The sequence below is a fragment of the Hemitrygon akajei genome, chromosome 2 (genome assembly GCF_048418815.1).
Source record: "Hemitrygon akajei chromosome 2, sHemAka1.3, whole genome shotgun sequence".
NCBI lineage: Eukaryota > Metazoa > Chordata > Chondrichthyes > Myliobatiformes > Dasyatidae > Hemitrygon > Hemitrygon akajei.
Genome location: NC_133125.1, coordinates 13,220,008 through 13,466,048, shown reverse-complemented (window position 1 = coordinate 13,466,048; position 246,041 = coordinate 13,220,008). Strand labels below are relative to the sequence as shown.

The 246,041-nt window shown below is 42.4% G+C and overlaps 1 protein-coding gene across 5 annotated transcripts; it reads right to left on the bottom strand.

Annotated features, from left to right (window-relative positions):
• Positions 1 to 12,443: 12,443 nt before the first annotated feature.
• atg10 (ATG10 autophagy related 10 homolog (S. cerevisiae)) lies at positions 12,444 to 235,923 on the bottom strand. 5 transcript variants are annotated; one of them, XM_073067263.1, is made up of 9 exons: positions 229,972 to 230,144; positions 221,245 to 221,297; positions 193,637 to 193,759; positions 192,149 to 192,274; positions 61,137 to 61,272; positions 58,209 to 58,306; positions 31,637 to 31,734; positions 16,069 to 16,202; positions 12,444 to 12,851 (listed from the first exon to the last, which is right to left on the bottom strand). In XM_073067263.1, exons 1-8 carry the CDS (start codon positions 229,979 to 229,981, stop codon positions 16,091 to 16,093), a joined length of 756 nt encoding a protein of 251 aa, XP_072923364.1. In that variant the 5' UTR covers positions 229,982 to 230,144; the 3' UTR covers positions 12,444 to 12,851; positions 16,069 to 16,090. The 5 variants fall into 5 exon arrangements, with proteins under 5 accessions (XP_072923364.1, XP_072923344.1, XP_072923354.1 ...); XM_073067243.1 differs by lacking the exons at positions 221,245 to 221,297; positions 229,972 to 230,144 and adding an exon at positions 235,823 to 235,923; XM_073067253.1 differs by lacking the exons at positions 221,245 to 221,297; positions 229,972 to 230,144 and adding an exon at positions 235,823 to 235,923 and having other exon boundaries at positions 16,086 to 16,202.
• Positions 235,924 to 246,041: the final 10,118 nt, after the last annotated feature.

Here is a 246,041-nt window from a genome sequence, read left to right as displayed (position 1 = left end):
GAAAATGCCAAAATAAAAAGGTGGAGGAGAGGTAGGAGACTAGCTGGAAGGTGATAGGTGAAGACTGGTGGGTGGCAAAAGTCAAGGGCCGGAGAAGAAGGAATCTGATAGGAGAGGAGAATGGACCATTCGAGAAAGGGAAGGAGGAGACGACCCAGGGGGAAGTAATAGGCAAGTGAGAAGAGGTAAAAGGTCAGTGGGGAATAGAGGGAGGATTGGCTATCAGAGGGAGGAATGGATATTGATTCCATCAGGTTGGAGGTTATCCAGACGGAATATAAGATGTTGCCCCTCCACCCTGAGGGTGATCTCACGAGGAGGGCATGGGTTGACACATCGGAATGGGAATTAGAATTAAAAGGTTTGGTTACTGAGATGGTGTGGAGGTGCTTGATGAAGTGGTCCCCAATTTCTGATAGGTCTCATCAATGTAGAGGAGGTTGCTTCAGAAACACCAGACACAATAGATGATCTCAGCAGATTCGAAAGTGAAATGTTGCCTCACCTGGAAGGACTGTTTGGGGACCTGAATGGAGATTGGGAGGAGGTGGATGGGCAGGTGCAGCACCGCAGGGATAAATGTCGGGAGGGACAAATGGACAAGAGAATCGTGGAAGGACTGATCCCTGTGGAAGGCAGGGTGGAGGTAAAGACATGTTTAGTGGTAGGGTCCCTTAGGAATAGTGGAAGTTGCAGAAGATAGTGTGTTGGGTGTGGATGCTGATAGGGTGGTAGATAAGGACAAGAGGAATTCTATCACTGTTAAGGCGGCGGGAAGATGGGATGAGTACTGATGTACGGGAAATGAAGGAGATGCAGCTGAGGGCAGCAACAATAGTGGAGGGAGGGAAACCCCGTTCTTTGAAGAAGGAGGACATCTCTTCTGTCCTGAAATGGAAAGCCATGTCCTGGGAATGGATGCAGTGGAGATGAAGAAATTGAGAAAAGGAATAGCATTTTTACGGGAGATAGAGTGGGAAGAGGTATAGTTAAGATAACCATTGGAATCAATATTCTGAGGCTGTACCTTCTGGTTCTAAACTCTCCCACTTTTGGAAACATCTTCTCCACATCCACTCTATCTAGGTGTAGATCTAGCAGTAGATGTGTATGGTTCATTGTAGAAGAGAATCATGGTGTTATACAGCATGGAAACAGGCTCTTTGAATCTATGTCAACAAAGATGTCCTTCTATGTCTGTAGACCCATTTCCCAGTTTTTGCCCCATATCTCTCTGATCATGTACCTGCCTAAAGGACTTCAAAACATTATAATTGTACCTGTTTCTACCACTTCCTCTGAGAGCTCATTCCACATGCCCAGTACTCTCCACGTGGAAAAAGTTTCCCCTCGGGTCCCTTTTACATCTTTCCTGTCTCAGCCTAAATCTCTGCCCTCTAGTTTTAGACTTCAGAAGGTTGAGAAAATATATATTTTTTAAAAAGCACTCAAATCACAGTCTTTTAAAATAGAAGTGTTGACTCCAATGTGTGGAGGTGTGGTAGTGTGGAGGAGCAAAGGGATCTGGGGGTACATGTCCACAGATCCCTGAAAGTTGCCTCACAGGTAGATAGGGTACTTAAGAAAGCTTATGGGGTGTTAGCTTTCATAAGTCGAGGGACAGAGTTTAAGAGATGTGATGTAATGATGCAGCTCTATAAAACTCTAGTTAGGCCACGCTTGGAGTACTGTGTCCAGTTCTGGTCGCCTCAGTATAGGAAGGATGTGGAAGCATTGGAAAGGGTACAGAGGAGATTTATCAGGATGCTGCCTGGTTTAGAGTGTATGGATTATGATCAGAGATTAAGGGAGTTAGGGCTTTACTCTTTGGAGAGAAGGAGGATGAGAGGAGACATGATAAAGGTGTACAAGATATTAAGAGGAATAGACAGAGTGGACAGCCAGTGCCTCTTCCCCAGGGCACCACTGCTCAGTACAAGAGGACATGGCTTTAAGGTAAGGGGAGGGAAGTTCAAGGGGGATATTAGAGGCAGGTTTTTCACTCAGAGAGTGGTTGGTGCGTGGAATGCACTGCTTGAGTCAGTGGTGGAGACAGATACACTAGCAAAGTTTGAGAGACTTCTAGACAGGTATATGGAGGAATTTAAGGTGGGGGGGGTTATATGGGAGGCAGAGTTTGAGGGTCGGCACAACATTGTGGGCTGAAGGGCCTGTAATGTGCTGTACTATTCTATGTTCTATGTTAAAACAAGAAGGTATAAAACACTAATTTAGTCAACGTCATGTTGCAGTGTCACACTTTAGCAAGGTCTATCAGGGTGGTGATAATGGCCGGTACACATGTATTTGGGACATTTAACAAACTCTTAGATAAGCACATGGATGAAGGAAAAATGGAAGGCTCTGTAGGAGGGAAGAGTTATATTGATCTTGGGGTAGGTTGAAAGGTTGGCACAACATTATGGACTGAAGGCTCACAATTCAGCTGTAACGTTCAATGTGTTATGTTTTGTAGCTCCAGAAACTAATCAAAAGAGAAAAATACACCAGAATCACAGGATATTTCTGTACTTAGTTTTTCTTTAGTAAGGCAGTGATATGGTGGTGTCTGTCATTCATGTACTTCTTACATATAATCCATTATGAGTTATGTAATAGAACATAGAATAGTACAGCACAGTACAGGCCCTTTGGCCCACAATGTTGTGGTGACCCTTAACCCCTGCCTCCCATATAACCCCCCCCCACCTTAAATTCCTCCATATACCTGTCCAGTAGTCTCTTAAATTTCACTAGTGTATCTGCCTCCACCACTGACTCAGGCAATGCATTCCATGCATCAACCACTCTCTGAGTAAAAATCCTCCCTCTAATATCCCCCTTGAACTTCCCACCCCTTAACTTAAAGCCATGTCCTCTTGTATTGAGCAGTGGTACCCTGGGGTAGAGGTGCTGGCTGTCCACTCTTATCTATTCCTCTTAATATCTTGTACACCTCTATCATGTCTCCTCTCATCCTCCTTCTCTCCAAAGAGTAAAGCCCTAGCTCCCTTAATCTCTGATCATAATGCATACTCTCTTAACCAGGCAGCATCCTGGTAAATCACCTCTGTATCCTTTCCAATGCTTCCACATCCTTCAAATAATGAATCCTTAATCAAATAATATATTTACAGTATTACTCAAATATTCCTGAAATATTAAAAACACTACACTCCTCCCTGCTTAGCTATAATCTCCAACTCGTATATAGCAGTTGTACACTATATAATACAACTATATAGAAATGCACAGCAAAGTGAATTTTTAAATTGTGTCATTCAGGCTTAAAGATTTAATTGCTGTGGAGGATTTCTTTCCCTTGTGGGATAATATATCTCCTGATGAGGGGAGGGGTTACTCTGCTTGGCAGGTAAGACTTGTGGCTGAGAACTGAGGAAGTTGTAGGAGTTGACTCTGGGACTGCAGGAGGTGGTTCTGGCAGCCCTGGATCCCTTTCTTCTCTTAACAATTGACAGAGCAATTGACTCTGCTCTCCTCTACTGATTGATCAATGCATTTTCTCCAGATGACATCAGATACCATCTCCACCGTGTAGGAGAGTTAATCCCCAGTTCTGTCTTTAATCTTTCCGAGTTCCTACTTTTAATCACCTCTGTAGTTCCTCGCCAGGACTGCTTGTCCAGGAGTGAAACGTCAAACCTTTTGTTTGAGTAGCCCACAATTTATCCTGCATACTCCTTCTGAGATTAGGTTTGAGGAGATCCAAGCATGAATGCAAGGGACAACACAGGAACAGCATAGCTGGTGAGTTGTTGGTTGTGGAGGGTGCTGCATTACGAGGAAATTGGCAAGCTTCTGATTCTGTATTAGTGTACTGTGTTCTATTGACATTGTTCACAATGCATTCTTTAGACTCTGGGCAAACCTTTCCTCCAAGCCATTTATAGCTGGGTAATACAGTGTAAATGTAATATGTCTATTTCCATTCAATTCAGGAATGACTGAAACTGTTCTGTAACAAATTGTGTTCTGTTGTCACTGACTAAGTGTTCTGGAACAGCAGTCATTTAGAAGAGGCTTCTCAACACGTCAATAGTGTGTGAGGCTATTGGGAACACTTCTGGCCATTTTGTAGCTGCACCCACTACGACCAAGAAATTTGTATTTGTGCCCATGAATGGTTTGACAAAATCCACATGAACCCTCTGCTTGGGCAATGCAGGCCATTACCCAGGTTGGAGTGGTGCTGCTCTTGGCATCTTCTGGATGTGTTGGCATCCTGATGAGTGCACAGCAAGCTGTTGCTGATCTATCCTTGATAGCCAGACAGAGCTTCGAGCCAATGCTCTCATTTTGACCAGGCCTAGATGAGCGGCATGTAGCTCCTCCAAAACATTAGCTCTCATTTTGAATGGTAGAACAACCCTCAAGCTCCACAAAACGCAAACCCTATCAAGGGCAAGTTCATCCTTGCTCTGATAAAAATGGGAGAACAGAAATCTCTACTGCACATTTCAGCCATTTTGAGTTGCCATGTAGGCCAGATATAGTGTGGAGTCTTTTTTGGTTTCCCTTTGGATTATCTCTGCTGTAACATGGAGACTTTCAATTCGAATACATCAAGAGGAGCGTCCTCTTTTGTAAATTTTTCCGGTATTTCCTTTTTCAAGGGTAAACGGGGCAATCCATGATTAGTTGTCCTCTTGAATTCAATCTTGTAATTGTATCCTCCAAGAAACAGAGCCCGTCTCAGCATTCGTGCTGCTGCTGTTAGTGGAACATTTTTCTTTGCAGTGGCAGGGGAACGTGATGCAAAGGCTATGTAGTGTTCACTTCCATCACTCATAAAATGTGACGACTGCATTTATACTCTAAGGCAAGTCATTGCAGGCAAGCATCGCTGAACAATGTGGATTTTAATGTGTGAATATAGTGTCTGATGTCACCATTTCCTTAGTCTTTTGGAAAGCCACCTCACATTGCTTGGTCGACTGCCATTTCTTTCCGATCTGTAGTAATGAGTAAAAGGGGTGCAGACTAGTTCACTTTTCATCTTTTTCTCTTCTCTGTGCAGTCTTTGTACAGTATGTGTCCCATTTTGAGGTATTTTCTGCAAGTGTCGTCTTTAGGCTTGCATTAGTCTGGTGTATATGAGCTCTTGCCGCAATGGTAGCACAATTTGTTCAGCCAAGCAGGTTCCTGTTTAGACATTGTAATTTTGTTCACACTTACTTTCATTCCTGACTGCAAATCAGTTGCATTTTTGGCCCTTGCTTCCATTAATACAACAATTTCAATTGCTCTTTTAAATATGAGTTGTGCTTCAGTTAGGTACAATTTTTGAATTTCTTCTTGTAAGATTCCACAAACTAAATGATCTCTCAGGGTATCATTAAGCCCATCATTGAACTGACAATGTTCAACTATTTCTTCAATTCAACCATATAAGCTGAAATGTACTCCCCTTCCTCATGATTCTGCTTTTGAAACCTGAAGTGCTCTGTAATCAACAATGATTTCAGTACTAGATATTCCTGCATTATGTTCACAATATCAGCAAAGCTCATTTCAGCTGGATTGGTTGGAGCAGTTTAACTTCTAAGCAAACTGTATGCTTTTCCACCTTTTCCACTCAAGAAAACTGGCCCTCAATTCTCACTGACCTATTTTATTTGCTTCAAAATACCACTCAATTCATTCAGTATAAATCATCCAGTTATCTGTTGTACAATCGAGCACATCTATCTTTCTGATGCAGCCAACTGTTTTGGCTTTTTTTTAAAAATTTATGATTATTATCATCCAGTACTCACTATTTATGAACCCAAGAATTTCATCCATTTTCTGTCTATGTTTAAAAAGTCAAGCATCTCTCTCTCCTTCCAAAGAAAAAAAATATGCTGCACTTTTTTTTTAAACTTGAATGTCTCTCTCCCCTTCTAGAAAAAAAACATGGTGCTTTTCAACAGATAGGTAGTCATCTCTGATTCATTTTAAGACTACCTCATTGCCACTGTTGTGTTTTGTAGTTCCAGAAATTGATTGAAGGAAAAAGCATCAGAGCTGTGAGATACTTGTGTACTAAGTTTAGTGAGGCACTCACATATGATGCAGTGGCGTAATGACGTATGCCATTCACAGACTTCTTACATATAACCTGTAATGAATTCTGTAAACAAAGAATACTTAATCAAACAATATATTAACAGTATTACCCAAATATTAAATATTAAATACACTACACTGTGTTCTAAAGGCCTCAGGGAAGGTGTGGTAGAGGATTCCAGAGATGATGCAGTTAATTATGTGGATAGCCAGGACAAGCTGGAATAGTTCTCCTTGGAGCAGAGAAATTTACAAAGCAATCAGATCAAGGTATATAAAATAATTAGGTTCCAAACAGAACAAATAGAGTGTGATGCCATCCTCCATGAAGGTATGGGGCCATTGAATGAAGGCAACTGACAAAATAGCCAAAAGTGACCTAAGAGAAAAAAAATGCACTCAGCCTCTGTGTAGGGATAGGAATGGAAGCAGATTTAACTTTAGTTTTCAATAAGAAGCTGGATAAGTATCTGAAAGGAAAGAATTTGCAGGACTACTGGGTAATGACAATGAGTGGAATTAAGTCGAATGATTTTTCTTTGAACTTGTAGAGAAATTGAAGGGAAAATAGCCTCCTTTAGTACTGCACCTTTCTGTAATTCTGTGACAGATTTATTTAAGTTTTAATCTGTTCTACAAAATAGAATATAGAACATGAAACAGCACATGAACAGGCTCATCGGCCCACAACGTTGTGCCGAACCATTTAAAGTAACAAGATATTTTAATATTTTATTGCATCCTTAATGGCTTATCATGAAACAAAATGTAGTAAAACCTCCAAGAGAACCACAGTCTTGTTGTAGCGTTTGACCTGGAGAGCTACGTTGGCTGGAGTCAGGGGCTCGTGTTTTGTCTCTTGTGGGGTCACTCATGCCAAACAGATCAAAGAGTGAAGGCTAGACTAAGTGTGGTCTACTGGTTTGGTGATTCAGCTCAGGGCTAACAACCCTGACTGGTCAAAAACTAATTATTACAGACATAAAAATGAAGAATCCTTCTGCACAGAGAGATGGAGGATCTTCATTGCTCCCCTAAATGCCAGCAGCAAAAAGGGCAATAAGTAAGTAGCAGAAAAGTTAATCATGTTTAAAAACGATCAGCTATCTGCAAACTCAAACCAACATGTACTCATTAGTAATCAATGGACAGGTAAGTTTAAAAAAGCCATGTTCGATGCAAGTTACATTTTATTTTATGTATTCTATCTGAAAACTGTGGTAAATGGCAGTTTAAATACTGTGTGTTTATTGTGATGCTTGCTTTATCGACAATCGGTAGATTACTAAGGAGCCATGAGAATTGCAGCTTCATGAACATAATTCAAAGTATCATAAATAATGTTAACAGCCTGACAAAACCATGCTATAGTTAATATCCATTAAATATTTGCATTCATATTTATTGCATTAGATTTCTGATTTGAAGACATTCCTAAATCAATCGATGTGTTCTGTTTGTGACCTGAATGGACAGCTTGTGCACATTCTGTACAGAGGAACATCATCTTCCACTCTGCCACTTGATTTCTGAATGGACATTGAACGCATGAACACTACCTCACAACTTGTTTATTTCAATTTAACACTACTTATTTAAGTTAACTATTTTATACATATAGTAATTCAGTTTCATTTTGCAACTATCATTTATTGCATTGTACTGTTGCCGCAAAGACAACAATTTCACAATATATGCTGGTGATATTAAACCTGATTCTGATCTGCTATTTCCTGTAACCTCAGTATACGTATGCCTTGGGCATATACTGAAATGCTTCGGAGACACAAGAGACAGCAGACGCTGGAATCTGGAGCAACAAACATTCTTCTGGAGGAATTCAACAGGCCTAGCAGTATCTGTGGGCAAAAGAAATTCAGAATCACTTTTATTTTGTCCTGATGAAGGGTCTTGGCCCAAAAAATTGACTCTTTATTCACGTGCATAGATGTTGCCTGACCTGTTGAGATCATTCAGTATTTTGTGTGTGTTGCTCTGGATTTCCAGCATTTGCTGAATCTCTTGTATTCAGGTTTACTATCACTGACATACATCGTGAAGTGTGTTGTTTTGTGGCAGAAGTACAGTGCAAGCGATAAAAATTACTTTAAGTTGCAATAAAGAGTGCAAAAAATGAACAGCGAGGGAGTGGTTATGGCCCATTCAGAAATCTGATGGCAGATGGGAAGATGTAGTGTGTGAGTCTTCAGGCTCCTGTACCTCCTCCCTGATGGTGGTAATGAGTAAACGGCAAGTCCATGAAGTTGTGGGATAAAAATCTTGATACAAAACGTCGACAATTTCTTTTCTCCTACAGATGCAGGAATTGGTTGTTGACTTCAGAAGGAGTAGTGGACCGCATGACCCCATCTACATCGGTGGTGTGCAGGTGGAACAGGTCAAAAGCTTTAAGTTCCTAGGGGTGAATATCACAAATGACCTGACTTTGTCTAACCAAGCAGAGTCCACTGCCAAGAAGGCCCACCAGCACCTTTACTTCCTGAGAAAGCTGAAGAAATTTGGCCTGTCCCCTAAAACTCTCACTAATTTTTATAGGTGCACCGTAGAAAGCATTCTTCTAGGGTGCATCACAACCTGGTATGGAAGTTGTCCTGTCCAAGACCGAAAGAAGCTGCAGAAGATCATGAACCTAGCCCAGCACATCACACAAACCAATCTTCCATCCTTGGACTCACTTTACACCACGCGCTGTCGGAGCAGTGCTGCCAGGATAATCAAGGATAAGTCCCACCCAGCCAACACACTTTTTGTCCCACTTCCCTCCGGGAGAAAGTTCAGGAGCATGAAGATACGTACGGCCAGATTTGGGAACAGCTTCTTTCCAACTGTGATAAGACTGCTGAACGGATCCTGACCCGGATCTGGGCCGTACCTTCCAAATATCTGGACCTGACTTGCACTACCTTACTTTCCCTTTTCTATTTTCCAATTACGTTTTATAATTTAAATTTTTATTATATTTACTCTGATCTGTACTTCAGGGAGCACGAAGCACAGAAACAAATATCACTGTGATGATTGTACACTCTGGTATCAATTGTTTGGTGGCAATAAAGTATTTGTATTTGTAGATGCTGCTTGACCCACTGTGTTCCTCCAGCAGATTGTGTTTTGCTGCTCCATTCCTTTGGCTGTGGGGAACACAGCCAGGAATTCTGCACTCTGTTTCCCAGCTCAGGAATTCTCCAGGATGCAATTGCCGCCTTCTAAAACATTGCAGAGTTCATCGAAGCCCTGAACTCAAGGACACAAAGACCATCTGTTTTACACCACACCACAGCAATTGGCAGAGGGAACACAGGAATTTGCGAGGATTGCAGGCTCACCCAAAGTACAGATACCCAGAGCTGTCCTGGGTTGGAGGCCTGTCTGTGTGTGATACACTTGTGGAAGGGGAGAGTGGCAGAGAGAAACAGAACCTTCTTGCTTTTGTTTCTTGATATTCAGGTGTACAGAGTTTATAACCTGGCCAGCAAGCAGTAGTAAAATAATCACTTCTAACATCACACCCATGTGCACGCAGTATTTAATTGTCCTGAAAAATGGTCCAGATTTTCAGCTTTGAAGTGAAATTTTTTGAAGTGATCTAATTACACATTTTCTAAAAAGATTTATTGTTCTGTAAAACCTACTGAAGGTGTTGTGTTCTCCTTCATGACGTGTTGCTTTAAGCACAAGACGGTGCTTCAAAGTCCCGCAAAACATACTGAGGGCAATAATATGTCTGAGCGAAAGGGTACAGTGATATTACACTGACATGTGCTGTGCAAAATGGAGGAGGGTAAGTTACCTTTTTAACTTCACATGTTGATACTGTGTATGCGTGTGTGTGTGAAAAGAGCATCCCAGCATACTCCATCACTGTACGGTACGGAAACTGCACTGCGGCCAACAGGAAGACTCTATGATGGGTAGTAAAAACTGCGCAACTCATCACTGATACCAGCCTACCCATCTTCAAGGACAATGTACAGAAAGATGCTTGAAAAAGGCCAGCAATATCATAAAGGATCCTACCCACGCTCCTAATGGACTGTTTTGCCGTACTCCCATCATGGAAGAGGCTATGTAACATCCATGCCAGGACCACTAAACTCAGTTACTGTACTTCCCCAAAGCCGTGAGGCTGGTCAAAACCTCCCTCCATTAATCCGGCCTAAAACCACATACACATCACCTAGCATCACTTCACATACAATCGGTCTATATAACAGTTACTTGAACATTGTGTTTTTTGTTGTTTTTTTTATTGTGCTCTTTAACTTATTGTGTTTTAATGCTGCATCGGATCCGATTCTCCTTTATGCTTGTGCAATGAAGAATAACAATAAACAATGTTGAGAGTGTGTGTGTGTGTGTGTGTGTGTGTGTGTGTGTGTGTGTGTGTGTGTGTGTGTGTGTGTGTGTGTGTGTGTGTGTGTGTGTGTGTGTGTGTGTGTGTGTGTGTGTGTGTGTGTGTGTGTGTGTGGGGGGGGGGAGGTTAATGAACTAGCAAGGTGTATGCTTCTTATCTTCTGGAACTCTTAAGGAGCTAAAGGATTGCTGTTTCGTTGCCTCATTTCAAGATTGGAAGTCTGCAGACTCACTCAATTAGGTTGCCCGTTGTCACATGTGTAAGCTGTACTTGCAGTAGCTGATAAGCTCCACTCACCAAATTATATTCAATATGGACTTAGCATTTGCCTGTCACTGCTATATACACAGGCTGTCCCAGATTTATATTTCTCTAAAATATATGCAGCCTTTCCAAACTCATCTGCTAAATCTTCTGGAGTCCTTTGGAAAATGACTGAATAAAGGTAAAAAAAAATTATCATCCAGAATTTTAAACTTGTGTGCATTTTAATTTAAAAAATCCGGTTCAAGCAGAAGATTGATGGTTTTCAAAAATAATTTACTGTTTTATTTTACAATTCAAATTGCATTGGTTGTGCAGCAATCCAAGGTTGTGTTCTAATGCATAATGTAGCAAATTAACATGCTGGCATTTATGTATTTATGTACATTTTATTCTACATCTGTACTTCTAACCTTATCTTTTTATAATTCTTTATTTAGTATAATCATTGAATGTTGTTTTTTGTTGCAAGCCGTGCCAACACCACAACATTTTCCTAATAGAGGTACATGTACTTGGCAAATAAAGTTGATCCTTTGTTCTACTGTGAGTGCTCACAAGAAAATGAATCTCAGGATAGTATTTGGCAACATATATGTACGTGATTGATAAATATCTCCGGAAGATGGCCGCCCTGCACCCAGCGGATGAACCGATTCCTTGCCAGTGTCACCAATGGAATCACTGCAGGAGATCGGAACATCAAGAAAGCAGTGTATGCCATTGTTGTCGAAATAAGTGATGCTGCAGATGGTAACATCGAAACAGCCAGCTGTTGGCCCCCCTCTCACAGTGGCAGGAGTGATACCTCTCTGTCCCTTGATGGGGAAGAGGGAGAGAGCCTGTAACATGTTGAACTGTTGGGGTGAACAGTAGTTTTTGATGGACTGTAGATCATGGTCTCTTTGGAGGCTTACCACACTTTGCATAGCGGGGTCTTTGGGGTTCTAACATTTTCCTATCATTCAGTCTTCGGGGGTTTTTCTTCTGTTTTATGGATGTCTGCGGAGAGTAAGGATTTCAGGTTGTACAGTGTGCACGTTCTCTGATATTAAGTGGAACCACTGAAATATACTTTGAACTTTAATCCTTGAACATTATCATAATCAAGTTACTGAAACAAATGGAAAAGCAATGAATTGAAAATATAAAATGTAGATGGACAATTCATTATTGGCTGAATGCTACAAAAATTAAGAACATTGTAGCATGCTATGTTGCCGCCAGAATGCGTGTGGCGGCACTTACACGCTTCCTCCAGCACATCCTGGGGTGTGTTGGTTATTAGCGCAAATGATGCATTTCACTGTATATTTCGATGTGCATGTGATAAATAAACAACACAAACACAAGGAGGTTCTCCCACAAATAAAACATTAATATAGATAATTTATCAAAAGGAATTTCCAGAGGTATCTTAAGTTGACCTGAAGAGGGCTCCATTGTATTTTCAGTCTGATTTCTGCTGTTCAGAAACCACTTTTAGAATACCTTATTTTCATTTATGTCCTCTGCACAGTATGTGTTAACATTAAGTCAGATTTACAGGCACTGTGACTGTCAAAAAATACAGAAAATCTAAACTGCATTAAAACCAAAACGTTTTCATCCAAGTGTTTGAACCATCGCAAAAGCTATTTGGAGAAGAGAGGGGTTTTAAAAGAACTTGTTATCATTTACTGACAATTAGAGCACATCATTTATTAGAAAAAAAGAGATTTCCTCCTTTCCTGCATTGATCTAATTTATGTTTAATTTTAGTTTCATAGTACATCCAGATTTTCTCATAATTTTCAGTAGACAATGTACATTTCTCTTTTGGCAATAAATGCATTACACTGCAGTTCAGTACACATACCCAGATTAACTTGCACTACCACATTGCTAAAACAAAATATGTTGAAGAACACAGATTCTTTTGTTAACAATTAAAACAATACAGTATCATAGGGTCAAAGTTTTCTTCAGTAAAACAGATTAATCACAGAGTGATGGATCTCATACAGCATTGATAGCACACGCAGGCAGCTGCTCATGTGGTCTTGGATAAAGATGGTTGTTTTTCTACTCAGAATTCCATGATGACTATGTTCTCAGCAATAAACCGACTGGATTTTTTAAAATGTATTTGCTCAAAGAATTTCTTATAGAAAGGGAGAGAGAGAAAGAGAGAAAAAGATAATCTTTTTTTTCCAGTGTTGAATAATTTTGTCAAAACCATAGCTTAAACCTTAACCTCATACCTATTCTCCTTCATTAGAAGGAGACAGTGACCCAAGCTCTTTAATTTGCCTGTCTTTACCCCTTAGCTGTATCACCCATGAAACAAGCCAGACAAAAAAGATGAAAATTACTGGAACTGACTCCCCGTACAAAAAAAAATTGAGCAGAAATATGAACAGAAGATGTTTTAAAGACCTTGGCAGCATCTGAAGCAAGGAAAACAGAATAACAGACCTTAAGTATTATCTCATTTTTTCTTTCTACGGATGCTGCCTGATCTGCTGAGTGTTTCCAGCATTTTTAGTCTTTATTTCAGATCTGTAGCATCTGCCATTTTTTTATTTTCCACCCAAGCCTGAGGAATTTATCTTCAGTCAAGGCTGTCAGCTACAGTTGCTTTTGTGTAATCATTTACGTTACAGCACAATAAAATGAATATTCAACCCCCTCAATGCAGCACCAAGATCTGGTGCAAGTTAAAATGCATATTTTAATAACACAGAATTATGCACGGCAATTTAATGCCCCAGCTTTTATGGTAAACATGCACAGTTCTGTACATAACCGCTAGGGGTTTCCCTGGATGGCAACCACTAAACCTGGGATTCCCATGTGTGCACACAAGTCCCAAAATTGCTGGCAGCTGTTTGTCAGCACGCTGACAGTTGTGCAATGCTGAAGACCGGCAGTGCAGCAGAGAGTTGCGGCTTGGTTAGTTCTGGTGATGGAACAGCCAACCCATTGGCTTCAACTGGGAGCGAGAACAATGGAGAGCCAAGCCAAGTTTCAGTGAATTCACCTGGGTTGTTAATTTATATGTTGTAATTGTTTTTAAGTGTTTTATTTTAAAATTATGTTTATAAAATTTAATAGCTGTACTTTATCTATAATGTTTGGAATGATATGACTACCAACAACATTTAATACTTTAGAACATAGAACAGTACAGCACAGTACAGGCCCTTCAGCCCGCAATGTGCTGACTTTTTAACCTACTCTAAGATCAATTCAACCCTTCCCTCCCACATCGCCCTCCATTTTTCTTTCATCCATGTGCCTATATAAGAGTCTTTTAATTGTCCCTAATGTATCTGTCTCCACAACACTCTGAGCAGTAAGTTCCATGCACCCACCACTCCCTGTGTGAAAAAGCCAACCTCCAACATCCTCCCTATACTTTCCTCCAATCTCCTATAAATTAGGCCCCCTCATATTAGCATGCCCCATTGTATAGCTTGGACAGAGGTCTAAACGAGGGGAGAAAGCAGCAAGTATGAAGGGTTTTCCTGTACTCTCACGATTAAGGCACCACCTCTCCCACTGTCAGCCGACAAGCTCTACACACAGAACCCTGTCACCACTTCATGAGAAAGTCGCCTTCAGACAATCAGGACAAGCTAATTGTAGAATTTTATCAGTAGGGACAATGCAATATCCCAGTCATTATTAACAATGCATCATAAATAATCTGTTCATATTTAATCAGAAAATACTTATTTTGAATGAGTAGTCTGCCAAAATTAAAAACGTTTAACATCTTGTTAACTTTTTATCAATGTGAACTCTACTTACATAAATTATCAGAATAGGTTCTTCACCTTCCAATCTACCTTCTTACGATCTTGTCTACCTGCCTTCTGCATTGATATTGTTTACCTTGTTCTACCTCAATACACTTCTGTAATGAATATATCTGTATGAACATTACAACTGTATCTCAGTGAGTGTAACAATAATCCCTTCGGTAATCTACCACCTACCATGTTTGAAACACAGCATTAAAATTACATGGAGAATGCCAGTGGCCAACAACTTTAATCTCTATCTCCATTCCCATTCCAAACATGTCCTCCAAGGTCCATGCTGTCCTATTCTGCCACAAGGCCATTCTCAAGTTGGATCAACACTTCATATTCCATGTAGATAACCTTCAACCTGACGGCATGAACATTGATTTCTACCTTCAGTAGATTTTTAAATCTCTTTGTTTTTCTTTTCACCTCTTCTTTCATTCTGCTCTTGGTCTCTTACATCTTCTTCTCACCTGCCTATCACCTCCCCGGTGCCCATCCTTCTTCCCTTTCTCCGCCTCTATCAGATTCCTTTTCCTCCAGCCCTTTACCTTTCCAAACCACCTGGCTTCACCTATCACCTTCTAGCTATCCTTCTTCCCTTCACCCCACCTTTTTATTCTGACGTCTTCCCCCTTCCTTCTCAGACCTGCCTTCAAACACGGACTGTTTATTCATGTTCAGACATGCAGTCTCACCTGCTGAGTTCCTCAAGCACTCTTTGTGTGCTGCTGTTAATAGTTGGAAATAGTGCTGTGTATTTTTGGAGAGGAACAGTTGTTTCAGGCTAAGACCCTTCACTGAACTCAGCCTAAAACATAGACTCTTTATTCCCCTCCATGGACGCTGCCTGACCTGCTGAGTTCCTCCAGCACTTTGTGTGTTTAGGATTTTGAGCATCTGCAGAATCTCTAGTGCTTACTGTTGTGTATTTGGCTTTATTTTGCTTCAATTCCAACATTTACTTTAATTCATTTATCCTGCCATCTGGGAAAAGGCTCCAAAGCATTCGGGCTCTCATGACCAAACTATGTACCAAGTTCTTCCCCCAAGCTATCAGACTCCTCAATACCCAGAGCCTGGACTGACACCAACTTACTGCCCTCTACTGTGCCTATTGTCTTGTTTATTATTTATTGTAATGCCTGCACTGTTTTGTGCACTTTATGCAGTCCTGGATAGGTCTGTAGTCTGGTGTAGTTTTTTTTTCTGTGTTGTTTTTACATAGTTCAGTGTAGTTTTTGTATTGTTTCATGTAGCACCATGGTCCTGAAAAACGTTGTCTCATTTTTACTATGTACTGTACCAGCAGTTATGGTCAAAATGATAATAAAAAGTGACTTGACTTGACTTATTTAGAGATATAGCACAGTAATAGGCCTTTCCAGCCCAAAGAGCTAATGTGCCCGATTACACCCATGTGATCAGTAAGCCTACTAACCCGTACATCTTTGGAATATGGAAGGTAATGGTGCACCCAGATGAAACCCATGCAATCACGGGGAGAACGTACAAACTCCTTACAGATAGTGGTGGCAAAAAAACAAACAAACCCGGAGTACAAACCTGATGTCAACACGTACCCTGTTCAGTTTGGGTCAGGAATGCCCTGGGACATGGCTGTGGCATAACTCAATGGCAAGTCGAGTCCCACTACTGGCCCCATCATACTCAGCCAGCTTGTGATGTAATTTACATTCCTGAACAAAAGACACAGCAATTCAATGTGCATTGTCTTCCAAAAACACAGAGATATACCGCATGGGTTATCAGTGACTACAATTTTTAAATATTTTTGCTCTCTTTCACAGCAGATTTAAACAAGACCGTGTGCCGCACCAAAAATATATGTTTTGCATTACCACGTCAAACTACTACGAATAAACTAGACACTTTCAAAGACATTTATAATAAATTACAAAGGGATTGCCTGCAAGGCAGCATGCCTTGTTCAGCCTAAAGTGTTCTGAATCTGGTTGTCAGTAACTCTGAAATGTGTTTCCAATCAGCAGAAACCAGTCACATTTTTAGACGACTAAAATGCAGAGTTTCAGTTCTACAATGTTTCTTCTTTCGTTACATTTTTTTCTCCTTACTCACCAGTATTCTTCACCTCCCCACCCCTTTCCTGAAGAGGTTGACTCCTGGCTAAGATATGCCTCATTGGGCATGGCTACTTTCTACTGTCTTGCTCAGATGCCCATTTTTCATGTCCACAGGGCTTGTGAGGAGCTGGGGTGGGGGGTGGGGGAGATGGGGCAGCTTTAGCTAAACCTATTCTTTAACACCACCCTGACACCATCATCTAAAATTTTGACAAACTTCTATAGATGCGTGGTGGAGAGAATCCTGACTGGCTGCATCGTGGCCTGGTATGGAAACCAAAGCCCGTGAAGGGAAGAGCCTGCAAGAAGTAGTGGTGCCCATCACAGGAGAAACCATTGAGTACATGGAGTACCTCCGCATGCAGTACTGCCACATGAAAATAGCATCCATCATCAAGGACCCACATCATCCAGGTCTTGCTCTCTTCTTGCTGCTACCATTAGGCAGGAGGTACAGGAACCTTAGGTCCCACACCAGCATGTTCAGGAACAGTTATTACCCTTCAACCATCAGGGTCCTGAACTGGTGTAGATAACTTCCCTCTATACTGAACTGATTCCACAACCCATGGACTCTCTTTCAAGGGCTCTGCAACTAAAGTTCTCTGTATTAAATTGGTTATTTATTTATTATTTGTTTGTATTTGCACTGTTTATCTTTTTTTGTACATCGGTTGTTTGTCTTTGTGTGTAGTTATTTCATTGGTTCAATTGTATTTCTTTGTATCTACTATGAATGCCTGTGAGAAAATGAATGTTAGGGTATCATGGGTGCCCTGGTAGCACAGTGGTTACTGCGACGCTATTACAGCTCCAGGTGTCGGAGTTCAGAGTTCAATTCTGACAGTGTCTGAAAGAAGTTAACCATGTGGGTTTCCTCCGGTTACTGGTTAGTAGGTTAACTGATCATTGTAAATTGCACTGTGATTAGGCTAGGGTTAAGTAGGTGGGTTGCTGGGCATGCGTATAGTTGGGCTGGAAGGGCCTGTTTTGCACAGTGTCTCTAAATAAATAAAAGTGAATACAGTGATATACGTGTACATTGATAATAAAATTACTTCGAATTTTGAACTGGGACTGCTGAATAGTTATCAAGTCAATGTCAAAGTTAACTTATTATCAAAGTACATATACAACAGTATATACAATCTTGAGATTTATTTTCTTCTGAGCATTTACGGGAAAATAAAGAAACCCAATAGAACTTAAAAACTAAAAAAAATTGTGCAAAAAGAGACAAATTCAAGATTAAAGATTGTTTGATGTCATTTCCAGTACAAAAGTGTAAAGGAGGACAAAATAATTGTTACAGTGGACCTGATGCAGCACAGAAAAACGTAAAAGATAAAGAACACAATAATAATAATAATAATTTAAAAAACACTCAATAAATATAAATACATAAGTTGGCTTGTATACACAGGTTGATTGTGAAAGTGATGCTGGGTTGTACATGAGGTGACTGATGGGAAATAATAGTGGTGGAATTACAGGTGGAGGTGTTGATCAGCCTTTCTGCTTGGGGAGAGTAACTGATTTTGAGTCTGGTGGTCCTGATGTGGTTGCTATGTAGTCTCCTCCCTGACAGGAAGGGTAGAACCCTTTATGATGTTACTGGCCCCTTCCAGCATCTTTCTGTATATACAGTATGTCCTTGAGGGCAGGTATTCTGGTGCCGGTGATGCATTGGGCAGTTTTGACTACCTGTTGTCAGCCTTCCTGTCCGCCAAGGTGCAGTTTCCGTACCAAGCAGTGATGCAGCTTGTCAGGATGCTCTCTACTGTGCTTCTGTAGAATGCATACTCTCTTTAGCCTCCTCAGAAAGCAGAGGCTTTGGTGAGCTTTCTTGACTGTGCAGAATGTGTTCTGCGACCATGAGCTTTGTGTGTGATGTGCACTCCCAGGAGTTTGAAACTGCTTGCAGATTCCACTGCTGTGCTGTCGATGTGCCATCACACACAAGTTGTGCACGTTCTCCTGAAGTCAATAACCATCTCCTTTGTCTTACTGACATTAAGAGAGAGGTTACTTTCCTGGCAAAAGTCCTCGAGGTCTTCCACCTCCTCTCTGTAGGCCATCTCATCACTGTCGGTAATGAGCCCCACCACTGTCCTGTCATTGGCAAACTTGACGATGTACTCGGGCATTTGGCCGGGCAGTCATGTGTACAGCGAGGGGTTCAGTACGTAGCCCTGGGGGAGGGGGCATCCGGGTTGAGGATGATGGGGGGGGGGGGGGGGGGGGTTGGGAGCTAAGCAGTTATGCATCCTGACTAGCTGAGGTCTGTTCATTATGAAGCCTAACAGCCATTTGCACGGTGGTGTACTTAGACCGAGGAGTAGGAGTTTGTTCACCAAGTTCGGTGGGACAATAGTGCTGAATGCCAAACTGAAATCCGGAAACAACATCCTGAGATAAGTGTCCTTGTTTTCTAGGTGTGTCAGGTCCAGGTGCACGACAGATGCTGTAGAGTCGTTCTGTCGATAAGCATATTGGTGAATGTCCAGTGGTGGCAGGAATGGAATTTTATTATGCGAATAAAAATAACACTGAGAAGACTAACAAGCTTAGCTTTTAACCTTTTAACCCAGGAACACTGGTGGACAAATTCAGCAATTTCTGCTGTGGCTGAGTTTAACTACTTCAGCAAACCTGAACACTTATTCATTTATAATTTGTCAGTTCCTTGGTGAATAAGCTTGAAGAATATTTAAGGGAAATCCCAATTAGGTTTCTAAACTTTCTACTAACGAGTAAGTCCTATATATCCAAGAAAAACATTGGTTTTTCACTCTGCTGAGTGAACAGAGCCACCACACCAAGGACTGTAGGAATTGCTTCCTGAAAACCCTTACACTTCAGATTCAGGTTCACATTACTTACCACGTGTACATTGAAACATACAGTGAAAGACGATGCTTGCATTAACAACCAACACACCCAAAACATTTTCAACTTTTAAAAATGGATTGCATTCAGAACTAGATTTAGGCTTTTTATCATTGACATACTATATGTTGTGAAATTTGTTGTTTAAATTATAATAAAAACTGAATAATGTTTATATTATATACACACACGCACACTCACTCACAAATAATTAAGTAAGTAGTGCAAAATGGGAGGAAAAGCATATTTTAAAGTGCAAAGTTATAGTGGTCTAAATGACTGCCACAGAAGTCCAGTACTTCTTCCAAGTAACTCCAAATTGAATAGTGTATCAAAAACAATATTTGTAAATCTGGAGTAATCTGAAAATAAACTAGAGTAATCCCATAAAAATGCACCTCCTCTTGGATACAACTTGATGGCTCAGGAATGATGGGAAACTACTGGCCCTCTGAAATCACTGAGAGCAGATGATCCACACAAGTGGATCTTAGCATGTTTATACCACCTCCGCAGGCAAGAATCTCCACAACTCCCTTTCCTCACAATATGACCAAGGTTGAAAAACTTTTCTTTATCTCGGGGGGGGGGGGGGGGGGGGGGGGGGTGGTGAATGTGTGGAAATTGTTGCCACAAATGGCTGTGGAGGTCAAATCACTGGGTATACACAGTGTAGTGGTTACTGTGACAGTATGACAGCTTGGTGCATTCCAGAGTTCGGAGTTCAATTCTGGTGCCATTCCGTAAAGGGTCTGTATGTCCTCCCCGTGGAATGCGTGTGTTTTCCCTGCATGCTCCGGTTTCCTCCACAGTCCAAAGACGTACCAGGTAGCTTAATTAGTCATTGTAAACAGTCCTGTGATTAGGTTAGGGTGAATCGGGTTTGCTGGGGAGCAGTGGCTCCAGGGGCCAAAGGGCCCACTCGGTGCTGTATCACAAATAAATAATTACATGTAAAGCAGAGGCTGATAGAGGACGTCCATTTTGAACAGAAGTGAGGAGGAATATCCTCAGGCAGAGGCTGGTACATCTGTGGAATTCATTGCCACAGACAGCTGCAGAGGCCAAGTCATTGGGCATTGGATATATATATTAAAGTGGGATGAACAGTTCTGTTTCTAAAATAATGGATGCAAACTGGTCATTGATACCATCAGGGGCTGTTGAATTGGTCTTCCATAACCGGCTGACGTGCCAAAAGACAATTTTAACCTGATAATTTCTACAGCAGTTGGTGATTTTAATGGCACTATATTGAGCTACACAGATGGGCAGGTGAGAAAGACGATACAAAGATAGGTGGAGAGGCAGGTAGTGTTGAGGAAGCAGAGAGTCTGCAGAAGGACTTAGACAGAGGAGGAAATTGGGTAAAGAAGTGGCAGGTGAAATATAGTGTAGGGAAGTGTATGACCATACACTTTCGTAGAAGGAATAAAGGCATAGTCTATTTTTTAAATGGAGAGAAGACTCAGAGATGCAAAGGGATTTGGGAGTCCTCAAGCAGGGTTCCCTAAGGGCTAACGTACAGATTGAGTCAGTGGTGAGGAAGGCAAATGCAACATTATCACGCTTTTCAAGAGGCATAAGTATAAAAGCAAGGATGTAAAGCTGAGGTTTTATAAGGCATTGGCTTGACCTCACTTGGAGTACTGTGAGCAGCTTTGGGCTCCTTATTTAAGAAAGGTTGTGCTGGCTTTGTGCTGGACGAACTCAGAGGTTCATGAGAATGATCCTCGGAACGACAGGGCCAAGGTCAGAGTGTTTCATGGTTCTGGACCTGTACTCACCGGAGTTTAGAAGAATGAGGGACATTTCTTCAATTTGCCTTTAATTTTATTTTATTATTACAGACCCTCACCATGCCATCCTCTCACTACTGTCATCAGCAAAAGGAACATAGAACAGTACAGCCCCTTTGGTCTGTGATGTTGCTCCAAGCTTCTAACCGACTCTAAAATCAATCTAACCCTTCCTTCCTACATACACCTCCAGTTTTGTTTCATCCATGAGTCTATGTCCTTAATGTACCTACCTCTACCTCTACTACTACTCCTGGCAGAGCACCCACCACTCCCTGTATAAAAAACTTACCTCCGACAACCCAACACCCCCCCCCCCATACTTTCCTCGAATCATTATGCCCCGTTGAAATAACCATTTCCAGCCTTGGAAAAAGTCTCTGGTTGTCTATTCGATCAGTGCGTCTTCTTTTACACCTCTGTCAAGTCACTCAACAACCCTGTTTGCTGCTAATAAACAAGAAAGCAGGCAGAAAGATTTAGCATTGTTGTTCGTCTTCTGCACCATTTTGTGGAATTTTTGTAATCTAGAACTGGGCGAGCTCTTCCTTGATATTATTATTTTGTGGCTTTAAACATCTAATAGGTTTAAATTCAATTATGTTGCTGAGGAAGGTGGACAATCAGGGGGATTTTGCGTGATCACAATCAGAGAGAAAAATGCTTTTGTAGTGATAAATTACCGTAGATTCCGGACTACAGAGCGCACCTGATTAAAAGCCGCTGGCTCTAATTTTAGAAATAAAATCAATTTTTTAATTGTAAAGGCCGCACCGGATTTTCGGCCGCAGGTGTCCCACGTTGTAATATGAGATATTTACACAGAAAGATATTACACGTGAGGATTTTTTAACTTTTAATTAAATCCATATGGTAACAAAAACAAATACATATTGCAAATGCTTTTTTTCGAACCGTGCCCGTAACGCGGCTACTTTTAAATACGTTGCGTATACTTCTTTACTGAACAACATTCCAATATCTCCTAATGACTGGTAAAAAATATATATACTACAGCCTACCAGGAAAAGTTATTGATCACCTTTAACTTAAAAGCAGCGTTCGCTCAGATCCAAAGCCGCTCGCGTAATGCGCTCCCTCCCTCCGTCCCGTTTCATCGCAAACCGGCATTTTCCCACAAGACACCGCGAAACCGGGTGTGACGTCATAGCATCCCGCGATGTAGTACAGAAAACAAATATAGTTAAAACTCTTCTAACTTTAACTAGAAAATGAATTACTAAGCGAAAATATTATAAACTAAGTAACTGCCATAAGGCAGCACAATGCTTCGAGTGTTTTCCATGTTGATGAGGGTGAGTACAAATGACTGATTTACAATAATTTAATTGTGAAAGTGCGCTTGATTTATCGTACAATTTCATTGGACCTCTGTGAACTACTCATCAATTTTATTGGTCTACTGTTATGAGGCAAAATGTTTACGAGGCGGCATGAAAAAAAATCATGTATTAGCCGCTTCGGATTAAAGGCCGCAAAGTTCAAAGCTGTTCAAAATGTGGGAAAAAAGTAGCGGCTTAAAATCCGGAATCTACGGTATTAGCTTCATGTAGGAACTGACAGGACACAATTGGATGGGTGTTTGAGTACAAACATTTCAAATCAAATCAAACCACATTTAATTATCATTCAAACCATTCATAGATGCAGATGAACCAGACTGTGTTCCTCCAGGGACAAGGTGCAAAACAGTCAAGAGAGCAAGCAAACTTCAAAATAGCATGCAACAATCAAAGTAGCGAGCAAGGAAGCATATTCACTCAAAAAAAAACACACACACACATATGTATATAGTCCAATATCCTGACTGACAATATCCAACAATTATCTCAAATTATGTTTGTGGATGTCCTAACCTATTTAAGATACATTGATTCATGCTTTATCTTCATATGCTAATAATCTGCAGCATCATTTCAGAGACTGGTTAATACTGTAGGCAGTATTATTTTGCACTGCAATGTCGTTTCGTATTGTATAGTTTAAAATTGATAAGACTCCACCAACATGGAAACTTTCTAAATTTCAGTCTAAGGCTAGCTGTGTAGGATATATTCTTTTGAAATTTTCTCTATACTGCATCTGATTGAAGTATATCTGCTATTCTTATGAACGTCAATCCATTTTCCAAATACAGGATTCCAATTGGGAGATCAATATTTCAGATCCATTATTTAAGCTAGTGATTTAAAACTGGTCCTTTTCTCTGATTATGTTTTTATTTAGAGATACAGGTCCTTCCACCCAACAAGCTGCACTGACTGGCAACCCGCCTATCTACCACTAGCCTGTTAACCCACTAACTGGAAAGCCTTTGGCCTGTGGGATGAAACCAGAGGAGACCCATGCACTCCTGGACAGAACGTACAAACTCCTCACCGACAGCGCCAGGACTGAACTCCAAATTCCGGAACACTCTGAGCTGTACTAGGGTCACGCTAACCGCTACGCTGACATAGCGCCCCAATCTAGCACAGAAACTAATAGAAGGATGCAATTTCACTTGGCAATTTTCTATTAGTATTTTTCATTATACATGTTGGGTCCAGGGAAGATTTAAAGAGATAAGTTTATAATGATGGTTCAGGTCCCATTGCACCATCCCTGACCACTAAACTTCCTTTAACTGAAGACTATATTTATTCTGTTAAGTAATTGTTACATTTGTGACTGCTAACATGTTGATGTAATTTCCTGTTGTAAATATTTTGTTATTTTTCCACAATATAATCACTCACTTTCAGAAGTACCTGTTTCTGTACGATCTCTGCCGGGTTCAATAAACAACTTAAAACACTACCGGCTAATTTTTCTAATTGATCTTTCTCCCAAAAGTAACTGAAAATGTTAACATCCAAAAGAAGATCTAACTATCTAACATTTTCAAAATAATCATATACAACACTAATATGATTAAAGTTATCTACCAAATTGTTGGCTTTATTAAAGTTTTTGCCTAAAGGCCGGAGTTTCTTTTAAAAATTCTTGGCTTGGATTTTTCCCTTTTTCCAGGATCCTGACTTTGAAATAAAATTGGATTTTATAGTTTGAGGATTCTTGTTTCCCATTCCCTTGTGTTATTCCTTTGTTCATTATGTGCCGTGCTGTATGAGGTGGGTGATCATGGTCTTTCCGTGACCATGATTGTTCTTGGCAAATTTTTTCTACAGAAGTGGTTGACCATTGCCTTCTGGGCAGTGTCTTCACAAGACGGGAGACCCCAGCCGTTATCAATCCTCTTCAGAGATTGTCTGCCAGCTGTCAGTGGTCCGTTGATCAGGACTTGTGATATGCACCACCTGCTCCCATCGCTTCATGAACCCTGATCCTGTAAGTGGTACACCTTGCCCAAGGGTGACCTGCAGGCTAGCGGAGGGAAGGAGTACCTTACACCTCCTTTGGCAGAGATGTATCTCCAGCTCATCACCCATCTTGTGCTATTAGGTGCTCTAATATATTCTTCCATCTTCTCCCCAATGGTTTTTCTTCAATTAATCAGTGAATGTATTTTAAATGCAATTTTGAGATCTGACATTTGGAATCAGTTTTTGAAAGAGAGAGAGGGTATGATGACGTGTATTACTGAGAGAATAAGGTTGCAGTAATTATGCACCCGTTGTTGTCCTGTTTCCTGTTCTGTAAACTTTACTAAACATAGTAAGTCAGATTTAGATGGCATGGTTGAGTAGCAGTTAGGGCGATGCTTTACAGCGCCAGAGATCACGGATTGGATTTCAATTTCCGCCACTGTCTGTGAGGAGTTTGTACAATCTCTCAGTGACTATGTGGGTTTCCTCCGAGTGCTCCAGTTCTACTAAACGTAGTAAATTTGGCTAGGTCAGCGGTCACCACAATGTTTTACAGCGCCAGCGATCGGAGTTCGATTTTGTAAGGAGTTTGGAGGCTCACCCTGTGACCTTGTGGGTTTCCTCCAGATGTTCCAGTTTCCTCTCACAGTCCAAAAACATCCGGGTTAGGGTCAGTGAGTTATTTATTTATTTACTGAGATACAGAGCGGAATAGGCCCTTCCGCTCTCTGGGCAACCCCCCAAATTAATCTTAGCCTTAGCCTGAATCTCCCTCCACACCGTCCCATCACACACTCCCAGGGTCAGACACAGAGTGAATCTCCCCCCACACCGTCCCATCCCACCCTCCCGGGGTCAGACACAGAGTGAATCTCCCTCCTCACCGTCCCATCACACACTCACGGGGTCAGACACAGAGTGAATGACCAATTAACCTACCAACTGGTACGTCTTTGGATGGAGGAAGGAAACCCCAGCACCCAGAGGAAACCCACACACAGACTCCTTACAGGCAGCAGTGGGTATTGAACCCAGTCCGCCTGTACAGTAAAGCGTTGTGCTAACTATTACACTACCATGCCACCCTGTGGAGCTGTGGGTAGTATGCTGGCACCAGAAGCATGCCAATACTTATGGGCTGCCCCCATCACGTCCTCACACTGCATTGGGCATTCACACAAACAATGCATTTCACTGTATGTTTCAATGTACGTATGACAAATAAAGATAATCTTCAGGCTGGACTTTGAGAAAAGAAACCTGAAAATGTTCAACATTCCTCCCCTCACCCCACAAAAAACAGTCTTTGCTGAAAGAAGCCTCTGCACATTTATCTCCGATTCCTCAAAAGATCTAAGATTAGTAATCAGGCGCCCATGCACCGGAGGCGTCAATAAGTGCTCTTACTTCAAGTGTAGCATAGAACTGAAACAGCTTTACAGTCTACATATTAACTGCCTTATATCCCTTCAATGTGTAATCAATCACAGAGGCTGAAGCTAGTCTAACGGTAGGTCAGTTCTGAACCACTCCTGACTGATAAATGTTACCATATGGAGCTAATCTTGTTTGCGGCTCACCCTGCAAGAACACCTTCTGGCCTCAAGTGTCCAATTTCTTGGATGAGTTTCAGTGGATAAAGGATTTGTTCTCAGAAGAAAAGGAAAATCCAAGCTGGTATAAACTTGGCTTTAAGGTTAGAATTATACAAAATATACGGGTTCTTCAGTGATAAAGATATCCAATGATTGGTGGGAAAAGTATTTACTTGAGTTTATGAGAATTTAAAACCAACTATTTTATAACAAATTTGCAGCACTCTATAAAAATAAATGAAATAGAGCACAGAACATTACAGCACAGTACAGGGTGGACGTTGAGCCGGATCTAACCTACTCTAAGATCAAACTAACCCTTCCTTCCCACACAACCTTCAATTTTTCTTACTTCCATGGGTCTATCTAAGAATCTCTAAAATGTCTCTGGCGTATCTGCCTCTACCACTACTCCTGACAGCATGTTCCACACACCCACCACTCTCTGTGAAAAAAAACTTACCTCTGTCATCCCCCCTATACTTTCCCCCCAGTCACCTTCAAATTATGCTCTTTCTTATTAGCCATTTCTGTCTCTGGTTGTACACTTGATCAATGAGTCTTATCATCTTGTACATTCCTATGATGTCGGCATAGATCTTTTTAATTCTGTCCTGGACTACAAGTGACCCATGTTGGATGATGCTCTGAGTGTTCCTGTGGTGTTGAACACTCAGGCATACGTGGACTAACTTGCCCTTTCTAAAGCCACATCGTAAACTGGAGTCAGAAGAAAGGCTGAAAGCGGCTAGGTATGTGAAGTGGGCTCGGTCTAAAGTTGTGTAGCAAGGTAGCATTCCTCAAACTGATACCCCCGATGACAGCACTTGCGGGCTGCCCCAGCACATCCATGATACTTCTGTTGCTTGTTAATGCAGACAAAGTTTTTCATTGTATGTTTCAATGTACATGTGATGAAATAAATCTGAATCTTAAGTAAGTTGAACATGACACCGTGATAGGCATAGAGTCACTAAAACAGGCCCCTGGCCTACCTAGTCCGTACTGAAGCATTATTCTGCCTAGTCGCATTGACCCATGCCAGGACCATACCCATCTACAGATTTCTTATCCAAACTTCCCTTAAATGTTTTTTTTAAATATATTTTTTATTAAATTTTTAAGAGAATTACATGCAATGAATAGAATAATAAAGTAATGAAAATTAATGTTAGCCCTCCCTCCCTTCCCCCCTTAACATCCCTCTCTAAAAAAAAAGAAAAAAGAAAAAAAAAAGAAAGAAAGAAGAAAGAAAGAAGAATTGCCTGGATATCGGAGGATCCCCACATGCACCATGGAGTTCAAAATAACTTTAGTATATATCTTTATTTTTTTCCCCAAATAACTAATAATTTTATCTTCAAAGGACCTATATATTTAATCCTATCTTCCCTTAAATGTTGAATTTGAACCCACATCCATCTCTTCCACTGGCAGCTCGTTCCCACTCGCACCTTCCTCTGAGTGAAGAAGCTCCCCCTCAATCTCTCTTTAAATATTTCACCTTTCCCCCTTAAATGATTACCTCTGCTTCTGGTCTCATGTAACCTCAGTGGAAAAAACCTGCATGCATTCACCCGATTTATACCCTTCATAATTTTGTACACCTGATGTTGGGATAAATTTCTGACTATCACTAAGTGTGAAGCCGATTGACCTCTCAACTGTCTTAAGTGCCCCTAATGTACAGTATCTCTCTCTAACACCATCCCAGCCCTGCCAGGGGCATTTAAGCAACTCTTAGGTAGGCACATGAATGATTATATACAGTGGTGCGAGAAAGTTTGTGAACCCTGTAGAATTTTCTCTATTTCTGCATAAATATGACCCAAAATGTGATCAGATCTTCACATAAGTCCTAAAACTAGATAAAGAGAACCCAGTTAAATAAATAACAAAGAATATTATACTTGTTCATTTATTTATTGAGAAAAATGATCCAATAATACATGTACTTGTTGGAAAAACTAGGTGAACCTTTGCATTCAGTAACTGGTGTGACCCCCTTATACAGCAATAACGTCAATCAAACATTTCCAGTAACTGTTGATCAGTCCTGCACATCGGCTTGGAGGAATTTTAGACCATTCCTCCTTACAAAACTGCTTCAACTCTGGGATGTTGGTGAGCTTCCTTGCCTGAACTGCTTGCTTCATGTCCTTCCTCAACATTTCTACAGGATTAAGGTCAGGACTTTGGCTTGGCCATTCCAAAACATGGATTTTCTTCTTTTTAACCCATTCTGTTGTTGATTTCTCTTGTCTTTTGGACCATTGCCCTGTTGCATTATATAACTATTAAGCTTCTGGTGACGGACTGCTACCCTGACATTCTCCAGTCAAATGTCTTGATACAATTTTGAATTCATTTGTTCCCTCAATAACTGCAACCGGTCCAGGCCCTGAGGCAGCAAAGCAGCCCAAACCATGATGCTCTTTCCATCATGCTTCACAGTTGGGGTGAAGTTTTGGTGTTGGTGTGCAGTGGCCAAAACATAGCAATGTGCATTTCTGCCAAAACGTTCAACTTCTGTCTATTTGTCCACAGAATGTTGTCTCAGAACCACTGAACATGCAGGTGGTCCTTTGCAAACTTGAGACATGCAGCAATGTGTATTTTTTTAGAGAGCAGTGGTTTCCTCCTTGCTATCCTTCCATCAACACCATTCTTGTTCAGTGTTTTTTTATGTAGTGGACACATGAACAGAGACTTCAGCAAGTTCTAGAGATTTCTGCAGGTCTTTCGCTGTTACCCTTGGGTTCTTTTTCACCTCCTTCAGCATAGCACGTTTTGCTCTTGGTGTGATCTTTGCAGGATGCCCACTGCCAGGGAGAGTAGCAACAGTACTGAGTTTGCTCCATTTGAGACAGGCATTACCCCAGAGGTTCACATACATTTTCCAACAAATACATATAATATTGGATCATTTTTCTCAATAAATAAATGAACAAGTATAATGTTTTTGTGTTGTTTATTTAATTGGGTTCAATTTATCTAGTTTTAGGACTTACGTGAAGATCTGATCACATTTTAGGTCATATCTATGCAGAAATAGAGAAAATTCTGTAGGGTTCACAAACTTTCTAGCACCACTGTAGGAAGAAAAGGTTAGATTGATCTTAGACTAGGTTAAAATTCAGCACAGCTTCTTGGGCTGAAGGGCCTGTACTGTGCAGTAATGTTCTTTGTTCCCGAAATGTCAACTGATTCATTTTCATAGATGCTGAGCTCCTCGAGTATTTTGTGTGCTTTAGATTTCCAGCATCTGCCGAATTTCTTGTGTTCTATGTTGAGCCAGAAATGCACAGTCTGCTAGCTGTGTTCAAACACTTTCTTGGAACCACTGGAGTTTGTGAAAAGGACATTTTCCAGGTCAGAGAATCTGCAAAGTCATGGCTCAGGGCAGAATGTAGGAGAAGAGTTGTCATATCTCAGTTCCATTTTATTCTATCTCTGACATCCAGTAGATCCCTGCTCATTTATACCCTATCGTAGACAATGAGAGAACCTACCCTTCTATGTATATTGGCTTCAGAATTGAATAACGTTCAGCATAACCAATGGACAACTTCTAAAGTGCAGTTACTGGTGAGAAGCATATTTCTGTGATAAGATGCAAAAATGAACAAGGCTGTTGGAAAAAAGCCAGCATACTTTACAATTCCTAACACTGTGCATAAAGTAACAGAGCTATTCAGATTCTGGAATAACCCAGTCAAAATCAGCAAATCCATGATGTGACCCGTTTAAAAATAGAACAGTAGTGAAATATATAACGATGCAAATGCGTTGCCAAATGAAGATGAAGGCCGTCATTGGAAATCTGAATTAGGCCAGCTATCCATTCTGTGCACAAGGAAGAGGGAATTATTCTGAATCACCGGCTTTCTTTCAGAGTCTGCAGCTCATCTCATTATACAGGATGAGTCAGATAGCGTAATGTACATCTTCCAAGACCACAGAGGACTAAAACTTGAAAAATCATTAATCCGTGATTTTGATAGAATGTGATGGATAGATCAAAACTTGAGAAGAACAAACAAGTTAATCTGGTTATTTTGCAACATTTGTTGACACATAGTGCACGCGCTCTCATCCTATACTTTGAGGACTGTTTTCTTTTTAATAATACATCAAAACTCTCCACACATTCAAAGTAAATCTTGTCTTGTGAGGCTGGACAATAATTACTTCTGGGTGTTTCAGTTGCCGCCTTGCTGAAGTTCAGTGATAGTAGTTGTTCTGAAGGAAGCGACAACTCAACAATTAAAGGAAATAACTTAAAACACAACAACCCCTTATAAATATTTTACAAAACTTTGAGGCAAAGTACCTAAGATCAACTATGAAACTTACCGACAGAAAGGTGCCATTTTAAATAAACCATTATTTAAATTTTATAGTCCTCTTGCCAATCTAAAAAAACTGACTGAACCATAAATCAAGCATTATGTTGCTTATAATGAAGATCATAAACATGCAGTTTCTGCATATGGGTAATAAAAAAATCAGCTGAGATTCTGAAATGAGACAAAAATTAACAAAACAGACAAAAAAAACAAGTAAGGACTGGAGGCCCAGGGTTGGCCAGTCCTTGGGTTGGAGTACTGTCTAGGTGAGCAGGAAAGTGGGAGGGATGTGAAAGTGGCTTGTTTCGCTGTTGTTATCTTGTTGTTGTTGTTGTTGTTGCTGCTTGTGTTGTTCGATGAAACATTGTGGGCATGGAATGTATGGGCACATTATTAGGGTGTTCTGGTTGTTTAAGCAAATAACACATTTCACTGTATACTTCGATGTACATGTGATAAATAAATCTGAATTTGAAGTAATATGTTTTAATATTCGGTGTTTTCACCTGTTCTTTCTTGTTGCCGTCTGCGCAATTTGTTTTGTGTGTGTGTGTGTGTGTGTGTGTGTGGGTCAGTGGGGGGGGTTGATGTTCTTGTTGCCGTTTGCACGATTTGTTTTTTTGTGTGTGTGGGTCAGTGGGGGGGGGTTGATGTTCTTGTTGCCGTTTGCACAATTTGTGTTTTTTTTTGTGTATGGGGGTTGATTGTTTTTGAATGGCTTCCATGGTTTTCTTGGTTTCATGGCTGTCTGGAGAAGACGAATCTCAGAGCTGCATACTACATACATAGTTGGATAATAAATGTAAATTGAACCTTAACCTGCTTTCATTCTTTTTACTCCAAGTCAAATGATTTATGTATCATTTGCTCTTACTTATACCAGAAACTTACCAAGGTGCAAATCCATGGTCTATCGAGACTAACAGAGGCCTACACACCAGAGATTCATTGGTTAAAAAGGAAAAAAAAACCTCAATTTTCATCGTCTTAATTCTAATTTAATTCACCTTTGTTCAGCTGGTGCCAATGTTAATAGCTCAACAAGCTCACTGTATCAAGAAACTTTACCTCTGCTCCTGGGTGGCATCAATCATTATTGGAGTCATTAATTCAGAAGTTCGACAAGGATGGAGAACAAAAAATGGCTGGCCAAGTAAATGGTGCTCCTGTGCAAATAATGAACAAAAAAAAGATATTTAAGAAACAATTTAAAAGAAGTTTTACCATAGAAAGCTCCTATTACACTCACTGTAAACTTAAGCTCTGCAATGAATCAATGGGACAATATCCATGCTATTTCCTGGACTTTTCCATTTTTGCACTGTAACCGTATGAGGAACGTCTGGCAGCTCTTGGGCTGTATTCCCTGGAGTTCAGGAGAATGAGGGGGGATCTCATAGAAACATTCCAAACGTTAAAAGGTCTGAACAGATTAAATATGGCAAAGTTATTTCCCATGGTAGGGGATTCGAGGGCAAGAGGGCACGACTTCAGGATTGAAGGACATCCTTTTAGAACTGAGATGCGGAGAAATTACTTTAGTCAGAGGGTGGTAAATTGGTGGAATTTGTTGCCACGAGCGGCTGTGGAGGCCAAGTCATTGAGTGTATTTAAGGCAGAGATGGATAGGTTTTTGATTAGCCAGGGCATCAAAGGGTATGGGATGAAAGCAGGGGAGTGGGGATAACTGGAAGAATTGGATCAGCCCATGATTGAATGGCAGAGCAGACTCAATGGACCGAATGCCCTACTTCTGCTCCTATATCTTATGGTCTTATGGTTTAAGCTTGCTTTAATTTTTGGTTTGAAGTATTGATGAATGAATTAAATGTGCGGTGTAGATGGCTATGCTGGAGTTTATATGGCTGGATTAACAATGAAGTGTCAAGTGTCCTTGTTATACATCAAGAAAACATTGTGGGCATGGACCTTAGCAAGGCCTTTCACAAGGTCTTGCATGGGAAATTGGCCAAGAAGTTCAGTCGTTTGCCATTCAGGACGGGGTAGTAAATTGGATGAGACACTGACTGCGTGGGAGAAGCCAGAGAGTGGTTTCAGATGGCTGCCTCTCTGACTGGAGGCCTGTGAGTAGTGATGTGCCACAGGGATCAGCTTTGGGCCCATTCTTGTTTGTCACCCGATTTGGATGATACTGTGGTACACTGGACCAACAAATGTGTGGATGACACCAAGTTTGGGGGTGTAATGGACAGTGAAAAATACTATAAAGCTCGCAGCAGGATCTGGACCAGCTGGAAAGAAAATGGGCTGACAAATGGCGGATAGAATTTAGTTCAAAGTAAATTTATTATTAAAGTATATATATAGTCCCATCTATATATATAAAGTCCCATCCTGCGCACGGACTGTTTGATCTGCTTCCGTCTGGTAGGCGCTTCAGATCCCTCCCGACTAAGACTAATAGGCACTGGAGAAGTTTTTTCCCTACTGCGGTCACTTTGCTGAACAGTTAACTGCCGGTTAACTGTCGGCTAGCTATTACTTGGATTGCACTACCTGTATGTATAATCTATATTTTCATTTATATTTATCATTATTATTGTTATGAGCAGAGAGACAACATCTGCCGGAAGTAAATTCCTTGTATTTGCATAGGTACTTGGCGATTAAAGTCTGATTCTGATTCTGATATATAAATAAATCCATGATCAAATAATAACTATGTCAACAAAAGATAAAGATAAGCTTTATTTGTCTCCTGTACTTCAAAACATACAGTGAAATGCATCATTGTGTATTGAGAGCATGCTTGGAACAGCCCTTGGATGTCGCCATACTTCCAGCACCAACATAGCATATGCACAATTTACAAATTCTAACCCGTAGTCTTTATAAGGTGGGAGAAAAGCAGGGCCCTCCCATTGGGTGCTGCAGTCTCCCACATTCCATGGGCATACTATGTCAGCATTGGAAGCATTGCTCCCGGTACAATCCTCCGACTGTGTGGTCATTGATACAAACAACACATTTCACTGTATGTTTCAATGCTTTAATGTACATGTGACCAATAAAGCTAATGTAATTTAATCTTTATTAGCAATTTTATTGCAGTAGCATTCTAAGCAGTTTAAAATACAAGCGAATTGCAGAGAAATATTTCTATTATACACACCAGAATCACAGAGTCAATATGGCATGGAAGCAGGTTCTTTGGCCCAACTCATCCAGCTGACTATGTCGCAGAACGAGCTACTCCCTCTAAACCTCTCCTATCCACGTCCACTGATCTAGATGGCTTTTAACTGTTGGTATTGTGCCACCTCAACACTACGAATGGTAGCTCATTCCAGCCTTTAGAGTTATAGAGCAATAAATCACAGATACAGGTTCTTCAGCTCAACCAGTCTATACCAACCATGGTAGCCACTCAGTTAGTTCCAATTTCTTATGTTTGGCCCACATCCCTCTCAGCCAGGGGTTCCCAGCCTTTTTTATGCCATGGACCAATGCCATTAAGCAAGGGGTCTGTTGGAAACTCCTGCTCTAAGCCCTGTCCCTCCATACACCCATCAAAATGCTTCTTAAATTATACTATTGTACTTGTCTCAACCATGTCCTCTAGCAGCTGGTTCCATATACCCTCCACCCTCTTGATGACAAAGTTGCCCCTCAAGTCTCTTTTAAATCTTTCACCTTTGATTCTTAAACCTCTGCCCTCTTATTCTTAGCAGCCCATTCCTATGTCCCTATGATCTTAAATACCACTATCAATTCACCCCTCAGTCCCCTATGTTATAGGGAATAAAATCCTATCCTATGCAACCTCTCCTTAGACCCGAAGTCCAGGCAACATCCTGGTAAATCTCTTCTGCTGAATTTTGCTGAACTAAATTTAGAGTCACAGAGAACTATGCACAGAAACAGGCCATTTGGTCCATCTAGTCCATGCTAAACTGTTATTTTGCCTAGTCCCATCAACCTGCACCTTCACCATAGCCATCCACACCCCTCCCATCCATGTACTTATTCAAACCTCTCTTAAATGTTGAAATCAAACCCGTATCTACCAATTCCACTGGCAGCACATTCCATACTCTCACCACCCTCTGAATGATGAGGTTCTCTCTCAGGTTCTCCTTAAATATTTCACCTTTCAGCCTTAACCCATGAACTCTAGTTATAATCTCACCAAACTTCAGTGGAAAAACACTGTTTGCATTGACCCTCATAATTATGTATACCTCTATCAAATTTTCTCTCATTCTCCTACACTCCAGGGAATAAAGTCCTAACCTATTTAAGCTTTCCCTGTAACTCAGGTCCTTAAGTCATGGGAACATCCTTGCAAATTTTAAGCAAAAGAGATTCTGCAGGTGCTGGAAATCCAGAGTAACACACACAACATGCTGGAGGAATGCAGTGGGCCAGGCAGCACCTATGGAAATTAATAACAAATTGATGTTTCTGGTCAACACCCTCCATCAGGGTTGGAAAGGAAAGGAGAAGAAGTCAGATATTTGTAAATTTTCTCTTTACTCCCTCAATCATATTGTTATCTTTCCTGTAGATTGGTGACCAAAACGGCTCACAATGCTCCACATTTGGCCTCACAAACATCTTATATAACTTCAACATAACATCTTCTATGTGATTTCTCTTCAAGGTGGACAATAAAAAAGTACTGGCATTTACAACTTCTGTATAAGTCTACAAACTTTGGTATAATGTACCAAATAAAATGCAAACTTCCTGCATCATAAAAAGCAGGAAAACCTGATTCCATATACAAAAGTCTTAGGCACATACAGTATATATTGCTAGGGTGCCTAAGACTTCTGCACAGTACTGTAGGAATTTTATCTATTGTAATGTACCGCTGCCACAAAAACCAAACAGATTTCATGGCATATGTGATAGTTGACAAATCTGATTCTGATATGGGTCTGAGAGTGGGAAGGGGGCAGGGAAAGGGGGGTCATGGTTGGGAAAAGGGGAAGGGAGAGGGGAGGGAGCAGGAAGTACCAGAGACACATTCTGTAGTGATCAATAAACCAATTGTTTGGAATCAGATGATCGTGCCTGATGTCTCAAGACTGGGGGCGTCTGAACCCACGCCACTTCCCCTCCCAGACCTGGCACTCCCTCTGTGCCACCTGTCCCACACACTCCCACAGCATTTACAGTAATGTGCAAATATCTTAGGCACCCGAGGCATGGGTGTGTGTGTGTGAGAGAGTGTGAGTGAGAGTGTGAGTGTGAAAGAGAGAGAGTGAGTGTGAGTGAGAGTGAGTGTGAAAGTGAGAGAGTGAGTGTGAGTGTGTGTGTGAGAGAGTGTGAGTGTGAAAGTGAGAGAGTGAGTGTGAGTGTGTGTGTGTGATTGTGAGTGTGCGTATATGTGAGTGTGTGTGTGAGTGTGAGTGTAAGAGTGTGTGAGTGAGTGAGAGTGTGTGTGTGTGTGAGAGAGTGTGAGTGTGTGTGTGAGTGTGAAAGTGAGAGAGTGAGTGTGAGTGTGTGTGTATGATTGTGAGTGTGCGTATATGTGAGTGTGTGTGTGTGAGAGTGTGTGTGTGTGTGTGAGTGTAAGAGTGTGTGTGAGTGAATGAGAGTGTGTTTGTGAGTGTGTGTGTGTGAGTGTGTGTGTGCACACGCGTGTACACATATACACGCGCACCTGAGGCTTTGACATAGTATTGTAAGTCTTAGTGTCAGCAGCCTGACAGTACGTGCGGGCTGCCCTCAGCACTTCCTTGGACTGTGTCGATTGTTTATGCTAACAACACACTTCACTGTATGTTTTGATGTATGTATGACAATTAATCTTTAAATCTTTAATCTTTAGAATAACTGCTAAAGAACGAGCAGCTGTAAAGACTGGAAGAAGTTTGCTTAACAAATACAAATTACAATGAAGCTATGAAAACAAACAAGGTACTGCAGAAGCTGGAAATCCAGAGCAACGCACACAAAATGCTGGAGGAACTCAGCAAGTCAGGCAACATCTGTGAAAATGAATAAACAGTCAATGGTTTGGGCTGAGACACTTCATCAGGATGGGAAAGGAAGGAGGAAGACACCAGAATAAAAAGGTGAGGGAGTGGAAGGAGGATCGCTAGAAGGTGATAGGTGAAGCCAGGTGGATGGGAAAGGTAAAGGGCTGGAGAAGAAGAAATCTGATAGGAAAGGAGAGGGGACCATAGGAGAAAGGGAAGGAGGAAGAGCGCCAGGATGAGGAGATGGGGGGGGGGGGGTGAGGAGAAGGGATAAGAGGCCAGAGTGGGCAATAGAAGAGGAAAGGGGGGGGGGGGGAAGAAAAAAATACTGGATGGAGAATTCGATGTTCATGTCATCAGTTTGAATGCTACCCAAGATGGAGTATGAGGTGTTGTTTCTGCACCCTGGGGGTGGCCTCACTGAGGAGGACATGGATCGACCTGGCGGAACGGGAATGGCGATAGGAATTAAAATGGTTAGCCACTGGGAAATTCCGCTTTTGGTGGATGGAACGGTTGTGCTCCACAAAATGTTCCTCCAGTTTACTTTGTGCCTCACCAATGCAGAGGAGGCCATATTAGGAGCACCGGACAAACAACAGGCAACCCCAACTGGCTCGCAGGTGTGCGCTGCCTCACCTGCAAGTCCTGTTCGGGGCCCTGAATGGAGGTGAGGGAGGAAAGTACTTTTGCTGTTCTCAATGACAAAAACTGCTTGCTCTTGCTGGGTCTCATGGGCTTCTGCTCTTGTCTGCATAAGAAAGTCAGTCTTTGAATTTTGAAATCTTTTGAGATTTTTAAGGGACGCAAGTTACTAAATTTTGTAAGACTTGAAAAGCAGTATAATTACCTGAATGCATGGTTGTTAGTGCATTCATTGTGGGAGATTTTGTTACTAATATGTTACATCTGGTTTTCGTAGGGTTCTAAAGTAAATGGCCGTCTGGTTTGGTGTTCTTTATAGAGTGGCTTATTGCAATACTTCCAAAAATATTAAGCAGTTGGCAAACATTTAGATGTAGCAAAATATTTTAAATTATCTGAAAATGTTACACATTTGGATCAGGTTTTCCTGCTTTCTATGTTGCAGGAAGTTTGCATCTCATTCTTAGTATTTTATTTGGTATATTATACCGGAATTTGTAGGTTTACGCAAAAGTTGTAAATGCCAATACTTACTTTGATGTCCATCTTGAAGATTAGTCATATAGAAAAATCTTGTGTTCCAATGGTAGCATAATCACAGGCTTCATTGTGCTGCCAGAAACTTGTTTCAATAAATGGCTTCACTCTCTTTGCCTGGAGAGTTCAATCCTTACCCAACTGAAAACAGCACAGATTCTAAAGCAATGGCTGAATTCTCATTCCCTTATCTCATCGCCACCATCAGGGATGAGGTACGGAAGCCTGAAGACACACCCTCAACATTTTAGGGACAGCTTTTTCCCCCTGACATCAAATTTCTGAATGGTCCATGAACACCACCTTACGTCTTACTACACAAAAGACTGTTGTAGGAAAGCAGCAACCATTATCAGAGATCCCCACCACCCAGGCCATGCTCTGTTCTCGCCACTGCCATCAGGTAGAAGGTACAAGAGCCTTAGGACTCGCACCACCAGGTTCAAGAACAGTTACTACCCCAAAACCATCAGGCTCTTGAATAAAAGGGGATAACCACACTTACCCGCCAGTTATTGAGGTGTTCCCACAACCAATGATCTCTGTAAGGACTGTTTATCATGATACTTCATGCTCTTGTTATTTATTGCTATTTATTTATACTTGCATTTGCACAGTTTGTTGTCTTCTGCACTCTTATCGTTCATTGATCCTGTTATAGCGAATATTCTATTGTGGAGATTGCCCGCAGGAAAATGGATCTCAGGGTTTTATATAGTGACATATGTGTACTTTGATAATAAAATTTATTTGAACTTAAAGTATTTATATTTGTATATCCCATTGTAACATATAGAAATATTATATGCATTGCACTGTATTGCTGCTGCAAAATTTACAACATACACAGTAGTCACTTTATTAGGTACCTCCTTTACCTAACAAAGTGGCCACTAAGTGTATGTTTGTGACTTACTCAAGTCAAGTCACTTTTATTGTCATTTCGACCATAACTGCTGGTATAGTACATGGTAAAAATGAGACAACGTTTTTCAGGACCATGGTGTTACATGACACAGTACAAAAACTAGACTGAACTACATAAAAAAACAACACAGGGAAAATAAAACAACTACACTAGACTACAGACCTACCCAGGACTGCATAAAGTGCAGAAAACAGTGCAGGCATTACAATAAATAATAAACAGGACAATAGGGCAGTAAGGTGTCAGTCCAGGCTCTGGGTATTGAGGAGTCTGATAGCTTGGGAGAAGAAACTGTTACATAGTCTGGTCGTGACAGCCCGAATGCTTTGGTGACTTTTCCCAGACGGCAGGAGGGAGAAGAGTTTGTATGAGGGGTGCGTGGGGTCCTTCATAATGCTGTTTGCTTTGCAGATGCAATGTGTAGTGTAAATGTCCGTGATGGCGGGAAGAGAGACCCCAATGATCTTCTCAGCTGACCTCACTATCCACTGCAGGGTCTTGCGATCCGAGATGGTGCAATTTCCGAACCAGGCAGTGATGCAGCTGCTCAGGATGCTCTCAATACAACCCCTGTAGAATGTGATGAGGATGGGGGGTGGGAGATGGACTTTCCTCAGCTGTAGCCCATCCACTTCAAGGTTCAATGTGTTGTGCATTCAGAAATGCTCTTCTGCACACCACCATTGTAACATTTGGCTGTTTGAGTTACCGTCGCCTTCCTGTCAGCTTGAATTAGTCTGGCCATTCTCCTGACCCCTTTGGTAGAAGGAATAAAGGCATAGACTCTATTTGAATAGGATGCAAGTTCAGAAATTGGTGTTGCAAAAGGACTTGGGAATCCTAGTGCAGGAATCCTTAGAAGTTAACTTGTAGGTTGGGTTGATAGTAAGGAAGGCTGAAGTAATGTTAGGATTCATTTCAAGAGGACGAGAATATAAAAGCAAGGATGTAATGTTGAAGCTTTATGAGGCACTGGTCAAAGCACTTTTAGAGTATTATGAGGAGTTTTGGGATTCGAGATAGAGTGGATGTGTGGGGGAGTCTAGGACTAAAGAGCACAGCCTCAGAATAGAAGGACGTCCCTTTAGAAGAGAGATGAAGAGTAATTTATTTAGCCTGAGGGTGGTGAATCTGTGGAATTTGTTGCCACACACGACTGTGGAGGCCAAGTCACTGGGTATATTAAAAGCAGAGATTGATAGATTCTTGATTGGTACGGGTGTCAAAGGTTACAGGGAGAAGGCAGGAGAATGAGGTTGAGAGGGATAATACATCAGCCGGGATCAAGAGCGGAACAGATTTGATGGGCTGAATGAACTAATTCTGCTCCTATATATATCTCCGTGGTTTCTCTCATCAACAATGCCTTTTTCCCCACATAACTACTGCTCACTGGACTTTTTTTTGTTCATCACACCAGTCTCTGTAAACTCTAGAGAATGTTGTGTGTGAAAATCCCAGATCAGCATTTTCTAAGATACTCAAACCACCCCAGCTGGCACCCACAATCACTCTGTGGACAATGTCACTTAGATCACATTTCTTCCCCATTCTGATGTTTGGTCTGAACGACAACTGAACCTCTTGAACGTCTATATGCTTTTATGTGTTGAGTTGCTGCCACATGATTGGCTGATTAGATATTTGCATGAACAAGCAGGTGTACCCAATAAAGTGGCTACTGAGTACCTTCCTTATTGTAACAATTAATAATATTTTGGATATTGCACTATGCTGTCCTCCATAAAACAATGAATTTCACAACATATGCTATTGATAATAAAGCTGCTTTTGATTCTGAAATCCTGATTTTTTTGGTTTCCACCCTGCAACAAAGTATTACCACAATCCGATTCCACTCTAGACACATATTTTTCAATGTAGTCACAGACTGGTTAAACCACCTCCTCTTTGCCTCGGTCAGGAATCTCCCCAGGTAGGTAGTCCTTACAAGAGTGGTAACAGTGCCAGGCACAGAAGACAGTGGTCATGGCCATGAGAGCCTGACAAAAGCAGCAACATTTCAAATCCCTCAGAGACTTCAGTTAAACAGCCGTCTTAAGATTTGGCAAGTGAGATGTTTTGACCAAAAACTTTGATCACTCTAAAACAAGGCCAGCATTTTTTCCAAGAATTTTCAATAAAAGGAAGAAAACACAGATGCGGTACTGTTCCCTGGAACTTGGCAGAATTCCAAACCTCTTGAAAATGATGAAGGAATAACCCAAGGCTAAGATTAATAAACGATTCACAAAGTAATGGTCAAGTGACAGACATCAACATAAAAATGCCATAAAAAATAGAACTATGAATTTCTTCCACTGTTTGAACAGGAAGCAAAGTTTTTTTTGACATTTTTGGCACACCAGTACAAGAATATTACTGTTTCAGCCAAAGTTAAACATTGCTTATGCATCTTTAAAGAAAATCTCTTGTATCCCACCTTTCAAATAATCTAATTGTTAGGCTTCATTTGCTCACAGCGACCCAGGTACAAGGTTATCGGTTTACTTTCATACCGCATGTAGGACGTTACTTACTTACTGCCTGTTACGTCGCTGGCATTTAGGACAGCAATGAGGGTCCTCCATCTTTGTCTGTCCATACCCTCACACACAAATGTAGAAGGTTTCTTCTTTGCTGTTTCCGTGGCAATATTTTTTTCCAGTCAGGGTTGTTATCCGTGAGCTGAACACCCAAACCTGGAGGACCGGTGGACCACTCTTAGTCTAGCCTCTACCCTTTGACCTGTTTGGCAAGGGTGACCCGACCAAGAACAAAGCACAAGACCCGATCTCTAGCCAATATAGCTCTCTGGGTCATTGAGGCACACAAGCCTCCAAACCCTACGGTAAGGTTGCGGTTCATTTGGAGGACATTGGATGTTAGATTGATATTATTTACTCATTTAGAGATATAGCACAGTAACGAGCCTGCACCACCCTATGCGACCAATTAACCTACTAACCGGTACGTCTCTGGACTGCAGGAGTACACCGGAGCAACCAGAGGAAACCCACACGGTCACGGGGAGAACGTACAGACAGCGGCGGGAATTGAACACGGGTCGCTGGTGCTGTAAGTTATCTATGTCTAGATAACTTGATTTAAAGGTTAAAGGTTGGCTTTATTTGTCACATGTGTATGGAAACATACAGTAAAAGGCATTGTTTGTCTCAATGATCGATATAGTCCAAAGATTGTGCTGGGCAGCCCGCACGTGTCACTATTCTTCTGGGAACCAACATACCATGCCCACAACTTATTAACCCCAACTCTAATGTTTTTGGAATGTGGGAGGAAACTGGAGCACCTGGAGGAAACCCAAATGATCACAGACAGAATGTACAAACTCCCTACAGACAGCGGCGGGAATGGAAACTGGGTCTCTGGTGATGTAAAGTGTTACGCCAACTGCTACACTACCTTACTGCTCCACCGTGACGGAGACGTGGAGAGGATGCCTTGAACAGGTGGGCAGCTCCGATGCTTGTAAAAAGGACACCAAAATTTACCTTTAGCTCAAGGTACTCAAACGTAGAATAAGGAACGATACAGCATAGGTACAGGCCCTTTGGCCCAGAATGTTGCGTCAAACTAATCAAATGTCCAACTAAACGAAACACTTTCTCCAAAGTTTTCTGATTAAATTCTGATCACAATCATTGAAAAGCAGATCTTGCAACAAGTCAGAAAGGAAGGTGCTATGAGACGGCAATAGTTATTGCCAGATATTGAAGGTAAAAAAAAAGTCCAATTAATATTACTGTTAATTATTACTGTTAATATTACTGTTACTGTTAATACCAGTCATCCCTTTGTAATGAACTGCTTCCATTTTTTACTGATATCCACAAACTACCTTCCTCTGTAACTGACCCAGCACAAGATGCGGAATTGCTGCGTACTTGTTCTTACAGAAACATGGCTCCAGGTCAACATCCCATGTGCCGTCAACTTTCAGACCATGTCACTCAGGGACTTGTGATAATTTTATTTTGTGACTGTATTCTGCTCTATCATAACTATATATGCTGTGTGTGACTGTACGCACTGTGTTTTGCACTGTGGTCCCAGAGGAACGTTGTTTTGTTTGGCCGTATACATGTGTACGGTAAAATAACAACACTACTCGCTATTACTATTGGAAAGGAGATACAAGAGCCTTAGGTCCCACACCACCAAGTTCAGGAACAGTTATTACCCTACAACCATCGGGCTCCTGAACCAGTGTGGGTAATTTCACTCACCTCAACTCTGTTCTTAGTCTTGATAATTACCAGATTTTCAGAATTAAAATCAGGTGTATTATCACTGCCACATGTTGTGAAGTTTCTTTGTTTAGTCGCAGCAGTATAGTGCAATAGAAAAATATTTTATAAATTGTAATAGGAAATATATATATTTAAATTAAGTAAGTAGTGAAAAGAGAGAGCAAAGATAATGAGGTAGTGCTATTGGGTTCAAAAATCTGAAGGTGTTGTGTATTTAATGTTTCAGCAATATTTGAGTAATCTTGTACATATATTGCTGGATTAAGTGTTCTTGTTTGTTTAAATAATTCATTATGGGTTATATGTAAAAATGCATGAATTGCATATGTCATCATGCTACTATGTGATATTTGTGTCTCACTTAAAGAAAACATGAAGTTAGACGGACATTTCAGACTCCTATGTCTTCCTTTGAATTAGTTTAATGTTTTGAAGTTATAAAACCTAACAGAAGGAGAGGAAACTGTTACTAAAAACGTTGAGAGTGTGTCGTCAGTGTCCTGTGCTTCCCCCTTGATGGTAGTAATGAGAAACAATCATGTCTTCGGACAACGTCAGATGAGCGGACGTCTTCTGTGCCGGGTTGTCCAGGTCTCCAGTTTTATTGATGTAGCCTCAGAATGTTGTCCCAAAGTCACTTAGGGAGGCAGCATTTTCCACAGCTAATCTAACCAAATCTGCTCCAAGCTTATTTAAGTATTAGCTGTGAGGAACTTCAAATAAGGAAATGTTAACTTAGGGCTGCGGGTAAAATCAAATGGTCCTTGAACCATATGGTCAACAAGATCAGAGATAATTTTCCAACCTCAACGTTGTTTTCATTCCTTATGCTGTATCCTTTGATTCCTTCAACTTCCAAAAATCTATGAAACATAACTACTCATTGGTCATTAGATAAATTATCTCAGGTGGCTTTGCATTAATCACTCATTCCTGACAGATGTTAAAGAAACAAATGTATCAAAGATACTGAAAAACAGCAATATCTGCCAATATCATCAAAGACAAGAAAGAACATAGAAGATAGAACACTAGAGCCTAGTACAGGCTCCAATTCAAGATTAATCTAACCCTTCCCTCCCACATAACCCTTCATTTTTCTAACATCCATGTGCCTATCAAAGAGTTTCTCAAATGTCCCAAATGTATCTGCTTCTAACATCACCCCTGGCAGCGCATTCCACACACCCACCCACCACGCTCCGTGTAAAGAATTTACCTCTGACACTCCCCCTATACTTTCCTCCAATCATCTTAAAATTATGGCTATTGTATTAATCATTTATGCCTTGGAAAAATGTCTCTGGCTATCCACCCCATCAATTTCTCTTATTATCTTATTCCCATCTGTCAAGTCATTTTTCATCCTCCTTCATTCCGAAGAGAAAAGATCTAACTCACTCAACCTTTCCTCATAGGACATGGTGGCATCCTGCTGAATCTCCTCTGTGCCCTCTCTAAAGCTTCCACATCTTTCCTATAATGGAGAATGAGGGGAGGTTTGATCAAAGTATACAAAATTATGAAGGGTAAATTATAGACAGGGTAAATGCAAGCAGGCTTTTTCCACTGAGGTTGGGTTAAACTAAAATTAGAGGTCATAGGTTAAGGGAGAAAGGTGAACTACTTCAGGGAAACCTGAGAGGGAACTTCTTCACTGAGTGGGTGGTGTAAATGTGGAAAGATCTGTCAGCAAAAGTGGTGGATGTGAGTTCAATTTGCAACATTTAAGAGAAATTTGGTTAAGTACATGGACGGGTGGGGTTCGGAGGGCTATGGTCCAGGTGTGGATCAATGTGACAAAGGAGAATAACTGTTCAGCATGAATTAGATGGGCCAAAAGGCCTGTTTCTGTTCTGCAGTGCTCTATTACTCTATGAATAATCAGACATCCTCTTCACCCCACTTCCTAAAATCATTACCATATATTTTGGTGCAGGGTATATTTTTTGACAACAAATGTAAAATTGAGGCAGAGTGTAATAAATATTATTAACCATTTAATCAGTGAGACAAGTACATGGTACAGATTTTTGGTATTACTTGCATAACGGGGTGAAAGGGCAAGCATCCATCCTATATTTCTGCTCTTTTACTACACCCAGTGGGATGTTTATAGACTGTTACATCCAGCCTGCTGCATGTTATTCACAGGGGCTGCCCAGCACAATCATCACTGATTCTATTTGATGCAAACGACACAGTTCACTGCATGTTTTGAAGTACAGTACTGTGCACAAGTCTTAGGCAACCTAGATATTTTTTACATGGTTTCAGATGGTATGGCCTCCGCAGAGCCCTGATCTCAACGTCATCGAGGCTGTCTGGGATTACCTGGACAGATGGAAGCAAGCGAGACAGCCAAGGTCTGCAGCAGAAACGCGGCAAGTTCTCCAAGATGCTTGGAACAACCTTTCAGCCGATTCTCTTATAAAACTGCATGACAATGTATCTAGGAGGATTGATGTTTTAAGGGCAAAGGGTGATCACTCCAAATACTATACTGACTTGATTTAAAAACAAGAGAAAGTCTGCAGATGGTGGAAATCCAAAGCAACACACACAGCAGTTCAGGCAGTGTCTATGGAAATGAACAAACAGTTGATCTTTCCATTAAATATAGATGCAGAATTAGGCCATTTGGCCCACTGAGTCTGCTCTGCCATTCAATCATGGCTGATCCATTTTCCCACTCCCCAGTCTTCCCCCGGTAACCTTTGATGCCGTGGCCAATCAAGAACCTATGAACCTCTGCCTTAAATACACCCAATGACCTGGCCTCCACAATTGCCTGTGGTAACAAATTCCACAAATTCACCAATGTCTGGCTAACGAAATGTCTCCATATCTGTTTTAAATGGATGCCCCTCTATCCTGAGGCTTTGCCCTCTTGCCCTAGACTCCCCCACCATGAAAAACATCTCTTCCACATCTACTCTGTCTAAGCTTTTCAACATTCGGAAAGCTTCAATGAGATCGCCCTCATCCTTCTAAATTCCAATGAATAGAAACAGAGCTGTCAAACATTCCTTGTATGATAACCCTTTCATTCCTGGAATTATCCTTGTGAACCTCCTCTGGACCCTCTCCAATGCCAGCACATCTTTTCTTAGATGAGGAGCCTAAAACTGTTCACAATACTCAAGGTGAGACTCACCAGTGCCTTATAAAGCCTCAGCATCACATCCCTGTTCTTGTTTTCTAGACCTCTTGAAATGAATGCTAACATTGCATTTGCCTTCCTCACCACTGACTCAACAACCAAGTTAACCTTTAGGATGCTCTGCGTAAGGACTCTCAACCCTTTGCATCTCAGATTTCTGGATTTCTTCCCCATTTAGAAAATAGTCTGCACGCTTATTTCTTCTACTGAAGTGTATGACCATGCATTTTCCAGCAATGTATTTCATTTGCCACTCTCTTGCCCATTCTTCTAATCTGCCCAAGTCCTTCTGCAGCCTACCTGCTTCCTCAACACTTCCTGCCCCTCCAGCAATCTCCGTATGATCTGCAACCTTGGCAACAAAGTTATCTATTCCATCATCTAAATCATTTATATACAGCATAAAAAGAAGCATTCCCAACATAACCCCTGTGGAACACCATTAGTGTCTGGCAGCCAACCAGAAATGGATTCTTTTATTCCCACTTGCTGCCTCCTACCAATCAGCCAATGCTCTAACCATGCCACTAGCTTTCCTGTAATACCATGGGCTCTTAACTTGGTAAGCAGCCTCATGTGTGGCACCTTGTCAAAGGCCTTCTGAAAATCCAAATATACAACATCTGCTGCATCCTTTTATCTATCCTACTTGTGATCTGCTCAAAGAATTCCAACAAGTTCGTCAGGCAAGATTTTCCCTTAAGAAACCATGTTGACTCTACCTTGTCTTGTCCTGTGTCACCAAGTACTCCATAGCTTCATCCTTAACAACTGACTCCATTATCTTCCTAACCTCTGAGTACAGGGTAACTGCTCTATAATTTCCTTTCTGCTGCTTCCTTGCTTTCTGAAAGAGTGGAATGACCTTTGCAGCTTCCCAGTTCTCTGGAACCATGTCAGAGTCCAATGATTCTTGAAAGATCGTAACTAATGCATCCAAATCTCTACTGCTTCCCCTTTCAGAACATTAGGGTGCAGTTCACCTGGTCCAGGTGACTTATGTTCCTTTACATCTTTCAGCTTTTTGAGCACCTTCTCGGGACTGAAAAGGAAGGAGAAGATGCCGGAATAAAAAGGCTCGGGGAGGAGGAGGAGGATAGCTAGAAGGTGATAGGTCAAGCCAGGTTGGTTGGATAGATAAAGAGCTGGAGAAGAAGTAATCTGATAGGAGATGAGAGTGGACCATAGGAGAAAGGGAAGGAGGAGTGGGCCTGGGGGCAGCTATAGGTAAGTGGTCAGACTGGGGAATAGAAGAGGGCGGGGGCAGGAAATTTTAGTTTAGTTTTTTGCGGTTTACTACTCTTCTGGGTGGTGGGGTGGAGATCCATCTCAACCAAAGGAGGTGTAATGAGTTCCTTCCCTCTGCTAGCCTGCAGGCCACCCTCGGGCAAGGTTTAGCACCTGCTTAACCACCCGATCAGGGTCATGTGAACATGGGAACAGGTGGTGGATGGCCGTATGAGCAACTGGTGCATATCACAAGTCCTAGTTACGCGACCACTGATGCCAGGCAGACAATCTCTGAAAGGTATTGACAATGGCTGGGGTCACCCGTCTTGTAAAGACACTACCCAGAAGAAGTAATGACAAACCACTTCTGTAGAAAATTTGTCAAGAACTATCATGGTCATGGAAAGATCATGATCTCCTATGTCATATGACTTAAGTTATATACTGCTCTTTATGGTAATTTTTTTGAAATTTAGAACATTTTCATTTCAGTATTTTTGAAAGCATCTTCACTGCACAGAAATTGGTACATGTCCCTAAGACTTTTGCGGAGTACAGTATATGTGACAAATAGAGCTAATCTTTAATCTTTATTTGTTAAGTTACTAACTGAAGATGTAGCAGTGAGAATTACCTGGCTAAACTGACCAGGGTACAAATGTCAATCATCGCCAACATCATCCTCAATTCGCTATGACACTGTTTCGTAGTAAATTGTTCAAAGTATATTTATTAGCAAAGTACGTATATGTCACCATATACAACTCTCAGGTTCATTTCCTTGCAGGCATTCATGTAGAACAAAGAAATACAATAGAATCGATAAAAAACACACAAAGACTGACAAACAATGAATGCGCCAAAGACAAGTTGCAAATACAAAAAATAACAATAATATTAAATGAGGAAATAAATATTACTTTGAACTTGAGTTATAGATAGAGTCATTGAAAGCAAGTCTGTAGGTTGCGGAATCAGTTCAAAGTTGGAGTGAGTGAAATTATCCCCGCTGGTTCAGGAGCCTGATGGTTATAGGGTAATAATTGTTCCTGAGCCTGGTGGTGTGGGACCTGAGGCTCCTGAACCTTGTGCAGCACCTCTTGTAGTGTGCTCCATGGTGGGCAGGGCTTTGTGTCTGATGGATTGGGCTGTATCTACCACTTTTTGCAGGCTTTTCCATTCTTGGCGTTTCCATACCAGGCTGTGATGTGACGACTCTCCAGTGTGCATTAATATAAGTTTGTCAGAGTTGTAAATGACGTGCCAAATCAGTGCAAACTTCTAAGAAAGTAAAGGTGCTTCCTTGCCTTCTTTGTAATGGCGCTTCTGTGCCGGTTCCAGGACAGATCCTATGATATGATAATGCCAAAGAACTTAAAGTTCCTAATTGTGAACCATGCGCCACGTTCAGTTTTACATATATCAAAGAAAAGAGGCTATTCAGCCCATCAAGTCTATTCTGGCTGTCAAACAGTGGTAGATGCTGCCTACCTACATCAACCTCTTTCCTGCAGAAGGTAAAGAGGGCAGTCAGAAAGGGGAATGGAAAAAGAGAGAGGAGTGAAATTGTTGGAAGATAGAGAAATTGATGTTCGTGCCGTTAGGTTGGAGGCTACCCAGACAGAATATGAGGTGTTGCTCCTCCAACCTGAGATCCTATTGTATTTCTTTGTTTTACTGTGAATGCTTGCAAGAAAATGAATCTTAGGGTAGTATATCATGATGTATACATACTTTTATAATAAATTTACTTTGAACTGTGAGTAGCCACATCGTGGCAGTAGAGGAGCCATGTACAGACATGTTGGTATGGGAATGTAAAGTAGAATTAAAATGGGCACCCATTGGGAAAGAACTGATTTTGTTTTGGGTCATCTTCTCGCAAACGTGGTGTGTGCAGCTGGCTGGGACAGTAGATTTCACAATAAGTAACTACAGTGCAGAGTCTCTCATGCTCAGTCTCTGAGACATGCAACAAGATACTACACGATTATTGCACTACTCAATACATCCCACTGCTGGAAGCTATTTCCTCATTAGACAAAATTATTTGTTTGTGGACCCTGGTGCGCAAGTTCACTGGTCTTTACAAAGTTCTCAGCTGTACAGTAAAACAAGTTCCATTGTTTGTCTGGAGAGGCGACGTGCTCATTCTGATGCAGGTATTTAGTCAGATAAATTATAATTAAGCAAAATAAGGACATTGTTCTTGCAATATAAGAAGCAATTCTTCTTTTAAAAAAAAGATTAGCTTTATTTGTCACATATGTATTGAAACATACAGTGAAATGCATTGTTTGTGTCAAATCAAATCAGCGAGGATTGTGCTGGGCAGTAACACAACTTACCAACTCCAATCTGTATGCCTTTGGAATAATTCCATTAAGACCATAAGGTATAGGAGCAGAGTCAGACCATTTGTCCCATCGAGTCTGCTCCGCCAGACTCTATTGTTCTAAGATAAGGGGTCCAAAGCTGCTCAGAACACTCCAAGTGAGGCCTCAGCAGTGTTTTATATAGTCGCAACATTACATCCTTGTTTTTCGATTCTAGTACTTTTGAATTGAATGCTCAGCCTGCAAATTAACCTTTAGGGAATCCTGCACAAGGGCTCCCAAATCCATTTGCACCTCATATTTTTGTATTTTCTCTTCATTTAGAAAACAGTCAACCCTTTCATTTCTACTACCAAAATGCATGACCATACACTTCCCAACACTGTATTCCATCTGCCACTTCTTTGCCCATTCTCCTAATCTGTCAGAGTCCTTCTGCAGCCTCCCTATTTCCTCAAAGCTACCTGACCCTCCACCTATCTTCATATCATCTGCAAACTTTGCAACAAAGTCATCAATTCCATTATCCAGATCATTAACATATAACATAAATGGATTGGTCACGACACAGACCCCCGTGGAACACTATTCACTGGCAGTCTGGCAGAAAAGGCTCCCTTTATTCCCACTCTTTGTCTCCTGCCAATCAGCCACTGCTTTATCCATGCTGGAATCTTTCCTGCAATACCACGGGCTCACAGATTGTTAAGCAGCTTCATGCATGGCACCTTGTCAATGGCTTTCTGAAAATTCAAGAACAGCACATCAACCAATTCTCCTTTGTTTATCCTGCTTGTAATTTCTTCAAAGAATTCCAACAGATTTGTGAGGCAAGGTTTGCCTTTGAGGAAACCATACCGATTATAGCCTATTTTATCACGTGCCACCAAGTACCCCAAAACCACATTCTTAACAATCGACTCCAACATCTTCCCAAACACTGAGGCCAGACTAACTGGACTATAATTTCCTTGCTTCTGCTTCCCTCCCTTCCCGAAGAGTGGAGTGACACTTGCAATTTTCCAGTCTTCTGGAACCATTCCAGAATCTAGTGATTCTTTACAAGTGCCTCCACAATCTCTTCAACCACCTCTTTCAGAACTCTGGGTTGTACACAATCTGGTCCAGATGACTAATCTACCTACAGACCTTTCAGTTTCCCAAGAACCTTCCCTCCAGTAATGGTAACTTCACACACTTCATGGCCCCGACACTTGGAACTTCCACTATACCGCTAATGCCTTCTAGTAATGCAAAATACTTTCAGTTTGTCCGCCATTTCCTTGTCCCCCATTACTACCTCTTCAGCATCGTTTTCCAGGGGTCCGAAATCCATTCCAGCCTCTCTTTTACACTTTATGTATCTGAAGAAAGTTTTGTTATCCTCGTTAATATTATTGGCCAGATCACTTTTGTATTCCAGTTTTACCCTCTTAATGACTTCTTTAGTTGTCTTCTGTTGGCATTTAAAAGCTTCCCAATCCCCTAACTTCCCACCCATTTTTGCTCTATTATATGCCCCCTCTTTGGCTTTAATGTTGGCTTTGACTTCTTTTGTTAGCCATGGTTGTGTCATCTTGCCTTTAGAATACTTCTTCCTCTTTGAGATGTATATATCCTGTGCCTTCTGAATTGCTTCCAGAAATTCCAGCCATTGCTACTCTGCCGTCACCCCTGCCAGTGTTCTTTTCCAATCAAGTCTAGCCAGCTCTTCTCTCATGCCTCTGTAATTCCCTCTACTCCGCTTTGATGGACGTGGAAGAAAACCAGAGCATCTGGATAAAACCCATGTGGTCAGAGTGAGAATGTACAAACTCCTTACAGAATGCAGCGGGAATTGAACTCTGATCTTACAGCTGGCATGGTAAAGCTACCCGCTTCACTGCTGTGCTGCCTGCATCAGCAGGAAAATAAGGTGACATCAACTTGATTGTCAAACTGACAAAATTATGCTGAGCAAATTAGTCCAAGCTGTAAACAGAATCACATCGAACAGATTGAAGATCTTCTATCACATTAATAATTTGCAAAGTTGAATTTGTCATACATCTATAATTAAATAGAAATAAGTGAACCTAAAATACACATTTTTGAAAGAAAAAAATGCATTCATTTTTTACAACCAGACCTTTAAAAGCAATGATTGAGAGTGTTCTTGGGGTCCAAGTCCATTGCTCCCTGAAAATGTATATACAGGTTAAAAGAGTAATAAAGAAAGTATGTGGTATGCTTATCTTAATGAGCCAAGAAATTAAGTTCAAGTTATATTGCAGCTTTCTAAAACTCCAGTTAGGCTGCATCTGGAGTACTGTATTCAGTTCTGGTCGCCCTGTTACAGAAAGGGTGTGGGTGCTTTGGAGAGCATGCAGACGAGGTTCGTCAGGATGTTGCCTGGATTAGAGGGCGTGAACTGTAAGGAGAGACTGGACAAACTTGGGCTGCTCTCTCTGGTGCAGTGGAGGCTGAGGGGAGACCTGATAGAGGTTTATAAGATTATGAGAAGCATAGACAGAGTAGACAGACAGTATCCTCATCCCAGGGTTGAAATGTCTAATACCAGAGGGCATGCATTTAAGGTGAGAGGGGATAATTTCAAAGGAGATGTGAGGGGCAAGTTTTTTTTATATACAGAGTGGTGGATGCCTGGAATGGGCTAGAGGTGGAGGCAAATACAACAGAGGATCTTAGGCTCGTGAATGTGCAGGAAATAGAAAGACATGCACATTGTGTTGGCAGAAAGGTTTAGTTTGGTTGGGTATTTGATTACAAATTTAATTAGTTCGATTGCAACATCTAAGAGAAGCTTGGATAAGTACATTGACGGGAGGGCTATGGTCCAAGTGTGGGCCGAAGGAGCTAAGAAGACTAACAGTTTAGCATGGTCCAGATCAGGGGTTTCCAACCTTTTTTATGCTGGGGACCCTGCCCATCAACAGAGGGGTTCGTGGACCCCTGGTTGAGATGGACCAAAGGGTCCATTTCGGTATTGTAGTGCTCTGTGACTCTAGTTAGGCTCAACCTTGTGGGCCAAAGGGTATATGCTCCTATGCTGTACTGCATAGGTCCTTCCAGCCCTTCGATCTACACCGCCCAGCAACCCTTGATTTAACCACGGGACAACTTACAATGACCAACTAGTTTACTAACTGGTACATTTTTGGACTATGGGAGGAAATCAGAGCACCTAAACAAAACCCACACACACACTCCACAGGGAGGACGTACAGACTCCTGTCTGAGTTTAATTCCAAGCTCCAGCACCCCAAGCGGTAGCAGCAATGCGCTAATCCCCGCTGAATGCTACATCACCATGGCACATTCAGGATTTCAGGAGTTAGTAATTTTCAGTTAGCAATTGAGTTGCCCTGCGGCACTTCAATGGTTAATAATTTTCAGTTTGCATCTGAGCTGCCCCTCTGAGTGTGAACAGATCCTGCCAGGTGTGGTAAATTGGCGTCATTATGAGCCACCAGGAAATGCCCACAGAGATCGCTAGTAATGTTCCAAGAGTTTCATTAAACAGCTGTGTGTTGTAATTGATTTACAGTATTTAAAACGAGAGCAGTTCAGGCGAGTGACTGGATGTTGGTACACATAAAATGGATGAGTGACGACTTTAGGGAGATTCCCACTGAGACGAAAGCCAACAGACAGAAGATCAGATAGACCATCAGGAATCTGAATGGAGTAAGTGTTGTTCATTTCCTCTGTTGGTTTGTTAATAATGTAACTGACATGACATGGCGATAATTACTCATCAAAGGAATATCCATGCTATTGACTTCATCAAACAGATTTTACAATGAGGCTTGAAAAATTATCATTCATTCATGTAAGTTAGGCTATGATTTTATATTCTGAAAACACAGGTATAATCAAAAAGGGATCTAGTGCTTTCCTGGCATACATAATGAATAAATTCTGCTTGGGCTTTCAGCTGGGTACAGGTATCGATTTTTAATTGATGTTTCAATGACAAACTCTGCCATCTTCATCAGGGATGATACCTCCTGATTGGTTAGTCCTCATCCAATTAAGATTTATAAGACCATGAGATATAGGAGCAGAAGTAGGGCATTCGGTCCATTGAGTCTGCTCTGCCATTCAATCATGGGCTGATCCAATTCTTCCAGTTATCCCCACTCCCCTGCTTTCATCCCATACCCTTTGATGCCCTGGCTAATCAAGAACTTATCTATTTCTGCCTTAAGTGCACCCAATGACTTGCTCTCCACAGCCACTCATGGCAACAAATTCCACAAATTTACCACCCTCTGACTAAAGTAATTTCTCCACATCTCTGTTCTAAATGGATGTTCTTCAATCATGAAGGATCCTCCCCCATTCTCCTGAACTCCAGGGAACACAGCCCAAGCTTTCCCACCTTGTTTGCAATGGAATTCTAGCTCTTACTGAGAGCAAGACCATTGTCTTTGTTAAAATTCTTTTTCTCTAGTTTAATTTCAATGGCTTCCTTCACCAGGCGGTCCTAAGAGTCATTGGCACGGCCCAATGGTTTCAGATTTGGACAACTGTGCACATCAGAATTATTTAGATAACTGGAAGCCACAGTAGCGTAGCAGTTAGGGTGACGCTATTACAGTTTGCGGTATTCCAGAGTTTGGAGTTCAGTTCTGGTGCCACCCTGTATGACTTTCCGTGGAATGCATGGGTTTTCCCAGATGCTCTGGTTTCCTCACACAGTCCACAGACATCCTGGGTAGCTTAATTGGTCGTTGTAGATTGTCCCATAATCAGGTTAGGCGGCGTAGGCCGAAGGGCTGGAAGAGGGCCTACTCTAGGCTGTATCACTAAGTAAGTAAATAATGAAGACCACTCTTCATTCATTTTTACTTCATTGTAAACGTTTAATTAGCTCCACGTATTACAGCAATGGAGTGGCAGAAGGTCACTATGAAGCTGGTATTGTCAAGCACAAGTGGTTCAGAACAGAGAGGAGCCTTTTGCCCCCTGAACCCTCCCCTTCGTATCCATGCCAACCCCTCTGTCCATCTGCATTAAGTTGGATAGAAAGGACCCTCACATGCTTTATTGATGCATCATGGAAATCATCTTATCTGGGTGCATCACAGCCTGGTATGACAATTACTCTGCATGTGACCGCAGAGCTATGGACACCGCCCGGCACATCATGGAAACCAGCCTCCCTCCAAGGGCTCCGTCTACATTTTTCTCTGCCTCAGCAAAGCAGCCAGCATAATCAACGACCCCACCCACCTGGAAATTCTCCCTCCTGTCAGGCTGAAGATATAAAAGCCTGAAAGCACAGGCCGCCAGGCTCAAGATCAGCTTCCACCCCACCACTATAAGAATGTTGAATGGTTCCGTGCTACAAATAGATGGTACCAGGGAACCATTCAAGAGTTTTATAATAATCTTGATCTTATGATTTGCCTCATTATAACCTTGCACCTCATTGTCTACTTGCACTGTGCTTTCTTTATAGCTGATACACATTAATGGAACTGCTTCGTTGAGCACCTCCGCATCATCCACCAAAAGCAGAACTACCCGGTGGCCAAACATTTTAATTCCAACTTCCATTACGTTCCAATTTGTCTGCCCATGGCCTCCCCTTGTGCCAGATGAGGCCACCCTCAGGGTGGAAGAGCAACACCTTATATTCCATCTGGGTAGCCTCCAACCCAACAGCATGAAAATCGATTTTTTCTTACGATAACAAAAAAGTTTCCATCCCCCTCCTCTCTTCTTCTATTCCTGACTCCATCTTCTTAACTCCTCTCACCAGCCTATCACCACCCCTTGGGTCCCCTCCTATGGTCAACTCTTCTCTCCTATCAGATTCCTTCTTCTCCAGCCCTTTACCTTTCCTACCCTGGCTTCACTTATCGCCTTCCAGCTAGTCTCCGTCCCCTCTCCACAGCTTCTTATTCTGGCAACTTCCTCCTTTCCTTTCCGGTCCTGAAGGAAGATCTTGGCCCAAGACATCAACATTTCCATAGATGCTGCCTGACCTGCTGAGATCCTCAGGTAGGTTAGGTGTGGGGTGGGGGGGGGGGGCGTGGTGTGTGTGTGTGTGTGTGTGTGTGTGTGTGTGTGTGTGTGTGTGTGTGTGTGTGTGTGTGTGTGTGTGTGTGTGTGTGTGTGTGTGTGTGTGTGTGTGTGTGTGTGTCTGTGTGTTTGTTCTTTTATTGTTTACCTTGTTCTACCTCAATGCACTGTGTTGTAACAATTTGACCTGTATGAATTGTATGCAAGACAAGCTTTTCACTATATGTACATCACTACACGCGATGGTAATAAACCAATTTCAATTTGATTTTTGTGCCGTCAGCAAACATGGAAAACCTTCCCCAAGAAATCAATAGAAGACGCTAATTTTGTTTGATTCACAGGCTTCTCAAAATGACTAGATAATTCTTCCTCAACCTTCTAGCATCTTGCCAACAAGAGATAAAGTAAATTGTCTTATGGTCTTAACAGGCTCACTTCTCATTATTAGCTTTGGGGAGGAGGTATAGGGGCCTGAAGATCCTCAGTCAATGATTCAGGAAGAGCTTCTTCCTCTCTGCCATCAGACTTCTGAACGCATGAACACTAACTCATTATTCTTTTTACACAATTTAATTTTTTTCTAATTTATCATTTTTGTACTCAAATGCCATTCAAAATCAGTATTAGCTTGTTCTCCTCCCCTTTCCCCCCCTTCTTGATCTGACTTCCCCCCCCCACTTCCTTTTCCTGTGAGACTAATGAATACCCTGCCACCACTGAGGTCTCGTCACTAGGACAGTGAGCTCTTTACTGTTTAGCTGTGCTGCATACATTTTGTATTATATGTTATTAAATTATTTATGGTAATATTTGGTTTTATGTGCGGTGTGTGTTATACGTGTCTGGATGCACCGTAGTCTGGAAGAACATTGCTTCATTTGGTTGTATATATGTACAATCTGGTGACGATAAACTTGAACTTGAATTTGAACTTAACCTCTTATGTCACCATTAATGCAGTGGATAAAATTTCTGTGACTAGCATGTTTATAGAATCGTACATTTCCTGAACCATTCACTTTCACATGTGGAGCTAATGGCCACATAGATCCCAAATGTGACTCCATGCTCTTTTGGGAATTCTGCCACAGAATAAAGCATTTTGTCCTTTCACTAGAAGTCTCAGTTCCATTGGGGATGTGCTAAAGATGTTTCCACTGGCGAGCACTAGGTTAAGGCTAAGTCAGTAAGGTTATTTTGTTGCTGTTTGTTGGAACACTCTAGGATACAGGTTCCCAACCTGGAGTCCATGGGCCCCTCAGTTAAGGCCAGGGGTTCATGGCATAAAAAAGGTTGGAAAACCCTGCTCTAGGAAGATCACTGACACAGGATTATGTAAACGCAATGACAGCCACAGGCAGGAGAACAGGAAGTGGAGTCAAATAAATTATTTGCAGTAACTAGAAGAGCTTAGACAATGCTAATGTTCACGTCTGGTAACATCTTCTGATCTCCATCTGAGGCATAGAACATAGAATATAGTACAGTATATAGAACAGAAAATGTTGTGCCAAACTTTAAACCCATTCCAAAATCAGTCTAAATCTTTCCATCCCATGTACATGCATAACCCTCCATTTTTCTTTCATCCATGTGCCTATCACAAAGTCTCTTAAATGTCTCTAATGTACCTTCCTCTACTACCAGACCGGGCAGTAGGTTCCACGCATCCACAACACTCTGCATAAAGAGCTTATCTCTGACATCCCCCCCATACTTTCCTCCGATCACAATAAGTTACGCCCTCTTTTATTTTTATTTTATTGAGATACAGACAAAATTGCCCCTCTGGTCCTTTGAGCCACGCCACCCATTAATCTCCCAATTTAATCCCAGCCTAATCACGGTACAGTTAGCAATGACCAATTAACCTACCAACTGGTAAGATTTTGGACTGTGGGATGGAACTGGAGTACCCAGAGGAAGCTCATGTGGTCATGGGGAGAATGTATTTGAATTTCTGCCCTAGGAAAAGATGCTGACTATCCACTCGATCTATGCCTCATCATCTTAGGCACCTCTGTCAAATCACTTCTCATCCTCCTTTGCTCTAAAGAGAAAAGCCACAGCTTGCTCAGTCATTCCTCCTTAGATTGTATCCAGTTAAGTCTTCTCTGCACCCTCTTTAAAGCTTTCACATCTTTCCTATAATGAGGCAACCAGAAATAAACACAATATTCCAAGTGCAGTCCAACCAGAGCTTTAGAGCTTCAACATTACCTCGCGGCTCTTGAACTCAATCCCCCGACTAATGAGAGCGAACACACCATACGCCTTCTTAACAACCCTCTCAACTTGCAAGGCAACTTTGAAGGATCAGTGGACATGAATCCCAAGATCCCTCTGCTCCTCCCCACTGCAAAGTATCCCGCCTTTAATACAGTACTGTGCCATCAAATTCGACCTTCCAAAGTGAATCACTTCACACTTCTCCAGATGTTAACCAACCTGAAGTGATCAATAGTTCATTTTACTCAAATTTCCAGCTGATGTGGAAAACTAATTTGAACTAGTTTTCTTATATAAGTATGATTGATTACCTGTTGTGTAATCGTTTCCCAAGGTCCCTGTGAAAGACTTTCTTGGTAACAATCATGAACACTTTCCCAAATTTCCTTCAGAGTAAGAGGTCTTCCATCTAGAATTTAAACAAAATAGGAAGTTCTATTATACATGCCAGTTAGTAAATTACCAGATAGGTTGATTTAGGGTTTCATTCCCTGGAGCATAGGAAAATGAGGGGAGAGTTGATAGAGGCAAACAAAATTATGAAGGGTTTAGATAGGGTAAATGGAAGCAGGCATTTTCCACTGAGGTTGGGTGAGACTAGATGGGCTGAATAGCCTGTTTCTGTGCTGTAGTGTTCTATGGCTCTATAAGGGTGCACAGCTGAGATTTTCTTGTCCATAACTTAACAATAACAAGTTGAAATCTCTATGAAATCAGTTATAATTCAAAAGTTCTCATATTGTTTCAGAATATTTCAATTTCAGTGTTTTCAGTATAGGCAAACATAGTATCAGCAACTTTCTTACGGCAAGGAAGAGAAAGGCTGTAAGATTTGATCTTAGAAATGGATAAATTGTACACGAGCAGCACAGTAGTGTAGGGACCAACATAATGCCTTACAGAGCCAGTGATCGGGGTTCAGTGGTTGCTGCTGTCTTAAGGAACTTGTATGTTCTCCCTGTGACCGCCTGGGTTCCTTCCTGGTGCTCCGGTTTCCTCACGCATTCCAAAGATGTACGGATTAGCTATATTGGCGCTGAAAGCATGCCCACATGTGTGGGTTGGTCCCAACACAGACAATACATTTCTCTGCGTGTCTCAATATTTCAATGCGCATATGAGAAATAAAATGAATCAAATTGAAACTTTAACCAAAATAGCATGAAAATGCCTAAGAGTACAAGGTTAATATAGCTATTATCAGTACTGAAACAGATACTAGGTCATAATATTGATGTCCTGGAACGAGCGCAGAGGAAATTTCAACTATGTTGTCAAGTGGGGATTTTATTTATTGGAATCTAAGAGAAAGATGGGTGATCTTCTCGAGATGTATAGAATCACAAAGGGAAGAGCTAGGGTGAGTGAATGAACAGTCTTTATCCCAGTTCTGATGAAGTGACTCACACCAAAACAATGACTCTTAATTCCTCTTTATAGAAGCTGCCTGACCTGCAGAGTTCCTCCAGCATCGTGGGCGTGTTACTCCAGATACCCAGCAGAATCTCTTGTGTCTTTTCTACCCCAGGGTTAAACTGACAGGGGTGAGATTTAATAGGAACCTGAGTGCCAACCTTTTGCCCCAGAAGGTGGTCAGTACAGGGAGTGAGCGGAGGCAGGTAATCCTATCCATTGATGCTGCCTGACCTGGTGAATTCCTCCGGCATTTTGCGTGTGTTGATCAACAAGATGTTGCTTTTGAGTCCAAAACTGATATAGCACTGTGTGATAAGGTGAATGGAGAGGAGAAAGGAGCCAGGAAATGTTGAGTGCAGACGTGGGGAAGAGAAAGAGGCCAGGAAGGACAAACAGAGAGGTGCAGAAGAGAAAGAAGCCCAAAAAAAAGGTTGGATGGAGAAGTAGGCAGCAAGAATGGAGAGAAAATTAGAAAAACCTTACAAGAGAATAAGCCCATAAGACATAGAAGTTGAATTAGGCCATTTGGCCCATTGAGTCTGTTCCGGCATTATCATGGCAGATTTATTATCCCTCTCAAATGCATTCTCCTGCCTTCTCACCATTAAATGCACTGATTAATCAAGAACTTAATCAAACTCTGTCTTAAAGTATACCCAATGACTTGTCCTGCACAGCTTCCTGTCCCAACGAAATCTACAGATTCACCACTCCCTTTTTTCTCATCTTGGTTCTTTATTCTGAGGCTGTGTCCTCTGGTTCTAGACTTCCCTCATTATAGGAAACATCCTCCCCACTTCCACACTATCCAGGCCTTTCAATATTCGATAGGTTTCAATGAGATTCCCCTCATTCTTATTCCAGTGACTACAGGCCTAAGGCCATCTAATACCGCCTTAGATGTTAACCCTTTCATTCCTGAGAGTATTCTTGCTTTTGTATTCCAGTCCTCTCGAAATGAACGCAAACATTGCACTTGCCTTCCTCACCACCGACTCAGCCTGGAAGTTAACCTTTAAAAGGGATGTGTATATTAAAATGGGGAAAGGAAAGTTTTGTACAACCGCAGCAAGGACATGGTCAAAGCCAAATCAAGAGAAAGAGACACAGGCTGAAGAAGTGGGAGATTATAATCCGTTCAAGTATATGAAAGTTATTCTTTAGGGGAGACGTGTAATAGAGGAGTGGCTTAAAATGATACCAAGGAGCCAGGCAAGACGAGAGAATTTGATCAGAGGGGAATAACATAGAACATGAACACTACAGCATAGTACAGGCCCTTCAGCCCACAGTGTTGTACTGTCCTTTTAACCTTCTCTAAGATCAATCTAATCCTTCTCTCTTACACAACCATCCATTTTTCTATCAACCATGTGTGACGTACTAGCCTCTACCAACACTCCTGACAGGGTGTTCTGAGCACTCACCACTGTCTGTAGAAGAAACCTACTTCTGAAAGTCTCCTTACACTTTCCTCCACCCGTGTTAAAAGTATTCCCTCTGATATTTGCCATTTCTGGCATGGGAAAGAGTCGGATCAGATCCAGAGTCACAATCATTTTGTTCTCCGTTATATTCGTGTACTGAAGAATGACAATAAACAATCTTGAATCTTGAACAACTCTAGCTGGCTCAGTCTTTCCTCATGAGACATGCTCTCTAATCTCTAATGCACTCTGACATGAGGACTAGAAATGGTTGAAAGATAATCAGCCATGAAGCCAATATGTTAAAGTAGGAGAAAAAAAAGAGTCCAAAACATTTTGTGGTTAAATGTGAAGTTAGCTGAAGCTTAAATTTCACTTTTATTGAGCATGACATACCTGAATAACAAGCTCTGAAATACAGCACAGGTGCCTGGTAGCTACTGGAGTAGACAACATGGTATTCATATCGAACCAATCCAGACGTCGTGACCTGGGCTTCCTCGGTATCTTCACTAATGTTTTCCACATTACCCTGAAAATAAAGATAAAACATCGCTTATTCTGCCAAAACTTACACTATAATTCCAAATTCTGATAATTGAATGATAAAACGTTGCTGAAGGCAAAATATTACAATATTTTATATAAATTTATCATACAAAATATTCTGACCAGGTGCTCTGCATAATTTCATCCAGCTGTTTTCATTATCAAAAACAACTAATTCTAGCCTATAATTAGGTTTAACAAAAATCAAACATAAAATCACCCTCACATTCCAAAGACCCATGGGTTAGGGTTAGTAAGTTGTGGGTATGCTAAGTATGGCAACATTTGCAGTTGCCCCCATCACATGCCCAGAGTGTGTTGGTTGTTGGTGCAAAATGATGCATTTTTCTGTATGTTTCAATGTACATATGATACTTAAAGCAAATTTTATGAATGCTTTTTGCTTCACAATTGCTTTCCACTCATACATAAACAAATTTATACAAAATTCTTTGTTAAAATCTGATTCTGGGCTGTCAAGGAAAAAGCAAAAACACAGTTAGATAAAACTGGGAAAGAAACAAAATTCAAAAACCTGTCACCAGAATAAAGTACCGGTACTTTACAAAACATCACTTAGTTATTTTCCCACCTGGGAGAGTAATTCCTGTAGGGTCAAAATTGGGAAGATGACACCCAAAATTAGGCTTAATTTGTCACCACCAATTTACCCTTAAATTTCCTGCCAATCAAATTAACTATAATTTTCAAACAATTGGGGTCCAAGGAAAACACAAAACTACCACATATTCCTTTATTAAGTATGAAAATTGAAATTTCAAGCCATCCAGCATTCATTCATGCACATTAAGCACAGAGCTTTTAGAAACATGTGGAAGCTTTTCAATTTATAATCTTTTTCTTAATGATGTCACTCAGACTTACTCAAAGACACAGATTATACATTTAGTGGCCTCTTTATTAGGTACACCTGCTTGTTAATCCAAATATCTAATCAGTCAATCATGCGGCCGCAACTCAATGCATAAAAGCATACAGGCATGTCAAGTGGTTCAGTTGTTGTTCAGACCGAATATCAGAATGGGGAGGAATTGTGATCCAAGTGACTTAGAGCATGGAATGATTGTCTGTGCTAGACAGGGAGGTTTGAGTATCTCAGAAGATGCTATACTGATCTCCTGGTATTTCGTGGACAACAGTCTCTGGAGCTTAGAGAGAATGGTGTGGAAAACTGAAAACAAAGCATCCAGTGAGTGGCAGTTCTGGAGGTGAAAATACCTTGTTAATGAGAGAGGTCAGAGGAGAATGGCCAAACTGGTTCAAGTTGTCAGGAAGGTAACAGTAACTCAAATAACCACACGCTACAACAGTGCTGTGCAGAAAACTATCTCTGAGCGCACAGCGTATTGAACCTTGAAGTGGATGGGCTACAAATGCAAATGACCATGAACCTCCATTCAGTGCCTACCTTATTGGGTACAGGAGGTACCTAATAAAGTGGCCACTTAGTGCACATATACTGCAGGTTTAAGTGTAAAGATTCACTTTCCTTAATTTGTCACAATGCTTGCTTCACACCTTGTGCTTGATGAGCTGAGACTCATTTTAACAAATTCATGGTCTTTGTCCCCACCTTAGTCCTCAGCCCCCATTGCTCACTCAGCCCATTGCCTGGATCTGAACAAGAGCATTATCAATGAAGCTGCATCATCAAAAGACTTACAGGTGCTGAAAACATGACTTAATAAGATTAATGCCAGGAATATTTAGAAGGTCAGAGAGCGTCTGAAAGAGATCCTGGAAGATTCGAAATTCATGAAAGTAACTTTACTACTTTTTAGAAAGAGGATAGGAAACCATATCCTACTTAGACTAATATCTCTCTCTTGGAAAACACTGAATTCCATTATTAAGGATGCAATTTGATCAAGGGTGAAAGGTGAAATGTTTAAGAAGAACATGAGGGTGAGCTTCTTCACTCAGAGGGTGGTGAGAGTGTGGAATGAGCTACCAGTGCAAGTGGTGGATATGGGGTCAATTTCGACTTTTAAGAGAAATGTGGATAGGTACATGTGTCAGAGGATTATGGCTTGGGTGCAGGTTGATGGGAGATTAATGGTTTGGAATAGACTAGATGGGCTGAAGGGCCTGCATCTGTGCTGTAGTGTTCTATAACTGACTAATCGCAGTTAATTTACAAACTTGCACAAATGGAGTTAATGTGGTTTATGAAAAGCAAATTACATTTGACAAATTTTTAAGAGGTCGTTGAGAAAACAAAAAAAAAGAGCAAGGGGAACAGGCAGATGAACCCACATTTTGGATTTCCAGAAGAATTTGATAAGGTAAAACAGTAACCGGGTAGTTGCACCAAGTTCACAAGGAGTTGGAGGTAACAGGTTAGAATGGGCAGGGCACTGAAACAAACTCCAAGTACAGGGGTGGTGTTTGGATTGGCAACCTGTAACTAACAGTTTGTCCTCGAGATCTTTGCTGGAGCCCCGATCTATACTGATGACTTGGACCAAGTATATACTCAGTGACCACTTTATTAGGTACCTCCTCTACCTAACAGAGTGGCCACTGCGTGTACGTCTGTGGTCTTCTGCTGCTATGGCCACTCCCTTCAAAGTTTGACATGTGTGTTCAGAGATGCTCTTCTGCATGCCACTATTGTAACACATCGTTATTTGAGCTACTGTTGCCTTCCTGTTGGCTTGAACCTATCTGACCTTTAACAGAACTGCCACTCATTGGATGCGTTTTTTGTTTAATGATAAGGCTTCGTAGCATAAAAAAAGTTGGGAACACCTGCTCCAGAGACTGTTGTGTGTGAAAATCCCAGGAGAGCAGCAGTTCCTGAGATACTCAAACCACCCCATCTGGCACCAACAATCAAACAATCATTCCATGGTCAAGGAATGACACATTTCTTCCCCATTCTGATGTTTGGTCTGAACTGAACATCCTGACTGTGTTTGCATGTTCTTATGCATTGATTTGTTATCACGTATTTGCATTAATGAACAGGTGTACTGCTGTACCTAATAAAGTGGCCACTGAAGTGTCTGGTCAAAGGTGAATTAGGAATGTCATTAGGAATGCACAAACAAATATGAATAGGCTTTATGACTGAGCAAGAACCCATAAATACTACCTCACTACTTTGCTATTTGTTTGTTCTACTTATTTTCTATATTCCTCATTCTAAATGTTTAATGTATATTGTGTTAATTGCACTGTACTGCTGCTACAAAACGACAAACTTCCTGACACTTGTCAATGATAACAAATCTGATTCTGATTCTGATCTGGCTAGGGTGGACATAGAAAGGGAGTTTGGTAGGCGCTGGTTCGGAAGCACAAGTCACGAGGCCCTCCCTATGAGGGCTGCCGTGGTAAGGGACAGAAATAGTGAACCCAGCCGTTCATTCCCGGAACTGAGGAGACTGGCCAAAGGCTTGCAGAGAGGAGCAGAGATGAGAAGAGGCAGGGGAGAAGGCACTTGAGCCTGAAGGAGATTGCAGATAATGCTGATGTGTCTTTTTGTTTTTTTCTCGTTGGGCTTAACTGTTTAAATATAGAAAGTCATTAGGGATATCACCGGATTATGTGTTTATATAATTGTCATTGATGCAACTTAAGTGATTTTAGTAAAGCTGCTTCTTCCTTTTAATTGCACACCACTATTTACAGTGGATGATTCAAGCTTTGACTTAATCTACTAATTTTGGGATCGTTACACTGTACAAAATGCTTTTCACTCTTTAGCTAATAGACCTGTACTGTAGATAGTTAACTCCCACATTCTCTCTACCAGAGATAGTTAACTCCCACATTCTCTCTTCCACAGATATTTAACTCCCTCTATTCTCTCTACCAGAAAGTTATTTCCCTCCATTCTCTCTTTCACAGATCACCCAGTCAATTGTCAAAGTCATTGAAATGTATTATCAAAGTACATGTATGTTACCATATACAGCCCTGAGATTCATTTTCTTTCAGGCATTCACAGTTGAATAAAGAAAGACAATAGAATCAATGAAAAACTACACACAAAGACTGACAAATAACTAATGTGGAAAAGATAAACTGCAAATACAAAAAAATAAATAACTATAATTTAAATAATAAATTATGGGGAAGAGGTGCACACACTCCTGTTTACATCAACTGTGTCAGAATAAGGACCATTCAGGACAGAGATGAGAATTAATTTCTTTACCTAGGATGATATGAATATTCAGAATTCACAGCCCAGGATGACTCTGGAAACATTACTGAGTATAGCAGGACAATAATTAATAGGGTTAATCCTGTTCCTGTGTCCCAGAGCACCTCCTCAGAGTGCAACTGTAAAATATATCCAACTGATGATCCGTGGCTGTGACTCACATATTGATTAAAAAGCTGTAATCTGTAGATAGTCATGAAAAAGATGCTGGTTCAACAAAATCAAGAAGTAAATTTATTATCAAAGAACATCTTTGTCACTACGCACATCTCTGAGATTCTTCTTTACAGGAAAATAAAGAAATGCAATAGAGTTTATAAAAAGGAAACTATAAATAACAAAAACTGACAAGAAGCCAATGAGCAAAAGAAGGAAAATCGTACAAATAATCAAAAAAATTAATAACTAATACTGTGAACGTGAGTTGTAGAGCCCTTGAAAGTGAGTAGGTAGGTTGTGGAATCAGTTCAGAGTTGAGATGAGTGAAGCTATCCACACCAGTTCAAGAGCCTGATGATTGCAGGGTAATAACTATTCTTGAACATGGTGGTGTGGGGCCTAAGGCTCCTGCCCATTGGTAGAAGTGAGGAGATAGTATGGCCTGGATATTTCTTCAGGCCAAGCCTTGTGGTCTAGTCAGCATGTAGTGAGACTGTGAGGAAGGACAGGCAGATGATAGGGCAAAATTGCAGTCAGTGTGAGGAGCTGCAGTGTAATAGAGGCACAAGATTGAAAAGGGTGATGAGTACAGGACTGAAGCTGTTATATTTGAGTGCATGCAGTATACGAAAATAAAGGAGATGATCTTGTAGCACAGTTAGAGATTGGCTGGTATGAGGTTGCGGGCATCATTGAGTCATGGCTGAAAGAAGACTATAATTGGGAGCTTAACATCCAAGGATATACGTACATTGTATCGAGAGGACAGGCAGGAAGGCACAAGAGGTGGCGTGACTCTGTTGGTAAAAAATGAAATGAAATCCTTAGAAATAGGTGACATATGCTTGCAAGTTGTAGAATCGTTGTGGGTGGAGTTAGGAACTACATGAGTAAAATGACTCTGATGAGAGTTACATACAGGCCTCTGAATAGTAGCCAGGACGTGGGTTACAAATTACAATGAGAGATTGAAAATGCATGTCACAAGGGCAATGTTACAATAGTCATGGGGGATTTCAATATGCAGGTAGATTGGGAAAATCAGGTTGGTGCTGATTTTGGATCCCAAGAGGGGGAATTTGTAGAATGCCTACAAGATGGCTTTTTAGAGCAGCCTGTGGCTGAGCCCACTAAGGGATCAGCTATTTTAAATTGGATGTTGTGTAATGAACCAGATTTGATTAGAAAGCTTAAGGTAAAGGAATTCTTAGGAGGCAGTGATCATAATACGATAAAATTAACCCTGCAATTTGAGAAGTCAGATGTATCAGTATTACAGTGGAGTAAAGGGAATTACAGAGGCTTGAGAGAGGCACTGGCCAAAATTGATTGGAAGGGTCACTAGCAGGGATGCTGACAGAGGAACAATGGCTGGAGTTTCTGGGAGCAATCCAGAAGGCACAGGATAGGTACATCTCAAAGAGAAGCATTCTAAAAGTAGGCTGACACAACTGTGGCTGACAAGGGAAGTCAAAGACAACATAAAACCAAAGAGAGGGCATATAATAGAGCAAAAATTAGTGGGAAATTAGTGGATTGGGAAACATTTAAAAATCAACATAAGGCAACTACAAAGGCCATAAGGAGGGAAAAGATGAACCATGAAGGTAAGCTAGCCAATAATATCAAAGAGGATATCAGAATATTTTTCAGGTACATAAAAAAGAGAAGTGAGAGCAAATATCAAACCACTGAAAATGATGCTGGAGAGGTCGTAACGGGGGATAAGGAAATGGTAGATGAACTGAATAAGTATTTTACATCAGTCTTCACTGTGGAAGATGCTGGTAGAGTGCCGGATGATGTTGCTTCATGATATGTGCATTTAAGCTTTTTGATTTTCTGCCTAATGGGACGGGAGAAGACAGAATGTCATGGACGGGAAAGCTTTCGAGCGATATGGGCGAATTCTTTATATTAACCCTCTCACACCCAACATTTTCTGGATTTAAAAGTCACATCTCTAAGTTTTAAACTTACAACATGTTCCTTCCTGCACAGATGATGACTGACTTGCTAATTATTTCCCACTGTGTACATTTAAAATTCTGGTAAGTTGTTTTTACCACCTTTAACTTTGCGTAGTTACCTTGTGAATGGAGAACACATTGTTTAGTTTACTTGGATCTTGTTTTAAGATGCTTATACTTTAAAGAAAATAAAATTTTATTACATACTAATGACACTTAAACTTCTCTGCGGCTCAAGTACACACAGTGGCCTGTTTATTAGGTACCACCTGTAACTAATAAAGTGGCCACTGAGTGTATGTTCATGGTTTTCTGCTGCTGAAGCCCAACCATTTCGAGGTTTGACGTGTTTTTTAAAAATTTTTTTAATGAGATACAGCACAGAATAGGACCTTCCGGCCCTTCAAGCCACGTCGCCCAACAACCCCCGATTTAATCCGAGCCTAATCACGGGACAAGCTTACATTGACCAATTAACCTACCAACCCATATATCTTTGGACTGTGGGAGGAAACCAGAGCACCCAGATGAAACCCACATGGTCATGGGGAGAACGTACAAACTCCTTACAGGCAACGACGGAAACTGAGCCCGGGTCGCCTGTACTGTAAAGTGTTGCGCTAACCACTATACCACCATGTCGCTCTGTGCACCCAGGGATGCTCTTCCGCATACTACTGTTGTAGCACGTGGGTACTGTCACCTTTCTTTCAGCTGGAACCAGTCTGGCCATTCTCTTCTGACCTCTCTCATTAACAGGCGTTTTCGCCCACAGAACTTCCGCTCTGGGGTTTGTTTTTTTTTTGCACCATTCTATGTAAACTCTAGAGACTCTTGTGCATGAAAATCTGAGGAGATCAGCATTTTCTGAGATACTCAAACCACCCCATCTGGCACCAACAATCATTCCACGGACAAATTCACTTAGATCATGTTCCTCCCCCATTCTGATGTTTGGTCTGAACAACCAGTTAACCTCTTGACCATGTCTGCATGCTTTTATGCTGCCACATGACTGGCTGATTAGTTATTTGCATAGGTGTACATAGAGTAGCTACTCAGTGTACATGGTCTTCTGTCATCTTAAATGTAATATTCTTTCTTATTTTGCTCTGAACATTTACACATGGCTTGTACAGTATTGAATCGATATTAGTTTGAAGCTATCACTGTGGCAGCCTTTAGTTTTTCTAGTCTTTCCCATTGACACCTCATTTTAATTGAAAGACAAATACATTACAAAATCATCAATCATTAAGAAGCTGCAAGTCATAGAATTAAATATTGACACATCTCAAAATATTAGTCTCTAGTAAATCTCACTTCATGCAGTTTGACTTGCAAACCAGCTGCTTAGCTTAAAATACAATTGTTTAGCTACAATTTCTAAAAGTAGATTTGATTACCTCAGAAATAATAGTAATAAAAGCTTTTCATTCACAGAAGTAATTACACTGGTGCAGGAAAGCAAATGAAAGCAAATGTAAGTTAATAACAAACATATAATCCATGTACATTGTTAATTCAAATCAAAACACTAAAATAAAGTATTTCACACTGGGATTTGCTTGCCTAATCTCATCTGTTTTTCTTCATTCTTTACAATATCTGCTCAGGTCCCACATAATTCTAACTTTTGCCCCAAATACTCAGCATAGAAAAATATTGTTTATTTCTACCAGCCCAAAAGATTCCCTAAATTCTCCCCAGTTCCCATCTTGTGAGTAATATCCATTTATGTTATCTGCCTTCGTCTGCTCTGCATGCTTCAAGTCTTGTTACGAGTATCTTCAGCTGGATCTCATCAAAGAGCTTCCAAGACTCAAAGTATTTGACACTTCCACTACATCACCATGGTCTCAACTATTTCTTGAATATATTTGATCATTTCTTTAAAGCTTCAATGAGGTCAACATTTTTACTAAACTTCTGCAAATGCATGCCAGCTATCTTCCATTTCAACATGTCTGCCATCTAATCATTTGGAAAATATCTTTTTGATATCACCGAGCTTAAACCAGTTGGTTTGCGGTTTCTATGGATAACATTCCATTTCAAAGATAGGAATTAAGTTTGTTTTTTTTATCACTCCAGGGAATTAGACTTTTAAATGATATTTTGACTATTCAGCAAGGAAATTAGCAGATCTGCAGGAGGCAGTGCAAGGACAATTTGCAATATGTAAATTACAGATGATGGAATAGACCTAAGGGGCCATCTAACTCAATTCTGTTCCCATCAGAGCAGTAACTGTAACAGTAAGGAAAATTTTCCCAAGCTTTTGATGGTCCTCTCCAAAGAGTACAGGCACAAACACAAAACAACAAAATTCATGACAATTATAACCATGTAACAATTACAGCATGGAAACAGGCCATCTCGGCCCTTCTAGTCCGTGCCAAATGCTTACTCTCATCTAGTCCCACCAACCTGCACTCAGCCCATTACCCTCCATTCCTTTCCTGTCCATATACCTATCCAATTTTACTTTAAATGACAATATCGAACCTGCCTCTACCATTTCTACTGGAAGCTCGTTCCACACAGCTACCACTCTCTGAGTAAAGACGTTCCCCCTCGTGTTACCCCTAAACTTTTGCCCCTTAACTCTCAACTCATGTCCTCTTGTATAATCAGCGATATTAACCTGATTCTGATTCTGAACATGACTTCCTTGCTCAGTATTCTGACTGATGACAGCAAACATGCCATATGCTCTCGTTACTGCTCTATCTACTTGTGTGGCCACTGTCAGGGTGCTCTGGACTTGCACCACAAGATCCCTCTGTTCAACAATGTCACTTACTGTGCCATTTCCTCCTGGATCAGACCATACAAAATACAGCACCTCACCTCACACACGACTGAATTAAATGCCATCTGCCATCTCTCCACTCAAATTTACAATTGATCTATATCCTCCGACAACCTTCTTCAACATCTATAACACCACCATTTTTTTTTGTTTTCTGCAAATCTGCTCTTGAAACCTCCTACATTTTCATCCAAATACAGACCCCTCCACACCATTGAGTGTATTCACAAGAAACACTGGCACAAGACAGAAGCATCCCTCACCAAGGACCATCAGCATCCAGGCTGTGCTCTCTTCTCACTACTGCCATTGGGAAGGAGGTACAGGAGCTTGAGGTCCCATACCTCCAAGTTTAAGGACAGTTATTACCTTATAATTATCAGGCTCCTGAACCAGCGAGGATAACTTCACACACTGCAGCACTAAACTGATCACTGAACACAACCTTTGGACTCTCTTTCAAGGACTTTGCAACTCATGTTCTTAGTTTTATTTATTTATTATTTACCTGTTTCTTTTTGTATTTATACAATTTGTCAGTCTTTGTAATTTTTCATTGGTTCTATTGTACTTCTTTGTTCTACTGTGAATATTTACAAGAAAATGAATCTCAGGGTAGTATTTGGTGACATATACATACTGTACCTTGATAAAAATAAAACTTTAAACTTTGATCATTTAGACTCCACAGATCACTTGCTTAATGGTATTGGCTCATAGCATAAAGAAGGTTGGGAACCTTAGTACAGACATGAATCACAACTAGAGGTCCCAGCGATGATCTTTGGGGGTCACCACTGGTCACAGACCTCCTCTGCTACTACACTCTGCCTTCTATCATCATCGTTGATTTTGTATCCAAATACCAATTCACTGTTGATCTCACATAATTGATCTTCTGGACCAGCCTACCACCAGAGATCATGTCAAACGCTTTATTAAGGTCAATATAGACAATATCTAATGCACTACATTCACCAAATATCTTTGTAACTTCCTCCAAAAACTCAATCAAATTTGAGACAAGACCTCCCCTGCAAAAATCCATGCTCATTTTCCCTTATGAGTCCATGTTTTTTCAAATGTGTGTAAATCCTGCAGAATCTTCTCTAATAATTTCTATATTCTCTTGGTTTGTCCCTGCTCCCCTTCTTAAACAATGGAACAAGGCCTGTTCTTCTTCAGACAGGAGTAATTGGGCTGAGACCCTTCACCAGGTCCTGATGAAAGGTCTTGACTGAAACAACAAATAGTTTATTCCTCTCCATGGTTGCTGCTTAACTTGCCAAGTTCCTCCACCATTATTATTCAAGATTTCCAGCATCTACAGCATCTTAAGTGTTTGTTGTTCTCCAACGTTCTGAGATTCCATCAGGCTCTTTGTTCATCAAGGGACACAACCTTTCTTCCTTCCTAATATCATAATCTCCTAGAAGATCAACATACCTTTCCCTGATTTCACCATCACCCCTATCTTGACAACAGACTTGACTAGAAAACCAACACCATGGCTGTTTACAAGCAGGGGATGAGCTGACTCTGTTTTCTAAGGAAGCTGATATTAGATATGGCAGTTATTTCCCATAGTAGAGGAGTCTAGGACAAGAGGGCACGACTTCAGGATTGAAGGACGATCATTTAGAACAGAGATGCAGAGAAATTACTCTGATCAGGGGGTGGTAAATCTGTGGAATTTGTTGCCACGAGTGGCTGTGGAGGCCAAGTCATTGGGTGCATTTAAGGCAGAGATGGATAGGTTATTGATTAGCCAGGGCATCAAAGGGTATGGGGAGAAGGCAGGGGATTTGGGATGACTGGAAGAATTGGATCAGTCATAATTGAGTGCTGGAGCAGACACGATGGGCTGAATGACCTACTTCTGTTCCTATATCTTATGGTCTTATGAGATCTTTTAATGTGTGCAGCAGGATGTTGGAGATCTTTTACCAGTTTGTTGTAGTGAGTGCAGTCTTTTTTGTTGCTTTACATTTGAGGAGCAGCATTGGTGTTGGTGATGTTAAAAGGCTAAATAAACTCATCGAAAAGTCTGGATCCGTCCCTGGCTTCGACCCAGACTCTTTTGAGTTAGTGGTGGAGAGGAGGTCACTAAACAAACTATTATCCATTATGGACTTCAGCTATACCCTCTTCATGACCTACTGAATAAGCAGCAGAGCACCTTTTCAAACAGGCTCATTCAGCTCTGCTGTCACAAGAATCGTTACAGAAAATCTTTCCTACCAAATGCAATAAGCACATACAACAGTTCATCTCTGTGAGACGGGAAAGCACACGTCATAGTACAATAGTCTTTGCTTTATTATTTTGTACATTATTATTGCACATTATCGCACATGGGTACACTATTTTTATATTAATATTTTACACTATTATTATTCTGTATTAACTATTAGTTAAGCACACTGCTAAGTGTGTTTTTAAATGTTGCTGAAATGAAAGAATTTCCCACTCGGGATCAATAAAGTATTATTATTATTATCCTTATCCTTGGTGAATACAATGCAAAGTTCTCACACACAATCTCAACCTCTTCCTCTGGCTCCAAGCACAGATTCCCTCCTTTGCCCTTGACTGGACCTTTCCACAGCTATCTATCATCTTAATGTGAAGCTAGTAAATTATTCCAGCTTAAAAAAAACTAACCAAATTAAATCTAAACAAGATTCATGCGAAGGAGACAAGAGTGTTAACCATGGCCAAACACACAATTCACATGAATAGGGTGGGGAAATTGGGTTGTGGCAAACCTGAAGTATGTAAACCACATACCCCAAGGCTTCTCCTGTGCATTTCCATTATTTTTTTTAACTCCTTGTTATTCACTGAGGACAAAATGCTAAGTGACTATGGTCAACAGCTTTCAACAGATAAGCCGTAGAGTGATCCTGCACTGACCACATCAGAAAGCACTCCCAAGGGAAAGGGGACTGATGCATGTATGCACACATCGAGCACTACAGTACAGTACAGGTCTTTTGGACCAAAATGTTGTACATTGACCTGATCAATGTAACCCTTCCCTCATACATAACCCTCCATTTCTTCTATCATCCACATGCCTATCTAGCTCTAAAATGGTCTACCACCATCGCTGGCATCACGTTCCACACACCCACCGCTCTCTATAATGAACCTACCTCTGACACCAGCCCTAAACTTTCCTCCAATCACCCTAGAAATATGGTCCATGATATTAGCTATTTCCGCCAGGGAGGAAGTCTGTGGCAATGATGGTGGGAGGGACAAAGTATTAATGATGACAGGTTATTCATTAAGCTTTTTGGATTAACTATGCCAGATGAGATATCTCATTCCCAAGACAAATCTTGGGTTTCTTGGCAAGTAGAAATTCTAAGATCAATATTTAAGTTGCAGCTTTGCTAATCAAATATTTTAATTTGTAACATGAAATTTCATATATTTAAAACTTTGGACTCCAGTAAATAAGGGGGAAATGGCATTAATTCACATTTTTGTACTCAGTGAAAAAACAGTATACTAGTGTGTGTGTGTGTGTGTGTGTGTGTGTGTGTGTGTGTCTGTGTGTGTGTGTGTGTGTGTGTGTGTGTGAGTGTGTGTGTGTGTGTGTATGTGTGTGTGTGTGTGTATGTGTGTGTGTCAGATAGCTAGATAGATAGACAGATATAGATATAGGTTTAAGTGTGTGTGTGTGTGTGTGTGTGTGTGTGTGTGTGTGTGTGTGTGTGTGTGTCAGATAGCTAGATAGACAGATATAGATATAGGTTTAAGTGTGTGTGTGTGTGTGTGTGTGTGTGTGTGTGTGTGTCAGTGTGTGTGTGTGTGTGTGTGTGTGTGTGTGTCAGATAGCTAGATAGACAGATATAGATATAGGTTTAAGTGTGTGTGTGTGTGTGTGTGTGTGTCAGTGTGTGTGTGTGTGTGTGTGTGTGTGTCAGATAGCTAGATAGATAGACAGATATAGATATAGGTTTAAGTGTGTGTGTGTGTGTGTGTGTGTGTGTGTGTGTGTGTGTGTGTGTGTGTGTGTGTGTGTGTGTGTGTGTGTGTGTGTGAGAGAGAGACACACACAGATAGATAGATAGACAGATATAGATATAGGTTTAAGTTCACTATTATTCTTCCCTGTTGTCATACAAAGTGCAGTGCACCTTGGCCTTCTCTCCTCAGGGCATCCTCCCACAAACCATGCATAATAATTGCATGCAGATTCACTGGAAAAACTGAAACACAAAACATTACAAGTATTTCCAAACTTAAAACAAGAATATTTTTATATAAATCTGATGAACACATTGCAGATTCAGTTCGTGGCATACAATTCAGACACTGTGCTGTTAATGGCCCTTTTGTACTTTAATATGTTGCTCAGAGACCAAAACCACCTTAGAATTCCTCACCTATTAAGTTAGGTCAAAGGTTGACAACTGGAATTATTTATCGTTTAGCTGCCTTACTACAGATGTCCTCCATGTGAAGATATTTTGTTTCATAGAAAACTAGTAGCATAGTGCTCTCTAAATCAACCGTCCTCGGAGAAGTGTTGCTTCAATATTAGTTAATTACAGATGCAGGCTAAGAATAATAATTTGATTAAATACAGGGCTAAAGATAATTCTGTAAGTGCAAAGTCATAATAGTATTTTTAAGATCTGTAACAGAGACCAAAACCACTTTAGTTCCATGATGGCGCTGGCAATACACAGTGACATTTTGCAGGCTGCTGAAAAAAACTTCTAGATATAATTCTGAACTACTATTGATACAATCTGCAGCCTGTCATTCCCCTTTAAGATTACTATCAGTTTGGGTATTTTTATTCTTTTTGCATTTGGACAGTATATTGTCTTTTGCATGTTGATGATTTGTCTTGTTGTGTGTGTGTTTTCGTTAATTCTATTGTGTTTCTTTGTATTTGCTGTGAATGCCCACAAAGAAATGAGTCTCAGGGTTTTATACGGTGACATATTTCTGTACCTTGATAATTAACTTTGAGAAACGTGTAAGTGCACACTTAAAACTAAACCATTGATGTAGAACTGCAGTAATTTCTGCAATGCCATTAATAAAATTGGTAACTGGTAGAAACATGTTATTACAGTGGCTTGGTATTGGAATTAGTTTATTATTGTCACGTGTATTAACATACAAGGAAATGGAGATCAGAAGAATGAGGGGGGATCTCACTGAAACTTACCGAATAATGAAAGGCCTCAATAGAGTGGATGTGGAGAGGATGCTTCCTATAGTGGGGGAGCCTAGGATCAGAGGGCACAGCCTCAGAATAGTACATCCCTTTAGAACAGAGATAAAGAGGAATTTCTTTAGCCAAAGGGTGGTGAATCTCTGAAATTCATTGCCACAGATGGCAGTGGAGGACAAGTCATTGGGTACACTTACTAGGTTGACAGGTTCTTGATTAGTGAGGGTGTCAAAGGTTATGGGGAGAAGTCAGGAGAATGGGGTTGTGAGGGAAAATAAATCAGCCATGATCAAATGGAGAAGCAGACTCGATGGGCCGAATAGCCTAATTTTGTTCCTATTATATGTCTTACGGTCTAAGTGCTTGTCTTGCAGATCATCCTGTTCATACAGCTCAAACCATTGACATAGTACAAGGAAAACACTAACAGGGTGCAGAATAAAGTGAAAGAGCGCAGTACAGAGAATCGTCGAGTGCAAGATCATAATGAAGTAGACCGAGAGGACAGAGCCCAATCTTATTGTTGTTCAAAGAGTCTGATAATATTGGGATAGAAGCTGTCCTTGAACCTGATAGTACATGCTTACAGGCTTTTGTATCTTCTGCCTGATGGGAGAGAATGTCGAGGCTGGGTGGGATCTTTGATTATGCTGGCTGTTCTCGTGTGATAGAGAGAAGTGTAGACAGAATCCACAGAAAGGAGACTGGTTTCTATGCTGTGCTCATTTGTGTCCACAACTCTCTGCAGTTGTGGGCTGAGACAGGAAAGTGTGTTGTGGGGAAAAAATAGAAGCCCCATCTTCTTGTTCTAGCTACATCCCCCTTCCTTTCCAGTCCTGAGGAAAGGTTTCGGCTCGAAACATCAACTGTTTATTCATTTCCATAGATGCTGGCTGACCTGCTGAGCTCCTCCAGCACTTTATGTGTGTTGCTCTTGTACGATAAGATGGACATTTGGCCTCATCTCATTATGATCTTGCACTTTATTGCCTACCTGCACTGCACTTTTTTGGTCACTTTTACACTTTATTCTGCATTATTATTGTTTTACTTTATTCCAGCTCAATGCACTGTGTAATGATTTGATCTGTATATTACATACAAAAATAATAAACCAATATCAATTGTCTTCAAACATTACCCATCATCAATATGCAATATTCATAAATTAAACCTCAGATTCATTTTTCATTGTTAATCACATCAGACAGTCTGGTAACAAGAATGGTGCATATTATACATTCAATCCAATTGCTAGGCTTTTTCTCAGCGTTTTAAAAGCAGTTTTGGGGTTCCATCTTGCAGATGACTGACTCATGCTTTGTTGATGTGGATTAAATGTGGAGCAGTTCACCACCTCGTACACAGCAGTGGTCCGCTTCCAGGCCACCTAGGCAGACCTCCTCATGCTTTTGTTTGTGTGATTTTCCAGAGGAGATTTCCAAGGATGGTGCCTGTATTGGGGAGTATGCCTTATGAGAATAGGTTGAATCAACTCTGCCTTTTCTCCTTGGAGCAACAGAGGATGAGATGTGACCTAATGGAGGTGTATAAGATGATGAGAGGCATTGATCCTGTGGATAGTCAGAGGCTTTATCCCTGGGCTGAAACGGTTGCCACAAGAGGACACAGGTTTAAGATGCTGGGGAGTAGGTACAGAGGAGATGTCAGGGGTACGTTTTCTACTTAGAGAGTGGTGAGTGCGTGGAATGGGCTGCCGGCAACAGTGGTGGACGGGGATACAATAGGGACTTTTAAGAGATTTTTGGATAGGTACATGGAGCTTAGAAAAATAGAGGGCTATGGGTAAGCCTAGTATTTTCTAAGGTAGGGACATGTTCGGCACAATTTTGTGGGCCGAAGGACCTGTATTGTGCAGTAGGTTTTCTATGTTTCCCCAGGGACAATGGTCACTGACAAAACTGCAATCTCATAAAGCCCAGTACTGCTTTCCAGAAGGGAGCTTTTGGTAAGTGCAGTTTGTTGTTCTGCTGAGCATGGCGGCCATGTTATGTTGGCACGGGGCTAAGTGGTGACACTGGTGGGCTGCTCCCAGCACATCCTTAGGTTGTGTTGGTTGTTAACGCAAATGGCGTATTTCACTGCATGCTTCCACATTCATACGATTAATCAATAAATTAATCTGAACCTGGATTCTCTATTGCAATGAAAGACAAAAGATAAAAGGAGGGTGTAAAGGAGAAAGGACGTGGGGCAAGAAGATAGAACAATTAGGGGTGGTAGGGGTAAGAAAGGAGGAAGGGGAGAGGGAGTGGAGGAGAAAAACGAGTTAGAATTATCTTGGAGAAGCAGAGGGCAAAGGTAAGAGTTAAGAGAGAAAGAGGAAGGGGACAAAACCAGGGAAGTGAAGAGAGCAGCAAAAGGGAGCTGGAATGGGAAATGGAGGGAAACCAGGGGGACAGGCGAGGGGAGAAAGGAGCAGGGTGAGAAAATGGGAAAAGTGAGGAGGGAATAAGAGAACGAATGTTGGCAAAGAATCTGGGAAGTATTTCCTTACTCTTCAAATAGCATTTTCAGATCTTCGTAGTTTTTCCTGCAAGAAAATGAAATCTCAGAGTACTTTGACATATATATACTTTGATAATAAATTTATTTTGAACTTTGATCCTTCATATCCTTATTTTCCAAAAAAAAAGGCAATGGTTTCTGTTAGAACCACTCCATGACAATCCTTGTTCCCACAAATGCCTGCATAAACAATCATTTCTTAATCCTCTTCTCACTCTCTTAATTATCATTTTAATTGGTGATCGCTCATCACAAACTATAATTAGAAGCAGCAATGTTTCCCAATAGCCTGTGTGGAAACACTCAATGGTCTATTAAATCTCAATAGGCACCCTGGTCGCAGTGAAAATGCCAAGTACATCAAGTCCCCACTTCAGTGTCAGCTGCACAGTTGGTAACACTCTGGTCTCTGTGTCGGGAGATTGTGGGAATAAATCCCTCTCTACGGAGCTGAGATCACATTTTTAGGCAATGAAGGTCACCTCAATATCAGAGGTGCCTCCTTTTGATAAGAGATTAAACCTAGGCTTTGGCTCACGTGATAGAAAAGATCATTTGGCATTATTTCAAAGTCAAAAATCAAAACAAAATTTATTATCAAAGTACATGCATCTTTCCGTATACAATCTTGAGAATCATTTTCTTGTGGACATTTACAAAGCAAATAAAGAAATACTATATAATTTATTAAAAAAATTAAACATCAACAAAGACTAACAACCACAAGAAGCTGGTTTTGAGGGCTTGATGGTTGTCTGGTAATAACTTTTCTTAAATCTTGTGGTGAGGACTCTGAAGCTAATGTATGTTTCGCCTGATAGCAGTAGCAAGAAGAGGGCATGAACCTCCTTGAGGTCTTTGATGTCAACGAAGAGTAGTGGTGTTCTTTCCCATGTCCTGGCCAATATTTATTCCTCAATCCATGTCATAATCATCTTCACCCTGCTGTCTGAGGAAGTTGCTGTTCACAAAATGGCTGCCACCTTTAGGACATAGCTGTGATCTCAGGATTGCAACCAGTGCCATGTACTAGTGAGGCCAGAACTAGGGAGATTATACAGTTTAATACATGGCTAAGAAGTTGGTGTAGGAGGGAAGGCACAAGATTATTGGATCATCGGGCTCTCTTCCAAGGAAGGTGGAACCTGAGACAGGATGGTTTATACCTGAACTGGAGGTGGACTAATATCTTAGCAAAAAGATTTGTTAATGCTGCACAGTGTGGTTTAGACTACAGTTGCAGGGGTATTGGAACTAGAGTGCCAGAGCAGTTAGTGGAAAGGTTGTGCAGGCAGATCTTGGTAAGACCTCAAAGTTAGGAATCAAAAGGTTGAACATGATGTGACTAGTGTCCTGAGCTGCATATATTTCAACGCAGTAAGTATCGTAGGAAAGGCAGATGATAGTGTGCTGAAGATGAGGTAGCTGGTTTACAAAAAAGGCAATGTGTAGTGAGGAGAGGCTGTAGACAGGCAAAATGGCAATCAACAGGATGAGTTCCAGTGTAAAAGGCAGAAAAATTGAGAAGGTTGAATACAGGACTGAAGGTATTGTCTATGAATGCACACAGTATACAGAATAAGGTAGAAGAACTTGTGGGACAGTTGCAGGTTGGCAGGTATGATGTTGTAGACATCACAATCGGGTCTGTACTCTCAGGAGTTTAGTAAACTAAGTAGAGGATTGTGGTGAACTAGATATACCTGTCTGACTGCTCCTGTGGCTCCTCCCACAGACCCCTGCTGACTGCTCCTGTGGCTCCTCCCACAGACCCCTGCTGACTGCTCCTGTGGCTCCTCCCACAGACCCCTGTATAAAGGCGACTGTGGGCTGCTGCTCTCCCTCATTTTCCCCAGGATGTAGTGCTGTTTATTCTTCCAGTCAATAAAAGCCGATATCTCACTTCCTAAGTCTCAGCGTGAGTTATTGATGGTGCATCAAGGATCTCATTAAAACCTAACAAATATTGAAAGGGATAGACAGGGTGGACATGTAAAGGATGTTCCCAATAGTAGGGAGCCTCAGGCTAAAGGGGCACAACCTCTGAAGGAATAGAAGGTATTCCCTTTAGAACAGAGATGAGGAAATATTTCTTCAGCCAGAGAGTGATGAATCCGTGGAATTCATAGTCACAGACGCCAGTGGAGGTCAAAGCCTTAAGTATATTTAAGATGGAGGTTGATAGATTCTTGATTAGTTAGGGTGTCAAAAATATCAGAGAGAAGGCAGGAGAAGGAAAATAAATCAGCCATGATTGAATGATGGACCAGAGTTGATGGGTTGAATGGCCAAATTCTGCTCCTATGCCTTATGGTCCTAGCAGTTGCTATTGTTAACACTCCAAAATGAAAAACACAAAAAAAAACAAGACCTGTGGGATTATTACATAACTATTGCCTATCCATTTACCAGAACTTTGCTTCCTGTCCACTGATTTTCATATGCAAAAAAAACTGAATTTTCATAGCACAGAAAGTATGTCAAATACATTCAAAAATGTCAAGTTACTCTTTGACAAATAAAACTGTCTTCCCTTTAATTTTTGTAAATGGTCATTTAAAAAAATCTTAATAATCCAATATTTGCCTTAAAATAAACAGTTGGCGTTTTGGGCCTTGGCCCCCGTCGCGACATCAGAATGGATATACTTTATATCCATTCTGGATTTTCATTTCCACTAAATGCAACTGCAACCTTTGTTAATTTTATCTTAATTACGGATTTCAAAGGTGTGAGTACAATTGTCATTTGACCAGCTGATCCCTGGTTTTCCTTGAACAGATAGCAGGTTGGTTGCACTTTGTTCCTGCTGACATTTTGCATGTGCAGAAAATCAGAACTACATAATGAGAGCCTTTCATCCATGGTTTCATTCAATGTCCAAGGACACATACGTACCACTAGGACCTTGGGAATAAACTCACCTGAATGCCACTATTCCTAACCATTTTCTTTTCATTGTTATTTCGGCAGATTGCTCCAAATCTCTGTATCTTCTGCGCTCTTACATTTTCCCTTTCACAATTACATGTAAATATCAAGGTGAAGTATTTTCTATCTCCAACAAACATTCACCCTCCCTTAAGTCTTCTTCATTCCTTTTCTATACATAAGCTCTTTTATATTATCGTTTTGATTCCTTTCATAATTCCTTTACTCCTTCTAACAATTCTTTACTATATTCTCCATGATTACCTTTAAGCAACCTTAATCCCGTCTTTAATCTCAGCTTCCTTTTTAGCTTTCAGTTACTTTGAAACTCCTGATAGAGCTACAGAACTGAAGTTTTAATGAGCTCCCTTCTGCCTTGTGTATTCGCTTTCTAAAACGGAGCATTTTATATTTGAAGAATTTTCACAGCTGCCAGATCACTTCCTGCTTCTTTGGGCATGTCATCCAACTGACTTTGTCTTTTCCCAGTATGACACACGCATCTTTGACTCTCAAATGTGCTCTTACAACAAACCGATAACTGTTTCTGTGCTGTAGTGCTCCATCAGCCCATTTAGTCCATGCCGAACTGTTATTCTGCCTTGTCTCTTCATTCTGCATCTGGACTGTAGCTCTCTTTATCCCTCCCATCTATGTAACTATCCAAATTTCTCTTGCGTGAAGAAATCAAACCCACATCCACCACTTCCACTGGGCAGCTCGTTCCACACTCTCACCATCCTCTGAGTGAAGTATTTCCCCCTTAGCTTCCCCTTAAGCATATCACCTTTCACCTTAACCCATGACCTCTAGCTCTAGTCTCACCCAACCTTAGCAGAAAAAAGGCTGCTTGTATTTACCCTATCTATAACCCACAAATTATTGTACACCTCTATCAAGCTGTGTGTAGGAGCCATACATCTGTTCTCCATTTGCATTGTATTCTGTATTGCGAGTTTATTATGCTAACTAGTCACATGAATGGGGACGTGGTAAAAATGAAAGGAATAAGTTACGTATTCGTGCTTTGTTCACAGCAGTTTTCAGCTGAGGACCAATGGATGACATATCTGTTGTTGAACGTCCAAGTAGGCTTAACTTACACTTGGATACACCCAATTACACTTAATTATGTTTAGTTTCATCGCTTCAATTTGCTAATAAAGGATTGAATAAGTATCTTCGATTTTGGAACAATCCTTATTGTAGCTGATGGTGTGTCACAACAAATCTGTGGGGGTCACCAGTAGCGGCAATCAGTTTGGTTAAAATTGGCCACTACATCCTGACCATGTTCTTTCCCTCTTATTAGATAAAATTATCATAACACCATACTTCATAGGAGCAGAATTAGGCCATTTGGCCCACCGAGCTTGCGCTGTCATTTCATTACGGCTGACATTACCTAATATTCCTCTCAGCCCCAATATCCTGCCTTCTCCCTTAATGCCCTGACCAATCAAGAATCTATCAACTTCTGAATGAAATATACATAATAACTTAGCCTCCACAGCTGTTTGTGGCAAACTCTATCAAGACTTTTCACCATTTGTTAGGTTTCAAAGAGGTCACCCCTCATTCTTCTGAATTCTAGTGAACACAGGCCCTGAGACACCAAACACTCTTCATATGACAAGCCATTCAATCCTGGAATAATTTCTGTGAACCTCCTTTGAACTCTTTCCAGTTTTAGCACATTCTTTCAAAGCTAAGGAGACAAAAGCTGCTCATAATACTCCAAGTGAGGCCTCACCAGTACTTTATCAAGTCTCACCATTAATCAGTGATTTATATTCTAGTTCTCTTAAAATGAATGCTAACATTGCATTTGACTTCCTCACCACAGACTCAACCTGCAAATTAACCTTTAAGGTAATCCTACACAAGGATTCCCAAGTCGCTTTGTACCTCAATTTTTTCTTTTCTCTCCATTTAGAAAATAGTAAAATTTTTTCATTTCTTCTACCAAAGTGCATAGCCATACTCTTGACACTGTACTTCATCTGCCATTTCTTTGCCAATTCTCCTAATTTGTCTAAGTCCTTCTGTAGCCTGTCTACTCCCTCAAAACTACTTGCTTCTCCACCTACCTTCATACTGTATGCAAACTTTACAACAAAGCCATCAATTCCATCATCCAAATCATTGACATATAACGTAAAAAGAATCTGTGGATTCTTTTTCACCCCTATGGAACACCACTAGTCACTGGCAGCCAACCAGAAAAGGCTCACTTTATTCCCACACTTTGTCTCCTGCCAATCAAGTACTGCTTTATCCATGCTAGAATCTTTCCTGTAATATCATAGACTCATAGCTTGTTATGAAGTCTCATTGTTTATCATCTTGTTTAAGGCCTTCTGAAAATCCAAGTACACAATGTCAACGGATTCTCCATTGTCTACTTCTTCAAAGAGTTCCAACAAATTTGTCAGGCAAAATTTTCCCTTGAGGATACCATGCTGATTATGGCCTATTTTATCATGTGACTCCAAGTAGCCTAGACCTCATCCTTGATAATCAACTCCAACATTCTCCCAACCACTGAGGTCAGACTAATTGGCCTATACTTTTCTTTCTTCTGCCTCTCTCCCTTCTTGAAGAGTGAAGTGACATTTGCAATTTTCCAGTCTTTCAGAACCATTTCAGAATCCAGTGATTCTTGAAAAATCATTACTAATGCCTCCACAGTCTTTTCAGCCACCTCTTTCAGGTACACCATCTGCTCCAGGTGACTTATCTACCTTTAGACCTTTCAGTTTCCAAACAACTTTCTCTCTAGTAGTTATAACTTCACACACTTCATGACCCCTGACACCTGGAACTTCCACCTTACTGCTAGTGCCTTCCACAGTGAAGTTTGATGCAAACTACTTATTCAGTTCATCCCCCATTACTACCTCTCCAGCATCGTTTTCCAGCAATTTGATATCCGCTCTCACATCTCTTTTACACTTTATGTATCGTAGGAAACTACTTGTATCCTCTTTAATATTATTTGCTAGCTTACTTTTGTATTCTATCTTTACCATATTACTTTTTAGTTGCCTTCTGTTGCTTTTTAAAAGCTTCCCAATCCACTAAATTCCCATGAATTTTTGTTCTATTGTATGCCCTCTCTTTAGCTTTTATGCTAGCTTTGACTTCTCTTGTTAGCCACGGTTATGTCATCTTGCCTTTAGAATACTTCTTCCTCTTTGGGATATTTATATCCTGTACCTTCTGAATTGCTTCCAGAAATTCCAGCCATTGTTGCTCTGCCGTCATCCCTGCCAGTGTTCTTTTCCAATCAGTTCTGGCCAACCCCTCTCTCCTGCTTCTGTAAATCCCTTCACCCCACTGTAATACTGATACATCTGATTTTAGCTTCTCTTCGTAAGTTTCAGGGTGAATTCAATCATATTATGATCACATGCGCCCCCCAAAGATTTTTTTAACCTTAAGGTCTCTAATTAATTCTGGTTCATTGCACAACACCCAATCCAGAATTACCTTTCTCCTAGTTGGCTTAACTGCAGGCTGCTCTAAAAAGCCATGTCGTTGAGCACTCTAGAAATTCCCCCTCCTAGATTTGAACACCAACTTGAATTTCACAATCTAAGGTCCCAGCTATAATCTTTTTTCAGCCATGACTCAGTGATGCCAACAACATCATACATGCCAATATGCAACTGTGCTACAAGTTTTTCTACCTTATTCCATATACTGAACACATTCAAACATAACACCTTCAGTCCTGTATTCACCCTTTTTGATTTTTTGCCTTTAATGTTGCAACTCATCCTGTTGACTGCTGTTTTGCCCTCTCCTCACTACATATCGCCTCTGCTTATAAACCAGCTGCCTCATCTTCAGCGCTAATATCCACCTTTCCTACAATACTTCTTGCATTGAAATACATGCAGCTCAAGACACTAGTCATACTAAGCTCAACCTTTTGATTCCTAACTTTGTCTGAGGTCTTACCAATATCTGCCTCCACAACCTCTCCACTAACCGTTCTGGCACTCTGGTTCCCGTCCCTCTGCAGCTCTAGTTTAAACCTCACCATGCAGCATTACCAAGTCTTTCCACTAGGATATTAGTCCCCCTCCAGTTCAGCTGCAAACCATCCCTTCTGTACTGACCCCACCTTCCCTGGAAAAGAGCCCAATGATCCAAGAACCTAATGGCCTCCCTCCTACACCAACTCCTTAGCGATGCATTATCTTCCTAGTTCTGGCCTCACTAGCATGTGGCACAGGTAGCAATCCTGTGCCCAAGATCTTAAGGCACAAACTAACGGAGATGGGAGTAGACTCTCACATGGTGGATTGGATAGTGGACTACTTGACAGATAGACCTCAGTATGTGCGGTTGGGAGACTGTAGGTCTGACACGGTGGTCAGCAGCACAGGGGCGCCGCAGGGAACCGTACTCTCTCCGGTCCTGTTCACCCTGTACACATCAGACTTCCAATATAACTCGGAGTTCTGCCATGTGCAGAAGTTCGCTGATGACACGGCCATAGTGGGGTGTGTCAGGAATGGACAGGAGGAGGAGTATAGGAAACTGATACAGGACTTTGTGATATGGTGCAACTCAAACTACCTGCGTCTCAATATCACCAAGACCAAGGAGATGGTGGTGGACTTTAGGAGATCTAGGCCTCATATGGAGCCAGTGATCATTAATGGAGAATGTGTGGAGCAGGTTAAGACCTACAAGTATCTGGGAGTACAGTTAGACGAGAAGCTAGACTGGACTGCCAACACAGATGCCTTGTGCAGGAAGGCACAGAGGCGACTGTACTTCCTAAGAAGGTTGGCGTCATTCAATGTCTGTGGTGAGATGCTGAAGATGTTCTATAGGTCAGTTGTGGAGAGCGCCCTCTTCTTTGTGGTGGCGTGTTGGGGAGGAAGCATTAAGAAGAGGGACGCCTCACGTCTTAATAAGCTGGTAAGGAAGGCGGGCTCTGTCGTGGGCAAAGTACTGGAGAGTTTAACACCGGTAGCTGAGCGAAGGGCGCTGAGTAGGCTACGGTCAATTATGGATAACTCTGAATATCCTCTACATAGCACCATCCAGAGACAGAGAAGCAGTTTCAGCGACAGGTTACTATCGATGCAATGCTCCTCAGACAGGATGAAGAGGTCAATACTCCCCAATGTCATTAGGCTTTACAATTCTACCGCCAGGACTTAAGAACTTTTTAAAAGCTATTATTAATGCTTTTGAGATAGTGATTTAGATGCATATCATATTTTTTTACTGAGTTAAGTATTGTATGTAATTAGTTTTGCTACAACAAGTGTATGGGACATTGGAAAAAAGTTGGAATTTCCCCATGGGGATGAATAAAGTATCTATCTATCTATCTATCTATCTATCTGAGATCACCACACTGGAGGCCTTGCCCTTCAACTTAGCACCTAACTCCCTGAACTCCCTCTGCAGAACCTAGTCACTCGTCCTACCCATGTTATTGATACCTACATGGACCACGACTTCTAGCTGTTTACCCTCCCACTTAAGAATGATGAGGACTTGATCCAAGATATCCCAGACCCTGGCACCTGGAAGGCAACATACTATCTAGGAATCTTGTTTTCATGCACAGAACCTCCTGTTCATTCCCCTAACTAATGAATTCCCTATCATAGCGTGCCTCTTCTCCCTTTTCCCTTCTGACTCAGTGCCAGAGACCCGACCACTGTGACTTTTCTCTGTTAGGTCAACCCCACCCAACAGCATCCAAAGTGATATACCTTATGTGGAAGGGGATGGCCACAAGGGTACTGTGTACTGGCTCCTTAACCCCTTTCCTCTTCTTGATTGTCACCCAGTTTCCCGTGTCCTGCTTTTTGAGCGTAACTACCTCTCTGTATGCCCTGTCTGTCACCCTTTCACCCTCCTGAATGATCTGGAGTTCATCCAGTTTCAGCTCGAACTCCTTAACGTGGATTGTAAGAAGCTGCAGCTGACTGCACTTCTCGCAGTTGTAGTCATCAGGAAAACTAGACGACTCCCTGCCTTCCCACATCCTGCAAGAGGAGCATTCCATTATCCTGCCTGGCATCTCTACTGTCCTAGCTGAGCAAACATAAAGATGGGAAGGAAAACAAAAACTTAACCTAAAGCTTTTCTTTCTTTGCTTTCTGTGAGTGAAACCTCTCTTCGCTGAAGCCTCGAAGAGGGAAAGCCTCAAGTTGACCACTCTGACTCTGTCCACTCAGACGACCACCACTGCACTTACCACTGCCTTCCTTTAATTTGCTTTTGCTTATCAATCCCAAATGCATAATTGTTCGCTGGTCAAAAATCTTGTTCATTGCTGCAGAGCTCTGCCTTTAAAATCGCGATCACTGTCCTGATTAAGAGGTGGCTCTCTAACGCACTCCCTGCCATAGTTTGTCCAACTCAGAGAAAACTGGTACAAAGATCTGCTTTTAAATCTTAAACACGGACCTGACTGGAAGGTAGCTCTTCTTACTGATTGGTCACTCTTCAACTCAGAGAAACTACTGCAAAGCTATGCCTTTAAAATCTCAATCGCTGTCCTGATTAAAAGTTCGCTGTCTAACGCACTCCCTGCTGTGGGAATTAGCTGAGTTAAAACTGTTCAGTTATTATTGCCCTGCGGACCTCCCCTTCCACACCATCTCTACTCTTCTATTGGCAGAAATCAACAAATGGAGGTTCTCAGCCCGTAGATGCTGCCCGACCCGATGAGATTCCCCCGGAGCTTTCTGTGTGCTGCACACAAGCAGAGAGCCTATTCCTGAGCTGTGCCATTCAAATTGAAAACCATCACATCTCTTTATGTTTGAAGAGCAGTCATCTGTTGAGGAACTTGAGGGATTTGGTGTACATAAAGGCCACCAAATGGCAGGTATGCATGATGAAGTTATGGAATTAGTGGATTATACAAGCGCTCAATATGTAATGAATAAACTTTCAGGAAGTGAGTTCAAAGAGAGCTCCAAATTGACAAGGACTTGGTGACATTAAATCGTGATGAAATTATAGAAAATGGTTTCAATCATAACAATACTAAGTTTCAAGAAAAAGAAAGTGATAACGAGGCAGATGAAAGCATTTCATGGAAAGCTACTGCTAAAGGGTTTAAACTTCTTGAACAATGAAATTCTCTTCAGCTCACGTTTCAAGTTCCTCAGCGTCAACATCTCTTGTGCAACACATTGATGCAATTACAAAGAAGGAATGCCAGCAATTTTATTTCATTACGAGTTTGAGGAGATTTGATATGTCACCAAAGACTCCTGCAGATTTCTACAGATATACCATGGAGAGCATTCCGACTGGCTGCATCACCACTTGTTTTGCAGGGACCAGTGCACAGGATCGGAAGAAGGTGCAGAGGGTTGTAGGTCCAGCTAGCGTTATCATGGACACTAGCCTCACGATCATCAAAGACATCTTCAAAATGGTGGTGCCTCAAGAAGACGGTATCCATCACGAAGAACGTTCAAGACCCAGGGCATGCCCTCTTCTCTTTACTACCATCAGGGAGGAGATTCAGGAGCCTGAGAGACACATGCAACAATTCAGGAACAGCTTCTTTCCCTTCACAGCCAGATTTCTAAATGAACCCATGAACACTACTTCACTATGTAAATATACAGTGCCTTGAAAAAGTATTCAGCCGCTAAAGCTTTGTTCATATAAACAAGTGTTACATCCAGGGGTTTTGATCAATTTAACTGAGAATCTTTATTTATGAACCACATGCTCCTTTTTTCACAGCAGAGCCCAAAGAAACAGGGTAAACTGTAAAGGTGGATACATCATAATAAATTCACACCACACATACCCTTAGTGTTAAGGCCAAAAAATTCCACTTCAGTCTTATTCAAACACAAGACGTTCTTCCATATCTTTATGGTATGTATTTTCTAAAAAACACTATGCAAAGTCTTTAAAGGCAAGGATATGCTTTTTTTTAGTGGTAGGTGTAGTGTAAATCTAATACTGCACATCAGCCAGGTAACACCATCACTACTGTAAAGTATGGTGGAGGTAGAATCATTCTATGGGGGTGCTTTTCAGCAGCAGGGACTGGAAATCTGATCAGGGTTGATGGGAAAATGAATGCTGCTAAAGACAGAGAAATACACAAAATGCTAGAGGAACTCAACAGGTTAGGGAGCATCTACAGAAATGTATTGACATTTTGGGTCGAGACAAAAGGGACAAAACTGGTCCCATGGAAGATCAGAATGTTAATCCATGTGTAGTGTAAAAACAGATGGGAGAGATCTTAAATGAATTCTTTGCATCTGTATTTACTCAGGAGGTGGACACAGAGTCTATAGAAGTGAGGCAAAGTGGCATCAACATCATGAACCCTGTACAGATTACAGAGGAGGAGCTGTTTGCTACCCTGAGGCAATTCAGGGTGGATAAATCCCCAGGGCCTGACAAGACCCTACAGGAGGCAAGTGCTGAAATTGCTGGGGCCCTAGCAGATTTACTTAGAACATTCTTAGCGATAGGAAAGGTACCAGACGGATTGGAAAATAGCCAATGTCGTTCCGCTGTTTACAGGCTCTAAACATAAACCAGGAAACTGTAGGCCAGTGAGTCTGTCATCAGTTGTGGAAAAGTTATTGGAAGGTATTCTAAGGGACCAGATATGTAAGTGCTTGGATAGACATGGACTGATTAAGGATAGTCAGCATGGCTTTGTGTGTGGTAGGTCATGTCTAACCAATCTTAAAGAGTTTTTTGAGGAAGTTGCCATGAAAGTGGATGAGGGCAAGGCAGTAGATGTTGTCTACATGGACTTTAATAAAGCATTTGACAAGGTACCACTTGGGAGGTCAAGAAGGTTCAGTCACTCAGCATTCAGGATGAGGTAGTAAATTGGATTAGACATTGGCTTTCTGGGAGAAGGCAGAGAGTGGTAGTAGAGGGTTGCCTCTCTGACTGGAGGCCTGTAACTAGTGATGTGCCGCTGGGATCAGTGCTGGGTCCTTTGTTGTTTGTCATCTATATCAATGATTTGGATGATAATGTGGTTAACTGGATCAGCAAATTTGTGGGTGACACCAAGATTGGTGTAGTGGGAAGTGAGGAAGGCTGTCGTGGCTTGCGGACGGATCTGCATCAGCTGGAAAATAGGTTGAAAAATGGCAGATGGAATTTGATGCAGACAAGTTTAAGAGTTTACACTTCGGTAGGACCAACCAGGGTAGGTCTTACACTATGAGCGGTAGGGCATTGAGAAGTGGGGTAGAACAAAAGGATCTGGGAATACAGGTCCATAATTTATTGAAAGTGGCATCACAGGTAGGTAAAGTCATAAAGAGAGCTTTTGGCACATTGGCCTTCATAAATCAATGTATTGAGTACAGGAGATGGGATGTTATGTTGAAGTTGTATAAGACATTGGTGAGGCCTAATTTGGAGAATTGTGTGCAGTTTTGGTCACCTACCTTCAGGAAAGATGTAAGTAAGTTTGAAAGAGTCCAGAGAAAATGAGGAAGTTGTTGGGTCTGGAGGACCTGCGTTATAAGGAAAGATTCAGTAGGTTAAAACTGTATTCTTTAGAGTGTGGAAGACTGAGAGGAGATTTGATAGGGGTATACAAAATTAAGAGGGGTACAGATAAGGTAAATGCAAGCAGGCTTTTTCCACTGAGGTTGGGTGGGACTACAACCAGAGGTCATGGGTTAAGGGTGAAAGTTGAGAAGTTTAAGGGGAACATGAGGGGAAACTTCTTCACTCAGGCGGTCATGAGAATGTGGAATGAGCGGTCAGCACAAGTGGTGCATGCGAGCTTGATTTCAACGTTTAAGAGAAATTTGGATAGGTACATGGATAGTAGGGATGTGGAGGGCTGTGGTCCTGGTGCAGGTTGATGATAGAAGGCAGTTTTAATGGTTTCAGCATAGACTAGATGGGCTGATGGGCCTGTGTTGCTTTGGATTTTGGATTTCCAGCATCTGCAGACTTTCTTGTGTTTATAAATACAGAGAGATCCTGGATAAAAACCTGCTAGACTCTGCCAGAAAGCCTACACTGGGGAGGAAGTTTGTTTTTCAGCAGGACAACGACCAAAGCACACATCCAGATCAAATGACAAGAAATGATGTCCTTGAGAGGCCCGGGCAGAGTCCTGACCTTGACCTGATTGAACATCTCTAGCAAGACATCAAGGTTGCTGTCCACCACCGCTCCTCAACTAACCTGGCACAGCCTGAGAAATTTTGCAAGCAGGAATCAGCAAATCTTGCTCTATCACGTGGTGCAAAGCTAATAGAGACTTATCCAAAAAGAATACTGGCTGTAATAGCTGCGAGAGATGGTTCACTCAGTACTGAGCAAAGGGGGATGAATACTTTTGAACTGCTGACTTTCCAGTTTTTGAACTTTTAGTTTTTCATGCTTTACAATCTTCCCTGTTTTTTGGACTCTACAGTGAAAAAAAGACCATAAATAAAAATTCTCAGTTAAATTGATCAAAATCCCTGGTTGTAATATTAATTTTTGTGAACAAAGGGTTGAGGGCTGAACACTTTCACAGTGTATTTATTATTGTAATTTATAGTGTATCTTATCTATTGCCCTGGACTGCTGCCGCAAAATAACACATTTCATGACATGTCAGTGATAATAAACCTGATTTTGATTCTGATTCTCAAACTGTGATGCACTTTCACCTCTTCAGTCATCTCACAGGAGTGAAGACATGCAAGTGGACATAAGAGGTCTATTCGAAAAGGTTAGTGAGCCTAAATCTCCACAACCTTTGACTTTCATTCAGAGTTCTGTTGAATTTGTTAAAGTGCCCTGAGAGGATCCGTAAAATTGCAAATCATTTGTACTGCCCTTTTGCCATATTGAGGTAAGTAATTTTAGTTTAAGTGGTAGCTTAGCATGTGTAAAAGTCCGTGCACCATCTGCATAAGATTGAACACAAGAGATTCTACTGATGCTGGAACTCTAGAGCAACACCTACAAAGTGCTGGAGGAACTCAGCAGACCAGGCAGCATCAACGGAGGGGAATAAATGGTCGACATTTCGGGCTGAGACCCTTAATCAGGACTGCATAAGAAGGTGGCACCACCCTGCCCATGGACTGTTTGTCCAACTCCCATCAGGGAGGAAGCAACATAGCATCCAGGCCAGAACGACCAGGCTCAGAAACAGTAAGGCCCGAGCGGCCAGGCTAATCAACACTTCCACCCACTAACTCACCTCTCCACACTCCTGACCACCACTACTTTATCATTTCCTGTCAGTCACTGTATGCGCAGACTCACGTGCCCAACATCACACTATGCACATACAGTCCATCCACGTATATAATCTATCTTACGTATTTATATTTATTGTGATTTTGTTATTATTATTGCATTATTTATCATATTGTGTTTTTTCTGTGCTGCATCAGATCTGGAGTAAGAATTATTTCATTCTCCTTTACCCTTGTGCACAGGAAATGACATTAAACAACCTTGAATCTTGAACTGTGGAGGGAGGGGGAGGAGGAAGGAGAACAGCAGAGACCACAGAGGGGTTGTGGTGGAGGAGGGGGAGGGAGAGACTCACTCAACTCCCATTAAAGACATAAAACTTCTTCAGGCTTGGCATACCTCGAAAAGACCTTGCAATGACGCAGCAAACCATAAACACAAGGAATTCTACAGATGCTGGAAACCGAGTGTAACACATACAAAATGGAAGAGGAACCAATTTACCAGAGGATCTGATTCTGAAGAACCTTTGGATCACAAATGTATCAGGATGTAATAGTGTGGAAATTGTATGTTCTCCCCGTGACTCGGTGCATCTCCTCCGGGGTGCTCTGGTTTCCTCACATACCCCAAAATGTGCAGGTCCAGAGCTTAACTGGGCACAGTTTGCTGTCCTTAGCGTGTGGGTGTGAGGTAGAAATTTGAGGAGAGCTGGCAGGAATGAAGGGAAGATAGAACTAGTTAGTGTAGGATTAGTGTAAAGCAGGGCATCCCAACTTGTTTTATGCCATGGACCAATACCATTCAGCAGGGAGTCCATGGACCCCAGGTTGGGAACCCCTGGTGTAAATCGATGCTCAATGGTTGGCAAGGATAACTAGGCCAAAGGGTTGTTTCCAAGCAAATCTCCCTGTGATGCTGTGATATTCGGAAACATGCCAAGAGTGAACTCAAGACCACTACCTCATTATTTTGCTCTCCTTTTGAACTATTTATTTATTTTTACATATTAATATTGTAATTTATAGTGATTTTTATGCTGTAGTACAAAACAACATGCCAGTGATAATAAACCTGATTCAGATTCTGAACATGACTTCCTAACTTTTATACTTAGTACGTTGACTGATAACTTCAAGGATTCTTACCGCCCTACTTTTATGTGTTGCAATGCACTGCTGCTTTAAAACAACAAATTTCATAACATATGCAAGTGATAACAAAGCTGATTCTGTGTCTGACTTCCTTTTGGAGAACATTGGTTCATTGTATAGCAGTTGGGCAGACCTTGAAGACGTAATAAGGCTCCTTAGAAAAGCAAGTTGGTTCTTCCACACACGGAACTCTCCATTGCTTGTTAAAACGTATTTAAATTTTCCAAAAAAAAAACAGTCTTGGAGTTTAATAACAATGATGTTTGGAGGGAAGCTTTTATCAATTTCAGAGTTAAGGAAACGCTGGAAGTCATATTGATGTTGTATCTCGCAATATGCTATTCTCGTCCAGAGAGCATGAACAGAGACCAGTACAGGCCCCACATGGTTGTGCTGAACCATTTAAATTAGCAATCAAATGGCCAACTAAACTAATCCCTTATGCACAATGTCCACATCCATCCATTTTCCTCATATCTAATATCTCTTAGACGTCTCTAACGTATCTGCCTCTACCACCACCCCAGGCAGCGCATTCCAGGCACCCACTACTACATGTGTAAAAAACTCACCCCTTGAAATTACCCCTTCTTACCTTAAATGCATGTCCTCTGATTTTCAAAATCCCAGGCCTTGGTAAAAGATACTGTCTGCCCACTCTAACCATGCCTCTCATAATCTCATTAACCTCTATCAGGTCTCCCCTTAGCCTCCACGGCTCCAGAAAAAACAACCCCAAGTTTGTCCAACCTCTCATTATAGCTCATGTCCTAAAATGGGACGACCCAAACTGTATGCAATACTCCAGATGTGGACTAACTGGAGTTTTATAAAGGGGCAACATAACTTCCTGACTTTTGAACTTAATGCCTCGACTGATAAAGGCAAGCATGCCATGTGCCTCCATACCACCCTATCAACCCATCTAGCCACTTTCAGGGAGCTATGACCTTGGATCCAGTGAACCCTCTGCTCATCAACACTGCCTCTTACACTGCACTGTCTCTTTACATTTACTTTGTTACGTGGAGAAACAAAGAAATCATTACCAGGATAAAGTGAAAGTCATGTGAAACAGTACTAGCAAGTGCAGAGGATTGGACTGAAAATGCATTCTAGTCCAACAGTTAGATAAATCAGAATCAGAATATTATGTTGTTCCACTGCAGTACAGTGCATACATAAACTATCACTCTTAAGTTACAACAAGAAATATAAATAAAAATAAATAAGCAGTGCAAAATAAGAGTAAAAACTGTAGTTGTGTTCGTGGTCCTTTCAAAAATTTTATGGTAGAGGGGAAGTAGCTGTTCCTGAAATGTTGAGTGTCTTCAGGCTCCTGTACTTCCTTCATGATGGTTCAATGAGAAGAGGGTGGATGGTGAGGGTCCTTCAATGGACTCTCAATGGATGGTGAAGTTCCTTCATGATAGGCATTGCCTATTGAATATGTCCTCAGTTGTGTGAAGGATAGTGCCCATGATGGAGCTAGCTGAAATAATATTCCTCTACAGATTTTTCCGATCCTGCCCTCTTCATAATTGCATCAATATGTTGGACCCAGGACAGGACATATCTTCAGAACTTGAAGCTGATCACCCTTTCCACTGCTGACCCCTTGATGAGGACTGGTGGTGATCCCTCAACTCCCTTTCCTGAAGTCCACAAACAGTTCGTTGGTCTTGCTGACATTGAGTTTGAGGTTGTGGTGGTGACACCACTCAACCAGGTCATCTATCTCACTTCTGTATGCCATCTCATTACTGTCTGAGTCTGGTCCTGCTATTTTACATTCTGTACATGTAAACATATAACCATATAACCATATAACAATCACAGCACGGAAACAGGCCATTCCGGCCCTCCTGGCCCTCCTAGTCCGTGCCGAACTCTTAATCTCACCTAGTCCCACCTACCCGCACTCAGCCCATAACCCTCCACTCCTTTCCTATCCATATACCTATCCAATTTTACCTTAAATGACACAACTGAACTGGCCTCTACTACTTCTACAGGAAGCTCATTCCACACAGCTATCACTCTCTGAGTAAAGAAATACCCCCTCGTGTTTCCCTTAAACTTTTGCCCCCTAACTCTCAAATCATGTCCTCTCGTTTGAATCTCCCCTACTCTCAATGGAAACAGCCTATTCACGTCAACTCTATCTATCCCTCTCAACATTTTAAATACCTCGATCAAATCCCCCCTCAACCTTCTACGCTCCAATGAATAGAGACCTAACTTGTTCAACCTTTCTCTGTAACTTAAGTGCTGAAACCCAGGTAACATCCTAGTAAATCGTCTCTGCACTCTCTCTAATTTATTGATATCTTTCCTATAATTCGGTGACCAGAACTGTACACAATATTCCAAATTTGCCCTACCAATGCCTTGTACAATTTTAACATTACATCCCAACTTCTGTACTCAATGCTCTGATTTATAAAGGCCAGCGTTCCAAAAGCCTTCTTCACCACCCTATCTACATGAGACTCCACCTTCAGGGAACTATGCACTGTTATTCCTAGATCTCTCTGTTCCACTGCATTCCTCAATGCCCTACCATTTACCCTGTATGTTCTATTTGGATTATTCCTGCCAAAATGTAGAACCTCACACTTCTCAGCATTAAACTCCATCTGCCAACGTTCAGCCCATTCTTCTAACCGGCATAAATCTCCCTGCAAGCTTTGAAAACCCACCTCATTATCCACAACACCTCCTACCTTAGTATCATCAGCATACTTACTAATCCAATTTACCACCCCATCATCCAGATCATTTATGTATATTACAAACATTTCCTCAAGATTTTGATTCCTATTAACAGAAAACATTTAAGCATTTATGAATTAAGAAACAAAACCTACAATTAAATCCTTTTACACATTACTATACTAACTTACTCCCCATGACAGGGTTTTTGGAATAGAGGCAAATTAATAAACTAATAATCTTTCTTATTGTCGTTTCCCTTTTTTTATTAGGTTTCTTTAGAATAAAATATGTGAGTACCCCAGTCACAGTTTGTCAGAGGTCCTGCAGTTCGAGCCAACAAGTGCAGCATCTGGTTTATCTCCCTCTAGGCTAATAAAAGTTCTGGAAATGTGGTATTAATGAGTCCAGTCTCAACCCAGACAATTTCCCAGCTAACATTCCAATGACATGTTAGTCACAACACAAGGAGACGGAAATCTGTAAAGTCTTATTCCCATGGATTCAGCAACCCAACCAACATCCAGACTGGGGAGATTACTTTCTTCAGCTCGATGTGAACGCCTTCTTCCTTCAGAAGTAACTAACTCATCCATCCTGCTCACGTCAATGACAAATACAATCTGAGCATGTGCTGGGGGCAGCCTACAAGTGTTGGCATCCTTGCGCGTCAACATAGCATGTCCAAAACTTACTAACTCATACGCCTTCAGAGTGTGGGAGGAGACTGGAGCACCCAGAGGAAAGCCACGCGGTCACAGGCAGGACAAGCAAACTCCTTACAGGCAGGGTCGGACCCCAACCTCTCACAGCTGGCATCGTAAAGTGTTACGCTCACCACAGTGGAGAAGGAAAGTAAAAGAAAAGCTAAAATATCATATTTGAGATGTCAACTACAATTAAACATGAGACTTCACAGAAGTAATACTTAATTTTCATTAGCAGAGAGGTTGCTTGCCAACAAATAACAATGTGTATATTTAAAAAACAATCCATTGTTAGAATTAGAATCAGGTTTATTATCTCTGGCATATTTCATGAAATTTGTTGTTAAATGGCAGCAATACATTGCAATATATAATAAAACTGTAAATTACAGTAAGTATCTAAATTAAAGAAGTATTGCAAAAATAGGGGAAAAAAGTAATCTGATTATGTTCATGGGTTCAATGTCCATTCAAAAATCTGATGGCTGTTCCTGAATCACTGAGTGTGTGCCTTCAGGCTCCTGTACCTTCTTCCTGTTGGTAGCAATGAGAAGAGGTGATGGGGGTGTTTAATGATGAATATCACCTTTTTGAGGCATCGCTCCTTGAAGATGTCCTGGATGCTGGGGATACTAGGGCCCATGATGGAGCTGGCTGAGTTTACAACCTTCCGCAGCTTATTTTGATCCTGTGCAGTAACCCCACCCCCACACCAGATGGTGATGCAGCGTATTAGAATGCTTTCCACGGTACATCTGTAAAAATTTGCGAGTGTCTTTCGTGACATACCAAATCTCCTCAAACTCCCGATGAAATATAGCCGCTGTCATTTCTTTGTAACTGGATCGATATGTTCGGCACAGGATAGATCGCCAGAGATGTTGACACCCAGGAACTTGAAATTACTTCACACTTATTGCTCGATGAGGATTGGTGTGTTCCTCACTCTAACCTTTCCGAAGCCCACAGTAAGTCCTTTGGTTATTAAGTATATACAGACTAAGCGGCTCCAAATAAGTAAACAGGAGGAAATCTGCAGATGCTGGAAATTCAAGCAACACACACAAAATGCTGGTGGAACACAGCAGGCCGGGCAGCATCTATAGGGAGAAGCACTGTCGACGTTTCGGGCCGAGACCCTTCTTCAAGACTAACTGAAAATAAGTTCTTGTTTGTATCACCAGACTCTGATGAGTTTACTTTCTATCATCTAAACATACAAGGCAGCATTACCTGCTTCATACATTTGAAAGTAATGGTATCGTTTGCAAAGCTAGTGGCAGACCCAACATCTCAAAGATCAATTTCTGGAACTGCGTGCAATCGATCAGTTGCACTCTTAAAGATTGCTAGGTAGGGTTGTAAAGAAAGCTTTTGAAAATTGGCCTTCGTATATCAGAGCAACAGGCAGAAGATGCTGGAGGAACTCAGCAGGCCAGGCAGCATCTGTGGAGAAGAGTAAACAGTCAACGTATTGGGCTGAGGCCATTTATCAGAACTGGAAGAAAAAGAGATGAGAAAATAATGTAATAAGGTGGGGGGGGGGGAAGGGGAGGAAGAACTGGGAGTACAGTTAGACGAGAAGCTAGACTGGACTGCCAACACAGATGCCTTGTGCAGGAAGGCACAGAGTCGACTGTACTTCCTTAGAAGGTTGGCGTCATTCAATGTCTGTAGTGAAATGCTGAAGATGTTCTATAGGTCAGTTATGGAGAGCGCCCTCTTCTTTGTGGTGGCGTGTTGGGGAGGAAGCATTAAGAAGAGGGACGCCTCACGTCTTAATAAGCTGGTAAGGAAGGCGGGCTCTGTCGTGGGCAAAGTACTGGAGAGTATAACATTGGTAGCTGAGCGAAGGGCGCTGAGTAGGCTACGGTCAATTATGGAAAACCCTGAACATCCTCTACATAGCACCATCCAGAGACAGAGAAGCAGTTTCAGCGACAGGTTGCTATCGATGCAATGCTCCTCAGACAGGATGAAGAGGTCAATACTCCCCAATGCCATTAGGCTTTACAATTCAACCGCCAGGAGTAAGATATGTTAAAGTGCCGGGGTTGATTGTATTTAATGTATTTAAGTAAACTACTTAAGAACTTTTTAAAAGCTATTATTAATGCTTTTTGAGAGAGTGATTTAGATGCATATCATATTTTTACTGAGTTAAGTATTGTATGTAATTAGTTTTGCTACAACAAGTGTATGGGACATTGGAAAAAATGTTGAATTTCCCCATGGGGATGAATAAAGTATCTATCTATCTATCTATCTATCTAAGTGCAAGGTGATAGGTGAAACTGGGAGAGGGGGAAGGGTGAAGTAAAGAGCTGGGAATTTGATTGGTGAAAGAGATAAATGGCTGGATAAGGGGGGATCTGATAGGAGAGGGTAGAAGGCCATGGAAGAAAAGGAAAGGGGAGGAGCACTAGAGTGTAATGGGCAGGTATAGGATAAGGTGAGAGAGGAATATGGGAATGGGGAATAGTGAAGGGGAAGGGGGTCAGTTACAGGAACTTCAAGAAATCAATGTTCATGCCATCAGGTTGGAGGCAATCCAGACGGAATATAAGGTGTTGCTCCTCCAACCTGAGTGTGGCCTCATCGCGATAGTAGAGGAGGCCACGGACTGACATGTCGGAATGGGAATGGGAAGTAGAATTGAAATGGGTGGCCGTGGGGAGATCCCGTTTTCTCTGGCAGATGGAGTGTAGGTGCTCGGCGAAGTGGTCTTTCACTCTGTGTTGGGTCACAGTGATATATAGAAGGCCACACCGGAATCACTGGATACAGTAGATGACCCCAACAGACTCACAGGTGAAGTATCACCTCACCTATGGGGACTGTTTGGGGCCCTGAATGGTAGTGTGGGAGGAGGTGTAGGGGCAGGTGTACTGAGTACAGGAGTTGGGATGTTATGCTGAAGTTGAATGAGACACTGCTGAAGCCAAATTTGGAGTACTGTGTGCAATTCTGGTCACATACCTACAGGAAAGATAGCAATAAAATCAAAAGAGTACAGAGAAAATTTACATAGATGTTGCCTGGGCTTGAGGACCTGAATGATAGGGAAAGGCCGAATAGGTTAGGACTTTATTCCATGGAGTCCAGGAGAATGAGAGGAGATTTGAGAGGTATACAAAATTGTTAGGGGTATAAATAGGGTGAATGCAGGCAGGCTTTTTCCACTGAGGTTGAGTGATACTAGAACTAAAGGTCGTGGGTTAAGGGTGAAAGGTGAAATGTTTAAAGAGAACCTGAGGGGGTACTTGCGAGTGTGGAACAAGCTGCAAGTGGGCGTGGTGGGTACAGGTCGGATTTCAACATCTGAGATGTTTGGGTGAGCACGTGGATGGAGGGCTATGGTTTAGGTGTAGGTCAGGGGGACGAGGCAGAATATCCAGAGCACGATACTCAGAAGGCTCAGAGACATCTCTACCACAGCTACTGGATGACAGGGTAGTGGAATCCAGCCCCCTTGTCTGGATGAGTGCAGCTTCAACATGGCACTGTGTAGAACAAAGCAGTTTGCGTAATCCATATCTAAACTCACACACCATCCACCACCTGCACTGCACTTCGTTCCATCTACATAAGGCACTACAACTAATCTCTGAACTCCTCCAAATGCACCTCCCTCTCCCTTGATGAGTAACACAAAGGCAGATCAGGAACACAAGAGACATCACAAGGTCCCCTCCAAGTCACGTATCACCATGACCATTATTTATATCGCCCCAGGGTCTAAATTTTGACCATAAGACATAGGAATAGAATTAGGCCTTATGGATCATCAAGTCTGCTAAGCCATTCCATCATGGCTGATTTATTATCCTCTCAACCCCATCCTCCTGCTTTCTCTGCCGTAACCTTCGACACCCTTACTAATCCAGAGCCTATCAACCTCTGCCTTAAATACACCCTATGACGTGGCCTCCACAGCCGTCTGTGGCAACGAATTCCACAGATTCATCACCCTCTGGCCAAAGAAATTGCTCATCTCTGTTCAGAAATGCCATCCTTCTACTGAGGCTGTGCCATCTGGTCCTGGACTCCCCCACTAGAGGAAACATCCTCTCCATGTCTACTCTATCTAGGCCTTTCAATATTCAATAGACTTTAATGAGTTCCACCCCTCATTTTTCTAAACTCTAGCAAGTACAAGGTCCAGCACCACCAAACATTTCTCATATGTTATGAGGGTATTGAACAATTCTCTCTTATATTAAGATGCACGCTTGAGCTCATAATTTATCTTGTTATAAATTCCACAGATTCACCAGTCACTGGCTAAAGAAATTACTCCTCAGAAACAAGAGAAATTCTGTAGATGCTGGAAATCCAAGCAACATACACAAAATGCTGAAGGAACTCAGCAGGCCGGGCAGCACCTGTGGAAAAGAGTACAGACAACGCCTCGGGCCGAGATCCTTCATCAGGACTGGAAAAGAAAAAGATGTGGAATCAGAGTAAGAAAGTGGGGGGAGGGGTGGAAGCAACACAAGGTGAAAGCTGAAACTGGGGTAGAGAGGTGAAGTAAAGAGCGGTGAAGTTGACTGGTGAAAGGAATACAGGGCTGAGAAGGGGGGATCTGATAGGAGAGGACAGTAGGCCATGGAAGAAAGAAAAGGGGGAGGAGCACCAGAGGGAGGCAATGGACAGGCAAGGAGATAAGGTGAGAGGGAAATGGGAATGGGGAATGAAGGGGGGAGGCATTACCAGAAGCTCGAGAAATGGAAGTTCATGCCATCAGGTTGGAGGCTACCCAGACAGAATATGTTGCTCCCCCAACCTGAGCGTGGCCTCATCGTGGCAGTAGAGGAGGCCATGGACTGACCTGTCAGAATGGGAATGGGAAGTGGAATTAAAATGGGTGGCCAATAGGAGAGCCTGCTTTTTCTGGCGGATGGAGTTATAGGTGCTCAGCAAAATGATCTGCCAATCTGCTTCAGGTCTCACCAATATACAGGAGGCCACACTGGGAGCTCCGGATACAGTAGATGACCCCAACAGACTCACAGGTGAAGTGTTGCCTCACCTGGAAGGTCTGTCTGGGGCCCTGAATGGTGGTGAGGGAGGAGGTGTGGCACTTGTTCCATTTGCAAGATAAGAGCCAGGAGAGAGATCAGTGGGGTGGTACAAACGCACAAGGGAATCGCATAGAGAGCACTCTCTGCGGAAAGCAGTAAGTAGAGGGGAGGAAATTATGTGTTTGGTGGTGGGATCCCGCAGGAGATGGCGGAAGTTATGGAGAATTAAGAGCTGAACGCAGAGGCTGCTGGGGTGGTAGGCGAGGACAAGGAGAACCCTATCCCTCGTGGGGTGGCGGGAAGATGGGTGAGAGCAGACATGCGTGAAATGGAAGTGATGGCGGTTGAGGGCAGTGTTGATGGTGGAGGAAGGGAAGCCCTTTTCTTTAAAGAAGGAGGACATCTTCTTAGTTTAGGAATGCAAAGCCTCGTCCTGAGAGCGGATGCAGTGGAGACGGAGGAATTGAGAGAAGGGGATGGCATTTTTAACAGGGAGGAAAGAGGTATAGTCCAGATAGCTGTGAGTGTCAGCAGATTTATAATAGTCATCAGTAGATAAGCTCTCTCTAGAGATAGAGACAGGGAGATCGAGAAAGGGGAGGGATGTGTTGTTAATGGACCAGGTAAATTTGAGGGCAGGGTGGAAGTTGGAGACAAAGGTGATGAAGTCGACTAGCTCCGCACAGGTGCAGGAAACAGTACCAATGCTTTAGAAGGGGATGGCAGTTTTACAAGTAACAGGATGAGAAGAGGTGTAGTCCAGGTAGCTGTGAGAGTCAGTGGGTTTATAACAGACATCAATTATAATTCCTCCTCAGCTCGGTTCTAAATAGATGTCCTTGTATTCTGTGGCTGTGCCCTCTCATCTTAGTCTCCCTCATTATAGGGAACCTCCTCTCCACATCCACTCGATCTGGGAGTGGGACAGCATGGCAAATCCTGGAACGTTGCTGGAATTTGACAGCAGACCCAGCAATTGCTGCCTCCTCCTCGTTACATTGGAACGATATGCTCACACGTGTGTGGAGAACGTCTGTGTTAGTTTATACCCCACAGGCAGCAACAACTAGGAACTTTTCAGCTTTCCATATGAACGGGCTGGAAGCCAACTATGTCAGCCCACTAAATCTGTAAAACCAATATCCAACAGATGTGTCTTGCCGATGTGAGCTTACCTCAGTGAAAGTGCATGTACGAGTAATCCTGGCAGTTTGTATGTCCATCCTGCAGAGCAATGTGGTGCTTGCAGACGTAAAAATGTCTGGTGGCATTCACCACAGAAACTTACAGATTAAAGTTAAAAGATTTAATTTTATTATCCTGATGAAGGGTCTCCGTTTGAAACATCGACTGCTTATTATTCTTCACAGATGCTGCCCGACCTGCTGAGTTCCTCCAGCATTCTGTGTGCATTTCTCTGAATTTCCAACACCTACTCAATCTCCTGTGTTTAAGATTGTCTTCAGTTGCCACGTACATTCAAACACGAAAACGTACAGAGAAATGTGTCATTTGTGTCAATGACCAACACAGTCCAAGGATTGCACTGGGGGGGCAGCCCGTGTCGCCACGTTTCTGACGCCAACATAGCATGCCCACAACTCAAAAACTACAACTGTACATCCTTGGGAAGTGTGAGGAAATCAGAACCCAAGCGGTAACAGGGAGAATGTACAAACCCCTTACAGGCAGCAGAAAAATAGAACCCTTATCACAATCACTGACGCTATAAAGCTTGATGTTATTTGCTCCGCTATCATGCCGCCACATACCGTGACACAGAAGCAGCATACAGTACCAATGCAGTGCACTCATCCCAGGCTAAAAGAACTCACAGAGCAGCCATGAGAAATGCTTTTATTTTGTTGAAATAATGATTCAACTAAACATGCTTTAGTAAGAGAAACAAATTTGCCTTTCTGAGACATAATGGATAGCATATGCTTCTTTGATAGAAAACCTGCAGTTCTTCAAGAATCATAACACTGTCCACAGATATGATCCAGTTCTTTAAAAGGTGATTTTATAGATTGCTTCGCTTCATGAAATTGTTATCATCCACCCAAAATCTTCAACAATGCGCCTCTGGACATGAAAAGACGGCTTGTTTTGTGTTCTGGCTCAGTCCCAAACAGTTTTCTTAGCCAAACAGACAATGTCATGCAAAAATCAGCAAAGCTGAAATCATCTTCAGCAAATTTAAAGGAAGTACAATGAAATAACCCGCCAACTTCTAAAACAAAGGTGGCCGTCAACTTTCTGTGATGCCCATCCTGGATATATGTGGGACCAAATGATCTCTGACATTAGGATTCATGATCAAATTCTCTCTTTTTTTCCATTCCTCATTCTTGTTTCCCTCTCACCCCTTCTCTTCTCCTGACTTGACCATCACCTTCCTCTGGTTTCTCTCCTCCCTTATCAGAATCCTCCTTCAACCACTCTTCCACCAATCACCTCCCAAGCTTCTTATTCACCCCTCCCCCACCCACCCAACTTCTGTCTCAACTGGTCTCACCTGTCACCTGCCAGCTTGTAGACCTTCACCTTCCCCCACCTTATACTGGCTTTTGCCCCCAGTTGTGAAGAAGGCTCTCAGCCCAAAACGTCACCTGTTTATTAAGCTCTGTAGATGCTGCCTGACCTGCTGAGTCCCTCCAGCATTTTGTATGCAGTACTGAACTCCTGTGTACTTGGCTGGCTGAGAGTGTAAACAGCTTGCTACAAGCTCGTCTGTTAAAGATTATGCCACAGCTAATTCAAGAACCTCTCACAATGCAGGCAGTGGCCAAAGCTCGAAATTGTACCAAGATCAGGCTAGGTCTGAATGAAAACAAATCAAAATTCCTGTTGGCAACTGGAAGAACACCAGTTCAACCAGAATCAGAATCAGATTTAATATCATTGACATATGTCATGAAATATGTTGTTTTGTGGCAGCAGTACAGTGCAAGACATGTAATTTGCTAATAGCTACAAAAAATAGATAATGCAAAAGAGAAATAGCAAGATAGTTTTCATTTACTGGTTAGGAATCTGATGGCAGAGATCAATGTTCAAAGTTAATTTATTATCAAAGGACATGTATGTCACCACATACAAGCCTGAGATTCATTTTCTTGTGGGCATTCATAGTGAATACAAAGAAACAATAAAATTAAAGAAAAATGCACACAAAGACAATGTGCAAACAATTGTGCAAGTACATAAAGAAATAAACAAAATGATATTTATAACAATAAATATCGAGAACATGAGTTTCAGAGTCCTTGAAAATAAGTCCATAGGTTGTGGAATCAGTTCAATGTAAAAGTGATTGAAGTTATCCACTTTGGTTTAAGAGTCTGATGATTGAGGGTTAATAACTGTTCCTCAGCCTGGTGGTGTGGGACCTAAGGCTCCTGTACCTCCTTCCTGATGGCAGCAGTGAGAAGAGAGCATGGCTTGGGTGGTCAGAGACCTTGATGAAGGATGCTGCTTTCTTGTGACAGCATTCCTTGTATATGTGCACAGTGGTGGAAAGGGCTTTACCCATGAGGCTCCTGCACCGCATCTCTGATGGTAGTAATGAGAAGAGGGTGGTGAGGGTTATTGATGATGGATGCTGCCTTCTTCAGGCACCCCATCTTGGAAATGGTGGGGAGAGTTGTGCCCACGATGGAGCTGTATGAATCCGGAACCCTCTGCAGCCGTTTGCATCGGATGCTCCTCAGCCAGCCGGAATACTCTCAGCCTGGAGAAGTTAAATCATCGTAGAACAGGGAATAGTACAGGCGAGGCTAAAGACCCACAGCGGAGGTCGACGCAGCCTTCATCTGGACCAGTGGTCACTTTAGGTATATCCGAAGTCTGTTTATCAAGTTCTTTGCTCACAGCGTCACCATACCAGAGAGACCGATTCTTCCCAGTCAGGATGCTTACAGCTTCCTTATTTACCGAAAAATCTTACTCATTTTTTCTACCTAGTCATCTTGAATATAACCATTCACCTTGAGTAGAAGCACACGCCTAACAAGAATGTATCAACATCCAATTTTCTCCGTCCAATCCTCCTCCAAACTGAAATCATTATAGAGAGAACTGGGTAAAGTGCAAAAGGTGATGATTTCCTGTCCCCAGCTTTTTGTCAGCATCGAAATTCATTTACACAGAACATACTTTTCCTTCCTTCTCCCTGAGGTCTTTGTTAACCTTCTTGTTACCTCTAGCAGGGAGACGTCTTCCTTCATGTACATTGATATGTGGGCATCCAACCACAAATGTCTTGGGTCAATCATCCACTCTCAACTTCCTCATTACAGAAATAAAATTTTCACTTTTCCAGATTTTTATTTTCTTTCTTTGTGGTGGTAGAGGCAGATACATTAGGGGCAATTAAGAAACTCTTGGATAGACAGATGGATGATAGAAAAATGGAAAGTTTAGTCAGAGGCAAGGGTTAGATTGATCTTAGGAGTAAAAGGTTAGCACAGCATTGTGGGCTGAAGGGCTTGTACCACGCTGTAAATTTATGGATTATGATTTATGTTCTAATGTCATGAGTGTTTCTGCCTCTCCAAATCTTTTCAGGCCGTAACTTTCAGAATTCCATTCCTCTTTGATGAACAAGGTATCTCAGCTCCCCGCAACTCCAGTAAATCTATGAACTCTAATTGAAAGATAGAAGAGTAGAGTACAGTACAGGCCCTTCGGCCCATGATGTGCTGACTGTTTAACCTATTCTAAGATCAATCTAACCCTTCCCTCCTACATAGTGCTCCATTTTCCTACCATCCATGTGTCAATCTAAGAGCCTCTAAATGTCCCTAACGCAGCTGCCTCCACCACCATCCCTGGCAAAGTGTTGCACGCACACACCACTATCTGTGCAAAGAATGACATCCCCCTTATACTTTCCTGCAATCGCCTTGAAATTAAGCCTCCTGGAATTAGGGATAGCTACTTCCTACTTAGTAAGTAGTTTTTCTGTAACCTCTAATCTTGGAACAGTGACACCTCCCACAACACAAGCCACCTTCCAGAGGGATCATATTTCCCCTCGAGTAAAGAGGTGGTGATAAAGAGTGTCTGGTAATATGTTGATAGAAAGAACTGTGTTATGTACTGGGCCCCCATAATGTGGGCCACAAGAGCCTGAGGCTTACGAAACATGATCACAACACATTCTGCACTATCAGGAAAGCTCACCAATGCCTCTGTTTTCTGAGGAGGCTGATGAGAGCTGGACTATGCACATCAATACTCATGTCATTCTACTGAAGTGCAGTAGAGAGCATCCTGACAAGCTGCATCACTGCCTGGTACGGAAACGGCACTGTGGCGGACAGGAAGGGTCTACAATGGGTAGTCAAAATTGCCCAACCCATCACTGGCACCAGCCTACCTGCCATCAAGGACATATATACAGAAAGGTGTCAGAAAAGGGCCAGTAACAGTAACGTCATGAAAGACTACCCCCCCCCACTCCCTCCACCCCACTCATGGACTGTTTGTCCCACTCCCAGCAGAAGGAGCATCCATGCCAGACGAATCAGGCTCAAAAGCGTTTACTTTCCTCAAGCAGTAAATCTGATCAACACTTCCACCCACGAATGCACCCCTCCACATGCCCAACCAGCATTCCTTTATCATTTCCTGTCAGTCACTCCTGTGCCTAGTGTCACTTTCTGAACATACAATCAACCTACGTATGTAAACCATCATGCACAACACATCAACATCATCATACATATCTACCTACCTAGAGTGCTAAGACTTTTACAGAGAACTGTAGTAATTTTATGTGTTGCACTTGACAGCTGCTACAAAAAAAAAACAAATTTCATGACATATGAGAGTGATGATAAACCTGATTCTGATTCTGATATTGTGGACTGAGAGTGGGAAGGGGTCAGGGAGAGGGGAATCACGACTGGGAAAAGAGGAAAAGAGAGGGGACCGCCAGAGAGCGACACACTGTAATGATCAATTAACAAATTGTTTGGAATCAAATGACCTTGTCTAGTGTCTCAGGGCTGGGTGTGCCCGTATCTGGTCCATCCCCCGGCCCAGCACTCCTTCTCTGCCACCTGTCCTACGCCCCTCCTGTGCTCCACCCTCACCATTCCCAAGATCCTCTGCTCCTGCCAGATTCACAACCTCGCTCTAGGGTGTGTCGGACTTTTGCACAGTACTGTATTTGTCAATGTGAAGTGGAGATCGAGGTTGTGAATCTTCCAGACAACATTACATTACGTGTTTCACCTGGTTTATACAAACATCCCCGATGCGTACCGGGCAGAGCCCCGCCCCCACCTCGGATACTCAGACCACATCTCTGTTATGCTAATCTCAGCATACAGACCGCTTGTCAGGTGCTCCAGACCAGTTCAGAAGCAAGTGAAAACCTGGCCAGCAGGAGCCATCTCTGCTCTTCAAGACTGTTTTGAGCACACTGACTGGCACATGTTCAGGGAGGCTGCAACCGATGGCGACTCTACCAACTTAGAGGAGTACACAGCATCAGTGACCAGCTGCATCAGCAAGTGCATTGATGATGTTACTCTGTCTAAGACCATCACTATAAGTGCTAACCAGAAGGCATGGATGACCACAGAGGTGCGTGCGCTGCTGAGGTCCCACGACTCCGCCTTCAGAGCAGGCGACAAGACAGCTCTAACAACAGCAAGAGACAAACTGTCCCCAGCCATCAGAGGGGCAAAGCGTGCTCACGCCCAGCTAATCCACAGTCACTTCCAGGACAGCGATGACACGCAGCGCATGTGGAAGGGCATCCGGGACATCACCAATTACAGGACAACATCACCTGACTGTGCGGGTGATGCCTCCCTCCCAGATGCGCTGAATAACTTCTACACTTATTTTGAGGTGGAAAATGACGTGGCAGCGAGGAAGTCCACCCCTCCTGCGAATGACCAGGTACTGTATCTCACCGTGGCTGATGTGAGAAGAACCCTGTGCAGGGTCAACCCACGGAAGGCTGCTGGACCAGACAACATTCCTGGTAGAGTGCTCAGAGGATGTGCAGACCAGCTAGCAGATGTTCTCATTGACATCATCAACATCTCCCTGAGTAGCGCCACTGTTCCAAAGTGCTTCAAGGCCGCCACCATCGTCCCCGTGCCGAAGAAGTCTTCAGTGTCCTGCCTAAATGACTATCGTCCCGTTGCACTCACATCCATCATCATGAAGTGTTTCAAGAGGCTCGTCATGAGGCACATCAAGACCCTGCTGCCCCCCTCACTGGACCCCCTGCAGTTTGCGTACTGCCCCAACCGCTCAACAGACGACACCATTGCTATCACCCTCCACCTGGCCCTAACCCACCTGGACCAAAAAGACACGTACGTTTGAATGCTGTTCATAGTCTTCAGTTCAGCATTCAACACAATCATCCCTCAGAAACTGATTGGAAAGCTGAGCCTACTGGGCCTGAACACCTCCCTCTGCAATTGGATCCTAGACTTCCTGACTGGGAGACCTCAGTCAGTCCGGATTGGGAGCAGCATCTCCAACACCATCACACTGAGCACGGGGGGCCCCCCAGGGCTGTGTGCTCAGTCCACTGCTGTTCACTCTGCTGACCCACGACTGTGCTGCAACACACAGCTCGAACCACATCATCAAGTTTGCCAATGACATGACCGTGGTGGGTCTCATCGGCAAGAACGAGTCAGCTTACAGAGAGGAGGTGCAGTGGCTAACGGACTGGTGCAGAGCCAACAACCTGTCTCTGAATGTGAACAAAACAAAAGAGATGGTTGTTGACTTCAGGAGAGCACAGAGCGACCACTCCCTGCTGAACATCAATGGCTCCTCGGTAGAGATCGTTAAGAGCACCAAATTTCTTGGGGTTCACCTGGCGGAGAATCTCACCTGGTCCCTCAACACCAGCTCCATAACAAAGAAAGCCCAGCAGCGTCTCTGCTTTCTGCGAAGGCTGAGGAAAGTCCATTTACTACCCCCCATCCTCATCACATTCTACAGGGGTTGTATTGAGAGCATCCTGAGCAGCTGCATCACTGCCTGGTTCGGAAATCGCACCATCTCGGATCGCAAGACCCTGCAAATGACCAGGTACTGTGTCCAACCGTGGCCAATGTGAGAAGAACCCTGTGCAGGGTCAACCCACGGAAGGCTGCTGGACCAGACAACATCCCTGGTAGAGTGCTCAGAGGATGTGAGGTCAAAGGGATAGTGAGGTCAGCTGAGAAGATCATTGGGGTCTCTCTTCCCGCCATTATGGACATTTACACTACACACTGCATCTGCAAAGCAAACAGCATTATGAAGGACCCCACACACCCCACATACAAACTCTTCTCCCTCCTGCTGTCTGGGAAAAAGGCACCAAAGCATTCGGGCTCTCACGAGCAGACTATGTAACAGTTTCTTCCCCCAAGCTATCAGACTCCTCAATACCCAGAGCCTGGACTGACACCTTACTGCCCTATTGTCTTGTTTATTATTTATTGTAATGCCTGCACTGTTTTGTGCACTTTATGCAGTCCTGGGTAGGTCTGTAGTCTAGTTTTTTTCTGTGTTGTTTTTTACGTAGTTCAGTCTAGTTTTTGTACTGTGTCATGTAACACTGTGGTCCTGAAAAAATGTTGTCTCATTTTTACTATGTATTGTACCAGCAGTTATGGTCGAAATGACAATAAAAGTGACTTGACTTGACTTGACTACAGGCAACTACTTTATGCTATTTGAGGGTTCCTTCTACAAGAGAGGCAAGAGTGCATATTGGACTGCTGGAAAATGATGCTGAAGAAGAAGTAATGGGGGACAATGAAATGGCAGATGAACTGAGTAAGTATTTTGCATCATGTTTCACTGTGGAAGACACTAGCAGCATGGTGGAAATTCCAGGTGTCAGGGGTCATAACTAGAGAGCAGGTTGGAAAATTGACAGGTCTGAATGTAGATATGTCACCTGGACCAAATGGTGTACACCTCAAAAGTTCTAAAAGAGGAGGCTGAAGAGATTGTGGAGGCATTAGTAAAGACCTTTCAAAAATCACTAGATTCTGGAATGGTTCCGAAAGACTGGAAAATGTCATTCCACTCTTCAAGAAGGCTGAAAGACAGAAGAAAGGGAACTATAGGCCAGTTAGCCTGATCTCAGTGGTTGGGAAGATGTTGGAGTCGATTGTTAAGGATGAGATCTCAGGGTACTTGGAGGCACAAAATAAAATAGGCCATGGGAAAATCCTGCCTGACAAATCTGTTGGAATTCTTTAAAGAAATGACAAGCAGGATAGAGAAAGGAAAATCAGTTGATGTGGTGTATTTGGATTTTCAGAAGGCTTTTGACAAGGTGCCAGTCATGAGGCTGCTTAACAAGCTACGAGCCCATGGCATTACAAGAAAAATTCTAGCATGGATAAAGTGGTGACTGTTTGGCAGGAGGCAGTGTGTGGGAATAAAGGGAGCCTTTTCCAGTTGGCTGCCGGTAACTAATGGTGTTCCACAGGGGTCTGTGTTGGAACCAATTATTTTTACATTATATGTCAATGATTTAGATTATGGAATTGATGGCTTTGTTGCAAAGTTTGCTGAGGATATGAAGATAGGTGGAGGGACAGGTAATTTTGAGGAAATAGAGAGACCAAAGAAGGACTTAGACAGCTTAGGAGAATGGGCAAAGAAATTGCAGATGAAATACATTGTCAGGAAATGTATGGTCATGCACTTTAGTAGCAGAAATGAAAAGACTGACTATTTTCAAAATGGAGAGAGAATTCAAAAATCTGAGGTGTAAAGGGACTTAGGAATCCTTGTGCAGGATTCCCTAAAGGTGAATCTGCAGGTTGGGTCTGTGGTGAGAAAGGCAAATGCAATGTTAGGATTCATTTCAAGAGGACAGGAATATAAAGGCAAGTATGTAAAGCACTGGCGAGGCCTCACCTGAAGTATTGTAAGCAGCTTTGGGCCCCTTATCTTAGAAAGGATGTGTTGAAACTGGAGAGGGTTCAAAGGAGGTTCATGAAAATGATTCCAGGATTGAATGGCTTGTCATATGAAGAGCATTTGATGGCTCTGGGCCTGTATTCGCTGGAATTCAAAAGAATGAGGGGTGACCTCATTGAAACCTATCCAATGGTGAAAGGCCTTGATAGAGTGGATGTGGAGGGGATGTTTCCTATGCCGTGAGAGTCTAAGACCAGAGGACACAGGCTCAGAATCAAGGAACGTCCTTTTAGGACAGAGATGAGGAGGAACTTCTTTAGCCAGAGTGATGAATCTGTGGAATTCTTAGACACAGGCGACTGTGGAGGCCAAGTCTTTATATATATTTAAGGCAGAGGTTGATAGATTCTTGACTAGTTAGGGCATGAAGCGATATGGGGAGAAAGCAGCACCTTGGGGCTGAGACAAAAGTTGGATCAGCCATGATGGAATGGTGGAGCAGACTCGATGAGCCAAATGGCCTAATTCTGTTCCTGTATTTTATGGTCTTATAGCGCATCCAGGAGTTATTAAGCAAACCTAGAAAGCTTACTCTTTTCATCAATGACCTGGTCAAAGACCTTTGGCAGTATTAAAGTTTAATATCCAGAAACTCCAAAATACACTAAAAGAAAATGACTCAAATTTGAAGTTTTCTTGACATTTAATTGGGCCGATTGTACTTACTCTGAGGTGATTCCTACTACTAATAAAGAGCTCATTAATGTCCAAGTTACGAGTAGCTGATGAATGTATTTGCTGCTTGTGGAGGTGTGCAGAGTATAATTGTGCTTTGGATGCCCACGTTCTAACAGCAAAACTAGAAATCTACAAACAATCCTTAACAAAACTAGACAATGCTGGTAAAACTTACTAGGGAGAGACAGTTATCTCAGATCTGACGACTGACCTAAAAGATTAGCTCTGTTTCCCTTTCCATGGAATCTGCCTGACTGCCAAGTTTTTCTAGCATTTCCTGGTTTTAGATATTTTACATATAGATATGAATTCATATCGATATGACTAGGATACATTTTGATTTTTGGATATCCAGCAGCTTTTTATTTTGGTACCCAGTGGTGCACAGTGTTTCAGTCACCTTGGACCTGTCCAGTCCACCAAGCATGCTGCGGTAGAATTTCTTGCAATGGCCCTAATGCTTCTGTTGGCATTTTTGTAGCTCTGGGATTTTACAGGATGGGATTGCCACGTGCCCAATCCTTTCTTTTGCAGGTGGATTTGGGTCTGTCCATGGTGGAGTGAGGAAGCATCTTGGGATGTAGATATGGTCTGGACTACGACCAAACATTCAACATCTGAGGGATCAGTGGAAATTAATCTGACATTCAGGGAAGCAGCGATTCCTCCTCTTTGATGTGAAGTTCTTGGGCGCTCTCAGCCACATTTCCAACCTATCATCAACAGCACAGTAAACTGTGAATGTGGAAGGACAATGTTCAAAGGTCAAAAATTAACAACATAAGCACAAGAGATTCTTTAGATGCTGCAATTTGCTGACGATACAGCCATTGTTGGTACAATCTCAGGTGGTGACGAGAGGGATATGCCAACTAGTGGAGTGGTGCCGCAGCAACAACCTGGCACTCAATGTCAATAAGACGAAAGAGCTGATTGTGGACTTCAGGAAGGGTAAGATGAAGGAGCACATACCAATCCTCATAGAGGGGTCAGAAGTGGAGAAATTGAGCAGCTTCAAGCTCCTCAGTGTCAAGATCTCTGAGGATCTAACCTGGTGCCAACATATCGATGTTGTCATAAAGAAGGCAAGACAGTGGATATAAATTATTAGGAATCTGAAGAGATTTGGCATGTCAACAAATACACTCAAAAACTTCTATAACTTAACCGTGTAGAGCATTCTGACAGACTGCATCACTGTCTGGTATGGTGGGGGGGGGGGGGGGGGGGGAACTACTGCACAGGACTGAAAGAAGCTGCAGAAGGTTGTAAATCTAGTCAGCTCCATCTTGGGCACTAGCCCACAAAGTACCCAGGACATCTTTAGGGAGCGGTGTCTCTGAAAGGCAGTGTCCATTATTAAGGACCTCCAGCACCCAGGGCATGCCCTTTTCTCACTGTTACCATCAGGTAGGAGATACAGAAGCCTGAAGGCACCCACTCAGTGATTCAGGAACAGCTTTTTCTCCTCTGCCATCCGATTCCTAAATGGACATTGAAGCTTTGGACACTATCTCACTTTTTAAAAAATATACAGTATTTCTGTTTTTGCACATTTAAAAAAATCTATTCAATATATGTAATTGATTTACTTGTTTATTTATTATTATGATTTATTTTATTTATTATTACTATTTTTTTCCTCTCTCTGCTAGATTATGTATTGTATTGAACTGCTGCTGCCAAGTTAACAAATTTCACATCACATACCAGTGATAATAAACCTGATTCTGATGAAGAAGTCAGAAAAGAAGGTGGGGGAAGGTAATAGGTGAAACCAGGTGAGGGGGGAAGTGGGTAGGAGGAGATGGCATGAACATCAATTTCTTCAACTTCCAGTAATATTCCCCCCCTCGCACCATCTTCGTTTCTCTATTCCCCATTCTGGCTCACCTCTTACCCCTTTTCCTTACCTGCCCATCATCTCCATTTGGTTCCCCTTCTCTCCTCTCCTATCAGATTCCTTCTTCTTCAGCCCTTTACCTTTTCCACCAATCACCTCCCAGCTTCTAACTTCATTATCCCTCCACCACCTCCTCAGCTACCTTCTACCTCTATAGTACCTTCCCCACCTGGTCTCACCTATCACCTTCAAGCTTGCACTCCTTCCCCTTTCCCTGACTACCTTATTGTGGCTTCTGCCCCCTTCCTTTCCTGATGAATGCTCTCATCCTGAAATTGTTTATTCCCCGCCCTGATGCTACCTGACCTGCTGAGTTCCTCCACCATTTTGTGTGTGTTGCTCTGGATTTCCAACATCTGCAGAATCTCTTGTGTTTGTGATATGAGGTGGCCATAATCTTAAGGTGATTGGAGGGAAGTCTGGAGGTGGGGGGGATGTCAGGCGTTTGTTTTGTTTTATCCTGAGACTGTTTATCCCTCTTCATAGACATTGCTTGACCTGCGGAGTCCCTCCAACATTCTGTGTGTGTTGCACAATGTCCATTTTTAGCCCTTGCCTTCTGCAGTTCGCTTGAACATTAAACATCAAGTAGAATGGATGAAAATGGCCAGGACCGTGGGGCCACCCAAATATGCACATTTTTAACATTTTAAACTGATTAACGCACCGAATGGAGACACAAATGTTTCCATTCACAGCGGGACGTGCCGGGGTAATATGTGGTACATTCTAATCCGGACCATATGCAACACATCAGTCTGTTACATCAGGATATTTACTTCCATGCACTGCTACAATATATTTGGTTCAACAGTGAGCCGAGAAAGAAATAAATTATCCACATCGCTGCATATTTTACTAGTATTGATTAAAGCAGTGTTATGCTTATCACTTTTGCAGGGGATATGATTGCCAGGGAAAACGCAACAAAAGCTGTAATTTCGAGGGTGCTTTCCCCTCACCCCATTTTTCCTCTTGTAATTGTTAATCTCATAGGTCTTCATCCGCTTCACTTTCTTTTTCCAGAGGAAACTGCATGTCAAACGAAGGAAGGGGGAGGAAAGTCACAATCATAAATTCTAAGCAAATATGCTTTGTAGCCGAAAAGTAAGACAAGTGAACGAGCTTGTGCAAAGAAAATCACTGCCATGTGTTTCAAAACACCCTGTGGCTAGTTTACTAATCTCTGGATAGACTTCTGTACCCAAATTCACAGATAGAACCTGAAATATGAGCACTCAAAAAAAAGTTCTTCTTTAAAGTTGGCAAACTTTGTTCAAAATAATGCATAAGAATGTAAATAGCACAATGGTCTAATGTTTTAAAAATGTTTTCCTCTTTCCTTTAATTCTGGAGATTTTGAAAACCAATCTTCCCTTTCCAGAGGGACACAGCAAGTCAGGCAGCTCCAGTGGAGGGGAATAAACAGTCGATGTTCCCTGACCCGGTTTCCAAAACAACCACATCCTATGTAATACTGAATGCCGCCATTCTGCCGTGATGGCCCCATTTGTAAAATGCTGCTCCTTCCCCTCGTCTGCCAGGTTCAGAGTGCCGTAAACATTCAGCTAGTTTTCTATAGTTGATACCTTCCTTTAAGATACAGAGGAACTCTCTCTGCCTTACATAGAACATAACAAGCCATTTAGATCACAACGCTGTGCTAACTTTCACCCTACTCTAAGATTAATCTAACACTTCCACCCAATTGACTAACTGAGAGTTTTTTTTAAATGTACCTAATCTTTTTTTCCCACTACCTGGAAGGGTGTTCCATGCATCCACAACTCTTAGTGTAAAAAAACCTGCCTCTGACATCTCTCCTTTATCTTCCTTTAATCCTAGCTTGTTCAACCTATTTTCATGAGACATACTCTCTAATCCAGGCATCATCGTGGTAAATTTCCTCTGCACCCTCTCTAAAGCTTCTACATCCTTCCTATAATGAGGTGACCAGAACTGAACACAATATTCAATGCATGGTCTAACCAAAATTTCAGAGGCCTGCAACACTACCTCAACACAATCCCCTGACTAATGAACTCTACGCCTTCTTAACCCCCCCCCCCCCCCCTACACGCTTGCGTGGCAACTTTGAGGGACGTTAACTGTTACACTCAGTGGCCACTTTATTAAGTACACCTGCTCGTTAATCCAAATATTTAATCGGCCAATCATGTGGCTGCAATTCAATGCATAAAAGCATGTAAGTTTGTTTTTCAGACCAAACATCAGAATGGAGAAGAAACATCTAGGGTGTGGCCGTTCTGTGGCTGAAAATGCCTTGTTCATGAGAGAGATCAGAGGAGAATGGCCAGACCGGTTCAAGCTGACAGGAAGGCAACAGTAACTCAAATAACTACACTTTAGAACATCTCTGAATGCACAGCACATCGAACCTTGAAGTGGTTGGGCTACAGCAGCAGAAGACAACACTGTCCCTAACAAAGTGCTCATTGAGTGTATAAACTAAACTATATAAAAATTAAGTTTAGAGGTTAAAGTACTGATATGGGATAAAATGTGCATAAATATATAAACACCAGCATGTATTTACAATGTAAACAGTATTATTAAAAGTGGCTTAAAGTGTTTACAGTGCAGTGATAGGGGTAACAGACAATGGGGGTGGTGTGTGTGGGGGGCTAACTGGAACAGTTGATCAGATTAATTGCCTGGGGGAGAAATAATTTTTAAGATGGCAACACATGCAAGACGGACAGCAAGTATTTAAAATGGTGTGAAGTTTTTTGTTTTAAAAGCCCTATGGTGCTTTCCTGAAGGGAGCATTTGGAAAAGACAGTTTGCAGGGTGGGTAGTGTCTGCAAAGTTGTTTCCTGCCCACTTCCCGTATCCGGACACATACAAGTCCAGGACACGGGAGATTCAAGCTTTATATATCGAAACATCAAACCAAGGGTCAGAGCAGGAGCTCCCAACTTTTTTTTATGCCATGGACCCCTAATATTAACCAAGGGGTGTGTGGACCCCAGGCTTGAACCCCTGGATTAGAGGGATGTGCCATAAGGAGAGATTGGACAAACCTGGGCTGTTTTCGCTGGAGTGACAAAGGCTAAGGAGACACATGGAAGTGGCTTATAAGAATACAAGAGGCATAGGTGAAGTATTAGCCAGTATATTTTTCCAGAGTTAACACCAGAGGGCATGCATTTAAGGTGAGAGGGGGCAAGTTCAAGGGAGATGTGCAAGGCAAGTTTGCTTGAGACAGAATGTGCTGGGTGACTGGAATACACTGCCTGGCATTGTGGTGGAGGCAAATACAATGGGGGCATTCAAGAGGTTCTTCGATAGGCACATGAATGTGCAGGGAATGGGCATTGCAAACACGAGTCCTATGAAGGGTCTCGACCTGAGATGGCAGCTGTTTACTCCTTTACATAGATGCTGCCTGGCCTGCTGATTTCCTCCAGCATTTTGTCTGCGTTGCTATGGGTATTGTTTAGGCAGAAGGGATTAGTTTAGCTAGGCATTTAGAAAGTTACACATTTCATTAGTTTGGTACAACACTGTAGGCAGAAGGGTTTAATCTTCTTCTGTCCTCTCTGTGTTTTCTATAAGTAGCATGATTAGAGGCCATAATGGAATCATCATCATTCTGTGCCATGTTGTATTGACGTAAGCGATCATGCTCAAATTCCCACGATTGTTCTTGGCAAGTATTTCTACAGAAGTGGTTTGCCATTGCCTTCTTCTGGGCAGTGTCTTTACAAGACAGGTGACCCCAGCGATTGTCAGTTCTCTTCAAAGATTGTCTGCCTGGCGTCAGTTGTCGCATAACCAGGACTTGTGATCTGCACCACCTGCTCCCGTGGCTTCACATGACCCCGATCAGGGGCTAAACAGGTGCTACACCTTGCCCAAGGGTGACCTGCAGGCTAGCAGAGGGAAGGGGGGCCTTACACCTCCTTTGTTAGAGAATTGCCACTCATATAATGGAAATTCTATCCAAAACCCAGTTGCTGGTTTATTGAGTGGGTCAGAGAACACTACAACACGGCACAGGTCATTTGGTCCACAATGTTGTGCTGACCTTTTAACCTTCTCTAAGATCAAACTAACCCTCCCCTCCTATGTAGGCCTCTATTTTACTATCATCTTTGGGCCTATCTAAAGGCTCTGAAATGACCCTAATGTATCTGCCTCTACCACCACCCCTGGCAATGCATTTTAAGCATTTACCACTCTCTGTGTAAAAATCATAAGTCTGACATCCCACCACTCACTCCCCCCCCCACCAAAACTTTACTCCACTCACCCTAAATGACATCCTCTGGTCATAGAGGGCTACAGCACAGGAACAGGCCCTTCGGCTCATCTAGTTGGTGTCGAACTATTAATCTGCCTAGTCCTATCAACTCACACATAGCCCTCCATACCTCTCCCATCCCTGTACTTATCCACCCATTCTATCTATCCCTCTAATAATCTAATAAAGGAAGGATTAGATTGATCTTAGAGTAGGTTAAAAGGTTGGCACAACATCATAGGACAAAGGGTCTGTAATGTTCTATGAGAATCGTCTAGGAAAGGAAGGATGACGTGGGAAATCTTTGGATTGACTGTAATACAATAAATTGATAGTGTGGTATGTAAGTATTCTCTGAGCTCTTAAACATTTTTTTTCCCAGTGGTATCTCGTTGATGATATCAGAAATCCTTTCATCGTTTTATAAAAGCACATTTAGAAATCTACATGCAGCAGAGTGCTTGCAGAGACTGGCCCACACTGAATACTGCACTAGACATGAAAGGGCATAAATATATTCTTCAGCTGGGGGATAGATGTGTTGAATAAAGTGTCACAAGATACTCATGCACCCTTTTCGTTGTAGAACCTTCTAGCACTCCGAATCCAGGATTTCTTGCACTACACTAGATAATTCAAGGGCCTTTGCAAAGAAGAAGGCATTTCTGATGTTACAGATTTGTTTGATCAGCTTTGAATCTATCCGTCACCATTTTACCCACAGCATTTAGTATGTTTCATATACCTCAGAAAGGAGTCACCCAAGGTATCCATTACTCAAAGAAAAACCCAAACAGAGCTCTCATAGAAACCAGCCTTGAGGCACGCAGAATTGAACACGATACTGAGATGCGATCCAACAGGGTAGAACCACTGCACTCTCTGATAAATGATTCGACATTCATTTGGGTTCACATTTCTACATTATATCCATATATTATCATCTCTTCTACACTACTGTTGTAAATGTGTGGTTTGAGTTACTGTTGCCTTCCTGTCAGCTTGAACCAGGCTGGCCATTCTCCCCTGATCTCGCTCATTACCAAAGTGTTTTCACCCACAGAACTGCCACTCACTGGATTTTTTTTAAAAAATTTGTTTTTCGCACAATTCTCTGTAAACTCCTGAGGCTGTGTACGTGGAAATCCCATAAGATCGGCAGTTTCTGAGATACTCAAACCACCCTGTCTGGCACCTACAATCATTCCACAGTCAAAGTCACTTAGATCACATTTCTTCCCCAATCTGATGTTGGGTCTGAACATCAACCAAGCCTTTATTTATTTATTGAGATACAGCGCAGAATAGGCCTTCTGGCCTTTCAAGCCATGCTGCCCAGCAATCCCTGATTTAATCTGAGCCTAATCATGGGACAATTTTACAATGATCCATTAACCTACCAATTAGAATGTCTTTGGACTGTGGGAGGAAACCGGAGCATCTGGATGAAATCTAAGAGAACGTACAAACTCCCTACAGGCAGCACTGGGAAATGAACCCGGGTCGCCTGTACTGTTGTACTAACCACTACACTACCATTCCGCCCAAACAACTTGCCCCTGTCTGCATGCTTTTATGCATGGAGTAGCTACCACCTGATTGGCCAATTAGATATTTGCATTAACGAGCAGGTGCCCAGGTGTACCTACTAAAGTGGCCACTGAGTGTAGATTGGCTGGTTGAGTGGCTTTTAAAGCTTCACAAATTATTTGAACTTCTTGCATTCTGAAAAAGAATCATTTTAACTTCTGCCTTCTGTTATATGGATGGTCCAAAAAACGCTATACCAATACAAATCCTTTCCTTCTCGTCTCTCCCCAACACCAAGCTGAGTACTAACAATGCTTCAAATTAAGAACTTGTGCTGCTTAAATAAAACAGTACAGAAAGGGTTACGGTATCCTCACTTTGAAGAGCTGAGACGGACTTGTGTTTCCTGCAGGCATATTTAATCCAAAACAGGAAGCCACAAAGACAGCAGTTATGTTAATCTTGTACAGATCTCTCCAGCATTTCTTTGTTAAACAATCATGGAACTCAGCTTTTAAGTTCTGCATGCCTCAGCTTGCATTCTGACATGGTTGTGAAGGCTTGTGGGCCAAGCATCATAAACTGGAAAATGCAAAGGAGCCAACTGATACACAGAAATCTGACTGTGTGAGTAACTTTACAGACCTAGATTGCAGAGTGTACCCTTGCCCTCTCTGATAACAATCACCTTTTGCTGATTCTGGGAAGGGTGGGCAAGTGGAGAAAAAGATGTTTTTTAAAATCTTGCACAACATTGGCTCACAGACAAAGTGTGGCCCTCAAACGCTCAACACCAGAGATTCAGCAGATGCTGGAAATCCAGATCAACACACACACACACACACACACACACACACACACAATGCTGGAGGAACTCAGAAGGTCAGGCAGCATCTATGAAGAGGAATAAACTGTTGATGCTTTGGGCCAAGATACTTCATCAGGACTAATATCAGATCTTCTCAATCAGCTTATAGGCAAAATACACTTGAGCACACCAAGTGGCTATACAGCACAGGGGACACACCTCCACAGCTAACAGTACATGTCCAAAAATTAATTCTCATGTTACATATTGGTGTCTTGTGAGTCTGTAACTCCTGGAAAATTATGATTCATTTCTGATAGGGTTGACAAGTGATTAAAAACATTAATCATGATTAATGCAGTGAATAAAGTTTTAATCTGTTAATCTTGCTTTAATTACATATTTAATTGATACCATTATTGTATCTATCTTCTTCAAGGGTGTTTGATTACTGATGCTATTATCAAATTTTAAAAAAACACAGCCTTCAAACCACATTTTCCTATTTCTACATTCCTACAAATCTTTTGAGTGCCTTGTACAGCTGTGTATATTGTACTTGCATGCAAGTGATCCCATATGCTCAAGTCAGGGTTATCTGATTACACGACAATGATTACATTAAAGACCAGCATCTGGCAAATACTCTGGAGGGACTTCAGGATAGGACATCTGTGTGGTGGCTGTTGTGCAAAAAGACATTAACACATAGGAGAATCTTGCCAGCTTTCCAAAGTCCTCAACAGATGCAAGGCCCCTTCAGAAAGAGAAGGAACAGGGCACCAGAATGGGAAACACCTCAGTCAGAATAAGGTTTATTACTTATTCAGAGATAAATCACAGAACAGGCCCTTACATCTCATCGAGCCTCACCGTTCAGCAACCCACCTATCTAACACTAGCTCAATCAGAGGACAATTTACAATGAGCAAGTACAGTCAGCCCTCCTTATCCGTGAGGGATTGGTTCCGGGACCCCTCACGGATGCCAAAATCCGCGAATGCTCAAGTCCCTTATTCAAACTGTCTAAATTTGGTGGATCTTAGGACCCAGTGGAACCCCAGACCTTATCTAACCTGTCGCAGTGTGGTGGACATTAGGACCCGGCAGCGGAACTCTGAATCCGCAGTGTTTCTGTTCATGAAAATAATCACGATCACGATTGAAAATAAAGTGGAAATAATAAAGCATTCGGAAAGAGGTGAAATGCCATCGGTCATTGGAAAAGCATTAGGCTATGTCGGTCAACAATCGGAACAATTTTAAAGGATAAAATGAGAAAGGCTCTGCCTGATGAAAGCTACAATTATTACTAAGCAACGCAGTGGTTTAATTATTGGGTTTTGGGTTTGTGATCCTCCACATCAACCCGGCACGGTGGAGAGCACACTCGATAACGGTCTGTCACTGGATCGAACTCAGGAACTTCCCGAGCCCAGCGCTGAAACATACGTTCTTAAGTGTTTTATATGCATAGAAAGGTAAAATATATACTATATACTAAGACAAACGTTTGACTAACTGACGCTAAATAATACCGGATGTACCTGTTCCGACTTACTTAATAAGAGAACTTCCGATTTTTTTCGATCAATGATAACCCACGCACATCCTCCCGTATACATTAAATCATCTCTAGATTACTTATAATTCCTAATACAATGTAAATGCTATGTAAAATAGTTGTTATACTGCATTGTTCAGGGAATAATGACAAGAAAAAAAAGTCTGTACATGCTCGAACAACAAGTGCTGGAAGAGCACTTCCGGGTTTTCGTGATTCGTGGTTGGTTGAATTCGTGCATGCGGAATTCGCGGATAAGGAGGGCCGACTGTAATCTCCTAACTGGTATTTCTTTGAACTTTAAAACCAGAGCACCTAGAAACTCATGAGGTAATGGGAAGAATGTAGAAACTCCTTACAGACAGTGCTGGAATTGAACTCTGAACTCCAATGTTCCAAGCTGTAATACTGTCGTGCTAACTGCTACACTACTGTGTCACTATCATTGACATTTGTCAAGAAATTTGAGGTTTTGTGGCAGCAGTACAGTGCAATACATAAAAATCACTATAAATATAATAAAAATACATAAAAAATTAATAAATAGTTCAAAAAGAGAGCAAAATAATGAAGTAGTGGTCTTAGGTTCACTCGTGACACGCTTCCGAATATCACAGCGTCAGAGAGAAATGTGCCTCAAAACAAACACAATAAATTACGACAAGAAATAGATAAAATTGCAAGACAGAGCAAAAATAGCAGGGTAGTATTTATGGGTTAATTGTCTATTCAGAAATATGATGGCAGAGGGGAAGAAGCTGTTTCTAAGATGTTGAGTGCATGTCTTTGAGTTCATGTACCTCCTTCCTGATGGTAGTGTTGAGTGGTGGGGGTCCTTCATGATATATGCCAACTTTTTGAGATATCACCTCTTGAAGAACCCTTGCCCTGCATACCATTCTTACCCTGATCCACGTTTCCAGAAAATGCAATCTGAAATGATAACACCAAGGAATTTAAAGTTGCTGACTTTACTTCCACAGTGTGATGAACTGAGGCTGCTCTGGCCTTTGTGTCTATGGACTCACCTCCGTTCTCAATGCTGTTGCTTGCTTCCATTGATTGTACGATGTGTGAGCTTTCTTTCTCTCTGCACATTGAGTGATTGTTAGTCTTTTATTTTTAAATTGGGTTCTTTTGGGGTTTCCTGTTTAGTGGCTGCCTGTCAGGAGGCAAATCTCAAGGTTCTACAATTTGTACAGACTTTGATAATAAATGTACTTAAGTGTGATCGAGTATTTTTATGAAGTCCACACACTCACTCGTGGCAGAATCAAATGTATAACTAGGACTGCAATTGTGGAACAGAGAGAACGCGGGGGTGCAGAACTGGAGGAGATTACCAAAATAAGCACAGCAAAGCCCAGGGAAGTGTTTGAACAAAAGGAGAAATCACTTACATAGAATACAGAACACTGCAGCACAATACAAGCCGTAAGACCCATGATATTGTTCGAAGTTCAAAATCTTAGAGTAAATTTATTAACAAAGTACATATATGTCAACATATCCAATCCTGAGATTTGTTTTATTGTGGTCATACTCTGTAAATCCAATAATCATAATAGAATCAGTGAAAGGCCACACCCAATGGGATGGACAAACAACCAATGTAAAAGACAATAAACTATGCAATTAAAAATAAAAAATAAATAATAATAATAATAATAATAATAATAATAAATAAGTAGGCAATAAATATCAAGAACATGAGATGAAGAGTCCTTGAAAGAGAGTCCATAGGTTGCAGGAACAGTTCAGTGATGGAGCAAGCAAAGTTGAGTGCAGTTATCCCCATTGGTTTAGGAGCCTGATGTTTGAGGGGTAATAACTGTTCTTGAACCTGGTGGTGTGGGTCCTGAGGCTCCTGTACCACCTTCCCAATGGCAGCAGTGAGAAGAGAGCATAATTTGGATGGTTGGTTTCCCTGATGATTAATACTCCATATAGATGTGGGAAGGGCTTTACCTGTGATGGACTGGGCCATAACCATTACTTTCTGTAGGATTTTCCATTCAAGGGTATTGGTGTTCCCACACCAGGCTGTGATGCAACAAGTAATATACTCTCCTCCACACATCCACAGAAGTTTGTCAAAGTTTTAGAAGTCATGCCAAATCTTTGCAAAATTCCAGGGAAGTAGAGATTCTGCCGTGAACTCTTTGTAATTGTACTTACATGCAGGGTCCACAACAGATCATCTGAAAGGACAAAACTGAGGATTTTTAAGTTGCTGACCATCTCTACCTCTAATCTTCTGATGAGGACTGGCTCATGGACTTGCGGTTTCCTCCCGCTGGAGTCAATAATCAGCTCCTTGGTCTTGCTGACATTGAGAGAGAGGTGGTTGTTGTGGCACCACTCAGCCGGAGTTTCAGTCTCTCTCCTATAGGCCGATTCATCACAACCTTCAATTCGGCCAACTTCAGTGGTATTGTCAGGAAACTTAAACATGGCTTTGGAGGTATGCTTGGCCACACAGTCATAAGTGTGAAGTGAGTAGAGCAGGGAGCTAAGTACACATCCTCATGGTACACCTGTGCTGATGGAGATTTGTGGAGGAGATGATGTTGCCAATTTAATCTGACTGGGATCGGCAAGTGACAATATTGACTATTCAATTGCACAAGGAGGTATTGAGGCTCAGGACTTGAAACTTAATCATTAGTTTTGAGGGGATGATAGCATTACATGCTGAATTGTAATCGATAAAGAGCATCCTGATGTATGCACCTTGGCTGTCCACATGTTCCAGGGTTGAGTGAATAGATTGCAATAAAATGACTGGTTGTGCAGATATGCAAATTAGAGCAGATACAAATCGCTTCTCAGGCAAGAAATTATGTGTTTCATCACCAAAACATTAAAGCAAGTCACCATTTTTCTTTGGAACTAGTATAATTGAAGCCTGCTTGAAGCAAGAGGTTAAAGATCTCAGTGAATACTCCAGCCAGTTGATCAGCACAAGTCCTTAGTACTCATCCTTCTGGGCCAGATATTTTCCGTGGGTTCACCCCCCCCCCCCCCCAGGGGTTGCTCTCACTTGGCCTCAGAAACTGAAATCACAGGATCATTAGGGCTGTTGGAGTTCGAGAAGTTTCTTCCATGTTTTTATGGTCAAAGCGAGCATTTAAGGCATTGAGTACATCTGGAAGCAAAGCCCTGTTGTCGCCTATGTTGCTTGATTTCATTTTGTAAGAGATAATATCATTCAAGCCCTTCCTCAGCTGTCAAACAACCTTCAATGATTCAGCTTTAGTCCGGAATTCTCACCTCACCTGTGAGATGACCTTCCGGAGATCGTACCTGCACCTCTTCTATCTTTTTTGGTCACCAAACCTGAATGCCTCTGACCTGGCCCTCATCAGAATATGGACCTCATGGTTCATCCAGGGCTTCTGGTTCGGGAAGGCTCTGAATGATTTTGTGGGGACAAGCTCGTCTATGACTGTTTTCATATAGTCCGATTCAGATCCAATGATGGGTCCTTGAACACAGCCCAGTTCACAGACTTGAAGCAATCCCGTAGCCGCTCCTCCGCCTCCTGCAACCTCCTCCTTGTTGTCCTTGTCTCCAGCGCCTTGCTCTTTAGACTCCGCCAGTATGCAGGTAGAAGGGCAGCCAAGTGATCAGATTTCCCAAAATGCAGTCTGGGTATGGAATGACAGGCATTCCTCATCGCAGTGTAGCAGGGATCTACTATGTTGGGACCTCTGGTGATACAGGTTATATGATGATGATAAGTGGGCAGATATTTCTTCAAACAAGCCTGATTAAAGTCCCCAACTGTGATTTGAAATGTGTCGAAGTGGACTGTTTCTTGTTTGGTGACAGCAGCATACAACATCTCAAGTGCCTGATTACAGTAGGCTGATGGTGGCGTGTAAACTAAGGTCAGGATCATGGAGGAGTGCCCTCCTGGTAAATGGAATGGACGGTATTTGACCCATTAGGTGTTCAAGGTTGGGGGAACACGAGTACAACAAAACTGCCACATCGGAGCACCACAGAGAGTTTATCATGAAAGATACACCACTACCTTTTGCTTTTTCCCTTTCAGCAGATTGGTCCATCCTTTGCATCGAGAAGCATTTGGGTACGATCGCAGACCCTGCTGTGCTCAGAGAAAGCCATGTCTCGGTAAAACACAGAACACAACAATTCCTTATTTCCCTTCGATACAGCTATCTTGCCCTCAGGTCCGCGATCTTGTTCTCCAGCGACTGCACATTTTCTAACAAGATGCTGGGTAGAGAGGCTCTCACTCCTCTGTGTTTCAGACTGACCCTGCCTCCACTACTGCCTCACTTCTGGCCATGGCAATGAACCTTCACCTGCTTAAAGGTGCCGTACCTGCTCGCTGGAGAGTTAGGTCCACCGAGTCCTTCAAAAGATCGTGAAACCTGTAATTCATAGTTGATCTAAAAGTATGTTGCTTAATGGGAAATTATATGCTGCAGACTGCAGTGAGAGCACCTCCATCAAGATTCCTCTCATCCTCCTTTGCTCCAAAGAGAAAAGCCCTAGCTTCACGGGAGGTTATTAAGGGAAAAGCTTTCCATTCAGCCATTTGAAAACACTGGTATTCCATTGTTTGACAGAGTTATTAAAGAGCGATTTCAAAATATATACTCAATAGTCCTCGCATTAAATACTTCCAGATGAAGTGAAGTACAAAATATTTGAGAACAGTGATTGAAGTAAAACACTATATATCCTCTTGACATGGCTTCTGATTTGCCACAAGTGAGGATGAAGTCATCCTCACTTCAAATACCCTTACAGTTTTCAGAAAACAGTAAGATCATTCCATCAGATTTTGTGAGGTTTCTCAAATTCAGCTGTGCAACACGAAATTCATCAGCACAAAGGGAACATCATCAAGCTGTACAGTCTAAACTGCCCAATGTCACTGCCACCGGCCAGCAGGGACATCTACACAGGGAAAGGTATCAGAAAAGAGCCAGTAACATCAGGAAGTATCCCACCCACCCTGCTCAAGGACTGTTTGTCCCACTCCCATTAGGGACAAGGCTACATAGCATCTATGCCAGGACCACCAACCTCAAAAAACGGTTACTTTTTCCCTAAGCAATAAGGCTGATCAACTCCTCCACCCACTAACTCCGCCACTACTTTATTATTTCCCGTCAGTCACTCTATGTACAGCCTAACGTTACTTAATGGGCATACAGTAATATGCAAGTCTTAGAGTGCTTCAGATTTTTGCACAGTACTGTACTTGTCAACGTGGAGTGGAGGGCAAGTTTGTAAATCTGATGCGAACACAGGATTTTAGGGAATGGTGAGGGTAGAGCGCTGTGGCAGGGGTGTGGGACAGGAGGTAGAGAAGGAGTGTCAGGGGTGGGGAGTGGCACAAATGTAGACACATGACACACCCAGCCCTGAGATACCAGGCTGGATCATTTGATTCTAAACAATTAGTTTATTGATCATAACAAAATGCCTTTGGTGCTTCCCGCTCCCTCCCTTCACCCTCCTCCTTTTCCCAAGCGTGATTCTCCTTTCCACACTCAATCCACAATAGAGACCCATCTCAGAATCAGGATTATCATCACCACGTGTCATGAAATTCATAGATTTTTTTTGTGACGGCAGTACAGTACAATACATAAAATTACTACAGTAGTGTGCAAAAGGTTTGGGCACCATAGCTCTATATATGTGCCTAAAACTACGATCAATGTATATAAGCTATCTTTTTATTTCTATTTAGAGTTTTTTTATTATTGTGTTCTTTATCATAGTCACAGAGAAATACAGTACAGAAACAGGCTTTTCAGCCCATCTAGTTCATGCTGAAACCATTTAAACTGCCTACTCCCATCGACCATACCACTACCATCCATATACCTATCCAAACTTCTCTTAAACGTTGAAATCGAGCTTGCATGGACCACTTGTGCCAGCCCCTCATTGCACACTCTCAGGACCCTCTGAGTGAAGAAGTTTTCCCTCATGTTCCTTTAAACTTTTCACCTTTCACCCTTAACTCAAGACCTCTGTCTGTAGTCCTACCCAACCTCAGAGGAAAATGCCAACTTGCATTCACCCTCTCTATATCCCTCTTTCAAATCTCCTCTTGATCTTCTACATTTTAATGAATGAAGTTCTAATTTATTCAACCTTTCCTCATTAACTCAGATCCTCCAGACCCAGCAACATCCTTGTAAAGTTTCTCTGTACTTTTTCAATCTTATTTACATCTTTCCTGTAGGCAGGTAGGTGACTAAACTGCACACAATACTCCAAATTAGGCCTCACCAATATCTTGCACAACTTCAACGTAACATCCCTTTGCCTGTACTCAATACATTGATTTATGAGTATGTGCCAAAAAACTTCCTTTACAACCCTATCTACCTGTGACTCCACTTCCAACAAATTATGGACGTGTATTCTCAGATCCCTTTGTTCCACCACACTCCTCAAGGTGTAAGACTTACCTTGTTTGGTCCTATTGAAGTGCAATACCTCGCACTTGTCTACATGAAATTCCATCTCCCATTTTTCAGCCCATTTTTCCAACTGATACAGATCCCTCTGCAAGCCATGATAGCCTTCCTCACTGTCCACTACACCCCAAATTTTGGTGTCATCTGCATTGTGTTTTTTTTTTGTATTGCATCAGATCTGGAGTAACAATTAGTTTGCTCTTCTTTACATTTGTGCATGGGAAATGACATTAAACCATCTTGAACCTTGCAGTTAAAGAAATTCAAACTCACTGAACCCTCCAGTCCACCACTCAATCTTAGTGACTAATTGAAGTGAGCTAGTTGAATGACACTTAACCTGGTTATCACTAGTGTTCTCCTGAGAGCTTGTCGAGTTAAGGCTTAAACTGGAAGATGGAACAGCAGACAGAGAGGATGCTGGGAGAGGATGTGAGGAGGGACAAAAGAGAGAAAATAGAGAGGATAATTAGCCGGAAGTTCTCTAAAGAACTGATAGTTGTAGTGTGTGCAACAACTTGTTCTGGAACTCCACAAAGGAGGTAAGATAGAGCCGTATCGCCCTTCGGCTGAAATCATTCATACCAATCAAGATGCCCACTAAACTAATTCTATTGGCCCGCATTTGGCCAATGTCCCTCTCCTAGCAATTCTTATCTGCCACAGTACCACCTCTCAGCTTTGGCTTGGTTATAAGTTTATAAAGATTTGGCTTGACTAGAATACAAAAGCTAGGAATCAATGCTGAAGCTTTTTAGAGGACTGGCCAGACCGCACTTGGAATACTGTGAGCAGTTTTGGGCCTCATATCTAAGCAAGGATGTGCTGGCATGGAATAGGGTCCAGAGGAGATTCACGAGAATGATCCTGGGAATGAAAAGATTAACATATGAGGAACATTCGATGGCTCTGGGCCTGTACTCACTGCAGTTTAGAAGAATGGTGGGGGGGGGGGGAATGTTCTCAATGAAAGCTACCAAATTATTGAAAGGTTTGAAAGGTCTAGATAGAGGGGATGCACAGAGGATGGTTCCAATAGTGGGGGAATATCAGGTCGGGGGGATTACCAGTTTAGAGAGCATGGCCTCAGAATAGAAGGATGTCCCTTTAGAACAGAGATGAGGAGGAATTTGTTTAGCCAGAGGGTACTGAATCTGCGGAAGTTATTGCCATAGACAGCTGTGGAAGGTGAATCATTGGATAGACTTAAAGTGGAGGTTGATAGGTTCAGAGTTCAAAGTAAATTTATTATCATGTCACCATATACAAACAAGAGATTCATTTTCTTGTAGGCATCCAACAGGATGGACAGGATGTGCAAAAAAGACAAACTGTGTAAGTACAAAAAGAAAGAGAAAAACAGTAATAATAATGGGAGAAAGGGAAGGAGGGGGGGCACCAGGAGGAGGTGTTAGGCAGGTGAGAAGAGGTAAGAGATCAGAGTGGGGAATAGAAGAGGAGGAGAAGGGAAAGGATTTTTTTTTACCATGAGAAATTGATATTCATGTCTTTGGGTTGGAGGCTACTTAGCCAGAATATAGGTGTTACGCCTGCACACTGAGGGAGGCCTCATCATGGCACAAGTGGCGGCCAAAGACCAGCCTGTCAGAATGGGAATGGGATTCTGTCAGTTTGGTGCCATACACCAAGGGAGAAGCATACCTCACCCTCTAATTTTCCTGGATTAGCAACAAATATGCAAAAATGAAATTAACCTTGGATCTGCATCCTGACCCTTACGGTAAAAAGTAAAATGGCTGCAAAACCAAAGCTGCTGTTTGTCTACAAGTGCTGGCACAAAGCAGCAGTGAGATAGATTATTAACCTTGTGCTCAACCTCAGTAAGTTTGAGGAACTGATTGTGGACTTCAGGAGGGGGAAAATAGGGAGAACACACACCAGGCCTCATTGAGGAGACAACAGCTTCTAGTTCTGACCAGGCCTCATCGAGGAGACAACAGCTTCTAGTTCCTGGGTGTCACCACCTCTGAAGATTTGTACTGGGCCCAACATATTGATGCAATTATGAAGGCAGCATGCCAGCGGATACACTTCATTGAGAAGATTCAGTACATCACCAACGACATTGTACTGTGGAGAGCATTCTGACTGGCTACATCACTGTCAGGTGTGGAGGCTCCAATGCAGGAAGCTGCAGAGGGTTGTAGACCCAGCCAGTTCCATCATGGGCACTGTCCTCCCCACCATCGAGGACATCCTCAAAAGACGGTGCCTCAAGAAGGACCCCTACCATCCTGGACGTGGCCTCTTCTCATTTCTACTATCAAGATGGTGGTACAGGAACCAGAAAACACACACTCAACATTTTAGAAACAGTTTCTTCTACTCCACCGATAGATTTCTGAGCAGTCCATGAAAATTACCTCATTATTTTGTACTCCCTTTCCTTATAATTCTTATTGTAATTATAACAATGTTTATGTATTGGACTGTAAAACAACAAATTTCATAACATACATCAATGATAATAAACCTGATTCTGTTTCAGTACTGATCATCTCGTGTACTCACCAACTGGATAATTATAAACCACCATTGTTCTCTCGTTTACAGGGACTACGACCATTGGAGTACCGGCATGCGGTGATGTCCCTACAAGTGTCCATTAATGCTAATCCTCAGTAGGGCGGCAGCAAAAGTATAGAAAACACTTCTGTAATGTAGTAAAGGACAGAAACCACATTTGTAATGGAGTAACCATTGGAGACATAAAGTGTGAGATATGCGGCAGCCGTTTTACACGTCATTGACTGAACGCAACACTAGAGCAAGTTGGAGTTCTCCTCTCTCCCAGCAGGATTTGAGCTTCAGGAGCGTTCTTACATCTGGTACAGATGTGGAGCGTAAAGATATGCTGACATCACCCCCCCCCCCCCCCCAACCTCACACACAGACACATCTGGAGATCCAAAATTGGGAGCACATGTGGAGCGCCAAAGGATGGACGTGGAAAGGACGCTTCCAACAGTGGGGGAGTGTAGGCTCAGAGCGCATAGCCTTAGAATAGAAGGGTGTCCCTTTCAAACAGAAATTAGAAGGAATTTCTTTAGCCAGAAGGTGGTGAATCTGTGGAATACATTGCCACAGACAACTATGGCCGAGTCACTGAGAATATTTGAAACTGGTGTTGATCATTTCTTGTTTCAAAGTGCAAAGTAAGTTTATTATCGAAGTACATATATGTCACCAAATACAACCCTGAGATTCATTTTCTTGTGGGCAATCACTGTAAATACAAGAAACACAACAGAATCAATGAAAGACTGCACCCCACAGGACGGACAGTAATCAATGTGGGAACAAATTGTGCAAACACAAAAAGAAAGAGAAAAAAATAATAAAAATGATACCAGCTTGAGTGAGAAAAATTAAATAATAATAATAACTTATTTAATAGATTTAGCCATTCCAAACACACATAACTTACAGAAATTAGTAAGTGAAAAACACCAGAAATATACTGAATTAAAAGAGGAAATTGAAAGACTTTGGAACAGGAACAGGGTAATATCTACAACTGGTATCATCCCAAAGGCACTCCACAATAGCATTAAAAAAAATTAAGGCTACACAGTAATATCTATGTAAATCTTCAGAAAGCCACAATACTACACACCACCACAATAAGAATCCAGCACTTCCCCGGCATATATGATAAATAAACTCCTCTCAGACTTCCAGCCAGGTACAGGCATTGATTATAATCAACGTTTCGATGCCAAATCTCTGAAGAAGATGGTGGAGTTTGTCATCGAAATGTTGATTGTAATCAATCCCTGTACCCGGCTGGAAGCCTGAAAAGAGTTTATTCACCACTATGATTGTCTGAAAATTCCTAGCATTTAACAAATGAGCTTGCTTGGCTATCTCTGTACCTCAGGATTTATCAGCATGAGATGAGAATAAATAATAAAAATAATAATAATGATAAATAAGAAATAAATATCAAGAACATGAGATGAAGAGTCCTTGAAAGGTTGTGGGAACAGTTCAGTGATGAGGCAAGTGAAGTTTTCCCTTCTGGTACAAGAGCCTGACGGTTGAGGGGTAATAACTGTTCCTGAACCTTGTGGTGCAGGTCTTGAGGCTCCATTACCTTCTTCCTAATGGCAGTGGTGAAAAGGGAGCACGGCTTGTGGATGGTGGGAGTCCTTGATGATGGATGCTGCTTTCTAGTGACAGCACTTGATGTAGATGTACTCAATGGTGGGGAGGGCTTTACCCATGATGCCCTAAGCCACGTCTGCTACTTTTTGTAGGATTTTCCGTACAAGGGTATTGGTGCTTCCATACCAGACAATGGACTCTCCACCATGAAATAGTATCTGCTGTTGACCTGTGGGCCTGTAGGCAGATTGGAGCAGATCCAAGTCACTTCTCAGGCAGAGTTGATAAGTTTCAATGCCAACCTCTCATAGCACTACATCATGCTGCTGAACGATAGTCATCGAGGCAGGTCACCATGATTTTCTTAGGCACCAGTATAATTGAAGCCTACTTGAAGCAGGTGGGTTCCTCAGACTGCTGAAATGAGAGGCTGAAGATATCGGTGAACACTCCAGTCAGTCGATCAATCAAGATCTTTAACTCTAGACCAGGCACCCCTTCTGGGCTGGATCATTTTTGTGGGTTCATCCACCTAAAGGATGCTTTCACATTGACCTAAGAGACCTCAGAGACTGAAATCACAGGGCCATCGGGGCATGTGGGTGTTCGAAAATTATCTCTATGCCTTGATGATCAAAACGGCTCTTCTGAAAGCAAAGCCTTACTGTCACCTATGTCACTTGGTCTCACTTTGTAGCAGGTAATCGCATTCAAGCTCTGCCACAGTTGTTGGGCATGTATATATCTAAAACTTCTGCACAGTACTGTAAGTCGAATGATTAACAAGAGCACTTGTCCAAACACTACAAAGGGTTTATCATGAAACACAGACCACCTCCCCACTGCCCATTTTGCTTTCTCCAAATCAGCAGTCCAATCCATCCAGTGTATCGAGAAACCCTAGGGTCTCATCAGTGTATCCCACGTGTGTGAAGTGAGCCATGTCTCAGTTAAACACAAAACACAGCAATATCTCATTTCTCTCTGATACAGCAATCCTGCCCTTAGGTCCTCAATCTTATTCACCAGTTGACTGTACATTTGCTAACAAGATGCTTGGGTAGAGGGAGTTTAATTCCTCGGCACTTCAGTCTGGCTTGTAGTCCTACCTTCGTCCCTCTCTTCCAGCCATGGAGATGTATCTTCATTTGCTTAAAGGAGCTGTACCTGCATGCTTGAGAATTCAGCCTCTGTCAAGTCCTTCAGAATATCGTGAAATTGCTAGTTCATGAATAGTATGTTGCTTTAAGGGAAATACAGGCTGCAGATTGCAATGAGAATAATTCACAAGTATATATAGAATGTTACCTGGGTTTCAGCACCTAAGTTACAGAGAAAGGTTGAACAAGTTAGGTCTTTATTCTTTGGAGCATAGAAGGTTGAGGGGGGACTTGATAGAGGTATTTAAAATTATGAGGGGGATAGATAGAGTTGACGTGGATAGGCTTTTCCCATTGAGAGTAGGGGAGATTCAAACAAGAGGACATGAGTTGAGAGTTAAGGGGCAAAAGTTTAGGGGTAACATGAGGGAGAACTTCTTCACTCAGACAGTTGTAGCTGTGTGGAATGAGTTTCCGGTAGAAGTGATAGAGGCAGGTTCGATTTTGTCATTTAAAAAAAAAAATTGGATAGGTATATGGACAGGAAAGAAATGGAGAGTTATGGGCTGAGTGCAGGTAGGTAGGATTAGGAGAGAGTAAGCATTCGGCACGGACTAGAAGGGCCGAGATGGCCTGTTTCCGTGCTGTAATTGTTACATGGTTATATTTACAAGTTTTGTAAGCTTCCTGCAAAACATCACTGTGGTTCACCAATGCCATCTTGGATTTTGATTAGTAAGAGTGTTAAAGGTTACATGGATAAGGTAGGAGAATGTCATTGAGAGGGATAATAAATCAGCCATGATGGAATGGCAGAGAAGACTTGATGAGCTGTATTGACGAATTCTGCTCCTATGTCTTATAGTCTCATGGGTGGGCAAAGTTACAACAGCACACATATCAAGCTGGCCACCAGAAGCATGTTGGGTCTCGGAAACTGTTAACAGAAAACAGTCAAGTATAGTACAAATAAGTATGCCCTTTGTTCCTCCTCTGTGTTGAAGGTTTGAATGTAGAAATTAGCTGTGGTTCTGGAGAAGGTAGAAACATTGACCGGAGACAATGAACTACACTATTATATCACACCCTTCCTTAGCCATAAGGCCATAATCTATAGGAGAGGAATTAGCTCATTTGACCCAACAAGTCTGCTCCACCATTTCATCATGACTGACCCATCTTCCCTCAGCCCCAATCTCCTGCATTCTCCCCATATCCCTTCATGCCCTGACTAATCAAGAATCTATCAACCTCTGCCTTAAATATACCCGAAGACTTGGCCTCTACAGCCGCCTGTGGCAACAAATTCCACAGATTCACTCTCTTTGGCTGAAGAAGTTCCTCCTCATCTCCATTCTAAAAGGACGCCTCTCTATTCTGAGGTTGTGTCCTCTGATCTTCGACTCTCCCACCATAGGAAACATCCGCTTCACATCCACTCTATCGTGGCCTTTCAACATTCGATAGGTTTCAATTAAGTCACCCTTCACTCTTCTGAATTCCTTTGAGTGCAGCCAATAGCCACCTCAGAATCAATTCTCAACACTCCCTCCCCCTCTCCATGCTGTCCATCTCCCTACTCCACTCTCAGTCCTGAAACAGGGTTTCAACCTGAAATGCTGACAGTCCCTTTCCTCGCACAGATGTTGCTCGACTCGCTGAGCTCCTCCAGCAGGTCGTCAGTCACTCCAGATTTCAGCATCCGCAGCCTTGTGCCTACACTTTCATCGCCCAGTAAACACAATTTCACAGCCCAAAAGTTTCCCAAGGCTCAAAAAACTGCTGCTGATATTGCTTCATTATGCAGAAGTTAAATTGAGTAAAAATTGAAGAAAGCTTTGAGCTACATCATGTAACGGTGTAAAGAGTTAATGGCGTGTATTGTCCAGTGGATAGACATTACTGTCCGTATTGCCTGCTGATGTCATTGACTGAAGGCTGAAATAAATCAAGGGAAGCAGGCAAACTATTTTGCAACATAAGATTGCATTTCAACCAATCTTGTTTAGGATTTCAGCCCAAAGGTACAATAAAATATTGCATTAACGAGGACAATATAATGTTTCATGCCATAAACATTATTCAAGTGCTTCAAGCTGTAATATAAGTTGATACTACAAGACCAGGTTACAGACTTCTTTTGTGAAGCGTTGCTGGGTTTAATTGGTGCAATATGTGGAAAAGACAAGTCTTGTTATTTAAACCATCACTAGCCTTCGTGAAAGCCTGTACTGAACGAAGGAATCCTACCAGGAACTGCATGGGTGAGGGACAAGAATATCAGTCATGGGGATTTTTTCGGCAATAGTTAGGTATTAAACAACTATAGATCATAGTTAAATCATTCCATCTGTACTACAGATAAGCTTTAACTATATGATTTATTTCTTCTTGCAAATAAAACATCCGAATAGCCCCATTATTAATCTGATCTAACATACTTTAAATTCTGAGAACAGTTATTTAAAGCCTGGGAAAAGAATACTTATGACTTGGGTTTTTTTTTAGCACAAGATCGATAGCCGGTTTCATTGTAATTAAACATTTTTCTGCTGCATATTTCTTTGCAAAAAGGACAAATGTGTTCTAGATGATCAAACTTCTCACTCAGCACAGAAAGCCCTCAAGATACGAAAAAACTCTACAGAAAAGTTTTTTAGTTTTAGTAAATGGTCGTCCATTTCCTTCTTTTTTGCTGCAAAACAGAAGGAAAAGTATGCATTCAGCAGGTGTCCTGATGAAGGGCCTTGGTCCAAAACCTTGACTGTTTGTTCCTCTCCAATCAGAATCAATATTAGGTTTATTATCATCGACATATGCCATGAAATTCGCTGTTTTGTGGCAGCAGTACAGTGCAATCCATAAATAGTTACTGTAAGTTACATTAAGAAATATATTTTATTTTTGCACACAGGGTATCTTTTCTGTGTGTGAATATATAAAATAAACAGTGTAAGTAGTGTCAAAAGAGAACAAAAATAGTGAGGTAGGTCTCATGGGTTAGTTCATTGTCCATTCAGAAATCTGATGGTGGAGGGGAAGAAGAGGCATCTAAAATGTGGAGTGTGACCCCTGTACCTCCTCCCTGATGATAGCAATAAGAGGGCATGCCCTGGGTGACAGTGGCCCTTGATGATGGATACCACCTTTTTGATGCATTGCCTTTTGCAGCCGTCCCTGACATTTCTCCACAGCCACAAATGCTGCCTGACCTGTTGAGTTCCTCCAGCAATTTGTGTGCGTGTGTGTTGCACTGGATTTCTAGCGTCTGCAGAATCTCCTGCACAGAGAATGTATTCATTTGTTTAGTATTTCTTGCATTATGTACCGCACCAAACTGACAGAACACCGAGGCCAAGAACGGCAACATAGCTACCAGTAGTCAAAAGGGGGAAATAAATCTTATTGTCTATAGTGAGAGAAACACCTACTCTTCCTGTATCACCACAAGTGCGCTTGGAAATACAAGAATACAATAGCAGGTGAGGATCGCAAGTCCACATCACATTTATAGTGGTCAAACGCAAATGGTGCAAACTAGAGTAATGATTTCCTGTAACACTGAAGACCTGCGACAAAAGGATTCTAAACTGATCACTGGCAACTATCTTTTGTTTACTCTACACCCTAACAGAAATCACCCATGTTAGCTGCAACATACCGAATAATATTAGCCCTCATCCATCAGGCTCTTGAACCAATAGGATAACTTCACTTCACTCACACAATCACTGAACTATTCCCACAACCTAAGGACTCACTTTTAAGGACTCGTCAAGTTCTGGATACTTTTTAATTATTATTTCTTTTTTTCTTTTTGTTTTGTATATGCACATTGGTTGTTTGTCTGTCATGGCGGGTGAGGTCTTTCATTCATTCTGTTATGTTTCTTGTGTTCACTGTGAACGCCAGCAAGAAAACACAGCTTTTTTTAAATACAGTGGATTCCAGTGAATTGGGCCATCAGTTAATTGCGGCAACCACTTACTTGGGACAACTATTAAATAACAAAAACGCACAGAGAAAATTGCTGGGGTTCCCTTCATTTATTTGGGACATCATACCATTTAATTGGGGTAGGAGATTGTTGCGCTGAACAAGTTCTAACTACCGACGGTTGCAGGCACTTATGTGGCTATTAGACACTACTCTGTGCTTAGAGCAAAACGTTTTTAATAAAAACAGTGCACATGTTTGTGTCCAATGAGGAGCGATTTTGGTCACTGGTAGTTGGTGAGAAATAAGCAGTAAGATAACTCAGAGCTGCTTTGCTCACTGTGGTTTCAGCATTCAGGCCTGGAGAAGCCAGAAACAGCCGGGAGTGAAAATGAAACTACTTCACTACTGAAACAAGTTGGGAACTATGAAGAAATCAAAGGGATTAACAATCACCTTGAATGTTACAATGAAAGTGAAGATTTGGAGAATGCAACATCGAATATTTTATGAAGACGGTCCATTATCTGCACCTGGTGTCTGGACCAATTTTGTTCATTATTTACACTGATTAATTCCTCTGTCGAAAATTATTAGGAACTAACGCACAGTTTTATAGTTCTGTAGTACTATTGGTAGTATTCTAATTGGTTCTGTATTTTATTTAAGTACATAATTTGATACTCAGTTTGTCTTTTTATATCTTTTTAAATACTTCCATTGAAGCAGATGCTTAATTGGGCCAAAATGTACTAGTCATGTGTCCCAATTAACGGGAATCCACTGTACTTAAATTTTATATAATCAATCTAGTATATCATATTTACGCAGATACAAAAAGGTGGAATGGTAAGCCATAACCCCAGTGAAGAACTTGACCTAATGAAGCCTGCCTTCGATTATAATTTCTATCGCCATGCATCTGTTTTTACTTTATTCAATAATTTCTTATTTAAATACCATAAGTTAATTGACTTAAGTATCAAATGTAGAAGGAATATTTTAAAACACTTATTTTTTGCACAAAGGGCAACACAGATGGCCCACGATGTTGTGCCAACCATTTAATCTTCTCAAAGATCAATCTAACCTTTTTCTCCTGCTTTATATTATTGGATAGTTTGCCCTTATATTTAATCTTTTCCTCTCTTATAACTTTTTTAGTTGCCTTTTGACGTATTTCAAAACCTTCCCAATCATCCAACTTCCCGCTCACTTTTGCTACCTTATATGCCCTTTCCTTGGCTTTTACACAGTCCTTAACTTCCCTTGTCAGCCATAGTTGCCTACCCAGCCATTTCAGAACTTCTTCCTCTGTCGGACACATTTATCTTGCACCTTGTGAACTCTCCTGAACTAAATGCAATTAAATCAACAATCAAATCCAATATAAAGGTATCACAAACTTTAAGAGAACTATCGTATATCAGTTGTTTGCTAATTATCACGCATATAATAAGCACGTGAAGTCTGATTCCATTAATTAGAATCCATAATGAACATTCCCAGTTTACTTATGGGAAGCAAAAATAGAAAATGCTGTAAACATTTAGAAGGTCAACAGCAATTTGAGAGGGGAAAGCATAAATTACATCTATCAGTATCGCACTGGAATAAAGGGAATCACAGAGGCATGACAGAGGAGCTTGTGCAGGTGGATTGAAGAGGATACTGGTGCGGATGTCGGCAGAACAGAGGTGGCTGAAGTTTCTGGGAATCATTCAAAAGGTGCAGGACAGATATGTCCAATAGAAGAAGTCGTTCCAGGAGCGACCACCATTGCTATTAAAAAGGAAAAAGTGCTAGGCAAACTCAAAAGCCTTAAGGTCGATAAGTTACCTGGACCAGATGGACTACATCCCAGGGTCCTGAGAGAGGTTGTTGAACAGATCACGGTTGCATTGGTCATGATCTTTCAAAAGTCACTTAATTCTGGCATGGTTCCTGAGGACCATAAGATTGCAAATGTCACTTCACTCTTTAAGAAAGGAGGAAGGCAAAACGGAACATAGGCCAGTTAGCCTGACCTCAGTGGTTGGGAAAGTGTTGGGATCTATTATTAAGGATGAGGTTTTGGGCTACTTGGAGACTAATGATAAAATAAATCAAAGTCAGCATAGTTTCTGTGAAGGAAAATCTTGCCTGGCAAATCCGTTAGAGTCCTTTGAGGAAGTGACAAGCAGGGTGGACAAAGGAGAGGTAGTGGATGTCATTTACATGGATTTTCAGAAGGCGTTTGATAAAGGTGCCACACGTGAGGCTGCTTAACAAGATAAAATCCTATGGTGTTACAGAAAAGATACTGGCATGGATAGAGGAATGGCTGACAGGCAGGAGGCAGCAAGTGGGAATAAAGGGGGCCTTTTCTGGTTAGCTGCCGGTGATTAATGGTGTTCCTCAGGGATCAGTATTGAGACCATTACTTTTAACATTGGTTCTCAATGATTTGGACAATAGAATTGATGGCTTTGTGGCAAAGTTTATGGATGATATGAAGATAGGTGGAGGGGTAGGTGGTGCTGAGGAAGCAATGCGATTGCAGCAGGACTTAGACAAATTGGAAGAATGGGCAAATAAGTGGCAGATGGAATACAGTATTGGGATGTATTATAATGCATTTGGTAAAAGGAACAATAGTGCATCCCAATACTGTATTCCATCTAAATGGGGAGAAGGTTCAAACATCAGAGGTACAGAGGGACTTAGGAGTTCTCATGCAAGAATCCCAGAAGATTAATTCACAGGTCGAGTCTCTGGTAAAGAAGGCATATGCAATGTTGGCATTTATTTCAAGAAGAACAGAATATAGAAGCAAGGAGATAATACTGAGCCTTTATAAAACACTAGTCAGACCACACTTGGAGTATTGTCAACAGTCTTGGTCACTATATCTCTGAAAGGATGTGTTGACATTGGAGAGAGTCCAGAGAAGGTTCACAAGAATAATTCTGTGAATGAAGGGGTTAACATATGAGGAGTGTTTGGCAGCTTTGGTCCTGTACTCACTGGAATTCAGAAGAATGTAGAGGATCTCATTGAAACCTGCCAAATGTTGAAAGGACTAGATAAGGTGGATGTGGAGAGTATGTTTCTTGTGGTGGGTGTATCCAGAACAAGAGGGCATAGCTTCAAAATTGAGGCATGACCTTTTAGAACAGAGGTAAGGAGGAATTTTTTAGCTAAAGAATGGTGAATCTGTGGAATGCTCTGTCACAGACTGCGGTGGAGGCCGAGTCCATGGGAATATTTAAGACGGAAGTTGTCATTTCCTGATCAGTCAGGACATCAAAGGAAGAAGGCAGGTGTATGTGGCTAAGTGGCATCTGGGATCAGCCATGATGGAGCAGACCTGATGGGCTGAATGGCCCAATTCTGCTCCAATGTCTTATGGGCTAATGGAGAATAAAACAACACCTGTACAAATCTCTGCATCATCTGATGATCCTGTGACCTCTGACTTGGAATTTGACGTCAAAACATCTTTCAAGAGGATGGATTCTTGCAAGGCATCAGGATCTGAAGGCATACCTGGTAGGGCACTGAAAACCTGTGCCAACCAACTGGCACGTGTTCAAGGACATCTTCAATCTCTCTCTACTGCAGTTGGAGGTTCCCATCTGCTTCAAATGGGTCACAATAATACCAGTGGCCAAGAGGAGGAGGACGAGCTGCCTCCATAACTATCGCCCACTGCACTCAAATCTACTGGGATGACGTGCTTTGAGAGGCTGGTCATGGCCAGAATCAACTCGTGCCTAAGCAAAGACCTGGACCTGTTGCAATTTTTCTTATCATAATACGTCTACATCAGATGCAATCTCTCTGGCTTTCCACTCGACCTTGAATCACCTGGACAATTGCAATACCTACGTCAAGCCACTGATATTCATTATAACAAAATGTTCAACACCACCAGCCTCACAGCAGTGATCAACAAGCTTCAAAGCCTGGGCCTGTACAGCTCCCTTTGCAACCGGATCCTTGACTTCCAGACAGTGTGGATCAGAAGCACCATCTCCTCCTTGCTGACGGTCAACACTGTCGCACCTCAAGGATGCGCGCTTAACCCACTGCTCTCATCTCTCTACATCCACAACAGTGTGGCTAAGCACAGCTCAAACGCCACCTATAAATTTGCCAATGACACAACTATAGTTAGCAGAACTTCAGTTAGTGACAAAAAGGTTTACAAGACTGAGGTTTATTCAGCTGGTTGCGTGGTGTTTCAACCTTGCACTCAATGTCACCAAGACCGAGGAATTGATGGCGGACTTCAAGAAAACGAAATTGAGGGAACACACACCAATCCTCATCAAGTGATCAGCAGCGGAAAGGGTGAGCAGCTTCGTGTGTCAGCATTTTTGAGGATCTATCCTGGGCCCAGCTATTGATGCATTTATAAAGAAGGCATGACAGTGACTATGTTTTATTAGGAGTTTGAGGAGACATAGTACATCACAAAAGACTCTTGCAAATGTCTAGAGATGTACCATGGAGATTATTCTAACTGGTTACACACCTGTCCAGTATGGAGGGGCCACTGCACAGGATCGCAAGAAGCTGCAGAGAGTTGTAAACTCAGCCAGCTCCATCATGGGCATTAGCCTCTCCAGCATTCAGGACATCTTCAAAAGGTGACGCCTCAAAAAGTCGCATTCATCATTAAGGACCCCCTTCACCCAGGACATGCCCTCTTCGCATTGCTACCATCGAGGAGGAGGTACAGGGTACATGTTTTAGGAACAGCTTCTTCCCCTCCATCAGATTTCTGAGTGGACAATGGAACCATGTGCACTACCTCAGTACTTTTTTTTCTTCTTTTTTTGCTCTCTTTTTTGCACTACTTATCTATTTTTAAAATATATTTCTTACTGTATTTTATCATTTTTATTGTGAATTACAATGTACTGCTGCCGCAAAACCACAAATTTCATGGCATGTGTCAGTGATATTAAACCTGATTGTGAACAGGCCCTTCCAGTCCAATGATCTGCAACACCCGGCAATGCACCTATTTAACCCTTGCTTAATCACAGGGCAACTGACATCGTCCAATTCACCCACATCTCTGAAACGTGGGCGGAAACCACGTGTTCAGGGGGAAGTCACACAAACTCATTATAGGTGCTGTCGGAACTGAACTCTGAGCTCCAGAACGCTCCAAGCTGTGATACTGCACACCTTGGCCTGTCTACATTCTTCCCAAATTTCACAGTTTGTGACTTTCTCAAAACTGTTTATGACATCTCAGAATTAAAAGCATATTTTCCTAAATACTTTCCCCAATGTATGGATGAGAAATTCCTATAGAGACTTCAACCTTAACAGAAGTTTTTACATTGTAGGGCCCATTAGAAGATGGGTAAGTACCAGGAGTAAGAAACCATAGTTACTAACAAAAGTTTTCTTTGCTGGGTTAATTACAAAAGTCTAAACAGTCCAAACATAATCTGTGTGTCTTAATATCCCAATCACTAATGGGTATTAACTTGATATTTGAAAACCTGGACCTGTGATCTCCATTTCACCGCGACACTGTACAACGTTGGTGGCTCTCGTCACGGGCAGAGAAAAGAGCAAAAGCATCCAGCACGGTCATCTAAAACAATCAGACTAACTAACTGCCTAATTAAAAATTAATAATCAATCAACCAATCTCTCTGAGGGTAGCCTCTGCAAGCCAATGGTTCACTCCTGTGGAGAGGAAAGAGAACTATTCAGAGAGGCCAGTCAACACTCAAACACTCCCTGCCAAACAAACGTCACTGAGAAGTTATTGTACAAAACCTTTATCTCCTTTGGGGAGCGGATCATGAGCATTTTGAAATATTTCTGGGTACATTGCATGGATTTCCCGTTCCAAAGACGAACCGTTATGGTTAGGGTTAGTATGTTGTGGGCATGCTATGTTGGCATTGAAGCAGAGTGAATCCTGCTGGCTACTCCAAGCTCATCCTCGTGGGTTTGACTTGATGGAAAAGAACACATTTCATTGTATGCTTCAATGTACATGTGATAAATAAAGCTGATCTTTATAAAAAAAATCTTTATTTGCATTGGTTTATTCTTGTCACATGCAGCAAGATACAGCGAAAAACTCCTCTTCCATCCTGTTTTGACAGATCAAGTCATTACACAGTGAATTATGCTAGAGCAAGGTTAAAAATAAGGTGTGAAAGCTCAGAGCAAGTGCAATGCAGGTAAACGATAAAGTGTAAGATCATAACGAGGTGCAGTACTGTGCAAAACTCTTAGCTAGGGTGGTAAGACTTATGCGTAGTACTGTATTTGTCAGTGCGGAGTGGAGAGCGAGTTTATAAATATGGTAGGAGCAAAGGTTTCTGGGAATGGTGAGCATGGAGTGCCATGGGAGGCACGTGGGACAGACAGGAGAAAGGGAGTGCCAAGGCTGAGGGGTGGCGAGGGTGCAGACACACCCAGCCCTGAGACACCAGGCAAGGTCATTTGATTCCAAACAATTGATTTATTGATCATTACAGAGTGTCTCTCTGATGCCTCTGATCCCGTCCCCTTTTCCCAGCCATGATTTCCCCTCTCCCTGCCCCCTTCCCACTCTGAGTCCACAAAAGAGACTGGTATCAGAATCAGGTTTATCATCACTAACATGTCATGACTTTTTTTGTTTGCGGCAGTAGTGCAGTGTAATATATAAAATTACTGCAGTCCTCTGCAAAAATCTTAGGCACCCTAGCTCTATATACAGTATGTGCCTAAGTCTTTTGCACAGTTCTGCAGATTGTGAGGCCAAGAGACCATCTCATAGTACTAGAGGTCCATTGAAGAATCTTAAAACAGTTTGATAGATGTCTTGGAGCTTGCTGATACATGCTTCCAACTTTTGTGTTCTGCCCAATGGGAGAGAGGAGAAGAGAGAATGTCTGGGGTGGGCCGGGCCTTTGATTATGTTGCCTGCTTTACTGAGGCCGTGAGAAGTGTAGACAGAGCCCACAGAGAAGGAGCTGGTTACTCTCTTGGTCCTGACGAAAGGTCTCGGCCTGAAACGTCGACAGTGCTTCTCCCTACAGATGCTGCCTGGCCTACTGTGTTCCACCAGCATTTTGTGTGTGTTGCTTGAATTTCCAACATCTGCAGATTTCCTCGTGTTTGCTGGTTACTCTCTTGGTAGCTTTTACACTTTATTCTGCATTGTTATTGCTTTACATTTTTCTAGCTCAATGTAATGATCTAATCTGTATAAACAATATGCAAGACAAGCGTTACACTTGTATTTTGCTACACTGGTAAATGTGATATAATAATCCAATACCAATACCAAAAGGTAACCAATTCCAAGCACTGCTGGCAGAATACTCCAAGCCTCAGGATTTCCGAGTTCATAGACCTAAGGTATGGTTCCAAACCTTACCCTCTTCTGAATTCTCCCTTGTTACCAATTCTTTCTTGCTAGTTTCTAAGTTTCTATCCATTGAGCACCCTCTCGACTGTCTATAACGCTGCTGGTGTTTAGGGCAGAAGTGAAGGTCCTCCTTCTCTGGTGGTGGTCAGGGCTTCCTTCATCATGTCAGTAACTTCCTTGAAGATTTCACTACCATCAGTCATGCAAGTTCCAGGTGGAAACTCAGGAATATCATCACACTCAGATGTAGAAGAATTCTTCGTTGCTGTTTCTGCAACAATTTAGTTTTACCAGTCAGGGTTGTTAACCTTGAGCTGAATCCCCAAACCTGGAGGACCGATGAACCACTCTTAGTCTGGCTTCTACCCTTTGACCTGTTTGGCATGGGTGACCCTACCAAGAGCCAAAGCATAAAACACCGACTCCAGCCAACATAGCTCTCCTGGTCATTGAGGCACACAAGCCTCCAAACCACAAGGTCGTGGTCCTGTTGAAGGAATGAGCGCCCAAGCCTCCGGTTATTCACACATCTTTACACGGAAGCGATGCTAAGTGGGGAATAGCTATCAGCCTATTTGCACCTCGCTTGGAAGATGGGGCAATTAGTCTAATCTTAAATAAGAAATGCTCGGAGAGCTGAAGGGAACAGACATAATTTAATTAGGAGACAGGGAGCAGCAAAGTTGAGGACTCAAACCATACTGGCAATTACAGTGGGAGGGGGGTTGGGGTGGAATCGTTAGTGTGGCAGGGACAACATCACAGCGACTGCAGTGATAATAAGAGTATTCCACATATCACGTCGACAGTGCAACTTGAAACGACCTGTAAGTACAGCTTGAACAAACATCAATACTTCATGTAACAAATTCTGATGCATTAGATGGAAAATGAGGATTCAAAATGGTTCCACTCAACTACTGCGTAATTTTCTTGCAGTAATACATTTCATAAAATACAATATTTATCCCCTCCCTAAAACAGAAATCAATATGTAAGCAAATAAAAGAGACTATTTCAAAAAGCATTTTATCCCTTCCACATGGAATCAAATGCTGAAATCAGCTCCATTAAGTCCCCACTGCACAAAGCCCCTCTCGGCTGAGTATACAGAACAATCTGTGGTTCATTCACTTTAGGTTTTCAAGTCAAACGGCAGCCAGCACACGCTGCCAGCAGACCGGGACCACATGATCCAAGTGCTGATGGAATGTCAGATTGAATATAATATACCCGTGCAATTACTGCAGATGCTTCGTTACAGAAAATTACCAGGGAATAACCTCTGCAAATTCCGAGCTTCAGAATTCAGAGCAGTTGGCAGATTCCCCCAAGAATTAATTATTTCTGCACATCAAAATATTCACCGCAGCGTTAGGATAGGGAAAAATTATATGCCTTCTTCACACTGCTATCTGTTCACTAGCTTTTGCTGCAATTGTAGCTCTAAATTATGAGGTCCAAAACAAAAAGAGTGGGCTTCCCAAAATGAGGGTGCAGTGATCAATTTGAAATCAAACAAAATATACCATCATTACTCAAAACAATGCGTGTGAACCTTGTACAAAACATCACCATATTTCGGGCATATTCTTACTCCTTAAAAATGGATCTGCAGGTTGATAAAGTGGTAAAAGAAGGCAAACACTCAAGGATGTGCTGGGGGCAGCCCGCAAGTGTTGCCACACATTCTGGAGACAACGTAACGTGCCTACAATCTTCAGCAGAACAACACAAGCATGAATAACAATAACAGCAAAGTAAGCCCCTTTCCCACCTACACACAGACAGGCATCCAACGCTAGGCCAAACCGCCAATTGGTCTCCATTCCTTGATCCAGGAATCTTATACTCCCCGACATCAGGCTTTCAACCTCCAGTCCCCCTGGCCCAGACTCCATAACTACCTGACTCGCAGACATCAGGCTTTCAACCTCCAGTCCCCCTGGCCCAGACTCCATAACTACCTGACTCGCAGACATCAGGCCTTCAACCTCCAGTCCCCCTGGCCCAGACTCCCTAACTACCTGACTCCCAGATATCAGGCCTTCAACCTCCAATCCCAAGACTGGACTCCCTAACTATCTGACTCGCAGACATTGGGCCTCTAACTTCCTGTCCCTGGCCTGGACTTGCAGAACGCCCTTCAGGCGTCCACCTCGCTGACTTTGGTCTCGAACGTCAGGTATTTAACCTTCGAACAATGCCAACTTCTGGGTATTGACCCCACGAGTTTGACTTTCAGGCCTCCAGAACTAATAATTGACTACAAGAGGATGAAACTGAAGATCCATGAGCCAACCCTCACTAGAGGATTGGAGGTGGAGAGGGTCGGTAACTTTAAATTCCTTGGTGTAATCATTTCAGTGAATCTGTTCTGGGAGCAGCACAGGAGTGCCTCTGCTTTCTCAGAAGTGTATGGAGATATCTATAGATTCAGAGTGGAGAGCGTCCTGACTGGTTGTATCACGGCCTGGTAGAGAAACACCAATGCCCAAGAAGAGAAAAGCCCACAAAAAGTAGAGAATACAGCCCAGTGCATCACAGGATAACCCCTCCCCACCATGCCCCCCCCCCCCCCTCCATTTACAACAGTGCCACAGCAGTGGTATCTGCCAGCAGTTTCAAACTTCTGGGACTGCACATCTCACACAAAGCTCACGGTCCCATAAGCTGCATCACTGTTGGGTCTAGAAACTGCACTGCAGTGTACAGGAAGGCTCTACAATGGGTAGTCAAAATGCCCAATGCATCACCGGCACCAGCCCACTCACCATCAGGGACCTACTGTATTCACAGAAAGGTGTCGGTGAAAAAGCCAGTAACGTCATGAAGGATCCCACACACCCTGCTCATGGACTGCTTGTCCCACTCCCATCAGGGAGGGGGCTACGTAGCATCCACGCCAGGACCACCAGACTCAAAAGCATTGACTTTCCCCAAGCAATAAGACTGATCAACACCTCCACCCACTAACTCCACCACTACTTTTCACCTTATGTACAGCCTAGTATCACTTTATGGACATACAATCAATGTATATAAGCAATCTTAAGTATTTATATTTGTTGTGTGTTTTAGGGCTTCTCGAATCAGAGGGGATAACTTCACTCATCCCAACACTGAACTGTGCCCAAAACCTATGGATTCACTTCAAGGACTCTTCATCTCATATTCTTGATATTTATTGAACTCACTACCAGATAAGCTCAACAGCTTCTATGCCTGCTTTGAAAGTCAGAATATAACTACAGCTTTGAAGATCCCTGCTGCACCTGGTGATTCTGTGATCACTGTCTCGGAGGCCGATGTCACGTAGTCTTTCAGGAGTGTGAACCCTCGTAAGTACCTGGTAAGGCTCTGAAGACTTGTGCCAACCAACTGGTGGGAGTATTCAAAGACATTTTCATCCTCTCACTGCTACAATCACAAGTTCCCAGCTGTTTCAAAATGACAACAATTATACCAGTGCCTAAGAAGAGTAGTGTGAGCTGCCTTAATGACTATTGTCCAGTAGCACTTATATTTATGGTGATGAAATGCTTTAAGAGGTTGGTCATGACTAGACTGAACTCCTGCCTCAGCAAGAACCTGGACCTACTGCAATTTGCCTATCATCACAATAGACCTATGACAGACACAATCTCAATGGCTCTTCACACGGCAATTGGATCCTCTACTTCCTAACCGGAAGACCACAGTCTAAGCGATTGGTAAGATGTCCTCCTTGCTGACAATCAACATTGTCAGGGTGTATGCTTAGCCCACTGCTCTACTCCCTCTATACCCACGACTGGGTGGCTAGGTATAGCTCAAATGCCATCTATAAATTTGCTGATGATGCAACCATTGTTGGTAGAATCTGAGATGGAGACGAGAGGGTGTACAAGAGCGAGATATACCAGCTAGTTGAGTGGTGCTGCAGCAACAACCTTGTACTCAGTGTCAGTAAGACAAAAGAGATAATTGTTGACTTCAGGAAGGGTAAGACATGTGAACACATACCAATCCTCATAGAGGGATCAGAAGTGGAGAAGGTGAGAAATTTTAAGTTCGTGAGTGTCAAGATCTCTGAGGATCTAACCTGGTCCCAACATGTCTATGCAACTACAAAGAAGGCAAAACAGTCATTAGGAGTTTGAGTAGATTTGGGTTGAGACATAAAACACTCAAAAACTTCTACGGATGTACCACGGAGAGCACTCTGACAGGATGCGTCACTGTCTGGTATGTGGTGAGGTGGGGTGGGGCTACTGCACAGAATCAAAAGAAGCTACAGAAAGTTGTAAAGTTAGTCAGGTCCATCTTGGGTACTAGCCAAGGAGCAGTGCCTCGGAAAAGGTGGTGTCCATTATTAAGGACCCCCATCACCTAGGACATGCCATCTTCTCACTGTTACAATCAGGGAGGAGGTACAGAAGCCTGGAGACACACACTCAGCGATTCAGAAACAGCTTCTTCCCCTCTGCCATCTGATTCCTAAATGGACATTGAACCCATGAACACCTCACTTTTTTAATATATTATTTGTTTTGATAGATATATATATATATCTATATACACACACACACGTACACACACTTACTGTAATTGATTTTTTTCTATTTTATCATGCATAGCATTGTACTGCTGCTGCTAAGTTAACAAATTTCACGACACATGCCAGAGATAATAAACCCAATTCTGATTCAGATTTATTGTTTATTTATTTATTTATTGTTATTATTTTGTTTGATATTTGTATTTGCACACTGGTTGTTTGTCCATCTTCTGTGCAGTTTTTCATCAATTCTGCTGTGTTTCTTTGTAATTACTGTGAATGCCCGCAAGATAATGAAGCAGGCTAGTATGTGGTGACATATCCTAGTGTGTAATAAATAGTCTTAGGCACATAGCAAGGGTGTCTAAGACTTTTGCACAGTACTTCAGCAATTTTATGTATTGCACTGTACTGTTGCTACAAAAAAAAACAAATTTCATGACAGATATGAGTGACGATGAACCTGATACGGGTCTCTATTGTGGACTGAGAGTGGGAAGGGGGCAGGGAGAGGGGAAAAAGAGACAAGAGAAGAAAGGGAATGGGAAAACACCAGGGAGACGATCTGTAATGATGAATAAACCAACTGGTTGGAATGAAATGACCTTGCCTGGTGTCTTAAGGCTGGGTGTGTCTGCACCTGCGCCCTCCTCCTCTGCCACCTGTACCAATCCCTCCCATGACACTCCACCTTCACCATTCCCAACAACATTTGCTCCCGCCACATTTACAGACTCACTCTCCATTCCACACTGACAAATGTACCTAAGGTTTTTGTATATATACTTTGGTAATAAATAAGCTTCGAACGTTGTGGTTGCTTAGGGTTAAGAGTCACGTGCCTGGTGATTAGTGATATGGGGTGATGCAGTGTAACGTCTCTGCTCCGCTCCACTGTTCCCGTGCTGTTCTCTGAGTCCCATACTGTAACGTTGCAGCTTCTAGGCAGCAGAGCACCTGACAGCAATTTCTGCATCGCTCCATGAAACTGCTGCTGTGTGATAGCCGGAAGCCACAATCCAAGTTACTCAGTGAGTGGTCAAAGGCGCATCGAAACTTCGAACATCCAGGGGCATCTTTAATTTAAATGAACTGGCCACAGAAGGGACGGCCAGTTTCAGAACAGTAGGTGGCATCAGGAACTCAGCAATCCAGCTGCCTCAGTGACCACTACAGAACAAGTGCAAAACCTGAAATACTACCAGGCAGGATTCCTTTCTTTCACATCCTTCTCTGGTGCTGATTTAAAACCAACATAATGCACGTGCATTTTAAATACTGATTCTTCATAATATGCATCAGAACAATGTAATTTAAAAGTAATTGAGATAATTTGGTCACCTAACTTTCATCATATACATTGTGCAATGAAGTCCTCTGCCAGGTTCACCAAAACACATTTTTCTAAAGATGCATCTACATCTATTAATCATAAACACAGGAGATTCTGCAGGTGCTGGAAATTTTAAGCAACACACACAAAATGCTGGAGGAACTCAGCAAGTCAGGGGGCATCTATGAAAGGGAATAGACAGTCGATGCTTCAGGCTGAGACCTGTAATAAGACTGGAAAGGAAGGGGGCAAAAGCCAAAATAAGGTGGTGGTGGTGGGGGGGGGGGGGAAGAGGAGTGCAAGCTGACAAGTGATAGGTGAGACCTGGTGAGGGGGAAGCAGGGGATGAAATAAGAAGCTGGAATGTGCTCGGTGGAAGAAGAAGGAACCTGATAAGAGAAGAGAGTGGACCACGGGAGAAAGGGAAGTAAGAGGGGCACCGGAAGGAGGTGATAGGCAGGTGAGAAGAGAAGGAGTGAAAAGGGAACCAGAATGGGCGATGGAAGAAGAGAGAAAAGGGGCAGTAGGGGTAGGAAATTCAGAAAAATTACTCTACGTTTGAGGAACCTATGTTCTTGTTGTCAGGTTGGAGGCTACCTAAACGGAATCAGAGGTATTGCTCCTCCACCCTTATCGTGACAGTAGAGGCGGCCATGCACTGACATGTTAGAATGGGAATCTGTATAAAAATACATCAACAGTATGGGCTAGATGGGCGTTTCTGTATATTGGCGTTCTTTATCGAAAGTAATATAATTTACACAGAATGTCTTCACCAGTGGGAATGTGGTGGAAGCTGTCAGCACACGTGGTGCAAGTGAGCTCAATTTCAATGCTTAAGAGAAGTTTGAATAGGTACATGGATGGCAGGGGTTTGGAGGGTTGTGGTCCCGGTCGATGGGAGTGTGTAGGTTAACTAGCTCACCATGGACTAGTTGGGCAGGGCTTCTGTTTCTATGCTGTACTTTTGCTCTAATACAGAATTCAGACAGCATCACAAGTCATAATGGGAACATCAGAGCAAATTAACACGTTGATTCTGATGTGACTGCAAATCCATTTTGCTCACATTGTGCACCATCCTGTATTTTACCTAGTAACTGACTTTAACCATCACTCACAGATCAGCAAGATTTACAAAGCTCTCCCAATGTTCACTTTGTACTTTCTGTTGAGACGCTGAACCATACAAAAGAGGAAAGTTTCCCATGGTATTATGTTGTCTTATTGGAGTTAGGGATGTTTGGGGTATATGGAGTGCCCAGGGAAGGGGCAGTACCTCAGGTGAAGGGGTTTGTCAGTCCATTCCAGGGCAACTCGCTCACCTTTCGTCCCCACCTGACACTCAGCTCTCACCTGTGGCTCCAAGTAGCTGTTTGAAAGCACCAGCGGCTACACCCCAGTACACCGCTAAACCTGGTGAGTGTAGCCAGTGACCTCATATCCCGGTGAGATAGGGCTGGGGACATGCCTGTCCTAGCACGTGAAGTCAGCAGACCAGGTAGATGAGATATATAGTGAGATCCAACAGCCGGGAAGGCGGCTGTGCAACGCTCCGAGGAGTGCTAAGGGCATGATGAGGCACAGTAGAAGCTATGTTTAATTCTATTACCATAGTGCATTTGGTTACATTTTGGAATTTCTCGTTGTTTTCTGCCATGTGTATTACTTGTGCCTCCAAGAAGACCACAACTTTGTCATTGGGTTTGGAGGCTTGCATGCCTCAGTGACCCGAAGAGCTATGTCGGCTGGAGTCAGGGCTTTATGATTTGGCTCTTGGTAGGGTCACCCATGCCAAGAACAGAGGCCAGACTAAGAGTGGTCCACCGGTTGCCCAGGTTCAGGGGTTCAGCTCAGGGCTAACAACCCTGACTGGTAAAAATAAACTTTTACAGAAACAGCAATGACGAATCCTTCTACATTTGAGTGTGATGGTATTCCTGAGTCTCCACCCGGGACCTGCAAGACTGACAGCAGTGAAAACCAAACTACTGATTCAGTGAAGGAAGGCCTGAACACCGCTGGAGATGGAGGACCTTCATTGCTCCCTAAACACCAGCAGCGTAATGGCAGGAGGAGGAGGAGTATTGCTTGTAATGGATACCACATATGCAGTATCTTACTTACCTGTCAAAATTAATTTTAAAAAAGTAAATTTGAGTGGATAACTTGTAAGCTTGCTGACATTCTCAAAAGTTTTGAGAAGCCCTTGGTGAAACTGCCCTTTCCTTGACTGCTAATTTCATTGATTTAACATTTATTCTGGGAGTCTATTTTTTTTCTTCTTGTTTCTCCCCTGCTGAAGATGACGAGTCCTGAGGTTTAGGTGAGGAGACATCAGTAACTTCACAGTACCTCGGCCACGCTGAAGACTGAACCAAGCCAGTCTTGTTGCAGGCACGTTACCCAGAGCCAGATGCTGAGCTGGGCCCCTCCCTGACACCCTTTGGGGTCTCCACATCTTCGCAGTGTTTCATCAGAGAGTAATTAGGAGTGAACCTCCTCCAGTCTGTAACCCAGAGCTGCCTAAGCCAGTGCAGAGTTGCAGTATCACTCTAACTCCAATGGCTGTTGTCCGTTGTGTCTGGCAATGACAGGAAACCTGTGCGGAGGGCAAACTTTTATACACGTGGTACGGTAGCATAATGTTATTACAGCACTAGTGTCTCAGGTTCCGCTCCAACACTGTCTGTAAGGTCTTTGTATGTTCTCCCCACGACTGCTTCAGTTTTCTCCAGGTGCCCTAGTATCTTCCCACATTCCAAAGACAGATGTGTTTGTAGTTTAATTGGTCACATAGGTGCAATTGGATGGCGTGGGCACTTTGGACTGGGAGAGCTTGTTACTATGCTATATCTCTAAATTAAATTAAATTAAATTAAAATTTTACATGTATAATGCTGCACCAAGAATTTAGATCCAAGACAAGATTCTTCTGAATTTAATTTGAATCTTATCCCTTTTAGTTTATCTGGACTACAATACTGTTCAAAAGTCTTAGATACATATATACTTGTATATGTACAAACGTATATATAGAGAGAGGGTGCCTAAGACATTTGCACCATACTGCAGAAAATTTTATGTATTGCAATGTGCTGCTGCCAGAAAAAAATACAAATTTCTTGGCATATGTGAGTGATGATAAACCTGATTCTGATATGGGTCTCTATTCTGGACTGAGAGTGGGAAGAGAGCAGGGAGAGGAGAATCATGGTTGTGAAAAGGGGAAGAGAGAGTGGAGGGAGTGGGAAGCTCCAGTGAGACATTCTGTAATGATCAATAAACCAATTGTTTGGAATCAAATGACCTTGCCTGGTGTCTCAGGGCTGGGTGTGTCTGCACCTGTGCACCCCCTGCCCCACCCCGGCACTCCTCTTTGCCACCCGTCCCACACACGTTCCATGGCACTCCACCCTTGCTATTGCCAACATCCTTTGCTCCCACCAGATTTGTAAACACGCTCTCTGCTCCACGTTGGCAAATACAGAACTCAGCAAAAGTCTAACACATCCTAGCTATATATGTATGTGCCGAAGACTTTTGCACAGTGCTGTGCATTTAAATACCCAACAACCTTAAACATAATCTGCAATTCTTTTGCTATTTATTTAACTAATTAATTATTTTATCAGCATTTGGCATTACAAGACAGAAGGCAAAATACCTTTGAAATGCTTCTTGTAATATCCAGCAATTCATCTATCAGCCATGAAAATAAAGTGGTCACAACAAGGAATCAAAAAGACATGGAAGCCTCTCCAGCAGGTCAGGCAACATCTATGGAGAGGAATAGAGTGAACGTTTCGGATAGAGGTCATGCTATAGGAAAAGATTCAACATGATCTGCACCAATAACTCATATCCACAGCACATTCGTGACAACTCTGTGGTAATACATTCCATACATACTTCTTCCACTGTTCAAGCTGACAGGAAGGTGAGAGTAACTCAGATAACCACACATTACAACAGTGGTGTGCAGAAGAGCATCTCTGAACACACAACACATCGAACCTTGAAGTGGATGGGCTACCACAGCAGAAGACCATGAACGTACACTCAGTGGTCAGTTTATTAGGTAGAGGAGGTATTGTTCCTGAGTTTTCACTGGGTCCAATCATCATTATAGGATGGGGCTTCTGCCTTACAGTGGGTGACCACACTGGGCTTCACTCCTGTACCTAATAAACTGGCCACTGAGCAGATATGAATTTACTCTTGGGAGGCAAGACATTCAAAATGAATTGCAAATGATAAAAGTGGTTTTTAATTGAAAATTTTAGTGGTGTAATGCCAGGGAAAGCCAAACACCTGAAATCAGAAAGACCACATTGGCTGAACATTAAATCTAAACAATGGTGCTTTTATGCTGAAGAACTGTAAGAGTCATGCATTACAATGAACCTGGTCATAAATATACTTGATATTAATGCTTGCCTACGTCACTAAGGAAATGCACCCTGTATATCATCTGAAACAACATCAGGAATTACCAGAGCACCAATAATGTTCTTCTGAAATGCATTGACTGTTTTAATCTGGCAGCAAACTCTACCATTGCACCACGATGAGAAGATGACGGAGGCAATATGTGAGAACGCAGAGGTGCCGCTGGAGTCGGTGCTGGGTTATGGGGCAGGCCCCTCTCATCGGCACTGCCCTCCGGTGTTCGATCGGTGGAAGACAGGTCGGATTACGTTCGTCTGTGGCCGCACTGGGGCGTGATGATGAAGTGCTGCATATGCAGAACCGAACCTCCGGGGCACCATCCCATGCACCTTCAATCTACAGGTCATGACGCTCAGAGACCTGGGCCTCTGAGCTTTTTTGTGACTGTACGTTTTTCTGCTATGGTAATTGTATGTGCTTTATATACCTTGTACTGTGTTGGTGTTGCGTTTTGTACCTTGGCTCTGGAGAAAAGCTCCTTGTTTGGCTGCATTCCTGTGTAAGGTTGAATGACAATTAAACCTGAACTTGAGCTTGAAATACTGGCAATCACAAATTCCAAAGTAACAAAGGAATAATAAGCCAATAAGGCATACTGCAGGAGCAAAATTAGGCCATTCAGTCCATCGAGCCCATTCTGCCATTCCAAAGTTGGTTTCCCTGTAACCATATAACCACTACAGCACGGAAACAGGCTATCTCGGCCCTTCTAGTCCGTGCCGAACGCTTACTCTCACCTAGTCCCACTGACCCGCACTCCATAACCCTCCATTCCTTTCCTGTCCATATACCTATCCAATTTTTCCTTAAATGACAATACTGAACCTGCCTCTACCACTTCTACTGGAAGCTCGTTCCACACAGCTACCACCCTCTGAGTAAAGAAATTCCCCCTCATGTTACCCTTAAACTTTTGCCCCCTAACTCTCAACTCATGTCCTCTTATTTGAATCTCCCCTACTCTCAATGGACAAAGCCCATCCACATCAACTCTATCTATCCCCCTCATAATTTAAAAAACCTCTATCAAGTCCCCCTTCAACGTTCTACGCTCCAAAGAATAAAGACCTAACTTGTTCAACCTTTCCCTGTAACTTAGGTGCTGAAACCCAGGTAACATTCTAGTAAATATTCTCTGTACTCTCTCTATTATGTTGACATCTTTCCTATAATTCAGTGACCAGAACTCTACACAATACTCCAAATTCGGCCTTAACAATGCCTTGTACAATTTTAACATTACATCCCAACTCCTATACCCAATGCTCTGATTTATAAAGGCCAGCATACCAAAAGCTTTCTTCACCACCCTAGCCACATGAGATTCCACCTTCAGGGAACTATGCACCATTATTCCTAGATTACTCTGTTCTACTGCATTCTTCAATGCCCTACCATTTACCATGTATGTCCTATTTGGATTATTCCTACCAAAATGTAGAACCTCACACTTATCAGCATTAAACTCCATCTGCCATCTTTCAGCCCACTCTTCTAACTGGCCTAAATCTCTCTTCAAGCTTTGAAAACCTACTTCATTATCCACAACACCACCTACCTTAGTATCATCAGCATACTTACTAATCCAATTTACCATCCCATCATCCAGATCATTAATGTACATGACAAACAACATTGGACCCAGTACAGATCCCTGAGGCACACCACTAGTCACCGGCCTCCAACCTGACAAACAGTTATCCACCACTACTCTCTGGCATCTCCCATCCTGCCACTGTTGAATCCATTTTACTACTTCAATATTAATACCTAACGATTGAACCTTCCTAACTAACCTTCCGTGCGGAACCTTTGACATTTTACAAATCAAGAGCCTATCAGCCTCCACTTTAAATATACTCAATGATTTGACCTCCACAGCCATTTATGGCAATGAATTCCACAGATTCACTACCTTCAGGCTAAAAAAATCCCCCTTCCTTTCTGTTCTAAAGGGACATCCTTCTATTTGGAGGCAGTGCCTTCCAGTCCTTGACTCCCTCACTATAGGAGACATCTTCTCCACATCCACTCTATCTAGGACTTTCAATATTTGACAGACTTCAATGAGATCCCTCCCTCATTCTTCCAAATTCCAGTGAGCACAGGCCCAGAGCTATCAAACGCTCCGGATATTCACTTTGGTTCACTGATAAATACAGGCTGTGATTCTGAGATTAACTACTCTAAAATAATGCCAAAGGATTCTTCACTACGCTCTAAAAATACTTGCTTTTGCCAATAGGAACAGAAAATATTTAAACTGTAACTAATAAAAACAATATTGGACATTAAATTGAACGTTCAGGCATCACCTTCTACTTGTGCTAAGGTAATATAGTGGGGAAGAATGCTTATTACTATCTGCTTAATTATTTACAAGATAGATGCACTTATCAGTAATCTCTTTAAAAAACATCATGTAATCCTGTGGACCAGTGTCGCCTTTCACATGCACACTGAAACCCAGCACCACTTCACACCACACGCTCCCTCTGGTGCCTTGAAATCGTAATTCTGCTGGTCTGCCCTGACGACTGTAAAAGTGGGAAGCTCCCCGGGCCATTTAGTGGGAAGAAGAGCATTAGTCCCGCCTGTCCTGTTTCACCAACTCCTTACTTCTCCCTAGCAGCATGGGGAAACTCTGAGCAAAACTGCCAGTCCTGAAGCTGATATTGAAGACCGCAGCCCAAACAACGAACATCAATTGGAAGTCTGGGCATCGTGAAGTGATGGCCAAAAGCCACAAGAAATAGAATTTGGCCATTTTGCCCATTGAGTCTGCTCCGCCATTCAATCATAGCTGACCCTTTATTCCCCTCCTCAGCCCCACTCCCCAGACTTCTCCCCGTAACCTTTGATGCCATGGCCAATCAAGAACCAATCAAGCTCTGCCTTAAATACACCCAACACACTGGCCTCCACAGCTGCCTGTGGTAATAAATTCCACAACTTCACCACCCTCAGGCTAAAGAAATTTCTCCGCATCTCTATTTTAAATTGATGCCTCTCTATCCTGAGGCTGTGCCCTCTTGTCCTAGACTCCCCCACCACGAGAAACATCCTTTCCACATCTACTCTGTCCAGGCCTCTCAACATTCAAAAGATTTCAATGAGATCCCCCCCCATCCTTCTAAATTCCAGCGAGTACACAGCCATCAAATATTCCTCATTTGATAACCTTTTCAATCCCAGAATCACCCTTGTGAACCTCCTCTGAGCCCTCTCCAATGCCAGTGTCGCCTCAGCCTGGAGACTGCAGGCCTGCTCACCATCCCTGGAGGATGGGAAGGGGTTAGAGAGGAGAGGGGCCTGTTTTGCCACTGTTGTTCTGTTGTTTATTGCGTTTTATTTACTTATTACAGCACAGAACATGCCCTTCTGCCCCAATGAGACGTATTGCCCAGCAATCCACCTGTTTAACCCTAGTCTAATGACAAGATAATTTACAATGACCAACTAACCTTCTAACCTTCCAAGTACGTGCCTGGAATGTGGGAGGAAACCCGAGCATCTGGAGGAAACCCATGTCCACACTTGAAGGATATACCAACTTCTTACAGACGCCACGAATTGTAATAATGTTCCATTAACCACGATGCTAACATGGTCCTGTGGCGTTCTGCTGAATATCATGGGCACTGTAATGCGGGTGTGTTGGTTGTTAATGTAAACAATGCATTTCAGTGTACATTTGCACAGTACTGTAGTATTTTTATGTACTGCACTGCACTGCTGCCGCAAAAAGAAACAAATTCCATAACATATGTGGGTGAAGGTAAACCCGTTTCTGATGTAGGTCTCTATTGTGGACTGACAGTGGAAGGGGGATCATGGTTGGGAGAGAGGATAGAGTGGGAAGCACCAGAGAGACATTCTATAATTATCAATAAACCAATTGTTTGGAATCAAAGGATCTTTCCTGGTGTCTCAGGGCTGGGTGTGTCTGCACCCGTGCCACGCCCTGCCCCTGGCACTCCTCTTCTGCCACTTGTCCCACACCCCTACCACTGCACTGCACCCTCGCCATTCCCAACACCTTTTGCTCTTAGCAGATTTACAAACCCATGATGACAAATACAGTACTGTGCAGGAGTCTTCAGCACTGAGCTATATAAATTGCACAGTATAATGTGATAAATATATCTGAATGTGAATCTCTGATTCACAATCTTGCTGTGAATTTTGGCCCGGTCTATCGTCCAATCAGACCATGGTCTACCATGCTTGCAAATCTGTCCCATTTTATCAGGGTGAAACGACCCTGGCTCCTGCTCAGTGCTGCTACACACTCTGGCATAATCTCATTTTATACTTCATAAGTTTGAGAAGAACATAGTTGTCTGTGATTAAAGATCAGCTTCAATAAATTAGAATAATAAATGATATTGTAGGAGGAAGAATAGCACTGGATGGGATGCAGAGGAAACACACAAAAAAAAAGAAAGAGTAACTTTATTTGTCAAATGTACATTGAAATGTACAGTACCGTGCATAAACCTAAGGCACAGTGTGTGTGTGTGTGTGTGTGTGTGTGTGTATCTAGCGTGCTAAGACTTTACACAGTGCTGTATTTGTCAACGTGAAGTGGAGAGCATGTTTTAAAACACGGCAGGAGCAAAGCATGCTGGGAATGAGAAGGATGGAGCACTATGGGAGGGGTGTGGGACAGAATGCAGAGAAGGAGCGCCAGGGCGGAGGGTTGGCGCAGGTGCAGAGTCACCAGACAGAGTCATTTGGCTCCAAATAATTGGTTTACTGATCATTACAGAATGTCTCTCTGGTGCTTCCCACTCATTCGCCTCTCCCTCTTTTCTCAACCATGATTCCCCTTGCCCTGCTCCCTTACCACTCTCAGTCCACAATAGAGACCCATATCAGAAACAAGTTTATCATCACTCGCATATATCATCAATATTTTTTTTACAGCAGCAGCACCAAAATTACTATGGTACTGTGCAAAATTCTAGGCATTATACACACACACACACACCCCTTCAACCCCCCCCCCAAAGACTTTTGCACAGTACTGCACAGTGAAATGTGTCCTTCGTTTCAATGACAACTGCAGTTAATAGATGTGCTGAGAGGAGGCTGCAAGTGTCACTGCCCTTCCAGTGCCTACATATAACATGCCGACACCTTACTACCCTAACCCACACAGGTATGTAGGTGGAATGTGGGAGGAAACTGGAGCATCCAGTGGAAACCTATGCGGTCACTGGGAGAATGTACAAAGTCCTTACAGTTAGCGGTAGGAAATGAAACCCTATGGTTTCGATACTGTGTTATAACCACATTTGCTACATGTTTTTAAAACAGTCAAAGTTGCAGGGTTTTCCAAAGCACGGTCAGGGTCTTTAATCCCAGCAAACAATTTATACAGAGCAAAGTCTATACACAGAAATAAGAAACAGAAATATGTAATGCTTCAGAGAAAGGTGGTCCAGAGACAAAAGGCAGCTTCTCCTCTTCCCTGATATCACAGGACCTTTGAGTTCCCACTGAACCAGCGGACAAACGTGCAAACTTAAAATTGCATTTCTCAAACCAGCACTGTTAAAGGCAGTCAAAAGCTTCATGTATGCAAAGAAGTATCATAGCTGACTATATCTGATGTGGGTGAAAGGGCAAGAATCAGTTAACATCTGCTGACTATGAGAAAAGCTCTGGGTCTAGTTATTAAAATAAAAAACATGTACTGAGTAAAACTGACACACAGGTTATTGTTCTTAATACAGGGAGAGCAGTCCAAATGCGGGGCAGGAAGCATTTGACGGATCATAGTGAATCGCAATAATTGACACAGCGAATCTTCTCAGTGTAAAGGGTTTCTGAGCCTCCCTGATCCCTACGAGTAGCATTTCCTGCAAACTTAAAAGCCAAATCAAGATTTTCCTGGTCGCCAGCTGAAAATTATCTGCAACCCATGCAGATTTAATGATAGCAGGGTGGTGTCCTGTAAAATTTCAGGAGATTTAACAGCCTTTCTTCCTTAAGGATATTTATGCAATTATTTTTAATAATGTAGTCTCATATTGTTGCTTTTTAACATACTTACCGCTCTGGAAACCACACGAGATGAAGAAATTGTGCTCAGAGAAAATGAGGCAGGATACAGTAACAGATCTTGCAGCTCAATTCAGCTTTGTGAATCTGGGTAGTTCAAAGCAATCCCTCTTTCTGTTCAATATATTTTAAACAAATACACTGATGTAGTTTTTCTTTTTATTTCATTGGGGTGTAGGGGGTGTCTAGGGAAAGAGAGAACATCTGGTGAAGGGGCTTGTTGTGTCCATTCCAGGGCAGCTCACTCACCTTCGGGCTCTCATCCGCGTCTCCAAGTAGCTGCCTGCACGCGACAACGGCCACACCCTGGCACACCATTTCGACAGGTGGGCTAAACCAGGTGAAGGTAGCCAGTGGGACTCATAGCCCAGTGACCTAGGGACACGCCTGCCCTAGCGTGTGAAGTCAGCTGCAGTGGAATGGGCGGATGAGATCAACGGTGAAACCCAACAGCCAGGAAGGCGGTTCTGCAACTCCTTGAGCAGAGCGAAGGGCGTGACAAGGCACTACAACCAAGGAAGACCCAGTTTGTGATGGCTACTGGTACCACCGGACCCAGACTTCCAAGGTCAAGAGAGTGGAACTGTCCCAGCGCAACAGTTTTCCACTTTAAAACTCGCCCTCACAGGTTTCCTGTCATTGCTGGATATGGCAAGACAACCAGCCATTTTTCTATCGATACTACTGTATTTCTTTGCTTTAATGCGAATGCCTGCAAAAATTAATCTCAGTGTAGTATTTTGTGACATACTTCTTTTTTTTGCACTACTTATTTTAACTTGTCCCTTTAATAGACATATATAAACTTAATGTGACTCAGTTTTTTCTGTTTATTTATCATGTATTGAATTGTACTGTTGCCATAAAGTTAACAAGTTTCATGACATTTGCCTGTGAGTTTAAACCTGATTCTGATTCTGTGCAATTCTTTGGCACATGTAAAACAAATTGGTAGAGTGGAGATGGTTTCAAAAATAATGCAATAAAAAGTTTCTAAATATCAATAAATACTATAAAGAGCAGTAAACAGTAAAAATCTAAATCAAATCAACATTTCATATAACTACCCTTTGCCTTTAAAACGGTATAAATACTCTTACTTACACTGTCGTGCAATTTTATAAGAAAATCAGTTGATAAGATTGTTTGAAGCATCTTGGAGAAATGGCCACAGGTCTTCTACAGACTTTGGCTGTCTCACTTGCTTCTGATAGATAGATAGATAGATACTTTATTCATCCCCATGGGGAAATTCAACATTTTTCCAATGTCCCATACACTTGTTGTAGCAAAAACTCATTACATACAATACTTAACTCAGTAATAATATGATATGCATCTAAATCACTAACTCAAAAGCATTAATAATAGCTTTAAAAAAGTTCTTAAGTCCTGGCAGTTGAATTGTAAAGCCTAATGGCATTGGGGAGTATTGACCTCTTCATCCTGTCTGAGGAGCATTGCATCGACAGTTAATCCCAGACAACCTCAATAATGCTGAGATCAGGGCTCTGTGGAGGCCATGCTATTTGAAATCAAATTTTTAAAAATCTGAGATGCCTAAGACTTTTGCACAGTACTGCACTGCATGTACTTCAATGATAAATTTACTTTGAACTTATTACTAATAGAATACCTTACTTCCAACTTTGGCAAAATATGCTCTCTAGGGTTAATTCTAGATCAGTAAATTCAATACTGAATGTTTTCAAACAACAAAAAAGGGCTCGATCTCAGCCGGGAAAAATAATTCCTACAGTAACTGGGACAAATATATATTATGTGAGAGGAAAGTAAAGAATAACTCATTTCTGATCTTCAGACTGAAAATCATATCCAATGAATTTTTCATAGTAAAAATCATACCTAGTGTAGCATTGGAGTAAAATGTTTTTGTACGTAAAAGACCCAACTGTTCCCTTGTATTTTTGCACATCACAGATTCTTGAGAGCAAACATTCTAATCAATGAAAGATTAATAAGAGAAACTCGTTCTGGTAACAGTGGCTGAACTTGGTGCTTAAACATGCGGAAGAATCCAGGCAGATTAAGAGGGGGTGGAGGTAGCTGTACAGCTTCCTTCCTGTGAGACATTCCCAGCATCACAATTTGATGTCAGGAGCAGTAAAATTGGCTCGGAGGTACACTGGAGCCATTTTCACAAGAGGGGAGCAAAAAGATGCAAAAGATTCCCATTTCAACAAAGAAACTAAAGATTCTTTATTTTATATTGTAGTTTAACTGATGTCCCCATACAGAATTTACTGCAATGCCTAGAAACATTACTTTAATAACTTTATCACTATCAGGTTTAATATCACTAGTATATATCAGGAAATCTGTATCCAATTTTATCATGTGCATGGTTCTAACAGAGTTATGTTAAAGAAATTATTGAGAGTTAACAATACATAAATGCATTAAAGTCTTGACTAGAAAACAAACTGCTCTGGATTAGACCAAAGATTCTGTGTACAGGCGGATGAGAGAAAGGAGAAGTTAACAACAATATTAATAGGGTTTCTTTTGGCAATACACAACCAGGTGGTTAACACAAAAAATACCAAAAACACACCAGAAAAGACCAACAAAATAAAGATGGTAAATGCAGAAAATGCAGAGAAAAACCAGAAACAATCCAACACATCACAGGATCCAGTAGCAGTTTAACTCAATCTGATTACTTACACAGGCACAATCAAGTGGCAAATATCAATCATCAAAAGCTTGCTTTAAAATACAAACACATGAATGAAATCACACCTTTCTATAAATACAACCCTGAACCAGTTTTAGAGTCAGAATACCACAAATTAAATTATGACCGATCCATTATTAGATAGGACAATCCATAATAATCATTCAGATATAATATTACAGGATAAACAAGCACAAATAACTTACTTAAAAGATATAGCGCTTTTAAGCACACATGACATACATTAATTAAAAAGTGAAAAACACCAGAAATAAGCTGAATTAAAACAGGAAAGTGAAAGTCTATGGAACATGAACTCCTGCCTCAGCAAGGACCTGGACCCATTGCAATTTGCCTATCGTCACAATAGATCAACAACAGACGCAATCTCAATGGCTCTCCACACGGCTTTAGACCACCTGGACAACACAAACACTTATATCAGGATGCTGTTCATCGACTATATCTCAGCATTTAATACCATCGTTCTCATAATCTTGATCGAGAAGTTGCAGAACCTGGGCCTCTGTACCTCCCTCTGCAATTGAATCCTCAACTTCCTAGCCGGAAGACCACAATCTGTGCGGATTAGTGATAACATATCCTCCTCACTGACAATCAACACTGGCACACCTCAGGGGTGTGTGCTTAGCCAACTGCTCTACTCTCTGTATTCGCGTGACTGTGTGGCTAGGCATAGCTCAAATACCATCTATAAATTTGCTGACAATACAACCATTGTTGGTAGAATCTCAGGTGGTGTCAAGAGGGCGTACAGGAGTGAGATATGCCAACTAGTGGAATGGTGCCGTAGCAACAACCTGGCACTCAACGTCACTAAGATGAAAGAGCTGATTGTGGACTTCAGGAAGGGTAAGATGAAGGAGCACATACCAATCCTCATAGAGGAATAAGAAGCGGAGGGAGTAAGCAGTTTCAAGTTCCTGGGTGTCAAGATCTCTGAGGATCTAACCTGGTCCCAACATATCAACGCTGTTATAAAGAAGACAAGACAGTGAATATACTTCATTAGGAATTTGAAGAGATTTGGTATGTCAACAAATACACTCAAAAACCTCCATAGTTGTACCATGGAGAGCATTCTGACAGGCTACATCACTGTCTGGTATGTGGGGGGTTGCTACTGCACAGGACCAAAAGAAGCTGCAGAGGGTTGTAAATCTAGTCAGCTCCATCTTGGGTACTAGCTTACAAAGTGCCCAGGACATCTTCAAGGAACAGTGTCTCAGAAAGGCAGCGCCCATTATTAAGGGCCTCCAGCACCCAGGGCATGCCCTTTTCTCACTGTTACCATCAGGTAGGAGGTACAGAAGCCTGAAGGCACACACTCAGCGATTCAGGAACAGCTTCTTCCCTTCTGCTGTCCGATTCCTAAATGGACATTGAACCCTTGGACACTATCTCATTTTTTTAATATACAGTATTTCAGATTTTTGCATGATTTTTAATCTATTCTATATATATATATATATATATATATATATATATATATATATATATATATACTGTAATTGATTTATTTATTTACTTACTTATTTTTCTTCTTCTATATAATGTATTGTATTGAACTGCTGCTGCTAAGTTAACAAATTGCACGTCACACGCCAGTGATAATAATCCTGATCCTGATTCTGAACAGGGTATATACATTGCCCCAATAGCAATACCTACAATTGATGTCCTCCCAAATTCATTACACAATAGCATTAACCAATTTGGTCTACACGGCAATATTTATGTAAACTTTCAGAAATCTATAATACTAAGCACTACTAGAATAGTCCGAAGCTCCCAGCAATTGCACTTGGCTATGCCCGTACCTCAGGTTTTACCAGCTTGAACCGAAAAAAGAAATACAATATTAAAAATAATAATAATTTATTTTTAGAGCATTTTTCATACAATGAAGTAGTTCAAAGTGCTTTACAATAGGATAAAGTACAAACATGAAAATAAATGGCAAAAAGGTGTTAGTTAAAAGCAAGGTTAAATAAATAGGCTTTGAGCTGGCGTTTAAAAGTGTCGACTGAGTCTGCATCCACAGTTTAGGAGCATATTTAAGAAAAGCTGACCTGCCAATCATCTTTCGAGGGAGATTGTTTAAATTTAAGAGACAGATGAAAGAAGACTCGAGGATTATAAAACTTAAATGAAAGTTGGCAAAGGACTGTTAAAAAAATGGAGACCACTGAATAAGTCCTTGCGATTAAATTGCTCGAAAGAAAGAGGCTAGAAAGCCAGAAAGAAATATGAAATATTCACAGCTTCACAGAAATCTGCATAACACTCAAATGCTTCAGGACACTAAAAAAGGCATCAACTGTGCAATGATGCACAATATTCCAATTATTAGATTAACAAGCTGAATATTTAAACAGACCTCCTAGAACTGAATTAAATTAAGGTATAATTAAAAGCAACGATGCGAGGAAAATTGACAAGCAGCAATGGCTCCCCAGCTGAACTGTATCCAAAATTTCTGGACAAATTGTGGATGCAATTTCAAAAACGTCTACCATTCAATTCTGACAGGAAAGTGTACTAGATTTTATGATGTTTGCGTGGGTACCCATACAAACAAAAATATTTCATTATACGGCAGCTGCCAGATCACTTTCTCATTTGCTACCAATTATAAAAATCTTAGCAATGAACGCCTTCTGAAAATACGATGCTTAAATAATGTTTGACTAGCTACTACAGCAGTGAAAAGTGCTATGTACGGCCTAAGATAATACTAATAACATTGTACCATGTTTCAGAATGAACTTGGGTTAGATAGCAGAGAACGATCTCAATTATTGCCTAGATTTAAAAGCTGATTTACTGCTTCAGACAGAGCAAACAGTGAGGGCAATACTGGAATGGCCCTATCATTACACATTTTACACTTCCATTGCTGTAGAAGTACTTACTGAAAATAAACAGTGTAAGAGTCAAGCCATTATGGATGTGGATACAATCCCCTCTAATGCAGCAGAACATTTTCTCACATATACATTCAAATAAGCCAAACCACCTTCACAGAGGGTCATACTGTGGGGTATTCCAGACCCTCGTTAAATTAAAGTGCTTACTGTATAATATCCACTGCTTTAAGTTCTTCATAAACTTGCCTAAATAGCTCGGTTAATTAATTCAAATAAGGATGGCAATGACCAGAAGACCATAAGACACAGGAGCAGAAATAGACTATTCAGCCCATCGAGTCTTTTCCACCATTCCATCTTGGCTGATTCCATTCTGTCTTCTCCCTGTAACCTTTGACACCCTTACTAATCAAAAACCAATCGACCTCTGCTTTAAATATACCAAATGACTTGGGCTCCACGTCCGATGTGGCTGTGAATTCCACTCTCTAGCTAAAAAAATTACCCACCATCTCTGTTCTAAAGGGATGTGCATTTTGGTCGATTGGACAAGGCAGTTTAAATGGTTTGGCATGGTCTAGATGGGCTGAAGGGCCTCTTTCTGAGCTGTACTTTTCTAAGACTCTATGATCGTAGACTCTCCTGCTACTGGAAATGTCCTCTCTATGTCCATTCTATCTAGGGGTCCACAGATCCCTTGTTTAATGGTATTGGTCCATGGCATAAAAAAGTTGGGAACCCCTGATCTATGTCTTTCAACAAAAGGCATTTATGTAACACCCTGTAAAACACTTCTGGGCCCTTCACAGGCATATTGTCAAGCAAAATTGAAGGTGAGAGGAAAAAGATTTAATAGGAACCTGAAGGGCAAACTCTGACACAACAGGTAAAACATGAAGAATGAGCTGCCAGAGGGTGTGGATGAGGCCATTAGTACAAACTTTTAAATTACATTAGGACAAGTAGATGGATTGGAAAGGTTTAGAAGGTCATAGGCCAAACACTGGCCAATGGGACTAGATTGGATGGGACATCTTGGTCAGTATGGCTGAAGGGCCTATATTAGCACTGCATAACTCTGACTCTGAGCCTCAAAAAATGATGTTAGTGAGGCTGATCAAGAGCTTGACCAAAGAGTGAGTTGAAAGAGGATCTTTAAGGAAACAGAGAGAGGCTAAGAAACAGACTGAGTACCAGTGTTTTGAGCTCTGATTGTCGAAGACCAATAATGGCAGAAATAAAACTAGTGATAATCAAATGGGGGGGATTTGAAGAATGCCAATGTCTCTGAGGGTTGTACTTCCATAAGAAGAGATGATAGTGTAATAAGGTAGAGATAATCATGAATGACTGTGTAAGGGATGATAAAAAAATTAAACTCAAGGCAGTACCAAAGCCTAGACTCAGTAATTTAACAATCACTAAATCATGAGGTTTGGGACATGCTGCCGGTGCAGCAGTAAGAAACCCTTAAGTAAGCACATGGGTGATAGAAGAAATTGGAGGATCAAAGAAAGGATTACTCCTCAACCATCAGGCTCTTGAACCAAAGGGGATAACTTCACTTCCCCGTCATTGAAATGTTCCCACAACCTATCAATTTATTTCAAGAGCTCTTCATCTCACGGTCTCCATATTTATTGCATATTTATTTATTATGATTAGACCGGCTGCATCACTGTCTGGTATGGGGGGGGGGGGGGGTTGTTACTGCACAGGATCGAAAGAAGCTGCAGAGGGTTGTAAATTTAGTCAGCTCCATCTTGTGTACTAGCCTACAAAATACCCAAGACATTTTCAAGGAGTGGTGTCTCAGAAAGGTAGCGTCCATTATTAAAGATCTCCGGTACCGAGGGCATGCCCTTTTCTCACTGTTACTGTCAAGTAGGAGATACAGAAGCCTGAAGGCACACACTCCGTGATTGAGGAACAGTTTTTTTCCCCTCTGCCATCCGATTTCTAAATGGACATTGAATCTCTGGACACTACCTTTTTAATACATATTACTTCTGATTTTTGCACGATTTTTAATCTATTGAGTATACGCATACTGCAATTGATTTACTTATTTATTATTATTAATTTTTTCCCTTCTTCTTCTATATTATACTGCTGCTGCTCAGTTAGCAAATTTCACGACACATGCCAGTGATAATAAACCTGATTCTGACATTATTATTTATTTATTTTTGTGCTTGCGCAGTTTGTTGTCTTCTATACTCTGAGTGAACACCCAAGTTGCTGTGGTCTTGCACTGATTCTGTTAGGGTTATTATTCTATAGATTTATTGACAAGAAAGTGAATATGGTGACATATATGTACTTTGATGATAAATTTACTTTGGACTTTGATCTTAGAGTAGGTTAAAATGTTGGCACAACATTGTGGGCCGAAGGGCCTGTATTGTGCTGTAATGTTCTACCTTTAAACATGGTAAAGTACTTGAATAGTAGTCTTACACAAATCACAGTGAATTTCCATTCTCAAGTAATATGGGTGAAGAATGTTAATCAGTAAAATACGTGTGTTATTCAGATTTTTTAAAAAAGAGCACAGTGGTATATACCACACTTGCTCAGCCAGACAGAGAAAGAAGCCTCAGTTTAATGACTTTCAAAGGACGATATTGCCATCAGCACTACACACATTCTCACCACTGCAATGCAGCGTCAGCTTGGATTAGATATTCAACTACTGCAGTGGGGTTTGAACCCACAAACCGAGTGACTCAATAACAAGTGTGCAACAATTACACTCTGCTGTGGCCTCTGCAAACTATGCTTTTTTTAAAATTTAATTACCCTTAAGCACCAACTATTTCAAATATTTACATCGTACTGAATGTGGATAGAAAAGAATCTACATTGAAAAATATCCCGATAATTTTACAGACAGGGAAAAAGAGCCTCAAAGTGAACACTGCACCTTGGTTGAATTATACTGGTAAGAATTATGCTTTTAAAAAAAATGTGAGATGTGGCCTGCAGTCAAATGCATTCGATTCACTTCTGTCATCTTATTAATCTCTCAAATGCTGCAATTGATAGACGATCTGTTAACCAAAGAAGGAAGGTAGATTATACACTTATAAACCTCAGATTTTACTTGGTATTACTGATAGTTGTGCATGGAACAGCAGGCTTCACTCAGTTTTTCATCTAAGACCCTTGCACAAATGTAAACATTTCAGGGTTACTGATCAAAATATACCAGCTAGTTCCCACCCTTCTCTGCCACAGGATTCCCTGTGCAAAATCTCGGCTGATAGAGGCAAATTCTCTGCAAAGTCATGAACGTTTTTTAAAGACAATACAGCAAAATCTCTCCCGATGACTATTTAGAAACCCTGATGCTTCGGCATCACCTGATAACATTTCTTCCTCCCCACCCAATCTCTTTTTCCATTCCCCATTCTGGTTCACTCTCACCCCTTCTCTTCTCACCTGTCCATCCTTCCTCTCAACGTCCACTGCCCTCTCATATCAGTTTCCTTCTTTTCTTAACCCTTTACCTCTTCCCCACCCACCCACCTTCCTCCTTTCCTGCCAGCTTCTACTCCTCACCCTGCCCCAAGCCTTCCTATTCTGGCTTTTCCTCCTTCCTTTCCATTTCTGATAAAGGGTCTCAGCCTGAAATCTCTACAGTTTTTTCATCTCCATAGATGCTGCCTAACCTGCTGAATTCCTCCAGCACTTTTTGAGTGTTGCTCAAGATTTCCAGCATCTGCGCAATCTTTTGTGTTTATGGCATTTGCTGCCCTCCCTTCTACCTCAGCTGAGCTATGGCGTCCATGATTGAAGATATTCAATGTCTCATTGGTGCAGTCGGAGGTTCCCAGCTGCTTCAAAACGACATCAATTGTACTGGTGCCCAAGAAGAGCAGGGTGAGCTGCCTCAAAGACTACCATCCAGCAGAGCTCGCATCTATTGTAATGAACTGCTTTGAGAGGTCTGTCACGGTTAAGGTCAACTCCAGCCTAAGCAAGGACCTGAAGCTACTGCAGTTTGCCTATTGCCTGAACAGATGTACAGTGTTCACCATCTCACTGCCACTGAAAGCCAGAGCAACACACACAAAATGCTGGAGGAACTCAGCAGGTCAGGCAGCATCTACGGAAAAGAGTAAACGGTTGATGTTTTGGGCTGAGACCCTTCTTCAGGACGGACGCTCTCCACTCACTGTTGGGACCAACTAGTCAACAGTAATATCTACGTATGGCTGCTGTTTATTGATTACAGCTTAATATTTAACACTGTAATCCCCTCAGCACTTATCAACAAGCTTTGCTCCTGGAGCCTCTGTACCTCCCTCTCCAACTGGATCCCTGACTTCCTCACTGGGAGGCCACACTCAGTTCACATCAAAAATAATATCTCCTCCTTGATGACAATCAACATGGGCATATCCAGAAATCCCACCCTACAAAAACTCATTTCAGGGAGGTAGCACCATCAAATTGCGGGGGACTCCCAGAACTTCCGGGAGAGGTGGGATGTCTGCATCTAATGGGTGTGTGTGTTTTGCCCACTGCTCTATTCTCTCTACATTCACAATTGTGTGGTTCAGCAGAACTCAAATGCCACCATCAAGGTCATCGTCAGTTGGCAATGCCTCAAGAAGGTGGCATCAATCATTATGGACGCTCACCCCGCAGGACATGCCCTCGATTAGTACCATCAGTGAAGAGCCTGAAAACACACTCCAAACTTTCTAGAAACAGCTTCTTCCTCTCCGTTATCAGATTTCTGAATGGATCATGACCCATGGACACTCCTTTTGCACTAATATTTTATATTTCTTATTGCAACTTTTAATATGGTATCATCAATTGCATCGTACTGCTATCACAAACAACACATTAGGTGACATATCTCGGTGATAATAAACCTGATTTAAATTTTCTCTCATTCAATCAGCGTGATGTTTCTTATTCTCCTTTTAATGGTACCCATTTTGCTGGGATATTTGTTATAATACAGTGTAGCACTTTTAACAATAAAAGTGAACTAAAGGAAATGGCTTTGGGCTACTAATTAGGGATCAATAGCCAATAATGAGGAGTATCTATCAGAGAGGCAGCTCCCATAAGACTCAAGGGCAGAATTTGGCCATTTGGTATATCAGGTATCCTCCAAGAGGACCACAAGTTTGTCATGGTTTGGAGGCTTGGGTGCCTCAAAGAGCCAAAGAGCTATGGTGGCTGCAGTCAGGGCTTCATGCTTTGGATCTTGGTAGGGTCACCCATGCCAAACAGGTCAAAGGCTAGAGGTCAAACTAAGAGTGGTCCACCGGTCCTCCAGGTTCAGGGGTTCAGCTCAGGGCTAACAACCCTGACGGGTCAAACAAAGTTGTTATGGAAACAGCAATGAAGAATCCTTCCACACCTGAGTGCAACGGTATTCCTGAGTCTCCACCCCGGACTTGCGTGACTGACAGTAGTGAAAACGAGAGGAAGCTACTGACGTGAAGAAGGAAGCCTGGAACAGTGCCAGAGATGGAGGACTTCATTGCTGCCCTGAATGCCAGCAGCACAATAGACAGCAGAGAGAGCGAGCCCATCGGGTCTGCTCTGCTATTCCATCACGGCACATTTATTATCCCTCCCAACCACATTCTCCCACCTTCACCCCATAAGCTTTGATGGCCTTACTAATCAAGAGCTATTATCCTCCTCTTTAAATATGGCCTATGACTGTCTGTGGCAATGCCAGAGACAGTGTGTATTGAATTACCTGAGTTATACTGTGCACACGTCCCTCACCTCACTCTGGGGCAGCTGGACAAGATGACAGACACAGATTATCTGATCAAGACAAGACGTACGAAGGACTTGTGGTGAAAAGGCACAAGGATCAAACTCCTGTTTAGAGGCTTTGTAAAGCTTATCCTCTCACAGTGGCTGGATTTTGCTTGGTTTATAAAAATACTACATCAAAAGAGATGGTCTTGTCTTGATTCTATTGTACTCATTGAAGCAATGGAGGTCCACATGACAGACTCAGAATATGCTTTTGTATCTTGAATTGGTTTCTCTCACAAATGAAACAAAAGTAGTTTGGCTTAACTCTTTATTCTGAAATCTAAGTTACTGTTTCCTACATTTTTGGAAAGTCAAAGTCACAATAAATTTATTATCAAAGTATGTATATGTCACCATATACAACCCTGAGATTTGTTTGCTTGCAAACATTAATAGGTAAATAAAGAAATACAATGGTATTTATGTAAATTGTACATAAACAAAGACAAGTACAGTACTGTGCAAAAGTCTTAGACACATATATATCACTGGGGTGCCTGAGATTTTTACACAGTACTGTAGTAATCTTATGTATTGCACTGTACTGCTGCCACAAAAACAAAATAAATTTCATGACATATGTGAGAGATGATAAACCAGATTCTGACACAGGTCTCTATTGTGGACTGAATGTGGGAAGGGGACAGGGAGAGGGGAATCATGTTTGGGAAAGGGTGAAGGGAGAGGGGAGAGAGTGGGAAGCACCAGAGAGACATTCTATAATGATCAATAAACCAATTGCTTGGAATCAAATGACCTTGCCTGGTGTCTCAGGGCTGGGTGTGTCTGCTCCTGCACCCTCCACCTCTGGGACTACTCTGCCACCTGCCCCACACCGTTTGGCGGCACTCTGCCCTCACCATTCCCAACACCCTTTGCTCTGTGCACAGCATTGCAAATATAAATAATACCGACAACATGAGTCGTCAAGTGCTTGAAAGTGAACCCATGGGTTGTTGAATCAGGCTTGAGTTGAGGTGAGTGAAGTTATCCACACTGGCTCAGGACCCTGATGTATGTAGGTTAACAACTGTTCCTGAACCTGCTGGTGTGTAGCCAAGACTTCTGTACCTCATTCCCTGCTAGTAGTAGTGAGAAGTGGTGGCCTGGACAGCGGGGGTCCATGATGATGGATGATGCCTTGTTGTGGCAGCATTCCTTGTAAATATGCTCAATTTGGTCATGAAAAATGTGCAATTTATTGATATTAATATAGACTTTAATTACTAATATTAAAATTAATTATTTAATTGATCAGCTTCAATAGCTTTTCTGGAAAGAAAATACCGAGCAAAATGGAAAAACCGACAAATGTCAGAAGTTTAAAATAAAAACAGAAAATGATGGGAAAACTCTGAGTCTGTAAAGTGTTATGTTTCTTGGCTGGCTTCCTCTGAACAATAATAGCAGTACCTGCAGTACTGTTCAAAAGTCTTAGGGACCTATATTCAGCCAGGGTGCCCAAGACTTTTGCACAGTACTGTACATTGGTTAGCAAACAGAAATGAGAGGACTGAGCTATCTGTTAGCTCAGTAATATTAGTGTTATTTGGTAACTGGAAAGACATAATATACAGAACTGTGCAAAAGTCTTAGGCACACAAGCTATATATATGTGTGTCTAAGACTTCACACGGTACTGTACAAGAAATACAGGCAACTGTTTCACCACTTTACCAATAGTTCTTGTTTTCGAGGAAGTTCCACTATGTTGGGACCAGTTACTTCGAAAAAGGAACCAACAACACACCCTGAGAAAAAGAAACAAAGGACTAGTGCTACAAGTTAAACCCAGGAGGGAGGGACTAACTGTAAAGTCCTTTTCAAACAGCATGTACAGGCAGGATGACAACAGCCTCCGTGACTCCAAATTACACAAAGGAATGCAGTCGACCTCTTTAAACAAAGCATTCAAACTGCCAAACCTGCTGCGGATGAGGGGGGAAATGAGAGAGATGACGTGACTATGAACAAGATCCAACGTGCAACAAACCCAAAATGGCTGAAGATCCTTAAGATGATGGTGGTGTTTGTGCCCTTCCCTGAAAATGAAGGCATCGGAGTACCTTGCCGATCAGGTCAACGTTCTTCACCACAGATACTTACATCTACTAGGAATTTGCTGTGGTGTGCTGGTCAGGATGCAACATGCAACAAAAAACAACATTCAACAATTCTAAAGAATAAGCAATTACATTAAATATAGAGAGATGTTGAAGACTAGTGAATAGGGAAAAATAAGAGGGCTCAGAGATTCAGAAACAACTAAACAAAGAAAGCAAAAATTATTATCAACAAGATAGGTCCTGGAGTTAAAGAAAAACATATAGACCAGAAGACACGGGAGCAGAATAAGGCCATTCGCAATTATGAAATTACCCCTGCCAAAAGCTGGGTAATGTGAAATGGTTCTGTGTGGTTTGGTCTGAGAGATTTTATGGGAGATTCAAGTTGAAGTTTAATTGTCATTCAACTATACACACGTATACAGCCAAGCGAAACAGCGTTCCTCAAGCAAAACACAGCACCAACAGCACATATAGTTACGATAGCAGAAAAACACAGTCCCAAGTCCTGAGCCCCTGATTATCATGGCCTGTAGATTGGGATGTTGTCCTGGAGCCACGTTTCTGCAAGAACAAGCACGCTGCAGTTCCTCATCACGCACTACTGCAGCCGCAGATGAACGCAGTTTAGCTTGTCTTCACTGCCACCTTACTTGGAAGGAAGGCCAACTGCCTCACGGTCAGATGTGGCTGCTGCATTGAGTGTTGCAAGGCCCAGAGTCTTACAACAGCGGCCTGCGTGGAGCAGAAATGTATTGAGGTCAAGGTTCAGCTGCAGAGACTCTCTCTTCAAGATGCATCAAGGTTATGATGCTAGGTTTCGACCCGAAACATGGACAGTTCCTTTATTTCCTCCACACATGCTGCTCGAGAGGATGAGTCCCCTCCACGCCACAACAGACTGTTTGCTGCTCATTTCAAGCCCATAGCAGGAGAGTTAGGCATTTGATCATGATTGATGTATTTTCCTTCTCAGCCCCTTCAGGAACAACTAAACAATGCAAGCAAAAGTCATTGTCAACAAGATGGGCCATAAGGTTAAGTAAAAACACTTAGAGGATGAGACATAGAATCAGAATTAAGCCATTCAGCCCATTGAGCCTGCTCCACCATTCGATCGTGGCTGTTTTATTTTCCCCCTCAGCCTTATTCTCCTGCCTCTCCCCGTAACCTCTGATACTCTTCCTAATCTTGCTGCTGGAAGCTGTGAACTCAGTCAGCTCCATCACGCCTTCATCGCACCCAGGACATCTTCAAGAAGCGATGGGCAGCATCCATCATTAAGGACCCCCACCATCCAGGACATGCCCTCTTCTCATTGCTACCATCAGGAAGGAGGTAGAGGAGTCTGAAGACACACACTCAACGATCAGGAATAGCTTTCTCCCCTCCGCCACCAGAGTTCTGAATAGATGTTAAACCCATGAACCCTACTTCACCTCTTTGTTCTCCATATATAACTATATATATAGCTTTACTATAATTCACAGATTTTATTATTGTATATTGCAATGTACTGCTGCCACAAAAACAATAAATTTCACGACATAAGGCAGTGATATTAAACCTGATTCTGAGTGAAGAACCTATCAATCTTCGCTTAAAACAGACCCAATGACTTAGCTTCCACAGCCACCGGTGGCAACGAATTCCACTGATTCACCAGCCTTTGGTGAGATTTGGATTAGAGAGTATTAATAGGAACACAGAAAACCTACAGCACAATACAGGCCCTTCAGCCCACAAAATTGTGCCAAATATGTCCCTACCTTAGAAATTATGAGACTTCCCCATAGCCCTCTATTTTTCTAAGCTCCATGTACCTATTCAAAAGTCTTTTAAAAGACCCTATTGTATCCGCCTCCACCACCGTTGCCGGCAGCCCATTGCACCACTCTCTAAGTAAAAAACTTACCCCTGACATCTCCTCTGTACCTACTCCCCAGCACCTTAAACCTGTGTCCTCTTGTGGCAACCACTTCAGCCCTGGGAAAAAGCCTCTGACTATCCACACAGTCAATGCCTCTCATCATCTTATACACCTCTATCAGGTCACCTCTCATCCTCCGTCGCTCCAAGGAGAAAAGGCCGAGTTCACTCAACCTGTTTTCATAAGGCATGCTCCCCAAACCAGGCAACATCCTTGTAAATCTCCTCTGCACACTTTCTATGGTTTCCACATCCTTCCTGTAGTGAGGTGACCAGAACTGAGCACAGTACTCCAAGTGGGCTTAATATACAAGACCATAAGACATTGGAACAGAATTAAGCCATTTGGCCCATTGAGTCTGCTCCGCCATTTCATCATGGCTGATCCAATTTTTCTCTCAGCCCCAATCTCCTGCCTTCTCCCCGCATTCCTTCATGCCCTGACCAATCAAGAATCTATCAACATCTGCTTTTAATATACATACAGACTTGGCTTCCACAGCTGCCTGTGGCAATGAATTCCATAGATTCACCACTCTCTTGCTAAAGAAATTCTTTCTCATCTCCGTTCTAAAAGGTCGCCTCTCTAATCTGAGGCTGTGTCCGCTGGATTTGGACTCTCCCACCATAGGAAACATCCTCTCCACATCCACTCTATCAAGGCCTTTCACCATTCGATAGGTTTCAGTGAGGTCATCCCTCATTCTTCTGAATTCTAGTGCATACAGGCCCAGAGCAATCAAACGCTCTGCAAACAGTTCAAACCTGGAACCCTTTGAACCCTCTCCAGTTTCAGCAGATCCTTTCTAAGATAAGGGGGCCAAAACTGCTCTCAATACTCCAAGTGAAGCCTCACCAGTACTTTATAAAGTCTCAACATTACATCCCTGCTTTTATATCCTAGTATTCTTCAAATGAATGCTAACATCACATTTGGCTTCCTCACCACAGATTCAACCTGCAAATTAACCTTTGGGAATCCTGCACAAGGACTCCCAAGTCCCCTTACACTTAGTTTTTTGTATTTTCTCTTCGTTTAGAAAATAGTCAACCCTTTTATTTCTTCTACCAAAGTGCATGACCATACACTTCCCAACACTGTATTCCATCTGCCACTTCTTTACCCATTCTCCTAATCTGTCTTAGCTATTCTGTAGGCTCTCTACTTCCTCAAAACTACCAGCCTCTCCTAATATCTTCATATCATCTGCAAACTTTGCAACAAAGCCATTAATTCCATCATCCAAATCATTGACATTTAACGTAAAAAGAATTGGTCCCAACACAGACCCCTGTGGAACAGCCCCAGTCACTGGCAGCCAACCAGAAAAAGCTCCCTTCATTCCCAGTCTTTGCCTCCTGCCAGTCAGCCACTGCTTTATCCATGCTAGAATCTTCCCTGTATGGGCTTGTAGTTTGTTAAACAGCCTCATGTGTGGCACCTTATCAAAGGCCTTCTGAAAATCCAAGTACACATCAACCGATTCTCCTCTGTTTATCCTGCTTGTTACTTCATAAAAGAATTCCAGCAGATTTGTCAGGCAACGATGAGGAAACCATGCTGACTATGGCCTATTTTATCATGTGCCTCCAAGTACTCCAAAACCACATCCTTAACAATCACCTCCAACATCTTCCCAACTACTGAGGTCAGACTAACTGGCCTGTAATTTCTTTCTTCCTGCCTCTCCCTTCCTGAAGAGTGGAATGACATTTGCAATTTTCCTGTCTTCCAGAACCATTCCAGAATGTAGTGATTCTTGAAAGATCATTACTAATGTCTCCACAATCTCTTCAGCCACCTCCTTCAGAACCCTGGGATGTAGATCATCTGGTCCAGGCGACTTACCTACTTTCAGACCTTTCAGTTTCCCAAGAACCTTCTCCCTCGATATGATAACTTCACTCACTTCATGATCCCTGATGCCTGGAACTTCCACCATACTGTCAGTGAAAGCTATTGCGAAATACTAATTCAGTTCATCTGCCAATTTGCTGTCCCCCATTACTACCTCTCCAGCATAGTTTTCTAGCAGTCCAATATCCACTCTCACATCTCTTTTACACTTTATGTATCCGGAGAATCTTTTGGTATCCTCTTTAATGTTATTGGCTAGCTTACTTTCATATTCCATCTTTACCCTCTTAACGACCATTTTAGTTGCCATCTGCTGGTATCTGAAAACTTCCCACTAATTTTTGTTGTACTATATTTTATTTTGCTCTTTTTGGCTCTCACATCTGTTGTTAGCCATGGTTGTATCATCTTGCCTTTGTCTTTGGGATATATAAAACCTGTGCCTCCTAAGTTGCTTCCAGAAATTCCAGCCATTGCTGCTCTGCCGTCATCTCTGCCAGTGTTCTTTTCTAATCAATCCTGACCATTCCTCTCTCACGCTCCCTATTAGAGGGAGTATAGAGTTGGTGGACAAACTTGGATAATTTCCTCTGGAGCATTGGAGGCTGAGGGCAAACCTGATGGAGGTTTATTAGGGGCACACACAGGTGGAGATTTCCTTCATGTCAAACACCAGGAAGTTTAAGGTAAGAGGAACTTGTGAAATTAGTCAGTTCCATCATGGGTACCAGCCTCTGTAGTATCTAAGACATCTTCAAGGAGCAGTGCTTTAGGAAGGTACCTTCCACTATTAAGGATCCCCACTACCCAGGACATGCCCTGTTCACACTGTTACCATCGAGAAAGACATACAGAAGCCTGAAGGCACACACTCAGAGATTCAGGAACAGCTTCTTTCCCTCTGCCATCTGATTTCTAAATGCACATTCAACCTATCAACACTACCTCTCTACTTTTATATTTCTGTTATTTTCGCACTACTTACTTTAACTTAAGTATTAATAGACATATATATACATAACATTACTCCATATTTTCTCTATATTTATTTATCATGTATTTTATTGTAGTATTGCTGTAAAGTTAACACATTTCACGACATATGCCGGTGATATTAAATCTGATTCTGATTCTAAATATATCCACAGAGCGTGGCAGGTGCGTGGAACACACCGTCTGAGTAAGTGACAGTAGCAGATACAACAGCAACATTTAAGAGGAGGAATTTAAAAAGACATCAACAGGTAGGAAACTGCAGGACATGGACCTTGCAGATGGGGTTAGTTAGACTGGTATCATGGTGTACTCTATATTACATTGACTGTTCTATTTGTTATAAATTACTATGATTGCACATGGCACATTTAGATGGAGACATAACATAAAGATTTACTCCTCACATATGTGAAGGATGTAAGAAATAAAATCGATTCAGTGGGCCTATTCTGTGCTGTATTGCGCTCTGCTCCATGTTCTATGTTCTATCTACATGAGAATGGAGCTGAATCAGAAGCCAATATCCATCATGACCCTGAATTTCCATATCATGGCCCACCATCTTCTTGCAGCTACAGGAGGAGATAGAGAAGCCTGAAGTTTCAAATCACCAGGTTCAGGAACTGCTACTTCCTTTCAACCATTCGGTTCTTGATCCAACCAGCACAACTGTAATCAATATCCTGGTACCGCAACACAATGACCACTTTGAACTACAATGGACTTTTTTGGTTATAATTGTGTTTTTTTTTGTTAAAAATAGTATAATTTGTGTTTTTGTTATTCAGATACAAAGCACAGTAACAGATCCTGCTTGTCCAACGAGGCCACACCACCCAGTTACAACTCATGTGACCAAGTAATCCACTATCCCGTACACGTCTGGACTGTGGGAGGAAACTGGAACACCCGGAGGAAACGCGTGCAGTCACGGTGAGAATGAACAAAGTCCTTACAGACAGCAGCGGGAATTAAACCCCAATTGCTGGTACTGGAAAGCATTATACTTAGCCGTGCCGTACTAAAGTTCAGTCATCTGCACTTTACAGAGGTGCCTGCGAAAGGAAATTCCACTCTCTGATTTCCTCCTGAGCAGCCCGGGTCATGTGCTATCATAATGCTACATTAATCTCTGTGCTACCATGCTGCCCAAAGCTTTTCTTGTGAATGCTGTGCATCTGATGCGACATAATCATGATGATTCAGCTGGGAACCTTTACATTGGCTGGGAACACTCTCTCACCTAGATGGGGTCAGTTGTGCTGTGAGGATTACATTCCTTGACTTCTCTAGTGCCTTTAACACCATCCAGCCCAAGATCTTAAGGCACAAACTAACGGAGATGGGAGTAGACTCTCACATGGTGGATTGGATAGTGGACTACTTGACAGATAGACCTCAGTATGTGCGGTTGGGAGACTGTAGGTCTGACACGGTGGTCAGCAGCACAGGGGCGCCGCAGGGAACCGTACTCTCTCCGGTCCTGTTCACCCTGTACACATCAGACTTCCAATATAACTCGAAGTCTTGCCATGTGCAGAAGTTCGCTGATGACACGGCCATAGTGGGGTGTGTCAGGAATGGACAGGAGGAGGAGTATAGGAAACTGATACAGGACTTTGTGATATGGTGCAACTCAAACTACCTGCGTCTCAATATCACCAAGACCAAGGAGATGGTAGTGGACTTTAGGAGATCTAGGCCTCATATGGAGCCAGTGATCATTAATGGAGAATGTGTGGAGCAGGTTAAGACCTACAAGTATCTGGGAGTACAGTTAGATGAGAAGCTAGACTGGACTGCCCACACAGATGCCTTGTGCAGGAAGGCACAGAGTCGACTGTACTTCCTAAGAAGGTTGGCGTCATTCAATGTCTGTAGTGAGATGCTGAAGATGTTCTATAGGTCAGTTGTGGAGAGCCCCCTCTTCTTTGTGGTGGCATGTTGGGGAGGAAGCATTAAGAAGAGGGACGCCTCACGTCTTAATAAGCTGGTAAGGAAGGCGGGCTCTGTCGTGGGCAAAGTACTGGAGAGTTTAACATCGGTAGCTGAGCGAAGGGCGCTGAGTAGGCTACGGTCAATTATGGAAAACTCTGAACATCCTCTACATAGCACCATCCAGAGACAGAGAAGCAGTTTCAGCGACAGGTTACTATCGATGCAATGCTCCTCAGACAGGATGAAGAGGTCAATACTCCCCAATGCCATTAGGCTTTACAATTCAACCGCCAGGACTTAAGAACTTTTTAAAAGCTATTATTAATGCTTTTTGAGATAGTGATTTAGATGCATATCATATTTTTTACTGAGTTAAGTATTGTATGTAATTAGTTTTGCTACAACAAGTGTATGGGACATTGGAAAAAAGTTGAATTTCCCCGTGGGGATGAATAAAGTATCTATCTATCTATCTATCTATCATTGCATGCAGACGTGCAAAGTGCAATAAACCCAACCTTCAACTCTTAAGGAAATCTTCAACCTCACATCTATCACACCAGTGCTCGAGGAGAACACTGTGACCTGCTTCAATGACTACCGGCTGGTAGCACCAATATCCACTGTAATGAAGTGCCTCGAGACACTGGTACGATACAAGTCAACTCCAGCCTCGGAACTGACCTGGATCCATTTCAACTTGCCTACTGCCACAATGGTCCACAGCAGCTAATCTCTCACTGGCTCTCTACTCAGTCTGGGTCATCGAGACAATACTAATGCTGTTCAACAAAACGATCACCCCATACAACTCACACCCTAGTTCCAAGATCTGGGCCTCTGCAGCTGGATTCTTGATTTCCTCATCAGCTTGTCTCAATCAGAATGGATCAGAAACACCATCTTCTCCTCACGCTGACCGAAACACAGGTGCACATCAAGGCTGTCTGTTTACTTCTCTTCACAGCCATATTGAGGCTAAACACAGTTCCAATATGCCATCTGTAAATTTGCCAATGAAACCACTGTTATTGGCCAAATGGCAGGTGGGGATGAGTCAGAGTACAGGAACATCTGGTTGAGCGGTGCTGCAATAATAACCTCAAACTCAACGTCAACAAAACAAAGGAATAAATGGAATTATAGACTAGTTAGCCTGACATGGGTAGCAAGGAAAATGCGGAGTGGATTATAAAAGATGTAATAACAGATTAAAGATTAAGTTGTCACAAGTATATTGAAACTCACAATGAAATGTGCCATCTTACATCAAAGACCAATACAGTCTGAGGACATGCTGGGGGCAAGCCTCATGTTTCACCACACTTCCGGTGCCAACCTAGCATGCCCACAGCTTACTAATCCTAACCTGCACGTCTTTAGAACGTGAGAGAAGACCAGAGCACCCAAAGGAAACGCACACGGTCACAAGGAGAACAAGCGGACTACTTACAAACAGCGGTGTGATTGGAATGGTTGTGCGATCGTTGGCACTGTAAAGCAATATGCTAAATGCGATGTTACCCAGAACCCACTGGGAGAGTCAGGGAAATACAGAAGCAAAGTCATGCGCCATACATTCATGTAACGAGCAGAGTAGCTGAGAGAGGACAGGTGGATGTGGTGCATTCTGACCTTTAGAAGGCTTTTAGCAAGGTCTCCCGTAACAGGGTCAACCATCGGGCTCCTGAACTGTGCTGGATAACTCACTCACCTCAATGCTGAACTGACTCCAGAACCTATAGACTCACTTGCAAGGACTCTATAACTCATGGTCCCAGTATTATTTTAAATTTTTTAAATTATTTACACCATTTGTCGTCTTTTGCACATTGGTTGTTTGTCAGTCTCTGTGTGTCTGGTGCTCCTGATGCAGCCTCCTCTATGTTGGTGAGGCCCGACCGCTTTCGAGCACTTCCACTCCATTCATCAAAAACAATTTCCCGGTGGCCGAAGATTTAAATTCCAATTCCCATTCCTGTTCTGACATGTCGGTCCACAGCCTCCTCTTGTCCCAAGATAAGGCCACTCTCACGGTGGAGGAGCCACACATTATATGCCTTCTGGACAGCCTCTAACTTAATAGTATGAATATTGATTTCTCCTTCTGATTTAAAAAAAAATCCCTCCCCTCCACTCTCCCCTTCCCCACTCTTGCCTATCACCTCCCCCGGGTCTCCTCCTCATTCCCTTTCTCCTATGGTCCATTCTCCTCTCCTATTGGATTCCTTCTTCTCCAGCCCTTTACCTTTCCCACACACCTGGCTTCACCTATCACCTTCTAGCTATCCTCCTTCCCCTCTCCCCACCTGTATATTCTGGCCCTGCCTTCCAGTCCTGATGAAGGGTCTCGACCCAAAACATCGGCTGTTCATTCACCTCCATAGATGCTGCCTGACCTGCTGAGTTACACCAGACATTAGACACTAGAATACTACAGCACAGTACAGGCCTTTCAGTCCTCGATGTTGTGCCGACCCATATATTCCTTAAAAATGTACTAAACCCACACTACTCCGTAACCCTCTATTTTTCTTTCATCCAAGTGCCTGTCCAAGAGGCTCTTAAATACCTCTAATGTTTTAGCCTCCACCACCATCCCTGGCAAATCATTCCAGGCACCCACGACCCTCTGTATAAAAAAACTTACCCCTGATGTCTCCCCTAAACTTCCCTCCCTTAACTTTGTACATATGCCCTCTGGTGTTTGCTATTGGTGCCCTAGGAAACAGGTACTGACTATCTACCCTATCTATGCCTCTCATAATCTTGTAGACCTCTATCAAGACCCTCTCATCCTACTACATTCCAAAGAAAAAGGTCCCAGCTCTGCTAACCTTGCCTCATAAGTCTTGTTTTCCAATTCAGGAAAACAAGTAAATCTCCTCTGCACCCTCTCCATAACTTCCACATCCTTCCTATAATGAGATGACCAGAACTGAACACAATACTCTAAGTGTGATCTCACCAGTGATTTGTAGAGTTGCAACATGACCTTTCTACTTTTGAACTCAATCCCCCTATTAATGAAGCCTAGTATCCCATAGGCCTTCTTAACTATCCTATCAATTTGTGCAGCTACCTTGAGGGATGTATGGATTTGAACCCCAAGGTCCCTCTGTTCATCCACACTCTTAAGTAACCGACCATTAACCCTGTACTCAGCCTTCTGGTTTGTCCTTCCAAAATGCATCACCTCACACTTACCTGGATTGAACACCATCTGCCACTTTTCTGCCCAGCTCTGCATCCTGTCTATATCCTCTTATAACCTTCGACAACCTACAGCTCCATCCACAACTCCTCCAATCTTCGTGTCATCCACAAACTTACTCACCCATCCTTCCACCTCTTCATCCAGGTTATTTATAAAAATCACAAAGAGCTGGATTGCAGGACAGATCCTTGTGGCACTCCACTAGTCACCGACCTCCAGGCAGAATACTTTCCTTCCACTACTATGCTCTGCTTTCTTCATGTAAGCCAATTTTTTTGTCCGAACAGCCAAGGTTCCACTGATCCCATGCCTCATGACTTTCTGGATGAGTCTCGTGAGGGACCTTGACAAATGTCTTGCTAAAGTCCATGTAGACCACATCTACCGCCCTATCCTCATCGATTTTTGTTACCTCTTCAAAAAACTCAATTAGGCTCATGAGGCTTGACCTTCCCTTCACAAGGCCATGTTGACTATCCTTGAGTAGACTGTACTTCTCCAAATGCTCGTAGATCCTATCCTTAAGAATCCTTTCCAATAGTTTGCAGACCACCAACATAAGACTCACCGGTCTATAGTTCCCAGGATTCTCCCTATTACCTTTTTTAAACAAGGGAACTACATTTGCCATTCTCCAATTCTCTGGTACCTCCCCTGCAGCCAAAGAGGATTTGAAGATCATAGCTACTACTTCAACGATCTCATCTCTCACTTCCAGCATTTTGTGTTTGTTGCTTCATGTCTAGTTATTCCTCCTGTAAATGCCTGTAAGAAAATAAATCTCAAGATAGTAGAGGGTAACTTGTTTTTGATATCCATAGATGCTGCCTGACCTGCTGAGCTCCTCCAGCATTTTGTGAGTGAAGCCCTGTAATTCCAGCATCTACAGAATCACTTACATTTAGGGTTACATATACGTACTTTGATAATCAATCTACTTTGGACTTTAAAGATTGGGGCTCCAGTTATTTACAATATTTGGTAGCAACTTAGAGGAGTGAGTTAATATAATGTCACAAGACTGACTGGGCAGCTGTGAGGAGGATTGAGAGAAACTCTGGTTAAATGTGGACAGGGTATTAAGAAACAGTGGTAGAGTATTAGGGGGCAAATGTGAGCCTCGTCATGCTAAAGCCCAAAAGAAGAAGGCAGGTTATCTGAACAGCATGAAACTGGGAAAGGGCAAGTGTACCAAGAATAGTGGTCGATAAAAGTTAGCACTGAGGTGCAGCAGGCAATTCAAAAGACCAACAACGTGTTGCTACGGAGAGAGAGTTCAATGAACATTGACTGCCCTCCGCCCTGGGATGGTAGGACTAACACATACAGATGATCAGAATCAGGTTCATTATCACTGAAATGCATTCTGTTGTAGCAGCAGTACAGTGCAACACATTAAATACACTAGGAACTACAATAAAATATTATTAAAAGAATAAATAGTGCAAGTCAAGAGCAAAAATGGTGAGATAGTTTTCATGGACCCATTCACAAATCTGAGAGCAGAGGGGGGGAAAAGCTGTTTCTAAAACATTGATTGGGTGTTTTGCTTCCTGTACCTCCTCCCTGATGGCAGCAGTGAAGAAAGGGCGTGCCCTGGGTGCTGGGGTGCTTAAAAATGGATGCTGCCTTTTTGAGGCATTGCCTTTTGAAACAGTCCTCAATGGTGGGGAGGCTGGTGTCTATGATGGAGCTGGCTGAGATTACAACCCTTTGCAGCTTTTCCAACCCTGTACAACGCTAGACAAATGGGGCTGGTTAAGATTATATTTACAGATGAACATGAAGGACGCTCAAAGCCCTACAAGATATTAACAGGATCCAATGCAGGAATGATATGGAAATTCAGGCTCATGAAGCCACAGTCTAAGGACAAGAGGTAAACCATGTAAAAAAAGTTGAGGAGATGAGCCCTGAGGAAAATTTCATGTTTATTCCCCTCCATAGATGCAGCCCGACCTTCTGAGTTTCTTTAGCATTGTGTGTGCTTTGCTCTACATTTCTAGAATCTGCAGAATCTCTTGAGTTGAAGAGGTGGAGAAATTTCTCCAAAACTCTGCTGTGAAATCTGTAGCTTCAGCAGCTGTGACTTACAGAAAATGGGAAGGCAGCAGAGTTGACAGGAATGGCTACCAGCCAGTGGACGGTGACAGGTATTTCTCTGAATGGCAGAGGACTGGAATGTCACTCTGACTGAGGGAGCTGACTTTCTAATCAGCAAGAGAACCATTGGTAGTTTAATAAAAAAGAATGTGCGTCAAAAAGAGAGGGCACAGGGTCTGAACTAACCCAAAGGAGACTGTTAAAGAAAGCCTGGGCTTTTCCTGATGAATGATCTGTGCATTTTTTCCTGGTGAAGAGATTTGAATTTTACACCCAAGAGCCACGTCTGGAAGGCTGCAGTGGAAGTTTCCAGTTGGATTCAATTATTTTCAGTATTGGCCTGATTTGAGTTTGCCAAGGCTAACCTCAGAATGAGGCTGGCTTCCTTCCACTCTCGTGCTGTGTGTGCCGAGATGATCGGCAGGGCTACCTCGTGACTGACGAGGCCTTTGATGAAGGCCGTGCCTGATAGTGGGGTGCCCACAGGCATTCTGGGAGAAGGGGAGGAGCTAAGATGGCGCCAGAGGGCAACTTCTTTGAGCTCATCTGTGAAACCACTGGAATTCCTCTCTTTAATTTCCCTTTATTTCTTTTCATTGTGGCTGGGGTCCTGTCGGAATCCACGATCTACAACTGTACTCAAACTACCGTTCCCACTCCCAGAGCTCCCCGACCAGCTGGGTTTTGATATCTTCAGGAGCAGCCTGGAAGACATGCGCCTTTAGGGTGTGGACCAGCACAGCCCCCTGAGGACCCGGTTCCTCGCCGGTGTCACCAATTGAAGCGTCGTGGGTGATCGGAACATTGAGTGCAGCTGTCCGAGGCCTCTGCACTCAATCGAGATCTTCCTCCCTCCCTCCTCGAGGTGGGTGAGCTCGAATAAGTGTCGCATCAGACTGTAACATCAAAACAGCAAGCTGTTGGTCTCCCTTCTCGCTGTAGAAGGGGTGACACCTCTTTTTCCCTTGTTAGTGAGAGAGAAAGCCTGTGGCACATCAAACTGTTGGGTGAACAATGGTTTTTGTGGGACTGCAGGTCTTGGTCTCTCCTTGGGGGCTTTGCAGTTGCTTGCTTGGGTGGTGCATGCTGATGTTTCCTACTTGAACATGTGGGGGAGGGTTGATGCTTTGTTGCTGTTTGTGCTTGGGGTGGGAGGGGTCTTTGGGGTTCTAGTATTTCCCTGTCATTCATTCTTTGGGGTTTTCTGTTTTGTGGATGTCTGTAAAGAGTAAGAATTTCAGGTTGTATATTAAATTGAACCATTGAACCTACCTTAACACCAAACAACACACTTCACTTTATGTTTTGATGGAAGTGATAAATAAATTAATCTGAATCTGAATTCTTCTGTAGTAGAGCTAATAGGACTTGATGTTTCAATCCCTATGATAAGTCGGCACTCTCAATGTTGGCAGTGGGCTTGGAGTGGTGACAAGGAGGGTAGGTACTTCATCGGGGTCTTCAGGTGGGGACCCTCCTTCTTTGACGTTTCGTTGATAAGCCCACGACATCTCCAGAGGGCTCAACAGTGCTACCTGGTGTCCCAGATACACCCCCTCAGTTCCATACCCTCCTGTCTTCATCTTGCAGCCCAGTTGTTGTCTTTTCTTTTAATCCAAATCCAATTACTGCTTTCTTCTGCTGCATATGACAAGGACTTGATTGCTTGTTGGAGTGAACAAACCCTCACCCCCATCTTCTTCAATAGACTGGTCTTAGATGTAGCCACGAATCCCCTGCATCCCACTTCTACAGGGAAAATCTTGGTCTTCCAGCCGTTCTGGGCAGCTTCAGTTGCCAGTTCAGAGTACTTGGTCTTTTTCCTCTCATAAGCTTCTTCAACACCATCTTCCCATGGTACTGTCAATTCCACAACATATGTCAGCTTGGCTGTTGTGGACCACAGGACTACGTCTGGCCGGAGTGTTGTAGCCGCAATGTCTGGGGAAATACAAGCTTTTTTTCCAAGTCCACATCCATTTTCCAATCCCGGGCAACCTGCAGAATGCTTACCTCTGTGGATGTTATATTGTGCTCTGGAGGTTGGCCTGCTGGTACAAATTGTGTGATGTGAACATTTCTTGCCGATGTTTGTGGGAGAGCATTTGTGGTAATTCGCCTCTGTTCCAAGATTGATGCCAGCTTCTAAAAACTTGGTTACGCCACCAAGTAACTGCCCCTGGCTGAGGCTCGTGGTGCATCCTGTTAAAATGTGCCTTAGTGATCCAGGTGCTTGACAAAGAGAGCAAGGGGGGTCTTCTCACCACCACTGGTTCAGGCTCTGGGGTGTGGGTAGGAGGTCATAAGTGGCTCTGATGACAAAACTTAGCCGAGATCCCTCCATCTCCCAGAGTCATCTTTTCCAGGCTCTCCCAATTAGCCCATTGGCCCTGCTTGGCCATTGAAATGGTTCTGGCGTGTCGCTCTGCCTCCTCCTGTCTCTTCACCTCCTCCACCACGAGCCGTTTCTTCTGCACTGATGTTGCCTTGTGCCATTGAGGAGCCTTTGGGACGAGCCCAAGCCCGGCTCTCCCAAGTTGGACTTGGCCAACCACATCCATGAAGTGAAGAGCAAACTTAGCACTCTGAACGGCTTCAGATGGGGTCCACTTCCTCCCCGTTACCACACAGGGGGCCACTGTTCGAATAACAGTATCTTCAGGTTCAGTGAGGGTCATGACCAACCTTGCTTTGGTGCATTTGAATTCTTCCAAAGACCTGCAATTCATAATTCTAATTTGCTGTTCCCGTACAGTCCAACAGGACTTAAGCATCGTGGAAGTCCAAGCCACTGTTTCACATGTGTGCTGATCACTCTTTCGAGCTTTCCCACATTGTTGATGGGGATTTCATACACTGTTAAAGGCCACATGAGCCTTGGGAGAATACCGAACTGGAAGCACCACAGCTTGAGTTTTCCTGGCAGCAGGGTCTTGTTGATGTGAGTGATGTACATGATGGTATCCTTTTTGAGTTGTTTACAATCAGGTTTACCATCACTGATGTGAATTTTTTAAATTTTGTGGCAGCAGTACAGTGCAAAGCCAAAACTTTTACAATAAAGAACATAATTAGGACAAGAATAAAGTTAATTGATCAGCGCATTCATAAACTGTAGCGATTAAGATAGTGCTGGTTGGTTCAAGAACCAAATGGTTATATGGGACCATGTGTCATTTCTTAAGAACTTTTCAATAAAGGCAGACATTGAAGATGAAATTCATAGTTGACACAGCTGTCAGCAGAGCTAACCATTATCTAAAGAAAAGTGTTTAAAGGTCAAGAGCCCAAACGTGCCATAAACTGTTAGCCTCTTTGCCAGCCCCAATCCCCCCACTCCCATGCACTGCTGAGGCATGTACCACTACAGTACATACCTCAAAGCATTAGAGGCATCACCAATGGGAAATCCTCCAAATCTCTGGCTCAATCAGTGAACTAACATCAGCATCCTTGACCAAACCTACATCACAGAAGAGGTTCTAACAGCATAGACACTTAGTGCAGATAATGAACTGCTTTCATACAATGCTATCGATGATTGCATCTTCATTTTCATTGTAACATTCAAAATGATTACCAATACCTTCAAATTCCTCATAGTTCCTAACTTGCAGAAGTAGTGAAATTGTTTCATTTTCACTCCCGGCCATTTCTGGCATCCCCAAGCCTGAATGCTTGAAACCACAGTGAGTAAAACAGTTCAGAATTGTCTTGCTGCTTACTTCTCGACAATTACCAGTGAAAAAAAATCACTGCTTTTGTTCACAAATTCAGGCAACTGATACTATTTAAAAACTGATCGCTCTAAGCATAGTGTAATGTCTAACAACACACAAGTGATACTAGTTAGAAACTGTTTGGCAACAGTTATACATGTGTATAAAATTGAATTAAATAAGTAGTGCAAAAAGTGAGCAAAAAAAGATAGTGACATAGACTGTACGGGTTCATTGTCCATTCGTAAATCTGATGGTGGAGAGGACGAAGCTGTTCCTAAAACATTTAGTGTGTGTCTTCTGGCTCCTGTACTTCCTCCTTGATGGTAGCACTGAGAAGAAAGCATGTCATGTGTGATGGAGGTCCTTAATGATGGATGCCAACTTTTTGAGGCATCGCCTTTTGAAGGTGTCCTCGGTTCTGGGGAAGCTAGTGCCCATGATGAAGTTGGCAGTTACAACTCTCGGCAGCTTTTTCTGATCCTGTGCAGTGGGCCCCCCATTCCAGGAGGCAAAGCAGCCTGTCAGAATGCTCTCCACAATGTATCTGTAGAAATTTGCTGGAGTCTTTGTTGACATACCAAATCTCCACAAACTCCTAATGAAATATAGCATTGTAAAAACATTTACGTTCATCCGCCAGAAGCCTTTCTGGGAAATGTCATCATTATTCTCCCGCTGTGCTCTCATTTTATCCTCTCTGAGCTCAAGGATTCATTCTTGACAACACTAATGTAAACTTTGGCTTCTCACAAAAGGCCATGAGACTAATGTCCTATTATCATTGTAACAAGTGACTGTGAGAAGATTCATGTATAAATCTGACAATACAATCTAAGGCATTTTGATGCATTTAGAATCCAAAATGATTTAGTAAAAATGTGTCATTTCAGTTTTCCTTTACCTCCCCCTCAGAAAGAGGACCTGCATCAGCACGCAGAACATCTTGATGGCGATGATCTCCTGGGCACAAGTGGCTCTTGGGATCTTTACATTTCAGCTGTATCTTTACCATGTACCCCTCATTGTGCTGTGAAAATAGACACAACATAGATTTTAACATAAAACACAACATTACCGCACAGTACAAGCCCTTTGGCCCATACGTTGTGCAAAACTTTAGAGCCACTCCAAGATCAATCTAACCCTTCCCTCCTACATAGCCCTCTATTGTTCTATCATCTACATGCCTATCTAAATGTTTCTTAAATGCCCCCTGATGTATCTGCCTCTACCACCAGCCCCGGGATGGCATTCCATGCAGTCACCACTCATTGTGTAAAAAATAACTTACCTCTGACAACCCCCTTATACTTGTTTTCACCTTAAAATTTGGCCCTCTCCTATTAGCCATTTTTTCCCTGGGAAACAGGCACTGGCTGTCCACTCAATCTGTATTTGTATCTTGTACATCTCTATCAAGTCACCTCTTATCCTCCTATGCTCCAAAGAGAAAAGCCCTGGCTCGCTCAACTCACCCTCATAAAACAGGTTCTCTAATCCAGGCAGCATCTTAGAAAATCTCCTCTGAACCCTCTCTGTAGCTTCCACATCCTTCCTATAATGAGGCAACCAAAACTGAACGCAATACTCCAAGGGTGGTCTAATGGAGTTGCAACATTACCTTGTCATTATTCCCTAAACAATACAGTATAACAACTATTTACATAGCATTTACGTTGTATCAGGTACTATAAGTAATCTAGAAATGACTTAAAAGTACATGCAGTTCCCGGGTTATGAACGAGTTCCGTTCCTGAGTCCGTCTTTTAGTTGGATTTGAAGTTAGAACAGGTACATCCGGTATTATTTAGCGTCAGTTAGTCAAACGTTTTTCTTAGTATATAGTACATATTTTACCTTTCTATGCATATAAAACACTTAAGAAACATATGTATTTCAATAATTAAACCACTGCATTGCTTAGTAATAACTATAGCTTTCATCGGGGCAGGGCCTTTCACATACTCCATTAAAATTGTTCCGATCGTTGACCGACTGTAGCCTAACGCTTTTCCAATGACTGATGGCATTTCACCTCTTTCTGATCACTTTATTACTTCCACCTTATTTTCAATCATGATCGTGATTATTTTTATGAACAGAAACACTGCGGATTCAGAGCTGCACCACCAGGTCCTAATGTCCACCGCACTAAGCATGTTAAATAAAGTCCAGGGTTCCGCTGGGTCCTAAAGACCACCGTACTGAGCCAGGTTAAAAAAGGGATTTGAGCATCCGTGAATTTTGGTATCCGCAGGGGGTCTCGGAACCAATCCCTCGCAGATAAGGAGGGCCGACTGTATACATTTGAATGAATAGAATGTGTCTGAAAACTGCCAAGTTCAACGACTGATCCAGATCAACTGAAGCATGTTAACCTCCATCATACCTTTAGCTTCCATTGCCAGCCATTGGAGATTTCATCCGAATGCTTCATAAATAATTTACAGAACTGCTGAAATTGCTGCTCTCCCAAGCATATCGGTTTGTTTTCGATAACGTTATGCGACATCTGTAGACACCAAGAACAAAAACAGTGATCGTATCAGTAATCTCAAACACAGGACAAACAACAACTTTAAACAGCAACTCTCAGTTAGTTTGGAAGTGTAATATCTGTTGTCACGCCAACCAAAATTATTTTGTGCTTCAAAAAAGTGGGTGTGATGTGGAATAGGAACCATTAGAGGAGACTGATTCATTCAATAAACAGATACTGGAAATCACATACAAATCCATTACGGATTAACGTTTACCACCATCCCTTGTCAGCCTGACCGATTTTGAAAAAGCATGTTGGCCTTCTTAAATCAGAGTACTGAGGTGTATACAGGCTGGGTGTCACAGTGGAGGTATGTCTCTACCAAAGGAGATCCTTCCCTCCGCTGGCCTGTAGGTCACCTTTGGGCAAGGTGTAGCACCTACTTAGCCCCCTCGATCAGGGTCAGGTGAAGCTTTGGGAACAGGTGGTGGATGGTCTATGAGCAGCCAATGCACATCACAAGTCCTGGTTATGCAACCACTGACGGCAGACAATCTCTGAAGAGTATTGATAATGGCTGGGGTCACCCGTCTTGTAAAGACACTGCCCAGAAGAAAGCAATTGTTATGTGTTGCGTTGTATCGTATGGCATGGGCAATCATGGTAATTCCACAACCATGATTGTTCTTGGCAGATTTTTTACAATAGTGGTTTGCCATTGTCTTCTTCTGGGCAGTGTCTTTACTTCTTCTGGGCAGGTCTTGTCACATGCACCAGCTGCTCATACGATCATCCACCACCCGCTCCCATAGCTTCACGTGACCCTGATTGAGGGGTGAGTGGAGTTAAGCAGGTGTTACACCTTGCCCAAGGCCGACATGCAAGCTAGTTCAGGGAAAGAGCTCCTTACATCTCCTTTGGTAGGGACGTATCTCCATCCTGCCATCAGGCAGTACAGAGTCTATTGACCTTACAGCAAACAACAGGATAACAGCGGTCACCTGTACCTGCCTGAGACCGGTCGGCTGCTTCACTATCAGGGTAAACTCCGATTCTTCAGGTTCTCATATTCATCTTCATTTGTTTATCACAAGTACATCGAAACATACAGCGAAATGTGTTGGCTGCATGGAATGAAATCAGCGAGGATTGTGCTGGGGGCAGCCCGCAAGTGTCACAATGCATCGTAGCATGTCTACAATGTACAAACTCTAAACATAGGTCTGAGTGCGGGAAGAGACCAGAGCACCCAGAGGAAACCAATGCGGTCACTCCTGACAGACAGTGGTGGGAATCGAACACCTGATCTTACAGTTAGCACTATACAGTGAAGCACTAACAGGCATGCTACCGTGACGAACCTAACAAAATGGCTATTTGCAGCTGTCACAACTCCAGCAATTTTACTAAATTTCAGAAATGAGCATTCATTAGCAGCGGAAAATATCTAGTTCTGAAAGTATAGCTTAAAAAAATACGCATTGTAATTACATTTCCGATTCTATGTTGATAAAGTGAGCCCAAGCACAGAAACAAAACTCAAAACAACCTTCACTAACTCTGATGTTTCTCTGTTCCCTACAGCCTCATGAAGCAGCATACAGATTGATCACAATCTGTGGCAGCAAATTAAGTCACAGCCATTAGTACCTCTCCCTCTCGTCTGGTGAAATCTTAGAGATGTGCGTTATAGATTACATGGCTAAAATAGAGCAGAGCAAAGGAGTAACAATGTGGACAAAATCTTTTCCTCTCAAATCTGAGGGGGTGGCGTGGGATTAGCTTAGAGGTTCCTAATATTTTCATACCAAGAACGAAATAGTCTTTAAGTTCACATCCACAGTCAAATACCAGGGGATACATTGAAATGCCTAACAACATCAAAAACTACATTACTAAGATGGAAATAAAATAATTGCATCATACCCTTACATTGCAAACTAAAAATTTAATATAAATTTCCACATTTCAGCCAGATTTTATGAAAAAGGTATGATATTCTGATGGTTTTTATAATGCTTATTGTGTCCACATTACTGCAGTACATAAACTTTGCCAAATAATGGCTGGGAAATTCTGTTGCCCAGTGTGAAGTTTAATGTGCTTTATAACTAGTCTTATTGTTAAAGTATTCAGAATCCAAATCAGTGACATATGTCATGAAATTTGTCATTTTGTGGCAGCGGTACACTGTAATACAGAAAAAAAATTACTACATATTAGAAGGAGAAATCTATCAAACTTAAGTGAATAGTGAAATAAGAGAGTAAAATAGTGAGGTAGTGTTTATGAACCATTCAGATATCTGATGGTGGAGAGGAAGAAGCTGTTCCTACAATGTTAAGTGTGTGGATTCAGGCTCCTGTTGCACCTCCTTGATGGTAGCAATGAAAAGAGGGCATGTCCGGGGTGATGGAGGCCCTTCACAAGGGATGTCGTCTTTTTGAGGCATCGTCTTTTGAAGAGGTCCTCGGTGCTGGTGAGGGTGGTCCCCATGATGGAGCAGGCCGAGTTCACAATCTTCTGAAGCTTTTTCCGATCCTGTGCATTGCTGCCTCCGTACCAGTTAATGATGCATCAATTTAGAATGCTTCCAATGGTAAATTTGTAGAAATGTACTAGTCTTCGGTGTCATACCAAATCTCAAAGTCCGAATGGAATATGACTGCTAGTGTACCTTTGTAATTGCATCTATCTGTCGGAATCAGACTGATCTTCAGAGATGATGCAACCAGGATATTGAAGCCACTCAGTTTTCACCATGAAGACTGGTGTGTGTTCTCCCAACTTTGCCTTCCTGAAGACCATAATCAATTCCTTGGTCTCAATGATGTTAAGTGCAAGGTTGTCGTTATGACACCACTCAGCCAGCCGATCTATCTCACTCCTACACGCCTTCCCATCTCCATCTGCCAGGGCTAAGCACACATCCTTGGGGTGTGCCGGCATTGATTGTCAGCAGGATATTATTTCTGATTCACACTGACTGTCGTCTGGATTGCAATGATGCAGGATGGTGGGAAGAGAAACTGGCCATCCATACGTCTCTGAGAAGAGATGAGCTGGCATTGGAGTGGGAACAGAGGAGGTTCATGAGAATGATCCCAGGAATGAAATGTTCACAAATGAGGAGGTTTTGATGGCTCTGGGCCTGTATTCCATGGAACTCAGAGGAATGAGGGGAGATTTCATTGAAACCTATCGAATATAGAGTGGCTGTGGCGAAAAGGCTTCCTATAATGGGGCATACTAGCAAAAAAACCTCAGAATAGGATATCCCTTTGGAATAGAGGAATTTCTTTAGCCAGCGGATAGTGAATCTGTGGAATTCATTGCCACAAACCGCTGTGGAAGCCAAGTCATTGGGTGTATTTAAAGCAGAGGTCAATACGTTCATTATTAGTCAGGACATCCAAGGTTACATGTAGAAGGTGAGAGAATGGGGTTGAGAGGAATAATAAATCAGCCATGATGGAATAGCAGAGCAGACTCAATGGGCTGAATGGCCTAATTCTGATCCTACGTCTTAAGGTGTGATTCCGCCGACACACAATGCATTTCGGGGTCAATTTTAATCATTGCTGGTCTGGGGTCAAAAGGGGCATGTGCATAGCCCACTGCTCTACTCTCTCTATACCCATGACTGTGTGGCTAGGCACAGCTCAAATACCATCTATAAATTTGCTGATGATACGACCATTGTTGGTAGAATCTCAGATGGAGACAAGAGAGTGTACAGGAGTGGGATATACCAGCTAGTGGAGTGGTGCTGAAGCAACAACCTTGTACTCAACAAAAACTTCAGTAAGGTGAGATGAAGGAACACATACCAATCCTCATAGAGGGATCAAAAGTGGAGAGAGTGAGCAATTTCAAGTTCCTGGGTGTCAAGATCTCTGAGGACCTAACCTGGTCCAACATATCGATGCAGTTACAAAGAAGTCAAGACAGCGATTATACTTCATTAGGAATTTGGAGAGATTTGGTATGTCAACAAAAGCAGACAAAAACTTCTATAGATGTACCATGGAGAGCATTCTGACAGGCTGCATCACTGTCTGGTATGGGGGGGCGGGGTGGCTACTGTACAGGACCGAAAGAAGCTGCAGAGGGTCATAAATTTAGTCAGCTCCATCTTGGGTGCTAGCCTACAAGGTACTCAGGACATCTTCAAGGAGTGGTGTCTCAGGAAGGCAGCGTCCATTATTAAGGACCTCTAGCACCCAGAGCATGCCCTTTTCTCACTGTTACCATCAGGGAGGAGGTACAGAAACCTGAAGGCACACACTCAGCGATTCAGAAACAGCTTCTTCCCCTCTGCCATCTGATTTCTAAATGGACATTGAACCTGTGAACACTACTTTGCTTTATTAATATATATTATTTCTGTTTTTGCATGATTTTAATCTATTCAATATACGTATAGTGTAATTGATTTACTTATTTATTATTATAATTTTTCTCCTTCTTCTATATTATGTTTGGCATTGAACTGCTGCTGCTAAGTTAACAAGTTAACCCTGAATATGCTCCAGTCTGCACTTTCGAAGCATTTCAGACGTGGCACTTTCTGGCCTGGTCCTAATCTCCCTGTAAACTAGATTGACTCATTTAACTAGTGGTCCTGTATGCAGGGATTAGCAAAATGGATATGTTATCTGAGTACTCATGGTTGAGAGTAGGGGGCAGCCTTGTAGGCTCCACGATCAGTGATCTCCAGGTCTATAAAATTCTCTCCTCTAGTTGCAAAGTCGGCATGCCGGTGGAACTTTGGAAGGACTATTTTTAACTTGGCATGAAGAGGATATACCACCAGGCTCAAGGTCAGATTCCACCCCGCTGTTGAAGGTACTGCTGGTCAGATAAAATAGACTGTTGACCTCACAATCTACCCCATTGTGGCCTTTCATTTATTTACCTGCACTGCACTTTCTCAGTACCTGCTACACTTCATTCCACATCCTGTTATCGTTTTATCTTATCCTACCTCAATGCACTGCGGAACGACTGAGAATCAGAATGAGAATCATGTTTAACCGGCATATGTCGGGAAATTTGTCGTCTTTGCAGTAGCAGTACATTGCAATACGGAATAGAGGGATAAAAATGGAATTACAGTAAGTGTGTGCATTTATATATATTAGATAATTAAATTAAATAAATAGTTCCAAATATATAAAAAATTACAAAGTAGTGAGAGGGAGTTAGTGTTCATGGGTTCAATCCATTCAAAAATTGGATGGCAGAGGGGAAGAAGCTGTTTCTGAATTGTTGTGTGTGTGCCTTCAGGCTCCTTATGCCAGCAATGAGAAGAGGACATGTCTTGGATAATGAGGGTTCTTAATGACGGACGCTGCCTTTCTGAGGAATCGCTCCTAGGTGTCCTGGATACTATGGAGGCTGCTACCAGGATGGAGCTGACTAAGTTTACAACTCTCTGCAGCTTATTTCGATCCTGTGCAGTAGCACCCCGCCCCCACCAATACCAGACGTTAATGCAGCCAGTTAGAACACTCTCCACGGTACATCTGTAGAAATTTGTGACAATCTTTGGAGACATACCGAATCCCCTCAAACTCCTAATTAAATATAGCTACTGTCATGCCTGCTTGGTAGCTTTGTACTGTCCAGGAAACGGTACCGCAGCATTAAAGCCAGGTCCAACAGGCTCCGGGACAGCTGTTCCACCAGGCCATCAGGCTGAATAATTCATGCTGACACAACTGTATTTCTAACCCATACTGACTGTTTTGTTGTATATCTTACTGTACATGCTGTTTGTTACAAATTACTGTAATTTACACATTGCACATTCAGATGGAAATGTAACATAAAGATTTTTACTCTTCACGTATGTGAAGGAATTAAGAAATAAAGTCAATTCAATTCAATCGATATGCTTGGCTCAGGATAGACCCACAGAGTCATTGACACCCAGGAACTTGAAGTTGCTCAGCCTTCCGATCCCTCTGTGAGCACTGGTGTGTGCTCCCTTGTCTTACCCTTTCTGAAGGCCACAATCAGTTCTTTGGTCTCACTGATTTGATTTGTATAAACAGTATGCAACACTGATTTTTCACTGCGTCTCAGTACATGTGCCAATGATAAACCAATTCAATTTCCAATAAAAAATGAATACTACGGCTGTTGTAGAAGACTAATTAATTCACTAATCAGTCAGAAAAGAGAACCAAACAGCCCTGCCTAATATTTCCTTGTATCGAACTGCCGTCCCAGATTAAGTGTTTACCCTCAGTAGTGTCACAGTACCCAAGTATGAACAATATAGCTGCCTTACCAACACATTTCACTCCCAAGAACAAATAATACAAAATCAATAATGCATTCCATTGTGAGAAAAGGTTACATGGTACCTTGGGATAAAAATCTCTTCCTCAAAATTAGATTCCTTTGCATCATGTTCAAATTTTGCAAACTGCATACGAAAGAAAACGTTGAACTTGCTTTGAAGTATTTGTGCTCACGTGCTGGAGAATGTCCTTCCCATCTCAAGTTCAAGTTCACATTTATTGTTATTTCAACCGTATACACACGTGGGAGTCACGTATCTGTTCTCCATCTGCATTGTATTCTGTGCTGTGCGTTTATTATGTGTATTACGGTAACTGGTCACATGAGTCCGGGCGTGGTAAAAGCGAAGGGAATAAGTTCCGTATTGGTGTTATGTTCTGGACTATTTAGAGCTGGGGACTGGCGGATGTCATTTCTTTTGTTGATCGCTTAATTGTATCACTTCAAGATTATATGTTTTGCTAGTTGCTAATAAAAGATCAAATACAGTGCTTTGAATTTTTGTAACATTATTACTGGATCGATTGGAGGGCACATCATACAAGGATAGCAACCCATGGGGTTCGGCAGCAACAGCACTGGTTTGTAAGAATCGGCCTCTACAGCATGTATACCGCCAAATGAAACAATGTTTCTCCGGACTAAGATACGCGACGCAGTACCTATAACTCACACACACAACACGTGAAGTACCCACAAATAATAAGGTGCATTTACAACACAAGTTAGAAGGTAAGCAGTATAATGCCACTGGTGCTTCATACGTGGTCAGAACTGTCTGATGGCGGTGTGGGGGGGGGGGGGGGGGGTTCAGTAATCTCACAGCCTGGGGGAAGGACTTGTTCCCATCTTAACAGCCCAAGATCTTAAGGCACAAACTAACGGAGATGGGAGTAGACTCTCACATGGTGGATTGGATAGTGGACTACTTGACAGATAGACCTCAGTATGTGCGGTTGGGAGACTGTAGGTCTGACACGGTGGTCAGCAGCACAGGGGCACCGCAGGGAACCGTACTCTCTCCGGTCCTGTTCACCCTGTACACATCAGACTTCCAATATAACTCGGAGTCCTGCCATGTGCAGAAGTTCGCTGATGACACGGCCATAGTGGGGTGTGTCAGGAATGGACAGGAGGAGGAGTATAGGAAACTGATACAGGACTTTGTGATATGGTGCAACTCAAACTACCTGCGTCTCAATATCACCAAGACCAAGGAGATGGTGGTGGACTTTAGGAGATCTAGGCCTCATATGGAGCCAGTGATCATTAATGGAGAATGTGTGGAGCAGGTTAAGACCTACAAGTATCTGGGAGTACAGTTAGACGAGAAGCTAGACTGGACTGCCAACACAGATGCCTTGTGCAGGAAGGCACAGAGTCGACTGTACTTCCTAAGAAGGTTGGCGTCATTCAATGTCTGTAGTGAGATGCTGAAGATGTTCTATAGGTCAGTTGTGGAGAGCGCCCTCTTCTTTGTGGTGGCGTGTTGGGGAGGAAGCATTAAGAAGAGGGACGCCTCACGTCTTAATAAGCTGGTAAGGAAGGCGGGCTCTGTCGTGGGCAAAGTACTGGAGAGTTTAACATCGGTAGCTGAGCGAAGGGCGCTGAGTAGGCTACGGTCAATTATGGAAAACCCTGAACATCCTCTACATAGCACCATCCAGAGACAGAGAAGCAGTTTCAGCGACAGGTTACTATCGATGCAATGCTCCTCAGACAGGATGAAGAGGTCAATACTCCCCAATGCCATTAGGCTTTACAATTCTACCACCAGGACTTAAGAACTTTTTAAAAGCTATTATTAATGCTTTTTGAGATAGTGATTTAGATGCATATCATATTTTTTACTGAGTTAAGTATTGTATGTAATTAGTTTTGCTACAACAAGTGTATGGGACATTGGAAAAAAGTTGAATTTCCCCATGGGGATGAATAAAGTATCTATCTATCTATCTATCTATCAGTCCTTGTCCTACTGCTGCACCATCTCCTGCCCGATGGGTTGGGGGTGGGGGGGGGATATCATGGAGATTGTTCGACGGGCAGGAGGGATCCTTGACAATGCTAAGGGCCCTGCCTATGCTGAGCTCCTGCTGAACTTCCTGGATGTGTGGAAGAGAGACGCCGATGATCCTCTCAACAGTCCTTGCGATCCTTTGCCGGGTCTTGCAGTCAAATCCGTTGCAATTCCCATACCAGATGTTGATGCAGCTGGTCAGAAAACTCAGCTTGAGAAACGGGAACAGGTGTTTTTGTCACGATTCACCCCCAAGAGTAGCTATCACCTCCCATTGTACCGTACCCACGTGACAAATGCCATCAACATAAATTACCTACTGAAAAGTCAGCACTCGCAAGATGGCAGTTTGCTGTGAGAGCACAGGCTGTCCTCGCACTTACAGACTGAGTAAACAACAATGATCAGTCACTAATTGAAGACAAGCCAGCTTCAGAATGCTGTTGACGACCACTGATTTGGTGTTAGGTCAAAACACAACTCTCAGCTGACGCACCACAGAAAGTGTAGCAGTGGGTGGACATCCATTTCCTAAACACCAATCTAAATTTTTATAAAACAATGATATGGCAAATTAAGTTTTATTTCAATCGCTGCCCATCTTAGGAAGGGTGCAGAAGCTTTAGCAAAGGTGCAGAGCATTAAAAAGTATTTTGGAGTTATGTGAATATAGCAAACATTAATTCAAACAAGAATCAGTCTTCAACTCCTAATGTGGATTATAAATTGCAAGCAGTAATTTGAAGTTAAAAGCACCCTTCTGCATGGTCTGTGGAGCACAGGTTGGCCCACAGACTAAGAGATACAGTTTGCAGAATGAGACCATGAATGTTTGCTTATGCATCAGCCAAACATTAAGACAATGGGGCTGTGTTAATTGGCTTGGATCTAACCAGGCAACATGGCAAAGTTATTTGCCTTATTGTGACTCAAGTATAAGCTGGCACACCAGATGGACGTTGTCACTTAGCATATCAAACATGGTCACAGGCATAGGCAATCAATAGATTTTTGCGTACTCAGAGACGGCCTTGACAACGTTAGTTTTAAGTATCTGGGATTATTGTCTTCAGTAGCTTTTAGACAGCCTGTATCAATGAGTTTGCCCCAGCAGGAGCAATTGAACATTCAGGTGTCTTCCACTGTAGATATGTAATTCAAAGGAAGCATCATCAACCCAAAAATACTGTAGTAAATGATGTCATTGTAACTATAGAAATTGTATTAAATCACTGGCTGCTATCTTTGATCTTCAGGGTGTTAAAAAGTGATGTACTTTTGGGTTTGAGAGACTCTACTGTGAGTCCCTCCAGAGAAATGCCTGCTTGTTCTGATGAACAAAACCTTTTACTTCACCTGCTTCAGTGTCTCTCTGGTGACACAGTCACAACACAGAGGAGATTTACCAGAATGCTGCCCAGACTAAAGAGCATGTGGAGAGGAGAGGTGAGCGAGCTGGGGCTTTTCTCTTTGGAGAGGAGGAGGTGAGGTGACTCATAGAGGCGCACAAGAGCATAGATCAGGTGGGCAGACAGAGACACTTAATCCAGGGCAGAAATGGCTAATACAAAGGGAAATAATTTTAAGGTGATTAGAGGAAATGTAGAGAGGATGTCAAAGGTAGTTTTTTTTATATAAACACAGACTGATGGGTGGATGGAATGTGCTACCAAGGGTAGTGGTAGAGGAGTACATTAGGGACATTTAAGAGACTCTTATGCCTTTGGACTATGGGATGAAACCCATGCAGTCATGGGGAGAATGTACAAACTCCTTACAGACAGCAGCAAGAATGCACCCCTTCCACGGATGGATGATATGGATGGTAGGAAAATGGAGGGGTATGTAGGAGGGAAGGGTTAGATGGATCTTGGAGTTGGTTAACTGGCCAAAGGGCCTGTAATAATGCCATAATACTTTATGCTTGTTTTCTGCTCCACTTGCCCCTCCCACCCCCACACTAGTAGAGTTACAGCAGGGAAAGTTTTTTTAGTTTACCAAGTTCATAGCAACCATCACACCCCACCCACAGTCCACCACTGTCCTCCATTTTACACTAACCCTACACTCCCCCCACTTTATTTCCCACACACATTCAGAGACCAGATTGTCCAAGATTAAGATGAGCTTTATTTGTCGCATGTAGATCGAGACGTACTGTGAATGCGTCGTTTTGCGTCAATGACCAACGCAGCCCGCAAGTGCTGGGGGCAGCCCGCAAGTGTCACTATGTTTCTGCCATCAACATCACGGGCCCACAGCTCACTGCCCCAACTCAAAGTTCAAAGTACAATTTATTATCAGAGAACATACACGTCACCACATAACACCCTGAGATTTTTTTTCTGCGGGCATACATAGCAAATTTATAGACCAGAAACTGTAACGTACATCTTTCCTGTATGGGAGGAAACTGGAGCACCCAGAGGAAACCCATGTGGTCACAGGGAGAAAGTACAAGCGCCTTACAATTTACAGTGGCCAATTAACTCACCAACTTACACACTGTTAGGATTCTATACAAACTAAAGCTGTTGTCCCCGAACATCAGATTTATTGAAAAAGGCTAGCACAGTAGCATAGGGATTAGCACAACACTTTACAGTGCCAGCCATCCGTGAAAGGGGTGCATTCTTACCGCTGTCTGTAAGGAGTCTGTACATTATCCCCATGACTGCATGCATTTCATCCCATAGTCCAAAGGTATACAGGTTAGTGTTAGTAAGATTTGACCATGTTATGTTGACACGGGAAGCATGGTGACATTTGTGGGCTGCCCCCAGCTCATCTTCAGACTATGTTGGTTGTTAACACAAAATGAAGCATTTCACAGTATGTTACAATGCAAATGTGTCAAATAAAACTCATCTTTTAGTTAAGTTGAGGAGCAGACTACCATTTTGTGTCCCCCCTCAGTCAAGGGGATCAGCCTCTTAGTAACAATTGTCAGAGAGAATTAAGATCTGTTTCTCGATGGGAGCTCTTCTTCATCCTTAGGGAAGATAACAAGAGTTTAAGAAAGTACTTAAGTCTAGGTGATAGTGCAAATGAGAAAACACAAGTATTAAGTCTTCAGATACCTGTTTTATTTTTTAAAAACTGCAGATTACGAGGCAACATGATAGACGCAAGCAAATTCATAATGATGGATTAGGGTAAACTGATGTAGATTTATCCTGTAGTTAAACAGTTTGGAATGAGGGGGCCACAGAACTTGGATTAAACTAAGTCCTCCATGAGTGAGCAGGAGAGTTAGAAGGACGTGAAATCACCTAAGGTTATTGGACAAGGTGATCCGGGTGCTCTGATTTTCTCCCACATTCCGAAGATGCACAGGTTATGGTTAGTAAGCTGGGGTATGTCATGTTGGCACTGCAAGGATGCAACACCTACAGGCTGCCCCCCATAAACAGCACATTTCAACGTACGTGTGACAAATGAAGTCCACTTTATAATAAGTTCGGACTGGGCAGGTGAAGGTAAAAGGAAAAAGATGAAAAAATGTGATTTGAGTGGTTTGTTCTCATAGATGGAAAATTCACTGTGGGTTCATTGATGCAGACATTTCATTTCTTTATAAAGGTGAAGAGCTTAAGAGAAATCTACGAGGGAAACCACTTCACAGAGAATGGTGTGAATGTGGAACAAATTGCCAGTGGAAGTGGTGGATGTGGTTCCAATTGTAACATTTAAGAGATTTTTTTCTAGTGCATGGAGGAGAGGGATATGGATGGCTACAGTTCAAGTGCAAGTATATGGGTCTAGGCACAAGAGTGGGTCTGCACGGTCTAGATGGGTAGAAGAGCCTGTTTCTTAAAAGGAGTACTCTATGAATTTATAAGCTATTACAGGGAAAGAACTCCTGAGTATCCAAAATCTGAAAGCTCTTAATTCCAATTTTTTCTGAATGCTGACATGACATTAGAAATGGAAAATTCCCCAAGGAGCTGGAAGATTCCCAGATGATGCACAGATCTCTGCACACCACAGCCCTTTCTGAGAAGTGACCTGACATATATAATGAAGTTATTTAAAAAATAGGAAAAACACTGCATTAAAGCAAAAATTAAGATCTCAAACGTATATTGAAAGAATAGATTCATCAGTGCAGGAGTGAACATATGCTGCTTTTCAGTATGCTGATCATGAAACAAGCAAAGATCTATCACGACGAACTGAAAATTGAAGGCAATTGTGAATATTCAGCTGGTTGCAGAAATTTAAGAAAAGACTTGACTTCAAATTTTTTTAAGTGTCTGCTAATCACTAAGCAGCAGAGAAATTCATTGATGCATTTGGCAAGATCATCGCTGATGAAAATCTAACACCAGAACAAGTCTACAATGCAGATTGTTTTTATATCTTATATAAAACCAAAAAAAGGTAAAATACAAATATGTGTACTGTAACCTGTTAACCAAAACATGGCTTCATAGGTAGAGACTGAAATCCTGCTGGTGTTTGTTTCTGTTCAACAGCTAATTCGGGTATTCTCCCAATGCTGTTGTGTTACCCTGCATACATTGTACTTCCATTATATTCATGGCATGTGGTGATTTTAGCAATTAAGTACACATGTATGATGAACAAGTGTAAGACAAAGACTGTAAGACAGCTGTTTGTTGACTATAGCTCAGTGTTTAACACCATCATTGCCACAGTCCTGATCAAAAAGCTATAGACCCTGGACCTCTGTACCTCCCTCTGCAATTGGATCCTTGACTTCTTAACCAGAAGACCACAATCTGTGTGGATTGGTAATATCTCCTCCATGCTGACAATCAACATTGGTGGGGTGTGTGATTACCCCACTGCTCTACTCTCTCTATACCCATGACTGTGTGGCTAGGCACAGCTCAAATAGCCTCTATAAATTTGCTGATGATACAACCACTGTTGGTAGAATCTATATGGAGATGAGAGTGCATACAGGAGTGGGACATACTAGATAGCTGAGAGGTTTTGCAGTAACAACCTTGCACTCAACATCAGTAAGACAAAAGAGCTGATTGTGGATTTCAGAAAGGGTAAGATGAGAGGGAACATGAACCAATCCTCACAGAGAGATCAGGTGGAGAGAGTGAGCAATTTCAAGTTTCTGGGTGTCATGATCTCTGAGGATCTAACCTGGTCCCAATGTATCAATGCAGCTGTAAAGAAGGCAAGACAGCAGCTATATTTTATTAGGAGCTTGAAGAGATTCTGTTAGTCACCTAAAGCACTCGAAAACTTCTATAGATGTACAATGGAGAGCATTCTGACAGGCTATATCACTGTCTGGTATGGGGGTGGGGAGGGACTATTGCACTGGACCAAAAGAAGCTACAGAAAGCAGTAAAATTGGTCAGCTCCATCTTGGGCACTTGCCTCCGTAGTACCCAAGACATCAAGGAGCAGTGACTCAGAAAGGCAACGTCTATTATTAATTACCCCATCACCCCAGGACATGCACTCTTTTCACTGATATCATCAAGAAGAAGGCACACACTGAGCAATTCAGGAACAGCTTCTTCCTCTCTCTGCCATTCGAATTCTACGTGGACATTGAACCCATGAACACTACTTCACTTTTTTCTCCTTTTTAAATTTTTTTTTATTATTTCCATTTTTGCACTGTTTTAATCTATTGATTTGCTTAGCTACTTTTTGCTTTCTGTATTATTATAATGTATTGCATTGTACTGCTGCTGCTAAGTTACTACACATGTTCACGACACATGCCGGTGATAATAGACCTAATCCTGATTCTGATCCTGCCTGATGGTGGGGGCCCTCGATGCCGGATGCTGCTTTCTTCAGGCAGCAGTCCACGTGGATGTGCTCGACGGTGACGGGGGCTTTGCCAGTGATGAGCTGGGCTGTATCCACCACTCGCTGTAGGCATTTCTGTCCCTGCACCTTGCTGCTTCCGTACCACGCCACGCTACTTTGACTGGGGAAACAATCCGAATTCCCGGCACACAATGATAAATGTTTTGATGGGAATATAACCTACTTCAACCATGAACACTTTTGAGCCATCAACAAAGACACCCGTGAGTATGTTGTACAGCCCACAACCCTCAAGCTCACCCAAACCTTAGAGGGAAGCACAATAGCAGAACAATTAGACAGGCTCATTCTTCAGGACCAAGTCAGGCTGCCTCTTCTACTCTGGACACAGCCTAATGATAAGAACTTGTCGACCTACCCTTCCTCAAGGATTACACTGCATTAGAGAACTATTAATTATGGTAGGTAGCGAGGAAAAAAGACATTTAAGAAGGCAGGGACAGGTTTAAATATCTTGGTTAATGTTCAAGCTACATGGCACAAAAAAAGGTTGGGAACTCCTGGTCTAAACACGCCACTGTGCAACTGCATGTTGGACAACCTAACCAAGATCTCACAACCGTTTCTCTCTCTCTCTATCATCCTCAAAACAGGTGCCCCCTCCCCCCAGGACTGTGCGCTGAACCCATTGCTGTACATTCTGCACATATGTTTGCACAGCCAAACCCCCAAGTAGTCACACTGGGAAGTTTGCCAATGGGGCAATAGCTGTAGGGCTCATCACCAACAACAATGACATGCCCTACAGAGTGAAGGAGTAAGGTTATTTTGTACTTCTTTCCACCTGAATGCTGGAAGTGACATTTAACAACCTTGAATCTTGATGTAAACCCTGAAGAAATCCACACAGTCACGGGGAGAAAATAGAAACTCCTTATGCAAACAGTGGTGGGAGTTGATGCACAATCTTACAACAGGTGCACTGAAGTATTGCACTAACCACTGTGCTCCCTCAGCTGGGACGTCTGACAGAGTGACTAACGCAGAGAGGAACACGCTAATGCATTAAGGCTTGATGGATGGGCGGAGGCAATAAAATCTAAAAGATACATTATCAAAGAGACCCCAGGAGCAGAAAGACAGAGGGGAAGAACGTGCATAAACACCTCGAAGTCCACAGCAGGGAGAGAGCGCGCAATCATATGGAACCTGGGTTTTCAGAAATAGGCAAGTTATAGTGGACCACTGTAAAATGCTGGCTCAGCCACAACTTGAGGAAGGAGCCCAGTTCTGGGAAGGATGTGATGACACTAGCGAAGGCACAGATGGAATTAGCTAAATGTCTGCAGAGTTACAAGGGAGGGGACGATTAATATCGAGATCTATGTTAATTATGACCCTTCAGAGGGGACTGCAACCTATTGTGAACTGACAGAAATAGTTGCTTCCCTTTCCACAGAAAGCTCCCAACCTGCTGAGTGCTTCCAGCGGTTCAGTTTTTAGTTAGGCTCATCAACTCCCAGCTGTAGAAGGTTGTAAACTCTACCTCCCTCAACTGGAGTCGTTAGTCTCCCCAACATCGAGGGCATCTTCAAAAGACCATGCCTCAAAAAAAGTGGCATCCATCACGAAGGACCCCCTCTACCCAGGACTACCATCAGGTCTCACTGGCACCCAAGAGAGGAGGTACAGGAGCCTAAAGCCACACACTCAACATCTTAGCAACAACACTTTTTTTATATATACACATAAGTATATATTTCTTATAATTCCCATAGATTTAATTCCCTTTCCCTGGGCCCGAAAGGATTTAACAGTTGTTACAAGTCATTTATTATCACTCTAGTTGCTAATCCATGCCTTTCCAATGTAGTTTTCCAATCCACCATGACCAACCTTCCTCTTAGTCTCTGGCTGCTAAGCATCTTGGGGAGTACGAATGTAACCTTCTATCCTTACAATTAAACTTTTTAATAAAACTTTGCTTGTTTCAGAGGAGTAGATCTTGTTAAAGTTGTTTCCTCAACCAACTTATCTCGAAAGGCATCTTGTGTACATTCCAGGAATTTAGTCGCTGCACTGTTTGAGTATGTCTCGGTTTCCCTAGCAACAAGCAGGCTAAAGTCTCCTCTGGAGGGTCACAATGAAAGCAGAAAAAAGTTTAGAAGAAAGAAAAATTAGAGTGATTAGCTTTATTTGTCACAGGGGCATCAAAACAGAGAGAAACGTGTTATTATGTCAACCACCAACACAGACTGAGGAAGTGCTGGGGGCAGTCCATAAGTATCATCATGTTTCCAACATAGTATACCCTCAAGCTACTAACCCTAACCCACACGCCTTTGGAATTTAATACAGAACAAAAGAACAGGCCCTTCAGCCCACAATGTCATGCAAACCAATTAAATTAGTAATCAAATGGGCTAACTAAACTCATCTCTTCTGCCTATACAATGCCCATATCCTTCCATTTTCCTCACATTCATTGGGCTATCTGAATGCCTCTTAAAAGTCTCCAATATTTCTCCCTCTACTACTACCCCAGGCATACACCACTCTGTAAACACCTTGCCCCTCACATCTCCTTTGAATTTACCCCCCCCCCCCCCCGATCTTAAGTGTATGACCTCTGGTATTAGACATTTCAACCCTTGGAAACAGATACTGTCTGTCTACTCTATTTATGCCTCACATAATCTTATAAACATCTATCAGATCTCCCCACAGCTGCTGCAGAAAAAAACCAAGTTTGTCCAACTTCTTGTTAAAGGACAGGCCCTCTACTACAGGCAGCATCCTGGTAAACCTCTTCTGCATCCTCGCCAAAGCCTCAACATCCTTCCTACAATAAGGTGACCTGAGCTGTATGCAATTCTCCAGATATGGCCTAACTAGAGCTTTATAAATCTGCAACATAACTTTGACTTTTGATCGCAGTGGTTCAACTAATAAAGGCAAGCACGCCATATGCCTTCATAACCACCCTACCAATCTGTAGCTGCTTTCAGGGAGTTATGAAGTTGGACCCCAAGATCCCACTGCTCATTAGCACTGTTGAGGATCTTAACCTTAATAGTGCACTGTCTCTTTGCACTTGACCTACGGAAGTGCAACGTTTTTACAATTGGTCGGGTAAAATGCCATCTGACATTTCTCTGCCCATATCTGCAACTGATCTACTGTATACTCCATTACATTCTACGCTATCCACAACATCACCGATCTTCATATCATCTGCAAACATACTAACCCACCCACCTACGGTACATTTATATCCAGTCCATTTATATACATCACAAACAACACAGGTTCCAGTACAGATCCACCACTAATTACAGACCTCCATCTAGAAAAGGTCTCTTCAACCACCACTCGCTCTTCTATGGGCAACCCAGTTCTGAAGTCAAACGGCCAATTCACCATGGATCCCATGCATCTTAATCTTCTGAATGAACCTCCCATGAGGGGCCTTGTCAAACACCTTACAAAAATCCATATAGACAACATCCACAGCTCTACCTTCATCAATCACCCTCATCACAAAAACTCTTATCAAGTTAGTAAAACACAACTTGCCCTGCACAAAGCCATGCTGGCTCTTCCTAATTGGGCCAGGTTTTACAAATGCTCATAAATCTTATCCCTATGAATTCTCTCCAGTAATTTGCCTATCACTGATGTGAGACCAGCCAGTCCAGAGCTTCCAGGATTACCTCTGGTTCCCTTCTTTAAAAATGGAACGACATTAGCTACACTCCAATCCTCTGGGACCTCACCTGTGGCTGGAGAGGACATGAAGATATTGTTCATGGCCCCAGCAATCTCTTCCCTTGCCTACCTCAATAACCCAGGGTACATTCCAACTTATCCGCCTTAATGCTCTTTAACAGACCCAATGCAACCTCCTCCTTTACCTTGAAGCATATCAATATACTCAGCACTGATCTCCCGATCCTCCACATCCTTCTCCTTGGCGAATAATGATGTAAAGTTCTCAGCCTGACTCACATCCCCCACATCCAGCACATGTTCTCCCCTTTATCCTTGAGTGGTCCTGGCCTCTCCCTAATTATCCTCTTGCTCTTGATGTATGTATAGAATGCTTTGGGATTCTCTTCAATCCCACTTGCCAAGGAATTTTCATGGCCCCTCCTGGCTTTCCCAATTCCTTTCTTGAGTTCTTTTCTAGCTTCTTAATAATTGTCAAGGGCTCTATTTGATTCTAGCCTCCTAATCTTTACATACTTTTCCTTTTTCTTCTGGACTAAGTTCATCATGTTTGTCAATATCCAAGGTTCTCTTACTTTACTATCCCTGTCCTTCCTGCTGACTGGAACGTGCCTGTCCTGCACTCTGTGCAGTTGTTCTTTAAACACCCTCCACATGTCAGATATGGACTTGTCCAAAAACAGCTGTTCCCAATTAACTCTCCCCAGTTTCTGCCTCATCCTCTTGTATCTTATCCTGGCCCAATTTAATACTCTCCTGCAGAGTCCAGACTTATCTATAGCTATCTTAAAACTTCAGGAATTGTAGTCACTGTTCACCCATTTGAAGGTCAGTGATCTGGCCAGGCTCAATACCCAACACCAGGTCCAGTACAGTCCCTCCTCTTGTGGGACTATCTACATATTGAATTAAGAAACACTCCTGGATGTGTCTAACAAATTCTGCCCCATCTTGCACTCAGCAGGTACCCATGACAATAACCCTATTGTTTTAACACCTTTCCTTAATCTGCCTGGATATCTGTTCCTCAGTGTCCTAGAAGTAATTGGGACATCTGTAATACAATTACGTCAGTGACTGCACCTTTCCTACTTATTAGCTCTACCCATATAGATTCAGTAGGCAAGCCCTCCATTATGTGCTCTCCGAGTGCAGCTGTGATATTGTCCCTGATTAGTTGTGTAACTCCCCCACCTCTTCTACCTCCCTCTATCTTTTCTAAAACATCGAAACCTTGAGAAATTAAGCACCCACTCCTGTCTCTCTCTCTAAACTAATACTCTGTATTGGCCACAACATCATCGTTCCATGTACTGATCTATGCTCCAAGGTTATCACCTTTACCCAAAATAAAACACACACACTTCAAGCTATCCATCCCATTGTATCTATTACTTTGCTCCTGCCTTTTTTCACTGGCCCTGTCCTCTACCTTCCTCTCCATCCCTCCACTTTCTGACCTGGTCCTCTGGTTCACATCCTCCTGCCAAATTAGTTTTAACCCTCTCACGTAGCACTGGAGAACCTTCCAGCCAGGATATTGGTTCCCCTCCAGTTAGTAGCAACTTGTCCCTCTTGTACAGGTCACAATGAAACAAAGAAATTACACTGCACTTTCAAGAGCCTTTCGTTTGCTAGTGACTTAAAGAATTGCAGCCTAGATATCTAAAAAATCACGACATACCGTTTGTGAGTGATGATAAACCTGATTCTGATATGGGTCTCTATTGTGGACTGAGAGTGGGAAGGGGGCAAGAAGAGGAGAAATGTGGTTGGGAGAAGGGGGAGGGGAGGGAGCAGGAAGCACCAGAGAGACATTCTGTAAAGATCAATAAACCACGTGTTTGGTATCAAATGACCCTGCCAGGTGTCTCGGGCTGCTTACCACAGCCTTTGCGTGGCGCTCCTTTGCTGCTACCTGTCCCACACCCCTCCTGTGGTGCTCCATCCTCGCCACTCCCAACATCCTTTGCCCTCGACAGATTTACAAACTCACTCTCCACTCCACGTTGACAAAAACAGTACTGCACAAAAGCATCAGGCACCACGTATATATGCCAAAAAGTTTTGCACAGTACTGTATGTCATGAAATTTGGTGTTTTGCAACAGCAAACATTGCAATACAGTACATCATAATAAAGAAACCACAAATAATAAGTAAATATTTTAAAATGTAATTAAATAAGTATTACAAAAAGAGGAAAAATAGTGAGGTGATGTTCATGGATTCATTGCCCATTCAGAAATTTAATGGTGGAGGGGGAGAAGAAGCTGTTCTTGAATCATTGAGTGTGTGTCTTCAGGCTCCTGTTCTACCCCCTTGATGGTAATAATGAGAAAACATGTTCTGGCAGATGGGGGTTCTTAATGTTGGATGCCATCTTTTTGAGGCATCCCCTTTTTACAGGTGTCCTGGATGCAGGGGAGGCCGGCACCCATGATGGATCTGACTGAATTTACCGCTTTCTGCAGCTTTTTCTGATCCTTAGGTGTGGTCTCTCCATACCAGACTGTGATTCAACCGGCCAGAAATCTCTCTACAGTACATCTGCAGAAATTTGTCAAGAGTCTCTGGTGGCATTCCAAATCTCCGCAAATTGCTCATGGACGAGGCTACCGTCGTGCCTTCTTTGTAATCGCACCAATGGTTTGGTCCCAGAGTACATATTCAGAGATGTTGACACCCAGGAACTTGAAACTGCTCACCTGGTTAAAAACCCTTTGTCAGACTGGGAGGGAGACAAAGAGGCATCACTGAAGGGGTAAAACCAATGGACAAGCCGTAAACATCTTACCGTGCAGCAGACATACAGAAACATCACCGCATGAAGATTTCCCTCCAAGTAAACCATACTAACTTGGCAAGGTAATTAGGGAAATAGAACAGCTGGCTAAGGAACATTGGAACAACAACCTCACTCTCAACACAGGTAAGATCGAGGAACGGGATTTCAGGAAGGGAAGTTGGGAGAACGTACGGTCATCGAGGGAGTCAGCAGCGGAAAGGGTGAGCACCTTTAAGTTCCTGGGCGTCAGCATCTTGGAGTATCTATCCTGGGCCCAAAGGCACTTATGCAAAATCACTAACAAGGCAAACCGGCAGCTCTACTTCTTTAGGAGTTTGAGGAGATTTGAATCATTAGCAAAGCCTCCTGCAAATTTCTGTACAAGTATGCTGGGGAGTATTCCGATGGACTGCATCACTTCCTGGTATGGAGGCTTCAATGCAGAGGACAGCAAGCAACTCAGCCAGCATAAGCCTTTCCACCATTGAGAACATTTCCATGAGGCAGCGTCTCACAACAGCAGCATCCACCATGAAGGACCCTCACCATTTGGGACATGCCCTCTTCTCTAGTACTACCATCAGGAGCCGGAAGACCCACACTCGATAATTCAGGAACAGCTTCTTCCCCTCCACATCAGCTTTCTGAATGGCCCACGTTAGTCTTCTTTTGGCGCCACTGATTCTTTAATTTATGGTAATTTTATATTTTTGCACTGTACAGCTGCTACAGAACAACAAGTTTCTTATTGCACATGTCAGTGATCGTAAAACTGATTCCCATGCTGAGCTGCAATTCAAAGCCGTGGCTTTCCTCCCCTTCTCAAGGGCAATTAGAAACTGGGCAAAAACTTTGACCTACTCTAGGCATCAAAAGTCAATTTTGAAAAAGGATTTCTAATCCATACAGCAAAATGGATAAGCCAGCTTACCACATAAATACACGGCAGAATATTAGTACTCTACAATTATCAGGCTACTGAAGCACTCACCACAATTCTGAACTGATTCCACAACCTATGGATTCGCTTAGAAGGATTCTACAACTCATGTTGTCAGTATTTTTTATTTGTCTTCTCTTCCACATTGGTTGTTTGCTAGTCTCTCTTCTATTTTTTTGCAAATTTTATTGTATGTATTTTCTTGCAAATGCCTGCTAGAAAATGAATCTCAAGGTAGCATATTTTAATTCTATTTTTATTTCAAGATACAGTTCGGAACAGGCCCTACCAGCTGAACAAGCTGCACTGCCTGGCAACCCACCTACTTGACATTAGCCTACTCACAGGGCAATTTGCAATGACCAATTAACCCCCTAACCAGTACACCTTTAGAACGTGGAAGAAAACCAGAGCACCCAGAGGAAATCCATGCAGTTTATAAGGAGGACGTATAAACTCCTTAAAGATGGCGCCAGAATTGAACTCTGAACTTCGGAACGCCCTGAACTACAATAATGTCACTTTAACCGCTATGTTACCATGGTAACACACGCATACTTTGATAATATATTTACGTTGCAATTTTTTTTTAACATCTTTATTCCAGCTTTCCCTGCACAATCAGATATGAATTTGCTAAGCTCGCTGACTATCTAACTTAAAAGTTGTTTTTAATTCAGGAACCCGGCCTGAACGAGACCAAACCCAACTCTATTTAATGAAAAACTAACAAAGGCTGGAACCAACTGACCGATTCAAAAAGGGAGTTAACGCAGCAGCTAATCTCACTGATAGCAAAGAGCCAATCAACTACAGGTCAGACGGCTGTCGGATAGAAAGAAACTACAGAACAGCTGGTGTATGGCACTTGCACAGATACCAGCAGAAACATCACTGTCCAAAAAACACAACCTTGAAGTGCTTTCCTTAAATAGTGTTACTTTAGCAAATATTTAGAATGGCATGGGGGTTCCTTTATGTTACTGTCGGTATAAAAGTGAACCACCACAGATCAAACTTGCAGCACCGAAAGACAACTTGCAAAAGGAAATGTTATTTGTTTTGCATTAATTTTTTTTTTATCATGATACCCAAGATCTCCACTCAGTGGCCACTTTATTAGGTACACCTGATGGTTAATGCAAATATCTAATCAGCCAATCACATGGCAGCAATTCAATGCATAAAAGCATCTGGATGTGGCCAAGAGGTTCAGCTGCTGTTCAGACCAAACGTCAGAATGGGGAAGAAATGGGATCTAAGTGACTTTGACCCTGCATTGAATGTTGGTGCCAAACAGGGTGGTTTGAGTATCTCAGAAACTGCTGATCTCCTGGGGTTTTCACAAACAGTCTCCAGACAATGGTGTGGAAAAACAGAAAGCACCCAGAGAGTGGCAGATCTGTGGGCAAATAAGACGCCCTGTTAATGTGAGAGGACAGTGAAGAATGGCCAGAATGGCTCAAGCTGACAGGAAGGCAACAGTAACTTAAGCAACCATGCGTTGCAACAGTGACGTGCAGGACAGCATCTCTGGACATGCGACACCTCGAACGTTGAAGTGGGTGGACTACATACCAGGTTCCACTCCTGTACCTAACAAAGTGGCCACAGAGTGTATGAGGTAACTTTGTTAATTCTGCGTCAACAATGCTTGCTTTGTCGTGCCAGTTGTACCTGGAAGAGTGAGGATTTCATTCAGTATTGTCCAGCCGCACACCCCCTCATGCAATTCCTCCAAGTTACTGCTACTTTTCTCCTTCTCTGTTAATGTGTCTGTGCTTTGACAAACTCCAGTCTTCCCTACTTCTGAACCAGAAGCTTACAGTGATCAGTGCTTTGACCTGAAATGTTGAAAATTTCTCTCACTCAAGACCAAGGAACTGATTGGAAGCTTCAGGAGAGGGAAACCTGAGGTCTATGAGCCAGTAATCAGAGGTGGAGAAGGTCAGTAACTTTAAATTCCTGGATGCTACTATCTCAGAGGACCTGTCCTAGACCCATCATGTAAATATAATAGCGAAGAAAGCACGACAGTGCCTCTCCTTCCTCAGGATTCTGCAGAGATTCAGTATGTCATCAAAACCCTTCCCAAATTTCAACAGCAGTGTGCTGGTAAGTGTGCTGACAGGCTGCATTACAGCCGGTACAGAACACCAATGCCTTGGAATGGAAAATCCTACCAAAAGGTAGCGGATTTGGCCCAGTACATCACGGGCAAAACCCGCCCAACCATTGAGCACATCCACATGAAACGTTGCAATAGAAAAGAAACATCGATTATCGGGGAGCCTCACCATTCAGGCCAGGCTCTTTCCTCCCTGCTGACGTCGGGTAGAAGGTACAGAAGTCTCAGGACTCGCAATGACAAGTTGAAGAACAGTTTCTACCCCTCAACCATCAGGCTCTTGAACAAAAGGGGATAACTTCACTCATTCTCTTTCTGGTGTTCCCATAACCAATAATGTCACTTTAAGGACTCCTCATCTTGTTATTTCATGCTCTTGTTATATATTGCTATTTATTTATATTTGCATTTGCACAGTTTATGTTCATTGATCCTGTTTGTAGTTACTGTTCTATAGATTTGCTGAGTGTCTGCAGGAAAAAGTATCCCAGGATTGTGCTTGGTGACATATATGTAGTCTGATAATAAATTTTACTTTGAACTTTAAATGTTGAATGACATGCTAACCTAGCCCTGGGATATTAGAGATAACTTGGATCAATAAGTCACTGAGAAACTATTTTATCTTAATGCAAGTCCAAGGATGTACTGGGGGCAGCCCTCAAGTGTCCATAAAACTGTAAAACTTAAGAGCAGAAATAGGCCATTTATCCCATTGCATCTACTGCACCATTCTGTCATGGCTAATTTATTATCCCTCTCAACCCCATTCTACTTTGACACCCTGGCTGATCAACCTCCATTTAAATATACCAAATGACTTGGCCTCTACAGCCGCCTGTGGCAATGAGTTCCAGAGATTCACCACCCTCTGGGTAAAAATAATCCCTCCTCATATCCGTTCTAAAGGGACATCCTTCTATTCTGAGGCTGTGCCCTCTGGCCCTAGACTCCAGTATGATAGGAAAAATCCTCAGAGACATCAAACACTGCTCACGTGTTAACCCTTTCATTCCCATGTAGCCAAGCTTCCAGCGTCAACATAGCATGCAATCAACCCATTAACCCTAACCCGAACATCTTTGGAACACGGGAGGAAACCCATGCAATCACAGGGAGAACACACATTACAGGCAGCAGTGGTATTGAACCCCATTCACCGCTGCTGTGATAGCATAATACTTCTCTTTTGTGACTGCTGCTCATTTCTAGCGATCTATTTTCTAAAAATGAGCCAGGCCTTGCTGCTCTCTGATTCTTTGATCTTGTGATCACCCAGACTCACACACCCAGCTTCTGACTTCATTCACCCTCTCTCACACACCCACTTTCCCCCTCACCTGGTCTCACTATTACCCATCAACCTATACTCCTTCCTGTCCACACCCCCTCCCCACAACTTCTTGTTCTGACATCTGCCCACTTCATTTCCAGCACTGATGAAGGATCTCGGCCCGAAATGTTAACTGTTTATTCCCCTTCGTGTCTGACCTGCTGAGTTCCTCCAGCATTTTGTGTGTTGCTTTGCGAAGATACTTTGAGCTGGTAGTGGAACTGTTATTGAAATGAAATCAGTTTCAAGAAAATTCAAAGTTCAAAGTAAAATTTATCATCAGAGTACATACATGTCACCACATACAACCCTGAGATGCATTTTCCTGCGGGCATACTTAGCAAATCTATAGAACATTGGAAATATAAGAATCTGCTCCTCCAGGTGGGTTAAAAGTACCATGGAACAATGCGAATCACTCTTATTTATTCTCAGAATAATTTACCTCATAACTAATTGAGATGCAAGTAAAGAACCTGAGAAAACATTATGGCAGGAAGCCAAGCTAGTAACTCTGCCAGAAGAGTCTCATGCTCAAATCTGACCCAAAGTAATTTGCTGCTATCACACTTGTACATTTAAGACCACTGCCATAGCAGAATTAGGCCATTCAGCCCATCGAGACTGCTCCACCATTCTCCCTGTTGTCTTTGATGCTCTAACCAATCAAGAACCTATCAACCTCCACTTTAAATCTACTCAATTAGTTGGCCTCCACAGGTATCTGTGGTGATTAATTCCACAGATTCAGAACTTTCTCCTCATCTGTTCTAAAGGGATGTCCTAACATTCTAAGGCTGTTCCTCTGGTCCTAGATTACCCCACTCTCAGAAACATACACTCTTTCTCGGCCTTTCAATGAGATTCCCCCCATCTAAACTCTAGACAGTACAGGCCCGGAACCAGCAAACAGTGCAGTACTCAGAGCACAGTGCAAAAGTTGTAGGCTCATAGATATGTAGGTAGGGTGTTTAAGAGTTTTGCACAGCACTGTAATATTATGTATTTCACTGTACTGCTGTCACAGAAAAAAACAAATTTCATGACCTACGTGAATGATGATAAACCTGATTCTGATATGGACCTCTATTGTGAACGGAGTGGGAAGGGGACAGGGAGAGGGGAATCATGGTTGGGAAAAGGGGAAGGGAGCAGAAAGCACTGGAGAGACATTCCATAATTACCAATTAACCAGTTGTTTGGAATCAAACGGCATTGCCTGGTGTCTCACAGTTGGTTGTGTCTGCACCCGCGCCCCTGGCACTCCTCCTCTGCCACCTGTCCCACATCCCTCCCACAGCGCTCCACCCTCACCGTTCCCAGCATCCCTTGCTCCCACCAGATTCACAACCTCTCCGCACCGTGCTAACCAAGTATTGAGCTAAAGTCTTAGACACCTAGCTATATGCATGCGTGCCAAAGACTTTTGCACAGCACCAGACATTAACCCTTTCATTCCCAGAATCCATTTAGTTCCTTCATTAAACAAATCGGTGTTTTGCTTTGGCATTTCTGCAAAATAACAAAAATCAGCAGCTGCCACAGAAACCCTGAGAACAAATGAGATTCTACAACTACTCCAGCTATGCTATTGAGACTGTTCCCAAACACAGCAAATCAATTCCATTGCATTTTGTACCAGATCCCTCAATTCGGAGACGATGCATTATTAAAGCACTGAGGAAATGAAGTAGTCTGAAAATGGCTCTCGCCACAACAAATTGCTACGAAAAAGACTTTGTTGCAGAGAATAAGCATTTCTTCATTTTCATTAAAAGGAATATTTTCACTCCATGTACCTGCTGTACCTAACAAAATGGCTACTGTGTGTATGTTCATGGTCTTCTGCTACTGTAGATGGGTAGTACGTTCAGAGATGTTCTTCTGCATACCACTGTTGTAACGTGTGGTTAGTAGAGTTTCTATCAGCTTCCTGTCAACTTGAAGCAGACTGACCATTCTCCTCTGATCTCTCTCATTAACAAGGCATTTTCAACCACAGAACCTCTACTCATTCTCTAAACTTTAGAGATTGCTCTATGTGAAAATCCCAGGAGATCAACAGTTTCTGTAATACTCAAACTACCCTGTCTGGCACCGACAATCATTCCATAGTGAAAATAACTTAGATCACATTTCTTCCCCATTCTGATGTTTGGTCTGAACATCAACTGGACCTTTTGACCGTGTCTGCATGCTTTTATGCATCGAGTTGCTGCCACGTGATTGGCTGATTAGATAATTGCATCAACAATCAGGTGCACCTAATAAGTGGCCACTGAGTATGTCATTATGCATCCTCAGTTATTAAGTGACTCTAGTCTTCACAATCCTATTCTTAATGAACCAGAGTAAGGCTTTCATCTGCTGTAGAGTTTGAGTCCCAATTTAAAACTGGGGCTACCTAGGGGTGTACCATAGTCAGCACAGCTTCAACGGGCCGAAGAGCCGTGTCCATGCTGTAATTTAAAGGTGAGCTACGAGTAAAACATACCTGTGCTCCGACCCACGAAGAAATGGGTAATTCATCAACGCGTTCTTCAGCACCTGTTGACAAAGACGGGTGCAGACTTCAGCGAACAACCAAATACTCTAACAAATAGCAAGTTCAGTTAGCTTAATGCTGTGGCTGTTTGATGTTGATTCCCACCAATGAAAGCATTTTCCAGTCAGAATAAGACGCCAATGACTCAAACACAAGAGGTTCTGCAGATGCTGGAAATCCAGAATGACACACACAAAGTGCTGAGTTCCTCCAAAGACCTGACACACCCAGACTGGCAAATTTTCCAGCTCATAGAATATTGTTAATTCAATACCAACAGTATCAACTTACTTTTCATTCACATTTTAAAAGGATATCATACATTATTAAATCATAAAACACTGCAATACAGCTCAGTACAGGCCCTGCGACTTCCAATGTTGTGTCAATCATTGAACCTACTCTACCCTTCCCTTCCATGTGGCGAATTTGTTCATTTGGGCTCTGTCAGCATTTAGTTGGGATGGTCACTTTCCCTGGTATGGGCATGCACACGAGGGTGGTTGGGGGCGGAGGAGGGGACATTGGGTAAGAAAATGGTGGCTTAGTGTACTAAACTTGGACAGAGAAAGTGAAGTTGTTAAGATGAAAGAAAATCTTGCTTTTGTTGTTTGAATGTTATCACCACCTAACCCTCCATTTTTCCATCATCCATGTGCCTGTCTAAGTGGTTCTTAAATGTTCCTAAAGCACCTGTATGTTACCACTTCTGGCAGCACATTCCATACACCCACCACTCTGTAAAACACCTACCTTTAACACCCCCCCCCCCCCGCCCCACACTTCCCTCCAGTCAACTTCAAATTATGTCCTCTTGTATTAACTATTTCCACCCTGGAGAAAAGGTCTCTGGCTGTCCGCTTGATCTATGCTTCTTATTATCACTACCAATCTTCTTAGTAGAACAAAGAAATGTTCTCAAATGCAGGAAGCTATTTTTTTATATATATATATAAAGACCAGACCCTCTCTATATAAATTTCTACAGATGTATTGTGGAGAGCATTCTAACTGTCTGGTGCAGAGAGAGGGGGGTGGGGGTGGGGGAGCTACTGCACAGGATCAAAATAAGCTGCCAAAAGTTTTAAACTCAGTCAGCTCCATCATGGGTACTAACCTCCACAGTATCCAGGACGTCCTCAAGGCGCAGTGCCTCAAAAAGGCAGCGTCTATCATAAAGGACCCCCCCATCACCCAGGGCATACTTCGTTCTCATTGCTACAATCAGGAAGGAGGTACAGACGCCCGAAGGCACAAACTCAACGATTTTATATATGTTTATATCATTGAGTGTGTACCTTCAAAGAGTTTATTTAATATATATACACACACACGTATTTTTCTATTATGTATTTCATTGTATTGTTGCTGCAAAGACAACAAACTTCACGACATATGCCGGCGATATTAAACCCGATTCTGAAATAAAAAGCACCACAGTTTCGTTGAATTCTTAACCCCACACCCAAGTTATTTCGCTCATGGTCTTATTACTCTGAAGGTTAAATTTTCTTCACAGCTGACCAGAAAGTGAGAACAAACAGCACCTTCCAGCAGGTTGAACTCAAGATTCTTGCAGTCAACACAAAAAACATGGGCAAACTTCTCAGGATTGTGTGCAGTTTTGGGTCACCGAATTACAGGAAGGATATTAATAAGGTTGAAAGAGTGCAGAGAAGGTTTACAAGGATGTTGCCAGGACTTGAGAAACTGAGCTACAGAGAAAGGTTGAATAGGTTAGGACTTCATTCCCTGGAGCGTAGAAGAATGAGGGGAGATTTGATAGAGGTATATAAAATTATGATGGGTATAGATAGAGTGAATGCAAGCAGGCTTTTTTTCCACTGAGGCTAGGGGAAAAAAAATCCCAGAGGACATGGGTTAAGGGTGAAAAGGGAAAAGTTTAAAGGGAACACTAGGGGGGTTTCTTCACACAGAGTGGTTGGAGTGTGGAATGAGCTGCCAGATGAAGTGGTGAATGCAGGCTCACTTTTAACATTTAAGAAAAACTTGGACAGGTATATGGATGAGAGGGGTTTGGAGGGATATGGCCCAGGTGCTGGTCAGTGGGACTAGGCAGAAAAATGGTTCGGCACAGCCAAGAAGGGCCAAAAGGCCTGTTTCTGTGCTGTAATGTTCTATGGTTCTATGGATGTAACAGCTGCGATCACTTTTAAGAACAAAATCAGAGTTTATTTCTCCTGTGTACATGGAAAATACAGTGAAAGGCATCAGTTATTAACATTATAGGTACTAAACATTTTTAAATGTGGCATAGTTGGGCACTGTAGTAGAACGTTAGTGTAATGTTTTAGAATGCCAGCTGTAAGATTGGGGCTTGGTTCCTGCCATTGTCCATTAGGAGTCTGTACGTTCTCCCCATTACCGCGTGGGTTTCCTCTAGGTGCCCTAGTTTCCTCCCACATTTCAAAGATATACAGGTCAGGGTTAGTAAGCTGTGGACCTGAAGCATGGTGACACCCACATCCAGCACAGCCCTTGCTGATTTGATGCAAACAATGCATTTCACTACTTGTTTCTACGTACATGTTCAAACAAAGCCAATCCTTAAAATCTTTTTCAAATGCAACATTCCTACCAAAGAAAACTGCTATAGATGCGTCATCTCCGGTCTTCCATTAGGAACACCGATAAATGTAGCCAGCAAGATCAATCAGTATAATCCTGGAAACCTCAATGATGGAATGTCCGTCCATAAAACAAAGTGAACTCCACTCTACAGTACAGTGTAGAAAGCAATTAGGTCATTCAAATCCCAACTATTTCTCCTGATGTTTAAAATGCTGTACATCTGTAAGTGATTTTCTGTGTCTCCACAGCTCTCTTAAAAATATAAAAGATGACAGAGGGGGAAAGGGGGAGGGGGAGAAAAGACACACACACACACTCTCTCACACACACACTCTCTCACACACACACACACACACACAGAGTCTCGGAATGCCCAAGAGCAGGCACACAGGCTGAAGTGGTAACAAAACTAGACGCTGGAAGGTAATGCAGGCCATTGCATTTAGAATAACAATGTTTGTGATACCATTTCAGATATTCTTTTCTTGTTTGTCTATTATTATAACGAAGACAACCAGATTCCCAAAGTTCAAAATACCATTCAGGGCAGCAGCAAGGACTGATAGCGGGGAAGCAAAAAAAAATAAATGTTTATATAATCCTCCTGCTAGTCTCATTTTCCAAATAACACCCCCACCCTTTCTCCATCCCAGATGTGTTCTATAAGATTTCAGATCTATCTGTTACCCTCTGAGCCCCCCACCCCTCTGGAATAGAGAACCAAAGGAGTGAGGATTTTTAAAAAAACTAGGGAAGCGTACAATGGCATGATAGAGTAGCGGTTAGTGTTATGCATTGCAGCGCCAGTGACCCCTGGTTCAATTCCTGCTGGTGGCTGTAAGCAGTTTGAATGCTCTCCTTGTGAACACGTGGGTTTCCTCAGGGTGCTCTGGTCTCACGCTCCAAAGGCAAGTGGGTGAGGGTTAGCAAGTTGCGGGCACGTTATGTTGCTGCCAGAAGCATGGAAAGCCCAGAACACCCTTGGACTGTGTTGGTCATTGATGCAAAACAATGCATTTCACTGTTTCAATGTACGTGTGAAAAATGAAGCTAATTTTTATAATTCAAAATAAACTTTAAAGAAGTATATTTGTATAACCTTCTGCCAATCTCATTTCCCAAGTAACTACCCCACCCTTTCTCCAACAAGACTTTAGCAGTTGGATCTACCCAGATTGTACTGGTACTCTCTGAATAGAGTGCGGAAAAAAAGCAGGAAAGCAGCACAGCAGCCAAAATTAAATCAACAGGATCTCAGTGGATGGTCACGAGAATGATTGGCTTACATCCTCTTGCATCAGCCCAACCTATGCCTTCCACAGCTGAGTTCAGTTGCCTCTTAACTGTGCGAGACTGCACCACAGTGTGTTACTGGAGAGAGGTAACGAGGCAGTGAGAACAGTCTGCCCAAACCTGGCCCACTTCCAAAGAATCAGCAGGAGTTTAATCCACAGGTTGGTCACTCTGCCTGTCACTGGAGAATCCTAAACAGACAAATTTGAGTGATTCTGATGAAGAGTCTGGGCCCAAAGTGTCACTGTTTATTCCCCTCACCATCAGGCTCATCAACTTGTGTGGATAACTTCACTCACCTCAACTCTGAACCGATCCTACAAGCTACAGACTCATTTTCAAGGCCTCTATAACTCTTGTTTGTAGTATTATTCATTTATTTTATTTGAAAAATATGTTTTCTTTTACACATTGGTCATCTGTCAGTCTTTTATGTATAGTTTGTTTAATAAGTTCTTTTGTATTTCTTTGTTGTTTCATTTCGCGCCTTGTGGCGCAATGGACAGTATTTTTACCACTTTCATAGCACTTGACTGTTTTTTTTTAAAAATGAGGCCAAGTTTCTGGTTCAACGCTCGACTCAGCAGGGATGGACAGCATGCAAGAAGCCAGTCAGATTTAAACCTGGGACATTTCGCCTCGAAGTCTGATGCTGATGTCACTACACCACTGACCGGCTATTGAATTTATTTTCCTATAAATGCCAGCAAGAAAATGAATTTCAAGGTAGTATAAGGTAACATATACATACTTTGATAATAAATTTATTTTGGCTCAGATGCTGTCCGACCTGCTGAGTTTCCTCCAGCATTTTGTGGGCGTTACTCTAGATTTCCAACATCTGCAGAATTTGAAATTTAAAAATTTGACAGATCTTTCTTTGAGGAAGTGACAAAGATTATTGGTAAGGATTGGGCAATGGATGTGGTCTACATGAACATTTGGCAAGGTTCCTCACAGTCGGCAGAAATTTAAGTCACATTTCCACTGATGTTGGGTGAGATTAGAGCTAGAGGTCATAGACTAAAGGTGAAAGGTGAAATATTTAGGGAGAATCTGACGGGAACTTCACTCAGTGGGTGTTGCCAGTGTGAAACAAGTTGTCAGCGAAAGTACTAGATGCAGGCTTGATTCCAAAACATAAGTTTGGACAAGTACACGGATGGGAGGGGTATGGAAGGCTATGGTCCAGCTTTGAGTCGATGGGACTAGCCTGAATAATAGTTAGGCACTGACTAGCTGAGCCAAAGGGCCTGTTTCTATGCTGTAATGCTAAATGTCTGTGACATGGCATCCACAGTGAGTTGGTAAATTGGATACAAAGTTAGCTTGGTTATAAGGACAGAGATGGAGGGATGTTAATCTTGCTGGAGTTCTACATGATCCACCAGGATTAGTGCTGGGATCTCATTTATAACATACTGCATATAGGTAAAAATGTAAGCAGTCCGATTAGTCTGTTTACAGATGATACAAAAATTGGTAATTGAAAGAAGGGTCTGACAGAATACAACAGGACATAGTTCGGTGTAAATTTGAGTGTTCCTCAGGATTAATCCCGAAGTTTAATCCTGACTAATGTGAGGAATTGCCTGTGGGAGGCTACTTGCAAGAGGAAAATGTACAGTAAATGACAGGACCCTTGTACAGAGGGATCTTGAGCTGCAGATTTGTACATCTACGAGTGCCAACTCAAGTGCAAAAGGTGTACAGAATACATGCATCCATTGGTCAGGTCAGGTCACTATATAAAAGTTATCAAAACACAAGCGATTCTGCAGGTGATGGAAATCCTGAGCAACACATAGAAAATTCTGGAGGAGCTCCACACGTCAACGGGCAGACTATTATTTAAATGGGGAGAGAATTCAACGTTCTGAGATGCAACGGGACTTGGGAATCCTTGTGCAGGATACCCTTAAGGTTAACCTCCAGATTGAGTCGGTGGTGAAGGCAATGTTGCCATTCATTTCTAGAGGAATGGAGTATAGGAGCAGGGATGTGATATTTAGGCTATAAGGCACTGGTAAGACCTCACTTGGAATACTGTGTGCAGTTTTGGGCTCCTTATTTAAGAAAGGATGTGCTGACGTTGGAGACGGTTCAGAGAAGATTCACTAGAATGATTCCGGGAATGAGAGGGTTAACATATGAGGAACGTTTGACCGCTCTTGGACTGTACTCCTTGGAGTTTAGAAGAATGTTAAACATTTCGAATGTTAAAACATCTCAGAGAAACATTTCGAATGTTGAAAGGCATGGACAGAGTGGATGTGGCAAAGTTGTTTCCCATGGTGGGGGAGTCTAGTACGAGAGGACATGACTTGAGGATTGCAGGGCGCCCATTCAGAACAGAGATGCAAAGAATTTTTTTCAGCCAGAGGGTGGTGAATCTGTGGAATTTGTTGCCACGGGCGGCAGTGGAGGCCAAGTCATTGGGTGTATTTAAGGCAGAGATTGATAGGTATCTGAGTAGTCAGGGCATCAAAGGTTATGGTGAGAAGGCAGGGGAGTGGGACTAAATGGGAGAATGGATCAGCTCATGATAAAATGGCGGAGCAGACTTGATGGGCCAAATGGCCGACTTCTGCTCCTTTGTCTTATGGTCTAAGTCCAGCAGCAGCTATGAAGGGAATAAACGGTCGACTGTGAATGCCTATAAAAACTAAATAATATCAAGGTAACATATGGCAACACATATGTACTTTGGGCCAAGACCCTTCATCAGGGTATACAGCAGGGGTTCTCAACCTGAGGTCCTTGCTTAATGGTATTGGTCCATGGCTTAAAAAAGGTTGGGAAGCCCTGGTGTAGAGGTGCAGATGGAAGTAGTATAATTCGGCATCATGGGTCATTCCTGTGTTGTACTTTTCAGTGGTGACCCCCATCTATTGCCCCGTGCACTAATTAGAACATGGAGTAGTATAGCACGCTACAGGCTCTTTGGCCAACGATGTTGTGCCAAACTTTTAACCTACTCTAAGGTCAATCTAACGCTTCCCTCACACATGGCCCTCCACTTTTCTAACAGCCACGTGTTCATCCAAAAGTTTCTTAAGTGTCCCCTAATGTACCTGCCCCTGCCACCACCCTGGCAATACATACCGTGCACCCACCATTAAAAGAAAATAAGACCTCTGACATCCCCCATACATCTCCCAACACCTTAAAGTTATGCTCCCTCCTATAAGCCATGTCCGCCTTGGCAGAAAGTCTCTGAATACCCTCTGTATCCATGCCTCTTTACCTTCTACACCTCTGTCAAAAGATAGAGAAAGAGAAGGAGGAGGGGCACTAGGGAGGTGATGGACAGGTTCGGAGAAAATGCGAGAAGGGAGCCAAAATGGGAAATTGAAGGAGGAAGCTGAGAGGAAAAAAATTACCAGAAGTTAAAGAAATCGATGTTCATAACAGGTTCACTTTCGCCTGTGTATGTGAGAATTTTATTACCAATTACAATGAAAGGGACAGCTTGTTGAATTCTTCACCACTTCTGAAGTAGATACACATCTTGTTAACCAATCACCAGACAATGTCACCAACTATTAGTACAACCCCTCCCCCCGGGTTCTCCCAGCTGCTGGTGCTCCATGTACAGTATTCACAACAGAAAAATACATAATTCACAAACACCTCCTGCACTCTCCACCAAATGGATTCATTGCCAACAAACCCCTGATTAGGAAGAGCAAGTAACTCCATTTTAAAAAGGGGCCCGAGAACTCTTTTCCAGCACATCACATACACTCTATAAATCTCTGAGGGTCCCTGCATGCAAACCATATTTCCACGTGGATCTTAACATCTCTTATTTTCAGCAAATGTTCCTTTTACGAAACGTGGTAAAAATAGATTCATATACCTATCTACACATATAATATCATTTAACAAAAATCAAGCCAGGGGAAAAAACTCAAGACCACGAATGTACTAAGAGAAAACTCATTTTGCCCTGGGGGGTTAAGGTTTACAAGGTCTCATCTTCATAAACATGCAATGTTGGAAAGTGATCTGAAAGACAAAAGCATTAATTTTGTGTGTGGATGCTATTCATTAACACCTCTTTAGCCATATCACATTCCACATATGAAACAGAGACCAGTGTGATCATTATTGTAAATGCTGGTCTACCTCCTGATGAGAGAAGACATGTGCAAATCCAAATCATTTTCTTCATGGCTTTCAACAATCAAGGACACTACATTTGCAACATACAGTAGCCAACCCACTAGAATGTAAAATCTCCTAAGGCATACACGGATAGATGAGTCAACTACCCATCAATCAGAACGTCAGGCAAGATAATTAACAACATTAGAAACACAACTCTTTGTATAACTGAGGAAAAAATGCGTAACTGAAAAAAGTTTCAAAAACGTTTCATAAACACAAGTTGGAACATTTTGTGTGTCTGTTGCTCTATAAACAATAGAGATTCTGCAGAAGCTGGAAATCCTGAGAGAACACACACACACACACACACACAATGCTGGAGGAACTCAGCAGGTCAGGCAGCATCTATGGAGGGGAATAAACAGTTGACAGTTTGGGCCGAAGCGCTTCATCAAGTCTTGTTTGTTCCCCCTTACAAGCGTGTGTTTTTTTTTGCAATTAATACATGAACGGACAGTACTCCCAACTCCCGGTGACAAGTTGAACAGAGATAAAACTAGGGCAGCTAGCAGTTTGCGACAGAGCACACCAGTCTATGCCCCCCCCCCCCCGGCAATGTGTGCAGGGAGAGGGAAGGGGGTGAATGTTGGAGCGGCGGAGAGAAGAGACGGCACGTACCCAGGGTCATGTACAGAAGGAGAGGGAGGCGGTGAGCAGAGCAGCCCGCACTTCCGGGGTATGTAGCAATGCGGCGGCGGGAGGGAGGCGGCTGCAACAGCAAATGTTACTCAGCGCCGCCGGTTTCAAGTCGCCCCTGCCGGGGAATTACTGGAGTCTGTGCAGGACTCCCTACAAGTGCAGCCGCCCGGCAGGGGAAACGGGCCCCGTAAACACGCCGCCGAGCCGCCTGCCCCGGCACCCCCCGGCCACGGCGCCCACCGCAGACCCGGCCCCGAGCGCAGCGGAGCGGCTGCCGGTCAGGAGGCCGCCGCTACCGGCGCTGCCCCCGCAAGCTGCGGGGCTCGCACCCTTATCTAATCCCCCACAGGGCTGTAATGGGAGACTCCAGAAATTTATTCTTGGGAAGACTGACAGCCGGGGTCAAGAAACAGCTGTTGAAATGACTGCTCCTGCCTCCCGCACCGTCTGACAGCCTGTGCCCTGCCACAACAAAGTTAGCAGCAGCTTCCCTCAGTTCACCGTGCAGAATAGAGCCCTCCTTCTCACGGAATCTCTGGACGCCACCCCGTTATTATTCTATTGCACTCTCTATTTATTTTTGCAACTAATGGTAACGTTATATCTTTGCACTGTCGTATATTCTGCAGTAAAAACAACAGAATGTAACTGGTGGGATAATAAACCTGATTCTATTCTGAGTGTTCCTTGCGCATTACCTTCATAGCTGAAGATGATTTGCGGGGGAACTCTCAAAGAGTATTTGGGAAACTTGCTTTGAGCAAGCAACATTTACATTTTTATTTGATCATTCAAAGTAGACTTTTGTTTTAACGATGTTCTTTCTTGTCAAAAAGAATTCTGCATGATTTCTGCTTCCCTTGCCAATGCAGTTTGTTTGTTGGTTCGGCCCACCATGTTGCTGCAACCAAGTTTTTCATTGATGTCCAGGAGACAATAAACTCGTTTTTCACTTCCTGGTCAGTTCAGAAGGCTCAAAATCAATGTGAAGGCATGCATTTACTATAAACTATAAAAATAGTGTAAATATAAGAATAATGTGGTCGTGTTCATGGACCATTCAGATAGAGAGGAAAAACAGTTCTCAAGCTGGCTGCGTTGAATTGTTCTCACATCTTGGCAAGTTACTTGCAAGCCAACCATCTCAACTCATCCCAACCGTCAGGCACCCAAGATACACATTTTCCATATTGTTTCCAAATCATTAAGTCTTCAGACTCCTGTAACCCCCCTCCCCCCCCCCTGAGGGTGGTAACGAGAAGAGGGCATGTTTTAGGCGGTGAGGGTACGTAGTGATGGATGCTGCCTTCTTGCAGCGCACTGCCTCTTCAAGATGACCTTGGTAGTGGTGAGGGTTGTGTGCTTGCTGGATCTGGTTCTGGCTGAGGGTACGATCCTCCGCAGTCTCTTGCAATCCTGTGCATTGGAGGCTCCGTACCACGCAGTCTTGTCACCAGATGCATCATGTGATTTTTAAATCTTGTTGCGCCAAAAAAAAATGAAGGTTTGCAATAAGGTTAAGCAAGTAAATTTGCTTAATACAAATAAATGAATTAAATTACATGGATTATGAAGGTCAGGTCACAAATCTAATTGTAAATATATATATGCGTGCACCCTAGCTATAGATACATGTGCCTAAGACTTTTGCACAGTACTGTATGTGAGTAAAGAAACCAGGGTAAAACACATTACTGCAAGTCTTCATACCGTCGTACTGCCCTGAAATCTGCACCTCTGCTGTAACTTCCCGTCCAGCCACTCAACCACGGCATTCTCTGGCACGTCTGCTATTCACTGCGGAAAACTGAGCTTATATCACAGAGCTGTAGAACATTTTAATTCCCATTCCCATTCGGTCCAATGTCTCCGCTTGTGCTGAGATGAGGCTGAGAAGCAACACTTGTTATTCAGTCTGATGGCATAAATAGTGATTTCTCCTTCTGGGAAACAAATTCCACTCCCCCTCCCACCCCTTTCTCTAGACCCCACTCTGACCTTTGACCTCTCCTCACCTACCTATCACTTCCCCCTTGGTCCCCTCCTCCTTCCCTTCCTCCCACGATCCACTGTCCTCTCCTATCAGATGCCTTCCTCTCCAGCCCTTTATCTTTCCTACCCACCTGACTTCACCTATCACCTCCTGTCTATCCTCCTTCCCCTCTCCCAGCTTTTTGTTCTGGCATCTTCTCCTTTACTCTTCAGTCCAGAAGAAGGGTCTCGGGCTGAAACGTCAACTGTTTATTCATTTCCATAGATGCTGCCTGACCTGCTGAGTTCCTCCAGCATGTTGTGTGTGTTACTATTGAACACAGAACAGTACAGCACTAGACAGGCCATTTGGCCCATGATGTTGTGTCAATCTCCTTACCAACTTAAACTGGATGTCCCCCTCCTGGGTACCATCCATATCTCTCCATTCCCTTCATATTCGTGTGTCTATCTGAAAGCCTCCTAAACTCCTCCGAGCTGCCCAATTCCACCTCTACTCCTGGTAACTCATTCCACACATCTACCACTCTCTGCAAAAAAAGTTGCCCCTTACATCACTTTTATACTCCCCCCCCCCCCACCCACCCCTCAACTTCTCCTCACTGACCATCAATTCTGGCGCACCTCAAGGATGTGTGATTAGCCCACTGCTCTACTCTCTCTACACCAATGACTGTGTGGCCAGGCACAGCTCAGACACTGTCTGTGTATCTGCCGACAACAACAGCTGTTGTCAACAGAATCTCTGATGGTGCCGAAGAGGGGTACAGGAGTGAGATGAGTTGGCTGGTTGAGTGGTGTTGCAACAACTTTGCACTCAATGTGAGAAAGACGAAAGGGACTGATTGTGGACTTCAGAAAGAGGAAGTCAGACCAACACACACCAGTCCTTAACAAAGGATCAGCAGTGGAAAGGGTGAGCAGTTCAAGGTCATGTGTCAAGATCTATCCCGGGGCCCACATATTACTGTAGTGACGAAGGAGGCATGCCAACAGCTATAGTTCATAAGGATTTGACTTCTAGCAAAAAGACAAACAAATTCCTACAGATGTATCATGGAGAGCATTTGAACTGGCTGCTTCACCATCTGGCATGGAGGGACCAATGCATTGGAGCGGGAAAAGCTGCAGAGGCTTGTGAACTCAGCCAGATCCATCGTGGACAGTGCCCTCCCCAGCGTCGAAGACATCTTCACAAGGCGATGACTCAAAAAGGCAGCAGCATCTGTCAGTGAGGACGCAGTCCACCCAGAACAAGCCCGCTTCTGAATGCTACCATCAAGGAGGAGGTACAGGAGCCTAAAGATACACACTCAACATTTTCCTCCGCCATCAGATTTTGTTAACAGTACCATGAACATTACCTCACTATTTTGTTCTCTTTTTGCACTAATTATTTATTTTTATTTATATTTGTTATTGTACCTTACAATAATTTATTCTGTATTGCATTGTACTGTTGCTGTAAAATAACAAATTTCATGGCATATGCCGATGATAGTAACCTAATTCTCATTCTAACTTTAAAGGCATGTGATCTGGTGTTTGCCATTTCTACCCAATTATGTTATCAATAATGTTATCTTTAGCTTGTTATCAATAATGATATTGTAAGCGTGATTGATTTTAAATCTAATTTCTGAGTTTGTGCTGAATGCCTTGAAATTGCTAGCTGAGTGAAGAATTCAGCAGTATTGAGAGTCCAGTATTTGATTCTGTGTCTCCAGGTCTGTACATTTCAGTTCTTCATTTGTTCTAAAAACAGTAACAGTGGGTAACGTGGCGCTGGTGATGTAGGGAGGACATGTCTCAAGAGTAGTTTCAAATAGAATTGTAAAACAAGCAGGCTAAGGTATTAAGACAGTTGAGCAAAAGTTTAGTCAAAGCCTCAGAATTTAGTGGAACAAAGAGATGAAGAAATAATGAGATGTTGAAGAGGTCAAGGGATTTGCAAGCTGAAACCTCGGTCGCCCAGAGCGGAGGAACTAAATCTGATGATGAGTGAAAGAATAAAGTGCAGAAAGATCAGAGGAAATTACCAGACCAGGGAAGAGCGAGTTCAGGGAGGGATTTCAAATGAATATAATGTAATTTCCTCCTGATCCTCCTTCCCGCTTTTTCCATTCTCCATCCTATCTCCGTTCTTTTGCCTTCTCTTCCCCTCACCTGCCCATCACCTTCCTCTGGTGTCCCTAGTCCTTCCCTGTCTTCCATAGTCCACATTCCTCTCCCATCAGATCCCTTCTTCTCCAGCCCTTTACCTTTTCCACCTATCACCTCCCAACTTCTCACTTAATTCCCCCTCCCTCCCTCACTTGGTCTCTCCTCTCACCTACCAGCTTGTACTTCTTCTCCCCCAACCTTCTCATTCAGGCATCTCTCCCCACCACCCCAACTTCCGTTCCAGTCCTGATAAAAGGTCTCAGCTTGAAAAGTCATCTTTTTATTCCCCCCCTGACCTGCTGAGTTCCTCCAGAATTTTGTGAGTGTTCCTCTGGATTTGCAGCATCAGCAGAATCTCTTGTGTGCATGTTAAAACTGAGGTTTGCCTAAGCAAGAACCAGTGCAGTGCCGTGAACTTATGGTTGGTAAAGAAGCCATATGGCATGCTTGACTTTATTTATTTGTTGAGATGAAGCATGGAATAGGGCCTTGTGCTGTCTCACAGAGTCTAGTGTAGTTCTGTGTTGTCTCATGTGGTACCATGGTCCTGGAGGAACGTTTTTTCATTTTTACAGTGTACTGTACCAGCAGTCTATGGTCGAAATGACAATAAACTTGACTTGACTTGGCTTCAAGCCACACTACCAGCAACCCCTGATTTAACCCCCTAGCCTAATCATGGGATGATTTACAATGACCAATTAACCTAACTGGTACGCTTTTATTGACCAGGGAATCAATTTCAAAAGTTAGGAAGTTACATTGCAGCTTTATAAAACTGTAGTTAGGCCACATCTGGCGTACAGCATACAATTTTGGTCACCCAATATAGGGAAGACATGAAGTCTTTGGAGAGGGTGCAGAAGAGGTTTGCCAGGATGCTGCCTGGATTAGAGGGCATGTGTTATCGTGAGAGATTGGACAAGATTGGCTTGTTTTCTCTGGAGCAGTGGAGGCCGAGGGGAGATCTGATAGAGGTTTATAAGATTATGAGAGTCAGGGACAGAGTAGATAGTCAGAATTTTTTTTCTCCCCAGGGTTGAAACGTCTTCTACCAGAGGACATGCATATAATGTGAGAAGAAGTAAGTTCAAAGGAGATGTGTGGGGGAAGTTCTTTTTACTGAAAAAAATGTCCTGCTCAGGTGGTGGTTGAGGCAGATACAACAGAGGTATTCAAGAACCTCTCAGACTCATGAATGTGCAGAAAATGGAAGGATATGTGGGCAGAAGGGATTAGTTTAGTTAGGCATTTGATTATTAATTTAATTAATTCAGTACAACAATGTGGGCTGAATGGCCGATTCCTGTACTTCTATGTTCTATGTTATTCTCAATGTTCCTGCACCATCTTGAAATGGGTAAGTAAATTTGGCTTTGGCACCCACCGACAGCTGCTCATCATTTCCTATTTGAGTGCAGGATGAATACGTACAAGGCAGATGGTAAGCTTTCAGCAATTCACTGTCGGAATTTCCTTACAGTTTCTCCGTGGCTGTGCTGTCAGTTGAACCTTGTGCTGGCTGTTTCTCATGTTACAGGATGGCCACATGCTGTAAAAGTTCAGCGAGCTCTTGTACAGCAAGATTTCACAGGAGAAACTTTAAGTGTTCACAGAGAGATAAGTTTCAGGCCGGGAGGACATACTCACGTGCATATTTTGAGCAGATTCTTACCTCATAAAGCACCATTGCGATCTGTTTGGCCAGCTGATATTTACCGCCTTCTTTTTGTCTTGTTTTCATGGTCAGAGTCATCCAGTACAGAGCCAGGTCATCAGTGCTCCTGAAAGCTGCAGAGAGCACGGACTGTCGGAGGTCACTCCAAAGACTTCAGAACCAGTCTTGTGAGGCCAGCCTTGCCCAAATCCACTTTGCCGTTCTTCATGAAGGAGTTATTTCTCTCCTGGCCATCAAAGTTCTCACTTACCGCTCAGATCCACTTCATATCGTGAAACTGAGATTTGGAGTGTCACCAAAAACTCTGGCGAATTTCTAGATATGGACGGTGGAAAGTATTCTGACCGGTTGCTTCACCGCCTGTTAAGCACCATTCAGTAAAAGCTGCAAGAAGGTTGTAAATTCAGCCAGCTCCATCACGGGCACAGCCCACCCCACCATCGAGGACATCTTCAAGAAGTGGGGCCTGAAGAAGGCAAAATCCATTGTTATGGACCATCACCATCAGAAGCATGCGCTCTTCTCATTACTACCATTGGGGAGGAGGTACGGGGGTCTGAGGAACACACTCAATGTTTTAAAAACAGCTTGTGCCCTTCCATCATCAGATTCCTGAATAGTCCATAAATCCATGAACACTAGCTCATTATTTGTCTTTTATCTGCTAACTGATTTTATTGGTACCCCCCCCCCCCCCCCCCCGAAGACCACTGTCATCATCTTCACTCTCTGCAATTGCAGGAACAAATTGGGCGAATAGATTTGTGCACAACTGTGCAAAGCTTACTAAACCACACGCACAGGGCACTTGGGACCACATGCAGAGTCAAATCTCAGCATGCTGGGATCTCAAACCAAACAGCCGTGAAAATATGCATTCTAGAAATTCAAGCCTAAACAGTTCTAATCCCTTTTGATTTGTTTTTGCCTCATTTACTCTTTGAAGTTTCTTGCCGTCTCTATTTCTTCCAGCTGAAGAGAATCCTTCTAATTTTTGTGCCATTTCAAGAAAATGGCTCACGATTGCGGTATGTTCATGGTCTTCTCCTGCTGTAGCCCAGCCACTTCAATGTCTGACAGATTCGAAGATGCTCTTCTGTGCACACCACTGGTGTAGCACATGCTTACTTGAGTTACTGTCACCTTCCTGTCAGCTTGAATCAGACTGGTCATTCTCCTCTGGCCTCTCTCATTAACAATGTGCTTTCACCCACAGAACTGCCGCTCACTGGACGTTATTTGTTCCTTACTCTATTCTCTGTAAACCCTAGAGACTGTTGTGCATGAAAATCCCAGGAGATCAGCAATAGTTTCTGAGATACTCAAACCATCCCATCTGGCACCAACAATCAATCCACAGTTAAAGCCACTTAAATCACGTTCCCCCTCCCCCCACCACTGTTTGGTCTGAACATTGGGTTGCTGCCACATGATTGGTTGATTAGATAATTACATTAATGTGCAGGTGTACAGTCGTGCCTAATAGAAAGCACTTGGCAATATTTTAACAGATGAAGGATTAAAGATAAACTTTTTTGTCATTTACATTTACATGTATTAGGATGCTGGAAAGTTCATAAGGGGGAACAAGGGAATGGTGGATGAACAGAATAAGTATTTTGCATCATTCTTCACTGTGGAAGGCACTAGCAGTATGGTGGAAGTTCCAGGTGTCAGGGGTCATGAGTGTGTGAAGTCACCGTTATTAGGGAGAGGATTCCTGGGAAACTGAAAGATCTGAAGATTGTTAACTCACCTGGGCCAGATGGTGTACACTCCTGAGTTCTGAAAGAGATGGCTGAAAAGATCATGGAGTCGTTAGCAATGATCTTTCAAGAATCACTGGATTCTGGATTGGTTCCAGAAGACCGTAAAATTGCAAACATCACTCCACTCTTCAAGAAGGGAAAGAAGCAGAAGAAAGGAAACTATGAGTTAGTCAGCTCTCAGTGGCTGGGAAGATGTTGGAGACAATTATTAAGGATGTGCTCTAAGGGTACTTGGAGGCACATGATAAAATACACCGTAGTCAGCACGCTTTCCTCAAGGGAAAATCTTGCCTGACAAATCTGTTGGTATTCTTTGAAGAAATAACAAGCAGGATAGACAAAGGAGAATCTTTTGATGACGTGTACTTGGATTTTCAGAAGGCATTTGACGAGGTGCCAGACATGAGGCTGTTCAACAAGTAATGAGCCCATGGTATTAACGGCAACTAATATCACCTAACGGCGACTCCTTTGCTTGCATCTTCGGAAACAGCTCTATTTCCATATTTAATATCTCTGTTTTTCCCTTTCAGGGTTCTTTTCAAGACCCTGACCTGGAGTTACACACTGACTTTGGTTCTTTGCCGGAATGGGACCCACTCTCATGGTTTCACAACTGGCCGTTGTTTGGCACGCCAAGGGCTTGGCCTAAGAGCTCTGCTCGCTTTCGAAGGCCTGGGATCCCATGGCTCTGGAGATGGAGAGATTGGAGGTCGGTGCCTCTGCAGGAGATTGGTGTGTCGTTGGAGACGGAGGACCTCTGGCTAAGTGCTCAGAGACTCGAGATCTTTGGGCACAGAGATCAGAAAAGGCGACACAATGGACTTTTACCTTTGTAAACCAGTGAGTTGTTTGTTATGTCTCCCCTCTCGCTGTGGAACAAAAACATGCCTTTCTCCCTTATTACTGAGAGAGAGAGAGCCTGTGTTATGTCAAATGCTGGGTGAACAAATAGTCTTTGAAGTACTGTAAGTCTGTGTCTTTGCCATTGCTCGGTGATGGGTGCCAATGCCGTTTTTTGCCAGTGGGGTGGGGATCGTTGTTTGCTGTCAGTTACGCACGGAATGGAGGGGAGCTGGTTGGGGCTTTGGGGTTCTGACATTTAACTGTCATCCATTCTTTAGGGCACTCCTCTGTTTCTGTGGATGGTTGCGAAGAAAAAGCATCTCAGGATGTATATTGTATACGTTTCTCTGACATTAAATGTACCTTTGAAACCTTTGAGATTCTAGCATGGATAAGGCAGTGGCTAATTGGCAGGAGGCAAAGAGTGGGAATAAAGGGAGGCTTTCCTGGGTGGTTATCAGTGGCTAGTGGTATTCCACAAGATTTTGTGTTGGGATCAATTCTTTTTACATTCTATGTCTATGATTTGGATGATGGCTTTATTGCAAAGTTTACAGATGATATGAAGATCGTGAAGGGGCAAGTTGTTTTGAGGAATTAGACAGGCTATAGAAGGACAGACAGATTAGGAGAATGGGCAAAGAAATGGCAGATGGAATTCATTGACAGGAAGTGTATGGTCATGCACTTAGATAGAAGAGCAAAGTGTGAGCAGTTTTGGGCCCCTTATCCTTGATAGGATGTGCTGAAACTGGAGAGGGTTTAAAGGAGGTTCACAAAAATGATTCCAGGATTGAATGGCTCGTCATTTGATGAGTGTTTGATGGCTCTGGGCCTGTATTCATCAGAGAAATGAGTGGTGACCTCATTGAAACCTATCGAATAGTGAAAGTTCTTGATAGAGTGGATGTGGAGAGGATGTTTCCTATAGTGGGAGAATCTGAGACCAGAGGACACAGCCTCAGAATAGAGGGGCATGCTTTCAGAATGGAACTGAGGAGGAATGTCTTTAGCCAGAGGGTGTTGAATCTGTGAAATTCTTTGCCACAGGCAGCTGTGGAGGCCAAGTCTTTATATATATTTAAGGCAAAGGTTGATAGATTCTTGATTGGTCAGGGCATAAAGGGATGCGGGGAGAAGGCAGGAGATTGGGGCCGAGAGGAAAATTGGATCAGCCATGTTGAAATAGTGGAGTAGAGTCGATGGGCCAGACGGCCTAATTCTGCTCCTATATCTTATGGTGTTATGGTCTTCTGGAATTTGCTGTGGTGTGTTGGCACAACATTAAACAATTATAAAGAATAAAGAATAATATAGAAATAAAGTTAGAAGTACGGATATGGAATAAAATGTACATAAATATACAAATACCAGCATGTATTTACAACATAAACAGCATTATAAAAAGTGGTTTAATCGAGATGTGTGTGCATTTTTCTCTGTAATGACAACCACTTCTGTTTTTTACTCCCCTTCCTTTAGTTTTATAGGACTATACTCTTTGAGAGGCATGGAGTAATACAACACAGATTAAATCTCTCTCCTCTGACCTTAAACTTCTGCCCTCTAGTTTTTGATTCTCCAACCTTGGCAGACTGTGTGCATTTTCCCTATCTATGATCAAATACCAAATTTAGGTATCTGTAAGAGGTACCTGGATCTTCTTACAGATACCTGTACCAGGTATCTGTAAGAAGACCAAATTAGGAATTTGAGGAGAATTGCTATCTCACCAGATTTGCAAATTTCTACAGATACACTGTGGAGAGCATTCCAAATGGTTGCCTCACTGTCTGATATAGTGGGGCCAGTGTACAGGATCAGAAAAAGATGCAGAGGGTTATAAACTCAGTCAGGCCCATCGGGGCTCAATGGCATCTTCTAAAGGCAATGTCTCAGAAAGGTGCCATCTCTCATCAAGGATTCTGATCACTCAGGACATGCCCTCTTCTCATTGCTACCATCGGGTACAGGAGCCTGAATACTCACGCTCAATGGTTTAGGAACCGCTTCTTCCCCTCTGCTATCAGATTTCTGAACAGTCCATGAACCCATGAACACTACCTCACTATTTTGCTCTCTTTTTGCAATATTTATTTATTTTTTATTTATCTTATCGTAACTTATAGTAATTGTTTATGTACCCTACTGTACTGCTGCCACAAAACAGCAAATTTCATGAAATATGTCAGTGATAATAAAACTGATTCTCATTCTAATCCTGATCTTCCTTTTCATTCTTATTCTCTGCATTCCATCCTACTCAACATCTCTCCATAACTCTTTCAAGTCCTGGCAACATCCTTGTAAATCTCCTCTCCATTCTCTCCAGCTCAATGGCTTTTTCTCTATAGCAGTCAAAATTTTCTTTTTTATCACATACAGTATATCCAAATTTCTCACAAGCTTTTAAGAGTGTCAGTCCTCTATTGCTTCCAGGCTACATTAAAGGAGAACAACTTTACACTGGTTAAAAATATCTCCTTCACATTTGGGGGAGAGCACCTCCTTGCTTTTAATTGGAGCGTAACTACGGACCATAATGGAGACCAGGATATCAGTGGACAAGGGCATTAATCTTTTAGTTCAATGGATCTGTGCATAACCTAATTAGTTTCCTTAATATGTTCCTACAATACTGTGCAAAGGTCTCAGGCACGTATAATATACAGTAGCCAGGGTTCCTAATACTTTTGCATAGTACTGTATTTGTCAATGTGGAGCAGAAAGCCCATTTGTAAATCTGGTGGGAGCAAAGGATGTTGGGAATGGCAAGGGTGGAGTGGTGTGGGACAGGTGGCAGAGAAGGAGTGCAGGGGCAGTGGTGCAGATGCAGACACACCCAGCCCTGAGACACAGGCAAAATCATTTGATTCCAAACAATTGGTTTATCAATCATCACAGAATGTCTTCACATGTTACCCATTTCCTCCCCTCTCCCTTTACCCTTTTCCAACCATGATCCCCCTCTCCCTGCCCCCTTCTCTCTGTCAGTCCACTATAGAGACTCATATCAGAATTGGGTTTATCATCACTCACATATGTCATGAAATTTGTTTTTCTTCAGCACCCAAGCTGTGACTAAGACTTTTGCACACTACCATATACTTTACATATTAATAGCCAGAGATCATACTGGTAGTCAAAGCGAAACGATCTATAATATTTAATGAATACATTTAAATCCAGATGTTTTAACCTCTGCATTGCGTCATTAACAGTGCATTTAACACCGTTATATTCAATGTGCATTAGAAACACAGATCACTACAGCACAGAAGCAAGCCATTTGGCCAATGTAGTCCATGCTGACCTGTTAATTCTGCCTGGTTCCATCAGCCTGCATCTGGACCATAGCCCTCCATACCCCTCCCATCCATGTACCTGTCCAAACTTCTCTTAAATGATGAAACCCAACCCGCATTCATCGCTTCCTGTGACAGCTCATTCTACTTGCACCAACCTTTGAGTGAAGAAGTTCCCTCTCAGGTTTCCTTCAAATATTTCATCTTTCACCTTTCACCCATGTCCTTTAGTTCTAGTCTTGTCCAACCTCAGTAGAAGTTACCCTCTCTATATTCCTCATCATTTTGAATATCTCTGTCAAATCTCCCTTCATTCTCCTATGCGACAGGGAATAAAGTCTTAACCTATTCAACTTTTCCCTGTAACTCAGATTCTCAAATCCCAGCAACATCCTTCTGTATTTACTCTGCATTCTTTCAATCTTATTTACATCTTTCCTGTAGGTAGATGACCAATACGCAATGCTCCAAATTTGGCCTCTCCAATGTCTTATTCAGTTTCAACATAACATCCCAACTTCTGAACTCAGTACTGTGATTTATGAATTCCAATGTGCCAAAAGCTTTCTTTACGGCCCTGTCTGCCTGTGAAGCCACTTTCAAGGAATTATGGATCTGTATTCCCAGATCCATTTGTGAGATAGGTTATGGATTCAATGTTCTTTTATAGATTTATGACTTAGATATTGTTTGCAACTCTCATACACTTACAGCCATGGGGATACGTGAATGGCAGATCCTCCATCCATCATTATTTTTCATCACTGAGCTCCACATGGAGTCTAACAACAGATCTCAGTTTTGTTGAGATTCCCAGGATTACACTGGTATATTGCAGAACGGAGATTGTAAAGAAAGGTTTACTTCAGTTTAATATCTCTATAATGATTTGTAAATGATAACATGATTTTAAAATAACTTTGAAATTTTATATTGTTTAGTTAACGATTACATAATTTATATCAAGGCTGGCATGGTACTATTCCACATGGTGCAGAATTTAGAATCAGGATCAGGTTTACTATCACTGACACATGTCGTGAAAATTGTTGTTTTATAACCATATATAACCATATAACAATTACAGCACAGAAACAGGCCATCTCAGCCCTTCTAGTCCGTGCCAAATGCTTACTATCACCTAGTCCCACTGACCTGCACTCAGCCCATAACACTCCATTCCTTTCCTGTCCGTATACCTATCCAATTTTACTGTAAATGACAATACCAAACCTGCCTCTACCACTTCTACTGGAAGCTCGTTCCACACAGCTACCACTCTCTGAGTAAAGAAATTCCCCCTCATGTTACCCTTAAACTTTTGCCCCCTAACCCTCAACTCATGTCCTCTTGTTTGAATCTCCTCTACTCTCAATGGAAAAAGCCTATCCATGTCAACTCTATCTATCCCCCTCATAATTTTAAATACCTCTATCAAGTCTCCCCTCAGCCTTCTACGCTCCAAAGAATAAAGACCTAACTTGTTCAACCTTTCCCTGTAACTTAGGTGCTGAAACCCAGGTAACATTCTAGTGCATCTTCTCTGTACTCTCACTATTTTGTTGATATCTTTCCTATAATTCGGTGACCAGAACTGTACACAATACTCCAAATTCAGCCTTACCAATGCCTTGTACAATTTTAACATTACATCCCAACTCCTATACTCAGTGCTCTGATTTATAAAGGCTAGCATGCCAAAAGCTTTCTTCACCACCCTATCCACATGAGATTCCACCTTCAGGGAACTATGCACTCTATTTACCCTATATTTACATAAATATTGCAATAAATTACAAAATTTACAGGGATGCAGACAGTTGACCCTTTTAAACAGCAGCTCAAAGCCTATTTATTTAACCTTGCTTTTAATGCACATTTTTGTCTTTTCATACTTATTTTTGTTTTAATTTTTAATTTTATTTTCATACTGCTACTACTTACTGCCTGTTTTGCTGCTGGCGTTTAGGGCACTGAAGAAGGCCTGGCGGTGTTCAGGGCTTCCTTCATCATGTCAGTCACTTACTCTCAGTTTTCACTACTGCCACTCATGCAAGTCTTGGCTGCAGACTCAGGTACATCTTCGCACTCAGATGTAGAAGGATTCGTTGTCGTTGTTTCCATAACAATTTTGTTTTATCAGTCAGGTTTGTTAGCCCCGAACCTGGAGGACCGGTGGACCACTCTTAGTCTGACCTCTACCCTTTGACCTGTTGACCTGTTTGGCATGGGTGACCCTACCAAGAGCCAAAGCATAAAGCCTAGACTCCAGCCAACATAGCTTTCCCAGACATTGAGGCAGACAAGCCTCCAAAGCACAACAAGGTTGTGGTCCTCTTGGAGGTTTATTTTCATATTTACACTATATTACATTGTAAATCACTTTGAATTATATCATCTGCATGAAAAGTGCTCTATAAATAAAGTTACTATTATTAAATTACAAAAGGTTATATAAAAATACATAACTAGTGTAAAAAAGAGCTAAATAGTGAAGAAGGAGATCACATATGCAGTGAAATGTGTTGTTGTGTTAATAACTAACACACCCATGGATGTGCTGGTGCAGCCCGCACATGTCACCACACATTCCACCGCCAGCGTTGCATGCCCATAATGCTTGGCAGAACAACACAGGACACAACAAAACAGAACATACCAGGCAACGAAGCAACAACAGCAAAACAAGCCTGGGATGCATATCATGTGGATTTCTAAATCAGTACGAACATAGGATATCAAGCAATACAGGCCATTTGGCTGTGCTGATGTTTTAACTTATTCTAAAATCAACCTTTCCTTCCCGTATAACCCTCCAGTTTTCTATCATCCATGTGCCTATCTAAGAGTCTCTTAAATTTCCCTAATGTACCTGCCTCTACCCCCACCGCTGGCAGGGCATTTCACACACCCACTACTCTCTGTGTATAAAAAAACTTACTCTGACATCCCCTCTATATGTCCCTCCAATCACCTTAAAATTATTCCCTTGGTATTAATCATTTCCGCCCTGGGGAAAAGGCACAAAGTCTCCAATCTTATTATGTTCTCCATCTCTATCAAGTCACCTCTCACTCTCCTTTGCTCCAAAGAAAAAAAGCCCTAGTTCACTCAACCTATTCTCATAAGACACACTAATCAGTTTATTGAGCCTGTTGGCATCACCCATGTTGATAAGATAGATAGACAGATAGATACTTTAGTGATCCCAAGGGAAATGACAGTGTCACAGCAATAGCATTACAAGTGCACAGATACACAAATACACAAATATTAGACGAGAAGTAAGAAAGAATAAAAAATAAGTTACCACAAGCAATCTAACAGGAGGGTGTCACCACATCCCTGGCTATAGGTTGACTCATTATAGAGCCTAATGGCTGAGGGTAAGAATGACCTCATATATCACTCTTTGGAGCTGCGCAGTTGTCTTAGTCTATTACTAAAAGTTCTCCTCTATTCAGCCAAGGTGGCACACAGAGGGTGAGAAACATTGTCCAGAATTGCCAGGATTTTCCATAGGGACCTTTGTTCTACCACAGCCTCCAGTGTGTCCAGTTTGACTCCTATAACAGAGCCAGCCTTTCTAATCAGTTTATTCAGCCTGTTGGCATCACCCGTGTTGATGTCATTGCCCCAGCACTCCACTGCATAGAAGACTGCACTGGTGACAACAGTTTGGTAGATCATGTGAAGGAGAGGCCTGCATACTCCAAAGGACCTCAGTCTCCTCAGGAAGTAGAGGCAACTCTGGCCCTTCTTGTTTAAGGGAACCTTATTTAGTGTGCGCAGCAGTGAAGGGTTGGATTGTTAAGGGGCTGTCTAGAGAGAATGACCATAATATGATAGAATTTTATGTTAACATGAAAAGGCCTATTCTGTGTGGTATTTCAATAAAAACATGAGATGGTGGCAAAGCATAGCATTTAAAAAATAATCCATGAATTCGAGAAGCACACCAAGAAACAGGCTGAATAATAGGAGAAAGATAAAGACATAAATTTTCCAGAAATAAAACTGTAGAGCAGAGGATTGGAACCACATGATCATGATCATTGTTACACTACCATCAATAATGCTTACCGTGTCATCCCACAGCCGCACTTTGACAGTCCAATCACCTGGCTGTACTACTCCTGGCATACCGGCAGAGACACACCGCCAGTGGTGAGAACCAAGAAGGTATGGTCACAGGAGGCGGAGAAGCACTTACAGGATTGTTTTCAGTCGATGGATTGGACAATATTCAGGGATTCATCTTCAAATCTGAATGAACATGCTAATTTTGTTGTTGAC

Coding starts and splice junctions, on each gene's coding strand:
- atg10 (XM_073067243.1), bottom strand. CDS start 235,903: ATGACTCTGACCATGAAAACAAGACAAAAAGAAGGCGGTAAATATCAG. Junction 192,275..193,636: donor GCTGGCAATGGAAGCTAAAG/GTATGATGGAGG, acceptor CTATTTTCACAG/CACAATGAGGGGTACATGGT. Junction 58,307..61,136: donor TTTCAGAGCTTGTTATTCAG/GTATGTCATGCT, acceptor TTTAAATTCTAG/ATGGAAGACCTCTTACTCTG.